This window comes from Hippopotamus amphibius, chromosome 4, assembly GCF_030028045.1.
Source record: "Hippopotamus amphibius kiboko isolate mHipAmp2 chromosome 4, mHipAmp2.hap2, whole genome shotgun sequence".
Classification (NCBI taxonomy): Eukaryota; Metazoa; Chordata; class Mammalia; order Artiodactyla; family Hippopotamidae; genus Hippopotamus; species Hippopotamus amphibius.
In genome coordinates this window covers 136,376,694-136,626,059 of record NC_080189.1, presented here as the reverse complement: position 1 = coordinate 136,626,059, position 249,366 = coordinate 136,376,694, and the positions used below count along the sequence as shown (strand labels likewise).

The window sequence follows — 249,366 nt, the reverse complement described above, 5'->3', positions numbered from 1 at the left end:
TCACACATCATCCAGTACCAGAATGTCCACACTAGGGAGAAGACTGATACATGAATTCATTGTGAGAAGGTGTTCAGTCAGAGCTCACCCCTCATTCAACACCAGAAAGTAAACACTGGGGAGAAGGCCTACATATGCATCAAGTGCAGGAAGGGCTTCAATGAGTGGTCACACCTCACCCAGTAGCACAAATTCCACACTGGGGAGAAGCTCTATATGAGCATCCCTTGTGGGAAGACCTTCAGCAAGAGATCACACGTCATCCAGCAACAGAAAGTCCACACTGAGGAGAAGCCCTACACATGCAATGAGTGTGGGAAGGACTTCAGACACAGATCACACCTCATCTGGCACCAGAAGCTCCACACTGGGGAGAAGGCCTACCTATGTGTTGAGTACTGGATAGGCTTGAGGCAGAGCTTGCAGTCCATCCAGCACCAAAAATCCACAGTGGGGTGAAACCCTACACTTGCATACAATGTGGGAAGGGCTTCAGCTAGAGCTCCAACCTTATCCCACACCAGGAAGTCCACACTGGGAAGAAGCCTAACATATGCATCGAGTGTAGGAAGGGCTTCTGCCAGAGCTCGCACCTCATCCAGCACCAGAAAGTCCACACTGGAGAGAAGCTTTACATGTGCATCAAGTTCAGAAAATCCTTCAGACAGGGTTAACATCTTATCCAGTATCAGATCGTCCACACCAGGCAGAAGCCCTACATGAGAGTGGGGTGTGGAATGGGTTTCAGCCAGAGATCACACCTCATCCAGCACCAGAAAGTCCACACTGGGAAGAAGCCCAACATATGCATCGGATGCGGGAAGGGCTTCAGTCCGAGCTCACATCTCATCAAGCACCAGTATGCCCACATTGGGGAGATGTCCTACATGTGTGTAGAGTGGTGGAATAGCTTCAGCCAGAGCTCACACCTCATCCAGGACCAGAAACTCCTTACTGGGGAGAAACCTAACATGTGCGATGAGTGTGAAAAGGACTTCAGCCAGAGATCCCACCCCATCCAGCACCAGGAGGTCCACACTGTGGTGAAGGCCTACACATGCATCGAGAGTAGAATGGGGTTCCAGCAGAGATCACAGCTCATGCAGCAACAAAAATCCACACTGGGGTGAAACTATACATGTGTGTAAAGCGTGGGAAGGGCTTCAGCCTGAGCTCACACCTTATCCTGCACCAAAAAGTCCACACTGGGGAGAAGCCCTAACATGCATCCAGTGTGGGAAAAGCTTCAGACACAGCTCACACCTCATCCAGCACCAGAACATCCACACTGGGGAGAAGGCCTATATATGTGTCAAGTGCTGCATGTGCTTCTGGCAAAGCTAGATCATCCAGCAACATAGATCTATGCTGGGGTAAAACTCTACACGTGCGTAGAGTGTGGGTAGGGCTTCAGGAAGAACTCACACATCATTCAAAACCAGAATGTCCACACTGGGGAGAAGCCCTACTTCTGCATCCAGTATGGGAAGGACAACAGCCAGAGCTCACACTTCATCCAGTAACACAAAATCCACACTGGGGAGAGGCCCTCACTGTGAGTTGAATGCAGGAAAGCATTATGCCAGAGTTCACACCTCACTCAGTGCCAGAAATCTACACTGGGGAGAAGCCTTACATGTGTGTCCAGTGCGGCAAGGGCTTCAGCCAGAACTCACATCTAATCCAGTACCAGATCATCCACAGCAGGGAGAAGCCCTACATGTGCATTGAGCATGGGACTGGATTCAGCCAGTGCTCACACCTCATCCAGCTCCAGAAAATGCAGAACACCCCTACATGTGCTTTGAGTGGGGAAAGGCCTTGTGCCAGAGCTTGCACCTCATCCAGCACCACAACGTCTGCATTGGTGAGAAGCACTACATGTGCTTCAAGTTTGAGAAGAGCTTCAGCCAAAGCTCAAATCTCATCCAGCACCAGAAAGTCCACACTGGGCAGTAGCCATACAAATGCATTGAGTGCAGGAAGACCTTCTTCTAGAGCTCGAACCTCATCCATCAACAGAAGCCCCACACTGAGGAGAATCCCTACAAGGTGCGTCCAGTTTGGAAAAGCTTTCAGCCAGAGTTCCCACCTCATCCAGCATGAGAAAGTCCACAATGGGGAGGAGTCCTAGACCAGGTCGAGTGTGGGAAAGCCTTCAGCCAGAGCTCACAATTCATCCAGTACCAGAAAGTCCTCACCTGGGAGAAGCCCTGCATGAGAGTCAAGTGTGGGATAGGCTTCACAGAGCTTTCACCTCATCCAGCACCAGAAGGTCCACAATGGGGAGAAGTGTTATACCAGACCAAGTGTGGAAAATCCTTCATCCAGAGCTCACAAGTCATACAGCAACAGATATTGCACACCAGAGAGAACAAAGGTGCATTGAGTGTGGGAAGGCCTTCAGCCAGAGATCACACCTCTTCTGGCACCAGAAAGTGAACACTGGGGAGAAACCCTAAATGTGCATTGAGTGTGGGAAGGGCTTCAGGCAGAGCTCTCCCCTCATCCAGCACCGGAAACTGCACACTGGGGAGAAGCACTACATGTGTGTGCAGTATGTGAAGGGCTTCAGGCATAGCTCACATCACATACAGCCGTAGATCATCCACACCAGCAGAAGCCCCTTGCAGGGCAGTGCATGGGGCAACTTCTTCAACTAGACATCGCACCTCATTAACCACCAGAAATTTCACAGTGGAGAGAAGGCCTACACATGTGTCAAGTGCAGGAAAGCCTTCAGCAAGAGCTCACACCTCATCCAGCAAGAGATCGTCCACACAGTGGAGAAGCCCTACATGTGCATCATGTGTGGGAAGGGCTTCAGCCAGAGATCTCACCTCATTCCACACCAGAAGTTCCACAATGGGAAGAAGGCCTGCATGTGCATAAGTGGTGGAAGGCCTTCAGGAAATCTCGCACCTATCAAGTACCGTATCCTCCCCAACGGTGAGAAGTCCTCCATGTGTGTCGAGTGTTGGAAGGGCTTTATCCAGAGCCCCAACCTCATCCAGCAGAAGAAATTCCACACTGGGGAGAATTCCTACACCTGGTCGAGTGTGAGAAAGCCTTCAGCGAGAGCTTACAACTCATCGAATACCAGATAGTCTTCACTGGGGAGAAGCCCTACATGTGAGACAAGTGTGGGAAAGGCTTCAGACAAAGCTCACATCATATCCAGCACCAGAAAATCCAAACTGGGTAGAAGCCCTACACGTGCACCCAGTGTGGGAAGGCCTTCAGCCAGAGAACCCACCTGGTCCAGAACCATTAACTCCATACTGGGGAGACGCCCTACTTGTGAGTTGAGTGCAGGAAGGCATTAAGCCAGAACTCACACCTCATCCAGCACCAGATATCCACACTGGGGAGAAACCCTACATGTGTGCACTGTGGCAAGGGCTTCAGCCAGAGCTCACACCTCATCCATCTCCAGAAAATGCACACTGTAGAACAGTCCTAAATGTGAGTCAAGTTCAGGAATGGCTCAGCAAGAGCTTGCACCTCATCCAGCACCAGAAGGTCCACACTGTGGAAAAGAACTACATGTGTGTTGAGTGTGGGAAAGGCCTTAGCCAGCGTTCACACCTCATCCAGTACCAGAAAGTCCACACTGGGGAGTTACTCTAAACATGCGTCGTGTGCAGGGAGGACTTCATCCAGAGCTTGCATGTTCTCCAACATCTGAAAGGCCACACTGGAGAGAAGTGCAACACCTGGTCGAGTGCTGGAAAGCCTTCAGCCAGAGATGACAGCTCATCCAGCACCTAAACATTCACACTGCGTTAAAGTAACACACGTGCATTGGTTGCGGGAATGGCTTCAGCCAGAGGTCACACCTCATCCAGCACCAGAAATTCCACACTGGGGAGAAGCCCTACATGTGTATCGAGTGTCTGAAGAACTTCAGCCACAGCTGGCAGCTCATCCAGCACCAGAAACCCCACACTGTGGAGAAGCCCTACTCGTGCATCCAGTTCAGGAAGGGCTTCAGCAAGATCTCGAACCTCATCCAGCAACAGATTGTCCACACTGGCAAGAAGCCCTATCAGTGCAGTGTGTGTGGGAAGTGCTTCTGCCAGAGATCACACCTCATCCATCCCCAAATCATCCAGGCCTGGGAGAGGCCCTATCAGCACAGTGAGTGTGGGAAGACCTTCAGCCAGAGCTGGTCCTCATTCAGCACCAGAGGGTCCACACTTGGGTTAAGACCTACAACTGCATGGCTTGTGGGAAAGCCTTCAGACAGGCTCCCTTCCCGATTCTTCTGCCATTACTCCTGCCTCATGAGACCTCATTTATTTCTGGTTTGTTTGTCCATTTGGTTATCAGACTGCTGTATCTGTTATAAAGGAAAAGATCATAGAGGCTGGGTACTTATGAGTAGAGTTTAGTACTGTAATGGAACATCCCCAAGGAAGTAAACTCTCATTCAGTCTGAAACCACAGTACTTCTGTTTGGTCACTAGCCATAGGACTGATTTATTTGTCAATGGCTGTAGTTGCCATTCTGTTTACATAAAGTCAAGGCGAGAGTTTTTCAGGCCAGTTTCTGGTTGCCCTAACCTCCACCAGAGGTGTTGCATGCTCATTACCACCAACTCCTCACTGCCTTCCTCCCATCCCATAACAGGACTCGAGATGCCCCTGCTGCCCCCTTTCCTACAGTCTGAGGTCATGTACTCTGCTGGGATTCAGGCCCCTGTGGCCCCACTCAGGGCTGCAGCCCAATGACAGGTGAGGTTCCTTCCCAAGCTCCAGTCCTGGCCGCATCCACAGAGACTCCCAGGGTATTTTTTCCCAGGTTCATCACTGGACATTATGTCCATCACCAGACATTCACGGGGCACCTACTTGCCCCTAGGAGGTGGGCAGTGGCTCCCTACTCCCTAAGCAGAAAGAACTTGTCCCAGAAGCATCACCTGTGCCAGCAGGGAGGTCTTGACATGGGAGTGTCATAGAATGGGTGGCTGGGGGGCACCTTCTGCACTGTTGCAGGAGGAAAGGAAGTGATGGGCAGATACCATCAACTTTGGAGTTACAGCTGGAAGCTAAGGCTTTGGCTCCTTTGTTCAAGGAAGTAAAAGCAAGGCTAGCAGCTGCAGATGCAGAGAGAGAGGTGGTGTGAGATTTGTGAAGAACAGAGTGTGGAAGGTTTGACTCAGATGCACGTGTGAGTCCCCTGGCCTTGGGCAATTCAGCTGCTGCCTGCAAGGCAACACTCTGAGGGATGCAGCTTGGATGGCAGCCCATCCCTGCCATGCTACAGACCTCTTGGTTTCTGTCTGTCAGGCAGCTCCTCTGGTTGCATGTTCCTCCCCATCCAGTCTGGATTCAATGACTCCTTTTTTCAGTAATTACATGCTGGACATTTCCTCTGTGCCTTTCAGTGGGGGATGGAGTAGGAGACAAGACAAACAAGAATCACTGCCATCAGGGAGTTTGCATTCCAGGGGGGAGAGAAAATTGCCTGAGGGTGACAACTGCTATGACAAAAAGCAAAGCAGAAAATGGGGTCTTGGTGTTTTGAGGGGCTCAGTGTTAAGTGGGGGAAGAGAAGGCCTCATTGAAACGTGTAGGTTACAACCTGCAGCAAGTGAGTGACCCAGGAAGGTGGGATAGGGCTAGGCTTAGCACCTGGGGGCCAGAAGCGCAGTGACAAAGGGAGGACAGACACGTGAGGTCTCAGATGGGCCCCACAGACCTGTGGCTTCTACTGTGGGTGGAACAGCGAGGTGCAGAGGGCTTTGACCTGATGTGCATCTCAGCAAGATCGTCTGCTGTGTGGAGAAGAGGCTGGAGGGGCAAGTGTGTGCTCCTCTCTCTGTCAGTACCTTCTCCACTCCTTTTCCCCTTTCCCAGCTTCCACACCACTGGGGGACTCAGAGACCAAGGCACAGGTGGCCAACACTGCCACCTCTGGGAGACAAAAGATCTGGTCTGTAGGAAGGAGCTCCTCTGCTCCCTTGGCCCTGTGGGCAGCTGGGAACAATTAACCTTATTTCATGCTGTCGGCTGCCTGAGAAATTCTGATTTCAGGAAGTCACATTTTCAAAGAGGAGTGGTCTTGAAAAGCAAATTTCTGTCAACCACAGCCTGACTGAAGTCCTCTAACTTTCACAGTGTCTTTGGAAGTGTGTTCCTTAGGGAACAAGGAATGAATCTATGGGATCCATAGATAGTCATTGAACTCATTCCCAGGTGGCTGGAGCCTGGCCGCAGCCCTAAGGAGTGGCTCTGAAGGCAATAGGAGGCCCTTTTCATCCATTTTTTTAAATCTAGGTGGATTAATTACTTTCCTCAAAAAACTTATTTCAATAACTGTGTTTGTATGGTAGGGAAACAGAAACTGGTAAGCGGCCCTGTATAGTGCTCCCCAAATCTCTCAGGATGCCCACCCTTCCTGCTGGTGTTGTCCATGGGCCCTTGCCCTCCTTGCCCTGTCTACTACTGGTGTCTCAGGACTGAATTTTTTAAAAGGGCTGAAATCACCCAAGACAACTGGTGCCCATCTGGACTCCCCCTCCAGTTTCTGCAAATCCGAATTGCCATGGGTGCTCTGTGGGTGGTTCTGGCTACTGCAGAGGCAATCAGCATCCCTGACCACCCCATCAAGGGGCCGGGGGTCACCAGTGAGTGCATCACTAGGTAGCAGCCAGCAGAATCACATGCCACACACACATGTGCGCCTGGGACAATTTAACTTTTTAAATTTAAAATCAACATCATTCTAGAAAATACAAATGTTGAAAAGAGGGGAGAAAAGGGAATCCTCTTACACTGCTGGTGGAAATGTAAATTGATATAGCCACTTTGGAGAACAGTATGGAGGTTCCTTAAAAAACTAAAAATAGAACTACCATATGACCCAGCAATCCTGCTACTGAGCGTATACTCAGAGAAAACTGTAATTCAAAAAGATACATGCACCCCAATGTTCACTGCAGCACTATTTACAATAACCAGGACATAGAAGCAACTTAAATGTCCATCAACAGAGGAATGGATAAAGAAGATGTGGTACATATATACGATGGAATATTAGCCATAAAATGGAATGAAATTGGGTCATTTGTAGAGACATGATAGACCTTGACACTGTCATGTAGAGTGAAGTAAGTCGGAGAAAAATATCATATATTAACACATATATGTGAAATCTAGAAAAATGGTATAGATGAACTGATTTACAAAGGAGGAATAGAGACACAGACACAGAGAATAAACTATGAGTACCAATGGGGACAGGGAGGTGGGATGGGATTTTGGGAGATGGGACATTGGGATTGACATATATACACTTTTGATACTATGTATAAAATAGATAACTAATGAGAACAAACAGTATAGCACAGGGAACTCTACTCAATGCTCTGTGGTGACCTAAATGGGAGGGGATATATGTTTTTGGCTGATTCAATTTTCTATACAGCAGAAACACAACATTGTAAAGCAGCTGTACTCCAATTCAGAAATTTTTTTTAAAAAAAGGAAAGGGAGAAAGATATCACACGAGTCCACCACTTAACTTATTCTTTAGGCACAACGCTACAGGGCTGAGGCGTGGTCTGAGCAAGAAGCAGAAACACTGTCCAGAGAGCTACGTGGACTCCACATGGTGGGACAATCAGGAAGTTTCAAGTAGACAACATAGTGATTCATGATTGTTGAAAGTTATACTCCATTTATAGTTATTGTAAAATATTAGCTGTATTCCTGATGTTGTACAATAGCTCCTTGGAGATTATTTTATACCTAATGGTTTGCACCTCTTACTTCCTTACCCCTATACTGCCCCTCCCCCCTTCCCTCTTCCCACTGGTGAAACGAGTTTGTTCTCTACATCTGTGAATCTGCTTCTTTTTTGTTATGTTCACTCGTTTGTTGTATTTTTTAGATTCCACACGTAAGTGATATCAAACAGTCTTTGACTTATTTCACTTAGCATAATGCCCTCCAAGTCCATCCATGTTGTTGCAAATGGCAAATCTTCATTCTTGTGTATGGCTGAGGAATATTCCATTGTGTATGCGAGTGAGTCAAAAATTACCCACATTCTAGCTGTAGAATTTATTGTCATCAACTTTTAATAGGTTAATTGTTTAAGATGTATTTATTTATTTGCTGCATTGGGTCTTCGATGATTCACATGGGCTTTCTCTAGCTGTGGCAAATGGGGGCTCCTCTTCATGGTGGTGCACAGGCTCCTCATTGCAGTGGCTTCTTTTGTTGTGGAGGAAGGGCTCTAGGCTTGTGGGCTTCAGTAGTTGGGGCACACGGGCTCAATAGCGGTGGCTCATGGGCTCCAGAGCACAGGCTCAATAGTTGTGGTACATGGGCTTAGTTTCTCTCTGGCATGTGGGATCTTCCTGGAGCAGGGATTGAACCCATGTTGCCTGCATTGGCAGGCAGATTCTTAACCACTGTGCCACCAAGGAAGTCCTTAATTAACTTTTAGAAAAGACAAATACATCATTTTTGACATAATCTCCTTGCTTTTCAATACACTTTGTCCATCTGTCACTAAGTTTTTGTATTCCCTTATTAACATAAAATGCTTTAGGCTGAGCTGCAAGCCACAAATGCACTGCTGCCTTCACTTCTTCATCAGAAGTGAATCTTCATCCTCATAGGGCTGCTTTCAGGGGACCAAACAGGTGAAAATTCCATGGAGCAACATCAGGAATATAGGTGAGATTCTTCACGACAAAACACTTTCTCCATACTGTGTGCAAAGTCTTTAATAAATAACAGCACCAGGTACACCCTCAGACCACAAAACACAAGTCACTGCATGCTGCTCTTCTTTCATGCAAATTGCAAGTGGGGCATCCAGTTTTGCTTGCACCTCACTTACAAATGAACTGATGTAACACGGTTCACACCTGCTCAACAAAGACTGGGGAGACAGTAGCCTTGAGCAGAAAGCGCTGATAAGACAGTGCAGCCAACAGAAGTTCTAATATAACTGGACTGAGGATAATTTTTGAACTCACCCTTGTATCTATGCATCCAACATAGGAACAGCTCAATACATAAGGCAAATGCTAACTATAAAAGAGGAAATCAACAGTAACACAATAATAGTGGGGGACTTTAACACCCCACTTATACCAATGGACAGATCATCCAGACAGAAAATTAATAAGGAAGCACGACATAATATACAAGCTAGATTTAACTGATATTTATAGGACATTCCATCCAAAAAAATAAGGTTACACTTTCTTCTCAAGTGCACACAGAACATTCTTCAGGATAGATCACATCCTGGGTCATGAATCAAGCCTCAGTAAATTTAAGAAAATTGAAATCATATCAAGCATCTTTTCTGACCACAACACTATGAGATTAGAAATCAATTACAGGAAAAGAAAAAAAAAAAACACAAACACATGGAGGCTAAAGAATACACTATTAAATAACCAAGAGTTCACTAAAGAAATCAAAGAGGAAATAAAAAAAAAATACCTAGAGACCAATGACAATGAGAACACAACGATCCAAAACCTATGGGATGCAGCAAAAGCAGTTCTCAGAGGGAAGTTTATAGCAATATAATCCTACCTCAAGAAACAGTAAAAATCCCAAATAAACAATTTCACCTTACACCTAAAGAAACTAGAGAAAGAAAAACAAACAAAACCCGAAGTTATAGAAGGAAAGAAATCATAAAGATCAAAGCAGAAGTAAATGAAATACAAACAAAACAGGAAACATCAATAAAACTGAAAGCTGGTTCTGGGAAAAGATAAACAAAATTGATAAAACTTTAGACAAACTCATCAAGAAAAAGAGGGAGAGGACTCAAAGCAATAAAATTAGAACTTCAATAGGAGAAGCTACTGTGGATATGGCAGAAATAAAAAGCATCATAAGAGACTACTACAAGCAACTATATGCCAATAAAATGGACAACCTGGAAGAAATGTACAAATTCTTAGAAAGGTATAACCTTCCAGGACTGAATCAGGAAGAAATAGGAAATGTGAGCAGACCAATCACAAATAACGAAATTGAAACTGTGATTAAAAATCTTCCAAGAAACAAAGTCCAGGACCAGATAGCTCCACAGGTGAATTCTATTTCGAGAACAGCTAACACCCATCCTTCCCAAATTCTTCCAAAAAATTGCAGAAGAAGGAACACTCCCAAACTCATTCTATGAGGCCACTATCACTCTGATACCAAATCCAGACAAAGATACTACAAAAAGAGAAAATTACAGACCAATCTCACTGATGAATTTAGATGCAAAAATCCTCAACAAAACAGTAGCAAACAAAATCTAACAACACATTAAAAGCATCATAAACCATGATCAAGTGGAATTTATCCCAGGGATGCAAGGATTGCTCAATATACGCAAATCAATCAATGTTATACACCATATTAACAAATTGAAGGATAAAAACCACATGATCATCTCAATAGATGCAGAAAAGGCTTTTGACAAAATTCAATACCCATTTATGATAAAAACTCTCCAGAAGGTGGGCATAGAGGGAACCTACCTCAACATAATAAAGGTCATATATGACAAACCCACAGCAAACATCATTCTCAATGGTGAAAAACTGAAAGCACTCCCTCTAGGATCAGGAACAAGACAAGGAAGTGAACTCTCACCACTACTATTCAGCATAGTTTTGGAAGTCCCAGTCACAGCAATCAGAGAAGAAAAAGAAATAAAAGGAATCCAAATTGGACAAGAAGAAGTAAAACTGCCAATGTTCACAGATGATATGATAGTAAACATAGAAAATCCTCAAGATGCCACCAGAAAACTATTAGAACTAATGAATGAATTTGGAAAAGATGCAGGATACAAAATTAGCACACAGAAATCTCTTGCATTTCTATACACCAACACTGAAAGATCAGAAAGAGAAATTAAGGAAACAATCCCATTCACCATTGCAAAAAAGAATAAAATAGCTAGGAATAAACCTGACTAAGGAGGTAAAAGACCTGTACTCAGAAAAGTATAAGACACCGATTAAAGAAATCAAAGACAACACAAACAGATGGAGAGATATACCACGTTCCTGGATTGGAAGAATCAACATTTTGAAAATGACTGTACTACCCAAAGCACTCTACAGATTCAATGAAATTCCAATCAAATTACCAATGGCATTTTTTTACAGAACTAGAACAAATAACCCCAAAATTTGCATGGAGACACAAAAGACCCCAAATAGCCAAAGCAATCTTGAGGGGGAGAAAAAAAGGAACTAAAACAATTAGACTCCCTGATTTCAGATTATATTACAAAGCTACAGTAATCAAGAAAATATGGCACTGGCACAAAAACAGAAATATAGATCAATGGAACAGGATAGAAAGTCCAGAGATAAACCCATGTACATATGGTCACCTTATCTTTGACAAAGGAGGTAAGAATATACAATGGAGAAAAGAGAGCCTTTTCACGAAGTGGTGCCGGGAAAACTGGATAGCTACATATAAGAACGAAATTAGAACACTCCCTAACACCACACACAAAAATAAACTCAAAATGGATTAAAGACCTGAATGTAAGGCCAGGCATTATAAAACTCTTACAGGAAAACACAGGAAGAACACTCTTTGACATAAATCACAGCAAGATCTTTTTTGACCCACCTTCTAGAGTAATGAAAATAAAAACAAAAATAAACAAGTGGGACTTAATAAAACTTCAAAGCTTTTGCACAGCAAAGAGTTCCATAAATAAGATGAAAAAGCCCTCAGAATGGGAGAAAATATTTGCAAATGAATCAACAGACAAAAGATTAATCCCCAAAATATATAAACAGATCATCCAGCTCAACATCAAAAAAAACCCAAACAACCCAATCAAAAAAATGGGCAAAAGACCTAAACAGGTATCTCTCCAAAGAAGACATACAGGTGACCAAGAGGCACATGAAAAGCTGTTCAACATCACTAATTATTAGAGACATGTAAATCAAAACTACAACAAGGTGTCACCTCACTCCGTTCAGAATGGGCATCATCAGAAAGTCTACAAACAATAAATGCTAGAGAGGGTGTGGAGAAGAGAGAACCCTCTTGCACTGTTGGTGTGAAGGTAAACTGATACATCCACTATAGAGAACAGTACGGAGGTTCCTTAAAAAACTAACAATGGAATTACCATATGACCCAGCAATCCCGCTACTGGGCACATACCCAGAGAAAACCATAATTCAGAAAGAGAAATGTACCCCGATATTCACTGCAGCACTATTTACAGTAGCCAGGTTATGGAAGGAACCTAAATATCCATCAACAGATGAATGGATAAAGATGTGGCACATATATACAATGGAATATTACTCAACCATAAAAAGGAATGAGATTGGGTCATTTGTAGGGACATGGATGGATCTAGAGAGTGTCATACAGAGTGGAGTAAGTCAGAAAGAGAAAAACAACTATCATGTATTAATGTATATATGCAGAATCTAGAAAAATGGTATAGATCAACCAGCCTGCAAAGTAGAAACAGAGACACAGATGTAGAGAACAAACATGGACACCAAGGGGTTGGGGTGGGATGAACTGGGAGATTGGGATTGCCATACATACATTACCAATAAGAAAATATATCAAATTGTACACTTTAAATATATGCAGTTTTTGTATGTCAATTATATCTCAATAAAATTCTTTAAAAAAAAAAGTCATGGTCTTCACATGGCCTTCACTTCCCATTCTTGTTCTCCACTTATTCTGGGTTATTTCAATTGAAGCCAGAGACTGGTTACTCCATATATTGTTTATAACACCACACATTATTTTCACTTTTGCAGACACATAGAGTTCTGATCATTTCTGGACTTGATCTATATGTACATGTACATATGCACCTAAAATTCAGCATGTTTCAAACTAAATTTTCCATAACCCCACCACTCCTAAAACTTCCTCCATTTCCAGTATTCCCAGACTCAGTGATATCATCCTCGACTTTGTTGCTCAAGTCAGAACCATGGGGCATATATTTTCAACAGATCTCTTGAATTCACATACATGATTTCCTTCTTAGGATATTGCAACTGGCTTCCCTGCTTCTGGTCATGCTCTGTCCTTACCCATTGCCCTCACCAAATGGTGAGGTGCTCATTTCTCAATGTGAGATTAATTGGTTCACAACTGTGTGTTAGTTTCTCCCCATTGCTTACAGAATCAATTGTGAATGTCTCAGCAAGGCGTACCTGCTCTTCTTCATGATCTCAACCTGCTTGTTCCTCTAGCATAGTTCCTTGTCAGTTCTCCAAATTCACTCTGTGGAAAAGCCTCATAAATTGTATGCACTTCCTTCATACAATGATACTTTACTTTTCCTGTTCCTTCTTTTTTTCAAAAAAACTGGAAAAGTTTAAAATTTTATTTATTTATTTTTAAACAGAGAAGGTGGCTAAGGCCAACAATGGTTAAGTCCTTCACTATGATTTTCAACTAAGTGAGGGAGCCATGGCTGGAACTCAGACTCCTTTTTCAGGTCAAGATACCTTAATATATACATATTCTGAAAGCAGTATTTGCTCATCATACAAGTGTAAGCAACAAGGAAGTATGTATAAGTATAAAGACCTTCTCTCCCCTGTCCCCCACTGTCAAAAGCCTGTGTGTGTACCCTCTCAACTCTTTCCTGCATACATAGACTTTATAAAGGTGAAATAGCATCATGCTATACTCATTGTTCTGAAACTTGCTTTTTCTTAATATGTCAAATGTATCCTTCTGTATCATTACATACAGATCCACTCCATTCTTTTTTATAGCCACAAGCGTATTCTAAAACATGCTGTATTTTAACTGTTGTTAGATACAGCTATTGTCTCCACTTCTTTGATATTACACATAATATTGCAACGCACATCTGGGAATGCCTGGGTGGGTATTTCTGTATGGTGGAACAGAATAGTGTATAGAGTGGAACCACAGAGCTGAAGAACATGCATATTTACAATTTGGCTGGATCTTGCCATTTGCCCATTTGAAACGTTGGATTCATTTACACTCCATCATGCTGGCCAATACTGGATATAATCAGTCTAATTTCTGCCAGTCCAGTTAGTGAAAAGTACTATCTAATTGTTTCAAGTTATATTTCTCTGATCACTAATGCAGTGGAACATCCTTATTAACCGTTTGTATTTCTTTTTCTGTGAAATGCCTATTCAGACCTCTGCCCAACCTTCTCCTGGTTGCTTGCCTTTCTTGTTTCTCTGTTGACAGTGCCATGTGGAATTTGTCCCCATACCAGTTGCAAGGCCTGGCTCCAGGCCTCTGTGGTCCCCTGCCTCTCCCCGGCAGCATTGGCGTGTCCCAAGCTGCATCCCTGAGAGGCCAGGTGCAGAGCAAGAGCTGCAGGAGCCAGTATCTGGCAGCACCACCAGCCATGCAGAGCGAAGGGAAAACCCGACAGAATTGGCCACCAGGCACGTGTACTCCCCTGCGTCCTCAAAGGTGACACTGCGCAAGGACAGAACCTCTAGCTCCTTGTCGGTGGTGTTAGTGCTCACCGTCTACAAAGAGAGAACAGAGTGTGATGGGAGAGTGCCAGCACCTCCTGTGGGCACCACAGCAGAGTTCACGCGGTGGTGATCCAGCCAGGCTGCAAGGAAAACGCCGCCACCACCACCAGGGCCACAGCCATGGCCGCCGAGGGTCCTCTGCCTCATGTATCCACACCAAGCCCGAAGCCAGTCCCTCCACGCATGTCTTCTGTAGGCCGGGTTAGCACACACCAGGAGGGGGCAGGCAGGCAGCAGGTGACAAAGAGAAGGGCAGGAAGCAAGCAGCAGCGCGAGCCAGGCCAGACTGAGAGCTGGAGAGAGACGGAGACAGCAGGAGGAGAGAGCAGAGGAAGACTGGCACTCATGGGGTGCAGGCAGGTCAGCACAGGCCCCACGGCTCAAAGCAGGCAGTCACAGTGGAGACCAGAGGCGCCGGGGTGCAGAGGTGGCCACGCCGGGAACAGAGTGTGAGCCGGGGATGGGGCATAAGTGGTAGGGCGCACAGGTTGGAGCTGGAGCTCGGGAGGCCAGACAGGCGTGGACAGAGTTGTTACCTGCTTGGGGCCCATGAACACACAGCCAAAAGGCCTTCTCGGCCACGCCTATGAAACTGGAGGCTCGACAGAGGTGCTCGCTGCCCCCCCCCCCATGGACACATTGGCCAGGTGGAGGCGACCGTAGCCCCACACTCACTGATCCACAACTGTAGGGACAAGAGACCCGGCTCAGGCGTAGCAGCCCCGCTGGGCATGGGAATAGCCACACAGAAGTGTCCCCTCTAGACCCCAAGGCTCTGGGGCAGACGTGGGAGACCCCCAAGGAATGGATGGGTAGACTAGGCTGTGCCAGCCAGGAAGGCTGCCTGGAGGAGGCGTGGAGGCACCTCACAGTGGCTGTTGTGGTGTCACCAGATGCACCTTCCCCTCTTCCACCCCTGCAGCCCAGAGCACAGCCCTGGCCGGTGGCCCTCAGAGAGGCCCACCCCAGTGCACTTGACCTGCCCACCACTGGGGTTCCGGCTGGATGCCTCTGAGCTGAGAGCACCTGGCACCACCCACGACTTGTCTGCACTCCTGCTCCTGCCCCTCAGGCCCATCTTGTCTCTAAACAGGTATTTCTCTGTGGGCTGCAAGTGTTGTAATCACCCCACCTCGGGTGGCCCCCACCCCTGGAGCCATGGGAACAAAGCTGAGAGCCCAGCAAGGTGGGCAGGTGGAGAGCCCCGCGCTGCACACAGACAGGAACATGGGACTCACTGCAGGGCCTGGCGAGATGGGGCCCAGACCCACCTCCCAAGCTGACCCCCACTGCTTCTCCCCACAGGTTCAATGCCTGTGCCCCAACCGCTGACCCTTAACCCCCACAGGCCCCCTGCCTGGGATGCCCTCCCTGTCAACACCCAGCCTGCTTGCCATGCCAGCAGCGATGCCTACCTTGAGCACGGTGACATAGGCTGTCAGGCCGCACTTTGCTGCCATTGACCTCCATGTGCTTCAGCCACAGGATGTGGGTCTGTGCGCTGCCGTACACCTTGCAGTGGAATTCCACATCACTGCCCAGCACTGCCGTCTGGTTGGCCGGCAGCCCCACCTGCAGGATGGGCCGGTGCGTACAGCGCTCTGCGGGGCAGACGGGGCTCAGAGGGTGCCTGACCCACGCCCACTCGCTGCCCTCACCCGCCAGCCTGGGCCTCACCTAGCACGTCCAGGGTGTAGGTCTGCCAGATGCTGCTGAACTTGTTCTCCACGACACGTGTAGTTGCCACGGTCTGAGGGCACCACGCTCTCCATGACCAGGCTCCACCGCTGGTGCCACAGCTACACATGGACACGGGAGAGCAGATGACAGGCTGTGACCCACTGGCTGGCGCCGAGGCCCCAGCACCCCTCGCTGGGCCCACCTTGATGCCCCCGGTGTGGTGCTCGCCTCAGAACTCCTTGACGTTCTTCAGCCAGGAGATGGATGGAGTGGGGTTGCCAGCTGTGGGAAGACATTCAGGAGCCTTTCTGAAACCTTGAAAATGTTAAAGTAGGTGGGCTGAGCGATGGGATTCAGAATGTCCTGCTTGAGCAGTGGAGGAGCTGAGGGTGCGGGGCGTGGAGACTATGGGGGCATAGGCAGAGGGTTGGCCGTCTCTAGGGGCGCAGCCCCTTTCTCACTGCACACCTCATATCACCCTGGTTGGCCCTGGAGGATGGCTGGTTAGCCAGAGACGGGTAAGATTCCTCAAGGGAGGAACAATCTAAGACAGGCACAGTCGCAGAGGGGCCAACAGGGGTGGGGCACAGACCCCTAATCCATCTGAGAGAGGTCTCCTGCCCCCAGGGCTGTTTTGCTCTCCATGCCCAGCTCAAATCCACACCTGCTAAACTCGGACCCAGGAGGCAAACAAAGATCATTACCCCAGTCATGTGAGGCCTTTGATTGTTTATGGGATTAACCTGGGAGTGTTAGCCAAGAACTCAATAAAAGCCACGTGGGATGAGTCAGCAAGGCTCTTGATCCTAGAGGTCTTGAGTCCCCCGGTCCCATCTTTCTCTTCAGTCTGTGTCTGTGTTTTCTTCAAGCTTGCGGCACCTGTCACTCACCTTGAGTCGCCGAGCTGATCTCGGCAGCCGGCGGCTGGGCAGCAGAAGCGAACCATGTTGGCCACCGGTACCACCAGCAGCTTCTTGTCCATCCACTCAGGCTGCATCCAGTAAGGGGCCCCTGCTGGCAGAGATGCATGGGAAGGCTGTGACCAGGCTGGGAGCAGAGGCCGGCCTGCCTCTCTCCAGGCTTACTCTCCCCTCCTGTCTGGGGAATGCTGACCTTTTGAAAACCCCCTGCCTGGGATGGACGAGCCTTCAGGAGCCTCAATGCCGCCCCTGGGCATTCAAAAGCCAGGTCCCCTCACTTCCTGTCCTTCTCCCTCAAGAGCCTGCAGCTGGGAGGGTCCAGGGTGCCACACCATTGCTGGGAGCCTTCATGACGCAAAGTTGTTCTCAGGGCGAGCAGCCCAGCCACCCATATAACCCGGAGACTTGAGCACAGCCAGGAGCCCTTTGGAACCTGTGAGACCCCAGGCCACCCTCTCCACCCTGGGCAGCAAGTGGGGACCTGGTGATAGCAGGTCTGGAAGGCCCTGGTCCCCCATCCTGTTTTCCCAAACTGTCCCACCCCCAGGCCCCTCACTCCTGCAGCCTCAGCCATACCGGCCCCGCAGCTGCTCCTGGAGCCTGGGGCCCCGTCTCCTCCACTATAGCACGGAGCTCCTCCCACCCCTCGCCTGCCACCCGGAGCCCAGAACTGGACACCCATTGGCACCCCACCCTAAGGAGACGTCACGGAGGTGGTCCCTGGGCCTCCGTCTCTCCCCTGCCCGATGAGCAGGGGCCCCAGGTGGAAAGTGGGTCCTCAGCTCTGCCAGCCCTGCGTGCCTGGACCCTGGTCTCACCTGTGTCTTCAGCCTCGTCCTCCCCATCTTCATCGTCTCCCAAGGAGGGAGCATCTGCAACACAGGCAAGAGGGAGATGCGGGCAGCAGGCAGGTGCCCTACCTGGGGCCTCCCCTCCCCGCGACCCCCAGGCCGTAGGGTGGGGTGCTGCTCGTGAGCTTCGTGGGCCCCGGCAGGCCCCGCCTGTCACGTGCACGCTGAAGTGGCACAGGACATGCTGGGAGAGATGCTGGCGGCAGCTGTAGGCCCCGGCAACCTCATGGGAGGCGTTGAGCACCTGCAGCCACTGCGGCCCCACCAGGACACGGTCTGAGGGCGCCAGCCCCGTGCCGTCCTTCACCCAGACAGTGGGCCCTGTGGGAGCCCCCGTGGGCAAGTGGCAGCTCAGCTCCACGGTATCCCCGCTGCCGAAGACCAGCTCCTGCTGGCCTGGCGTGAGGCCCGGGACCTCTGCAGGCAAGAGGGGGGACTGTGAGGCAGGCGCCCCAAACCAGGGAGGCTGGGTGCCCCACACCCACCACCACGGCACCGCACAGGCCGGGGAGGCCGCAGCTGGGGGCGTCTGGGAGGGGGCCGAGGTGGCCCTGGGACAGAGGCAGACACCATTAGTGGTGCCACCAGGTCCCCATCCCAAGGACGACCCTGCCTTGGCAGTGCTTATGTAGAGAACAAGCCAGGAACCAGTGCGGCCATTCCCATCACACACCGAACACTCCAATTTCAGAGTGTCATGATGTATTCTTCCTTTCATTTTTCTCAACGATTTAGAAACGCAGGATCCACTCTGACCTCACAGGCGGCAGCAGCAGGAGGTGCAAGTGCTGTGTTTGGCAGACCTTGGCTAAAACAGAGGCTCAGAGGTGCAGGTGGCACAGGGTAGAGACAAGACAATTCATCCCAGGAGGGGGTGCCACTTGGTGCCCCCACCCCTTATCTTGGCTTCAGAAGAAACTCAGGAGCAAAGAACAGACACGGCCCAGGACCAGAAGGGAGCGCCACATTCATACAGCACCCTGGAACTTCCCAGAACAGCCCCGAGCTGACGCAGGCAGGGCCAGCCCGGGCTGGGGGCTCTCGGGGGCGTGAGCAGTCTTGTACCCCAGCTCAGGAGGGTGCCTCTGTAAACTACACCTCAGCAACAAATTAGAGAAAACACACACCCAGAAAAAGATCAGAAATAGAAGCGGATATACTACCAGTGCCGGCCAGCAGGGCCTCACAGGCCAGAGGGGTGAGGGAGCCTAGGACCCCATCTTACAGATGAGGACACAGGCGAGGGGAGGAAGACTCCAGACTTGGCTGGTGAACAGGCCTGAGCAGGGACCCTGAGGCCAGGCCAAGAAGCCCTGGCCCACCTCTCCCTGCAGGTGCAGAGAAGTTGGGGTGGAGGGTCCTTGCCGAGGGCGGATGTCCACTGGGCCCCTCCCCCGCCCAGTGGCTACCCAGATCCCCAGGGGCCAACAAGGCCTGAGACCCAGGGGCTGACCACCTGCAGGTCTCCCTGCCAGAGCCAGCGATGCACGGCACAGGGAGGTGGCCTGGGCCCGGGCCCAGGGTGGGTGGTCCCACCGCAGAGACCCAGCTGGGTTAGTCGCACTGTTACTTGCCATCCTGCTGACACGTGGCCTAGATTCAAGGGCCCAGCTGCCCACTCTGGGCACTCCAGTCCCTGGCGCCTCAGACAGGTCTAATTCTGCCCGCCCACCTCAGGAGCCCCACAAGCTTGGCGCCCACCAGAAGGGTCCCCAAAGTGTCCATGGAGTCTGTACCCCCAGAGGCCCCAGAGTCAGGGGGCTCCTGGCCTGACTTCCAGCCCCCCAGTCCTGGACACGGTGTTATGTGGGGACGACCCAGTGCTGGCAGCCGGCTGAGGCCCCGCAGAAGGCCAAGAATAGGCTGGTTGTGGCAGCCTCAGCCCCAGGCCCCCGGCCCAAGTGGTTGGTTCTGGTTTGGTCTGGGGGGTGACGGCGGGTCAAGCCATCCACACAAGTGTTTGCTTCAACCTGGTCCAGCACGGGGCTGGGAGGACCCAGAACAGCCCCTGGGCCAGCCACGCCTGGCAGCCATCGGTGGTGTTGGGTGGGGGGCAAGACCTGCCCTCTGCCGCGACCCTGACCTGCCCACCACCCTGCCCCACTACGTGACGGTAGAGACCAGGGACCTCCGAACTGGGGCAGGGATGGCAGTAGCGTCTCCACTTCCTACAGGTCCGATCCACCAGGCCCACCCTGCGCAACAAAGGACCCGGGGGAGACCAGGCAGCACCAAGGTGGGGGTGGGGAGGCGTCAGGCAGGGTGACACAGAGTGATACACAGGGCCCAAGGGGGAGCTCCACCCAGGGGGCAGTGGGGGCACATGCCGTGGGCTACTCAGCTCCCCCTCCAAGGGCCTCAGGAAGGAGGCTTTCTTCAACCAAAGGGGGCCCGCCCACACCCACACAGGCACTGGGGCCACACGTGTCGGAAGACAAACATCCTCTGTGCTGTGGTGGGCGCCCACATGCCAGGTGGGGGTGGGCGCAGGCCACTGTGGGTCCCACAGCACCTGCTCCTGCCTGCACCCCCCCCCAAAGGCCTGAGGTTGATGGGGGAGCAGTGGCCCAAGCTGGGCCTCCAGGCATGTCTTCCAGGCCCAGAATCCTCCTCACTCTGCCACTCACAGGCCCCGTGACTCAGTTTCCCCCTAGTGGTCGGCCAGGGAGGCCAGCACAAGCAGTTAGAGCCGGTGAAAGCAGTGGGTGCAAGACCCTCCTGGCCCTGGGGCTATGCCCCAGGATTGATGTCCACCTGGCCACTGTCCACCTGGCCACTGTCCACCTGGACGCAGCTGGAGCCAGTCCGCTTGGGAGGGCTGTGACCCCTGCTGGGGGAAATGTGCTCCCATTTGGGGTCACTACAGTTGAGGGCCCCTCAATGCATGGGAGGTGTGCAGGGGTCAGGCCACACTCTATGAGAGCGGTCTTGGGGGAGACTCCAGAGAACAAACATCACATTCAGACCCAATTTAAAGGAGTTCCCTGGAGCTGGGGGAGGAAGAGCAAAGCCCTCTGGTCCTGGATGTGTGTGGAGCTTTCCATCGCCAGGTACATGCTTTAAATAGCCGGAAGGGGAGCCCTGAAAGGACCCAGAAGTCATGGACTTCCTGCCTCCCTACCTGGAAACAATCTGAAAAGTGTTTGCAACGAAGTTAGGAAAACAAAAGAAAGGGGTGGGGTGGGGGCTTCCCTGGTGGCTCAGGGTTAAGAATCCGCCTGCCAATGCTGGGGACACGGGCTGGAGCTGTGGACATGGGTTCGAGCTATGGTCTGGGAAGATCCCATTGCCTCAGAGCGGCTAAGTCCGTGCACCACAACTGCTGAGCCTGTGCTCTAGAGCCCATGAGCCATAACTACTGAGGCCCGCACACCTAGAGCCCATGCTCCACAATGCGAGAGGCCACCGCAATGGGAAGTCCATGCACCACAACAAAGAGCAGCCCTTGCTTGCCACAACCATAGAAACCCTGCACGCAACAACGAAGACCAAAACAGCCAATAAATAAATATATATATAAATAAATATGTTTATTAAAAAAAAAGGGGTGGGATCTGGAGGAGGCCCGGTGGAATAAGGAGGGCTTTACAGGATTATCCAACCTAATCCTCCCACAACCCTTCCCTTATCCTGGACAGACAAGGAAACAGGCTGCAGGAAAGCACCCAGAGCTAGGGTGGGCAGCTGGCAGCCTTGGGTCCAGCAGGACCTGGGGTCAAGGAACCCCCAGCCTCCCAGCCAGAAGAGGCTCCTCGCCGTTCATTCACTCGGAAATCACTCAGGCCTGCCTGGGCACCCCTCCCCCAGACCCGTGCCTGGGTAGACTCCAACCTAGGTCCTCAAAGAGACCCCTAGCTCCTCTCTAGGTTCAACTGCAAAATGGGGCACGCCAGGCCCCAGATGGGGCCCAAGTGGGACTTGCGGCCCTGGGGGGTGGGGATGGAGGGGTGTTCCTCGGCCCAGGGCAGGGGATCAGAGGCCAGAAGTCCAGCCTCGGGCTCTGCCCAGGTTAACGAACCACCCAGAGGCCCGCGGGCCTCAAAGTCCAGCCCTGATAAGGAGCAGGTAGGGGGAGGTTCATCCAGTGCCTTCCCAACAAGTACCCTGCACCCCCAGAGACCCCTCCTGGCTGGGTGGGTCCCCATCAACTTTCGTGCCTGGTTGGGACCCCTGCCCGGCCCTCACTGAGAACGTGGCTTCCTGTGGAGATGGAGGCTGCCCTGGTTGGACCTGCGGCGGCCAGGGCAGTCCAGCAGCGGACACCTTCCCCACTGTCCTTGACCCCTGCCAGCGCTGGCTCCATAATTTATGTTCTCGGGAAAGTGCCAGGCTGGGACCTTTGGCAATTGCATGAGGCCTCTGCATCTTTACTGCCTGGCCAGTGGCCCAGCTCGTTCAGGAACTGGATTAAATTTATTGACCTATCAACTCACTACCTGTGTTAGGGGAAACACACTGAAACCGCCCACCCTGGCCAGGCAGACAGCAACACTTTGCATGAGTTATTTATGATAGGAAATCCTGGTAAGGAACAGGGAAGAAGCCACCACCAACCGGAAGAATAGAAACGCCAGTCCACATGTCCTACCCACCTCCCAGAACTCTCCTCGCCAGAGTCCATCTTGGCTGAGAGATGTGCACGCAACCACAAAGGACCCTAAGTCAGAGTGATTGGCCAGAGGCAACCAGGAAACCCACCCCATCACCATAAAACCCGAGACTGTGAGCCACGTGGCAGAGCATCCTCCTGGGTTCCCTGACCCTCCTGCACTCCGCCTGGGCACCCCTGCTCGATAAAGTCTCTTGCTTTGTCAGCACGTGTGTCTCCTCAGACAATTCATTTCCAAGTGTTAGACAAGAGCCCCTCTCCGGCCCTGGGAGGGGTCTCCCTTCCTGCAACAACTAGCAACCCAGAGGAGACACCTTCTTCTCTATGGCTGACATCTCGACAACTTGGGATACTCGAGGACAAGCTCACCTGCCGATGGACCAGACCCAGCAGCAGCAGCCAGGACTCTTTTTGTCCCTGATCTCCTCCCAAAGCAAACGACTGGCCAGAGTGTGCCGACTGGGTAAGGGATAACACACTTCGCTGACTTCTCTCCCCTACCTTCTCTCTTTCCTCTTTTCAACCCCTCCTTTCCTATGCTTTTTTCTTCTGTCTTGGTTCTGGATGCAGGAATTCAGTTGAAGGGCCTCAGCCTGAGCCGAGGGCCGGAGCCTGATCACCTCTGGTGCGCAGAGAACTCTAATTCTGGCCTGGTACCTGACATCTGGCTTCTGGTTGGGCCAGGTTCCTGTCCTCCCTTTCTGGAAGCCCAGGGAAAAGTCCTGTAACGCCTGGGCATCTGCAGGTGGCAGGAGATGTCTGTAAGGCCACCCCTTTTGTCTCCCCTCCTTTCCCTCTTCTTTCAATCTGGCCTCTTTTCCTCCCTTGGAAGACCCAAGGTATTTCTGCAAACTCTGTCTGTCGATACTCAGACCTGGAGTCCGGAGTCTTTGTAAGAGATTTTCTGAGACTACAACCTTCCCTCCCCATCAATCAGGCTTTCTGCTCTTGGGGAGATAGTTAGCCCACTTTAGCCCTCCGTCAGGTGCCCTGTTTCTATAAGCTCAGCCATTTGATTCTTCATTTGGCCAAGTGCTTCTGGGTGGAAATGAGAGACGGGGTTCGGTATAGTCGCACCTGGACTTGGGTGAAAATTAATACCACAGACGTGTGTCTAGGGGTTCACTTGCCTACTGGGACCAGCGCTGCAGCCCCTCTGATTGCTTTGGCGTGTATACAATCAGGTGCTCTGGACCAAGAGAGCGTACAACCTCTCTAGGATCAGAAACAGGGGCATCCATCCCAGTACTGGTCCCCTAGCAATAGGATATAAACTGTACCGCCGTTGAAACGGAAAATAAGCCTAGTTTCCCCCGCTACGTTGTCTTCTGATCCACTGGAAGGGATACCAACTGGATAGACTAAAAAGAAAAAGTCCTTTTGACAAGGGCCAAGATGGAAGACCCCCTTGATTTTCTCCTGACCCCCATCGGTTCAGACAGGGAGGAGAGGGGGAGGGGAAGTTCCGACTGCCCCGTAAGTCACGAGATCTGAGGGAAGGCTGCCTACAGCCACCTCGGCTCAGCCTCCATGTCTCTTCCCCCATGGAATTAGGATCAGGAAATAAGCTTTGCCCTCCAGAGGGAGAAAGGTCATCCTCACACAAAATTTGTCCCCTAAGAGAGGTACCAGATGGGGAAGGGAGAACCATGCGGGTTCGTGTTCCCTTTTCCATGCAAGACATCACACAATGTAGGGAACAACTGGGTTCATATTCTGAAAAGCCCCAAAAGTTTAGGGACGAATTTGAGCATCTTAGCCTCAACTCCTCCCTCACCTGGAGGGATGTGATGGTCGTTCTCACCTGGAGTTGTAATGATGAAGGAAAAGCTAGAATCCTAGATCAGGCTAGAAAAGTGGCTGGTGAACCGCAGCAGGCAGATGCCGAGGCGGCCCCTGCAGAAGACGCAGTCCCTTTGGCAGAGCCCAACACCATGGCAAGAAGGGAGTCTCTAAAACACCTCCGTACTTGCCTACTGCAGTGGGTGACCGCGGTATGGAAGGCCACTCATTATAATAAGATAAAAGAGGTTACATGAGAAGAGAGAATCCAGCCCTTTTTTTTGGGAAGACTTACAGAAGCCTCCAAAAATTTTACCTGAACAGACCTAGAAAGTATTGAAGGAAGAGTCCTGCTGGCCTATCCCTTCATAACCCAGGCAGCCCCAGACATAAGGAGAAAATTGCAAAAACGAGAAAAAGGACCAGAGACCCCAATCTCCGAGTCAGTGGAGGAGACAACAGGGTGTTTTTAAATAGGAGCCGGGAGGAAGAGGCCTAAAAGGAGGAAAGAGATGCCCAAAAGGACAGAAGGATAGAGAAGCAGACCCGATTCTCAGCCCATCAACAGGCAAAAACCTTGCCTTAGTTCACCTTACCACAGTGCGAGGGTCACAGAGCAAGAAAGAAAAAAGGACCTTAAGGATCCATTGTGGCTGAGACCACCCAGTGTGCCTACTGCCAGGAGGGCAGACACGAAAGGGGAGTGTCCACATCGCCCTAAGGGATGGCGTATGGAGACCCCTTCACCTGCTCCGTCTGTGTCAGTCCTGGGAAATCAGGACCGCTGATGCCCTGCGGCTTGAGAAACCCCGGCGAATGGCGAGACCCAAATCACTCCTCTCGACCCTCAGGTGACCCTGCAAGTAGCGGGTGAGGATGTGAACTTCCCTTTGGATATGGGGGCTGCCTGCTCTGTTCTTCCTTCCTAACTAGGACCTTTCGACTCCCTGACAAAAATGGTGACAAGGGTAGACGGAAAACCCCCAAATCCAAATTTTACTAAGCCCCTTCATCGTAAGGTGGGTGACTGGCAAGGGGCCCACCCCTTCTTATATGTCCCCGGTTGCCCTGCTCCCTACCAGGGAGAGACCTTTGCTGCCTCCAGACCAGAGTGACTTGGGGAAAACTAGAAACCAATAACTTTCTTTGTCTGGTGTCTGAACGTTTACAGTCAGACACAGAAAAAGAAAATTCCCTCCCTTTCTCAGATGAGGTTAATCCCCACGTGTGGGATGTCTCCAGCCCAGGGCTAACATCCTCCTTAGTCCAAATGCTCCCCACCCCTGGAAAAGACAGTACCCCTTAAATCCAGAAACGCTTGAGGGCCTTAGACCACTAGGTAACAAATACTGGGATGCTGGAATCCTAACTCCCTGAAACACTCCAATCCTACCTGCTAAGAAACCAGATGGATCTTATCGATCCGTCCAGGATCTGAGAGCAGTTAACCAGGGTGTGGTTCCCATCCACCCCACAGTCCCAAACCCATATACCCTTCTAGCCCAGATCCCAGGAACTGCTAGGTGCTTTTCAGGCCTGGACCCTAAGGATGCTTCCTTTTGCATTCCCCTCCATCCCAAGTCCCAAAAGCTCTTTGCCTTTGAGTGGCGGGACCTAGGAACAAGGCAAGCCATACAACTTTGCTGGACGCGACTACTGCAGGGGTTTAGAGATAGACCCCATATTTTTGGGACTTCCTTGGGAAGAGAAATGAAAGAATTAACTTCAACAAACAGTAACCTAACACAAGGTGTAGGTGACTTGCACACAGCAAACGCAGATTTTACCAGCTCTCAAATGGATACAAGTAAAACCCTGAATGTTCTTTTAGAAACATTCAGGGTATTGAGGATCCCCTAAGAAAGCTCAGATAGGTTTAACCCAAGTAAGTAAGATACCCTGGGTTCATAATCACAGAGGAGAAAAGAATGCTCGACCCCCAGAGGAGATCCCTTATCTCAAATACCCCTCATCCCCAAACGTGGAAGCAGCTTAGGGGATTTTTAGGGGTGACTGGGTTTTGCCCAGCCTGGATCCCTGGTTATGAGAATCTGGCCCGACCCCTGTATGAAAACTGAAAGGGAAAGAGGAAGGGCCACCTGAATGGGATGAGACCTGTAAGGCTGCCTTTACCTCCTTGAGAGAGGCTGTCACTACGGCTCCAGCTTTAGGCCTCCTGCACCTGGGAAAGCTTTTCAGGCTAGAAGTCTCTGAGAGGGTAGGAACTGCTCTTGGCATGTTAGGACAAATGGTGGGGTCTGTATTACAGCGCGTGGCTTACCTCTCAAAACCACCAGGCGTTGTTTAGCCACCCTTTGGCTACCCCACTTGCCTCCAAGCAGTAGCAGCCACTGCTCTTATGGTCAAAGAAGCCTGCAAGCTGACTCTGGGTCAGCCCACCATGGTGTCTACGCCGTACCAGGTGCAGGCAGTCTTGAAGACTAAAGGAGATAGATGGATGACGGGGGGGAGGGAGGATCACCCAATACCAGGCCCTCCTCCTCGACACTCCAGAAATAAAACCAAGGGTCTGTCAGGCTTTGAATCCAGCCACCTTAATACCAGACCCTCATACTTCCCCTTTAGACCACCAATGCGTGCAAGTCATAGATGAATGATGCTCTTCTCACCTCGACCTATCTGAGACACCCCAACCAACCCAGAGAAAGAATGGTACACAGGTGGCAGTAGTTTTGTAGAAAAAGGAGAGAGGAAGGTGGGATATGCCGCAGTCAGCCTAGAAAAAAGCTGGGAGAGTGGGTGTCTTCCCCGAGGCACATCAGCCCAGAAGGCTGAACTTTTTACCCTGACAAGGACTCTGGAACCCGGGGAGGGGAAGAGGATTAACATCTATACAGATTCTAAGTATGCTTTCCCCATCCTGCATACCCCTGCAGCGATCTGGAAGGAAAGAGGGATGCTCAGTGCCGGAAAGTCTCATTAAACACAAAGAGCTTATTCTCAGGCTCCTGAAGGCAGTCAATCTTCCCGCTAAATTAGCTGTCATCCATCACAAGGGTCACCAAAAGGGGGAAGGAAAGGAGGCCCAGGCAAATAGGAAAACTGATGAAGAAGCAAAACGAGCTGCTAGGGCAGCTACTACCCCTCTGCTGCTATCTGTCCCCTTTTTCCCAAGGAAACCCTGACTCCAAATTATACCCCAGAGGAACATCCCCGATATGCCAAGCGGGGTTGAGAGGTTGGGTTATATGGGTAGTTCCAGACTGTCCAGGCTCAAGTAATACTCCCCGACTCTCAAGTCTAGAAAATTGTTAACTCCTTACACAAAAGCACCCATTTTGGAAGAGATGATCTGGAAACCTTGCTTTATGCCCATTCTCTACCACCCCTAGTTGGCTAAGATTATTCAGCAAATTACACAGAACTGTGATACCTGTCTAAGAAACAATCCAAAAACCAGACCTTAAACCTGTCTAACACAGGGGGTCATATCCTGGAGAAGCCTGGCAGATGGATTTTACAGATGTGCCAAAAACGCAAGAGTTTTCCTATGTACTCGTGTTTGTTGACACGTTCACAGGATGGATCGAAGGGTTCCCTACTAGGACAGAGAGAACTACAGAAGTCTGTAAGGCTTTGTTAAAGGACATAGTGTCTAGGTTTGGGCTGCCCCGATCGCCACAGAGCAACGATGGGCCCTCGTTCATAGCCATGATATCCCAGAACCTGGCTGCATGCTCAGGAATCAATTACCAGCCTCCACTCAACCTGGTTGACCTCAAGCCTCAGGGAAGGCACAGGGAGACAACCAGACTCTAAGAAGAACCCTGACTCAATTATGTCCAGAAACACATAACAAATGGATCCATATGCTACCCACAGCCCTCAGGAGGGTCCAGGCAGCCCCCAAACGACCATTACCATTAAGCCCTTACGAAATGATGTACAGGCACCCTATTGTAATTTCTGATTTGATTTTGATGAGGACACCAATGCACTCCTGAAGCAATATAACCGATTTGGGAAGGTTTCAACAAGAAACTCCAACAGTATGGGGAATGAGTCCTTCCTAAACCACAGGAACACTTGAAAAAACCCCAAGCAGAGCCAAGGGGCCAAGTGTTAGTAAAAACCTGGCAAGAGAAGGGGTGTCTGAGTCAGCTATCAGAGAAATGGACAGGGCCGTGTCACGTTATTCTAGTACCTCAACTGCTGTCAAAGTGCGTGGCCTGTCTGCCTGGGTCCATGATTCCAGAATAAAACCCGATTATCTATAGGAAGGGGAGACGGAGACTGAGACGCCAAAACCAGAAGACAACTGTTCCTGTGACCCCGTTGAAGACCTCAGAGTCAAGACTCCCTCAGATAAGTAAGAAAGTACCCTATGATGTTCCTCCTCTTCCTGATTATGCCTCCCTGTGCAACTATTAACCTCTTCCTTAACGATGCATACACACGTGCAAACCACAGTGCTTCTCGCCTTACCCTTCCTACCTCTGTTGGATGTGCGTTAGCGCCAGAAGTTGGAGGTATGTTCAACCTATCCCAGGGTATCAGTGGCCCACAATTCCAGCGCAGCTATATGCTACCACTCAACATACCTCTTCTGGCCATGACATGGCCTTTTTGGTAAAAAGGGAGAAACGCTTTATGCCTTAGTACCAACAACAACTGGCTACATTTACCCCCATGATGACATCTGTAATGCCACCTGAACCCTTTCCTCCTTTGACTAACATTCCCCAAGTGACCTTCCCTACTTGCTTCAGAAACAACTCCCCAATAGGGGTGTGCTGGGGGATCTGGACAGCTCACAATGTGGAATAACCTTCAGTGTCAGAACTGACGGAAAGAATCGGGATCTAAAAGCTGCTCTAGGGTATTAAGACTTAGCCCAAGGCCTGGGAACTAGACTCCCTAGCACAACTGACACACTATATCTGTCTCCAGGCACCAGGCTCTCCTCAGTCCCAAAAATCCATGTTCTGTTCAGGATGACAAAAACACCCACCCAATCATCCTGGCTTCTAAACTGGACGGGTAACTCTGACCCTTGCTACTCCCTCGTAGGGGTCTCCACCCCAAGAACTTAACCCTATGGTAGGGACCTAAACATAACACTCTCTACCTCGAGGGCAGGTCCCAGGATGCCTTTCAGTATTTGAATCCCTTTCTAAATGCCTGCACTGCTACCTCCTTTGCAGCAAGTGGAATAACATCTCCTCCCAGGTGCTAAAGGACTGCCTCTGTTCTGTTATGCTGTGTTCCAGCTGTAAGGCAGATGGAAGCCCTGGCCCTCTCTGGCAAACTCGTTTTGTTGCCCAGCCTAAAGCCAGCCAAGAGGACTACTTCATATGCGGGAATAGGATTGACTTATCTCTGCTGCCTTTCTGGTCAGGAACCTGCTCTATAGGGTACAGCATGTCCCATACAGATCTGGCCTGGAGTAATGCCTGCTTGCTTCTGCCAGTATATATACCCACCCCAGGATACATCGTGCAGCAGTGCTTACCCCCTTATCCCTGGCCCTGGGATGGACCACAGGTTTGGCAGGAGCTGCCACTGGAGAGACTTCTTTGCATAAGTTTCAGCAGCTTTCTAGCGACACTGCTGTAACCATAGAAACACTGCGAACACCCTCCAACGTCTACAATCCTAGTTACATTCCCTCGCCCCAGTTAGATTCCTCCAGGGCCCCATGCTTGTGCGGGACAGCCCGGTGCCAAGATGCGCTCCCGCCCCTCCCCTCTCAGACCCTCCACGTTCCGCAGGACCTTGACTGCCAGCGGGCTTCTGCGGCTAGCTCCACATCGCTGGTACATCGGCCCTCTTACCCCCCTGCACCCGCCTGGTGTTCCATGCGCATCCCTGTGGGGGAATCATCTTAGCTCACAGAACAAGACAGCTGGCCGAGCGAAATGGAGGCACTAGAAGGTGTCGCCTGGTCATGCAGGCCACTGAGGGGCTGGGGCCTGGCTGAGGGCTGACGCCTCTCGCTTTCCCTGAAACTGGCCCTGAACTTGGGCCTGAAGGGGGCTGGGGGAGCGGTACCAACAGCAGAAACTTGCCTTCAGTGCAGAACCCTCAAAACAATGGAAAGCCTGGAAATGCAGCCGGAGCCCTCCCGACAGCGCCCAGGGGCAGACAGCGCCCTGCTAGGGAACCGCGGGGGGCGGGAGCTGCGAATGTCACCGCGGTACCCAGTTCTCCGCCACAGCCTCGCACCTGGGTGGCAGCCCTGCAGCTCCAGGCGCTCCACAAACTGCCTCGCCAGCTCTGGCCCCAATCTCCGGGTAGGGAGGGTGGCAGAAACCCGGACGCTGGCCCCTCTATACCCAGAGCGCGCCCTGGAGCCCACTCAGATCTCCGGCGCCCCACACCCACCCAGACGCCCGTTCCCGGCCCCGGAGCCCCTCCCCAGTACCCGCCGGGTCCTTCTGTACCTGCCACTCTCCGCACGACGCGTTGCTCCAAGTCCTGGGACCCGGAGACGGCGCCGGTCACGACTGCCACGGCCACGCAGAACGCGAGGGCGCAAGCCGGGGCGCCCATAGCGGGGGCAGGTGTTCAGGGGTCGTCAGGCGGCGCCGTTCTGGAGTCTGCTGGAGGAGGCAGGCCACTCGTTACTTGGGCTGGCCAGGGCGCGCAAGGGCGGAGGCGGTGGTGGCTGGGCTCCCGCGCCCAGGCTCCTCTAAGCCCGGGCCGCCCCGCCCGCCGCGGTCCTTCCCTCTCCCTTCTATCCCCGGCTGCTGCAGAGCCCTCCCAGGGCGGCGGCGGCGGCAAACTTTCTAGAGCGGGAAGCCCGCGCCCAGGCCGGGCCCCGCCGCAGAGACCGCTTGGGATCCAAGCCCGCCGCGCGCCCGCCTGGACCCCTCGCGCCCGCCGGGTCCCTGCGCACCGACCTGGCGATCGAGGGCGCCCAACTCCCTCAGCGCGCCTTTTGCCTGCGCTCGCTGCCCGCCTGCCCAGGGCCTGCGTCCCGTTCCTCCTGCCCTGCGTTCCTCGCGGCGTCGGTGCGCGCGGCCCAGCTGGATCACGCGGCTACTGCGCCCGCCCCGCCCCGCCTCGCTCCCGCGCAGGGACACGCCCCTCGGGCTCCGTAGCAAGGCCCCGCATTGCACCGCTGGCCTGGGCGCTGAGGGCAGCCCTGCAGGCGGAGGGCGCACAGAGAGGCCGAACTAAGGCTCCTAATTGCACAGGGCGCAGTCCTGGTTACCACCAGGCCGCCAAGCAGGGGGAGGTGGTCTCTGTGGGTGAAACCAGGGAGGCTTCACAGAGAAGGAGCTGCACGGGCTGAGTCCTGAGGCGTGAGCAGCAAAGAAAGTGTGGGGACGAAGGACAGCTCTGCTTGCTGGCCTGGGGTTGAAATGCTAGGGAAATGAACTCCTAACTCTGCATTCATTAAACGCCTGTTGCACACATGGAGCTCAGCTGCCTCAGTGCCTCACCAGAGAGGCTCACTTACCCTCATTATCCCAGGAGGAAAATGTTTGGAGATTGGGTGCTTGCCAGAGATCAGATGAGAGCAAGGGCTGCGGGGCCCTGGGTGGGGGTCGCCAAACCAAGGGCTCTGAGGAAGGCCGCGGGGGCAGCTGGTGGCAGAGCCTGAGCTGGTGGGGGGGAGGTGCAGAGTCCTGGGGCACTGCAGGGCCAGAGGACCCAATGTGGCTGTGGCTTCCGGGTCCCCCTTCACAAGGAAGAGGGCTCTTCTCTCACTTTTAGGCAAGCCCAGGGGGGCTGGGGACCCCTGGGCTTGGGTCTGGGCTGCCCCAGCCAACTGTCTCTGGCCCTCCTGGCTTGTGGCTTCTCAGACTCAGTTTGCTCATCAGGAAAATGGACAATGAAAGCCCCTTTGTGACCTGCTGCTCCCGCCATCCCACAGCTGCAGGTGCAGCCTCTGAGGCTAGACCTCAGCACCCTGGAAGGGCCCTCTGTGCCCACCCGACAGATCAGTGCCTCTGCTGTATGCTGCCCTCGTTGGCTGCTCTGGTCAGGGCCACGTCCCCCAGACTGGCCAGGGGTATCATCAGCTTCTCTGTGGGTCTGACCAAGAGGCAGCACTAGCAGGAGAGGGAGATGGGCACTTCCCCTGTGCCTGCGGGGTGGGCGTGCACCCCTCCTTCCTCCAGTGACAGGCCTCCAGTTGACCCCTGGGTACGAGACACCCTGGATGCCTTTCCTAGGGCTGCTGTCACAAATTTCCACAAACTGGTTGGCTGCCATTTAGTCTCCCCCAGTTCTAGAGGCCAGCAGTCTAAAACCAAGGTGTCTGTAGGGCCATCCCCCACCGCCCCCCAGCTCCGGGGGAGGCTCCTTCCTGCCTCTTCTTGTCTCTGGTGGTTCCTGGATCCTTTGGCTTGTGGCTGCATCACTCTGTGCTCTGCCCCATAGTCACATGGCTTCTCTTCTGTTTTATAAGGACATTTGTCATTGGATGTTGGGCCATGCAGATAATCCAAGCTGATCTCCTGATCTCAAGAGCTTAATTTGATGACTGCAAAAGACTCTTCTTCAATATGAGGTCACATTCCCAAGTTCCGGGGGTCAGGACTTGGCTCTCCCTTTGGAGGCTCCCATCTTGCCTTTCATACACCCCACGGAGGCTGGTTTCTTTGGTGCTGCCCGCAATTAGAAGTGGTCCCTTCACTGCAGCTTGTATCCAGTGGCAGTGTCTAGTGGCATCTAGGTCAAAGTTCAGGAGCATTTTCACTGCTCTTGGCATCTGATTCTGCCAAATTGCTTCCAGAGGGTCTGAGCACTGCCTCTTGCCAACCCCAGAGGAGCCGCTGCCAACTGTGCCCCACCCTGACCACTGGGGGAGGGCATTGCTTGAAGGCATTTTTATTATTCTTAACAAAATAATTTTATTGTTCACAATTATTCTTTCCAAGTCAGCACGTTCAGCTGGAGCCAGTTGTTCCGCGGGGCCTTCCACAGACGCTGGGCGAGCCGTTGTTCACCGTGCGTAGGTGCCCTATTTCCCAGAATTGGACAATTCTGCACAAAAGTAGCTGTTAGTAGCCACTACTTCGTCCTGGCCCTCTTGACAAGAGCACTTCCCCAAGACCCTTCCGGAATGGCCTGGCTCAGTCCTGACACCCCAGGGCGGTGGGTGCTCCTCAGCCCTTTGAAGCCTGAGGTTTGGTGTTGACACCTCCGCCCCGCAGGGCGAAGCCTGTGCCCCAACCCCACAGGCCTCCTGCTTGGGACGCCCTCCCTGCCCCCACCCAGCCAGCCTGCCCCACCCAGCCAGCAGCAGTGCCCACCTTGAGCACGGTGACATAGGGCGTGCCATTGGGCCCCACTTTGCTGCCATTGACTTCCATGTGCTTCAGCCACTGGATGTGGGGCTGTGCGCTGCCTTACACCTTGCAGTGGAATTCCACCTCACTGCCCAGCACCGCTGTCTGGTTGGCCTACAGCCCCACCTGCAGGATGGGCCGGTGCGGACAGCACTCTGCAGGGCAGAAGGGGCTCAGAGGCTGCCTGACACACCTGCTCACTTGTGCCCACTCGCCGCCTGAACCCGCCAGCCCGGGCCTCACCCAGCACATCTGATTTTGGACTCAGGCAGCAGTAAGCAGCAGTTTGCAGCAAGCAGCAGCGAGCAGTAGCTAGAACCAAGATCTTAATTCTTAGTTCCCAGACCAGGAGTCCTAACCACTGGACCACAGGGGCCAGTGGCTAGCGCCTGGGTCCCTGGTTCTTCCCTGCCTTGTCAAGAATGAATTCAGGCAGATGAAGATGCAGAAGGTAAAGAGAAAAGTAAAAAAGTTGATTGGAAAAGTAAAGCACATGCAGAAAGATGAACGGGCGAGCTCAGGGGGAGAGTCCCCAGAGGAGCGCCCTTAGAGAGTTTAAATTCTTTATAAAGGGGTAGTCTTCGGATCTTTGTCTTCTTCTTGGCCAATCATTTTGTTTTGACCCCAGGGTTAATTTGCCTCTGGACCCTTCCCTGAGTGCACAGGCACCCCTCAATTAAGATGGATCCTATCACAAAGGCCTCTGGGAGACACATAGCAAGACTTATTTTGGTCTGGGATCCCCTCCTTTCTGACCCCATGAAGGCTTTTAGGCATGCATAGTGCTCCCTTGTTCCAAAGAGGGGGAGTGTATGACCCCTTGATCTCTTAATAGGGTTAAGCCCCTCTCTGGCCCTGCCATAAAAGTGTCCAAATGTCCAGTTATTTACCTTATTTTTGTTGCTATTTCTTCTATCAAGGTGCAAATCTCAAAATATAGACAAGAGTCTGGTCATAAATATGTAATCCGGAGCCCAGTTGTCTCTTGCCTTAGGACATGTAAACAGAGAGCTAGTAATGGATGTCTGGCCTGGATCTCATCTTCTTCTCACCCCAGAGGTGTGAACAGGCCAGTTATAAATGCCTAGCCTGGAGCCCATCTATCGCTTACCTCAGGTCCTGGGTGTAGGTCTGCCAGATGCTGCCGAACTTGTTCTCCAAGACGCATGTGTAGTTGCCGTGGTCCGAGGGCACCACGCTCTCCATGATGAGGCTCCACTGCTGGTGCTGCAGCTGCAGGTGGACACGGGTGAGCAGATGGCAGGCTGTGCCCCACTGGCCGGTGCCAAGGCCCCAGCACCCCCCAGTGGGCCCACCTTGATGCCCGCAGTGCGGTGCTCGCCGCGGAACTCCTTGCTGTTCTTCACCCAGGAGATGGACGGAGTGGGGTTGTTGGCAGCCGGGCAGCGGAAGCGCACCACCAGCAGCTCCTTGTGCATCCACTCAGGCTGTGTCCAGTAAGGGGCCCCTGCTGGCAGAGGGGCACGGGAAGGTTGTGACCAGGGTGGGAGCAGAGGCCTGCCTGCCCCCCTCCAGCCTCACTCTCCCCTCCTGGGTAGGGAATATTGCCCTTTTGAAGACCACCCCCAGCACGCCCCCTGGGCTGGAAGAGCCTTCAGGAGCCTCAATGCCGCCCCTGGGCATTCAAAAGGCAGGTGCCCTCACTTCCTGTCCATTTCCCTCAAGCGTCTGCTCCAGCTGGGAGGGTCCAGGGCACCCCACTCTTACGGAGTCCAAGCTCGCTCCGCTCCCCACAAGACAGGCCAATGAATCCGAGACCAGGTGTTGAGGCAAGGAATACGACTTTATTCAGATTTCTGGCAGACAGAGAAGATGGCAGACTCTTGTCTGCTAAAAATCATCTTATTGGGATCTAGATGCCAGTTTCTTTTACAGAATCATAGAGGGAGAGGTGGGGAAGTAAAGTAAAAAGAGAAGAGTTATCAGTCTTGCAGAATGTCTCCAGGAATGAGTAGCCTTGGGGAAGGGATGTGTTAGTTTCACAGGTGGGTAGGGTTCCCTGAGGCAGGCCATTGTGTATGATTAAAGCAACCAAAAGCAAAGGTTAAAGTCAAAGAAACAGATCCTACATGGAGTCCAATTTAGCTCTTCCCTGTTACAACACCACGGCTAGGAGCCTTCGTGATGCAAGGGTGTCCTCCCGGGGAGCACCTAGCCACCCAGGCAGGCCCATAGGAGGGCATACCCAGCTGGCAGAGGGGCCAGGTCATGCCAGGTTAGGAAGCCTGCCTGGATGGATGGGCAGGGCCAGGCCTTGGGAGTTTACCAGGAGGAAAGGCCCAGCTGTTACTGAGTCCAAGCTCGCTCTGCTTGCTGCATGACAGCCCAATGAATCGGAGACAAGGTGTTGAGGCAAGGAATATGTTATTCTGCAAGCCAGCAGAAGAAGATGGTGTAACCATTTGCTTTTGGTTGCTTTAATCATACACAATGGCCTGCCTCAGGGAACACTACCCACCTGTGAAAGTAACACATCCCTTCCCCAAGGTTAGTCATTCCAGGAGATATTTTGCAAGACTGATAACCTTTTTTACTTTACTTCCCCACCTCCCCCTCTCTGATTCTATAAAATAAACTGGCATCCAGATCCCCATAAGATGGCTTTTAGGAGACAGTAGTCTGCCATCTTCTCAGTCTGCTTGGTTGCCAGCTTTCCGAATAGTCATATTCCTTGCTGCAAGAGCTTGTCTCAGATTCACTGGCCTGTCGTGCTGAGAGCAGAGCAAGCTTGGACCCCATAACAGTGGAAGGCTAGGGTCTGAAAAACCATCTTGCCTGAGTTAGAATTCAGGCTTCTTGTATCCTAAAAAGGGAAGGGGGTGTTGTGGGTTGTTGGAGACTTCCTGGTGCCAGAATCCTTTGTTCTTGCAGCTGTCCAGGTAGCTCAGGTCAGGGTGTTCCTGTAAACCTCCAAGGAAGCAAATGTTATTCTCTGTTCTGCAACTTTAATGAGTGGAAAAGTGTTACACCTTTAAAGGTCAGAGGCTTGAGAATGGGCTATCCTGTATATTTCAGCCTATAAAGCAACATTCTAAACTTGTAGCAAAAGCAGCAGAACACCACAAGGTTAACCTAAAATAAACAGATCCAAAATGGAGTCCAATTTAGCTTTTCCCTGTTACAACTCCTCCCTTTCTGCCTGGGTGCGTTTCTAGTCTTTACTCTTTTCCAGAGTCTCCTTCACTTAAAAACCCATCTTAAAAAAAAAAACAAACTATCTTAAAATGCACTAATGCCTGCACTTTCCATCCAGCCCAGATCTGGTTTTGAGTAGCTGGGAAAGTCTACCAGGCACTGCGTGTACCCCACCCTGGCACATGGGATGCGTGCACAGAGCTGCATGCCCTGGAGCCAAGGGATACGGGGCGGCTCTAAGGCAGCGGAGGATGTGGCAGATGGGAGCGTGAAATTGGGGTGCCCGGTGTACGTGGGTGTGCCTGTGCATGTCCACAGCCCACCGCCTTGCCCCTCTTGTGGGAACATGTCAGCAACCTCACCGCTGCTTCAGCCCTTTCCCAGCCAGAAGCTGCCCTTTTGATATTTCTGAGCATTTACTGTAAATTCCGTGACTAAAACTCGCAGGTGAGCCTGGCCTGTGGGCAGATGGATCAATAGCCCGCTTCCCTGGAAGGCGGAGGGGACCCCACCCAAAGCCTCAGAAGCAGGGAGCTGCTGGCTCCCTCAGGGGAACTCCTTAGGAGCACAGCTCGCAGCCCAGCACTGGTCTCGGAGCCTGTTGGGGAGCCCTGGCCCGGGTCAGTCCTGGGGCGCTCCTGTTGGGATGGGGTGCGAGCCCCGTGCCCCATCCCTCCCACGCAGTTCAGGGAGTTTCGCCGGCCTCCGCTGAGGCTGTCAAGAGGTCCTGGCTCGGCTGATTCGGCCTCCCCGCATCGGAGGAGGGAGACACATGGGCAATGACAGTCTCAAAGTGCTGAGACGCTGGGGCATATGACTGGCGATCACGCCTCGGGTGTGCTAGGAAAGTTATCCAGCTCCGCTTGGAGAGCACACGTGTATGTGTACACAGGGCTTGACCTGGGCTGGCAGGCGGCTCGGGGACGCTGGGGGCCGGCGCAGGAGGGGGTCCTTCTTCTCCCTAGCACCTTAGGGAAGACGCTCTGCCTCGGCTTCCTGGCCTAAGGACGCATCTGCTTGAGGACGGTGCAGCCCCCTCCCCAGACTCCAGCCACCAAGCAAGGTTTTTTTCCTAGCGCCCTTCCCCCCACACCCCCGAGATGGCTAGGGCGCCCCGCACTCCACTCCCTGGGGCCTCCTCCGGGCCTGCCCAGGCCTCTGTGAGCCCCTGGCCTAGGCGCCTGGGCGGGGACAGTGGGGGTTGGAGGGCGCAGCCCACCCGCGGCAGGGAGGGGGGGAGTGGGGGGCTTGGCGCTTGTGGAGGGGTAGGAGGAGAGTGAGGAGGCTTTGGTGGGTTTGGGTTGGAGCCTGAGCCTTTGCGGGGGGCGCCGGTCAGTTTCCGGAAATTGACAGGAGCAAGAGTTATTGGGAGAAAACTTTTTCCAATCTTCCCTTTGTTTTGTGCGAAAGAAGCGACTCAGTTCTCTGGTCCTTGAAGCTCCCAGTAGCCTCTTCCTAAGCGCTTACACCGGTGGGGGGATTTCTCTCCTATTAGTGTGACCCCCACCCTCACTGCTTCCTTCCAGCCCTACATTCTCAGATCGTCTCTCCCCCACCTCCCCTTTCCCCTCTCCGGAAGCCCAGGGGAGTCGGACCCACGGGGACTCCTGAGTTTCTGGACCAGCTGAGGGGAGGGCAGGCCTGAGGACCGGCCACAGGCCATAGGCTTGGAAAGCAGATATACACACAAACGCGTGTATATTTGATTTCAGTGGGCACCGGGGGCGTCGAGAGGCGACCCACAGCCCTCCATTCTCCCACCCGCTCCAGGCAGAGGTGAGAATCGCAGGACTCAGGGTGTCCATCGGGTGGACTAGCTGGGGTCTCCGCATTGGATTTGGGGCTTATTATCACTGCTTGGCCATTATTATTATTTTTTTATTATTATTTTTTATCCAAGGGAGAAGGACAGAAAAAACTGGGACTTATTTAACGAGATCTTGGCAAACGCCTTTTGCCTCTTCTTCCTTTTAGGTGAGTACCTGTGGGAGGCGAGGGCAGTGTTTCCCCCCGAGCCTGGGGGGCTGGAGCCTGGGGGGCTGGAGCCTGGGGGGCTGTGGCGGGCCATGTGTTCGGCCGCTGGCGAGCAGCTGGTGGGGGCCGGACCGACGGGGAGAGCACGCAGCGGGGCGAGTCGGGCCAGGGCGCAGCGGAACCCAGGGGGGACAGGACAAGGATGCAGGCGGCGGGTTATGCGGGGATTGGGAAGGAGACTTAGAACTCCCGGACCATCCCTGTGCACACGCACTCAGACACACACTCGCTCACTCACACAGTGATAGTGCTCATTTCCCTCAAAATAATGTGTTCAAATTGCTGCAACTTAAGGGAAAAAAGAAATCCGACTCCTGATCTGGAAGAGAGAAGGGAGGGGAGAGGCTCAGTATCTGGGAGAGGAAAATCCAGTCCCGCCTTTCATGGCGCCTCCCTGAGCAGAGCTTGGTGGAGGGCCTGGGTTTGTCTAGGAGCTCTGGCTTGGACATCTCTGGGGGCAGCCCTGGCAGCCTCCTGCCATCTGCCAATCAACCTCTGGAAAAGGCATCCTGCTTCTCACTCTCAGAATACCACTTCTTAGTGGCTCCACTCCCTGGAACACTTTTCAAGTTTCTCCCCACCATTTGCCCTCCCTCCTGCCCAGACCCAAGCCAGATGAGTTTCAAGCCACTGTTCAGTGCCTTCCCTTTGCCACCTCTGGGGCAGGGGACCCTGTAGTTGGTGGGAAGAAATGGGAGGGAGGCCAATGTTTGCTTCTTTGGGTGGAGAAGCAGAGGGGTGAGGGAGGAAACCTGGACTGAACAAAGACCACTGCTCATTCTGTAAGCCCTTTCCCCCAAGGGCAGGGGGCAGGGGCTGCCTGGTGCCTCTGAACCCCTGCAGCCTCTTTCCCACCCAGAATTCCCAACTGCTTGCTGCTTTTTATGGTACATGAAATCTCAGCTGCTTGGGAAACAAGTATAGAAGGGACATTCTTGGGGCTGGATGTAAGGAAAAGTGGGTGTCTTGCAAGGCTGTGTATTGACCAGGAGCCCCAGGCAAGGCTGCTGCCCCAGTGGGTGCTCCAGAGAGGGAGCAAGCTAAGGGGTGCCTGTGTGTGTGTGCGCGCGCGCGTGTGCACTTGCGCGGGGGTTGAAGGAGCACACGTCTGCTTCATTGTGGATGCTGTTGGCACCCTGGCCTGCTGTGTAGCCAGGGGTGAGCCAGGTTGCCCAGATGGGTTACAGGGACCCCCTTTCCCTCCTGGAGGAGGGCAGAGGGGAAGGCCTGGGGAGGTAGGTGCAGGTCTCAGAAAGACATGGGGGTGGGGGTTGGGGGGTGTTCTTAAGGAGTGTTGTGACTAGGACAGGGTCTTCCAGTCTACTGGATGTTGATCGGGCCCTGGGTCCTATGCAAGCCCCCTCCTCGCCCCCCTCAAGCGGACTTGAGTTCCCCAGGAGGCCAGGGCCTGCTCTAGGGTGTGGCCTTCACTGTCCTGCCTTTGGAGCCAGAGGGGGCTTTTCTCTGGGCAGCTTTCTCTGGGTGGGAGGGGCTGAGGGAGGAGGCTGGGACGGTGCTCAGGGCCCACTGTGCTCATGCGGCCTTTCCCAGCAACCCTCTCACTCTGAAGGGGCTGATATAAAACCTGACCTCTTCTCCCACTGCTGGTTTGGAAACTCAGCTTTCTGGGGTCAAGAATGAGCAGGACCAAGAAGAAAAGAAAATTGTATTTCAGGAAAAGCATTCCGATCGCTTGCTCCTGAGCTGCACACACCCCAGGCTGGCAGGGCTGCCAGGTGTGGGTGCCTTCTGAGATCTGGGTCCGCAGGTGGAGGAGAGCAGTGCCGGCCCCGCAGTCACCTCCAGACCCAGCCCCCCAAGCTGCGGGCTCTTAGTTGCTGCATGTGGACTTTTCTTTGCGGCATGCGTTGCGGCATGCGTTGCGGCATGCATGTGGGATCTAGTTCCCTGAGCAGGGATTGAACTCGGGCTCCCTGAATTGGGAGCGTGGAGTCTTAATCACTGGATCACTGGGGAAGTCCCCCAATGTGTTCTTATAGTGCTGTGAGTGTGTAGAGAAAGGAACAGGGACAGGTCAAGCGTGTATGTGTGTGTAATGTGTAGGTGGGGAGTATAAGTGTGTGTGGTACATGCATGGGTCGTGTGTGTGTGGGGGTGTGTGTGTGTGAGGTGTGGGGGGTTGTGTGTGGGGGGTGCAGTGTGTGTGTGTGTGTCTGGTGATGTGTTTGTGGGTTTTGGCAGTGGCCTCCTGCGTGTGGAGAGGGACAGGGGAGGAAGGCAGGGATGGTGAGGCCTGAGTGGGAAAGTGGGGGGGGGATGGTGCTTCCCTTGGGGAACAAGCGCTGCCCTCGGCCCTTTTCTGACCTCTTAGGGAAGCCGTGGGAACAGTGGTCAGGGGTGAGTACTGAAGGATGGAAGGCCATCCTTCTCCTGATCAACAGAAATTAGCAGACTGAACCTCATGTATGTGTTTTGCATCTTTCTGCAGTCTGGAGTTTAGGTTGTTGGACTCTGGAGGCTTAGGTACCGTCTCTGCAGAAGCTGCATGTGTGTGCATCCATCCCTCAGGTTCACGGAGCATCCCTTGCATGCCCTGCCCTGATCTAGGTGCTGAAGGTACCTTGGTGGGCAACACAGGAGCCTGTTGCTCCAATGGAGCTTACATTCCATTAGCCTGAGGCAGGAAAGCCAAACAAGCCAAGAAATTCTCAAGAATAAAAAGTAAGATAGTGATGAGTGCTAAGCAAGGATTAAACCAGGATGACGGGCAGAGGCGCCTGTTGGCTGCTCTGGACTGGGAATGCCAGAGTATGACTCGGGGGAGGATCCAGCTGTGGGACGGTCTGGGAACAGCAGAGGGAGCAGCTGGGCAAAGGCCCCCAGGTGGGAACAGGTGTGGTGGAGGGGGCGCTTAGGGAAGGCCACAGGCTAGGACAGTGGTGAGGTAGAGGCCATGATTTGGGAGGTGGCCACAGAGGCAGCAAGTGAGTTAAGCAGTTCAGATTTCCCTTTAAGAGGAATGAGAAACCTTTGAGGATGTTCGATAGGAGAGCAGCACAGTGATCTATGCTTTTGAAAGGATTTCTCTGGCTCTGAGGCAGAGTGGATGGGGGCAGGGAGAGTGGCTAAGAGCTGTTTCAGTGGCCCACATGCTATGATGGCAGGAGAGGAGAGGACATACAGAGCTGGCATCGATCGTGGGGTGGAGTTGAGAGGAGGTGCAGCCGGAGTTAAGGATGACTGATCATGTAGGCTTGAACAACACTGGTACTACTGTTGAGTAGGGTGGAGAAGAGGAGGGAAGGAGCAGGTTGGGGGCAGGGAGCAGAGACGCGACCTTCTCTTTCAACCATGTGGGTGTTGAGATGTTAGTCGGATGTCCACCTAGAAGTGCCAGATAGGCAGTTGGACGTAAGCCTGGAGTCATAGGAGAGGTCAGGATTGATACATAGATTGAGAACGGTTAGCATATAGATGGTATTTACAGCTGTGGAACCATGAGGTTACCCAGGGAGGGGGTAGACAGAGGAGGAGGATGGAGGTCTCCATGCAGAGGTGGAAGAGCTAGCAAAACAAGCTGAGATAAGGGCCAGTGAAGAAGCGGGGACCACAGTCAGGGTGGGAGGAGATCTCCTCAGGCAGGGAGGGAGGCAGAGTGTGGAGGGGGAGCTGCTGGGCAGATGCCTGGGAAGGGGAGGGAGAGAGGACGGTGAGCTGGATGTGAGGTCATTCTCCAGAGAGGGCAGCGGAGAATGATGGGGTTTGTAGATGACAGTGCCAAGGAAGAGTAGGGGGTAGACTGATGTCAGGAGTCCTACAGGAGGAGAAATGGCCCTGAGGATAAAGCAGGACTCCCACCACCTCTGGGCCCAAATGTCAGCTGTCTGAGAGCCGCCCAATGGTCGCTTCTTCCAAAATCAATGTGCTAAGTGACCAAATCTGTGATTTTACCAAATGTATCGGTCTGCCAAAGGTTGTTTCATTTTTTTAAAGCTTTTAGAAATTCACCTTTGAATGGTTTTCATGGCTTCTGAAGATTCTTGCAAATGGTCTTCATTGCTGTATTTTAAGATATATTGAGTCTGTTTGGAATTTGAGGATCAGAAGTTGATGAGGACTTCTTAGAGCAAGAAAATTATGTTTTATAATCAGTAAAAACAATTTAGCTTATGATTGATGCTTCCAATCCTACCTCCATTCACCACAAAACAACAACAGAAAAAGGCTGACGAAGGATTGAGGTGAACCACATCAGTGTGAAATGCCTCACTTTTTTGTTTTTAATTGTTGTAAGTTCAGAATTAAAGCTGCTAGGTCATTGTGGGGATTGGTATGAGAATGGTAAAAATCCTGAATATTAAAAAAGTCACACCAAGACTATATTCAAAAGGACAGAGAGCCTTCAAAAGTGGCTAAAAACGTCCCTTCAAATGTGCAATACTGTAATGAAGTTTTAGTTTTTACTTGCTGGAAACACAAAATCAAGACAAATATGCCTTTTGCAGAATTGTAGACAGAATTCTGACTGTGGTTAAAATTTGTCAAAACATAGACCGATATTCGAAAGCAATTATTTTTCAAATTGATCTGCAGTGAATTTTCCATTCATGAAATTGACTTTTGGTGGGCTGGCCTGCTTCCAAAAATGCAGGTGCCCGGGAGAGGGCTGTGGTGGCCGCATGCTCCTTGGGGCTGGGGGACAGGGGACAGTTCTGAGAGAAAGTGGAGGATGTTAGGGAGCCTGGACTAACAGGGATGGGGCACTGTGAGGAGAGCAGGCACCAGAGCAGTGGGGGGTGGAGGCTGGGGTCCCACTGGGCCCCGGGGCCTTGAGCAGCAGCAGAGCCCTGGTAGGAGGGCATGCTGGCATTGGCCGGTTGTGTCTCTTGGGGGAGTTGAGCTTTCACTTCATGCCTGATGGTGTGGGGCCACTAGCCACTGCTCCTGGTGGTGTGGGGGCCCAGAGGGGAGAAAGCTCCCCAGTGGTGAGGTCCTGCTCTCTTAGGCTTCTCAGGTAAGCAGAGGGAACTCTGAAGCCCTTCTCTTGCTCGCTGATGGGGAGACTGGGGACCCTTTTGGCGCTTGGTATGTGATGTGTGCAGCTGGAGCGAGAGGCGCATGGGACAGGCCAATTCTAGCAGGGTCATGTGAAAACAGAGAGATGGAAGGGAGACTCTTTCTAGCCTGAGAACACATTCTTTGAAAATATTTTTTAAAGTTTTCATACAATTTTATAAGTTACTTTACATTTATAATTGGTACATAACATTGATTATATTCCCCTTGTAGGATATATTCTGGAGCCTGTCTTACACTCAACAGTTTGTACCTCTCACCCCCCATCCTTATATCCACCCCCCTGCCCCGTAACCACTAGTTTGTTCCCTGCATCTGCGAATCTGCTTCTTATTTGATATTTTCACTAGTTTTTTGTATTTTTAAGATTCCACATGTAAGTGATATCATACAGTATTTGTCTTTCTCTGTCTGACTTATTTCACTTAGCACCCTGCCCTCCAAGTCCATCCGTGTTGCTGCAAATGGCAACATTGCATTCTTCTTTATGGCTGAGTAGCATTCCGTTGTGTGTATGTATATATATGTACCACACGTTCTTTATCCATTCATCTGTCAGTGGACACTTAGGTTGCTTGCATGTCTTGGCAATTGTAAGCAATGTTGCTATGAACATTGGAGTGCATGTATCTTCAAATTAGGGTTTCTACTTTTTTTGAATGTATTCCCAGGAGTGGAATTGCTGGGTCATATGGTAGTTCTGGTTTTTAGTTTTTTGAGAACACTCCATACTGTTTTCCACAGTGGCTGCACCACTTTCCATTCCCACCAACAGCAGGGATGACATTGTTAAACAAGCATTGATGGCATATGTGCTGTGGGCTGGAAGCTGCTTGTGGCATTTGTGTCCATGTTAGCCCGTGTAATCTTTAGCGAAGTCCCGGGTGTAGGCAGGGTGGGTGTCGTATCCTCATTTTGCAGGTGAGTAAAATGAGGCTGAAAGAGGTTGCATTACCTGTGCACGCTTCCTCTGCTAGTCAGTGACCTGGCTGGGTCCTCTGAGTCCCCAGACAGGGCTGGGAGTCCCTGCTCTTAGTCACCATTGCAGTCCCAAGCGGCACGGGCAGGGATGCTTGTGAGGCCCACAGAGTAAGGCTCAGACTAAGGGGAAAGTTTCCATTTGTTACTTGATTATAATCTCTTGTTTACACCGGAATGTAATCTCTAGGAAGAGAGGAGTTTTATCAGCTTTGTTGGTTTCAGCAGGTTTTCACACAAAGTGGGTTCTCAGTACTTGACTGTTGTAGAAGTTGATGCACCTTGTGGGAGAGCTGGTCATGGGTGGCCCCATAGGGCAAGAAGCATGCAGGCGATGGTCAGGGTGGCTGCAACCCAGCAGGGAAGGTGGGGCCTCCACGTGGGATCTCTTCTCCTCCCCCTTTCCTCTTCCTCCCCACCCTTTCTGCCTTCCATCCAGCCCTGTTTAGCGTTCATTTAGTCTATAGCGCATTGTTGAATGCCTCTCTGCTCACCCTTGCACCCCTAATTATCTGGACTCAGATGACTGTCTTCCTTTTTAGAAACTCTTCTCTTGGTTTCCATGACACCAGCATCTCCTGATTGTCCACCACCTCATGGTCTACTTGCCAGTCTCCAGTAAACGATGGCTCCTGGAGCTCCATCCTGACCCCTTTCCTCCTCTTTCTTTTCATCCTCAACCTCGGCTACCTCATGTAGTCAGTCATGTGGCTTTAAATAGCCTCCAATGTCAGTCATGCTCAGTTTATCACTAGCTCAGACCTCTCTCCTCAACTCCAGACTCATTTTTCCTCCTGCCTTTCCACATCTCCACGTGGACATCCAATAGGCATCTCAAAGTTCAGTTGAGAAACATCCCATTCTGACCCTCCTTCTTCCCTCCAAGTCTTTCCTGTTTCACAAAACGATTCCACCATCCACCTGGTGCTCAGGCCCCAAACCTAGGAGTTTTCCTTGATTCCCCTCCTTCTTCCCATTCAGCATCCAAGCCATCCTCTTGGCTTCATCTCTAAATTATATGCAGAATGGGCTCGTTTTTTGACATCTTTGCAGTCACCGCTCTCCCCAAGCTGCCACCGGCTTCCAGCTGCTACTGCAAAAGCCTGTTAACTGGTCTCCTCTTTAGCCCCCAGCCCTTCACGGGAACTCTATCTTCCACCTGTCAACCAAAGTACACGAGGTCAAGTGACACCTGGCCTTAAAACCCTCTAAGAGCTTTGCATGTTAGAATAAAATCTGAAGTTCTTACCCTGCCCTGCACTTTCCCACATGATCTCTGCTGAGTGTCCCTCTGGCTTCCTCTCCTTACTTTATTTTTGTTTAGGCAACTCCAGCCACTTTCCCTTCCTTTTACCTGTAAACATACCAAATTCTCATTTGTCTCAGGACCTTTGCACCTGCTCTTCCTTTTGCTTGGAATTTTACCTTGGATTTTTTTTTGCATGTTTCCCTCCTTCCTGTCATTCTTTCTCAGCTTGGATGTCACCTCCTAGGAGAGGCCCTCCCTCATCACTCATTCTCTTCTGAATTCTGCTTATTAGATTTTCTTCGTAGCACTTAGCAGTGCTTTAAATTGGCTTATTTATCTGTTCATGGGTTTATTACCCATCTTCCTCTCACTAGAATAAAAGCCCCTGAAGAGCAGGAGCTCTGTCTTTTCAGCTCATAGCTGGATTTCTAGGGCATGTAATCAGCACATGAAAATAGCTGTTGGCTGACAGCTGTTTGACTGACTGGGATATGGTGCTGTGCGTGGAGGAGGCAGGTACGGTTGTGAGCCCTGGTGTGTGTGCACCTGTTGCAGTGTGCGCACATACTGTTGTGTTTGCGGGGGCGGGGGGGGAGCAGGGGAGCTTCCTCATTCCCTGCAGCCCTCAAGAGTCCTGTGCTGGTGTGTGTGGGGGATGGGAGTAGACAGGAGAGTCACAAAACATAGCAAACCATATGGTTCAAAACCTGTCATTTTTCAGGTGAGGAAATGAGACCCAGGAAGGGTCTGGCTTCGTTGGGGGTTTCACACACTTGAGAGAGGCAGAGACAGAGTTAGGACCTGGGTTTCCGACTTCCACTTGCCTGGCCGGGCTGCAGAGCATGGCCTAGGGGCCCAGGGTCAGCTTGAGGGTGGACACAGCAGCTGGAAGCAGGATTAGGGACAAGTGACAAACTTGGCTGAGCTGGGTCTTCATTGTTGCATGCATGGGGCTTTCTCTAGTTGCTGTGAGCGGGGCCTACTCTTTGTTGCAGTGCGCAGACTTCTCCAGTGGCTTCTTTGGTTGCAGAGCATGGCCTTTAGGCACGCAGGCTTCAGTAGTTGCAGCATGTGGGCTCAGTAGTTGTGGCACACAGACCCCAGAGTGCGCAGGCTTCAGCAGTTGTGGCTTACGGCCTCAGTAGTTGTGGCTCGCAGGCTCTAGAGTGCAGGTTCAGCAGTTGTGGTGCATGGGCTTATTTGCTCCATGGCATGTGGGATCTTCCCAGACCAGGGATGGGACCCATGTTCCCTGCATTGGCAGGCAGATTTGTAACCACTGCACCACCGCACCATCAGGGATGTCCCGCCAGTGGGGGCTCTTGAATTGGATAACAAAGCCTTTTGGACCGGAGGGAGAGGCGCCTGAGTGCAGAAGGAGAGACAGTGGATGGGCTGGGAAGAGGCTGTCCCAGGCCTGCCTGCCCCGCACGCACTTCCTCACTCACTGACGGAACCAGAGTGGCCAGTCCCGGGGCCTTTCTGCAAGGTGGAGTGGAGCTGTCGTTGGCCCACTGGCTACTATACCCACTCCAGGAGGGTCAGAAGGAGTATCTTCCCTGCGACTCGGCAATTGTGCGTGTTTTTTTTTTTTTTTCGAGGAAATTTAGTAAGTTTTGGCCCAAGGGTTTACATCCCCTTAGCAAAAGCTTTCACTATTCAAGCTCCAAATGGAAGCCCCTGAGGCACTAATTATCCCACATGAGCTCGGGGACCACACTGAGGGGAGCGGGAAGGTGCACCTGGGAACCTGAGAGCAGCCGAGGGCCTAAATCAGCTGCTGTTCATTCCTCACCTTGCTCCTCTCTGGGGCCCTTCACATCCTCGCTCTCCTCTGCCTCAGCTGGGCTGTTCCCGGCCACTGTCCAGTGTCCTGACAGGTGCACTGAATGGGAAAGAACACCCCGCCTGGTCCAGGACAGTCTCCCATGAGGTGGTGCCCCAGAATATTCTTTGTGTAGCTAGGTGTTCTCGGGTCCTTGCCTGGCACAGGCAGAGGGGCTTGGCAGCTACTCAGGGAACTGCTTGAGAGGCCACGTGCCCCTCCCCGCTCTGTCCCCCACCCCCTGCCCCCGTGGATGGAAGCCCTTGGGTGGCTCCCTGGCATCACCTCTGTTGGCCCCTCTTCCAGGCTTCAACACCAGGCATACCGGATTGCAGCGACTCCATCCAGCCTTGGGCCTTGCTGTTTTTCCCCTCTGCCTGGGATCCCCCTTCTATTCTTTTTGCTTCCTCTCCTCATCCTGTAGGTTGCAGCAGGGCTGTCGCTGCTTCTGGAACCCCTGGTCTGGGCTCAGCTCCTAGAGGCAGCGCCCTGATCTCCCCAACACATCAGTATCACTTCGACCTTGACCCCAGCCACGTGTCTGGGGAAGTGCCTGGCACATGGTGGACTCTCAGTAAAGATTTGTTAATTGAATGGGTAGGAAAACAAACCTTGATTCCCTTTCTGCCCTAACTGCCCTGTTATTTTTACAAGAAGGGAGGGAACTTTTCTCTTCCTGTCTCCATAGGACTGTTGTTGGCTGGGCAGGGTGTTGGGGTGATGGCTCAGGCTTCAGTGATCACCCCCTCCCTCCCCGACTTTCACTTCTGAGCACTCCTAGGCTGGGCCCCCCACATTGATGCTTTTTGTTTTTTTAATTTTTTTTAATTTTTTAAATTTTATTTATTTATTTATTTATTTATTTTTATTTATTTTTCTTTAGATCTTTATTGGAGTATAATTGCTTTACAATGTTGTGCCAGTTTCCATTGTATAACAAATTGAATCAGCTGTGTTTATACATATATCCCCATATCCCCTCCCTCTTGAGCCTCCCTCCCATCCTCCCTATCCCATCCCTCTAGGTCATCACCAAGCATCCAATTGATCTCCCTGTGTTATGCGGAAGCTTCCCAATAGCCATCTATTTTACATTTGGTAGTGTATGTATGTCAGTGCTACTCTCTCACTTCATCCCAGCTTCCCCTCCCCATCACCTCAAGTTCATTCTCTACGTCTACATCTTTATTCTTGCCCTGCCGCTAGGTTCATCAGTACCGTTTTTTTAGATTCTCTGTATATGCGTTAGCATACGGTATTTGTTTTTCTCTTTCTGACTTACTTCACTCTGTATGACAGACACTAGGTCCATCCACTTCACTACAAATAACTCAATTTCATTCCCCTTTTTATGCCTGAGTAATATTCCATTGTATATATGTGCCACTTCTTCTCTATCCATTCATCTGTTGATGGACATTTAGGTTTTTCCATGTCCTGGCTATTGTAAATAGTGCTGCGGTGAACATTGGAGTGCATGTGTCTTTTTGAATTATGGTTTTCTCTGGGTATGTGCCCAGTAGTGGGGTTGCTGGGTCATATGGTAGCTCTATGTTTAGTTTTTTAAGGAACCTCTGTACTGTTCTCCATAGTGGATGTATCACTTTACGTTCTTACCAACAGTGCAGGAGGGTTCCCTTTTCTCCACACCGTCTCCAGCATTTATTGTGTCCAGACCTTTTGATGATGGCCATTCTGACTGGTGTGAGGTGATACCTCACTGTAGTTTTGATTTGCATTTCTCTAGTGATTAGTGATGTTGAGCCTCTTTTCATGTGTTTGTTGGCCATCTGTAGCCACATTGATGCTTGATTGGACGTGGTCTTGTACTGACTGTGGTTGCTGGCCCTGTGTCACTTTTGGCTTCCTTAATATTAGCTGACATTTTTTGGACACATTATGATCTACTGTTCTAAATATATTTATTCCTTCATGTATCAAATACTGCATAGCATTCACTATGTATCAGACACTGGCAACTGTGGATACAGCAGTGAGTACAGCTGACAGAACTCCTTCTTTTATGGAGCTTATATTTGGTAGAAAAATAGAAATGATTAAGTAAGTATATATCATGGCAGATGGTGATGAGTGCTTTGGGGAAAAGAGATCCGAGTAGGTGGTGAAGGGAGTGAGTTGTTATTATGTATAGGGTGGTCAGGAAGGACTCACAGATGAGGTAACATTGAGCAGAGACCTGAAAGAAGTGAGGAAAGGAGCTGTGTGGTCATGGGTTGGGTGAGAGCTTTGTAGGCAGAAAACAGCAAGTGCAGAGGCCCTGAGGTCAGGTCATGATTGGCATGTTCCAGAAAGCAGGAGGAGGCCAGTGCAGCTGGAAGGGAGTAAGTGAGCAGGGGGCATGAGTAGGAAGCAAGGTCATATATGGTAGCGCTTGCTAATAGAAGTCTGTTACAAGTTACATATGCAATTCTAAATGCCTTTTTAAAAAATTTTTATTGGAGTGTAGTTAATTACAGAGTTGTGTTAGTTTCAGGTGTACTGCAGAGTGAATTAGATAAACATATATTTATGCCCACTGTTTTCTAGATTTTGTTCCCATTTAGGCCATTACAGAGTATTGAGTAGAGTTCCTGTGCTAGACAGTAAATCCTTATTAGTTATCAATTTTATATATAGTAGTGTGTATAAGTCAATCCCAATCTCCCAATTTATCCTCCCCACCATAATTCTAAAGTTTCTGATAGCTGCATTAAAAAAGTTTAAAAGCAAGTGAAATTAATTTAATAATACTTTTGTTTAATACCATATATCCAAAATATTATCGCTTCAACATGTAATCAAGCAAAACATTGTTTGAAATGAAATGCTTTATATTATTATTTTTTCTTATTGAGTTTTCAAAATCTGGTGTGCACATCTCATTTTGGGCTAGCTCCATTTCAAGTTCAATGACTACATGCGATAGTGGCCTCCATATTGGACAGCACAGATATAGAGCCCGTGGACCCTGCCAAGGCCGCTGAATGAGATGGGAGAGCCGTTGGAGACTTTGAGGAACCAGGAGCATTATCTCTGCATTAGGTTCTATAAGGTTTGCTCCAGCTGTGATGAGAGAAGATTGCTGTGGGGTGGGGGCAAAAGAATAGAGCCAGGAGACTGGGAAGCAGGCCTTTATCAGCACGCAATGGCTTGGACTGAGGTGGGGGTGAGAGGGCTGGCTTCTGGGTGTATTCTGCCAGGTCTTCCTGACATGGATGAGAGCAGTCAAGGGAGGCCCAAGATTCTTGGCCTGAGTGACTGAAAGGCTAGAGTTGTTTTCAGAGGGATGAGGAAGACCGGGGTGTGGGGCGGCTTTGGGGGAGCATGTGGGGTGTGGTTTGAGATGCAGATGACAGCCTTTCAGGCAGCGGGACATAGGAGTCTGGAGTTCAGAGAGGAGGTCCCCGCCCTGCCTGGGGATATAAATTTGGGAGTTGACAGCATATTGATGGTGTTTAAGGCTGTGCATGAGTGGAGGGCCCCGGGAAAGCAGTGTATACAGAGGAGAGGGGGCTGAGCTCTGGTGGAGAGGATGGGACCAGCGAAGCAGGCCTGGAGGGAGAGGAGAGCACAGGGAGGCAGGGGAAAGGCTGTGAGGAAAGGCGGGCTGGAGGCACCACCAGCTGTGTCCAGTGTGCCGATGGGCAGAGGAGGACAGGGTCCGTGATCGCTGCTGTGGGTCCAGGAAGAACCATGTGGGGGGAGAAAGTGACCCCAGTGTAGATGACTCACTTGCAGGGTTTTGCTGTAAAGAGCAGCAGAGAGATAGGGTGTAGCTTAGCAGTGGGCGTGAGGTCACAAGCAGTTCCTTTTTCCCGTAAAGATGGGCAGTGTCTTAGCTGTTGGGGATGGTCTAGCAGACAGGGCCAGATTATTACAAGGGAGAGAGAGAAAAAAGGGAGAGAGAGAGAAAAGCGAGCTCATTGATGCTCACAGCAGCACTAAGAGGTAGGTGCTGCTTTCCAGACAGGGAGGCTGAGGCAAAGGAAGGTTCAGTCACGTGCCCAAGGCCACACAGTGATAAGTAGTGGGACCAGGAATCAGGGCAGATGCCTCCGTTTTAGGACGCCCAGTCTTACCCACTCTGCCGTTCTGCCTCTTGGTTTCTTAGCTAGATTTGTGAGGTCTTTGAGAAGGGCCTCCTCTTACATATAGGTCCAGCCCAGCACCTGGCAGGGAGAGGGCCGTGCAGAGGTGGGACATGATAGATCTTAATGACCATCTGATCAGAACCTGGGACTGTGCTGGAAGTGCCACGGGAGGGTAGGCGTGGCTTGCCCTGTGGGGTGGGGCCTTGTGTGGACAAGGTGGTGCTCAGGAAATACTGAAAAGCGTTTGTTGGGTGGGTGAGGAATGAATGAACGGCTACAGCTCACCTATCCTAGAACCCAAGCCAGTGGTTCTCCCTGCCAGGTGTACCACGGTGCCGGCCGGATCTGGACTCCTGCTCTGGTTTGCTGCTAGGATATCTCCCATCTGGCTGCCACCAGAATGTCATGGGGGGTGAGGAGCCTGTGCAGATGGAACTCCTGCCTCCCCACTCTGTCTGTCTTCAGGAGGGACAAGAGGTGCTCTGCGGGTGGGAGTAGGCTGGCAGTGGGGGTTCCCTGTGCCCTGTATTCCCCTCAGAGCAGTTGAGGCTTGGGGGGTGGGCAGACACCACAGAGGGACCCTGACAGTTCCCAGGGTTACAGCTTTGTGCCCAAGATGTTTTGCTCCACGGGCAGGGGCATGAAGCTCAAGGACACAGCTCTAATGCCAAGGTCCCCGCATCCAGCACATCTGCGTTTTGTTTGAGTAGGCTCAGCCCTGCGGGAGTCCGAGGCTGGCTTTCAGCCTCCTCCTTGCACTGCTCTTCTTTTCCATGGTCTTGGCACCAGCTGGCCACAGTAGCATCCCCACCCCCATGGGGCCTTTTGAAACGTGTGAGGACAGTTCCAGTGGTCACAATGGTGCGGGTCACAGTGGCGATGGTGCTATTTGTACCCTGGCTATTGAAGATCCCATAGTGCGGGGGTCCTAACCCCTGGGCTGTGGACCGGGACCAGTCTGCAGCCTGTTAGGAACTGGGCCGTGCAGCAGGAGGCGACAGCAGGCTAGCGAGACAAGCTTCATCTGTCGCCCCCCATCGCTTGCGTTCCTGCCTGAACCTTCCCCACGCCCTGCCCCCGTTCCATGGAAAACATTGTCTTCCATGAAACCGGTCCCTGGTGGCAAAAAGGTTGGGGACTGTTGCCATAGTGGGAGCTTCCTAAGGGCCAGCAGTTCCCCCTGACCGGCAGCCCTGCTCACATGTGCGGCCGCTAGGTGCCCAGGGGCCCGGGGAACTGTCTTGGCTCAACTGCTACCCGATTGTGTGCTCTTGAGCCAGTTCCTTTGTTTCCCTATTGCCTGCTTTTGTGAACAAGACCACAAACACCTAGTTGCTTGCTTTCTTGTCTTGTGAAAAGATTTGTTTTTTAGATCCAAATATAGTAGATTCACAATATTGTATTAGTTTCAGGTGTACAGCCAAATGATTGGGTTATATACATATATATTTTTTCAGATTATTTCCCATCATAGGTTATTACAAGATTTTTTTTTTTACACATATCCCCATCTTCCCTCCCTTCCTTGACGCCCCCCCAAGCCCCCCCCCATATTACAAGATTTTGAATATAGTTCCCTGTGCTGTACACTAAATCCTTGTTGCTTATCTATTTTATGTCTAGTAGTTTCTATCTGTTAATCCCATACCCCTAATTTATCCCTCCCCCTCCCCTTCCCCCTTTGGTAACCATAAGTTTGTCTTCTACGTCTGTAAGTCTGGTTTTCTTTTGTATATAGATTCATTTCTGTTATTTTTTTAGATTCCACATCGAAGTGATACTATATAATATTTGTCTTTGCTTTATGTCATGTAGTACGCTAATCTCTAGGCCCAGCCCTGTTGCTGCAAATGGCATTATTTCATTCCTTTTTATGGCTGAGTAATATTCCATTGTATATATGTACACTACATCTTCTTTATCCATTCCTCTGTTGATGGACACTTAGGTTGCTTCCATGTTTTGGCTATTATACATAGTGTTGCTCTGAACATTGGGGTGCATTTATCTTTTCAAGTTAGAGTTTTTCTCTTTTCTGGTTGTATGCCCAGGAGTGGGATGGCTGGATCATTTGATAGCTCTATTTTTAGTCTTTTTAAGGAAACTTCATACTGTTTTTGAAATGTTTTAAATAAGACTTTGGATTAACAGTCCTCATCCTAAAAGTGCACCATCCCCCCAGCTTGCTCAGCGCAACCTCATGTTAACTCACCTGATCTTCATCACAGCCTTATGCGGGAGGGCTGCTAGGCGATCCCCATCTCACAGATGAGGAAGCCGAGGAAGAAAGCACAGTAACCCTGAGGGTGTCGCTAGCACAGCCTAACTGCCTCCATCTTCCCCTCTAGGGACAGGGGCAGGCCCTGTGGTCAGCGCCAAGATCAACCACTGCCTGGTGCCACCAGTGCCTGCAACCTGAACGACAACCACAGAAAGCTGCGCTCCTCCTACATCTCCACCTGCAACCGTGACATCTCGCCCACTGAGCGCTGCAAACACCACAAGTGCCGCAAGGCCCTGCATCAGTTCTTCAGCCGCGTGCCCAGCAGGTACGCCTACTGCATGCTCTTCTGCTCCTGCCAGGACCAGGCGTGCGCCGAGCGCCACCACCTGACCATCCTGCCCAGCTGCTCCTACAAGGTCAAGGTGAAGCCCAACTGCTAGGACCTCTGCAGCCTGTGCTGGACAGACCACCTGTGCAGGTAGGGGCCACCCCAGCTCTACAGGGTGTCGGCTGGGGTGCTCTGCCTGCTTGGCATTCCCGAGTTCACTGGGTTATGATCTTGAGCCTGGAAAAGAGGGTGACGCGGACATGGGCAAAAGGAATTTTCACCCATTCAGCCTTCCCTTCATCCATCCATCCATCCATCCGTCCATTCATCTGTCCATTCATTTATTCAGCACAGGTTTATCGTTCGCCTGCTGTGTGCCCAGCTTCATGCTAAGCACTGTGGGGGACACCAAGATGAACCACCCCAGGAGCTCCTAATGTAAAATCATAGACCCTAGAGCTTGGAGTAAGAAGGGACCTTCAGTGACTTTAGGTGCACTTCTGAAGGAAGCCCCACCCATTATCCCAGTGAGGGCCTGTGTCTGTCGAGGAAGGGCTCATGCACATCCCAGAGGCAGCTCCTCCCACTCTGAGGGCTGAGCCCGTCTAGTGTTGGGTGGAGCATGGGGTCTCTGAGGGTCCTGGGTTTGAGTCCTGACTTTTCCACTTACCAGTGGGGTGAATTGGAGGAGGTTTTTAAAATGTCCTGAGTGTCCATCCCTTCACCTGTGAAATGGGAGTAAAAATACCCACAACACAGCATTATTGTGAAGATTAGATGACACGTGTTAAAGCGTAGCACAGAGTTTGGCATAAAGTAATTGCTTAATAAGTGTCTGTTTATTTGGAAGGTTTGTTTTGTTAGTGAGCTGAAATTTGCCTGTGTAATTCTGTTTTTCCTGCTTGTCACTTACCATTTATTGAGCCTCTTTTGCATCCATTGCATGGTTCTGAGGCTTAGGCATGCAGAGGTGAACACGATGCTCTCTGAGGAGCACCCAGTCCAGAAGTGAGATAGACAACGGGAGCAGGGATCCCAGGGTGGTGGGCTTAGGGCTGTGGAGGGTGCGTGGGGAAGGGCATCTGCCTCAGCCTGGGGGTCCAGAGGACCAGGCCTTGAGCTGAACCTCGGAACCAGAAAAGGAGAAAGCCAGGGAATGAGTCTGGCATGCAAATCGAAGGAATGCATAACGAGGCCACTTCTTGTGGAGGGCGGCTGTTAAATGGACGCGTGGATGAGGGCGAAACATCTTTTGCACAGAATCATTTGTTGTGTTATTTGTATGTGGGAAAAGCATATGCAGCGGCTGGAGGGCAGGAGACAGCCTGGGGTTATGGGCACCTGCAGGTGGTGGGTACACATGGAGTGTGGGCTATGGGGAGGGGAGGCTGCCGGGGAGACAGGATTGCCATCGTGCAGATGAGTGGAGCTTGCTTATGGTACCCCAGACACCGGTCTGTTACATGGGTGATCTCATTAATCCTTGCAGCAAGGCTGCGAGGTAAGTACTGTTATTGTTTTTATCTGTGAAATGATCCAGGAGAGCTATAGAAAGTAACATGCTGAAGGTCACACCGCTCATGCATTTGTGAGCTGCATCTGATCTCCAGTGGTTCCTGCCCAGCGCAGCACAAAAAACTGGCCTGGACTAAGAGAGCAGCTGTGGGCACGGGGAGAAGTGTATCAGTTGGGAAATGCTTGGTAAGCAGACTTGCCAGGGCTGGGGGGCTGATTGAAAATTCCCTGGAGGCAAAGCCATTTCTTGTCTGTTTCCCCCACACCTGGTCCTGCACACAGCGCCTGGTGCATGGCCAGGGCCCCCGTGCACATTGCTGAGTGGGCACCTGGACGGTGGCCGCCATGTTTCCTGGCTGAATAATTATGGGCCGAAGGAGCCATTCAGGGATGGAGGTGTTGGATACGGAGCTTCTGAGGCGGGGGGACCGTTGCCCTCCCCATGGCCGTGTCTGGGGCATTTGGACCTGTGGTCCTAGAGCTCAGTGAAGTGGCTGGAGTGGAGAAATGGGGTTGGGGACTGTTGCAGGGACTGGGGACCGGGGCTGCAGAGGGAAGGGAGCACAGGGCCTGTGTGGCTGAAGGGGAGGCACTGCCTTCTGGAAAATGAGCTGGAGTTCAGAGAAGAGCTGATCGCTGCAGGGGCTGGGAAAGCCTGAAGAAGGTGGGCTTTTCTCTTTTGTTTCCTTAAAGAAACATGCCTTATCACCTACAAGAACAGTGGGGGCGATTTTAAGTAAAACTATCTGCATGGCAAGAGGATGGTTCAAAATAGAAACTGAGGGCCCACCAAAGGAAGTTGGCAGCAAAGGCTGCACGTGTGCCCTCCGTCGGGGTTCCTGGGCTTGGGCTCAGCTTCCTGAGGGCTGAGAGAGCGCCGAGACTTGATGGGCCGCATAGCTCTCCAAACGTGATGGAAGGAGCCTACTAATTCTCGGATGGAGACGCATTTCTCCTTGTCCTAAATACTAAACGGACCTGGGCAGGCTGCACGGATGGGGGCTGGAGAACTGGAGGGCCAGCCTGGGTCCAGGCCCAGTAACCACAAGCTAGGACATCAGGACCAAGGCCAGGTGCACCAGGGCCCCAGGCAGCATGTCAGCATCAAGACTCAAGCAGACGTCTCTACCAGGGTCCTGAGCACAGTAGCCTTGTGAATACCCCTTATTAGTGGTGTTCTAAGGGAGGACAACATGTGCAGCTCCTAAGGAGATGGGAGAGTGTGGAGCAGGGTGGTTTTGGTGGCTTGTAGAACATCTGTGTCTGTTCAGAGAGCCAGAGGGGTTTTTGATTGTTTGAAGATGGGGGAGTCAGAAACAGGAGAGTTGGAGCAGAAGCTTCATATGGTAGAACCAGAGAGGGTGTTTAAAGAAGACTAAGTATTGGGAGGGTAAAGAATGAGACGTCCCAGGACCTAAGGGTTGACAGTTTCTGAGAGGCACTAAGCCAAGCCTGTGAGTGCCATGCATCCTGATGTAGATTTAAACAGCAGCAACCATGGGACTCACAGACAGTGCGGTGTCTGGATTACTGAGTTGGGTCCCATGTGTGAAGTTCCCAGATATGGGCAGGTGAGCTCCTGGTCTAGAACCAGGGCATTCCTCTAATACATCTCCCACAACTCGAGTCCCACCCAACTCCCATCCCATGCAAATTTAAACTACAGTCCTACAAGTGGGAGGATGAGGGGCCAGGGCAGAACCCGCATTTAAGGGTGAGCCTGGCAGGACCTGGGGGATTGTTACAGCATGGCCAAGTGTCCTTGGGAAGCTCTGCCTGTGATTCAGAGTGGGAGGTGGGTGGAGGTGGTTGCCGTGGTGACCCCACAGCCAGGAGACCTGCCTTTTGTGCTTGCCCTGCCCCTGGTCTCCTGAGTGGTCCTGGATGGACCATGTCATTCCACGTGCCCTGGGCTTCTTCACTGCTCAAACAAGGATGCTCCCCATTCTCCAAGGACCCTTCCTGGTCTTTGGATCTGCGTCCATCACAGCAGCTTTCCTGTCTACCTTCTCCCCCTGTGCCTCCACTTGAGGTCATATTCCTAGAGAGGAGAGCTCCTGGTAGAAGAGGAAATGACCAGCCATCCCTCATCAGGGTAGATGATGTGGAAGGGCAGATTTGAAGTAGAGGAGCCGACTTCATTACATGCTCTTGCAGGCTTGACTTTCTGATGCCTGGACCGTGACTCTGTGGTCTGTGGAGGAGCCCGGGGGGTGACGGGTAGCTGGACAGGGGCCTCTGGAGAACAGGCAGTTCTCCACTATGCCGAGGAAGGGGTGTTCTACCTTTTCTCCTAGCCTTGGTTTCCTCTAGGTTTCTGCCTACTGGGGTGGCCACCACTGGTGGAAATCTTGACTGTGAAAACGAGAGGGCCTAGTGCCATGGTGTTTGGTGCAGAAATTGGGGACCCTCCCCCAAGTCTCCTTTCCTGGCTACTTTAATGGAGTTCACGGGAGAGCCTCTCCAGGCTGTCTCTTTGGCAATGATGCCCTTGTCTGTGGGCATCTCCTAGAACATGCCCCATTTTTCAGGACCATAGCATCCTGCCTGGCCCCCTCGTCCTTCAGCTCACGGATTTGGCCTGGCTATGCCCCAGCTTCTCCTTGAGTGAATCTTGGCCCAGTACTCCTAGGGGATAGCTCTATCAAACCCCCCTCACCTGGCCCTACATTAAAGCAAGCCCATTGACGTGCTGTGCGGCTCCCCTGGCAGCAGGCCCTACCTCCCCATGTGACAGTTAACAGCGTCCTCTGTGCTGTCTGATGAATGCCACTAAGCACAAAGCAGAGGGGTTCGAGGCAGCTTTGGTTAAACAAGGGTATTTTTTAGGGGGACATGGGGGTATTGGAAGCATTTCTGAATCCTTCTGCTCCTTGGACCATGATCAGTTTGAGATCAGTGTCCGAGGGAGGGAGCCTCTGAGAGTGGAAGCTTCCTGCTCGAGCTGTGGGTCCAAGTGGTCTTGAATTTGCACCCAGGAGCCTATGCCCTGCCTTCTTCCTTCATCTGGTTCATACTTCACGGGCCTGTAGGGCTGTAGAGAGGCTTTTTCTTTTTTTTCCTTTTTTTAAAAAAAAACTGCATATATTTAGAGTGTACAATTTGGTATTCCAATCTCCCAATTCCCCCCCCAACCCTCCCCGCTTTCCCCACTTGGTGTCCATATGTTTGTTCTCTACATCTGTGTCTCAGTTTCTGCCTTGCAAATCTGTTGATTTGTACCATTTTGCTATAGTCCACATGTATGTGTTAATATACGATATTTGTTTTTCTATTTCTGACTCACTTCACTCCGTATGACAGTCTCTAGGTCCATCCATGTCTCTCAAAATGTTCCAGTTTCATTGCTTTTTACAGCTGAGTAATAATCCGTTGTATGTATGTACCACATCTTCTTTATCCATTCCTCTGTTGATGGACATTTAGGTTGCTTCCATGTCCTGGCTATTGTAATTAGTGCTGCAATGAACATTGGAGTGCATGTGTCTTTTTGAATTATGGTGTTCTCCGGGTATATGCCCAGTAGTGGGATTGCTGGGTCATATGGTAGTTCTATTTTCAGTTTTGCAAGGAACCTCCATACTGTTCTCCATAGTGTCTGTATCAATTTACATTCCCACCAGCAATGCAAGAGCATTCACTTTTCTCCACACCTTCTCCAGCATTTACTGTTTGTCGATTTTCTGATGATGCCCATTCTAACCGGGGTGAGGTGATACCTCATTGTAGTTTTGATTTGCATTTCTCTAACAATTAGTGATGTTTAGAAGCTTTTCATGTGCCTCTTGGCCATCTGTATGTCTTCTTTGGAGAAATGCCTATGTAGGTCTTCTGCCCATTTTTTGATTGGGTTGTTTGTTTTTTTTGATATTGAGCTGGATGAACTGTTTATATATTTTGGAGATTAATCCTTTGTCTGTTGATTCATTTGCAAATATTTTCTCCCATTCTGAGGGTTGTCTTTTCATCTTGCTTATTGTTTCCTTTGCTGTGCAGAAGCTTTGAAGTTTCATTAGGTCCCATTTATTTATTTTTGTTTTTATTTCCATTATTCTAGGGAGTGGATCAAAAAAGATCTTGCTGTTATTTATGTTGAAGAGTGTTCTTCCTATATTTTCCTCTAGGGGTTTTATAGTGTCTGGCCTTACATTTAGGTCTTTAATCCATTTTGAGTTTATTTTTGTGTGTGGTGTTAGGAAGTGTTCTAATTTCTTTGACATGTAGCTGTCCTGTTTTCCCAGCACCACTTACTGAAGAGGCTGCCTTTTCTCCATTGTACATCCTTGCCTCCTTTGTCGTAGATTAGTTGACCATAGTTTATCTCTGGGCTTTCTATCCTGTTCCATTCATCTATATTTCTGTTTTTGTGCCAGTACCATACTGAATAGATCACTGTAGCCTTGTAGTATAGCTTGAAGTCAGGAAGCCTGATTCCACCAACTCCGTCTTTCCTTCTCAAGATTGCTTTGGCTATTCAGGGTCTTTTACATTTCCATGCAAATTGTAAAATTTCTTGTTCTAGTTCTGTGAAAAATGCCATTGGTAATTTGATGGGGATTGCATTGAATCTGTAAATTGCTTTCGGTAGTATAGTCATTTTCACAATGTTGATTCTTCCAATCCAAGAACATGGTATCTCCCTCCATCTGTTTGTGTCATCTTTGATATCTTTCATTAGTGTCTTATACTTTTCTGAGTACAGGTCTTTTACCTCCTTGGTTAGGTTTATTCGTAGGCATTTTATTCTTTTTGTTGCAATGGTGAATGGGATTGTTTCCTTAATTTCTCTTTCTGATTTTTCATTGTTAGTGTATGGAAATGCAAGAGATTTCTGTGTGTTAATTTTGTATCCTGCAACTTTACCAAATTAATTGATTAGCTCAAGCAGTTTTCTGGTAGCATCTCTTGGATTTTCTGTGTATAGTATCATATCATCTGCAAACAGTGACAGTTTTACATCTTCTTTTCCAATTTGGATTACTTTTCTTTTTCTTCTCTGATTGCTTTGGCAGGGACTTCCAAAACTATGTTGAATAGTAGTGGCGAGAGTGGACATCCTTGTCTTGTTCATGATCTTAGAGGGAATGCTTCCAGTTTTTCACCATTGAGAATGATGTTTGCTGTAGGTTTGTCATATGTGGCCTTTATTATGTTGAGGTAGGTTCCCTCTATGCCCACCTTCTGGAGAGTTTTTACCTTAAATGGGTGTTGAATTTTTTCAAAAGTTTTTCTGCATGTATTGAGATGATCATGTGGTTTTTATCCTTCAGTTTGTTAATATGGTGTATCACATTGATTGATTTGCATATATTGAAAAATCCTTGCATTCCAGGGATAAATCCCACTTGATCACGGTGTACCATCCTTTTAATGTGGTGTTGGATTCTGTTAGCTTGTATTTTGTTGAGGACATTTGCATCTAAATTCATCAGTGATGTTGGTCTGTAGTTTTTTTTTTTTTTTTTGTAGTATCTTTGGTTTTGGTATCAGGGTGATGGTGGCTTCGTAAAATGAGTTTGGGAGTGTTCCTTCCTCTGCAATGTTTTGGAAGAGTTTGAGAAGGATGGGTGTTAGCTCTTCTTGAAATGTTTGATAAAATTCACCTGTGAATCCATCTGGTCCTGGACTTTTCTTTGTTGGGAGATTTTTAATCAGTTTCAGTTTCATGACTTGTGATTGTTCTGTTCATATTTTCTCTGTCTTCCTGATTCAGTCTTGGAAGGTTATATGTTTTTAAGAATCTGTCCATTTCATCCAGATTGTCCATTTTATTAGCATAGATTTGCTTGTAGTAATATCTTATGGTGCTTTTTATTTCTGCAGTGTCTGTTGTAACTTCTCCTGTTTCATTTCCAATTTTCTTGATCTGAGTCCTCTCCCTCTTTTTCTTGATGAGTCTTGCTAGCATTTTATCGATTTTATTTATCTTCTCAAAGAAGCAGCTTTTAGTTTCATTGATTTTTGCTATTGTTTTCTTTGTCTCTATTTCATTTATTTCTGCTCTGATCTTTATGATTTCTCTCAGTCTACTAACTCTGGGTTTTGTTTGCTCTTAGTTCTCTAGTTTCTTTAGGTGTAAGATTAGATTGTTTATGTGGGATGTTTCTTGTTTCTTGAGGAAGGATTGTATCACTACAAACTTCGCTCTTAGAACTGCCTTTGTGGCATCCCATAGGTTTTGGATCATTGTGTTTTCATTGTCATTTGTCTCTAGGTATTTTTTGATTTCCTCTTTGATTTCTGCAGTGATCTGTTGGTTATTTAGTAGCATATTGTTTAGACTCCATGTGTTTGTGTTTTTTACAGTTTTTTTCATGTAATTGATTTCTAATCTTACAGCGTTGTGGTCAGAAAAGATGCTTGATACGATTTCAATTTTCTTGAATTTACCAAGGCTTGATTTATGACCCAAAATGTGATCTGTTCTGGAGAATGTTCCATGTGCACTTGAGAAGAACGTGTAATCTGCTGTTATTGGATGTAATGTCCTATAGATGTCTGTTAAATTCAGCTGATTTACTGTGTCATTTAAAGTTTGTGTTTGCTTATTAATTTTCTGTGTGGATGATCTGTCCATTGGTGTAAGTGGGGTGTTAAAGTCGCCCACTATGATTGTGTTGCTATTGATTTCCTTTTTCATAGTTGTTAGCAGTTGCCTTATGTATTGAAGTGCTCCTATATTGGGTGCATATATATTTATAATTGTTATCTCTTTTTCTTGGATTTATCCCTCGATCTTTATGTAGTGTCCTTTCTTGTCTCTTGCAACATTTTTTAAGAACTTTTATTGAGATACAGTTAACAGACAATAAACAGCACATATTTAGAGTGTACAATTTGGTATCCCAGTCTCCCAATTCATTCCCCCCCAGCCCTCTCCGCTTTCCCCAGTTGGTGTCCATGTGTTTGTTCTGTACATCTGTGTCTCTATTTGTGTCTTCCATTTCCTCTTTCATAGTTGTTAGCATTTGCCTTATGTATTGAGGTGCTCCTATATTGGGTGCATATATATTTATAACTGTTATCTCCTCTTCTTGGATGGATCCCTTGATCTTTATGTAATGTCCTTTCTTCTCTCTTGTAACATTTTTTATTTTAAAGTCTGTTTTATCTGATATGAATATTGCTACTCCAGCTTTCTTTTGGTTTTCATTTGCATGGAATATCTTTTTCCATCCCCTCACTTTCTGTCTGTATGTGTCCCTAGGTCTGAAGTGTGTCTCTTGTAGACAGCATATATATGGGTCTTGTTTTTGTATCCATTCAGCCAGTCCGTGTCTTCTGGCTGGTGCATTTAGTCCATTGATATTCAAGGTAATTATCGATATGTATGTTCCTATTACCATTTTCTTAATTGTTTTCTTTTTGTTTCTGTAGGTCCTTTTCTTCTCTTATGTTTCCCACTTAGAGAAGTTCCTTTAGCATTTGTTGTAGGGCTGGTTTGGTGGTGCTGAATTCTCTTAGCTGTTGCTTGTCTGTAAAGCTTTTGATTTCTCCATCAAATCTGAATGAGATCCTTGCTGGGTAGAGTATTCTTGGTTGTAGGTTCTTCCCTTTTATCACTTGAAATATATCATGCCCCTCCCTTCTGGCTTGCAGAGTTCCTGCTGAGAAATCAGCTGTTAACCTTATGGGAGTACCCTTGTATGTGATTTGTCGTTTTTTCCCTTGTTGCTTTTAATAATATTTTTCTGTCTTTAATTTTTGTCAGTTTGACTACTATATGTCTTGGCATGTTTCTCCTTGGATTTATCCTGCCTGGGACTCTCTGCGCTTCCTGGACTTGGGTAGCTATTTCCTTTCCCATGTTAGGGAAGTTTTCAACTATAATCTCTTCCAGTATTTTCTCAGGTCCTTTCTCTCTCTCCTCTCCTTCTGGGAGCCCTATAATGCGAATGTTGGTGCATTTAACATTGTCCCAGAGGTCTCTTAGGCTGTCTTCAGTTCTTTTCATTCTTTTTTCTTTATTCTTTTCTGCATCAGTGATGATCACCATTCTGTCTTCTAGGTCACTTATTCGCCCTTCTGCATCAGTTAATCTGCTGTTGGTTCCTTCTAGTGTATTTTTCATTTCCCTTATTGTGTTGCATATCTCTGTTTGCTTGTTCTTTAATTCTTCTAGGTCTTTGGTAAACTTTTCGATCTTTGCAGCCAGTCTTTTTTCAAAGTCCTGGATCATCTTCACTATCATTATTCTGAATTTTTTCTGGAAGGGTGCCTATCTCCTCTTCATTTAATTGTTTTTCTGGGGCTTTATCCTGTCCCTTCATCTCGTACAAACTCCTCTGCTTTTTCATTTTCTCTGTCTTTCTGTGGCTGTGATTTTCAGTTCCACAAAATGAAATACTGCTGATACTGCTTGATACTGCTGTCTGCCCTCTTATGGAGGAAGCTATCTAGGAGCCTCCTGGGTGCTTCCTGATGGGAGGGACTGATGGTGGTAGGGCTGGGTGGGTGGAGCTCGGTAAATCTTTCATCTGATTTGGTGGGTGGAGCTCAGTAAATCATTAATCTGCTTGTCTGCTAATGGGTGGGGCTGTGTTTACACCCTGTTGGTTGTTTGGCCTGAGGCCACCTAGTGCTGGAGCCCACAGGCTCTTTGGTGGGGCTAATGGTGGACTCTGGGAGGGCTCACAACAATAAGCACTTCTCAGAACCCCTGCTGCCAGTGCCCCTGCCTCCTCAGTGAGTCACAACTGCCCCCCCCCCCCGTGAGCCACAACTGCCCTCCCCCCACCTCTGCAGGCAACCCCCCAACACCAGCAGGTAGGTCTGGGTCAGTCTCCTATGGGGTCACTGCCCCTTCCCCCTGGGTCCTGGTGAGCACACTTTTTTTGTGTTCCCTCCAGGTGCACAGTGTCAGTTTCCCCCAGTCCTGTGGAGGTCCTGCAATCAAATCCCACTGGCTTTCAAAGTCTGATTCTCTGGGAATTCATACTCCTGTTGCTGGACCCCCAGGTTAGGAAGCCTGACGTGGGGCTCAGAACCCTGACGTGGGGCTCAGAACCCTCAGGACTTCTGTGGTATAACTGTTCTCCAGCTTGTGAGTCACCCACCCAGCATCTATGGGATTTGATTTTAATGTGATTGCACCCCTCCTACCATCTCATTGCGGCTTCTCCTTTGTCTCTGGATGTGGGGTGTTTTTTTTTTTTTTTTGGTGAGTTCCAATGTCTTTCTGTTGATGGTTGTTCAGCAGTTAGTTGTAATTCCGGTGCTCTTGCAAGAGGGAGTGAGTGCACGTCCTCCTACTCCTCAATCTTGATTCTTCTCTTCTCGAGGTGTTTTCTTTAAAAAGATTTCTGATATGGAGTCTGGAAATCTTGGGGAATCTCTTGGAATGACTGCATGGAATTTGGCTAATTTTTCTCACCCCAACCCCCAGTGGGCCATGACCTACTTCTTTTTTTAAATGTAATCTTTTGGTTTCTACTTTCTCAGCTTACACTCATTTCAAGGATGGTCTGCATTGTGTGTGGGGGGGAGGTGTGTGGTTGGGTGGTCCATGGGGAGGGTGATGGTATTGTTTTGTAACCTGTGTTCCTCTAGGCCTTGTTTGAAGAGGCCCCCTAAAATGCCCTGTTCCTCTTGGTCTGCCAAGAGGATATAAACAACTCGGTGCTGGCCCTGTGATATCTTGGCTGTCATTTAACCTCTGGGTGCTGAGGCTGTGTATACATAGATTCCTGGGGCTACCCTGGCTGCCTGGGCTCCTTTGTGCAGTGGACACTGTCCTTGTCTGAGAGGATTGCTGGGAAGGCAGAGGGGCTGGGGTCCCCTCCTTCCACTGTCAGCAGGGAGCAGGGAGGCATCCCTTCAGCAAGCCCCCCCCCCCTTGCCTAGCTTGGGATGTGTCTGGTGTCTGTAGGCAGTGCAGGTGGACAGGTCTGGGTCTGTCTGTTGACTGCTGGGCACTGTCCTCCAGCTTTCTTTGGACTCTGTAGAGTCTGTTGGCTGATGTTTTCAGCAGATTCTCTCTAAACGGCAGCAAATGATTCTGTGAGGACAGGTAGGTGGGTTTTGGGGCTTCCAAGCCTCTTACTTCTTTTCAAGGAAACAATCTCAAATATCTCAAAATCATATGTAAAGTTTTGTGTTTTTATTGTAGAGAGATACTTGTTGAGTTCATTAGATTCTTGAAGGATTCCTTGACCTCCCCAAACTTAGGAACCTCTGTGGCCTGTAGGTGGCCAACTTGCATTGGCTGCCTGGAGGACTGTGAATCAGTCTCCTGGCTCAAGAGCAAAGACAGCTGTGATTGATTGGTGTTGTCCGCCACTGGCATGGAAGAGGCAGAATGGGTGCCCTGCTGGAAGCCAGCTAGCCATTCCTGGGACCAGTGCATCACTGGTAGCAGGAGAAATGGCGGTCTTGGTGCCATTCCTTTATTCATTTGACAACTGTTTGTTCATCGTCTACTCTGGGCCAGGCCTTGTGTTGGGATTGGAGAGTTAATGAAGTAGGTAGAGGCGCTTAACAGTCCAGTGACAGGTCACTGTGGTGGTTGCCTCGGCAATGAGAATGGAACTGTCCGATGAACTAGATGATAGCATTTCCATTCAAGTTCTCTTGAAATCCCAGGTCTGCTCTGCTCCCTACCAGGCCTTCCCTGGGTCACTCTGGTGGCCCAGGGAGCAGCTGTTCCTTGGGGGAGATGAGCACAGACAGATGAACTTGTTCAGGCTCCCATCTGCCCTTCAGCAGAGCTCGGAGCCCAGCAGCCCCATCTGTCCTCAGAGCAGAGCTGTGCCCAGGAGTGCCAGGGGTAAAGAAGTCACATCCTCCTGAAGAAGACTTAACCAGCAAGGTTGCAGTGGGGGGAGACTCTGTGGCGAGGGGTGTGGGATCCTTCGTCCTGCCAGAGACGCTGAGACCCATCTTCCCTTTGGGGATCCCTTGCTGGCTTCTGCTGTCGGCCTCAGTAGGGGCCCTACTTACCCTTGAACTCTGGGCCAAGGGTGCCCAGATTATTCCTCTTGGGGTGTCTTGTAGCAAATTGACACAATACTGGGATGTTGAACATTACTAAAGGCTCTGGGGAAATAAACAGAGAGAGAAGCTTCAACCTGGATATTAAGTTTGCAAGATAGGGGTTATACGACTTCCTGTTCTGGCTGCTACAGGATGGACAGCACGGCTGGGCAGAGAGTGCCTTTACCTCTTCCCATCTGGGCTGCTCCCTGGGCACCTGGGCTGCATAAAACTCACACCCCAGAGAGACGAGGTACAGCCCTTATCTAGCTAGGGCTCCCACTGGTGGAGTTCTGCATGAGAACCCACCCCATCCCTGGGTGATGGGTGGGAGGAATGACCCCCTGTGGGGGTACTGCTCATGCGGAGAGAATCAGGGTGCCAGTCGGTCAGGGCTGCTCACACTAGAGGCGTCACCTGGGGTCATGTGTGTGTTGGCTCATGTGGGGCAGGCATGCTTGCAGCTATCCGGGTGTTGCTTCATTCCCTGGGCTCCGTGATTATTTCGAGTTGCCCTCAGTGACGTGAGCTCTCTCCTTGCTACTGTCATTATCCACTGGGGCTACTATAACAAAATGCCGTGGACCAGAGGGCTTAACCAACAGATATTTCTTTCTCACACTTCTGAAGGCTGGAAGTCCAAGATCAGGGTGCCAGCATGGCTGAGCTCTTGGCGAGGGCCCTCTTTGGGGTGATGTCCTCATGTGGCTTGCTTGTGTGCATGCAGAGAGGAATTGGGTGTTTCTTCCTCTTTTCCTAAGGGCACTAATCGTATCACGGAGGCTCTACCCTCATGACCTAATTACTTCTCAAAGCCTCCACCTCCAAACACCGTTGCCTTGGGATTTGGGTTTCAGCATATGGATTTGGCGGAGGGACACTGACATTCAGTCTGTACCACCCAGACTTACACTTCATTCAAAGCCTGTTTGGTTCTCGTCTCCCTGAGCCCTCTCTTGGCCTCTCCTTCCACTGATGCCTTCTAGAACTTGTCTGCATCCTTCACGTGGCACTGATCACGTGGCTTTCCTTTGATACTTTATCTTCCCAACTAGGTCTCTGTTTTTAGTATGTATAATGTTCGTATATATATACCATATGTATGTATACCACCATACATATATATACATATACATGTATAATGTTGATTTAACTATTTATAGTTAAACAGGTATTTATTGTATGCCAGGCACTGTGCTAGACACTGGCTATAGATACTTACTGGAGAACACACTAGAGATGGTTCCCGCCCTTGTGGAGCATGTAGTCTGATGGAGGAAATAAGCAGCAATCAGGTAAACAGACAACTAGATGATTAACATCACTGAAATGAGCAGGATGTAGAAATAGAGTGTAATGGGGGAAGGAGGGAGGCCCTGCTTGGACAGATGAGTCAGGAAATGTTCCTCTGAGGAGATGACATTTAAACTGAAACCTGAAGAATGAGGAGCTGGAAGTAAGACAGGTGGGAGAAAGAACATCTCACACAGAGGCAAGAGCATGTGCAGGAAGGAGTTGGGGGAGGGGAGGAACTTGGCATTGGCACTCTCGGGGCCGTGAGAAGAGGCTGGCGTGGCTGGAGGGGACTCAGGAGAGAGGGGACTCGGGAGGGATATGCAGGCAGGGCCAGGTCACACGGGGCTGTGCAGGCTGGGGCGAAGGAAGTTGGATTTGTTCTTAGTACACTTAGATGGAAGCTTCTGAAGCCAGTTAGTGACATTGAAATTACAATATAAAAAGATGACTCTGGGGACTTCCCTGGTGGTCCAGTGGTTAGGACTCCATGCTTCCAGTGCAGAGGGCATGGGTGTGATCCCTGCTTGGAGAACTAAGATCCTGCAGGCCACAAGGTGCAGCCAAAAATGAATAAGTAAATACAGATATTTTTTTAAAAAGATTCCATCAAAACTCTGGCTGCTGGGTGGAGAATTAAAGGAGGTGGTAAGAATGACCTCAGAGAGACCAGGGCAGAGGTTATTGCAGTATCACGAGAGCCAAGATGACTTCAGCCCAGGCCAGGAGCGTGGCCATGCGGAGTGAGATAAGCAGGTAAGTTTGAGATATTTTGGAGATGGAAATGATGTACCTTGACCTGGGAGCGAGGGAGACAGAGGGACTCAAAGAGAGCTCACGGGCTTCTGGCTCGAGCCGGTTGGTGGGCCATGGTGCCGTGTTCTGAGGTGGCAGTCGTGCGAGCTCCGCCGGGTTGTTTCACATCGCGCAGGCTCTGTGCTCCTTGTCAAAATCGGAAGCTTGGTCACCCATTCCCCGGGACTTCCGTGGAGCTCCACTTCTAGGTGCTCATCACCCAGGACGCTGAGATAAACCAGGGCCCGCCCAAGCAGCCCCCAGGCTGGCGCTGGCTGCGAGGTGGAGGGCCGGCCCCGAGGCTGGCAGGGGCCATCGGGGAAGGCGGCTTGGAGGAGGTACGTGAGCTGAGCCTGAAGGAGGAGTAGGCAGGGCTGCTGTAGCAGGTGCCCCTTCTGGTCCTCGCAGAGGGAATGTGTGTGTTGAAGGGGGTGGGGGGCAGGCAAGGGGCATCAGCTCATAAAACCTTTGTGCATTTTGCCAAGGAGTCTGCTTTTCTCCAGAAGACAGTGGGGAGCCGCGGCGTATTTTGGGCAGGAGACGGACATTACAGTTTGTGCTTTAGAAAAATCCCTTTGGCCGCTGTGCACACAATGGGTCAGAGGAGAGAGAGGCTGGAGACAGGGGTGCCTTTGGGGACCCCATGTAATGGGGCCCGAGATCAGGAGATGGAGGGTGCATAGGGAGGAGCCGGGTCTGGGACCCTAACCGGTCAGTTCCTGGGGACTTGCTCAATGTGGACAGGGAGGGAGGGGGAGGTGTCCAGGTGGACACCCCAGTCTCTGGCCTGGGGGCCGGCTGGCAAAGCCATTACCCGAGAGAAGGGAGAAGGAGGTCTGGGCATAGAGGGGAGATGTTTGGGTTTCGAATGTGTTTGTTGGGAAGCCTTTGGAACAGGCATGTGGAAATGTATATGTGGGAGTTCGCGAGAGAGAGGCGGGGGCTTGAGATCAGGATTGTGGGATTAAGTGAAATTGAGCAGGAAAAGCAGAGAGCCTCGGGCCCGGCACACGGGCACACTGTAAACACATTCCTTCAGGGAGCATGTAAGCTCATCTGGGGAGACAAGACTCACACATGTGGAAACATTTAATATGCAGTGAAGGCCCCGCTTAATTAAGTGCTGTAAGGATTAAACCACGTGCTGCAGCCATTCAGAAAAGGGGAGAGTGTGGCCAGAAGAGCCATGAAATTGGTGTGGAGTTGGGGTCTTGCAACTGGGGCGGGAGGGAGGCCTCCTGGAGGGGGAAGCAGGCCTGGGCTTGTCCCAGGGACAGGGATGTCCTGCTGGCAGCACAGGTGCCAGTGGAGGGAGGGGGGAGAGAGAGAGAGAGAGAGAGAGAGTGTGTGTGTGTGTGTGTGTGTGTTTATATGTGTGTGTGTACGTGTATGTGTGTGTGTGTACGTGTATTTATGTGTGTGTATGTGTTGTTGGAGGGATCAGCAGAGGTAGGCAGGACACCGAGGCTTGCGATGCAGGAAGGAATGTTTATTGTACCATTACAGGCCCAGTGGATTCACATCCAAAGACTGAGCCCCCAACTAAAGGAGAGTTCCTCTTTTTATAGACTAGTTCCTGTGCTTTTGGGAGCCTATAGCTAGGTTTATCTATGCAGAAGCAATGTACAGAAGCCAGAGTGCATACGTTAGTTTTTTTTTTTTCTTTTTTTCTTATCTCATTGACCCAGATGTTTGTGCTGCCCCTGGCAGGGTCCTGTGAAAGAAGCCACAAGTTATTTATTCCCTGGGGCTTGCATTTTCTTATTTTTGCTTTGTCCTTCCCTGTTTTGTAATTAACCTGCCTCAGTGTGTGTACATGTGTGTACATTTGTGTATGTGTGTATATGTGTGTATGTGTGTGTGTGTGTTTACTATACATATATTGACTATAGTTCCGTGTGCTATACAGCAGGTCCTTGCTGGTTATCTGTTGTACATGCAGCAGTGTGTATATGTTACTCCCAAACTCCGAATTTATCCCTCCCCCCTTTTCCCCTTTGGTAATCATGTTTGTTTTCTGTGTCTGTGGGTCTGTTTCTGTTTTGTAAATAAGTTTCTTTGTGTCACATTTTGGATTCCACATGTGGTGATATCATATGATACTTATCTTTCTATCTTACTTCACTTCGCCTTGATAATCTCTAGGTCCATCCATGTTGCTGCAAATGGCATTATTTCACTCTTTTTATGGTTGAGTATATTTTGTTGTGTGTATGTACCACATCTTCTTTATGCATTCCTCTGTTGATGGACATTTAGGTTGCTTCCATGTCTTGGCTGTTGTACACAGTGCTGCTATGAACATTGGGGTGTGTGTGTATCTTCAAATTATCATTTCCTCCAGATATATACCCAGGAGTGGGATTGCTAGACCATATGGTAGTTCTATTTTTAGTTTTTTAAGGACCCTCCATACTGTTTTCGATAGTGGCCAATTTCTTTATTTTTTGTATAAATTTATTTATTTATTGGCTGCATTGGGTCTTCATTTTTGCACACGGGCTTTCTCTAGTTGCGGGGAGTGGGGGCTACTCTTCATTGTGGTGCACAGACTTCTTATTGTGGTGGCTTCTCTTGTTGTGGAGCATGGGCTCTAGGAGCATGGGCTTCAGTAGTTGGGCTTCAGTAGTTGTGGCACATGGGCTCAATAGTTGTGGCTCACGGGCTCTAGAGCACAGGCTCAATAGTTGTGGCGCATGGGGTTAGTTGCTCCATGGTGTGTGGGATCTTCCCGGACCAGGGCTCGAACCCCTGTCCCCTGCATTGGCAGGCGGATTCTTAACCACTGCACCACCTAGGAAGTCCCTGCATGAATTTATATTCTCAAGGGCCTCTTTTCAGATACCAGGAAAGTGTGAGCTGGGGTGGTGTCAGTAGCTTGACGGAAGGGATGAGCCTGGGCCAGAATTCTGAGTACTGCTCCGAAACCGGCCCCATCTCTCTGGGAAACCTCAATGGTGCTCTGTAGCCTCTCAGCCTCAGCTCCTTTATCTGAAAGCAAAGGGGGTGAATGAAATGATACTTGTCCCAACTTCTTTGCTTCATCAGCTGTGACTTGCCTTATTTTGGGGATTTGGGCAGAAGAGGAGGGAGCATGTGACAGAGGAGAACGGTGGGCTCAGGGCATCAGTAAACTTCCTGCCACCCAGCAAGGTCACGGTGTCTTTGTCTTATGATTCATAAGTTTGCGTGAGAAGTTGCGGGCAGTGTGTGTGTGGTCTCAGGAGGTGGGGAACAGAGATAGGGAGGGAAGCACAGCTTGATCAGCTGAGCTGTTGGGAGGAGGGCTTTCCACTTTGATGGCTGTGCAAGGCCAGACTCTCGCCTCTCTGCCGTGCAGACAGGAGCTGAAACAGGAGCCTCTGGGCAGCAGTGTCCTCATTTCTGGAGTGAGGGGCTTGGGCTCACTGGTTTCCAAGGTCCCTCTTGACTCAAAACACTGAGAACCAGAGAAACGCTTCACAGTCCCTCCTCTTCCCGCCAAGGGAGGACATGGGGTGTCTGCGAAATGGCCCATCCCCTCCTTGGATTCTCCGGTTGGGGTGCAGATGATGGATCATCTCTTCAGAGCATCCTGGGTGCTGCATCTCTAATTCTAGGTTTTCCAGGTCTGAGAGCAGGTCTATGGGCCTGTGGGCTGTGGTGTGTGGCATTTGAGCTTCCCACGCCCAGAAACACAGGGGCCCGGCAAACAAGGGTCCTCCTAATTCTTGTGGCCAGTGGAGCAAAGAGGAGAGAGTCAATCCCTGGTGACTCCACCCAGGGGATGCCTTTTGGGGCTGGCATTGGGAGGAGGGGAGACGCAAGGGTGTGTGCTCTTTGGGGGGATGAGTGTGTATTCAGAGGCGGGTGTGTGAGTGAATGAAAGAGTGTGTCCCCATGGGAGAGGGGTGTTCTGCATGAGCAGGTCTGTGTGTGGCCTGTGGATTTTATCCACACGCTCCCTCAAAGTGTCTCTGAACAGTAGGTGCCAGTTCTGTAAAGAAGTCGCCATCTTCTTTAATAATAACGAAACCCAGGCTCTCCACAGTAAAGAGGGGAGATCTCCTGGGCCCTGCCCTCATCTCCTGGGGCCTCCTTCCCTTGGAGCTGTCTCAGGGATGACCACCTCTGGAGTGTGAAGGGGTGGGGGCAGTCCTGCTCTCCTTTAACACTCAGGCTCCAATGTGGATGCCTCTCCTCTTTCTAAAGCTGGGATCAGGTGTTAATGACACAAATAAAGCGGGCAAAGGGAGGAAAGCACAGAGGGTAGCCTGAGCCTGGCTTATCTGTTTCCCCGACACCTGGCATGCTCCCTGCGGCTACCCGCTGCATCCCCATCATACTGTGGTCTTGGGCTGCCCGCGTGGTAGGTGCCATTTGGCATCTGCTTCCCTAGACACAGGCCTAAGACTCTTTGCTGTCCGGACCCCAGAGGGCAAGGTTGCCGGAGGGGACCTGTTCCTTCCCCTTGTACTTGATGCTGGGAATGCCCCTCCCTGGGGAGTGGAGACCAGGCTTGCCCCGAAGGATGTGGCCTTTCAAGGCAGGTGACACTGATGGAGCTCTTGTGGGTTAGGTGCCCATCACTGTGAAGAATTGTCACACTCAGCCTTAAGTGCTCTTTACACCCCTGATAGTATTTCTCTGTGCTCAGCTAAGGGCACTGAGGGCCAGAGATTTTAAGTGACTTGCCCAAGACCATACAGATTGTAGGATGCAGCCTGAGGCAGGGCTGGCTCCAGCGGCTGTGTTTTCACTGTTATTCTGCAGTGTCCAGATGTGGCCCATGTGACCACATCTCCATCAATTACAGCTCTTGTTAAAATACTGATTCCCTGGTCCCTCCTAAAACCTATTGAGACAGCTTCTTGAGTTTGGGGCCCAGGAATCCGATTTTCTCTGGCTCCCTGGGTGATTATCTTCACTGTGAAAGTTGAGAACCGACACCTGCAGGCACCCTGGTGTCAGGTTCCCTGGGGCCGTGCCTGGAGTCGGCTCGGTATAGGGGCCTGTGAAGAAGGTCCTGGATGTGCAGCCTGACCGACAAATACACTTTCTAGGTCCACCTGCGAGTAGGAGTTTATTTGTTGGTGTCCTCTCTGTTTCCGTGTTCTCCAGAATTCTCCCGATGGTGGGAGGAGTCCACCTGGGCTGGAGAGTGGCCCAGATTCATCTGCCATTTGTTTATGTGGAGTATAAAACACTTTTGTTTCAATATCCAGCGGGAATTTGTTACTATTAAAATGCCCCCTGCCTGTTTATTCTTTGGAAAATAATCAGCATATTTGCCGTGAATACACACAGTTGTTGGACATGGGACGCTGGTGCTGAGACACCACTGTGGTGTAAACGGAGTGCATGGATGGGCCTGAGCCTTGAACACAAGGTGCGGCCAGGTGTGGAGGCTGGTGCTTGTGGCCAGACAAGGACAGGCAACGCTCCTGCATGGAGAGTCTGCTATCAAATGCAGCATCCCACACGGCCTCTCCTCTCCCATGCTGGGGCACACCTGGCCCTGGGGGCACACACCTGGAGGCTGGGAACCAGAGGAAGTATGGCCCAGTCCCCACGGCTGTCCTTGTCCAGGGGAGAGCACAGTGGGAGTCATTCCCCCAGGGCATCCTGGCTGCATGTGCAGGTCCTGGGGACTGTGCTGGAGGAGCCCCAATCCTTTCCCCCAGGATCTACCCAGAGAGGACCCCCAGCATGGGCAGAGCAGTCCCTGCCTCTCTCCTGTTCAGAGACTGAGACCCTGGAGAGGAAAAGCCTAGTCTTTGAGGAGTGGCCATTCAGGCCAGATGCAGAGGGTCTCCGCCTGCATCTGAACCAAACTGTGGTCGTGGGTGTGTGAGGTCAAGTGCCTGCTAACAGGGGAAGGGGACTGATTAGTGCAAGTGGGTTGAAAAGCATCCCTCCCCAAATTCCAGAAGGTCCACGTGGAACCTCAGAACGTGGCCTTATTTGAATAGGGTCTTGGCAAATGTAATTAGTGAAGATGAGGCCTCTCTGGATTAGAGTGGGCCCTAGATGCTATGCCTGGTGTCCTCATGAGAAGGAGAGAACAGACATGGATATACGGGGAGGAAGACAAAGGCAGAGACTGGAGCCATGCAGCTTCGGGCCAAGAAACGCCGAGGATTGCCTGCCCCCACCAGCAGCTGGGAAGAGGCCCGGAAAGACCCTGTTCTGCTGCCTTCAGAGGGAGCATGCCCTGCGGATGCCTTGATCTCAGGCTTTTTGCCTCCAGAACTGAGACAATTAATTTCCCTTATTTTAAGCCCCTCAATTTGTGGTGACTTGCCATGGGAACCCTGGGACTGGAACACACTGAGGCAGGGTCTCCCATGCTTCTCCGGGGGGTCATTAGGCAGAGAAAGACTGTGACCCCTGAGGGTGGTGGGCGCTGGCGAAGTTGATTTCCCATGTGAGGCGGGTAGGAGGGACCTCAAATGGGCAGGTGCTGCTTGGAAAGGCTGAGAAATGCTAAGGTGGGGGGGAGTGGCTTTCTGAGGAAGGGGAGAGAGCGTGGGAGGGTGGGTTCCAGGGCGCTTGGTTGGGAGAGGATGGGCTGGGATCTGTTTTGGGTGAGTGAGGGGTTCCTGTGGTTTCCTAGGCAGGGAGAGGAGCTGGGGAAAGTCCACGATTTTGAGGGCAGAGACCAAGAAAGGCAGGTGTGCTGTAGGATTGTAAGGGGCCAGGCTTCCTTATGGCAACACAGCCCAGTGACTGTAAGAGGGGAAAGAGGCAGAGTGTGTTCAAGGCCAGGCAGCACTGACTGTGCTCTGGTGGCCGTGGCCCCACCTCAGGGCCTCTCTCTTGAATTCTGCTGCCACCATCATACCCAGCCCCAGAGGCCAATGTGCGTCCCACATGGGAGCAGCGGCCCAGGCCCCTCTGCTGCTCTGAGAGGACTGGAAGCCTTGCGCTTGCATCCGAGACAGGCCACGGTTCAAATCCCAGCCCCAGCATATCCCAGGCATGCCACAGTCATTTCTGCAAGCCTCAGTTTCCTTCTCTGTCTGGTGGGGGATTTTGTGAGGATTAAATGTGTTGATGCTTTTAGAGGTACTTAGCAGACACACAGCAAATGCCCCAAATTGTGAGCTGTTATTATTTACTATTAGTTTGGTAGGTCTCAGTAAATGCAAAGGCAGAACTGAAATGGAAATGATTACAGCAAACATAAACCCCATAAAAATACAGGAAACATACACTGCATAAAAAATACAGGTTTCATGGCGCAGATTTCCTTTCCCGAGTGACTGGGCAGGCTCAGCATCCTCGTGGCTCTCTCCAGGCTGGGCACCGGGATTCCGTGAAGGTTTCCATCTGGCCACCTGCCTTGGAGCCTCTCGGTCTCTTGAGTGTGTCGTTGCTGGTGGCAGCAGCCCATTTCCCAGTGGTGGGAGCAGGGCTGCGGGTCTTGGTCTTTGTCAGGAGCTGGCTTGGAATGAGCCAGCTCTGAGATCTCAGTTTTGGGAGAAACTCAGAAACCTCCTTTGGGATGAAGTAACTGGTGTTAGTCGTTGACTCCCCAGTTTCTCTGGAGGCTCTGCTCTGAAGGTGGAATCTTGGGGGGCATCCTGTTCTCTCTCGTGGCTGTTGCTCCTGGGACTGTTTCCTTTCAGAGCCAGAGGGATCAACAGGGATGGGTCTTGAGAAGGTCGGCTGTATGAGGGTGAGTGGGAGAAAGTCCTAGCCTGGAAGGCCGGTGCCCAGAGGTTGTGCCTGGACTGTGACTCTACTGCAGTGGGCCATGGTAGCCTAGTCAGGACATTAAGTATGTTCCACAGACACTTCCACCAGGAATGGCAATGCGTGTGATGCCATTACATGTGTGACCTGAATTTGAGCCTATGAATCAGGGCATCCTCTGCCAACTTCTGGACGTCCCTAGGACATAATTTTTTTTCTTAGTTCATTTCTCTTCAGTTATTTGCATGTGGACTTACCATTGTCTTGGGGTCCTGGACACCTTCACTAAAATGGCAGCCTTCACCCATAACAGATGCTTTGCCTGTGAATCACCAGCCACCTGATCTCTTATTGCCATTCCCAGTTTGCCTCCTGGTTTGGAGGCTTCTGCTTACGGCCTTCTAACAGCCTGTCTACCTACGTACTATTTGCAGACCAGCTACTGCAGAGGAGTGCAGCTGGGTATTAAACCATTAGCCTTCCTCCATCAGCTGTACAACTGGTCTACCATCTGCATTGCCACAGATTCATTCACATATACTAAAACCCACTGCACCCCATTCCAGTGCAGTGGTAGATTCTACTCTTTCCTTTGAACACCCGCATCACCAGCAGCAATACCCAGATGAAATTCAGGTTGCCTGTAAGGTCATCTAGTACCTGTCCAGTAGGCCAAGGGGCAGCAAGAAGGACCACTATGAAATGCCAGGCCCCCATGAAGACCATCTTCAGGGGGACTGTGTCAGGCTCTCTTGCCTTCCTGTGTAGGAAGCTGGAGGACTGCTCCCTGGGACTGGGCTCAGACTTCATCAGTCTGATTGACTGATGTCTTCGGGCTCTGCACCTTGTGGGGTGTCCTCTGGTGGCTCTCCTTGAGCGGACCCCAATGGCGCATGGCCCCTCTTGTGTCCCGGTGGGTCTGGGCTGTGGTGTGCAGCTTTCCACCTGCTGTGCCCATCAGCGTCCATTTTTTCTGCCCTGTTTTGACACCCTGCACTGGGGTCTTGTCTTCTGAGTCAGCCCTGCCATCTGCCGGCTGCTGTGGGGATCCACCTTGGCTGACACACTGAGATGCTACCTCCTACCTCAGCCCCAGATGCCTACCAGAGGAGCAGGATCCAGGAACTGGAGTTTGTTTTACAGGAAGTGCTGGATATCTACTAGTGTTACGGCCAACCCACTTTCTAGCTGACTTGGAAGAGGACAGAGTGAGCAGTTGCGGAGGGTGGAGGGTGTAGCTGCCTTCACTTTAAAATACCCTTGGGGGCTTAAAGGTTTCCAAGTAGGCTTGGGGAGCCCTGCCCCTTATACTCACCTGAGAGACTGAGGACTTGGTGGTGAACGCTGTCTTAGCCCATTTAAGCTGCTATAACAGAAATGTCATATGCTGGGGAGCTCGTAAGCAACAAACATTTATTGCTCACAGTTCTGGAGGCTGGGATGTCCAAGATCAAGGCACTGGCAGATTTGGTGTCTGGCGAGGCCCATTTCTTGGTTCATAGTTGGCTGTCTTCTCACTGTGTCCTCACTGGATGGAAGGGGCGAGGGAGCTCTCTGGATCTCTTTTATAAGAACACTAATCCTATTTATGAGGGCGGTACCCGCATGACCTTATCACACCCCCCCCCACAGACTCCAGCTCCTGAAACCATCATATTAGGGATTAAGTTTCATATATGAATTTTGTGAGGACACAAACGTTCAGTCTATGGGAGGCTCCTCCGGGGCATCCTTTTGCCCAAGGCTGCCCAGGTGGAAAGGCTTCTGTTCTCTGCATCCAGAACAGATGTTACTCTAGATTCTGCTGCAAGAACACACTCATTCATCCTTTCCCAGTGCCGGGACCACTTCCCTCCCTGTTGCACTGTTGCTGTGATGGCCTTCCCTCCCTTCCTCCCTTCCTAGGTCTGTCCAAGTTCAAGGCACTGGCACATTTGGTGTCTGGCGAGGCTTTTCTTCCCTTTGTACCTTGTACTCCTGTGTCCTGTCTTCTGTCTCTTGAACCTTGGCCTTGGCAGAGCCCTGTAGGGTATGTATGAGAGATTCAGTAGAAGCAGTGAGGAACTTTCCCAGCCCCCAGAATCTGCTTTTTCTGAGATAAATGAGTTCAAACATGTGAGGAGCTAAAAGTAAGATTCTTCCCACTCCTTGCCTGGTGTGATGTCTTCAAGTAGAAGTCAGCATCTTTTTTCTGCCACATGGAAGGGTCTGCCTTCACACTTTTTCTTCTTGGATGAAGCCAGAGGCTCCAGTTCAAATCTCAGAAGCTCCAGGGTTCTGATGTTTCATTGATTTATAGTCGAAGCTTTCAGAGGGCTGGTGACTAATCCAGTGGGATATCATGACCACCCGCTCTCTCTGAGTGGTTTGCCGTGTCCCCTTTGATTTCCATCCAGCCCACTCCTTATGGGAGACACTGGACCCGTTGCAAGACTACAGCTCCCTGTAATCAGCATTGGAGCATGTAATGCCCACATGGGAGGGGCATGGCCCCAGCCCTGGTATGTCAATCTGGAGTTGTCACCTGTTTTGGAATTGGAGGGTAGAAGCAGGAAGGACCTGCCCAAGCTTCAGGGCTTAGGGGAAGGGCCTGTCACGGGGAAGAATGAGAACTTTCTGCATGGGAGTCTGTGTGTGGCCTTGCGTGTGCTGCGTCTGTTGGGGTGGCAGGGCTTTCATGTAGCTGTGCCTGTGGGGACACGTGTGGGTGAGTGCCCTGCTTGCAGGTGAGACAAAGGGCCTGGCTTCAGCTCTCTCCTCTCCAGATGCTGCGTTCTGTGTGTTTGACCTTAAGCAGACAGGTTGGAACCTTTCAGTTTATAGATTTTATTTTTTAAAGCCTTTTTTGTAAAACACTGACCTCAGCGGTGAAGAAAGACGAGAAAGAAAAGCTGAGTTCAGCAGCTGCAGTTAGCTGTATTTTTCATCTTGCATCAGCATGTTGGGAACACAGATAATCTGGTCTTATATGCTTCAGTGATGCTGACTTGGCCCTCCTCCTGAGGCAGTATATTCCTGGGAGCCAGCATCACTCCTGTTTCCCAACCTGCTGGCTCCAGAGGCAGGAGGTGGGTGGTCAGGGCCGGAGGTCCAAGTAGGGGGTGGAACACAGAGGGGAGCACCGGCCAGCAAGGGGGTGGGTCATTAATTTCTGAACGGTTTCTGGAATCAGCTAAACATATCCTTTTAAGCAGTTTCCCCAGCCTCACATCCTTTGTTAGTTCAGAAACAATGTCATTTAGAATGGATGTTGCCTTGATACATTGCTCCCGGGAAGCACAGCGTTCTCATTAGTCTCTACAGTAGCAAGACTTCTAGCGGTGGCATAGCTGCCCAGATATTTGCCTGATCATAAAAATATTTGTCTATGCAGTGGGCTCAGGAATGCTTGGAAAGAGGATGCTGGGGTGGGGCTGAGGGCCCGAGACCCCCTGCGGCCTCTGTGGCCCAGATGAGGGGTGTGTGTTTTCCCAGTTGTCTCTGGGAGCGGACCCAGACTCTGTGTCCTCCCTGCGTCCTGCTGGGGCTGGGCTGTGGTGTGCAGGCTTCTCTCCCTCCCCGCCACAGTGGCCTCCTCTCCCTGCTCTGGCCTCCTGCATTTAGTCTATTTTCATCATTCCTAAGGAGAAAAAGAATAAACATGTACAGAGTGAATTCTATCTTTCAAAGTACTTTTGTGTATATGATTTCACTGTTCAATTTTGCATATGTGGTTCCATTCCCACAGTCTTTTGTGTAGGTATCAGAGCCATTTAGGCACTAAGGTACCATGATGTTTCCAGGGTTTACGGCTTATAAGCATCAGGTGTTTTGACCCACATACTCCACCCTGACACTGATTGCTTTTGCCCTACTGCTTGTTTGAGAATGGACAGTTTACCCAGCCTTTCTGCACAGGCATGCTTTGGATTTTCCTCTGTGGGTCCCCAAGGCCCTTGTTCATGTTAAAAGCGGTGCTTAAGGACATGTGTTAATTCTTGCAGGCCACTGGGGCCTCCTTTAGCAAGTGGTTGTTACCAGAGATAGCAAAAATACTTTCCCAAGTTCCTAAAAACCACCAGGAAGGATCTGAGGAGAGGAGGGAGACAGACCCACCAAAGGGCATTTTGAGGGGACTGACGTATCTAAGTGCCAAAGCTAATATGATGCTGATGCATTTGCCCTGCTACCAGCTGGAAATCTGCTTGTAATTTTATTTTTCAAGGGGAGGTGTTTGGAGAGTTCTTGACTCTTTTGCTGTTTAGAGGAAAATCTTCTGTGCCTCCCCATATACTCCCCACCTATCCACTCATCTATCCATCCATCCACTCACCCACTCATCCATCCATCCATCATCAATGCACGCATCCATCCATCCATCATCAATGCACTCATCCATCCATCCATCCATCCACCCACCCACTCATCCACCCATCCATCCATCCTTTCCTCCTTCCCTTCCCCCTGCCTTTCAGTAGAGTCTATTCACTGTCAAGCACTGCTCTGGGCACTGAGGATTCAAACATGAATAAAGTGGTTTCTGTTCTGAAAGTATTCATAGTTTAATGGGAGAAACATACAAAAAATATCAATTATGATGTTATTGTTTGGGAAAGCATAATAATTGGTGTTTGTGAAACAGATCCAGAGTTGGGGTAAGGCATTCACAGAAAGTTTTCTGGAAGAGCCGATACCTCCTGAACTGAGTTTGGAAGGGTGAACTGGAAGAGGAGATAAGGAGCGTTTGGTTGGGGGAAGGCATTCCCAACAGGAGTAGACCGAGGGTAAGGATCTATGAAACATCACGGTTGGGGTCGTATGCCATTTGCTATTGTTACGAAGGTTTGGGTGAGAGAGAGGAGGAGGAGGAGAGGCGAGATGCAGAGGTCATCACGGTCCCGATTATGGGTGGGGGTCAGGGTGGCAAAGGATGGTCTCTCGAAGCCCAGGAAATCCTCCTGCAGGGGCATGAGTGGGTCTGTGGTCACCAGAGTCAGAATAAGTCCCTCAAAAAACCGAAGGCAGCATGCTGGGCACAGTTTTAGGTGCTGAACGGGAATCTTGGTGACTCTTCCCAGAAATGACTGTACCTTCTTTCGGGATGAGGATGCTCCCAGTGGGGTAACTTGCCCAAGCTTGTCCCCTTTGTGATTTGCAGCCCTGGGGCTTGAATCCAGGTTGTTTGGGCCTGGGAATTTGCTTGTAGTCACTGTATCCCTTGTGCTGGTCTGCAGTTTCGGCTGGATTTTCCTCTGTATGTAATATTTCAGGCAATATGATTTGATGTCAGAACCGATCTGAATTTCTAGAACAACATGCTGTGGAATCATAGGGTTTGGATGGATTTCGAAGGTCTTCGAGAAACACATTCTATGGAGGTTGGAGGGAGGCAAAATTCCAGGAATCTCAAAGTTGGGGTGGGGGATGTTTAGTGGGAGGTCTTCAGCTTCTGGAAGGGGAAGGATAAAGTTTGAAAGTGCTGGTCTTCCCCGGGACTCAACGAGGGCAGGCGAAGTTGCCTTCCAGAACGTACCTTGCTTGGGCCGACTGGTTCACAGTGAATAGAGACATTTATTACCATTTAAGCTTCGAACATGTGATACGTGACTGGTTGGAATTCCTGGAGAACTGTATTAACATGTTTTAGAGAGTTGAATCCTGAGAACATTTATTGCGTGACTAATCATTGAAATCCTTAATGTGAACTGGATGCTGCAACAGCTGTCCTCTTGGGTTTAGGTGTTGTTCCTTCACGGAATCCATGCCTGAGTCTGTGCACACATTGGCTAAAAAGCTTTACTGGAATCTTTATAATCAATAAACCTGTTGTTTGCTGAAGAATTGTATCCCCAGACTTGCATGTTAAGCAGACTGAATATTCGTCTAATCCAATACTTGGACATTAGTCTGAGGCTTGGACAGTCTTCTATAAACACCTCTATCACCAGGACAAGCAACCCCAAAAGCTTGGACAACCATGAGGAAACAAAGAAACACCATGCAGGCAAAGGAGCAGGAAAAAAACCCACAAGACCAAATAAATGAGGAGGAAATAGGAAAAATGCCTGAAAAAGAATTTAGAGTAATGATAGTAAAAATGATACAAAATCTCGATAACAAATTAGAGAAAGTACAAGAAACAGTTCATAAGAACTCAGAAAAACAAACAGCAATGGATAACAAAATAACTGAAATTAAAAATACTCTAGATGCTCTAACCAGCAGAATGACTGAGGCAGAAGAACGAATAAGTGAGTTGGAAGATAGAATGGAAGAAATAAACGCCACAGAGCAGGAAAAAGATAAAAAAATAAAAAGACTAGAAGACAGCCTCAGAGACCTCAGTGATAACCTTAAACGTACCAACATTCGAATTATAGGCATCCCAGAAGAAGAAGAAAACAAGAAAGGGTCTGTGAAAATATTTGAAGAGGTTCTAGTGGAAAACTTCCCCAACATGGGAAAGGAAATAATGAACCAAGTCCAAGAAGCACAGAGAGTCCCATACAGAATAAACCCAAGGAGAAATACACCAAGACACATATTAATCAAACTAATGACAATTCAACACAAAGAAAAAATATTAAAAGCAGCAAGAGAAAAGCAACAAACAACATATAAGGGAAAACCCATCAGGATAACAGCTGACCTTTCTACAGAAACTCTGCAGGCCAGAAGGGAATGGCAGGATATACTGAAAGTCCTGAAAGAGAGAAACCTACAGCCAAGAATACTTTACCCAGCAAGAATCTCATTCAGATTTGAGGGAGAAATCAAAAGCTTTCCAGACAAGCAAAAGTTAAGAGAATTCAGCACCACCAAACCAGCCTTACAACAAGTGCTAAAGGAACTTCTCTAAGTAGGAAACACAAGAAAAGGAAAACGCCTACAAATACAAACCCAAAACAATTCAGAAAATGGTCATTGGAACACACATGTCAATAATCACTTTAAATGTAAATGGATTAAATGCTCCAACCAAAAGACACAGACTGGCTGAATGGATACAAAAACAAGACCCTTCTATATGCTGCCTACAAGAAACCCACTTCAGACCAAGGGATACATATAGACTGAAAGTGAAGGGATGGAAAAAGATATTCCATGCAAATGGAAGTCAAAAGAAAGCTGGAGTAGCAATACTCATATCAGACAAATTAGACTTGAAAGTAAAGACTATTAAAAGAGACAAGGAAGGGCACTACATAATGATCAAGGGATCCATCCAAGAAGAACATATCACAATGGTAAATATCTATGCCCCCAATATAGGAGCACCTCAATACATAAGGCAAATGCTAACAGCTATAAAAGGGGACATCGACAGTAACACAATTATAGTGGGAGACTTGAACACCCCACTTACATCAATGGACAGATCATCCAAACAGAAAATAAATAAAGACACACAAGCTTTAAATGACACATTAGACCATCTCGACTTAATGGATATTTATAGGACATTCCATCCAAAAACGACAGACTACACTTTCTTCTCAAGTGCACACGGAACATTTTCCAGGATAGATCACATCTTGGGTCACAAATCAAACCTCAGCAAATTCAAGAAAATTGAAATCATATCAAGCATCTTCTCAGACCACAACGCCATGAGACTAGATATCAATTACAGGAAAAAAACTGCAAAAAATACAAACACATGGAGGCTAAACAATTCACTATTAAACAACCAAGGAATCACTACAGAAATCAAAGAGGAAATCAAAAAGTATCTAGAAACAAATGACAACGAAAACACAACAACCCAAAACCTATGGGACGCAGCAAAAGCAGTTCTAAGAGGGAAGTTTATAGCAATACAGTCCTACCTTAAGAAACAAGAAAATGATCGAATAAACAACCTAACCTTACACCTCAAACAACTAGAGAAAGAAGAACAAAGAAACCCCAAAGTGAGCAGAAGGAAAGAAATCATAAAGATCAGAGCAGAAATAAATGAAAAAGAAAGGAAAGAAGCCATAAGAAAAATAAATAAAACTAAAAGCTGGTTCTTTGAGAAGATTAACAAAATTGATAAACCATTAGCCAGACTCATCAAGAAAAAAAGGGAGAAGATGCAAATCAACAGAATTAGAAATGAAAAAGGAGAAGTCACAACGGACACCTCAGAAATACAAAACATCATGAGAGACTACTACAAGCAACTATATGCCAATCAATTGGATAACCTGGAAGAAATGGATACATTCTTAGAAAAATACAATCTTCCAAGACTGAACCAGGAAGAAATAGAAACCATGAACAGACCAATCACAAGTACAGAAATTGAGGCAGTGATTAAAAATCTCCCAACACACAAAAGCCCAGGACCAGATGGATTCACAGGCGAATTCTATCAAACATTTCGAGAAGAGTTAACACCTATCCTTCTCAAACTCTTCCAAAATATTGCAGAAGGCGGAGCACTCCCAAACTCATTCTATGAGGCTACCATCACCCTGATACCAAAACCAGGCAAAGATGTCACAAAAAAAGAAAACTACAGACCAATATCACTGATGAATATAGATGCAAAAATCCTCAACAAAATACTAGCTAACAGACTGCAACAGCACATTAAAAAAAATCATACACCACGATCAAGTGGGGTTTATCCCTGGGATGCAAGGATTCTTCAATATACGCAAATCAATCAACGTGATACATCATATCAACAAATTGAAGGATACAAACCATATGATCATTTCAATAGATGCAGAAAAAGCTTTTGACAAAGTTCAACATCCATTTATGATAAAAGCTCTCCAGAAAATGGGCATAGAAGGAAATTACCTCAACATCATAAAAGCCATATATGACAAACCAAAAGCCAACATTGTTCTCAATGGAGAAAAACTGGAAGAATTCCCTCTAAGAACAGGAACAAGACAAGGGTGTCCACTCTCACCACTGTTATTCAACATAGTTTTGGAAGTGTTAGCCACAGCAATCAGAGAAGAAAAAGAAATTAAAGGAATCCAAATTGGAAAAGAAGAAGTAAAATTATCACTCTTTGCAGATGACATGATACTATATATAGAAAACCCTAAAGACTCTACCAGAAAACTGCTAGCACTCATTGATGAGTTTAGTAAAGTAGCAGGATACAAAATTAATGCACAGAAATCTCTTGCATTCCTATACACTAACAACGGAAGAGCAGAAAGAGAAATTAAGGAAACTCTCCCATTCACCATTGCAACCAAAAGAATCAAATACCTAGGAATAAACCTGCCTAAGGAGGCAAAAGATCTGTATGCAGAAAACTTTAAGACATTGATCAAAGAAATCAAAGATGACATAAACAGATGGAGGGATATACCATGTTCCTGGATTGGAAGAATCAACATCGTGAAAATGACTGTACTACCCAAAGCAATTTACAGATTTAATGCAATCCCGATCAGATTACCAATGGCATTTTTCACAGAACTAGAGCAAGAAATCTTACGATTTGTATGGAAACGCAAAAGACCCCGAATAGCCAAAGCAATCTTGAGAAGGAAAAATGGAGTTGGTGGAATCAGGCTTCCTGACTTCAAACTATACTACAAGGCCATAGTGATCAAGACAGTATGGTACTCGCACAAAAATAGAAAGGAAGATCAATGGAACAGAATAGAGAACTCAGAAGTAAGCCCAAACACATATGGGCACCTTATCTTTGACAAAGGAGGCACGAGTATACAATGGAAAAAAGACAGCCTCTTCAATAAGTGGTGCTGGGAAAATTGGACAGCAACATGTAAAAGAATGAAATTAGAACACTTCCTAACACCATACACAAAAATAAACTCCAAATGGATTAAAGACCTACACGTAAGGCCAGACACTATCAAACTCCTAGAGGAAAACATAGGCAGAACACTCTTTGACATACATCAAAGCAACATCCTTTTGGACCCACCTCCTAGAATCATGGAAATAAAATCAAGAATAAACGAATGGGACCTCATGAAACTTAAAAGCTTTTGCACAGCAAAAGAAACCATAAACAAGACTAAAAGGCAACCCTCAGAATGGGAAAAAATAATTGCCTATGAAACAACGGACAAAGGATTAACCTCCAAAATATACAAGCAGCTCATGCAGCTTCATACCAAAAAAGCAAATAACCCAATCCACAAATGGGCAGAAGACCTAAATAGACATTTCTCCAAAGAAGACATACAGATGGCCAACAAACACATGAAAAGATGCTCAACATCACTCATCATCAGAGAAATGCAAGTCAAAGCCACAATGAGGTATCACCTCACACCAATCAGAATGGCCATCATCACAAAGTCTGGAAACAACAAATGTTGGAGAGGGTGTGGAGAAAAGGGAACTCTCCTGCACTGTTGGTGGGACTGTAAGTTGGTACAGCCACTATGGAAAACAATTTGGAGGTTCCTTAAAAAACTACAAATAGAACTACCATATGACCCAGTAATCCCACTCCTGGGCATATACCCAAAGAAAACCATAATCCCAAAAGAAACTTGTACCATAATGTTTATTGCAGCACTCTTTACAATAGCCAGGACATGGAAGCAACCTAAATGCCCATCAACAAATGAATGGATACAGAAGATGTGGCATATATATACAATGGAATATTACTCAGCTATAAAAAGGGATGAGATGGAGCTATATGTAATGAGGTGGATAGAACTACAATCTGTCATACAGAGTGAAGTAAGTCAGAAAGAGAAAGACAAATATTGTATGCTAACTCACATATACGGAATCTAAAAATGGTACTGATGAACTCAGTGACAAGAACAGGGAAGCAGATACAGGGAATGGACTGGAGAACTCGAGGTATGGGAGGGGGCGGGGGGTGAAGGGGAAACTGAGAAGAAGCGGGAGAGTAGTACAGACATATATATACTACCAACTGTAAAATAGTCAGTGGGAAGTTGTTGTATAACAAAGGGAGTCCAACTTGAGGATGGAAGATGCCTTAGAGGACTGGGGCAGGGAGGGTGGGGGGGACTCGAGGGGGGGGCGTCAAGCAAGGGAGGGAATATGGGGATATGTGTATAAAAACAGTTGATTGAACCTGATGTACCCCCCAAAAAAAATAAAATAAAATAATAATAAAAAAAAAAAAAAAAGAAAGAAAGTGCTGGAACTTAGCTCATGAGACTTCAAGTGTCAGAGTCTTAGGACTCGACCCTGAGTTAGGAAGATCACGTGAGAGGCCGACCACTGGCCACGGGGACCCTTGCCTGCTGCCTGGCCACCCCAGGACCACCTGCTCCGTCTGACTTAAGGGACTTAAGGGAGGTGGGCCTGGAGCTTTTTGCTCTGGAGCAGGAGGGAGGGTGGCAGTGGAGAGTGAGAGAGAGAAGAAGCTAACCTCATACCAGCAGCACGAGCTGTATCAGCATTCAGAGAAAGTTGGAAGAAACCTTTCAGCTGGCTGGCTGCCTAGCTCAAGGCTGACCACATTCTTAACAGAGTAACATGTCAGTCCTCACTGAGTAATTAAATAGAGAGCTTTCATAATTATTGACTTAATGTGACAACAAGTCTGTAGTGACTCAGGGTGTGCTTGTGTCATCACAATCTCCTGTTCAGCTTCCTTAGCTGTTCAGTGAAATAGAACAGTCCTTCAGTTAAGATCAAATGATGCGTACATTTAATTCTTTTCTCCTCTTACCAGGTAATAATAGGTTTGCAACATAGAGAAGGGATTGGGAAAAAAGTAGAGAAAAGGGCATCTGCCCATCTGTGTTTTCAGAGAACATGAAGGACTATATCTGATGGTGGTGTCTAGAAGAAGGACATGGCCTTGGCTCCCATCTCTGGGCCCTGGGTGGGAGACCCCTGTGAGCACGGGTTGGCTTCTGCCCCATGCAGACCCCTCCCAGTCCTCTCCTAAAGCAGGCTTCTGTGGGCCACTGTGGTTGGGGGCCTGGGTCTACCTGATTGCTTCTGGTCACCTGAGGTCCAGTGGCTCCAACTACAGCCATATCCAGGTCATTTCCTCTGGACGCCCTCAGGGCTCACCTGGAGGAGAGAAGGGATGAGCAGGGTGAGCTCCAGACTGGATGGAAAGCGGGGGGGAGGGGGAGGCAGGAGAAAAGTAGGACAACATGAATTCCCTTGGATGACACCAGAAGAGAAGTCATCCAAGAGAAGCCTCCCTTCTGTGGCTTCCACATGCTGGGAGTGGGGAGGGAGCAGGGGGTTGAGGAAAGACAGGGCTAGAGAAGGGTGGGCCGCCCAGTGGAGGGGAAGACCCACTGGCTTTGGAGCTAAGATTTGAAGCTAAGTCTTGTGCCTTTCTGCTGTGATACTAAGTGAGTTAATTCACCTCTCTACACCCCTATTTCCTTACCTGTAAAACAGGGCTAATCATGCTGAGGAACTCTCAAGTTTACTTCAGAGAATTGTGGTCAGGGTAAAGCATGGTGGTGGTAGTGGAAGCACTTTGTGTGACTGAGGATGAACGCAGGAGATGCTTGTTACTAGATCACAGCTGTTACGTTCCCTCGGCCTGAAGGGAGAGCTCATGCCTTCTGCACAGTGTCCTGCACTCAGCAGTGGTGAGTGGAGTCCCCTAATCTCAGGGACAGTGTAGCAGGTGTTGATGGGGCAGCCTTATCCGTTTGCTCATTCAGTCTTTGTCCCGACTGTACGAGGAGATAAGTACCATAATCACCTCCATTTTGCAGAGGAGGAAGCGGAGGCCTGGAGAGGTTAAATGATATAGTCCAGGCCCCAGAGCTAGTGAATAGGTGAGCCAAGGTTCAGACCCAGCCAGCATGACATGATGTCAGAAACTGGACCTCACGGCTGGGCCTGCTTCTGTGGAGGCGCAAGGTTCTCGCAGAATTCAGGTCCTCCTGGGGAAGGAGAGCAAACACTTCTTGCAGCAGCCTGCCCCGAGCTCCTGGTCATGTACAGAAGGGCTCCATCTGCACTTCCTAGCACGGCATCAGGCTGTGTCTCCCCCCGGCAAGCTTCAGGGACCCAGAGCTGCCCTGGAGTGAGGGGCTAGGACTCTGAGATGTAGCTTTGCTCTCTCAGCCGCTTTCTCTTGGGATGGAGGGTCAGTTGCATTTGCTGTTGCTTCTGCAAGCAATAACATTTTCTCTAACCAAGGCTTTGAGAAATCATTGTTTGTAATAACCCAGGATTCCTGAGGCCTCATTCAATTAAATGTGAAGAAATAATTACCATCTTAAAGCAGCTTTCTTAAAATAACAGTGTATTCTATTAGCATCCTTTGAAGTTTACTTTTGGATCCTGTCAGGTCACATGCTTCCCATGCTCCTCTGTTTGTAACCAGGGAGCGTAAAGTATATTGTCTCCTGTTGTTTATCCCTGAGCATGCTTCGTGTTTGAATTTTCATATATCGGTATCATCTATGTCCTTGTCATTTTCAGTAGTGATGTGGCTTTCTGTGGCTTCCCCACCTGAACCACTCCTCTCTAGTTAAGCTGGGCAGAGAATCCAAGGCCAGGTCTGTCTTCCTTCATGAATTGTACCTTCATCCATTTTCCAAGTTGCTCTCGCTGAAAGTGCTGCTGTGATCCTGCCTCTTTCACATGGATTAGATAGACCCTTTGTGGGTTTGGTTATTGGTGTACGTTCTTTTCAGTATGTACCTTTTTTGTTTGCTTTGAACTTGGACAGAAAAGATCAGATAAAATCAGAGAGTGAGGCTAAGCAGTAGTCAAGAATTTTTCTGATTTTGTCTTGTTTTGTTTTGTTTTGACTGTGCTGTGTGGCTTGCAGCATCTTAGTTCCCTGACCAGAGTTGGAGCCTGGGCCCCCTGCAGTGGAAGTGCAGAGTCCTATCCACTGGATGGTCAGGGAATTCTCAAGAATTTTTCTCTTTTAAGTGACAGAGACCCAGCTACCTTAAGAAAAGTTAAAAAGGAATCTCCTGGCTTCCAATAAAATATAGAAAGGGCCGGAGTGTATTCCAGGACTCAAATACAAAAAGGTCTCCCTCTGTCTCTCCTTGTCTCTAGTGTCTGCTTCTCCCTGCAGGTTATCTGCATGTGTATCCATACTGTGACTGAGGCCAGATCTGTGGTCCCAGTGTATCTGGGCTCACATCCGTGGGGTCTTAAACAGTGAAGAAAACAATGTTCTTCATCACTGCCTTAGGGAAGCCTCAGGACACGGCTCTGCTCGGCCTGGCTATGTCACTTCCTTATTCCTAGGCTAGTCAGTGTGGCCGGGAAGAGAGCTGTGTGGTGGGCCTGCCCTGCATCACGTGTCCACCAGTAGCCCCAGGTGGAGGATGGAGTGCCACAGTTCACAGCCTGGAGGAACTACCTGGCTGGAGGAGGAAGTCCACAACCCACCCCCTACGGGGAGCTACTATTCTAGGCAGAAAGAATAAGTATCCACATACACTTGAAGAATAAACAGAGGAAAAGGAAGCCAAGTGGATTATGATTTCATGAGACAAGTGGTGGCCCATTTCCAGGAGCAGGCAGAAAAGGCCAGGACTCAGGCTGTCCGCAGTGAGCCCTGAAGGTGTCAGAAAGTAGGCATGAGGGGGAAATCCATGGCCCCCTTTCTCAGTGTCACGTGACATTGAACCTACTTAACCATGCCCTGCACCGTTGGAGGGGACCTCGGAAAGCCATTCCAGAGGCACCTGGGTCTGTTAAAGCCATTTCCTCTGCATTCCCCTGAATTGTCTCTGAACCCCATCAGGAGTAATTCACATTTCTTGGGATCCCTTTTTCCATCTCCATGAAATATTCAAGTGTTTGTTAGCACGTAGCAGTGCTGGTGGTGACCCCCCGGAAGTGTTGTTAGCAGCAGTGGTTCATGGCCGCAGACCCTGAGAAAGACCCCGTCCTCACTGGCAGGTGCCTGGCCCTGCGGTGCTGGCTGTAGGGTGTGTGACCATGAGTCCCACCTCTTGGTGTTGGCATATCCTTGCTGTGAAATGTGTGTTTTGTGGGATTGTTCAGAAAGTTAAATGTGATGCCCATGACTGGCACAGAGTGTATCCTCAGGAAATATGACCTTCCTTTCCTCTTCCTCCAACTCCAAACCAGTAGAAGCCCATGGGCTTCTGTGGTAGCAGCATAACAGGTATAACCTGATAAATGGGAACTTGGCAATGTTGACAAGCCCTTCAGACCCTAAAACCACATAGTGGCCAGAGCTGGAACACTTTGGGGTTCCAGGGAGCAGTTCACCCTAGTAGTATTCCAAGCCAGACAGATTTGAGAAGAGTCTTTGTGCTTGGAAAGGTATTTACAGTCTGGACCAAGGGAGGGATTTGTTGGTAACAGGTACCTGTACTTTCTTGGCTGAGGCCAAAGCAAAGAAGCGAGAGGTGTGTACCCAAGTGTAACTGTGTTTGCATGGGAGTACGTGTGTGTGTGTGTGTTTACAAACATGCACACTCTTAGCCATGTAATTATGAGCTTGGACTACAGCCTGAAACATTAGTTTCTTCCATTGGTTGGGCTATAGTGTGGGTATATTTAAAGCTGAGACCAGGGAGTGGGGTGTGAAGGGTCCCCACAAGCCCAGTGCTGAAGCTTGTGCAGATTTGCCACATCCCCAAACTTTCACCTGCATCAGAATCACCTGGAGGGCTGGTTAAAGTGAAGATTGCTGGGCCCTGCCCTTGGATTTCAGATCTGTTGTATGTGGGGTGGGATCTGGAAAATTTACATTTCTAACAATTATGTAGTTCGACACTGATGCTGTGGGTCTGTGGAGCACACTTTGAGAACCACTGAGCTCTAGGCAGTCCACCCTTTCCCATCCCCCGTGCCCAATTCTGGATGATTCTGCTTGGGTGCGTTGACCTTTGCACTTCCAGCTTTGCCTTTTTTTTCCTTTTGGGAACATATTGAAGAGGAAAGTTAGAAATTAACACTCAGCTGAAAACAACTCCATGCTTGTTTTGCTTTTGTGAGAAATGGTTGCTGTGCCGAGAAAAACAGAAAAACAGGATGACCTAACAGTTCAGTGTAACTTTAAGATGGTTTGCTAAAAAATGGAATGTTTTGCACCTGTTCTTGTAAGTTTCTGTTTGGAAACTTCCATGCTCTGTAAACATCTGCACTATAAAAGTAAAGCTCACCCTGAGTTCACGGCCCAGAGTTTTGGTGCGTTAGCTCATCTGGTGCCACTGGCTTAATGAACCTGAGTTCTCCAACCCTGCAAGTGTGGTGAGTGGTTTCTCTATGGACCGATTTCTGCAGCATTTCTGGAGGCCCGAGTGAGATTCCAACCATGCCAGCCCCTTGAGCCACTGTACCGGTTGCTCGGCCGAGTCAGAGCAAAGGAGCTCTGAGACAAACGAGGAGATGCGCCACCTGATGGTATTCCGGGTTCTCTTTCAATCCAGTGCTCTGACTCTCCGGATCACCAAGCCCCGACCGGACTCAGTGGAGGGACGGACCAACTCACTAGGAGCGGCCGCAGGATCAGGTAAGGCCCCAGGGCACTGAACCCAGTCAGGTCCCATCTCCGGACAGAAGAGGAGCTTGATCACCTCCTATGGTCTTCAGTAAGGAGACCACCAGTTAGGGACCTTCCCAGAGTGGGGAGGCACCCACCAGTTAGGGACCTTCCCAGAGTGGGGAGGCACCCACCAGTTAGGGACCTTCCCAGGGGTGAAGGTGCCCACCAGTTAGGGGCCTTCCCAGTGGGGAAAGGTGCCCACCAGTTAAGGACCTTCCCAGAGTGGGGAGGCACTGTGATAAACTCTGTTGTGAATGTGTGTGTGAGTGAGCGCCCTGGTTCATCCTCGTTCCAGGGCGATTGTGTGGTTCCACGGCCTTCGTGGCTATGGAGCCCGAGTGGGCCCTAACCTGCGGTTCCGTGGTGACCTCATACAGCTCAGGGTGGTGTCTGTCTCTGCAGGACCCAGTCCCTCCCTGTGAGTCAGATTCAAGTCGGGACTCTATACCACCCGCCAAAACTAAAAGGCACCTAAGTTCCCCACGGGGATGCGGCCAGGCGGGCAGCTGAATGGTCTTCTCTTCTGAGGGGGGCACCCACCCTTGTTTGTTTTTGCAACACCGACACCGGGCAGGATAGAGAGGGGGAGAGACAATTGATTATTGATTTGATTTACAATTGTGTATGTCCAAACAGCCCTTTTGCCCTAGGGCCCTCTGCCAAGATTATTTTCTTAAAATTTTACGGCTCACTCTCCCCTTCCATCAACTGACTCTTTGAGCCGACTTATTGAGAAATTAGGTCTTCTCTGAAAGAATTGCCCCATTTTCCAGACAGATCTGTACCTCCCTCCCTCTTGGTCCCCTGGACCACTCTGTGCAGAGCAGCACACTCTGATGTGTTCTTGTATACTTTGGGATTCACATTACGAGGCTGCCTTCCTGTGTCACCTTTCCTTCCTAATCCCCTGATTCCCCAGGGATTTCAGGCTCTTCACTTAGGCAAAGAGTATGCATATTTGCTCCCTCCGTCAGCTCAGTGCCCAAAAGAGGATCAATCACCCCAGACCCCTCCAGAGCCCCACCTGAAGTTATTCCTCTGAAAACCCCATTACAAAAAAAAAAAAAGCTTCCTTTCAGCCCTATCGCTCTGAGACATTTAATGATCAGGGCCATCTTTAAGGAGGCACGTACTCGGGCTGTCTGGGAATACTGGGCTTTCCAGGAGTAGCGACATCAGCACTACCTGGGTTATAAGGTCCTAAGACAAGGCCCCTCCCGCTGCACTCCAGCCTCCCCTCCTCCTCGCCGTCCTTCCCTCTCCCACTCTCTCCCTTCACTCCAGCACCTCTTCCTCCCTTCCCAGCACTTGGCTGCCTCGGGTACCACCTTCTCCGCTGCATCTCGCATCTCTAGGACGAAGGGCTGCTGAAAATGACTGAATATAAACTTGTGGTAGTTGGAGCTGGTAACGTAGGCAAGAGTGCCTTGACAATACAGCTAAGTCAGAAGCACTTTGTGGATGAATATGATCCTACGATAGAGGATTCCTACAGGAAACAAGTAGTCATTGACGGAGAAACCTGTCTCTTGGATATTCTCGACACAGCAGGTCAAGAGGAGTACAGTGCAATGAGGGACCAATACATGAGGACTGGGGAGGGTTTTCTTTGTGTATTTGCCATAAATAATACTAAATCATTTGAAGATATTCACCATTATAGAGAACAAATAAAAAGAGTTAAAGAGTCTGATGATGTACCTATGGTTCTAGTAGGAAATAAGTGTGATTTGCCTTCTAGAACAGTAGACAGAAAACAGGCTCAGGACTTAGCAAGAAGTTATGGAATTCCTTTTGTTGAAACATCAGCAAAGACAAGACAGGGTGTTGACAATGCCTTCTATACATTAGTTCAAGAAATCCGAAAACATAAAGAAAAGATGAGCCAAGATGGTAAAAAGAAGAAAAAGAAGTCAAAGACAAAGTGTATAATTATGTAAATACAGTTTGTACTTTGTTCATAAGGCATACTTAAGTAAAAGTGGTAATTTTTGTACATTACACTAAATTATTAGCATTTGTTTTAGCATTACATAACTTTCTTTCTGCTCCATCCATACTGTTAGCTTTTATCTTGAATGCTTATTTTAAAACAACAGTGGAAACTTTTTTTTCCTCTAAGTGCCAGTATTTCCTGAGTTTTGGTTTTTGAACTAGCAATGCTTGTGAAAAAGAAACTGAACACCTGAGATTTCTGTCTTAGGGTCTTTGGTGCATGCAGTTGATTACTTCCTACTTTTCTTACCAATTGTGAACTGTAGTGTGAAACAAATTAAAGAGGCTTTCAAATCATCCCTCTTCTATGTTTTATCTTGTCACATACATGGATTAATTACTAATTTTAACTTCAGTTGAGATCTTATATGGGAGAACTCCTCCAGGGATAGGGAAGCTCAAGGGAGACCCCAGCAACTAGCAGACCTGGAGATGTCTTGACACCTCCAGGCCCTGGGCAAGGTCTTCCACCGTATTACTCGAGAAACCTTAGAAAGGACTCCCATTCCCTTGGGCAATTGGGTTCATCCCTATCAGCCAGGAGATGAGGTATGGGTAAAAGATTGGAGGAAGGAACCACTTCAGCCACTTTGGACTGGCCCTCATACAGTCATCCTGGCAACCCCTGCTGTTGTTAAAGTTACAGGAGTCACCCCATGGATCCACAACACCCGGGTGAAGAGAGCAGCACCTCTAGAAGGGCGAGGGACCTGGACTGCCAAAGCTTATCCGAACCAGCTGCTTTGGGTCTTCCTATGAAGACAGTTGAGTCCTGTCTGAGATCTCCAGCCCTGCTCCAGTCACTCCAGGGCTGACTGGTCTATGCATGGTGGAAGCTTGAGGAATTTGACAAGGGACGTCTGAGAGTCAGGGTTACGATGACACCCTGCCTCATAGGGACTGGTTGCACCACTGGCCTTGATGTTGTCTATAGGTTAAACACAAGAGATCATATTGGCTATAATCTACCCAAAGGTAATGGAATTATTAAGTGGGATCAAATGTTTTGTGTCGTTGCGATTTATATCCTACTGAGCTGTAGTACATTGGAAAACAAAATAGACCCCTCGTGTACTCCATGCATCCACATAACTAGATCAGGTCAGGGGGTCACTTGGACCTTGCTGTACCATACTCACTTCTCCTGCCCAGGGGAGGTCCAAGGAACCTGTGTACATAACAAAACGACCTATTCTATTTGTCAGCAAGCAGGCCAATATATCTGTTTTGACCCCCAATTACCCCCTCAGCGAGAATTGTCTAGAGGTTCGGCACCAAGAAGGAGGGCTTCTTATCAATTGAACACAAATTACAAATCTAGAATGTCCAGTGTCAGTACACCTTGATGTGTGTGCTGCTATTAACAAGAACCCCCAGACAACTATAAAATGTGGGGGCTTCTCATGGGAACAAGAGTATAGACTCAATGACACATATATGTGTGAACAGGCCCCAGCCCCATCCACCTGCTGTGGTTGCCCTTACTGGAGTTGTGTCCCATGGGCAACCTGGGAGAGTCAAAGCAAGATAGCTCTCCTTCAGAAAGAAACTGTTGCTCCCCATTGCAAACGAGGTATGTGTAATCCTGTCAATTTCCCTACTTTCAACCCTGGAGACTCCAATTGGAAAAATGGTCTAAAAATCGGTATTTATGTCAATGGGCAGGGTATTGACCCAGGAGGTGTGTGGAGTTTCCGGAGTATTTCTGTTCCACTCCGGGCTTCTACCCACAAGCTCTTCCATTCTTTTTATGAAGAGATAGAAAGTGGTCCTCCACCCATTTCAGTCAGAACTAAAAACCTATTCACAGCCCTAGCAGAAACCATAGCCCAGACGTTGATGATTACTTCTTGCTATGTGTGTGTTGGAACTAATATGGGAGTCCGGTGGCCCTGGGGAGCTAAAGAATTAAATCCCCAGAGATCCTTCAACAACTCAGGGGTATTCAAGACAACCAGGGTCGGGGTTTGGCATTTCAAGACTTTCATAATCGGCAGGAATTGCCTGGCACGGTGGGGCCCATTATTCAGTATTCCAGTAGGAAATCTCAGTTGCCTAGGCCAAAAACACTATAATACAACTACTCATCCTTCAGACTGGTGGGGAAGCCCAAACTGTACAGAGCCTAATCCTCACCCTCTAGCAAGCTTCCCCAATTTAAAGACCAGATGGAATGACTTGTCCACTGAAGGCCAGTGACCTGCTCCAGAAGGATTATATTGGATTTGTGGGGCTAACGTATATTCAGTCTTGCCAGCCAATTGGTCAAGGGCATACATATTGGGGACTATTCGCCCCTCCTTTTTCCTTCTTCCCTTAGCCCAAGGTGAATCATTAGGGGTCCCAGTTTATGAAGGCAGAGGCCTCCCCAGGAAGCACAGGTCTCTACAGATTGGAAACTGGAAAGATGATGAGTGGCCTCCTGAACGCATAATCCAATATTATGGGCCAGCCACTTGGGCAGAAGATGAGTCCTGGGGCTACCGAACCCCAATTTACATGCTTAACAGAATTATGTGGCTCCAGGCAGTGGTTGAAATCATTACTAATGAAACGGCCAAGGCTCTTAATTTGTTGACAGGACAACAAACCAAGATGCATCATGCTATTTATCAGAATCGCCTGACCCTAGATTACTTACTGGCTGCAGAGGCGGGCATCTGTGGGCAGTTCAATGTCAGTAACTGCTGCCTACAGATAGATGATAAGGGCAAGGTTATAGAAGAAAAAACTGACAAGATGACTATAATGGCTCATGTCCCAGTGCAGACTTGGAAGGGATGGAATCCTGGAGAGCTATTCGGGGGTTGGTTTTCTTACCTAGGGGGATGCAAAACGCTTGTGGAAATAGTCCTACTCCTCCTTGGGACCTGTCTCCTTTTACCTTGCCTCTTGCCCTTATTCATGAGGGTAGTTTCCAGCCTGGCTGAGGCCACTGCGGGTAGGAGGGCCACCACACATCTCCTAGCGCTAAGAGGTTATCATCCCCTGGGCTTAGAAGATCAAGAAGTTGATGCCTTATAAAATTTAAGGGGCATCAAGAGGGGGGATTGAAGAGGAAAGTTAGAAATTTACCCTCACCTAAAATCAACCCCATGCTTTTTTTGCTTTTGTGAAATATGCTTGCTGTGCCGAGACAAACAGAAAAACAGGATGACCTAACCATTCAGTGTAACTTGAAGATGTTTTGCTAAAAAATGGAATATTTTGCACCTGCTCTTGTAAGTTTCTGTTTGGAAACTTCCATGCTCTGTAAACATGTGCACTGTAAAAGTAAAGCTCACCCTGAGCTCGGGGCCCAGAACTTTGGAGCGTTAGCTCATCTGGTGCCGCTGGCTTAATGAACCTGAGTTCTCCAGCCCTCCGAGTGTAGTGCTTGGTTTCTCAACAGACCGATTTCTGCAACAATATCTGCCCATCAAATAGGGTTGCCAGATCTAATAAAAATACAGGCTACCCAGTTACACTTGAATTCCGGATAAACACTGAAAACCTGTCTGGTGTAAGTATATCCCAGATGTTGCATGGGATGTACTTATACTAAAAAGGTATTCATTGTTCATCTGAAATTCAAATTAACTGGATGTCCTCCATTTAACCTGGCGACTGTTTAATCAAAGTGCGGGTCAAGTGTCTCCCTCTGCCTCTCCTGCTGCCTTCCCGTGATTGACTAGGCTATAGCTGCTGATGAAACGAGCCCAAAGAGGGTGTGTGTTTGGGACGGATCCGCCTGCTGCCCCGGGCTCATCTGGCAGGCTTCGCTCCATCTTGCCAAGGTGGACTTGGCTTGAGTTCCTTGTTGGTTCTCTTTCTTGCTCTCTGTTTTTTCTTTGTTGGTCTGTCTCTCTTTCTCTCCTGCTTTTCTTTTATGCCATCTCTCCTATGGGGGCTCTTCAAGGCAGAAATCTGAGAAGCGATGGGGCTGGTCTAGGACGAAGCTGTTCTTGGAATTGAGAACGGGGTCCCAAGAGACCGGGGACCTCATGGCATCTGCAGGAACGAGCGGCAACTGGCCTGAGATCGCCAGCTGGCTTGCCTCATGTTATGAAAAGGATAACATTTGCTTTGGAGGCTGTACCTACTGGGACTGGGCTGATTCACTCATGGCTGCAGTTGTGGGTGTCGTGGGCTTGAAAGAAGTGGACACTGCTGGTCTCAGGTGCTAGTGTAGGGAGCCGGTGGCCGTGAACTTGGGTGTGTCTTGGGTGGAAGGAACCTCAGCCCTGAAAGGCCTCCTGGAGACTTGGACGCAGCATCCTCCTCAATGGCCCCAGTGTCACTCTGCTTGCCAAGGCTGCGTGGATGCTGAGGCCAGAGAAATGGAACAACAGAAGGCCTGGATGCTTCCTTTCCCTTCACCCTTCCCCTCTGCACCCTTCCCTCCCTCTCTGTGCTCCGAAGAGAGCCGTGGGGGTGCTGTAAAGGAAGTAGGCCGCGGCCAAAGAGGAGAGAGGTGGCTCTTCCCTGGTGGTCACCTAAGATCTGGCAAAGGAGCCTGTGCTGCCCCTCCTGTGTCCTCAGTGTGGCATGGAGGGTGACGTGGGGCAGGGTGGCCATTGTTCCCCTCGGTCCAGCAGGGGACTCTGAGCCTGGTGGGGAGAGAGAGGATGCGGTCTCTTCCTGAGAGGCTCACATTGCCTTGTGTGGGGCCCAGATCCACCTTGGCAGGGTGAACAGGTATTTTTCTCTACATCATACACAGGAAAAGCTATTCCCTGTTTTCCATGGCAGCACAGTGCTGGGGACCGGACATCTGGGTAGAGATGAAAGGTAAGGATGGTGCCTCCAGCTCTGCCATGGACCCCGTGAGAGAGATAGACAGGCACAGCACACCCTGTTGGATAACTGGGGACACGGAGAACAGAGACACAATAGGCCTGTCAAAGGTCACACAGCAGGCGAGCAGTAGACTGAGCATTGCGGTGTGACAGCTTCCCCCTCCTCTCCCAGCTGCAGATCTGCCCTCCCTCCTCACTGAGGGGTCCCACCAGCCCACTGTGCCTGGTGTTGAAACTATTTCACCTTCCGTGACTTCCTTTACCCGCCCCCCCCCCCCAGGGGACCTTGTCTCTCTCTGAGGTCTTCATACTCCCATTTTCACCCATTCACTCTGTCTCTAGCTTGGGGCCCAGTGATATTGTTTTTTTTAATATTTTAAACTTTATATTTTTATTTTTTATATGTATATTTTTGTACTTTATTTGGCTGTGTTGGGTCTTCATTGCTCCATGGGGGCTTTCTCTAGTTGCGGAGAGCGGGGTCTCCTCTTTGTTGCAGTGCTCGAGCTTCTCATTGCGTTGGCTTCTCTGGTTATAGAGCACGGGCTCTAGAGCACAGGCTCAGTAGTTGTGGCACATGGGCTTAGTTGCTCCGCAGCATGTGAGATCTTCCCAGACCAGGGCTCGAACCCGTGTCCCCTGCTTTGGCAGGCAGATTCTTAACCACTGTGTCACCAGGGAAGTCCTGGGGCCCAGTGGTATTCTGAGAAGCCTCATGGATGGTGAGGCCAGCAAGATCCTCAAGGTTCCCAATGTCAGCGATTGGAGAACCAGTCTTGCAGAAGAGAGGTGAGGCCCCGAGTGCAGGGTGGGGTGCGGCGCTGCCAGGAGGGCAGAGCTGGGCTCTCAGGTGTGCTGCGGTGGGTGGCATGCTCCTCTGGAACGGTGAGCCGGCATTAACCTCTATGGAGCCCTGACCCGGGGCCTGGTGGGCGCTCATCCTGGGCCCATCTGCTGGGGTTTCCTTCCTGACGTTGCACTGGTACACATGCCATTCCCATCCTTAGTCTTCAGTCACATGGTAGGGGCTCAGTGCGTATTTGGAGAAAAGATTAATGGATATCTACCACTTCCTTCCTGCCCAAAGTGGTTTGGAGGCTATGGATGAAGAAATCAATAGAGTCTGCCACTCTGGGAATGTGTGTTCCAGTTGGAGAGAGCAAACAGGGCAATATGAGTAAGTCTGTATGCAATTAAGTATGAAATTGACTGGTCCAGACTCTGTGTGTTACTGGAATACAGATGCAGAAGTCCACGTGGCTGGTGGGGCAGAAAGGGCTTCACGGGCAGGACTGACAGTGAGCAGTGACTGACAGGAGGTGGTAGAGGGGGTTGTGCTGTCTGTGTGATCAAATGGCATTGGAATGGACTTCCATATTTTGGTTAAGAGATTCTATGTGAACATCTCTTTAGTGGGGAGGAGATGGTACCTCGCGTCTCTGCTTGTAATCTCGTGGCCCCATATCCTGCTGGAGCTAAAATGTGGCTTCAGGGGACCCAGTTGCAGTCCTCCTCACTGCTGGGCCTGACCACATCCCCTTGGCTCCCTCTGGAGGGAGACATGTGGCCAAAGCAAACAAGTCTTTGAAGGTGCTGTATTCATTTCTTGTGGCTGCTGTAAGAGAGTGCTACAGACTGGGTGGCTTAAGACAGAAGCTGATTTTTTTCACAGTTCTGGAGGCCAGAAGTCCAAAATCAAGTGTTGGCAGGAGGGTGCTCCCTGTGAAGGCTTGAAGGGAGAATCCGTTCATGCCTTTCTCTTAGCTTCTGGTGTTGCCGGCAGTCCTTGGCGTTCCTGGGCTTGTAGGCACATCACTCCAAGTGCTACCTTGTTCTGGTCTTCAGTGCATTCTCACTGTGTGTCTGTGTCTTTTCTCTTCTTCTTATAAGGACACCAGACATTGGATGGAGGGCCCACCCTAATCCACTGTGACCTCATCTCGGTTACATCTGCAAAGAGCTTATTTCTGAGTAAGGTTACATTCATAGGTACCAAGGATGAAGACCTACCTAGCTCTTTGGGTGGCAGAATTCAACCCATGATACCTTCTTAGAGATTCTGGTTTGTTGGCCTCCAGATCCCCTTTACCTCTTAAAGTCTGTGTCCCCTCCCGGCCTCCTGACAGGTCTCTGGAGGTCTGGGGTCTGGGCAGGGACGACTCCTCACTGACCGTCATTCATTTGCTGGTTCGCGAAGCAGGCCAGACGCCAATCTGGCTGTTGAAGACCAAGTCTTATTGTGCAGGGGCTGTGGGCTTGGTTGGAAATGCTGCTTTTCCCTGCTTCGGGGACTACATGCTGAGGAGATAGAGGGTATGATTTGTGGGCAGAACGGAGGACAGAGACACTGCAGATTTCCTTCTCTTTTGCTGCTGAGGACAAAATACTTCACAGAGGAGCAGGATGAGGGCGAGGGACCTGTCGGAAGGGGCAGCCCTTGTTGCTGGGGTTCTGGGCTGGAGTTCAGGCTCCATGCTCAGAAGCTCTGGGGTCCCATGCGACTTACTCAGCTTCTCTGAGGCTCCGCTTCCTCCTCTGTGAAGAGGGATGGTGATAACAGCTGCTTGACAGATCTTGGCAGAATTTTCGTGAGGATTACATGATAGAAGGTGGATGTCAGAGGACCACTTCTTAATTCACATTTTTATTGTGGTAATCATATACAACATTACATTGACCATTTTCACCGTAGTTAAGTGAGCAGCTCAGTGGCCTTAAATGCACTCCATTGTTGTGCAACCATCACCACCATCTGTCTCCAGGACTTTTTCATCTTCCCGACTGTGAAAATCTTTTTATTCATTGGATAAATAAGGAAAATGAGTCCTCGAGAAGTAAGGACTCCTCTGCGGTCTTCCAGTGATTTTGGGGCAGAGCTGAAGTGAGACCCCGCCCCTGGCTCTCAGCTGGGAGCTCATCTTCCACTCCCTGCACCTAGCAGCCTCTTTGGGATGCAGGGATCCTGAAACACTTAAGTTTCTTGGGGTCAAGTCACTCTGAAGAGCTTCCTCCTTCTCTTAACCCCCCCTCTCCTGGGACCGTGGGACCTCCAGGCAAACCAGGTGGGACCCAAGTAGCTGTCTGCATTGAGGGCATTCCTCTTAGGCAGCCCTGGCCTCTCAGCTTCTTGTCTTTCTCCCTCCCTGCCCCTTCCTGATATGGACAGACTTCCAGTGGAGAAGCAGGGGAGCTGAATTCGGGGTGACCTTGGATGGCTTTGTGAGGTACCTCACGGTGCGGACAGAGCATGCGCAGGGAGGCAGATGACCTGGGTTCTGGTCCCTCCTGTGGCTACCATGGTGTTCTCACCGAGCCCATATTGTTGAGGTCCTACTATGTGCCCATCAGCAGGAAAACACTAGTGCACAAGACTTGGTACTTGCTACCTGCAGCTGCTGTGAGACAGTCAGCATATGATGGTGAGGACCGTGTGGCGAAGGGTGCTGGCCTACAGGAAGCCATGGTGGGTGGGAAGGGAGGTGGTGGCCCAGGCTGACTGATGGTAACAGCCTGGGCCCAGGGAGCTAGGGCTGGAGGAAGAAGGACTGGGAATTGCCGTGCAGGGTAGACTTGGGTGCGCTGGGCACCCGTGACCTGCCTTCAGGCTGCTCACGGTCAAGTGGGGGAGCACAGAGCTGTGTGCAGGTGGTTACGGAGCAGCTTTATCTGCACTGACAGGAACAGGTGATTACAGGTTACATCACCAGGGAAGAAAAGGCTGATTCAGCTTTTCGGGATGGGGAAGCTGGTGGAGAGACAACAGGGGAGAACTTGCTCAGCTCTGAGGCAGAAGAGATGGGTCAGGAATGCCCAGAGGATGTCTTGCCTTAGGGGGCCTCTTTTTAACTTCCCTGGGGGCTGGTCCCTTTGATCTCCCAAAAGGATCCTATAAGGTGGCTGGGCAGGGATTATCGTACCCATTCTGTGGGTGGCAATAGCGATGTGTTGAAGGACTTGGGAAAGGTCAGCCAGGGGTGTGGCTGAGCAGGAAGCAGAGCCTGGCCTTCCTGCCTGGGTCCCAGGCATTCTTGCAAAACCCAGCCAGGTTCCCTCTGTGGTTCTCTGGCTGAGAGATCCACTCAGAGGGGGCCTTGCCTCACCTGGGTGCCTGGAAAGCCAGGAAGTCCTGTCCTCGGGGAGCTCCGAGCCTGAAGCCCCTCATAGCTTGTTTCCCCCTCTCCCTCCTCTCCATCTTCCTCCACCCTGTGTCCTGGCTTCCTCCCGCCCCGGGAGGCTGCGGAGGAGCCCCTCTGCCCAGGAGGAGGCGGTGGGGCAGCCAGACTAACCTCCTATTTCCGATCGGTCTTCTCTGGCTACCAGGTCCCAGCTGGAGGGCTTCCACGCCAACGGTCACGCCTCCTACCAGACGCTCACCAGCTGCCCCGCTGACAACTACCAGGCGCGTCTGGGCTCCTAAGCTCGCATGATCGGTAAGCAGACCCCGCCCTGGCTCTCAGTGGCTCCCGGCTTCCCAGGCTCAGTTTGGGACTAAGACCCGGCTCCGGGCCAGCGGGTGGACAGCCTGAGCTCGCTCTTCTCAGCTGCGATGGGAGCTGGAGCTTTATCAAGGGGCATAAGGCCCCAGGGGCCCTAGGAGGCTTGCAAAAGAAGAAAGGGTAACACTCATTGTGCAGCATTCTAGGTTCGGCGCAAAGCGGTTTATATGACTGTCTTTTTTTCAGAGCAGCAATTACTGGGCAGGGGTTGGGGCTCTGTTTTAGTGATGGGAAAACTGAGGCTTGGGGAAGCCGAGGAACTTGCACAGGGTCATCCCATCCCACGGGTCAGCGTTGGCACAGGGATCCAAATGCAGGAGTGAGCCTTAGTCTCCCTGACTTGAGGACACACGCTCTGCTTGTTGACAAAGGAGAAAGCGAGGGCGGTGGTCTGGGAGGGGGCTTCTCAGCACCCTCTGCCATCCTGGTCTGTCCTCTATGCCGTGCCCTGCTGCCGACCCCTGTGGTTTGGACTGTGAGCTGGGATGTGTTTGTGGAGCAGGTGGGAGGGAGGGGGTGTCCCATGCCTCTTCTCTGATGTGCCTGGGGTCTGGGGGCCCGAGGGGAAGCTTTACTGTTCCTCTCTCCTTTGCCTCCCTGTCTCCCTGCCCAGGGTTCACTGTAACACCGAACTTGGTGGACTCCAGCCCCACTGGCACCGTGGTGTTCCCCTGGTGCAGTTGTCGTGGGAGCGGAAACGTGGAAGGGGAGTGTGAGAACATCCTGAGGGACTTCACCCAGACCCCCTGCCTCCGTGAGTCCTGCCGCGTCCTCCCCAGCCAGGAGTTCCCCCCTCCTCCCGCCGCTCCTATCCCGGGGGCCCCCGGAGCTCTGCCCAGCACTTCCCTCCTTCCCGGTGTGGTGGCCGTGATGCCTGCAGGGCTTCTCCAGGAGGGGAGTTGCCACTGGAGACCGTGGGTTTTGTGCTCTTGGAGATGCATCCCGGAGCTCTCTCGAGGCCACTGGAGCCCTTGACTCTTTGTCAAGTCAAGGCCGAAGGTTGCTGGTCTGTTATCCTGACAGTTTCAGCCAAGTTCCTTTGGGCACAGCCCTGTGGTGAGGATCTCAGCATCTGTCACTTCTCCGCTTAAGGATCGATTTCCCCTTGGAACTGGAGTTTCCTCAGACTTCTAATCTGAAGACTAGAGAGACAGAAGGGTCAGCCCCACAAGCTCTGTCTGCCTGGTCGTTCTCACTATCCACACACCCCTGGAGATCTCCTCCCCCTTTCCTGCCCTCTGTTCTTCCTTCCATCCATCTGTCCATCCTGCCTTTCTGACAGTACTGGGGGATTAGAGATGGAAGTCACGGTGCTTGTCATTGAGCAGCTCACCTACTGAAAGAGGTGCACCATCAGGGGGTCACGGCCATCACAGTACGGGGGGGCCGTGCTGGGGTGGAGGTTTGCAAGAGGGGTCTGCAGGAGCCCAGGGCGGGGCTGCCTGGGTGAGCCTGGAGGAGGGGGGCTCTGAAGGCTGCGCAGAGGCTGACCCATTAGGGGATCACTGGGCCCTGGTCAACTGAAAGGGTAGGTAGGGCCAGTCTACCCTGGGCAGAGGTGGATTTCAGGAACCACAGAGCACTTAGCCTCACCACACTGCATGCGGCTGCCTGGGGTTATGTGGACAGGTGGAGAGAGTCCTCCTTCTGAGGGGCCTTGCAGACCTGAAGGCATTTGGATCTTAGGGTCCTGCAGGTGGTGGAGGTGGTATGCGGGTTGCTGAAGGAGTACCAGCAGGTGGTGGTGTGGTCAGATCCGATTTCAAAAGGCTCACGCTCTGCTTCTGGGGTGAAGGAGGTGGAGGTAGGGATGTGGTTTTCACAGGTGACCCAATACAGAGTCCGCTAGAGGTTGTTGTCGGTGTTCTTGGGAGAAGAGAGCCCTCACTGGTCCAGAGCAGTGACTAGAGAGGGGGTGGAGTGGGGTGGAGGGGAGAGATGGGTGGAGAGGAGAGATGGGTAGAGAGATCTCTCAGAGGTGGGCTTGGTTGATAGCAACAGGTGGTTAGGGAAATGTCCTGGCTGACGCAGGTTTCTGACTTAGGTGACTTGGGTGGAGAGAGATGGCACTTTCAGGACTGGAAACGCAGGGGGAGGCAGTGTTACAGTGGAGGGAGTGGTGCCTAGTTCAGGTGGCAACATGATGAACTTGAAGCGCACTTGGGACTTGGAGGTGGAGCTTCCTGTAGGCTCTTGGCTTGGGGCAGAGTTTTGTCCAAGAGGTCCCTTTAGTTCCTCCTGAGTGAATTAGTATTGCTGACTGAGTGGGGGTGGGTGAGGCCACCTGGGGAGGGGGACTGCGTCAGGGGGGCCTTCAGAATGTGGTGGTGGGTAAGGAATGGTCTGCGGCACTGAATGCTACAGAGAAGGCGAGCTTGCCGCCCTGGGCACTGCCTGCTCTTCCCTCCCGGCTCCCGATGCCCCAGTTCTCCTCTTCGGTTGTTCTTCATTCTTCATCCAGTACCTTTCCTTTTTTCAGGTTTCTCCTTTTCAGCTTCCCTCCGACTCTCTTCTTCTCTTGGTATGAGACCTTGGTAGGTATCTGAAAGGGAGCTTCAGCCGAATTAGTCTAGACCAGTTCCGCCCTGCCCCCAGCTCTGGGCTGTCACAGGGAAGGTCAAGTTTGGGATGCAGGGGCAGAGTGATGGAGGGGCCCCTGATTTCTCTGTGTCTCCCTGCTCTCTTACCCCACAGGAAACGCCATCCAGGCCTTTGGCAATGGCACAGATGTGAACCTGTCCCCTAAAAACCCCTCATTCCAGGCCACGCAGGCCCCTCGGGTAGAGAAGATGCCTTCTTTGCCAGATGACCTCAGGGACAGCACCAGCCAGGGGCCCAGTGTCATCACCACCTGCACGTCTGTCCAGGTAGGGGGATGCTGCTCTGCCGCTGGGGCGATGGAGCCGGGGCAGGCCAAGGACTTAGAGTATCTGATGCCAGAGGCGGGGTGGGACATGACAGGCTGGGGACCAGGGACGGGGAATACAAGTTCCTCCCTGTGGACCCGGACCCGCGAGGCAGGAAGAGCTGATGAGGGCTAGCTTCCTGTGATTCATTCCCTAGGCATCACCTTGCAAGTGTCAGACACCTGCTCTGTCACAGGGTTGCACTAGGTATCTTGGGGATCCCAGAGAAATGGACTGGTTACCCTTTGTTAATCATCTACTGATTACGAAGTACCGCACTATTAGACTCTGCCTGTTTCAATGAATTTTCACACCATGAGCTGTTGAGATTCTTGTTTTATACATAGGACATTAGCCCAGGGGTTTTAGGTGACATACCCGAGGTCACACAGCTGGTCAGTGGTGGGATAATATTTGAAACCTACATCTGACTCCAAAACCCATGATGTTCATTTGTTTGTCTGTCCATCCATCCATCTATCCATCCAATGTGTAGTATGCGTGCATTGTGTTGGAGCTCTTAGGCCAGATGCTAGGGAGACACTGGTGAATGACGTGGATGCAGTCCTGTGTTTTGTGGTCCTTGTGGTCTTGTTGAGGGTCAAACAGCTCAACAAGCACCAGACATGGGCTGAGGTCAATGCCACAAGAGGGGACCACATGGGTGGCACTGTGGAGACACATCCCAGGGCTCCCCACGCAGCCTTTCTCTCTGCTGAGCTACCCTTATGCTGTCACGCCATTTGCTACAGTAGAATCTTTGCTTAGAATGTTGGTTCTAGTCAAACCCGCTGCCCTCTACCCAGACACTCATACACACCCTCTCACACACGCTTTCTCACACACACTTATATACACTTATATACACACTCACTCCCTAGAACAAAGAGTTTAAAAGAGGACCACGTGCAGAATATCAGGGAAAACAGAAGGGGGGGGCAGTGAGGGTGTGGCTGGTGGGGCACGGGGTGTTTCAGGCAGGAGTTGGGGCTGGGATTGCCAAGGAGGGGGTGGGGTCTGGAAGCCAGCCAGTGGGGGTGCAGCATGAGCATAGCTGTAGGGGCAGGGAGAACAGGCCTGGCCACCTGGGGCAATGAAGATACCAGTCTGAGTGAGGCAGGCTTGTGGGATCAGCAGTGGCCACTCACTGTGAAGTTTCAGTCTTGCAAGATGAGGAAGTCCTGGAGAGCTGGTTACAGTGATGTGACTGAAGTTGACAGTATTGTACTGTGTAGTTGAAATTGGCTGAGACCTTACATATAGACCTTCGGTGCTCTCAGTGCACCAAAAAAAAAAAAAAGCAAAAAAAGAAGATGGTAGGGTATGAAGTGGTGGATGTGTTGATTGACTCGTAGGGAATATTTCACAATATTTATATATATTGGATGGTGCACTTTAAATATGTGCACTCTTTTATTTGGCCGTGCCCCTTGGCTTGCAGGATCTTAATTCCCTGAGCAGGCATCGAACCCAGGCAACTGCGGAGGAAGCACAGAATCCTAACCACTGGAGAGCCAGGGAATTCCCAAATATGTATACAATTTTTGATGGTCAATATTACCTCAGTACAGCCAGAGATAAAGAGCAGTGGGCTTCTGGAGTGCGGGGATGAGACCGGAGCAGGGATGGGGCCTGCCACAGGCATCCGGGTCCCCCTGGGAACCCCTCGTTGGTGCCCATCCTGGTTGGGAAGCCCACTCCCCCTTCCTGTTCTGGTGGGCACCCTGTGCTCTGACATCTGACCTCCAGGTGCCCTCAGGTCAGGTCCAGCATGGGTCCTTCCATGCCCCGCTCCCCTCCGTTTTGCCGCCCCTCCTGATTGGGGCTGAGGTGCCCGTGTCACCCTTGGGCAGCTCCTAATTACACTGCACATGCTTCAGCGGCTGCTGGCAGGGCTTGGGGGCCGCTCCACAGACGGTCACCAGCACAGTTTCATGCTAGCGTGGCGGAAAGCTCAGCTGGTCAGGGCTTTGCCCCCTGTCGGGTGACCAGGCTCTGGCCTGGTCCCTCCAGGCACTGCCAGCCTTCCTCCCCAGCCCCTTGGGGTCGGCTCGCCAGGGAGATGCCCAGTTAGCAGAGGCTGTGGACCCTTCCTAAGACTCACCAAGTCACCGCGGGTGTGCCGAAGTTCAAAGCCATGGCCTCATGTCCACTGCAGCACCTTCAGTGCCTGATGACCTGACTCCCCTTCTCCCCTCCGTTTCCCTCCAGTGGTTTGCTAAGCTGTTGCCTGGTTTCTTTCAGCCCCAGCCTGGTTTTCTGCAGACTCATTGGGGGCTTGTCTTGCCCTTGGTTTGATTCAAATGGGGTGAACGCGTGATCTGGATAAGAGGTGATGTATGTGAGGAACCTGACGTACATGATAGGTGTTTTGAATCCTGGAGTGGGGGCTGTCTGGCAGGGGCTCCCCCAGGCCTGGCCCCAGTGTCCGTCCACTCGGGTCTATTGAGCAAGTCACTGTGGGCGGGAGAGCAGGGGTGGCCCTCCCAGGAGGAATGGAAGAGAAGCAGACCCTCAGAGGAACCCACTCACCATCACCCCCGTGCCCCAGTTCTTTCTCATAGAAACTGAAATGGAAGTGTCTCGGATTCTGTTTTCATTACAGTCTTTCAAATGAGCCCCTACTACCCTGTGCCGGGGCTGGGAGTGCAGCGGGAGGAAGCCGGCATCCCTGCCCTCAGCTTGGCTGGAGGCCGGGGTGCGTGGTCTGTCCCTCCCCAGCCCGTGCCCTCCCTCAGCTCTGCTACTTTGGAAGGGCTTTGTGGTGGCCGTTGTGGGGCCCTTGGGAATGACAGCAACCTATGGCTGCAGGAGGGGGTCTCTGCGTGAGGGCAGAGATGTGAGCTGAGCCAGGGAGGGAGGGAGGGGAGGGCCGCACATCCCAGACACCCCTGGAGAGAGAGGCAAGCTCACCTACCCCTATCTTCCTTCTCACCCACAGGTGGACCCTGGGGGAAGCCTTAGGGGCCCCCTTCTCCGACCCAGAGATGGCAGCTAGTTAGGGACCCCACACGAGTGATTGGATGTTAGGATCAAAGGGCTGTCTGAGAGCTCCTTCCCAAACCCCAAAGGATGAAGCCCAGTGAGGACAGTGACTTGTCCCCATCCCCCGGCTCCCGAATAGTTTTCTTCTGGTGGCACTGTGGTGCCTCCCCCGAATCTGCTCCCCCAAAGGACTTGCCCACAGTGGGGCAGGGTCTGGGATTGGAGGAACTCTTGTCCCCATCAAGGGGCTGCTGGGCAGAAATGTGGGTGTCTTAGGTACCAGAGAGGAGCCGGGAGCTGGGCAGACCGTGAGCTGGCCCTGTGTCTGGAGTCCTTGATGCTGGACCTAGAATCTGGCACTCATATGCTTCCACTCCTGGCTGTGGTCCCCTCTCTGGGTGGCCCTGGCAGCCTGAGCCTCTCAGGAACCTGCAGAACATGTCAGGATCTGCAGAACAGTATCTCCTGTCCTTGCTATACCTGTGATTAGACTCACACACACACACACCCACCCACCCACCACCCCCTTGTGTGAATTGCCTCCCTGCTTCCCAATGGTCTCTAGAGCAGGCAGTCTACAAGAGGCTGTCCATCTTGGGCCATATCCAAGGCCCTTTGTTTCGGAAGCCCATCGGGCACCCCTGGTGCAGGCCCGAGGGCCAGGCTGAGCAAGATGTTGGCCCTTGTACTTGTCAGTTCCTCTGGGCGAAGGGCATCTCCTTGCCCTCTCCTCTGGCTCTCTGCCTTTGAATCCTACTTGGATGTCACCTCTTGGTCTTCTGACTCTGCTCTGGCAGTGGAAGTGCAGGACTCAGGGACCAGGTGAACCCTGCTGCTGGGCCTGGGAGAACAGGGAGAATTGAGGACTCGGAGATACAAAGCCATGGGATTGGGAGACATGGACAAGGAGGGAGCAGAGTCAGGACAGCACAGAGCAGCTGGGGAGGGGGTCTGCTGGCTGAACTGGCCTGCTGACTGGATAAATCAAGTTTTACTGAAATGTGGTGACACCCAGTTGTCATGTATTGTCCACGTGCTGCAGGCAGAGTGGGACAGACAATAACCACAGAACCTAAAATCATTACTTTCTTACCCTTGACTGAAAACATTTGCCTCCCCTTGACCTAGAGGAACACAGGCCCTGGGTTTGTGGAGAACACAGGGTTCTGACCCTGGAAGGAAGGAGGGGGTGGGAGTCAAACCTGATTTGCAGGTTGAACTGGTGAGTGTGGAGAGGCTGCTGAAGGGATGTCAGTGATGAGGCCTGTGATTTGGGAAGAGAATCTGACAGCAGGTGGAGATTGGTTGTTGCGAGAGAGCGACGGGGGGCCTGTTAGGAGGTCTTTGAGATAGGCAGTGATGCTCATGGTCATCAGAGGTGAGAAGGAGGGGTTGTCCTGGGGCGTGGCAGGGAATTGAGGAGGAGGGAGAGGTGTGAGTTGCTGGGGGTGGGCGTGTGCAGGAGGGAGGCGGCCAAGTCCACTGAGATTTGGGGGTGGGTCTGGGAACAGAGCGGGGGACACAGGAGAGGGCCGACCAGGACCAACCAGAGGTTTTCCCATAGAGACAACACTGGAACTGGTCGCTGGCACCTGGGCCAGGCTGGCAAAGCTCTAGGACTGCCAGAGCCGGCTTTGGGAGTGCAGACGGAGGTGGCAAGGAAGAGGAGGAAGATGTTCATTTCTTTCCAATTTCCTGGGCCAAGGGCCCCTCTGGAAGACATTTCTAGAAGGATGAACCTTGTCTTTGCTGCCTTCCTCCCTCCCTCCCTGCCACCGAGATAATCGGGTGAGATTAATCAGGTGAGATGGGCATCAAGGGTGGCCTTGGTGGGGTGTGGCCTCAGAGAATGACGTGCAGTGTGGGGGCTTGGGGAGGATGCAGCCTCTTCCCCCTCCCATTTGCCGAACTGGGGCAGGGCTGACTGTGTGCCTGTTCATGTTTCTCCTCAGGGTGTGAGCAGGGCTCTGACCCATTCATCTTGGGAACCCCCTGTGGGGAGCAGTGGGGAAAGTTAATAGTGAGGGAGGCAGTGAATTTGAGCCTAAGGCTTGGGCATGAGGTAGTGGAAACTCTTTCTCTGCATCTCCGCCATCAGCCACTTTCAGAAAATGTCGGCTGACTGGCAACCACCTGCACTGTTCTGTGTGCCCAGGCCCGGGGGAGGGGTCTTGGGCTTGCCATTGGGGGAGGTCACTGCAGCCTTCACTCCTTCACCGTCTGCTCTGTTTTCTGGAAGTCACATGCAGGGGCCTGCTGGCGCCCAGACTTCTCCCTGACTTTGCTTGCTGAGGTGTTGGGGTAGATCCTGGGTAGCCCCAGGCTACCAGCTGACACAGGTCTCACCCTGCAGCCCCAGTGCTGGGAGTTTGCTGGGTGCACACTCTGCTTGGCTGAGTGCCACGCTTGGGAATTGAGGGGCGTTTATACTTGTCTGGAGCTTTGCTGCGCTGTATACATGGTCTTGTGCATCTCACAGGGGGTCAGTGAGGCTCCCTTGACACTTGCCATTTAATAGACGACGCAACTGAGGTGCCAGGAGGGAAAGGGATTGCCCCGGGGTCTGTGGCTGAACCAAGACTGGAGCCCTGGGCTCTGGCCTCTGGGGCCCTTCCTTCCTTGGATCAGGGGGTTGTAACACGGGGATGGACACCAAGGATTAGGACCCTTCAGTCTAAAGAGGAAAGGCTGGGATGGGTCTCTGAGGACAAAATCTATCAGCACTTGAAGGAAGTACTGAAGACAGCAGGAGGAAGCCCAGTGCGTCACCTGCCACTCAGCACGTGTTCAGTGTGTGGCAGGTCAGCCCTGGAGCCTGCGGGATGGAAATGCCATTGGTTCAGAAGGGCTTGGGAAGTGCTGTGGGGGAGGGGTCTAAGGTGGGTCACTAAAGGGATGGGTCCTGTCTTGATCTTCCCTGTGGCTCTGTCAAGACCACACACTGGGTCGGACTCCTTTGGCCCTGGCCCTGGGAGGTAGCAGCCCTCTCTCACGATAATATGGGTCAGAGAATGGGATGAAGGGGTCCTTTCCTGTTCCTTCTCCTCCCCCTCTCCTTCTTCCCTTCCCCCTCCGCTCCCTCCCCTCCCCCTCTTCCCTACCTGGTGCTCCTGTCTCCTTTAGGTGCTGTCTTTCCCTTTTTTTCTCTGCTTCTTCTTTCCTCTCATTTCCTCTTACTTCTATGCCTTTCCTCCTTCTCCTCTTCCTCCTCCTTTATATCAACACCTACTCCTGTCTCTTCCCTGTTAAGAGGAGCCTGTCAGGTCCCACCCACTCTGAGGAGCAAGCGCAGCTAAGAGGCCAGGCAGCCCCAGAGTTGAGCACTCAGATCCCAGCTCCTCCCCAGGGCTCCTCTCCGTGCGGTTGACCGGGCTGAGCTGGGTCCGAGTCTGTGTCCAGGCCCCTGGGTTCCCTGCGAGCAGGCATCCTGTCACAGAAGGTTGTATGGTCAGGCCTAGAGGTCATCTAGTTTAGTTATTTTCTCAAACATTATTTATTTTTAAGCCATAGACTATTTAAAAACATGATTTTGTATATAACTCCAACCTATGAAACAAGTCACAGTGGCGCTTCTTGGTTGAAGTGGGGGTGAGGACCTGGATCCCCAGCTGGCCGCCTGTGACCCCATGCAGCTCCGTATTTAGTGAGCACTCTGGGGAGGGGCGTTTGGAAGAAGAAGGGACGGTAGAGGAGAAGAGACACAGCTGCCCTACCTGGAGCAGTTACAGCCAGAAAGGATGCCAGGAAGTATAGGTGCTGGGCCACTTGGCACAGACCCTGACAGGCCCCAGGCTGTCATAGGTGGGGGCCTAGCAGGGGCTGGGAGTCTCTTAGGGAGGTGACTGAGTGAGGATGGGGGGTGCCATCAGGCGGGAGCCAATGGTGACAGCACAGCCTGAGGCGGGGCGGGCAGGCACCATTAGGCAGTGACTTCCCACAGGCCTGTTGTGGTTGGAGCTGCACTTGGCCCTGGGCAGTGGCATCCAGTCCTCGGGTCCTGAAGGGCCTCTGAGCAGACACCCTTCTACAGGGCCGCAGGTTGGTGGCTTGGCCGGGATAGATCTTGGCACCCAGAGTCACTGGCGCTTAAACAAGAGCCTCCTGGGTCGGGTCCTGGTCCCACCTCGCTGCACTCATCGTCACCATGGGCACATCCACCCTCAGCAGTGACTCTGCTCTTGGCTGGGGTCTTTGTGTGACAGCTGGGGCCTTGTTTAGCTGACCAGGTGCCCCGGGTGGTAGATTGCCTGTGATGTTCAAGGCATTATTAATACTTCTGGCCAAGAGCAGTGATTGGGGCATAATTTCTTGGGCTTCCCAGTGGCTTCTGGTGGCCAGAACCATCGAAGCCGGGAAAGAAACATCACATCCCCCAGCTGGTTCCCGGGGGTCACTGTTACGATGGTGACAATGAAAGGCTGCTCTTCATGCACACCCTCTGGTCCTCGTCCAGGTGGCTGTGCCAGGGGCATAAAACCCTGGAGTCCTCACCAAGCCAGCTTTCCTTCCTCAGTCCTCACCTGGACCACAGAGCTCCCAGGTGCCACACACTCTTTAGGATGGAACGTCCAACACCTGGCAGCATGGCCAGAAGTCCGCCTAACCTGCCCCAGTGGCAGACATCACTAATCAATCACAGCTCTCTTCCCTGTGAGCCCCATGAGGGCTCATGATCTTTCTGGAGCTGGCACTGGGAGGCAGTTCTGATCTGTGGCATTCATTCATTCATTCATTCATTCAGGCACATGTTAATGAATGATGGTTAACAAGTGATAACTGAGTAACACGTTTATTGAGGTGCTGTTACACAAGGAAAGAAGGCATGTTCCCTGTCTCATCAGTACAAAGTCCTCTGCCTTTTCATTTTCTCTATCTTTCTGTGGCTGTGGTTTTTGTTCCACAAGCTGCAGGATTAAAGTTCTTCTTGATACTGCTGTCTGCCTTCTGGTGGGTGAGGCTATCTAAGAGGCTTGTGTGCACGCTTCCTGATGGGAGGGACTGGTGGTGGGTAGGGCTGGGTGTTGCTCTGGAGGGCAGAGCTCAGTAAAACTTAAATCTGCTTGTCTGCCGATGCCTGTGGCTGATTTCCCACTCTTTTGGCAGTTTGGACTGAGGCTAACCAGCACTGGAGCTTACAAGCTCTTTGGCAGGGCTAATGGTGGACTCCGGGAGGGCTCACGCCAATGAGTACTTCCCAAAACCCCTGCTGCTGGCATCCCCATGCCTCTGGTGAGCCACAGCCATCCCCCACCTCTTCAGGTGACCCTCCAACACCCAGGTAGGTCTGGTTCAGTCTCCTGTGGGGTCACTGCTCCTTCCCCCTGGGTCCTGGTGTGCACACTACTTTTTGTGTGTGCCCTCCTAGAGTGGAGTCTCTCTTTCTCCCAATTCTGTGGAAGTCCTGCAATCCAGTTTCACTGGGCTTCAAAGTCTGGTTCTCTGGGGATTCCTCTTCCCATTGCTGGACCTCCAGGTTGGGAAGCCTGACATGGGGCTCAGAACCTGCACTCCAGTGGCTGGACTTCTGTGGTATAACTGTTCTCCAGTTTGTGAGTTGCCCACCCAGTGCTTATGGGTTTTGATTTTATCACAATTCCACCCCTCCTACCATCTCATTGTGGCTTCTCCTTTGTCTCTGGATGTGGGGTGTTGGAGGATTCTTTCTTTCTTTTTCTTTCTTTCATGACAGAAGAGGATTCTTCTTTCTTTCATGAGAGAGGAGGATTCTTTCTTTTCTTTCTTTCTTTCTTCAGAGGAATCTTTATTTCAGAGAAGGATTCTTTCTTTCTTTCTCTCTTTCTGGGGTGAATCTTCCTGAGATGTTTCATCAGTTATGTCTCCCAATGTAGAAATGTGACTGGTGCATCACTTTGATCAGGCAGTCAAGGCGTCTTATAATCTGTCCCCCAATAATTGCCTCTGACCTCTGTTCACACCTCTGCCCCATCTTATCCCTGCCTCTTCTACATTTCCAGCCAGCTATGACCTAAACCCTCCTCTCTGGGCCTGGTTTAAATGCCCACCTGCCCCAGCTTCCACCCTTTCTCTGCTACCTGTGCACAGACCACTTGCCTATCTCACTGATGCATTTGCTGTTATCTGTCTCCCCACTGAAATCCATGAGGATGATGGTCACACTGATCCTGGAATAGACCCTGGCATATAGTGGGTGTTTTGAAAACACTGAAAACATGAGTCCAAGAGGAAAAATTCAGCTCAAGGATTGGCAGGCAGTGTCTACAGTAGGCTTTTGCCAACATTTCCTGCCTCATTTTTTCCACCCCTGAAGGGCAGAGGGGTAACTGGTACCTAGTGATGGAGCAGTATGAGTAAGGGGCCAAGGGATGTTGCCCTACTCCCAAGTGGGCTGCTGGGAAGAGCGTGGTGCATTTGCGCAGAGACAGGGCAGTGGTAGGGGTGAAGAAAATCAGTAACTTGATCCATGGGGGTACCCAGAATCTGTCTGGGTGGGAATGTCCTGTCCTTGCTCAGAGAGACCACTTAAAGCTGAGCCCAGTTTTAAGAGTCTTCATGGGATAAAGGATGTTGATGCCTCAGGACTGGACAGATTCACCAAGGAAGTTGGTATAGATGCAGAAGTGAACCCTGGAGCACCAGGGTGAAGAGGGAGCTAAGGAGGAGTCAGGGAGGGAGCCACTGGTGCAGTGGGAGGGCAGCCCAGGAGAGTGGGGGTGGGGACACCCACTCTGGATGCTGCCAGGGGTAACAACTCAGGGCCAACCAATAGTATGGCACTGTGATAACTTTTGGCATGTTTGCAGCTAAGGCTACCCCTGGAAGCTGAACCTCTGGAATTGCCATTCCCCCTGTGAATGGGTCCGGTGGTCCACCTTCAGCGCATTGTGCCAGGAACACAGAGTGGCCGACAGCAAGCACAGTCTCCATGGGAGCTTCTTTCCTCTTATGAGGGCAAGCCTGGGCCCTTCAGGTGGTGCCCACAAGGCATGTGTGCTCACCTTGCCCTGTGGTCAACATCTTGCATCCTCCCACCTGTGGCCCTGGCTTGTGAGTCTGTGTCCTCATGGCTGGCTGACCCTTCCCTTGGTTCCAGGATCAGGGAATGTGGGATCAATCATCAGGCCTTCCTGAGGTCTCAGGCTGCAGGGGGGGGAGGAAGTGACCCCTGCCTTGTGAGTGGATGAACCCCTGGAGTTAGCCCCTCTGCACACTCACCTGCATCCTTGCTGGTCTCCAGGTTCCAGCCATGCCAAGCCTTAGAGTACACCTTGAAGAGGCAGAAATGGAACGCTCAGTTCCTGGACCATCCCCTTGGACCCCCAGAACCCAGGCCTGTGTGAGTGATGCTCCTACTGTGACCCACCCTGCATCTGCACTTCATGGTCCCCTGTGCTGTGGTGATGCTGAGTCCAGAGCCACACCCGCCCCTCACCATCAGCAGCCAGGTACTAGGCATGAGTTCCCACAGATGCCCTTGTTCTGGGGAGACTTTGTTCACATCACCCTGCACTTACCTCTGGAGGTGCCCGTGTCACCATTAGGAGCAGAGTGCCTTGTGGGCTTGAGGAACCAAGGCTGGAGGGCAGAGAGGAAATTGACCTGGCACCTGGCTTCCCTGGTGCCCTGAGTGGGACACTGGTTTCCTCACCCGACACAGGGGGGTGTGACATGATGGTCACCAGCTGAGCCCTGCCTAACTTACTCATCAGGCTGGTGGTCATCCCTGCCCTCAGGTCTCTGCCCTAATCCAGGACTTGGCCCTGTTACCTCCTGGCTGGATTCACAATGCCCAGCTGCTCCGATCCCCATCAGATACCAGAGAGTCCTTCCTGGGGACCCCTCACTAACTTGCCTCTTCTGTGGACCTCTCAGCAGTGATCATGATTATTCACTGTTGGTTTTCCTTACTGGGAATCTGATGGTGGCTGTTTTACAGGAAGACACTCTTAACTATGTGAGACCTAGTATCACACACAAGACATCTGGGCAGAGTGCCCTAGTCAGACCCTGTGTGGCCAGGGAAGGTTGGGCTAAAGGCAAAGATGGCTCAAGGCAGTTATGGGTGTGTTGGAGGAAGAAGGTGGCTGGCTAGAGAATGAGAAATATGAAAGAGCCAAAGCAGTGGCCCTGAGGGGCAAGGCTGCTGCCAAGTGGCCAAAGGTGTGCCAGGCAGAGAATGGTGAGTTAGGCCAGGAATCTTGCTCCAGGAAAAAAAAAAACAGGTTGATGGTAGCTATGTTTTAATAGCTGCTATAGAGCAAAATGGTACAGTAGGCAGCTCCAAAACCCCCTTCCTCCACATAAACTATTAAAAAGAAAAATGAAAACAAAAACAAAATCACAAGTAGAGGCTACCAGGACCAACTGTCAGAAATCTAGAAAACAGTTATGTTTACAGCAACCAAGCAAATGCTGAGTCAAGAAAAAGGCAACTTAAAAAGGAAGGCTTTACAGACAATCCCTGGTTCAGTAGTATATCAGACGTGAGCAGCCTGTGTTCCCGATGTGGGGCCTGGTCCCTGGTTCCAGAGGGAGCAGAGAAGAACTTATTCAAATGTTATTTGTTCTTATCTGTGTGGGATTGGATAAAGAATCAATGCAAAGTGTTTGTCTCTGTGTTGCCTAAGTTACAACTTCCTCAGCAGAAAAGTGGTGGGCTCAAAAACATTGAAAGGTGAACTAAAATCCCACAGCTACTTGGGACATCACTTAACAGTAGAGCTGACCTCCGAAAGACTAGGAGGGAAAGTTGGAGAAATGAGGGCATTCATAAGCACTCGTATGTCAGGGAATTTAGAAAGCCACGTACATGCCCAGGATAGGATGTATACTCAGAAAAGACCTCTGAAGATTGTAGCATCACGTGTAGCTGATCTCCAAGATCAGTGAAAGTAGGAAGCCACGGCAGAGTAATAAATAGTGTTTGTTTCCCAGCAGATCCAACGCACAACGGCTGGGAGAGGTATATTATCTTTATTTTACTGTTAGTGTTCAAGGAGCACTTCATCCAAACAGTAGCTAAACACAAGCTAAAGAAACAGAAACCTTGGGGACCACATGTGACAAGGAATGCAGTCTTTGCAAAAGTGGTTTGAAAGGTAAGTAAAAGAACAGATGACTGTAGCCTCCAACGATTCAGAGTAGCAAACCTTGGAGGCAGAAGAGACTGATTTACAGAGTTATCACAGTAAATATTTTTCACAAAGAATACAAATAAGCAGGGAAATATGGCTGGCCCATTCAAAGGAAAAACTTTCATTGGCAGAAGTGTCCCTGAAGAAGCACAGATACTTGACCAACTGTAAATCAGATGTCTTCAATGTACTCAAAGATCTGACAGGAACGATGGACAGAGAACTAAAACCTATGTATGAACAAAATGAGAAGATCAGTAGAGATAATTATAAATATTCAATTTATATTTTATTCATTATAAAAAGAAAGAGAGCCGGAGTCTTAGAGCTGGGTCTTCCCTAGCAGTCCAGTGGTTAAGACTCCATGCTTCCACTGCAGATTGGGGAATTAAGATTCCACATGCCACATGGTGCAGCCAAGAATAAAATAGAATAAAATATAAAATAAAATAAAACAGAGAAAGACACTGAATCTCACCAAATGAGACACCCCACATCCAGAGACAAAGGAGAAGCCATAATGAGACAGTAGGAGGGGTACAATCGCATCAAAATCAAATCCCATAAATGCTGCGTGGGTGACTGACAAACTGGAGAACAGTTATTCTACACAAGTCCACCCACTGAAGTGAGGGTTCTGAGCCCCACATCAGGTTTCCCAACCTGGGAGTCCAGCAATGGGAGGAGAAATCCCCAGAGAATTAGACTCTGAAAGCAAGCAGGATTTGATTGCAGGACCTCCACAGGATGGGGGAAACAGAGACTCCATTCTTAGAGGGCACACAAAAAAATGTGCTCACCAGGACCCAGGGGGAAGGAGCAGTGACCCCATAGGAGACTGAACCAGACCTACCTGCTGGTGTTGGGGGGTTGACTGTGGAGGTGGGGGGTAGCTCTGGCTCACTGAGAAGACAGGGGCACTGGCTGCAGGGGTTCTGGGAAGTGCTCGTTGGTGTCAGCCCTCCCAGAGTGTGCCATTAGCCCCTTCAAAGAGCCTGTAAGCTCCAGTGCTAGGTAGCTTCAGGCCAAGCAACCATCAAGGTGTGAACACTGCCCCACACATTAGCAGACAAGCAGATTAAAATTTTACTGACCTCCGCCCACCAAATTGGATTAAAGTCTTACTGAGCTCCGCCCACCCAGCCCTACCCACCATCAGTCCCTCCCATCAGGAAGCACCCAGGAGGCTCCTGAAAAGCTTCCTCCACAAGAGGGCAGACAGCAGTATCAAGCAGTATCAGCAGTATTTCGTCTTGTGGAACTGAAAAGCACAGCCACAGAAAGATAGAGAAAATGAAAAAGCAGAGGACTTTGTACCAGATGAAGGGACAGGATAAAACTCCAGAAAAACCACTAAATGAAGAGGAGATAGGCACCCTTACACAAAAAGAAATTAGAATAAAGATAGTGAAGATGATCCAGGACTTGGAAAGAAGACTGAATGCAAAGATCGAAAAGTAGCAAGAAAACTTTACCAAAGACCTAGAAGAATTAAAGAACAAACAAACAGATATGCAACACAATAAGGGAAATGAAAAATGCACTAGAAGGAACCAATAGCAGATTAACTGAGGCAGAAGGGCGAATAAGTGACCTGGAAGACAGAATGGTGATAATCACTGATGTGGAAAAGAATAAGGAAAAAAGAATGAAAAGAACTGAAGACAGCCTAAGAGACCTCTGGGACAATGTTAAATGCACCAACATTTGCATTATAGGGGTCCCAGAAGGAGAAGAGAGAGAGAAAGGACCCAAGGAAATATTGGAAGAGATTATAGTCGAAAAATTCCCTAACATGGGAAAGGAAATAGCTACCCAAGTCCAGGAAGCGCAGAGAGTCCCAGGCAGGATAAATCCAAGGAGAAACATGCCAAGTCATATAGTAGTCAAACTGACAAAAATTAAAGACAGAGAAATGTTATTAAAAGCAACAAGAGAAAAACAACAAATCACATACAAGGGAACTCCCATCAGGTTAACAGCCGATTTCTCAGCAGAAACTCTGCAAGCCAGAAGGAAGTGGCATAATATATTTCAAGTGATGAAAGGGAAGAACCTACACCCAAGAATACTCTACCCAGCAAGGATCTCACTCAGATATGATGGTGAAATAAAAAGCTTTACAGACAAGCAACAGCTAAGAGAATTCAGCACCACCACACCAGCCCTACAACAAATGCTAAAGGAACTTCTCTAAGCGGGAAACATAAGAGAAGAAAAGGACCTACAGAAACAAAAAGAAAACAATTAAGAAAATGGTAATAGGAACATACATATCGATAATCACCTTGAATGTAAATGGATTAAATGCACCAACCAAAAGACACAGACCAGCTGAATGGATACAAAAGCAAGACCCACATATATGCTGTCTCCAAGAGACCCACTTCAGACCTAGGGACACATACAGATGGAAAGTGAGGGGATGGAAAAAGATATTCCATGCAAATGGAAATCAAAAGAAAGCTGGAGTAGCAATACTCATATCAGATAAAATAGACTTTAAATAAAAAATGTTACAAGAGACAAGAAAGGATATTACATAAAGATCAAGGGATGAATCCAAGAAGAGGAGATAACAGTTATAAATATATATGCACCCAATATAGGAGCACCTCAATACATAAGGCAAATGCTAACAACTATGAAAAAGGAAATGCAAGGCAGAAATAGAGACATGGGTAGAGAACAAACACATGCAAGCCAAGTGGGGAAAGTGGGGAGGGTGGGGGGTGGAATAAATTGGGAGATTGGCATATGAAATTGTACAGTTTAAATATATGCTGTTTATTGTCTGTTAACTGTATCTCAAGAAAAGTTCTTAGAAAAATAAATAAAATGAAACAAAAAAAAATTCCTAGATGTGAGAATTACATAAACTGAAATGAAGACTTTGCTGGCGGGTTTCAACAGCAGATTTGAGCAGGCAGTAGAATTGGTGATCTTGAAGATAGACAATTGAAACTCTCCAGTCTGAGGAGCAGAAAGAAAAATTGTTGAAGAAAAGTGAACAGAGCCTAACAAACTCATGGGATCCCATCCAGGGAACCAACACATACATGGGAGGCCAAGAAAGAGGGGAGAGAGGGAAAGGGGCAAAAAGAAGATTTGAATAGTGGCCAGAACATCTTAAGTTTGATGAAAGACATGAACATACACATGCAAAAAGCTCAGCAAACTCCAACTGGGACCGATTCAAAAGATCCACACCCAGAGTCATTCTAATCAAAGTGTCCAAGACTAAATCTTGAAAACAACAACAGAGAAACAACCCACCTTGTATAAGAGATTCTCAATAAAGTTAACAGCCAGTTTCTCATCAGAACCCTTGGTGGTTGGAAGGTAGTGGGATGGCATATTTACACAGCTGGGAGAATGAAACTGCTAACTAAGAGTTCTACATCTGACAAACTTATCTTTCAGAGTGAAGGCAAAGTTAAGATGTTTCTGAATAAACAGAAGCTGAGTATGTTTCTTACCAATAGAACTGCCCTGTAAGATGTGTCTGAGGCAGTCTTACCGGTTACAATAAAAGGATATTAGGAACTCAAAGCCATAGAAAGAACTAAAGATCTCTGGTAAAATTAACCACATAGATAACGGTAAGAGCTAGCATTATTGTGTTTTTGGTTTATAACCCCACTCTTTATTTCTTATATGATTTAAAAGACAAGTGCATAAAATAAGCATAAACTTCTACAATTGAACATACAACATATAAAGATACATTTGTGACAGCAACCTCATAAAGGTGGGAACATATCCGTGTAGGAGAAGAGTTTTGTATGCTATTGTGGCTAAGTTGGTAACAGTTCAAACTCAGTGGCTTTATTCTGGGGATTTAATGTACAGCATGGTGAGTATAGTTAATAACGTATACTTGGCAATTGCTAAGAGAGTAGATCTTAAAAGTTCTCCCCCCCCCCCCGCCACACACAGACACTAGTAACTATGTGAGGCGATGGATGTGCTAACTAACCTTATGGACGTCATCATTTTGCATATATACATGTATCAGATCATCCCATTGTACACCAAAAACTTACATAATGTTATATGGTAATTACGTTTCAATAAAGCTGGGCAGGGGGAACCAAACTAGATTGTTTAAGGATGTTAAGATATTAATTATAAGCCCCATGATACCACGAAGAGAACATCTTTAAATTATACATAAAAGAAATAAAAAAATCAAAATTGTGCACTACAAAAAATAAATTAAACACAAAAGAAGACAGTAATAGAACAAAGGAGGGACAAAAAAGGTAAAAGATACTGAAAATAAAAGATTCGAAAAACAAAGTGGCAGAAGTAAGTCCTTCCTTATTGGTAATTACTTTAAATGTTAATGGTTTAAACTCTTGTCAACAGGCAGATATTGAAAGAATGGATTTTAAAAAGCATGACCCAACTGCATGCTGTCTACAGGAAGCTTACTTTAGGTCCAAAGAAACAAATAAGCTTAAAGTGAAAGGTGAAAAAAATATGTTCCATGCAAATAGTAACAAAAGAGAGCTGGGGTGACTATATTAATAGCGGAAAAAGTAAACTAAGTTAAAAACTGTTATAAGAGAAAAGGAGGACATTATATTTGATAAAGGGATCAATTAACAAAGGAAGACAGAGCAGTGATAAATGTAAACACTAAAAAAGAACCACAAAATATATGGTGCAAGCATAGATTTGAAGGGAGAAATAGATACGTCTGCAATAGTTGGAGACTTCAATACCTCACTTCCAAAAGTTGCTAAAAACATCGAAACAGAAGTTCAGCAATTCAATAGGGAAAGTGAACAACAGTATAAACTAACTAGACCTAATAGACACCGATATACAAGAGAGCAGATACACATTCTTCTCAAGTGCATATGGAACATTCTCGAATGTAGACCATATCTTGGGTGACAAGACCAGTTTCAATAAATGTTGGAATAATGTAAAGTATCATCTGCAGCCACTAACTGCAGGAAAACTGGAAAATTCACATATATGTAGAAATGAAACCACACACTCTTAACCAGTTGGTCAAAGAAGAAATCACAAGGAAAGTTAGAACATACCTACAGACAAATGAAAACAAAATCACAAACTACCAAAACTTACAAGATGGAGGGAATGCAATGCCAAAGAGAAATTTTATAGCAGTAAATTACATTAAAGAGGAAGGAAGATCTTAAATCAGTAACCTATTTTTATGTCTTAAGGGTCTACAAGAGGAGCAAACAACCCAAAGCTGACAGAGGGAAGGAAATAATAAACACCATAGCAGAAACACAGAATGGACAAACAAAAAAATCAAGGAAATTAAAAGTTGTTTTTTTGAAATGATCAACAAAATTGACAAACCTTTAAAATGACCAAGAAAAAAGAGGACACAAATAACACAAATCAAATGAAATGGGATGGGGACATAACCTCTACCTTCCAAAAGCAAAAGGGAGTTTTTTTTTTTAAAGTTGCATACCAGGAAATTAGATGACCTACATGACAGAGGTAAATTCCTAAAAAAAGACAAATTACTAGGAGTAACTCAAGAATAGGTAGAAAATCTGAACGGACTTATAACAATTAAAGATTGAATCAGGAACTTTAAAAACTAACAAATACCCAGGACAAAATGGCTTCACTGGTAAAGTCTACCAAACATTTAAAGGATTAATACTAAGTTTCCTCAAACTTTTCCAAACTATACAAGAGAAAGGAAAATCAAATGAAGACATCACAGGACAAGAAAATTAAGACATTTTATGGCTATATATGCAAAACACTCAACAAAATGCTAGCAAAATGAAATCAACAGGGCATTAAAAGTATTATACCCTGTGTCCAAGTAGGATGCACCCCAGGAATACAAGAGAGATTCGACATAAGAACCAATCTGTGCCATTTACAACATTAATGGAATGAAAGAAGAAAACTATAATCATCTCAACTGATGCCAAAAAATGTATTTGACAAAACCAAATACATTTTCACAGCAGAAACACAGAGACCTCAATGCAAGGCAACATCCTCAACACAATAAAGGGCATTCATGAAAAACCCACAGCTAACATTATATACATTAGTGAAAGATTAAAGGCTTTTCCCCAAAGACTAGGAAAATAAACCAGCTTTCACCTCTGCTATTCAGTATTGTCCTGGGAGTTCTCACCAGAGCAGTCAGGCAAGAAAAAGAAGTAAAAGGCATTCAAGTTGGGAAGGAAGAAATAAAACTACCTCTATGTGCATAAGGCATGATCCTGTATATAAAAAAATCCCAAAGAATCCATTAAAAAGCTATTAGAGCTAATAAATGAATTCAGCAAAGTTTAGGGTACAACACAGAAAATCAGTTGTGTTTCTGTACCTCAACAATGAGCAATCTGAAATGGAAATGAAAACAATTCATTGATGATAGCATCAAAAGGAAAAAAAATTACAAATAAATTTCACCAAGTGGGTGAAAGATGTGTTGGCTGAGAACTGCAAAGCATTGCCAAAAGAAATGGAAGGACACCTAAATAATTGAAAAGACATCCCATGTGCATGGATTGGACTGAATAGTGTTATGATGTCAGTGCTATCCAGAGCAAGATAAGATTCAATACAACCCCTATCAAAATTCCAACGGCCCTTTTTTCAGAAATGGAAAAGTCGATCCTTAAATTAATATGGAATTCAAGGCACCCCAAGTAACAGAAAAAGCTTGAATAAGAACAAAGTCAGAGAACTCATTTTTCCCAGTTTCAAAACTTACTACAAAACTGCAGTAAGCACAACAATTTGGTATTCAGATAGGATAAACATACAGATCAATGAAATAGAATTGAGAGTCTAGAAATAAGCCCATACATCTGAGGCCAAATGATTTTCATCCAGCGTGTCAAGACCATTCAGTGAAGAGAAAGAATTCTGTTAAATAAGTGGTGCTGGGGCAAGTGGATTTCCACATGCAAAAGAATGAACTTGGCCCCCTACCTCATGCCATATGCAAAAATTAAGTCAGAATCCTCCAACAGCCAAAGAAGAACTGAAGTCATAAAACCATTAGAAGAAAACATTACATTTTCATAACGATGGGTTTGGCAGTGGATTCTTAGATAGGACACTGAGAGCTTGAAAAACAAAAGAAAAAGGTAAATTGGACTTCATCAAAAGTAAAGACTTTGGGCATGAAAGGACATGATGAAAAAAGTGGAAAGACATCCTACCGAATGGGAGAAAATCTTTGCAGATTGTCTACCTGGTAAAGGTGTAGTACCCAGAATATATAAAGAACTCTTCCAACTCAACAACAAAAGACAAACAAGCCGCTTTTTAAAAGAGCAAGGGACTCGAATAAACATTTCTCCAAAGAAAATATACAAATGACCAACAAGCAAATGAAAAGATGCTCAAATTCACCAGTGACTTGAGAAATGAAATCAAAACCCCAGTAAGATTACCACATCACACCCACGAGGATGGCTGTCATAATAAAGTAAATAATTCACTCGTGCTTTCAAGGATGTGGAGATACTGGAACCCTCATACATTGCTGGTGGGAATGTAAAGTGGTCCAGCTACTGTGAATTACAATTTGGCAGTTCTTCAAAAGTTTAAGCATAGCATTACTGTGTGACCCAGCAATTCCACTGCTAGATAGATGCCCAAAGAATTCAAGGCAGATACCCAAACAAGTACATGTACATCATGTTCATAGCACTATTCACAATAGCCAAGAAATGTCAACAGCCCAGGTGTCCATCAGGGGATGAATGCACAAACCAAATATGTTGCCACTGTACCATGGGATATTATTCAGCCATAAAAGGGAGTGAAGCTCCCTTCTTACACCTGCTGCACTGTGACTGAACCTGCAGAAATATTGGGTTCAGAGAAAGAATCCAGACATCAAAAGTCCCATATCCTATGATTCCATTCATCTAGTCAAATCCATGGAGACAAAATGCAGATTGGCAGTTACCAGGAGCTGGGGACCAGGAGACATGGAGCTAAACGAATGCAGAGGGGCTTTGGGCTGACGGAAATGTCTTGGAACGAGATAAAGATTCTGATTGCACAACATATTGTAAATGTACTCAATGCCACGGAATTGTGAATGTCCCCTCAATAAACTATGAAGTAAAATGAAAACAGATCCCCCTTGAGAGATGGGAAACTAATGGAGTCCCCACCTGAGGGTGTGGTGCCACTTGGGGTCTGTGTGGCAGATGGCACATTGAGCGCTAGTGAGTCACTGCCATGGCCCTCGGCAGCCACAGCCACACATGGCGCTCATGAGCATGGCTTGGGTGGGAGTACTTTTTCTCAAGCCTGGTAGCAACTAATCATAAAGGTCTTCATTGTTTTCTATCAGAAAATCTTAAAGGTTTGCTGTGTGCAGGAAGGGCTCTGAGTCTTCACCCTTTCCTCCAGTTGGTGTCACATTTGTGGGGACAGTGCATACATTGCAAACAAGTACATTTGTCTTCAAATCTTTTCCTTCACCATGAAACCCAATTTTTTTAAAAAAAGATTTTTCTTAAGGGAGGCTGTATTTCTGACTTCATATTTCTTTGCAAAATGGGAACTTTCATTACTTTTTCCAGTAGTTCTTATGTTGCAGAGAAGAATTGTATCCAGTTTAGCTAATCAAAAATGCCCTCTCATCATGCTCTCCTGCAGGACTCACTCTTGTTTCCTTCAGTAAAATCCTTTAGGATTCCAGTAAAATCCTTCCAGGTCAACATTCGCTCTGGCCCAAAAACCAGTTTCCATTGCCGCCACCTCCTGAGCCACACCAGTGACATTGTGTCAATGAGGGGTCAGCAAGCACTGGCCCACAGGTCAGATCGAGCTAGCCAGTCATTTATGGCTTTCAAGCAAAGAACAGTTCAGGGTTTTTTGAGTATTGTAACAAAGCAGACCACAGGACAGAGACTGTGCAGCCTCTTTGATTCTTTATGGAAAAGGTCCGTCCCATCTCCACATGCAACCAGGAGAGTGTGGGGCCTCCATGGGTCAGTTTCTGGGTGCAGCAGGGATGTAGTGAGCCCTGGGCCATCCTGCCCACAACTTGGTCTCCTGCAGTGACCTCCCTGTCTGTCCCTGCAGCCCTCACTGTGCCTCCAACCCTCCCCCAGTCACTCCTGGGAGCTCAGCAGTATGTGGACCCTCCCACAGGTGCCCCAGGGCTGGGCTTCTGGGAGAAGATAGTTGCCCACATGTAGTGTGTGATGACATGCCTGCCTGAGGGTCAGCAGAAAGGAGAGGCACGATGTCTGCACCTCTGTGCCGGCCACATGGCAGAGCTCCAAGGATGGGTCCTGGCACAGACTCTGTGCAGGGATTTCCAGCTGGGCTGTGACTTAGGTGACCAGAATGCAAAGTGTCACCACAAGAAACCTGGGAGTGGCAGGCAGACCAGCTGAGCTTATGGCCAGCCTGGGTGTGCATTGAGACCCAAGGAGAACAGAAGCCTCCAGTCGAGGCAGGGAGACAGAATACTGTTGTGGTGGTAGATTCTAGAAGGTCCAGGTGGGGAGGGGCAGTCGTCCTGAACTGAGAGGGTCAGAGGGCAGCAGGCTGAAAGAGGCTGGTGGTAGGGAGTGGTGTCCTTCACCCACCCACTCAACATCACTGGGTGGCCACAGTCCTGTAACTGAGCCCTGTTGGGGGCAGTGGTCCGAGAACACCTCTCCTGTGAGGTCTTTGAGCTGAGACAAGAAGAAGGGAAGGAGAGAGCATGAGGATCATCAGGATGGCAGACTCTCAGGTGAGCAGGTCCTTCCTGCTCAAAAGCAGCAGGAGAGGTGAGGGAGGATGTGGAAGTGCTCTTGTTCCCAGGCTGCAGTGGGTGGGAGGGGAAGGAGAGAGACCAGGTAAGCTGCTCCCCATCCAGGCAGGAGCAAAGGACAGAGTGGCCTGGGTGTCTCAGTTAAGAGTGAGAGAGAGATCCAAGCAGCAGAGTTTTCTTGTCCTTCAAGTGTGAAAGCAGGGTACCTCCCAGGATGACAAGCAGCCTTGGGCACTTCTGTATCACAGAGAATGGATGCAGCAGTTGAACCCTAGTATCAGCTAACAGGGTGCAGTCGCAGTGCAGGTTCCGAGAGGTACAGGTGGCTTTGGCAGGATGGGGCACAGTCTCTGAAGGCTTCTCTGTTGAATGGGACAGAATCTGACATTCCAGAGTCATCATCATGCAGTCAGAGGCATTTCTGCTTCCCTGAAGGGAATGGGCCCTGCTGGCCTGGGCCTACCCCACAACGGATGATGGCAGTGATGGGTGCCGAGAAAATGAAAGTTGGGCCCAAGCAGCTGCCTCCAGGCTTGTGCATCTAGAACAGGAGATGGCTACAGTGTCGAACAGCATAACATGCAGTGAGCCACGGGAGGGTGAGCACCTGAGTTTGGGACACACTCCAAGGTAAAGCCAGCAGGACCTACTGACGACGTGCTGTGGGTAGGTGGAAGGGCATCTTAGGGGCTGCCTTGATTCAGGCCATGATTTTGGCTGGACTTAGCAGGGAGACTGCAGATACTTTCCTGAGATGTGGGTCTGGGTGGTAGATGCGGGTTGGTTTTCAGTTGTTGTGCAGCCTGGTCCCCAGTTCTGCCAGCCCCTCCACAGTTCCCTTGAAAGGCCCGGGACCACCACCCCCAGTGGGTCTCACACTCCTAGACTTGTCTGTATTTCCCTGTTTCCTGTTTGTCATTTCAGATTGGGACACCAGGACTGAAGGCAAGGAGTTTCTTCAGAAGGAAGAAGTTTCTGAGGATCTGGAATCACAGGCAGAAATATCAGAAAACTACACTAATGAAGTTTCCCAGATGCCTGAGCTTGGAGAACTCTGTGATGGTATATTAGAAAGAGAATGGGGGGCCCCTGAGGATGAGAGACAGGTGCAGTCCCCCTACCTGGAGGGGGACTTCACACGTACAAGTGCTTCTCAGGAGCCCCTCAGGACAGAAAGGTGGACTGTGACAATGTTGAGGGCAGCTTCAGTCTGAGCCCAAGCCCAGTGGCATGTCAGGGACCCCCTGTGGAAAAGAGCCCACATTTGTATGACATGCGTGGCCAGAGCTTCCCGCACAGTATGTACCCCCCCAGCTGTGAGGGCCTTCATGTAGCCAAAAGCCCATTCATATGCAACGACTGTGGGAGAACTTTCCAAGGAAGCCCCAATCTTCTTCAGCACCAGACAGCACACACTGGACCGAAATCCTTCCCAGGCGAGCGTGGAAGCCCCTTCAGCGCACACTCAGACCTCAGGCACCAGCTTTCCCACCGCAGAGAGAAGCTGCACGTGTGTACTGAGTGTGAAAAGGTCTTCAGCTAGAGCTCCAGCCTTAAAAAAACACCGGAAGTCCCATGGGAGCGAGAAGCCCTATTGTATTCATAGAGTGTGGGAAGGTCTTCAGGTAGTGTTCCAACCTCATCAGACATGAGAGGGTCCACACAGGGGATAGGTCTAATGCATCTGTCAAGTGTGGCAAACCCTTCAGTTGGGTGTGCATACTCATTAATCATCACACGGTTCATGGGGGGCAGGTGGGCCCTACAAGTGCTGTAACTGTGGGAAGGCCTTCAGCTACAGCTCCGTGCTTAGAAATCAATAGATCATCCACAAGGGGCAGAAGTCAGAAGCATGAAGCGTCTGTGGGAAGCCCTTCAGCAATAGATCAATGCTCATTGAACACCAGGGCGTGCACATGGGCAACAAGCCCTATGAGTGTCACAAGTGTGGTAAGACCTTCAGTTGCACCTCCAGCCTCATCCTGCACCACTGAGTTCACCCTAGAGAGAATCCCAGAGGGTGCACCGAGTGTGGGAAAACTTTCAGCCAGACCTCAACTCCCATTCAGCACCAAAACATCCATATGGGTTGAAATCCCATTAATGTAGCCAGTGCGGGAAGAACTTCAACTGGAGCACCAACCTAATCCACCAGCAGAAAGTCCACACTGGAGAGAAGCCCTACACCTGTGGTGAGTGTGGGAAGGGCTTAAGCCAGAGCTCATATCTCATCTATCCCCAGAACATCCACTGTGGGCAGAAGCCAAACATGTGTGTTGAGTGTGGGAAGGGCTTCAGCCATAGCTCACATCTCATCCAGCACCAGAAAATCCACAATGGGAGGAAGCACTACCCGTTCATCCATTGTGGAAAGGGCTTCAGCCAGAGCTCAAAACTCATCCAGAACAAGAAAGCCCACATTGGGAAGTAGGCCTACACATGTATCAAGTGTGGGAAGGGCTTCAGCCAGAGCCCACACCTCATCCAGCAGCAGAATGTCCTACTGTGGCGAAGTCTTCCTCATGCATCCAGAATGGGAATGGCTTCAGGCACACCTCACACCTCAGCACCAGAAAGACCACACTGGGGAGAAGTCTTACATGTACATTGAGCATGGGAAGTGCTTCCACCAGAGTTCACACCACATCCAGCACCAAAAACTCCACACTGGGGAGAAGCCCTACATGTCCATCAAGTGTGGGGAAAGCCTTCAGAAAAAACTCACTCCTCATCCAGCAGCAGATCATCCACACTGGGGGGAAGCCCTCCATTTGTGTCGAAAGAGGAATGGGTTTCAGCCAAAGCCCACACCTCATCCAGCAACAGAAAGTCCACAATGGGGAGAAGCCCTACACATGCAATGAGTGTGGGAAGGACTTCAGACACAGATCACACCTCATCTGGCACCAGAAGCTCCACACTGGGGAGAAGACCTACCTATGCGTTGAGTGCTGGATAGGCTTGAGGCAGAGCTTGCAGCCCATCCAGCACCAAAAATCCACAGTGAGGTAAAACCCTACACTTGCATACAATGTGGGAAGGGCTTCAGCTAGAGCTCCAACCTTATCCCACACCAGGAAATCCACACTGAGGAGAAGCCTAACATATGCATCGAGTGTGGGAAGGGCTTCTGCCAGAGCTCGCACCTCATCCAGCACCAGAAAGTCCACACTGGAGAGAAGCTTTACATGTGCATCAAGTTCAGAAGCCTTCAGACAGGGTTAACATCTTATGCAGCACCAGATCATCCACACCAGGGAGAAGCCCTACATGAGAGTGGGATGTGGAATGGGCTTCAGCCAGATATCCCACCTCATCCAGCACCAGAAGGTCCACACTGTGGCAAAGGCCTACAATATGCATTGAGAGCAGAATGGGGTTCCGGCAGAGCTCACAGCTCATGCAGCAACAAAAATCCACACTGGGGTGAAACTGTACTTGTGTGTAGAGCATGGGAAGGGCTTCAGCCTGAGCTCACACCTTATCCTGCGCCAAAAAGTCCACACTGGGGAGAAGCCCTAACATGCATCCAGTGTAGGAAGGGCTTCAGGCACAGCTCACACCTCATCCAGCACCAGAACTTCCACACTGGTGAGAAGCCCTACACATGTAATGAATGTGAGGAATTCAGCCAGAGATCCCACCTGAACTGGCACTAGAAAGCTCACACTGGGGAGAAGGCCTACATATGCATCAAAAGCTGCATGGGCTTCTGGCAAAGCTAGCAGATCATCCAGCAACAACAATCTACACTGGGGTGAAACCCTACACATGTGTAGAGTGTGGGTAGGGCTTCAGGAAGAGCTCATACCTCACCCAGAACCAGAATGTCCACACTGGGGAGAAGCCCTACTCGTGCATGCAGTATGGGAAGGACATTAGCCAGAGCTCACAACCTCATCCAGTAGCACAAAGTCCAGACTGGCGAGCAGCCCTAATTGTGAGCTGAGTGCAGGGAAGCATTAAGCCAGAGCTCGCACCTCACTCAGTGCCAGAAATCCACACTGGGGAGAAGCCTTACATGTGTGTCGAGTGTGGCGAGGCCTTCAGCCAGAACTCACACCTAATCCAGTACCAGATCAGCCACATTGGGGAGAAGCCCTACATGTGCGTTGAGCATGTGAATAGCTTCACCCAGATCTCACACCTCATCCAGCTCCAGAAATTGCAGAACACCCCTACATGTGTTTTGAGTAGAGAAAGGCCTTGTGCCAGAGCTTGCACCTCATCCAGCACCAAAATGTCCGCATTGGTGAGAAGCACTACTTGTGCTTCAGGTTTGGGAAGGGCTTCAGCCAAAGCTCAAATCTCATCCAGCACCAGAAAGTCCACACTGGGCAGTAGCCATACAAATGCATTGAGTGCAGGAAGACCTTCTTCTAGAGCTCGAACCTCATCCATCAACAGAAGCCCCACACTGGGGAGAATCCCTACAAGGTGCGTCCAGTTTGGAAAAGCTTTCAGCCAGAGTTCCCACCTCATCCAGCATGAGAAAATCCACACTTGGGAGAAGTCCTAGACCAGGTTGAGTGTGGGAAAGCCTTCAGCCAGAGCTCACAATTCATCCAGTACCAGAACGTCCTCACCTGGGAGAAGCCCTACATGAGAGTCAAGTGTGGGAAAGGCCTCACAGAGCTTTCACCTCATCCAGCACCAGAAAGTCCACACTGGGGAGCAGTGTTATACCAGATCGAGTGTGGGAAACCTTTCAGCAAGAGCTCACAACTCATACAACAACAGATCTTGCACACCAGAAAGAAGAACGAAGGTGCATTGAGTGTGGGAAGGCCTTCAACCAGAGATCACACCTCTTCTGGCACCAGAAGGTCCACAGTGGGGAGAAATCCTACATATGTGTCAAGTGCTGGATGGTCTTCAGGCAGAGCTTGCAGCACCAAAAAGCTACACTGGAGTGAAACTCTACAAGTGCATAGAGTGTGGGAAGGGCTTCAGCTAGAGCTTGCACCTTATTCCACAACAGAAAGTCCACACTAGGGAGAAGCCCTAAATGTGGGTCGAGCGCAGAAATGCCTTCATCCAGAGCTTGCACCTCATCCATTACAGAAAGTCCACACTTGGGAGAAGCCTGATGCATGCATCCATTGTGGGAAGGCGTTCATCTAGAGCTCACACCTCATCCAGCACCAGAAAGTAAACACTGGGGAGAAGCACTACATGTGTGTGCAGTATAGGAAGGGCTTCACGCATAGCTCACACCACATACAGCATCAGATCATCCACATCAGCAGGAGACCTTTGCAGGGCAGTGCCTGTGGCAACTTCTTCAACTAGACATCACACCTCATCAACCACCAGAAATTCTACACTGAAGGGAAGGCCTACACATGTGTCAAGTGCAGGAAAGCCTTCAGCAAGAGCTCACACCTCATTCAGCAAGAGATCGTCCACACAGTGGAGAAGCCCTACATGTGCGTTGAGTGTCAGAAGGGCTTCAGCTAGAGATCTCACCTCATTCCACACCAGAAGTTCCACAATGGGGAGAAGGCGCACATGTGCGTAAGTGGTGGAAGGCCTTCAGCAAATCTTGCACCTATCAAGCACCTTATCATCACCAATGGTGAGAAGCCCTCCATGTGCGTCAAGTGTTGGAAGGCTTTCAGCCAGAGCCCCCACCTCATCCAGCAGAAGAAATTCCACACTGGGGAGAATTCCTACACCTGGTCGAGTGTGGGAAAGCCTTCTGTGAGAGCTCACAACTCATCCAATACCAGATCATCCTCACCGGGGAGAAGCCCTACATATGATTCAAGTGTGGGAAGGGCTTCAGAGAGAGCTCACATCATATCCAGCACCAGAAAATCCAAACTGGGTAGAAGCCCTACACGTGCACCTGGTGTGGGAAGGCCTTCACCCAGAGCTCCCACCCGGTCCAGCACCATTAAGTCCATATTGGGAAGACGCCCTACTTGTGAGTTGAGTGTAGGAAGGCATTAAGCCAGAACTCACACCTCATCCAGCACCAGATATCCACACTAGGGAGAAGCCCTACATATGTGTCCACTGTGGCAAGGGCTTCCGCCAGAAGTCACACCTCATCAAGCAGCAGATCATCCACACCAGTGAGAAGCCCTACATGTGTATTGAGCATGGGAATGGCTTCAGCCAGAGCTCATACCTCATCCAGCTTCCGAAAATGCGCACTGTAGAACAGCCCTATATGTTAGTCAAGTTCAGGAATGGCTCAGCCAGATCTTGCAACTCATCCAACACCACAAAGTCCACGCTGGGGAGAAGAACTACATGTGTGTTGAGTGTGGGAAAGGCTTCAGCCAGCGTTCACACTTCATCCAGGACCAGAAAGTTCACACTGGGGAGTAGCTCTAAAAATGTGTCATGTGCAGGGAGGCGTTCATCCACAGCTCTCACCTCCTCCAACATCTCAAAGTCCACACTGGGGAGAAGTGCTATACATGGTCAAGTGTTGGAAAGCCTTCAGCCAGAGCTAACAGCTCATCCAGCACCCAAACATCCACACTGTGTTAAAGCACCACACGTGCATTGATTGTGGGAATGGCTTGAGCCAGAGGTCGCACCTCATCCAGCACCAGAAATTCCACACTGTGGAGAAGCCCTACTCATACGTCCAGTTTAGGAAGGGCTTCAGCAAGATCTCGATCCTCATCTAGCAACAGATTATCCACACTGGCAAGAAGCCCTGTCAGTGCAGTGAGTGTGGGAAGTGCTTCCACCAGAGCTCACACCTCATCCATCCCCAAATCATCCAGGCCTGGGAGAGGCCCTATCAGCACAGTGAGTGTGGGAAGACCTTCAGCCAGAGCTGGTCCTCATCCAGCACCAGAGGGTCCACACTTGGGTTAAGACCTACAACTGCATGGCTTGTGGGAAAGCCTTCAGACAAGCTCCATTCCCGATTCTCCTGCCATTGCTCCTGCCTCATGAGACCTCATTTATTTCTGGTTTGTTTGTCCATTTGGTTATCAGACTGCTGTATCTGTTATAAGAGAAAAGATCATAGAGGCTGTGTACTTATGAGTAGAGTTTAGTACTGTAATGGAACATCCCCAAGGAAGTAAACTCTCATTCGCTTTGAAACCACAGTACTTCTGTTTGGTCACTAGCCACAGGACTGATTTCTTTGTCAATGGCTGTAGTTGCCATTCTGTTTACATAAAGTCAAGGCGAGAGTTTTTCAGGCCAGTTTCTGGTTGCCCTAACCTCCCCCAGAGGTGTTGCATGCTCATTACCACCAACTCCTCACTGCCTTCCTCCCATCCCATAACAGGACTCGAGATGGCCCTGCTGCCCCCTTTCCTACAGTCTGAGGTCATGTACTCTGCTGTAATTCAAACTCCTATGGCCCCACTCAGGGCTGCAGTCCAATGACAGGCGAGGTTCCTTCCCAAGCTCCAGTCCTGGCCTCACCCACAGAGGCTCCCAGGTTATTTTTTCCCAGGTTTATCACCAGGCATTGTGTCCATCACCAGATATCCATGGGGCACCTAGTTGCCTCTAGGAGGTGGGCAGTGGCTCCCTACTCCCTAAGCAGAGGGAACTTTGCCCAGAAGCATCACCTGTGCCAGCAGGGAGGTCTTGACATGGGAGTGTCATAGAATGGGTGGATGGGGGGACGCCTTCTGCACCACTGCCGGAGGAAAGGAAGTGATGGGCAGATACCATCAAGTGTGGAGTTACGGTTGGAGTGTAAGATTTTGGCTCCTGTGTTCAAGGAAGTAGAAGCAAGGCCAGCAGTTGCAGATGCAGAGAGAGTTGGTGGTATATTTGGGGAGAACAGAGTGTGGAAGTTTTGACTCAGATGCACAGGTGAGTCCCGTGGCCTTGAAAACTTCAGCCCCCTCCCCGAAAGCAACACTCTGAGGGATGCAGCTTGGATGGCAGCCCATCCCTGCCGTCCTCCAGACCTCTTGGTATCTGACTGTCAGGCAGCTCCTCTGGTTGCATGTTCCTCCCTATCCAACCTGGATTCAATGACTCCTTTTTTCACTAATTACATGCTGAACGCTTGCCCTGTGCCTTTCAGTGGGGGATGGAGTAGGAAACAAAACAGACAAAAATGCCCGCCATCAGGGAGTTTGCATTCCAGGGGGGAGAGAAAATTGCCTGATGGTTACAATTGCTATGACAAAAAGTAAAGCAGAAAATGGGGTCTTGGTGTTTTGAGGAGCTCAGTGTTAAGTGGGGGTAGAGAAGGCCTCACTGAGATGTGTAAGCTACAAACTGCAGCAAATGAGAGAGTGACCCAGGAAGGTGGGTTAGGGCTAGGGTTAGCAGCTGGGGGCCTGTGGTCCAGAAGTGCAGTGGCAAAGGGAGAGCAGACAGGTGAGATCTTAGATGGGACCCACAGACCTGTGGCTTCTACTGTGGGTGGAACAGCGAGGTGCAGAGGGCTTTGACCTGATGTGCATCTCAGCAGGATTGTCTGCTGTGTGAAGAAGAGGCTGGAGGGGCAAGTGTGTGCTCCTCTCTCTGTCACTACCTTCTCCACTCCTTTTCCCCTTCCCCAGCCTCCACACCGCTGGGGGACCCGGAGACCAAGGCACAGGTGGGCAACACTGCCACCTCTGGGAGACAAAAGGTCTGGTCTGCAAGAAGGAGCTCCTCTGCTCCCTTGGCCCTGTGGGCAGCTGGGAAGAATTAACCTTATTTCATGCTGTCTGCCGCCTGAGAAATTTAACTTCAGGATGTCATGTTTTCAAAGAGGAGTGGTCATAAAAGCAAATTTCTGTCAACCACAGCCTGACAGAAGTCTTCTTTCATAGTGTCTTTGAAAGTGTGTTCCTTAGGGAATAAGGGATGAGTCTATGGGATCCATAGATACAGTCATTGAACTCAGGCCTGGGCACCTCACTCCCAGGTGGCTGGAGCCTGGCCGCAGCCCCAGGGAGTGGCTCTGTAGGCAATAGGAGGCCCTTTTCATCTATTTTTTTTAAATCTAGGTGGATTAATTACCTTCCTCAAAAAACTTAGTTATTTGAATAACTGGGTTTGTGTGGTAGGGAAACAGAAACTGGTGAGAGGCTCTTGACAGTCCTCCCCAAATCTTCTCTCAGAATGCCCACCCTTTCCTCCTGGAGTTGTCCATGGGCCTTTGCCCTCTTTGCCCTGGCTGCTACTGGTGTCTCAGGACTGAATTTTTTAAAAGGGCTGAAATCACCCAACAAGACAACTGGTGCCTATCTGCCCTCCCGCTCCAGTTTCTGCCGGCCCCAATTGCCATGGGTGTTCTGGGGGTGGTTTCTGGCTACTGCAGAGGCAATCATCATCCCTGACCACCCCATCAAGGGGCCGGGGGTCACCAGTGAGTGCATCACTAGGTAGCAGCCAGCAGAATCACATGACACACACACATGTGCCCCTGGGACAATTTAACTTTTTAAATTTAAAATCAACATCATTGTAGAGAATACAAATGTTAAAAAGAGGGGAGAAAGGGAATCCTCTTCCATGTTGGTGGGAATGTAAATTGATATAGCCACTTTGGGGAACAGTATGGAGGTTCCTTAAAAAACTAAAAATAGAACTACCATATGACCCAGCAATCCCACTACTCAGCAATACTCAGAGAAAACTGTAATTAAAAGAGATACATACACCCCAATGTTCACTGCAGCACTATTTACAATAACCAGGACATGGAAGCAACTTAAATGTCCATCAACAGAGGAATGGATAAAGAAGATGTGGTACATAGAGACAATGGAATATTAGCCATAAAAAGGAATGAAATTGGGTCATTTGTAGAGACGTGATGGACCTTGAGACTGTCATGTAGAGTGAATTAAGTCGGAGAAAATTATCATATATTAACACATATATGTGAAATCTAGAAAAATGTTATAGATGAACTTAGTTACAAAGCAGGAATGGAGACACAGACACAGAGAATAAACTATGGATACCAATGGGAGAAGGGGGGTGTGGGATGGGATTTTGGGTGATGGGAGATTGGGATTGACATATATACACTTTTGATACTATGTTTAAAATAGATAACTAATGAGAACAAACAGTATAGCACAGGGAACTCTACTCAGTGCTCTGTGGTGACCTAAGTGGGAAGGAAATCCAAGGAAGAAGGGATACATGTTTATTTGTGGCAGATTCACTTTACTGCACAGCAGAAATTAACACAACATTGTAAAGCAGCTGTACTCCAATTCAGAAATAATTAATATTTTTAAAAAAGGAAAGGAAAGGGGGAAAGATATCACACATGATTCCACCACTTAACTTATTCTCTAGGGACAACAGTGCAGGGCTGAGACTTCGTCTGAGCAAGAAGCAGAAACACTGTCCAGAGAGCTACGTGGACTCCACATGGTGGGACGATCAGGAAGTTTCAAGTGGACAACATAGTGATTCATGATTGTTAAAAGTTATACTCCACTTATAGTTACTGTAAAATATTAGCTGTATTCCTAATGTTGTACAATAGCTCCTTAGAGATTATTTTATACCTAATAGTTTGCACCTCTTACTTCCTTACCCCTATACTGCCCCTCCCCCCTTCCCTCTCCCCACTGGTGAAACGAGTTTGTTCTCTACATCTGTGAATCTGCTTCTTTTTTGTTATGTTCACTCGTTTGTTGTATTTTTTAGATTCCACACATAAGTGATATCATACAGTCTTTGACTTATTTCACTTAGCATAATGCCCTCCAAGTCCATCCATGTTGTTGCAAATGGCAAATCTTCATTCTTGTGTATGGCTGAGGAATATTCCATTGTGTGTGGGAGTGAGTCAAAAATTATCCACATTCTGGCTGTAGAATTTAATTAACTTTTATAGGTTCATTTTTTTAGATGTATATATTTATTTATTTATCTGCTGCATTGGATCTTCGATGATTCACATGGGCTTTCTCTAGCTGTGGCAAATGGGGGCTCCTCTTCATTGTGGTGCACAGGCTCCTCACTGCAGTGGTTTCCTTTGTTGTGGAGCACGGGATCTAGGCTTGTGGGCTTCAGTAATTGTGGCACACGGGCTCAATAGTGGTGGCTCATGGGCTCCAGAGCACAGGCTCAATTGTTATGGCACATGGACTTAGTTTCTCTCTGGCATGTGGGATCTTCCTGGAGCAGGGATTGAACCCATGTTGCCTGCATTGGCAGGCAGATTCTTAACCACTGTGCCACCAAGGAAGTCCTTAATTAACTTTTAGAAAAGACAAATACATCATTTTTGACATAATCTCCTTGCTTTTCAATACACTTTGTCCATCTGTCACTAAGTTTTTGTATTCCCTTATTAACATAAAATGCTTTAGGCTGAGCTGCAAGCCACAAATGCACTGCTGCCTTCACTTCTTCATCAGAAGTGAATCTTCATCCTCATAGGGCTGCTTTCAGGGGACCAAACAGGTGAAAATTCCATGGAGCAACATCAGGAATATAGGTGAGATTCTTCACGACAAAACACTTTCTCCATACTGTGTGCAAAGTCTTTAATAAATAACAGCACCAGGTACACCCTCAGACCACAAAACACAAGTCACTGCATGCTGCTCTTCTTTCATGCAAATTGCAAGTGGGGCATCCAGTTTTGCTTGCACCTCACTTACAAATGAACCGATGTAACACGGTTCACCCTGCTCAGCAGAGACTGGGGAGACAGTAGCCTTGAGCAGAAAGCACTGATAAGACAGTGCAGCCAACAGAAGTTCTAATATAACTGGACTGCGGATAATTTTTGACTCATCCTTGTATCTATGCATCCAACACAGGAAGAGCTCAATACAAAAGGCAAAATGCTAACTATAAAAGAGGAAATCGACAGTAACACAATAATAGTAGGGGAGTTTAACACCCCACTTATACCAATGGACAGATCATCCAGACAGAAGATTAATAAGGAAAAACCAGCTTTAAATGACACAATAGACCAGCTAGATTTAATTGATATTTATAGGACATTCCATCCAAAAACAGAAGATTACACTTTCTTCTCAAGTACACCCAGAACATTCTTCAGGATAGATCACATCTTGGGTCACAAATCAAGCCTCAGTATATTGAAGAAAATTGAAATCATATCAAGCATATTTTCTGACCACAATGCTATGAGATTAGAAATCAATTACAGGGGAAAAATATAAAAAACACAAACACATGGAGGCTAAAGAAAACACTATTAAATAACCAAGAGTTCACTGAAGAAATCAAAGAGGAAATAAAAAAATACCTAGAGACCAATGACAATGAGAACACAACGATCCAAAACCTATGGGATGCAGCAAAGGCAGTTCTCAGAAGGAAGTTTATAGCAATACAATCCTACCTCAAGAAACAGTAAAAATCCCAAATAAACAATTCAACCTTACACCTAAAGAAACTAGAGAAAGAAAAACAAACAAAACCCGAAGTTATAGAAGGAAAGAAATCATAAAGATCAAAGCAGAAGTAAATGAAATACAAACAAAACAACAGGAAATGTCAATAAAAGTAAAAGTTGGTTCTGTGAGAAGATAAACAAAACTGATAAAAGTTTAGCCAAACTCATCAAGAAAAAGAGGGAGAGGATCAAAATCAATAAAATTAGAACTGAAATAGGAGAAGTTACTGTGGATATGGCAGAAATAAAAAGCATCATAAGAGACTACTACAAGCAACTATATGCCAATAAAATGGACAACCTGGAAGAAATGTACAAATTCTTAGAAAGGTATAACCTTCCAGGACTGAATCAGGAAGAAATAGGAAATGTGAGCAGACCAATCACAAGTAATGAAATTGAAACTGTGATTAAATATCTTCCAAGAAACAAAGTCCAGGACCAGATAGCTCCACAGGTGAATTTTATCAAACATTTCAAGAAGAGCTAACACCCATCCTTCTCAAACTCTTCCATAAAATTGCAGAGGAAGGAACACTCCCAAACTCATTCTATGAGGCCACCATCACTCGGATACCAAAACCAGACAAAGATACTGGAAAACAGAAAATTACAGACCAACATCACTGATGAATTTAGATGCAAAAATCCTCAACAAAACACTGGCCAACAGAATCCAACAACACATTAAAAGTATCATACACTATGATCAAGTGGGATTTATCCCAGGGATGCAAGGATTCTTCAATATATGCAAATGAATCAATGTGATACACCGTATTAACAAATTGAAGGATAAAAACCACATGATCATCTCAATAGATGCAGAAAAGGCTTTTGACAAAATTCAACACCCATTTATCATAAAAAGCCTCCAGAAAGTGGGCATAGAGGGAAACTACCTCAACATAATAAAGGCCATATATGACAAACCCACAGCAAACATCATTCTCAATGGTGAAAAACGGAAAGCATTCCCTCTAAGATCAGGAACAAGACAAGGATGTCCACTCTCACCACTAGTATTCAACATAGTTTTGGAAGTCCTTGCCAAGGCAGTCAGAGAAGAAAAAGAAATCAAAGGAATCCAAATTGGACAAGAAGAAGTAAAACTGTTACTGTTTGCAGATGACATGATACCATACATAGAAAATCCTCAAGATGCCACGAGAAAATTATTAGAACTAATCAATGAATTTGGGAAAGTTGCAGGATACAAAATTAACACACAGAAATCTCTTGCATTTCTATACACTAACAGTGAAAGATCAGAAAGAGAAATTAAGGAAACAATCCACTTCATCATTGCAAAAAAGGAATAAAATACCTAGGAATAAACCTAACTAAGGCGATAAGAGACGTGTACTCAGAAAACTATAAGACACTGATTAAAGAAATCAAAGATGACATAAACAGATGGAGAGATATAACATGTTCTCGGATTGGAAGAATCAACATTGGGAATATGACTATACTACCCAAAGCACTCTACAGATTCAATGCAATCCCTATCAAATTACCAATGGCTTTTTTTTTTTTTTTTACAGAATTAGAACAAAAATTCCTAAAATTTGTATGGAGACACAAAGGTCCAGGATAGCCAAAGCAGCTGGAGGAGCTGGAGGAATCAGACTCCCTGACTTCAGACTATACTACAAAGCAACAGTAATCAAGACAATATGGTACTGGCACCAAAAGAGAAATATAGATCAATGCAACAGGATAGAAAGCCCAGAGATAAACCCACACACCTATGGTAAACTAATCTATGACAAAGGAGACAAGAATATAGACAATGGAGAAAAGGCAGCCTTTTCAAGAAATGTTGCTGGAAAATTGGACAGCTACATGTAAAATAATGAAATTAGAACACTCCCTAACACCACACACAAAAATAAACTCAAAATAGATTAAAGACCTGAATATAAGGACAGGCACTATAAAACTCTTAGAGGAAAGCATAGGAAGAACACTCTTTGACATAAATCACAGCAAGGTCTTTTTTGACTCACCTCCTAGAGTAATGAAAACAAAAACAAAAATAAACAAGTGGGACTTAATAAAGCTTCAAAGCTTTTGCACAGCAAAGGAACTATAAACAAGATGAAAAGACAGCTCTCAGAATGGGAGAAAATATTTGCAAATGAATCAACAGACAAAGGATTAATCCCCCAAATATATAAACAGCTCATGCAGCTCAACATCAAAAAAACAAACAACCCAATCATAAAATGGGCAAAAGACCTAAATAGATATTTCTCCAAAGAAGACATACAGATGACCAAGAGGCACATGAAAAGCTGTTCAACATCACTAATTATTAGAGAAATGCAAATCAAAATGACAACGAGGTGTCACCTCACTCCAGTTAGAATGGGCATCATCAGAAAGTCTACAAACAATAAATGCTAGAGAGGGTGTGGAGAAAAGAGAACCCTCTTGCGCTGTTGGTAGGAATGGAAATTGATATATCCCCTGTAGAGAACAGTATGGAGGTTCCTTAAAAAACTAACAATGGAATTACCATATGACCCAGCAATCCCGCTATTGGGCACATACCCAGAGAAAACCATAATTCAGAAAGAGAAATGTACCCCAATATTCATTGCAGCACTATTTACAGTAGCCAGGTTATGGAAGGAACCTAAATATCCTTCAACAGATGAATGGATAAAGAAGATGTGACACATATATACAATGGAATATTACTCAGCCATAAAAAGGAACGAAATTGGGTCATTTGTAGAAACATGGATGGATCTAGAGAGTGTCATACAGAGTGAAGTAAGTCAGAAAGAGAAAAACAAGTATCATATATTAATGCATATATGCAGAATATAGAAAAATGGTACAGATCAACCAGTTTGCAAAGCAGAAATAGAGACACAGATGTAGAGAATAAATATGGACGTCAAGGAGTTGGGGTGGGATGAACTGGGAGATTGGGATTGCCATACATACATTACCAATAAGAAAATATATCAAATTGTACCCTTTAAATATATGCAGTTTTTGTATGTCAATTATATCTCAATAAAATTCTTTAAAAAAAAGTCACGGTCTTCACATGGCCTTCACTTCCCATTCTTGTTCTCCACTTATTCTGGGTTATTTCAATTGAAGCCAGAGACTTGGTTACTCCATATATTGTCTACAATACCACACATTATTTTCACTTTTGCAGACATCCATGGAGTTCTGATCATTTTTGGACTTGATCTATATGTACATGTACATATGCACCTAAAATTCAGCGTGTTTCAAACTAAATTTTCCATAACCCCACCACTCCTAAAACTTCCTCCATTTCCAGTATTCCCAGACTCAGTGATATCATCCTCGACTTTGTTGCTCAAGTCAGAACCATGGGGCATATATTTTCAACAGATCTCTTGAATTCATCTACATCATTTCCTTCTTAGGATATTGCAACTGGTTTCCCTGCTTCTGGTCATGCTCTGTCCTTACCCATTGCCCTCACCATTTCTAAGGTGCTCATTTCTCAATGTGAGATTAATTGGTTCACAACTGTGTGTCAATTTCTCCCCATTGCTTACAGAATCAATTGTGAACGTCTCAGCAAGGCGTACTTGCTCTTCTTCATGATCTCAACCTGCTTCTTCCTCTAGCATAGTTCCTTGTCAGTTCTCCAAATTCACTCTGTGGAAAAGCCTCATAAATTGTATGCACTTCCTTCATACAATGATACTTTACTTTTCCTGTTCTTTTTTTTTAAAAAAAAGTGGAAAAAATTAAAACTTTACTTATTTTTAAACAGAGAAGGTGGCTAAGGCCAACAATGGTTAAGTCCTTCACTATGATTTTCAACTAAGTGAGGGAGCCATGGCTGGAACTCAGACTCCTTTTTCAGGTCAAGATACCTTAAAATATACATATTCTGAAAGCAGTATTTGCTCATCATACAAGTGTAAGCAACAAGGAAGTGTGTATAAGTATAAAGACCTTCTCTCCCCGTCCCCCATTGTCAAAAGCCTGTGTGTGCATCCTCTCAACTCTTTCCTGCATACATAGACTTTATAAAAGTGAAATGGCATCATGCTATACTCATTGTTCTGAAACTTGCTTTTTCTTAACAATATGTTAAATGTATCCTTCTGTATCATTACATACAGATCCACTCCATTCTTTTTTACAGCCACAAGTGTATTCTAAAATATGCTGTATTTTAACTGTTGTTAGATACAGCTATTGTCTCCACTTCTTTGATATTACACATAATATTGTAATGCACATCTGGTAATGCCTGGGTGGGTATTTCTGTATGGTGGAACAGAATAGTATATAGAGTGGAACCACAGAGCTGAAGAACATGCATATTTACAATTTGGCTGGATCTTGCCATTTGCCCATTTAAAATGTTGGATTGATTTACACTCCATCATGCCAACCAATACTGAATATAATTAGTCTAATTTCTGCCAGTCCAGTTAGTGAAAAGTACTATCTAATTATTTCAAATTATATTTCTCTGATCACTAATGCAGTGGAACATCCTTATTAGCCATTTGTATTTCTTTTTCTGTGAACTGCCTATTCAGACCTCTGCCCAACCTTCTCCTGGTTGCTTACCTTTCTTGTTTCTCTGTTGAAGCTCTTTGTTTGTTAAGGTTTTAACCCTGTGTGTTGCTATGTGGGGTGTTTTTGTTTGTGTTCTTTTGGTTGTTTTGGCCCCATGTCAGTTGGTCTTTCTTTCTTTTTTTGCTTTTTGTTTTTCCTTTTTTTCTTTTATTTTCCAATTGGCCTTTAAAGCTTGCTTATGGTGCTTTTTTTTCCTATTAAAAAATTCTTAGTTTTTTGTATAGTCAAATCTGTCAATAGTTTCCTTTTTTGTTTCCCATTTTGTGCAGTCTAATATTACAAAAGTACCTTTATTCTTCTGTAGTTTTAGGACTTTTTAAAAAATACATTTATTTATTCATTTATTGGCTGTGTTGGGTCTTTGTTGCTGTGCGCAGGCTTTCTCTAGTTGCAGAGAGTGAAGGCTACTTTCCATTGTGGTGCCTGGTCTTCTCATTGCAGTGACTTCTCTTGTTGAGAAGCCCAGGCTCTAGGTGCATGGGCTTCAGTAGTTGTGGCATGAGGGCTCAATAGCTGTGGCTCATGGGCTGTAGAGTGCAGGCTCAGTAGTTGTGGCGCATGGGCTTAATTGCTCCATGTCATGTGGGATCTTCCCAGCTCAGGGATCGAACCTGAGTCACCTGCATTGGCAGGCAGATTCTTAAATACTGAGCCACCTGGGATGTTCTATAGTTTTATGACTTTCTTGGTTTCTTTCTCACAAGTAGGGAAATTGAGGCAGTGATTAAAAATCCCCCAACACACAAAAGCCCAGGAGCAGATGGATTCACAGGTGAATTCTATCAAACATTTAGAGAAGAGCTAACATCTATCCTTCTCAAACTCTTCCAAAATATTGCAGAAGGTGGAACACTCCCAAACTCATTCTACGAGGCCACCATCACCCTGATACCAAAACCTGGCAAAGATGTCACAAAAAAGAAAATTACAGACCAATATCACTGATGAATATAGATGCAAAAATCCTCAACAAAATACTAGCTAACAGAATCCAACAGCACATTAAAAAAATCACACACCATGATCAAGTGGGGTTTATCCCTGGGATGCAAGGATTCTTCAATGTACACAAATCAATCAACGTGATACATCCTACCAACAAATTGAAGCATAAAAACCATATGATCATCTCAATAGATGCAGAAAAAGCTTTTGACAAAGTTCAACATCCATTTATGATAAAAACTCTCCAGAAAATGGGCATAGAAGGAAATTACCTCAATATAAGAAAAGCCATATATGAGAAACCAAAAGCCAACATCATTCTAAATGGGGAAAAACTGAAAGAATTCCCTCTTAGAACAGGAACAAGACAAGGGTGTCCACTCCCACCATTATTATACAACATAGTTTTGGAAGTTTTAGCCACAGCAATCAGAGAAGAAAAAGAAATAAAAGGAATACAAATTGGAAAAGAAGTAAAATTGTCACTCTTTGCAGATGACATGATATTATACATAGAAAACCCTAAAGACTCTACCAGAAAACTGCTAGCACTAATTGATGAGTTTAGTCAAGTAGCAGGATACAAAATTAATGCACAGAAATCTCTTGCATTCCTATACACTAACAATGAAAGAGCAGAAAGAGAAATTAAGGAAACTCTCCCATTCACCATTGCAACAAAAAGAATAAAATACCTAGGAATAAACCTGCTTAAGGAGGCAAAAGATCTGTATGCAGAAAACTTTAAGACATTGATGAAAGACATCAAAGACAACACAAACAGATGGAGGGACATACCATGTTCCTGGATTGGAAGAATCAACATAGTGAAAAATGACTGTACTACCCAAAGCAATTTACAGATTCAATGCAATCCCCATCAAATTACCAATGGCATTTTTCACAGAACTAGAACAAGAAATCTTATGATTTGTATGGAAATGCAAAAGACCCTGAATAGCCAAAGCAATCTTGAGAAGGAAAAATGGAGTTGGTGGAATCAGGCTTCCTGACTTCAAACTATACTACAAGGCCATAGTGATCAAGACAGTATGGTACTCGCACAAAAATAGAAAGGAAGATCAATGGAATAGAATAGAGAACTCAGAAGTAAGCCCAAACACATATGGGCACCTTATCTTTGACAAAGGAGGCACGAATATACAATGGAAAAAAGACAGCCTCTTCAATAAGTGGTGCTGGGCAAATGGGACAACAGCATGTAAAAGAATGAAATTAGAACACTTCCTAACACCATACACAAAAATAAACTCCAAATGGATTAAAGACCTACATGTAAGGCCAGACACTATAAAACTCCTAGAGGAAAACATAGGCAGAACACTCTATGACATCCATCAAAGCAAGATCCTTTTGGACCCACCTCCTAGAATCATGGAAATAAAATCAAGAATAAACAAATGGGACCTCATGAAACTTAAAAGCTTTTGCACAGTGAAAGAAAATATAACAAGACTAAAAGGCAACCCTCAGAATGGGAAAAAATAGTTGCCTATAAAACAACGGACAAAGGATTAACCTCCAAAATATACAAGCAGCTCATGCAGCTTCATACCAAAAAAGCAAATAACCCAATCCACAAATGGGCGGAAGACCTAAACAGACATTTCTCCAAAGAAGACATACAGATGGCCAACAAACACATGAAAAGATGCTCAACATCACTCATCATCAGAGAAATGCAAGTCAAAGCCACAATGAGATGTCACCTCATACCGATCAGAATGGCCATCATCACAAAATCTGGAAACAACAAATGTTGGAGAGGGTGTGGAGAAAAGGGAACTCTCCTGCACTGTTGGTGGGACTGTAAGTTTGTATAGCCACTATGGAAAACAATTTGGAGGTTCCTTAATAAACTACAAATAGAACTACCATATGATCCAGTAATCCCACTACTGGGCATATACCCAGAGAAAACCATAATCCCAAAAGAAACACATACCATAATGTTTATTGCAGCACTATTTACAATAGCTGGGACATGGAAGCAACCGAAATGCCCATCAACAAATGAATGGATAAAGAAGATGTGGCATATATACACAATGGAATATTACTCAGCTATAAAAAGGGATGAGATGGAGTTATATGTAATGAGGTGGATAGACCTAGAGTCTGTCATACAGAGTGAAGTAAGTCAGAAAGAGAAAGACAAATATTGTATGCTAACTCACATATACGGAATCTAAAAGTGGTAGTGATGAATTCAGTGACAAGAACAAGGACACAGATACAGAGAATGGACTGTAGAACTCGAGGTTTGGGGGGGCGGGGGGGGTGAAGGGGAAGCTGAGATGAAGTGAGAGAGTAGCACAAACATATATATACTACCAGCTGTAAAATAGATAATCAGTGGGAAGTTGTATAACAAAGGAGTCCAACTCGAGGATGGAAGATGCCTTAGAGGACTGGAACGGGGAGGGTGGGGGGGGAGTCGAGGGAGGGAGGGAATACAGGGATATGTGTATGAAAACAGATGATTCAACTTGGTGTACCTCCTCAAAAATAATAAATAAATAAAATTTTAAAAAATTAAAAAAAAATAAAATTTATTATTTTATTTATTTATTTATTTATTTATTGGCTGTGCTGCGTCTTTGTTGCTTTGCTAGGGCTTTCTCTAGTTGTGGTGATCGGGGGCTACTCTTTGTTGCGATGTGTGGGCTTTCTCATTGCAGTGGCTTCGCTTTTTGTGGAATATGGGCTCTAGACACATGGGCTTAGTTGCTCCATGGTATGTGGGATCTTTCCAGGCCAGGGATCAAACCCATACCTCTGAATTGGCAGGTGGATTCTTAACCATTGTGCCACCAGGGAAGTCCCTTGGTTTCATTTTTTTTTTTAATGTTTAGATCTTTAGGTATGGCATGAGGTAAGGATCCAGCTGTATTAATTTCTGGAAGGGTAACCCATTTTCCACATTTATTACTAGTCCCTTACTGATCTATGATTTACTGAGCCATTTCTCTAGACTATTTTGTTTACCTGGTCCATTGTTTCTTCTTGTGCCAGTCCCCTACTTTCAAGTATTTTCACTTTATTCAACATTTTGATATGGACAGAATGAGGCCACACCATCCCCCAATGATTCTTTTACAAAACTGTTTTGACTATTCTGACACATTCTTTTAGAATAACATTTCATTACAATTACTTTCTGGATTTGGAGGTGAATTATACTGAATCCAGAGATTATTGGGGGGAGAAATGGTATTTTTGCAATACTGAGTCTTCCCGTCCAGAAACATGGAATTTTTTTTTCATTTACTCAGGTCTTCTTTTACATCCTTTGGTAAGTTTGTCAACTTTCTTTGGGTAGGTCTTGCTCATTTCAGGGGAGTGTGGGGCCTGCATACATGCATATGGTATCATGAGTTAGGGAAGAGTCCTCAACCAGGAAACAATTTCTTCTTCACCAACAGCAAGATGTTCTCCAGGATCTGGTCCTTCATTTCCCACAGCTCCATGGCGCCACCACCCCTTCCCGTGCCGTGACCCCAGGGTTGCCTCCAACCACTGCTCCTGGCCTTGCGGGGGCCCGACACCTGGCCCTCGTCTCACCCGGCACTTTTCCTATTCTTTACCATATACCTTCCTACCCTTGACTCACCCTCTAGCTCAGGATGACTGTCATCCTGTCCTCTGTGAATGGATCCCATGAGGCAGTTAGAAGCTGCCTTCTTTGCTGCATATTGTGCTGCAGATACCCCTGCATCATAACAGTTATTGCATTGTTTTATAACTATTTATGTAATCAACATCACTTTTCAGACCTGTGGTCTTTGAATGAAAGTGTGTTTGTTCTCTATGTCTTTTATGAGAAGTAGTATGATATAGTTGCCTATCTATTAAGGGAAACATGATAACTTAGTTTCCTGCTCTGCAAGTAGATCTGCACATTTGTATTAGATACATAATGTATGTAAACCTCTGGCAAAATTTTTAGTAAAAATGGTATATAACAAGATGGAAAATATTTGTGCAGTATCTGGCACATAGGAGGCTCTCAAAAAGTGATATCTACATTATTACTAATATTTAATTAACATGACTCTTTTGTTGACATTGACTCTATCTAATTAATATTGGACTCTAAGCAACTTCTAAAATGACTCTTTTTAAATAGCAGGCATTCATTACATCTTAAATTGAGTGGATTTTTTTGTTTTCTTTTCTTCTTAGGAAGAGAAGAAAATTTGATTTCTTCACTTCACAATTTTATAGATAGTAATAAATTTATAGGGTTTACATTTGGACTCAACTAAAGATTTAATTTAACAGATTTTCAAAAAGAACTACAATTTAGACTTTTAAAAATAAGCCTGGTTTAATACACTCAGTTCTCATGATCAGTGTTTAAACTCTTGAGAAATAATATTAAAATAGTCTATACTATGTGTAGACTAAGCCTACAACTTTCCCTGTTTAACACTTGATTGTGTCTGAATTATGAAACATTCTATTAATAAAAATGTATGTGTTGGGGCTCCCCTGGTGGTGCAAGGTTAAGAATCCACCTGCTAATGCAGGGGACATGGGTTCGAGCCCTGGTTGGGGAAGATCCCACATGCCGTGGAGCAACTAATCCCATGCACCACAACTACTAAGCCCATGTGCCACAACTGCTAAAGCCCACACTCCTAGAGCCTGTGCTCTGCAACAAGAGAAGCCACTGCAATGAGAAGCCCTCACATTGCAATGAAGAGTAGCCCTGCTCTCCACAACTAGAGAAAGCCCACCCACAGCAATGAAGACCCAAAGCAGCCAGAAAGAAAGAAAGAATAATGCCCCCCAAGTCCAACCATGTGGCTGCAAATGGTAAAGTTTCATTCTTTTCTTATAACAAATATTCCATTCTGCATATGTACCAAAACTTCTTTATCCATTCATCTGTTGGTAGACACTTGGGTTGCTTCCATGTCTTCACAATTGTAAATAATGCTGCAATGAACATTTGGTGGTGTGTATCTTTTTGAATTAGTGTTTTTGTTTATTTTGGGTATACACCCAGGAGTGGAGTCACTGGGCCATATACTAGGTCTATTTTTAGATTTTTGAGAGAGCTTTATATGTTCCACAGTGGCTGCACCAATTTATATTTCCACCAACAGTGTAGGACAGTTCTCTTTTCTCCACATCCTCACCAACATTTGTTATTTGTGTTCTTTTTAATGATAGATATTCTGACAGGTGGAAGGATATAGAGAATAAAATTGAGGATGTAGAAGAAATGGACAAATTCTTAGAAAGGCACAGTCTCCCAAGAATGAATCAATAAGAAATAGAAAATATAAACAGACCAATTACCAGTAATGAAATTGAATAAGTAATTTAAAAACTCCTAACAATCAGAGGTCCAGAAACAGATGGCTTCACAAGTGAAATGTACCAAACATTTAGAGAAGAGGTAACATCTACCCTTGTCAAACTATTACAAAAATTTCAGAGGAAGGAACCCTTCTGAACTCATCCTATGAGACCAGCATTGCCCTGATACTAAAACCAGACAAAGACATTACAAAAAGAAAAAGAAAATAAAAGAAAATTACAGCCCATGACTTCCCTGGTGGCGCAGTGGTTAATAATCCACCTGCCAATGCAGGGGACATGGGTTCGACCCCCAGTCCAGAAAGATCCCACATGCCTGAGGAGTAACTAAGTCTGTGCACTGCAATTTCTGAGCTTGTGTGCCACAACTACCAGCCCATGTGCCTAAAGCCCGTGCTCCACAATGAAGAGTAGCCCCCACTCACTGCAACTATAGAAAGCCCACATACAGCAACAAAGACCCAACACAGGCAAAAATAAGTAAATAAATAAATTAAATAAATAAATGAGTAAATAATAATAATAAATTAAGTAAAAAATAAAAAAGAAATAAAAAAGAAAATTACAGACCAATATCACTGATGAATATAGATGCAAAAATTCTCAACAAATGATTATCAAATCAAATTCAACAATATGTCAAAAAAATCATACACCATGATCAAATGAGATTGATCCCAGGGATGCAAGGATTATTCAATATCCACAAATTAATCAATGTGATACACCACAGTTACAAATTGAGGAATAAAAACCATACTGTCATCTCAATAGATGCAGAAAAATCTTTTGATAAAATTTCACATCCATTTATAATAAAAACTCTCCAGGAAATGGACATAGGGGGAACATGTCTAAACATAATAAAGGCCATATATGAAAAACTCACAGCTAACATTACAGTCAATGGTGAAAACCTGAAAGCATTTCCTCTAAGATCAGGAACAAGACAAGGATATTCACTCTTTTCTCTTTTATTTAACATAATTTTGGAAGTTCTAGCCACAGCAATCAGATAAAAAAAGAAATAAAATAAATTCAAATTGGAAAGGAAGAGTTAAAATCATCACTCTTTACAGATGACATGACAATATACATGGAAAATCCTACAGATGATACCAGAAAACTACTAGAGCTCATTAATTAATTCAGTAGAGTTGCAGGATACAAAATTCATATACAGAAATTTATTTCATTTCTAAACACTAACAACAAACTATCAGAAAGAGAAATTAAGAAAAGAATCCCATTTACCATCTCATGAAAAAGAATAAAAGACCTGGGAATAAACCTACCTAGGTAGGTAAAAGCCTGTACTTGGAAAACTATAAGACACTGTTGAAAGAAATTGAAGATAGCACAAACAGATGGAAAGATAAACTGTTCTTAGATTGGAAGAACTGATGTTGTTAAAATGACCATATTACCTAAGGCAATCTACAAATTCAATGCAATCCCTATCAAAATACCAAGGTTATTTTTCACAGAGCAAGAACACATAATTTTAAAATTTATATTTCAATGCAAAAGACCCCAAATAGCCAAGACAATCTTGAGAAAGGAGAATAAAGCTGAAAGAATCACACTCCCTGACTTCAGACTCTACTACAATGCTACAGGAACCAAAACAATATGCTACTTGCACAAAAACAGACACAGAGATCCATGAAACAGAATAGAGAGACCAGAAATAAATGCACACAGTTATGGTCAATTAATCTATGAAAAAGGAGGCAAGAATATACAATGGAGAAAGGACAGTCTAATAAGTGATGCTTGGACAAATGAATATTTACATGTAAAAAAATGAAATTAGTACATTCTATAGCAGCATATACAGGAATAAACTCAAAATGGGTCAGAGACCTAAATGTAGGCCTCGATACTGTACAACTCCTAGAGGAAAACATCTGCAGAACAGTCTTTGACGTAAATCACAGCAATATTTTTTGGATCCATCACTCATAGCAAGGGAAACAGAAGCAAATATAAACAAATGAGACATAATTAAACTTAAAAGTTTTAGCACAGCAAAGGAAAATATCGACAAAATGAAAAGACAACCTACTGAATGGGAGAAGATATGTGCAAATGATGTGACTGACAAAGGGTTAATATGCAATATATATAAACAGCTTATACAACTTAACATCAAAGAAAAAACTCAACAACAACAAAAAAAGACAACTGATTAAGAAATAGGCAGAAGTACTGAATGAACATTTTTGCAAAGAAGAAATACAAATGGCCAACAGGCATATGAAAAGATGCTCAGCATTAATAACCATTAGGGAAATACACACCCTTGATTGTAGTTTGCAAAACATATTCACCGCCAGTTCAGACAAGGATAGTGGCTGCTTAAGGATGTGCAAAACAAAAGGTATCAGGCCAAACTAACAAAGAAATTAAGATTTTAAACCAAAACCAGACTGCTGATCACCTGAGTCATGTGTAATTAATTAAAACGTATACAGTCTTCTAATATGACATGAGTCATATTTTATTGCTTTTTATATTTACATAGATGTGTGTCTCATTGGACTATTAGCTCACCAAGGGAACAAAATATATTTCACTTACCTTATATCTCTAATGCCTAGACCAGGGCCTGATACAGAGAAGCACTCAACAGAAAACTGAATGAATAAGTAAACAAATAAAAAATGCATTCAGAGGTATTTGGTTTCTCCATGATATTCAAGTATTAGTAGAATCTTAGAATCTCTGAAGCATATTATCTTAGCACTAACAGTGTTATTAAAGGTCTTCAGGTGCAAACCTGGACAACAAAGGACCCTCCTCTTCCCTGTGCCATCTGAAGATATAGGGTGATAAATTCGTAGTATTTTCTAAGGGCTTTATCCATCTGACTTAATTTGTCTCATCAAATTATGGTATAAAGTATCATTATTCTCCTTTTGCATGAAAACTAATAGGGATAGTTAAGGAAGTCAATTGTCCCTGGTTCAAAAATATAATGATGGGGGGGAGAAGTAGGGATAAATAGGGAAATTGGGATTGATATATACACAGTATGATATATAAAATAGATAACTGATAAGAACCTTCTGTATAGTACAGAGAACTCTACTCAATACCCTGTAATGACCTATACGGGAAAAGAATCTAAAAAAGAGTAGCTATTATGTATATGTGTAACTGATTCTCTTTGCTGTACAGCAGCAACTAACACAATATTGTGTATCAACTATACTCAAACATAAATTTAAAAAAATTTAAAATGTTGGTTGAATACAAAAAAAATACAATGACATGCATTATAAATTGATTTGACTGAAAGATCTGCAGAAATTAATGCATGAATTTAAAAAACAAACCCATCAGTGTCAGAGAAATTTAAATGTACTTCCATATTTCCTCCAATTAATCTGTAAATAGATTACATGTTAATAATACAATCAGATTGGTAATTATTAGTTACTAATAATTTATTAATAATCAGATTGGCAATTATAAGTTACTTGTTGAAGATAGAAAGGTATTATTCAAGGAAAGGGAAGGATCATATACACACCACATAAGGAAAACTTGAATTCATCCTTTAGACCTTGGACATTGTCAGAATAAGAAGGCCCAGTTGAGATAAGCCTTCTATTTGTCTAGATTTTCTGGCAAATTGTCTGCAACTTGAGGCCAAGACTGGGAGGTGGAAAGGACAGAGAAGAGAAAGGAGATGCCGCTACTGGCCACTAGCTCACAAAAAGACCCTGCTCAAGAGAGGCTAAAATGTGATGCTTAGAGCCATTGTCGCTTAGAACAAGAAGGAAGCAGAAGTGGGGAACAGCAGTTTCCAGAAAGTTAATGTTCCCAAGATTATGGAGTAAATACTTGCCTGCATCAGGATTCAGACCTCTTAGAAATAGCCCTAACTGATCTGCCATATGGAACATGGCACATCTTAACCTTGCTGGGCCTCAGTTTTCTCATCTGTTAAATGAGATACTTGGATCAGATTATCATTCAGATCCTTTATGACACAAACAGTAAGTGGTTCTATGACAAGTTGTAGTATCTACTTTGAGCGCATTATGTGTTAAGACATGAATAGACACATGAGCCATGAGGGGGGTTCTTCACATTGCTTTAATCAGCCAATGTAATTATCCCTGGGATTATTTAATATTCTGTTTTAACAATGTTTTTCTCCAAACGAAAAAATGCCTCAGATTGGACAAAGGGGTACAATGAGGGGGGTTACCACTTTCCTTGGTTAGTAGCAGATCTGAGGAGGGAATAAAACCTAATTTGCAAAATAGTGGACTTATTTAACTTAGCCAACCTCTAATCATCTGATCTTCTGGTCACAAGGGAAGGGGAAGATCAGAGCAGATTTGGGAAAGCATGGACAAACGAAATGGTAAAACAGGAAAGAAGATGAAGAAAGGACCAAAAAAGAAAAAAAAGGAGAAGACAGGATATTCCAATCTTATCATTAAGTTTCTTAACATCTAACAATATCGCTGCACTTCTGGATAGGTATGGCTGTCCATTCTTTATACACAGAAGAACTAACATCCTGGGAGACTGTGTAACTTGCTCAGGGTCATTCAGCAAGCAAACAGGTGAAGCAGTACTTGAACCTAGTCTCTCTGACTAAATCCAATGCATCGCACCGTGTTCTTGTCACAGTTTTGTAAATTCATGTTTTGTTAGTTGCAATCCATGTTGTTTGCTGTGCTTTGTTTTATGCTTTAATTCATTCAAAGATTTTGCAATTGAAATTTTAAAAAACCTTGATGTTTCAAACTCTACTAATAAAATTATTTTTATGGTGATAGATAATAAAAATATTTTCACTTTCCACTGTGAAGTAGATTCCCCTCATGTTTACCCTGGCAAAAGTTGCTTTAAATAACCATAATACTTTATATTTGGAAAACAATGTTTATTGTCTTTTTTCTAGATATTTATGGGTAGTTTTTTTTTCTTTGCTTTGAGATGGGTGGAGTGGGAGAACACTCTCACATTCGTCTCTCTTCTTTCCTTGTAACATTCTCCATTGTCAATGGGAAACCATGCCTCCCTCATTTCCAATCTTCAGTACCATGGTGGGTGTGTGTCTTGTGTCTGACCTGTCACAGCAGAGCATTTGCCTGGTCATAGGATGAATTCAGCAATGGGTGTGTGATCCAGTCACAGTCATGCCACTGCATAGGCATATTCTGAAAGCACTGTAAGAGAAGCATGTACTCACATCTACTAGAATGAGAATATATGAGTTCAGGACTGTTGGGGGCCAGCCTGTGAAATCTGAGAATAAATGAGATAGGAGTCAGAGGTAACAAATTGGAACAAAAACCTTGATCCCTGAAGAAGTCGTTTGAGAAAATTTATCAAGCAATATTTTCAGCTCTGTATTTTCCTTTTAGCAATTTTTGATTTTTCTTAAAAGAAAAGCAACTGATCTGATTTGATTTGATGGTCTAGATTAATATTTTGGTAAACCAGCTTTAGGTGAAGATATCCATAAATTTTCTAGCACAAAATATTGAAAGAGAAATCTCATGGGTTGTTTCATAGCATAACTTCGTCTCTTTGGTAAATTCCATATAAGAAAAAAAAGTCACAAATTATTTGAATTATTTTGCCATTGATATATCTTGAGCTGTACAACAAAGTACCAATGCTTTTACTATTCAGATTAAGTTTTTCTCAACCTCAAGTGTCCTTTTGTGAGAATATCTTTCTTCCCTGAAAAATGAGAACCTTCCCTGTGTTTCTTCAGATCCAAGGGCCTGTCCTAGTTGATATCCCTCCAAGGAGAGAAAATGAGAAGTGTGCTCAGTACCTGAAGTTCGCATGCTTTTTTGGTTATTTCCTGCATGCTGCTAGCAGTTTCAGGAGCTACAGTGACTCAAAAATGTCTGAAAATTTTCTAGCCTGGAAAGAGTTTCTCTAGATGCAGGAAAAAGGACAAAGCTCTTTTTCCTCAGCATAATGCTTAAATATTATCACTGCATGTCAATATAGGTGTGGACTTAGAATGTCAAAATGCTTTAGAACACAATACCCTTGTGTGAAGTTACAAGGTTAAAAGATTTACAAGATTCAAGAATAACAAGATTGTGCATCCCCAGGACCACCTTCAGGTTCAGTGAATTGTCAGGACTACCAGAACTCAGAGAAAGCTGTTATATTCACAATACATATTACTATAGTAAAATAATCCAGATTAATGTCAGTCAAAGGAAGGCAGATATTGGTCAGAGTCTGGGCAAGTTCCAAAGGCAGAACTTCTAGTTGTTCTTTTCTCAGTGGAGTTGCTGACACCTTTCCTCGTATAAATATGCAGGAACACACATAGAATATTGCCACCCAGACAGTTTACATAAGCCTTGGTGTTTAGAGTTGGGACTTCATCAGAAAGACCTGGCCAAACGTCAACAACATGCTGAAATTTTGTTTCTAGCCCCACTGGAGGTGGAGCCAATACCTTGTGCCAGCCCACCATAAATCACATGGTGAGACTACTTGGTATGGCCCAAGGGCCCCAGGTAAAAAAAAAGACACTCTTATCAGACAGAAAATTCCAAGGGCTTAGAGATTATCTCCCAGGTGACAAAGATCTCTCTGTGGGCAAGGCTAAATTTTTTACCAGATACATCAGCTTAATGTGTGTGTGCGCACGCATGTGTGCACACACAGTGCACACACTCACACACAGATGTACACACCATTCTTGAGGTGTGCTGAACACCCCAACATACCAAGGTGACTGGACTAGAATGGATTCAACCAGGAACCATATACTCTGTTCAGAGCTAACTGTTTCTTAAGAAAATGGAGAGAAAGAAAGAAAGAAAGAGAGAGAGGCTTTCTTGGGTCCAAAATATCAGTTCAGGTTTCTCTCATTGATCACTGACAAAGCTGGTATTCACCTGTTCAAAAAGGACCTTTTTGCCTTTTTAATGAAATAATGTCTTGTGTGGAGTCTGTCAACTGAAAAAAAAGAATGCACAACATGAGAGTTGTGAGTTGAGTGTATCTGGGGCAAAATGAGGATTGCAGCCCAGGAGACAGCATCCCAGAGAGCTCTGAGAAACTGTTCCAAAGAGGCAGGGGGGAAGATGAGTATATATGTATTCTTGGTAAAGGAGGAGTACATGCAATCAAACACATTTTTTTTTGTAGGGGGTTTCTGCTGGTCACGAGGAGCAGACGTCACCATGTAGGGATTTAGTGTTTTTCTAGATGTGAGGGGATGCAAGTGTTGGGCTTACAAAATCATCTCCTGAAAACATCTAACTATCTGAAGACCTGTTCTGCCCATCCTCCAAAGCACAGAGTGCCTCATTCCTGGCCCCCACCCTGAATTCCCTTCAGGGGATGTGGAAGGTCAGTAGCTATAGCAGCACAAAGTGATTTAATTCTTGTACAGGCAGATGGCAAGTTATAATTTATAGTTGACAAGTTCAATACCAAAGTCACAAGATTCCAGAGTCAACCCAACCCTCATAGCAAACAAATTCCAGAGTTATCTCTACCCCCATAGCAATCTTTGACTCATGGCTTGGGCTAGCTGAAAATTGGACCCCATATTAGGGAAGGTATTCACCATATAGGACCCTAGCCTATCACCTAATGACATTTGTTGCCTTTGATGCACTGACCAATCAATTAGCACCGTTTTCCTAGCAGGAATTTTCCTTCTTTTGGGGTTATAAAAGTTGGCTGTGAGCCCACCAGAGCGTTGGCTCTCCCTGGTTTGCCAGGAAGTCATCCTGCTGTCTTTACAGCATCCCTTCTCTCTAATAAACTCTATTTTCCTTACATTCTGCCTTGTGTCTGGAAATTCTTTTCCAACCCATGCTCAGACCATGACATCTTGGACGCAAGTGGCTATCCTCTTATGCACAAACTGACTTATCAGCAGCTCTGTCAATAGACAGCAACTGCACACACTTAGCCGGAACTGAGTAAATGCCCGACATTCCACAACCATGTGGAAATCATTGTTTTGCATCTGTTTCCATCCTTGAAGCTCTTGGACCAGCATGAGGGGATGCAGTAAGGAACCTACCTTTCTATAGGAGTGCGTGTATGCCCCAGGTGGGAAGCCCAAGGATGGGTAAACATCAGCCAGATGTCTGGTTCTACTATAAAACCCTGAAAGGCTTATTCAAAATATAAAAAAAAGCCCCTAGAACATTAAGTACAAGCTTTGTCCTAAAGATTATTTTAAGTATGGATTAAAGTCTCAGGATATGTTTTTTTAAAAAAAATATAAAGATTTTCACTGACTTGGTGAATATACCTGAACATGATTTCATGGCAGAAAAAAATGTCATTATCTCACAATTCAGCTTCCTGGTGCCTCACCCAGGAACTTCCCTAGATGAACGTAGTTGCAGGCTTTGCTGCTCCTTGGGATTTCCCGGGAGAAGATGCTATGAATGCATTTCCTTGTGTCTATTTCAACATAGCTTCTTGGTAGTCCAGCAGACCCTACTGCTAGGTGGGCTAGTTTGGGAGCATCTCTCAGATAAAACCACTGGTTCATCAACTTCTGCATAATGCCATGTGCTGGCCTGAACTTGGCCCTAAGAACACAAACATTAAGGAATCATTCAAGTCTTCTGGCCTGTGTTCTTAGCCAAGGTAAAAATCCCAAAGCCAGGCTTGAATAGTTTATTCATTCTAGATTGTTATCTGTCAACCCAGCACCCTTAGAACTGGGTGGAAATTTTCCTGGAAGGTGTTGCTCCAATATGCAATTGTAAAGCTCACAATAGCACACAAAGACAGTGAACAAGGGACTTCCTTAGCCTAAGGAAGACAAGTTTTGGATTTTAGGCAACACCCAATTTGATACCTAGACCTTTAACCAGAGGCCCTTCTGTCCTCAATATGCACCAAATCTGGCTGTTCTAGCTTGTCATACTGAAAGCCCCAAGGACAAACTGGGAGGCCCCTGAATTCCCTCAAACTATCCTCTTCCAGTCTCTGGTCCTATTCATTTCCCCATATTGACATGTCTGCATCCCCTTCTTGATGAGTCCTGGATCTCCCAATTTTACTGGGAGAAAAATTGCCCAGACTTTCATTCACTGCAGAATCTTCATATTCCTCATGTCCTCAAAGTGGTAGTGTTACCGTATAGAGCTAAATCGGACTCCATGTTGGATCTGATTCTTTGACTTTAACCTTTGCTTTTCATTGCTTTAATCATACACAATGGCTTGCCTCAGGGAACCCTACCCACATGTGAAATTAATACATCCCTTCCCCCAAGGCTAGTCATTCCAGGAGATGTTTTGCAAGACTGATAACCCTTTTTACTCTACTTCGCAGCCCCTCCCTCTCTGATTTTATAAAACAAGCTGGCATCCAGAGCCCAATAAGTTGGTTTTTTAGGAGACACGAGTCTGCCATCTTCTTGGTCTACTGACTTTCTGAATAAAGTTGTATTCCTTGCCTCAACACCTCATCTCTGATTCATTGGTCTGTCGTGCGGTGAGCAGAATGAGCTTGGAACAGTAGGCAAGTCGCAGAGCTTCAGGTCCTCTCCCCCTCCCTCCTTTCCACTCGTATATCACAAAATCTAAGACATGTACTCAGCCCATTTGGATGCTTACCACTATGGCTTGACCTATACAGCTGATCTCATTGTTGCATTTGCTCACTGCTATCTCCTCAAATTGCTGCTCCTAGACTCTCCGAGATGTACTCCCTGTTTGCCACCCCACCCCACCTGTCCAGCAGTCACCCAATCTCGTCCACTGCCTGTACGTGATTCCCTGGCATGATCTGGTTTGCTTGGATCTGTCACCTACAAATTGGCACTTGGCATGGGTACTGGCCATCTACCTCTACAAGGATTAAATCATGTGCTGCTGTAGCTGCTGACCTTCAACATCCCCTGAAGGGAATTCAGGGTGGAGACCAGAAATGAGGCATTCTGTGCTTTGGAAAATGGTCTTCAGGTAGATGTTTTCAGGAGCTGATTTAATGCACCCAACCCTTACATCCCCTCATATCTAGAAAAGCACTGAATCCCTACATGGTAACATCTGCTCCTTGTGACTAGCAGAAACCCCCTACAAAAAAAAGTGTTTGATTGCATGTACTCCTTCTTTACCAAGAATACATATATACTCATCTTCCCCCCTGCCTCTTTGGAACAGTTTCTCAGAACTCTCTGGGATGCTGTCTCCTGAGCTACCGCCCTCATTTTACCCCCAATAAAACTTAACTCATAACTCTCACATGTGCAATTTGTTTTTAAGTCAACAGATCACTGCAGCCTTTCCTAGCTGGTCTCTGCAGGGCCTCGCTCCCCTTCATCCTCCTCACAGTGGCCCAGTGCTCTGTCTAAACGCTGGAGCATCCCAACCCTATATCAGGGCTGCTCACCTGTTTCCACCAGCAACACAGCCCCAGTCCTCAGGGGGTCTGTGGTCCTAGCCACACAGTGGTCTCCCAGACCTGCCTTTTGAGGCAGCCTCTCTGGCTGGACCCATGGCTCCCTTCCCTTCCTAGTCAAATCCTGCTCCTCCTGCAGCTGCCCCCCTTCCACCCTAGCATTCTCTCCATGTATGCTCCCCTGTGGCTGGCTGCAGCACTTTCACTCTGGTGAGGGGGGACGTGAATTATTTTCTGTCTCCCCCATCAGCCAGCACCTTGAGAGCCGACATTCTGCATTTATTTATTTGTTTGTTTGTTTATTTAGGCTGTGCTTGTGGCATCAGGGATCTTAGTTCCCTCAGCAAGCATCGAAATTGCTCCCCCTGCAGTGGAAGCGCTGAGTCTTAACCACTGGACCACCAGGGAAGTCCCAGAGATTCTGCATTTAAACTCTTTAACCCCCAGTTACTGTGTTCTGTTTTCCTGAGTGGCACATGTTTGTAGAAGGGAGGAATGATGTGTGGGCTCTTTTTTCTGGTTTAATGTCCACTCTGGGTCATCTAAGGGCTGAGATCAAGTACTCTATGCCCGCTGTGACCCTTGCTTCTGCCACCATACGTTGCTCAAGGTAAGTACCTCAACATCCTCACTGAATAGTTAATAGAGAGGTCTCACTATTTCTCCTCCACCTGCATCTTACAGAAGTGACAAGTAGGAACTGGGGCCAAGCAAGCCAGGGACCCAGGCATTCCTGAAACTACAAAGTCACCTGTGTTGATTCCAGCCAGCTTTTAATAAGTAAATCCCCATAAGGAGAGATTTCTGAAGATGTGTCTCTCCTACAGAGTTCACAGCTAGTGAGGGGCACGCGAAAAGCTAGACCCAACTTTTAATCTTTTTGTTTTAATAATAGCATGTCTGAATTATTGAAAAACAGAAATTATTGTAAATTATTGTACTTTAAACACCTAGTGTCCACAATCTGATGGGCCTGCTTCCCCTTCCCCTCTCTCCATCTATCTGAAGCCTCCATGATGACAAGTACTCACCCAGGGTACAAGTAATGTGGGGTTGAGCTGGACCATTGGCTCTCTGCTCCCCCCTCCACCTCCACTCCCTATTCTGGACTCTAAAGAGGATGAATGAAATATCTGCTCTGGTTGCTGATGGTTTCATATCCAACTTAACCTCAGTCTCTGGTTGTAGAGGGCCTCAGAAGTCAAGGAGGGTTCCCCTCCACCCTCCAATGTTGGAAGGGTGGAGGTAGCCCCAGGTTCCAGCACAGCCCTGACATGCAGTGCACTCAGTGGACATGTTTGGATTTAGACAGAGCTGTAGAGCTGCCAGCACCCATATTCTGCCTTCTTGAGAGCTGGTGATGCCTTTCTAGGACTGGCTGCATCCTTCATCCCATTGGAGTGGGCAGCAGTAGATAATAAAATCTCAGTCAGGATATCCCTTGACCTCTGACCATCCAGGCAGGCATCCATGCTCTGTCAAGCCCCTGTGGCCAATTGCTGAGCTGAGCTTGCTGCTGGGCAATCGAACAGGTACTGAGGATGTGTCAGTTCCCTGTATCCATGTGACTGAGAAGAGGGTCACCTCCCTCATAGTCTCTTAGCCTTCCAAGAGAGGAAATCACCCTCCAAATATTGAGTGTGGCCCTGGCCACAGCAACCTTACAGCAGACCGTGGCCCTGCATCCTTTGGCTTTCTGGTTGTAACAAACCAATGACATTGATACTCTTTAAAAATCAGAGGTATGGGAGCAAGTGTCTTCCCAACTGATGGATTCACACTGAGGCTACGTGGTCTCCAGGAGCTGTCTGCATTCAGGCCCCAGTCCCCGTGGCCCCCAGGAAGCCAGTCAACTGTGGATTCCATGGTATAGAATAATCCTTGAGCCACCCACTGTTTCATTGAGTAACAGTTTCCTTGCCACCTACCTTTTGGTTTCTGTTCTTTGTAAAGGAGAGAGAAGAGACTGGAAAATAAGCACATTTCTTCTGTGGAGATGGGTGATTAATATAGTCAGAGAGCAGGTGTGACTCCTGGGCTCCAACCTCCCAGGGACACAAATTAAATCTGTGTGACTTTTGAGGCCCATGGCAATCAGGGCCAGTCTCTGGTGTGAGGTCATAATGCCCAAAGCAAGAGCTTTGAGTTTATCACCAACAGCGAAGCTGCTATTTTAGCAAGTGGAAGAGCTTCTTGCAATCAAGGGAGGACAGCAAGAGCCCTGGATGGGTGGCTGCAGCCCCTGACCCTAAATGAACCTCTTCCTTTCTGGTAAAATGGACACTGAGTGGGTGTCAGTTCAGACTTTCTGGAAGTCCTGGATACAGTAAGAGAGACAGTTCCTCTGAACAGTGCCACCCAAAGGCATTTAGCAGGACAAAGGATTGGAGAGAGACCAGATCACACTGCAGCAGAGTGAGCCCCCAGAACTGCCAGGTCCAAATCCACTCTTAAACCTATCTCTTGCAGTTATTCTATCATTTAAAAATATCATTTTTAAATGATTTTTTTATTTATTTCTATCATTTAAAAATAATGATTAATTTTACTTCAGTAAGTGTGTCCAGTGCATCGGAATCAAAAAAGGCATAGCGGACACATCAGAACAAATACTCCCTGAGACTCCCTTGGGTGCCCTACAGGATGGGGCATGGCTGGGGGAGATGAAAACACTGAGTGGGGTCCGATCTTAGAGGAACTGCCAGAATGCTCTGTCTCTGTTCCTTCCCTGTCCCAGGAGAGTGAAATCCCAGAACAATGAGAGGAGAAGCAGCATGGGGAAGAGGTCCTTTCGTGGCTTACTATTCTGTTTGTATTTTCCTACGTTAGGTTCCATTTTGTTAATGTGTGTTTTTACTAGGAAGTCACCCATTTCCTCTAGATTTCTAGTGTCATGCAATAGGTTTCTCCTATTTCACTTTTATTTTCTCCTCTCATTCTTGTTTTCTACAGAATTGTCACAACCAATGAACAATTATCGATACTTTATTATTAACTAAAGTCCATATTTCATTTGGGTTTCCGTCAATCTAACTTTTTCTCTTCCAGGATGCCATCCAGGGTATCATGTGACATTTAGTCATCAGGTCTGTTTAGGCTTTTCTGGGCTTTCACAGTTTCTCAGACTGTCCTTGTTTCTATGACCTTGACATTGGTGAAGAGGACTGGTCAGGTATTTTGCAGACTGTTCCGCACTGGGATTTACTTGGTGTTTTTCTCATAAGTAGGCTTGAGTTATGGGTTTTAAGTAAGCAGATCACAGGAGTAAAGTGCTCTCTCATCACTTTATATTAAGGGAACAGGCTCTCAAGGCAACTTATCACTGTTAATATTAACTTTGGTCACCTGGCTCAGGTAGTGTTTGTCAGATTTCCCCACAATGGAGTTATTTTTTTCCCCTCATTTACATACTGTGTGTCTTCTTTAGGAAGAAGTCACTTTGGGAAGCAACACTTATGGAGACAGGAGTTAGCTCCACCTCTACAATCCATGGATGGCTGCATCTACATCAATTACTTGGAATTCTACATGGGAGATTTCTATTCAACCCCATTAAAAACAAAACAACCCTATGCAGTTACTTATTTTTACCAGCATGGACACCTGTGGATATATATAGATATATATGTTTAACATTTTGTTAAAATCCAGCAGCCCAGATTTGGTTGCTACGTTCATTCCCACTTTGGCTCTTGAGAGCTCTTTCCATTGGCTCCTGTTTTCCTTTGACATCATTCCATCCTGTGGATTTGTTTTCGTGGTACTTCCTTACTATCTGATATAAGACTCGAGATTGTCCTGGCTTATATATTTACTATGTCAGTCCTAGTGTCAGCCATTTTTTCAAAGAATTCTGGTTCCTTTTACTAGAGAATAGTATTAAAAATTTACATATAGGAGCTAAAAGTGCTCAGCTGATAATGCAAGGAAATATATGCATGTATTCCCACCTCTGTGTATGGTTAGGTCTAAGGGAGAGCTGCTCCACAATGGCATATTGATTATTTTGAAATAAAGTTAATAAATGGCTGATGCAAGAGGGATACTCTGACTCTCTACCTCCTTGAAGGCAGGAAATAATCTCTCTTGTGAAAGGTGCAGAAGCCTATATAAACAAACCTTGGTAGTCCTTTAATTTACTGCCCCAAGCCCAAACTGTGTTTAGATTCTTCACTAATTGAGTACCCAAAACCTAAGTTTCTTCGGCTTGTAAATTCCTCCTAAGTTTGTTCTGTGATGAAATTAAGCCTTACTTTCTGTTATAGTTGGGGAGGGAACTGTAAAGCACCTTGGCTTTTAAAGCAACCATTTAAAAGGAACAAAATGCTACTGGAACAAAGTGTCCCCCCAAAATGGGCTGAAGCTCAAGATGTCTCTGACCCCTTCATGTGAGAATCCCGGGCAGGTGGGTGCTGGGGCCCAAGCTCTGTCCTCCTTGTTTCTCTTCCCTGCTTCCAGGTGGAGGGTTCCAACCAGCAGGGGGTGGTGTGACCATGTGGCACCAATGCCCTCCATCCTAAGATGTGGGCTGGCCAAGACCCCCACTCCCTCCACCACTTCCCCTTGATAGCATGAGACATTGTGCCCCAGCTGCAGGAGGTGGGAAGGCTGGGAGGTGCAGGGTAGCCACAAACAGGAAAAAGGGAAATAGGTTCTGGTGGGCAGCTGGATGGCTCTGCTGTGGCAGGGTCGCCTGGACGCTAGAGCACAGTCTCTGGGTCCTGTGAAACATGATTGCACATCAGCATGAGCTCTTTGCTGCTTTATGGTTCTGGAAATCCTACAAGAGGTGGTTCACAGCAGGTGAAGCTCATGCTCTCACTGGAGGTGGGAAGCCAAAGGTCCGCAGTCCAGACTGAAGGTGCTGGTGTGGGTGTATATACAGGACAAAACCATCTCATGTGAATGTAGATCAGGGTCATTTAAGATGAATGCAGTCATGCTATGCCTAAAGTCTCCTATCTTGTGTCTCTCCCCGGGGACCGCTTCCTCAATTCCTGAGACTCCTGTAACTCACAATCAGGGGAATGGAGAGTGGTCTCTGTGTAGACTGAGATCTGATTTACCCTGCGTGTGAGGCTGCTCAGGGCTGCCATAACAAATACCACAGACTGGGAAGCTTGAACAGCAGACCTATTTCCCAGTCTTGGATGCTGTCTGAGATCAAGGTGTCTGCAGGATGGTTTCTCCTTGAAGCTTCTCTCTTTGGCATGTAGATGGCCACCTTCTCCTCACATGATCTTCTGTGTCCTAATCTCTTCTTGCAGGACATCAGTCCTATTGGATTAGGATTCATCCTAGTGACCTCATTTTATCTTGATCACCTCTTTAAAAACCCCATCTCCAAATACAGTCACATCCTGGGGTCCTGGGGGTTAGGGAATTCAGCATGTGAATTTGGGGGGACACAAGTGAGCCCACACCATCCTGTTTAGGAACTAACATGTGCCTCGGTCCTGCTGAGGTCTATGAGCCCCATGCCAGCATGAAGAAGTTGCAGAAGACAGACCTTTGCCCTTCATCTTTCCAATAAAGATTTATTGGGATTCACATCTCTCAGGGGCATATGAGGTAGGAGATAGATGGGCTCCAGGCTAGACATTTACAACTGACATCCAGTTCACACCTCTTGGGGTGGGAAGAAGATGAGCTCCATTCTGTTTGTGTTTTGATATCTGCACTTCGATAGAAGAAACAGTAACAGGAATAGGGTAGTTTTTATGGCAGGGACAGAGAGGGGCTAAACCCTGTTAAGTGGTCCAGAGGTCATACACACTCCATCCTTGGGGGAAGGGAAACACGACACATGCACAGAAAGGCTCCTTGGGGGTCAAAAAGGAGGGGGCATAACCCCATAATATGTGATGCTAAGGCCTTCCCATAGGTCTCTGGGCTGAAATCCATCCTGGAAAAAGATCGCACACACATGATGGGAAGGGTCCTAGGGCAGGTCAGGTATGGAAAAAGAAACTAGATAATTGATCAAAGGTAAACAAAAACCCGGAAGAACTGCCCTAGATAAATGAAATAACTGCCTCTTTACTGCTTTTCTCCTCATAAGGGAGGACACACACACGTTTTCTCTCCAGGTGTGCATCTCTGCCTTGCTTCTGTCTTAACTAAACAGTTTCTCTGTGTGCTCTCCCACTTGTTGTTGTGCTATGTCTCTAATGATAAACTTTGTACCTGCTTTTGCAGTTTTTGCCTCCATAAAAAAATGCATTTTTCACTGGGGGTGAGAGCCAGGGAAAAATAGCTTCTAGCCTCTAGCCCTTGTTGGTCTAGTGGCTAGGAGTCCTGATTTCATCCAGGCTACCTAGGTTCAATTCCTGGGCAGGGAATTAAGATCTTGCTTCACGCCACCGCTCACTGCTGCCTCACCAAGATCACATCCTTCCCTCAAGTCCCATGGGGCTCAGGCGATGGCTCAGAGAGAGGCCACTCAAGCAGTGTTTGTGTCCCCACTGCAGAACGCTTCTCTGCTCTCTTTGATCAGGAAGCAGCAGTACCTGACGTGAGCTGTTCTGGGGTTTCATGCCATGTCACCTGGCCTGCTGAGGTGCTCAGTGTCAAGGAACCCAAAATCCAGCAGCCTAGTAGGAATGCCAGGGACTCTCAAGGCCTTGGCAGATGTCTTTCCCAGCAGATACCCTAGTGTAAGTGAGGAAACATTTGGGGATTAATGTGGAAGAGAGTCATGGTCTTGTTTATGGTTCAGAAAGACCACGTTGGGGTGGGATGTGAGATGCACCAGGGGGTCAGGGAGCTTTGTCAGGGCCTGATGGAGGAATCATAGGGCTTGGGCCAGGACTGGGTGGAGAGGGGAATTAGCATGGGAACTGGCCATAGACTGTGGAGGAGGAGCTGACAGTCACTGGGGCACAAGCAAAGTGGGAGACTGGGAGGCCCCAGTGTTATTGAATTGAACTTGGGTTCGCCTGCCCGAGTGCAGTAAATCCAATCTACTGATACTGGGTTGTGATGAAGGAAAGTGCAGTGTTAACTGTAAAAGAGCCAATACAAGGAGGACAGGTAGCCTGTGCTCTAAAACCCCAAACTCCCTGAAGGATTTCAGCAAAGCAATTGTAAAGGCTGAGAGAGGGAGGAGCAGGTCACAGGGTATGCGATCAGCGGGTGCACAAATCTCTGGTTGGTTACTGGTGAGGTAACAGGGTGGTGGACGGTATCGATCCTTTGGTGCCAGTAGGTCTGGGAGCTCATGATCATCAAGTAAAGTAGTGAATGTCTTCCATTTAGTAGACATCTCCAAAACAAGCCAGGCAGTGTGCATCCAATGCTATGATTCAGGTACTTCAGCAGAGGCTATTGGGGAGGGGAAGGCCTCATAGGGTCCTGATCTGTTTCACCAGGTGTCTGGGCTGAGCAACCAGGGAAGGTGGGGCCGTCTCCAGGGGTGTAGGGAACAGCAGGATCACAGTCCTCTGAGGGACCTGTTAGCCCCCAAGGTGAGATGGGGATGCAGCGTCTGGACAGAGGTGTCTGACCTGGGAGAGGGGTCCAGGCTGAAAATGTCACTGGAATCATCACAAGGAGGAAGAGGAAAGGCCAGGTGCAGGCAGGTGGGTCACAGCAGACTCCATGCAGGTGACTGTGGTCCTGATAGAAGCTACTCAGAACCAGAAGGAGTGGCTGTCAGGAGCTCAGCTGCATTCTCTGGTTCCTTTGTAAAACCGCTGTGACAGTTTGAAACACCGCCAGGAGACTTCTGGGCCCATTGCTGCTGTGGCTTCCTGAAAGTGGCTCAGGTGGAAAACAGAACCACTTCAGGCCCCGCCCATGTCCCCAGGAAGGGATGTATCCTCCCCAGGGCACGGGAGCTCACAGACTTCAGAAAAACCTTGCCCTCGGGACTGGTCTTCCTCCTTCCTCTCACCTGCTGATCAGAGGCTGAGGAATCCTCACCCTGGCTCCAACACCCAGGACCTGGATTCTGGGACAGCTTAAGGGTAATACAAGACCCTCATGCTCCTTTATCTGCCTTGGGGAGAGAATGTCTGAAAAGCTGCATCTGGCTGATGTTACCATGGTAACAGCTACTCTGTGCACTGAGGCCTAATAGAAATATGGAGACAGAGATTTTGGAGGAATAGAGAGGTGGCTTTATTTTTCTGCCAGGCACAAGGGAAGATACAGCAGGCTAGCACCTCAAGAACTGTGTCCCCGCTCCTCGGGAGTCGGGGAAGATTTTATATGTGGGGCTCGCAGTCCGGGTAAATGCTAAGAGTCCAGGTAGTGAGGATCTTGCATTCTTTTCTTCTGCAAATTCATGCCTAAAGCTGGCATCAGGCAGCACAGCAACTGGGTCTGGTGTCCCTGAACTTGTCCTCCCATGACCTTCTTTCTGAAATGAAGAGTGTTACGAGGGAGTGTGTGGCGGGGGTGTGTGTGGAGGGTGGGGTGGGGGGTGGGGGCGGGGAAGAAATGCAAGGTGCAGAGTGTAATTCGTATAGAGTCAGAGAGTAATCAGCTTCGTGAAGGACAAGTCTCGCTACAAGTGTTTGTTAGTAGTGACAGCTAAAGAATAACCAAGATTGCTTAACTCTTTCAGGCCAGGTTATCTTTCTCCTCTAGCCTGGTCAATGTTCTCTTTGTCTTCCTTGCTCTCAAGAGGAAAAAGAACAATCTCTTCTATTTGTATTGCAACACTGACTACAGGAGGCTGAGTGTTTGCAGCAGGTATGGGTGGAAAGATGGGGTGTGAGGTTCCTATGCCTGCAGAGCCTTCCCAGTGTAAAGATCTGTGCATTTCCCCAGGCCAGTCAGCTCCCCCCACCATTCTCCCAGGAAGCTCAGATCCAGCTCTGTGAAGGCAGAGGCTTTTCCCTTGTTTATCTGTAACTTCCCACTTCCATAATGAGGAGCCTGGTACCCACTATCTGCCATTTAGCTATGCATTTCTGCTTTCCAGATTGCACGTGCAGAGGTTTCAGCATTGTTAGCTACTACACCCTGGAAAGAACTCCGTAAAATAAAGCCCACTATTTGTGTACAGACCATTTGGCCTTTAGTCTACAGATTCCGTTCATTTCCACAGTTAACTTAGGTCAGCATCTTTTACCCTATCCTCTACAGTGATTTTTTTCCATGCATTTCTCATACTTAGATTCTGTCACATTGGGTATTCCATCCTGCAGTACACCCTAAATAACTAAATTTGAATAGATTTTGATTGACCCCTTGGGCGATACAAATCTTTAGGCTTAGACAAATGTCTAATGACAGTTATCCATCGTAAAGTATCACTGGAACACTTCAAATCCCCCACCCCATGATCTGCTTATCATCTACGTAGCTCTTTGCCTTTCCCAGAATGTCATAAACAGGATCATATTATGTGCAGCCTCCTCAGACTGGATTCTTTCACTTAACAATATAGACTGAAGATTTATCCATGTCTTTTCATCAGTTGATGGTTCATTCCTTCCTATTGGTGAGTAGTATTCCATTGCATGTGTATGGGAGGAAAAACTGCCCCCCCCCATAATAAAAGACAGATTATAAAGGAGAGAAACAGAAGTTTAACAGCACATATACCTCCTGTATACAGGAGAGCTACCTAGAAAAACTGTCACTCCCTGAAATGGTCAAAGCCATCAGCTTAAATACCATCTTCAGATAAAAACAAAAGAAAGACCTTGGGGAAGGGAGAAGCCAGTTACAGCAGGTTATCATGCAAAGCACAGTAAACAAGGGTATGTTTATATGCAGATTTAAGTCAGGATGTCTACACTGATAAGAGTTACTTGGGATTTAATAATCCTATTTCTAGTGCAAAGAGGGACATACACTTATATGCCTTTAAAAAAAATTATTTATTTTTTTGGCTGCGTGGCATGTGGGATCTTATTTCCCTGAACAGGGATTGAATCCCACACCTTGCATTGGAAGAATGAAGTTTCAACCACTGGACCACCAGGGAACACTTGTGGACTGAAAGCACGCAGGATGATTATGACTTCTCTGACTTAGAATGTTCATGTTGTAACGTGTGTCATCAGTGCTTCATTCATTTTTTATATTGTGATTAAAAATACATAACATTTACCATTTAACCTATTGAGTACACCGTTCTATGGCATCAACAACATTCACTTTGTTGTACAAATATTTTCAGCATCCATCTCCAGAACTTATTCATTTTCCCCAATGGGAAATTCCCTATCAATTTCTCTACATTTTTGCCAACATTTGTTATTTTTAGTTTTCATAATTATAGGCCCTCTAGTGTTTGGAATGTAAGGCACTATGGCATTAATTTGCATTTCCATCATGACTAATGATATCTAACATCTCTTCATGTGCTTGGTGACCATTTGTCTGTCTTATCTGCCGAAGGGTCTTTTCAAGTCCTTTTTACATTTAAAAAATTGGGTTGTTTGCCACGGCCTGCAGCGCCCCCTGGCCCAAGCCAATTCCCGCCGCGCGCTCTTCCTAGTAGCGTTGGGCTCCTTGAGTCCAGCCTGGAGCGGTCTCCGCACTGCAGGAGCCTGCGCACCAGGGCATCGATTGCAGCCTCGCAGGGGCGCTGCTTCCTCCCTCACACTCACAGGGGAGGAGACGGCCGGCCCCAGGCGCCCCTTCCCCAAGTGCTGAGACCCTACGGTGTCGCGTGGACCCGGCCTCGATGAGGCAGGGTTTGTTCGTCTTTGCATGCTATTCTCCTGAGCGCAGCGGCAGTCTGCGTGCCTCTCGCTTTGCGCCTGGGGGCAGAGCGCACTCCTCCTCAGGCGCGCGCCTCCTCCGGGCTCCTCGCCGTTGGCCCCGGGCGAGCCGGCGGGGGTCTGGGGAACCAGCACGTGGCGGCTGGGAACGACTCCTCCCTAGGTCCCTGGAACCCCAGCGGCATCCGAGCGTGGAGCGGAGGGGCGCGGACCGCAGGTAAGGGGACAGGGGCTCGGTGGGGGGTGAGTGGAAGAGGGAACCGCGTTTTATGCCCTACCTGTTTGGCACAGTCGTGGAGCCCCCTAACCTGGCAGCCGCAGGAAGGGCTCGCCTTTGGATAAAGGCTTTGAGGACTTGCCCAAACCCATCCCCTCCCGTTTTACAGAACATCTGCTCTTGTAAAGCTCACCCCTGCACGGTTTTCCCAAGCTGCCAAGTGCTCCCAGAGAGCTCTCTGCAAGCAGAAGCTGAGAGGGGCCCCGTTGCCCTGAGAAGCTCGCCCTTGGCCTATGGGAAGTCCAAGGGATTTATCTTCCATGGTGTTTTCACCTGCTGGGACTCCTCCAACCTCCACTGTGGCCAGTTAGCCCAGCCTTGCTTCCTGCACTTCTCCAGCCCTGGCTGGCCCTTGGGCACCTGCTGGGATGGGGAATGGAAGGGTCTCATAATTGCACCTTAGAAACTTGCCTGGGGACTTGGATTTAAAACATGGGGGCCATCCAGGCAGCAGAGAAGCAGGGAGGGCACCTTGCTGAATTTTCATTGTGGAATGGGTGGCTCTTCTGCTCTGGGGCATTTCCATGGGTACTCCATGCAGTGTGTTTGGTGTCTTGAAAGTGAAGAATTAGAACCTGTACAACTTTTAAATTATGTAGTCCTTTAATTTAAAAACGAAACCCGTAGAACCTTTAAGTGTTTTATACATTGATGTCTAAAAATTGAAGGTCTGTTCTTCTTCCATTGTGACATTATACTAGGAAATTTGCATTTATTGAGAAAAGTCAGAAAAGGGAAGGAAATGGAAAACTCAGAAGCACCAATGCAGTTTGGCAAAGGCCTTGGGAGTTAATTTGTAAATACTGCTGGCTTTCAGTAGCCTGCAGCCAATGTCCTCTTGTGCCTGATGGGGTATAAAGCTCTATTGGGTTGTTCTACTTTTCTTTTGTAGAAATCCATCTCAGAGCTATCTCTTGATATATAAGAATTCCCCAGACTAGGTCCCTAGGCAAATCCTGCGGAGCCAGGGGGATTCCTTCCTTCATTATATCTGTCTGTTTGACTGAAAACCAGCCATGGCATACTTTTCTTTAAGTCTGGTTTTTGGTCTATCATCCAGAGCTTAGAGTAGCTATTTGGCCTCTCCCTGAATAGGCTCATGTTTCTGGAATGAATGATAGTCAGATGCCCATGTTTTTACAGATGAGAAAACCAAGACCCAGAGAGGGTGGAACAGTGCCTGAGGGAGAATGGGAGAGCTTGCCGGGAACCCTGACTCCTGGGTTTTTAATGAGCTTCCTAAACAGTATGATTGGCAAGTGATGACACTGAGGATAAACTACTGGTGAAAATGTAGAAGTGTTTTGTTAAGAATGTGCCCAACAGGTGCACATCATAGGGAGTATTTTCTTTGCATCCCTAACAGCTTAGGAGTTTGCTGGGCACAGGGCAGATGCTTAATAGTTTTTATTAAATAAGTTCAAGTTCATATAATTATAGCAATGGAAGGGTCAGCAACACTAAGAGGTGTATTAGAACAGTGGTCCTCACACTTTTTGGTACTTCACAGATCAGTAAAAAAAGAAAACCATTTTTATTAGGAGGACTGTAACAGAATTGGTAATTTTTAATTTTACCCCTCCAGTATGCTTTTTTTAAGAATAAAAGAAATCCCTCCCGTCATCTGCAAAGCTATTTGAGGTCTCTTGGGGACCTTGCATAAGGAGGTTCTATCCTGTGTGACACCCCTACTTCAGCATCTCCCCAAGCCAGCAACCTGGGGCAGCTGAATACACTTGAAGTTCCTTCCTTTAGTTCACCTTTTCATCTTCTAAACAGCTCCAGCCTGCTCACTCTTCCTCTTCCACCTTCAAAACTACCTGCTGGGCTTCCCTGAATATGACTACCAGCCTCCATCCCTCACTTCCTTTCCTGATCCTGAGTCCCTTCTCTTAGCTGGCTTTCCCTGATCTCCATTTAGGCAACTTTGCCGTTGCCCAGAGAGCTTTTTCACTGTAAACTCACGTGATTGTTTTGGCTGTTTGGAGTCTCTTGCAATTCCATTTGTATGTTAGGGTGAGCTTGTATATTTCTTCCCAAAGGCCTTTTGGAATTCACATTTGAATCCATACATTTCGACGTATATCATTGCCATCTTAACAAGTCTTTCTGTCACCATGGGATATCTTTATATTTATGTAGGATATCTTTCAGCAATAGTTTATAAGTGCCAGTCTTGCATCCTCATTAATTCCAAAGTATTTTATTCATGTTGACATTATTGAAAAGGGAATTGCTTTCTTAAACTCCTTTTCAGGTTATGGATTGCTAGTGTATACAAATGAAACTAGGTAATCATTTATTTTTACCAGTTTGGTCACCTGGATAGTTATTGTAAACTTTTGGTTACAATCCAGCACTACATTATTAGGTTGCTTACTTCCTTCTTGCTTTGGCTATTGAGAGCTTCCATTGGCTTCTGTTTTCATTTAACATTTCTCCTTGTGGTTTTTTGTTTGTTTGTTTTCTTTTCTTCTTTGTATTTCTTTACTTTCTCATACTTCAAGATTATCCTGGCTCATATATTTACTGCCTCAATCCTAGTTTCATTCATTCTTCAATGAGCCCCGTGTTCCTTTTTATTAGAGAATGATATTTAAAAGAGATATGTGGGAGTTAAATATGCTCAGCTGACAATACTTGGAAATATATGCATGTAGTCCAACCTGTGCATACACACATCAATATAAAGATTTCTATGTGGTAAAATATCCGTAAACATATTAAGCTGAAGATAATTTATGATGACGTCTCCAACGTGATCCATTATGACATGCATATTGTAAGCTTCTCCCTTCATTTGTAACTTCCTGCTCCAGTGGCAAGAAACCTGGCTTCCACCATCTGTCATTTATTGAACTCAGGGCTTGTTCCATTTGATTACTGATACAGTAGTTTCAGTAGTGTTAGCTACTTCTCTCCATGGGAAAGATCTTACAAAGTCTACTGTTTATGCATGGTATATGTTGTCTTTGGCCTGCTGATTCTGTTCATTTCCAAAGTTGACTTAGGTCAACCCATTTTGTCCCCACCACCCACAGTGATTTTTTTATATACATTTCTAAGTCAGTTAGACTCTTTGTTACATCCTGTATTCCATTCTGTGAAACCCCCAGATCCTAAATAACTAAATATGAATAGATTATGATTTACTTGTTGGGGTCTAAAGATTTATGGGTTTAGATAAGTGCATAGTGGCAGGTATTCATCACTAAAGTATCGCATGGAATATTTAACCTCCTACCTCATAACCTGTTTGGTAACTCTGTTTTGCCTTTTCCAGAATGTTGTGTAAATGGGGTCATATGGTGTTGTAACTGGGTAGAGCTAAGTCGGACTCTGTGTTAGATCTGTTTCTTTGACTTTAATCTTTGCTTTTTGTTGCTTTTATTATTATAATCATACATGATGGCCTGCCTCAGGGAACACTGCCTCTGTGCCTGAATGTTACTGTTCAGCTCACAGGCAGAAAATTTACCCCGCCCACCTGTGTGAATGGCTGAAATTAACATATCCCCTCACTGAGGCTGGTCATTCCCAGAGATCTTTTGCAAGACTGATGGCCCTTTAACTTTACTTCCTCACAGCCTCTCCCTCTCTATTCTGCCCTTTTACTTTACTTCCTCACAGTCTCTCCATCTCTGATTCTGTAAAATAAACTGGCATCCAGACCCCGATAAGATGGTTTTTAGGAGACACTAGTCTGCCATCTTCTTGGTCTGCTGGCTGTCCGAATAAAGTCATATTCCTTGCCTCAACACCTTGTCTCCGATTCATTGGCCTGTTGTGTGGTGAGCAGAATGAGCTTGGACTCAGTAACAGATTTGGCTTAGTCAGCCAGGAGCCTTGCTGCTCATGGCTAGCTGGCCCTGGTCAGGGAATATTGGGGCAAGGCCCTAGCAGCTGAAGGATCTTCCCTTCAAAGTTCCCTGAAGTGGCACCAGCTACCCCAGTGCTTGGCAGTTGAAGCAAGGAACTGACAAACTTCAGTTTGGGGCTACGAGTCAACAGACATGATTCGATTCTGTAGGGTAAGTCACTCTGGTACACACCAGGAACATATCCCCCCTCAATCTGGGCTTTTCCTTTACAAGACAAGCAAATCTGATTGGGGTACCCTGTTGGAGGGGTGAATTGTTGTTGGACTCTATCTGATTCTGGAAACTAGTTCACTGGTATTTTGTAGGGTAAGTCTACCTGATCTGGGAACTAGTTTGCTGGGTTTTGTCTTGGTTTTGGTTCTGTGCTCATTGATACTACAATGTGTTTAGGCCTTTAGTGTTGGAATTTGTTTGCATCTTTTGTGTTTTGGTGTTATCAAACTTATAAAAATGGGAAATACTTCATCAGTCCTGAAGGAGAGCCCTTTGGGGTGTATATTAGATAAATGGGCAAAGCATAGCTGTAAGCCTATGACAAGAAAGACATGATATACTATTGTAATCAGGTGTGGACTCAATATATGTTAGAATCTCACTCAATTATTATACCATCTCACAGTTAGAACAGGGGAAAGAGATGAGATTACATATGTAGAAGCATTTATGCTATTGCATCAGGAATAAAAGGAATCAGAGGACTGCCATCTTATGGTGTAGTGATCTGAAAGGGAACTCCAGAGGAAACCTGTTCTACAAGGGAAGAGGGAAAAATGAGAGCGAGGATGTGTTATTTCAAAACTTAAACCCTCCTTCAGCCTATCCAGCTCCCCCAGTGGCTGAATAGACTACACTGGCAGTTTTTCCAACTGCCCCTCCTCCCCCTACATGCTGCAATCATATTCACTGCCTCCTCTTTCCCCTACCCATGGGGATCAAATAGAAGTTTCGTTAACCCCCTGGAGCACAACGACCTGATTTAGTATCACCACTTAAAATCCAACAGGGCACCAAATTAGGACCAGAATCCACTTCTGCAGCAGGGCAATTTCCCTTGCCCTGATGTCCTGTAAGAGGCCAGGTGACTCCCTTGGACTTCAGGTGTCTGATTCTGATTTTCCCACAGGAGCCCCAGGTAACATTGACAGTGGGGAACAAGTTGACTGACTTTCTAATAGATATGGGTGCCACATATTCTGTGGTAAACATCAGGGTGGCACAGAAGACATCTCAGTCTATCCTTGTCATGGGAGTTTCTGGAGAAGTACAAAACCGTTCATTCTTACAACCACTAGAAGGCTAACTTGGGGAGCTTACCCTACAGGGTCATGGATCCTGAACAAATGTGGATCACTCCTCCCCCAAGATACAGGCCCTTTTGGCTAGGCATTTCATGGCCCAGTCTGCCCCAGACATCAAGCACAAAATTCAGCAAGCAATTGCTGGTCCTCAGACTCCAATGTCCAATGGGCTTATTCAGTTTTCAATAATAGGGATATGGCCAAAAAGGCTGAACACACTCAGAGAAATATGCAAAAGGCCTACATGATTGCAATAGCTGTGTCTGCTCAAATACCAACAAAGGGGAAACAAAATCATCCTAGGAGAAACTTGCCTGTATCTTTGAGATGCAAATGTCCTATCTGGTCTTCTCAGAAACCTTTATCTGCCATCTTTTTAAAAAACAAATTAAAAAAAAGAGGGTACAGTAATGTAGAACTTGACTTGTTTTCCATAAATATTAGTAAAAAGGGTTTAGCCATCTAGATAAGTGAGCTTGATTTGTTCCATCTGCCAAAAACCCAATCTTAGTCCAACCTTTTGTAAACTGATGGGTTTTTACATTACTGTATCTGACTCAGGGCTGAAATTTTGAAATGAGAACTATGATGTCTCTGTTTATTTGTGTGTTTGTATGTGTCTTGTCTGGATAACATTTTGAGGTTAATCTGCAAATGATCTCTATTTAATTGGCTTAAAGAAAAGTAAGTGCTTACAAATCAAATAATTCTAAATATGAGAGAAATTAAGCTAATTGAGTTTCAGGTTCACATGAACTGGGAAATATCCAGTATTAAATTAATACCTAGTATTAATGTTTAAGTTTGTTGATCTAATTCATATAGACATGTCATTAGAGCCATCAACATTAAGTATGGTACTTTCACTGCACCTAGGTTTAATAGAAGTTAAATGAAATCTTGTTATATCTGTTGCAAATTTGTCAGCAAGAAAAATTATGATATGATGAAACTTTAAAATGTAAAAAATCATCTAAAATAGTTTCTTCAGATTTTGGTAACTATTATTTGTCTCTTGGTTTTCACTAGAAATTAAAGTTTTTAAGAGTCAGAGATTTAATTTAAATACATTAGAGCTACTGAAAATAAAACATTTCAGTATGTTATATTGTGTTTTTAGTTAAGAAGGTATGAAAAATGGAATTACATTTTACTGAGAAAGTTCTGTACATAGTCATTAACTAAATTTAGTTTGAAGTTAACTAAGTAAATGGATTTTGTTAAGTAACCTAATACAAGACTGGAATTTGATCTGTTAAAAATGCTCTTTTTTGATAAAGATTGTATGAGCTTCTGTGCCTTTAAGTGATCCATATTTGTTTTCTTTCAATCATTTTGAGACTTTGGTTAAATGAATAAGTATTGTTTCACAGTGACCTATGATCCTGTTTTTTAAAACCTTTTTGATATTTTTAACAAACCTACCAAATATCAAAATCTGACTAAACCTTTTTAGCATCCAGCTAAAAAATTGTTTGTGCTTTGTGACTCTGGGATACTTGGAAAGAACATCTCTGAGACATCACAGAGAGAGATGTCAAACCAAGTTTATTTGGTATGTTAAATTACTTCAAAAACATTGTCAAGTGATTGGAGATGAACCTTAGGTTATAGTATATGGATAAATGTCATTTATATAGATATTCCAAAATTTATATGGAATCCCTAACATCTGATATGTCCTGATATGTTGTCAATCATAATACTAGTTATTTTAAAATGTCATATCCAAGTTTCCTGCTAATTGCACTATACTCAAATCTTTAACCATGCTATTTTATGCCTTGTCCTGATACTTTTTCAAAACGAAGATTTTCAAGAGGACTGATGAAAGGAACTTTTTAAAATATAAGTTTCTGATAGCCTTTAGATAGTATCACTGGACTGGGTAACAAATGACAAAACTAATAGGAAACCTGATTATTTTATCCAGATCAATGGGAACTAATTACATGGGACTAAATGAAGTGGTAAATATGATTTATAACTTTATGACTTTGCAAAATATACTGGCTTTAATCATTGCTTTTTAGAAAAACCTTTTACCTACAACAAGTTAATAAAGTATGCCTTTGTAAACAAAGACAAAAACACATATCCTGATGGAATTTGGTGTTTCCAGCTGGCTCTCCTGGGGACTTGATTTTATGCTAATCATTGTTTTAATTTGTTCTTTGTTTAAAAATTGTTTGTGCTTTGTGTCTCCCTGCTGTGCTGTGTCTTTTCAATGTTACTAGCTGCGTTGCTTATATCCTGTCTGTTTTATGATTGTTGTCTCTTGCAGTAACCAATATGTAACCAGGTCTCCAACAAAACATCTATGGCTATAATTGTAATAATGTGATTCTACCTATGGGAAGAAACAACAAAGGTAAATATCTCCTGGATCATAATTAGACAGAGGATCCAGAGAATATTTAATTATCAATAGAGCCTAATCTGAAAATTAGCAGCTGGAGAAGCATATCAAAAATTTTTGCCTGATCTTGGATGAGCCTCCTAGCACTGTGGGACAAAATTTCATCATGAAATGTCTCCCAAATACTGGTCAAATTCCTGACCAAGAGGAGAGAATCAGTCATCAGCAGTTGCAGCCCTCCAGTATGAACCAGTGAACCCTGAGAAAACTCAGGAAAGAGAAGAAGACCTGCCATCTAGCAGCCATCAGACTGCGGCCACTTGCTATGGTGAACCTGAGGAAACTCAGGATGTGAAAATACAGGATACAGACCCTAGACAGCTGTGGTATGTATGAAAAAAAAATGATTTCAGTGAGTCCAGCCTCTTGCATCTTCTCATACATAGAAAAATGCTAAATTCCTTAACTTGAGATGTGGCCTGCTGGGTTTGAGCCCTCAAAATTCCTGATAACTCTTCACTTTTAGGTTGTGAATATTTTTTAAGTTTACAGGTGGAAAGTAGACACTTCCAAAGTGGAACAAAAGACAAATCTCAATATTTGGAACACTGACACTGATGGTGGACACTCCCAGAAAGATCCATCTGACAGAGCAGTTAGAACGTTGCCATACCTTTCCCCACAAGATTGTGGAGTGGACATTGACCGTGGGGAATTGTAACAGGGAAGAGCTAAATCAGATTCCATGTTAGATCTGTTTCTTTGACTTAGGCCTTTGTTGTTTGTTGCTTTTGTTATTATAATCATACATGATGGCCTGCCTCAGGGAACACAGCCCCTCTGCCTGAATGTTAAACTAAAGTGTCTCTTCAACTCACAGGCAGACACTCCACCCTGCCCCCTTTTGTGAATGGCTGAAATTAACATACGTTCATGGAGGCTGGTCATTCCTGGAGATGGTTTGCAAGACTGATGGCTCTTTCACTTTACTTCCTCTCTGATTCTATAAAACAAACTGGCATGCAGACCCTGAGAAGATGGTTTTTCAGAGACTCTCAGTCTGCTGACTTTCTGAATGAAGTCGTATTCCTTCCCTCAACACCTCGTCTCTGATTCATTGGCCTGTTTTGGGCCAAGCAGAGCGAGCTGGGACTCGGTAACATCCCCTCCTTTTCCTAACCCAGGAGACCCCACTAAAGCATTTGAGAATCATGGATATTCATGGAAGCAGACGTCTTAACTTGAGATCTTCCTCTGCAGGAAGACAGAAAGGAGGGCCAGGGTGTCCCTCTTGTGCTGTCTGGTCTTAAGTCACTTGAATTCAAAATAATCAATAGGGCATAGAGGCACATTTTGGGGCGGCCTACTCTGGACCCCAACAGTTCCCTCCTCTGAAACTTGCCTGTAACATATTAAAATCTGAACTGGTGACTCTGTGTGTGTGAGAGAGAGAGAGAGAGGGAGAGAGAGGGAAGAGAGGTAGAAAATAGTTTAGTAGATGCCTCCATTTCATGGAAACAGTTTCTGAGTTCTGAGAACAGGTTGGTTCTGTGAAACATTATAGTATCTCCTCTCAGGAGGTGGTGATGTCTATGGGCTCCTAAAAACTAGGTCTATGGTGCAAGCAATCAGGTATTTCCTAAGAGGCACTTCTATGGAAACCAAGGAAACACAAAGGTTCATCATTGGAGCACACTGTAAACCAGTTGGGGTTGGTGGGGAGGAGTCAGTTAAGAAGATTTGTAGATGCCAGTGTCAAAGCAACTTTAGCAGTTGGAAATGCCCCTGATGGTGTCAGGTGTTTGGTTCAACTTTTGGAGTGGCTCTCACAGAAACAGGCATGAGGATGGTTACCAAAGGAGCTATTAAGGCCATTTCTCTAAAGGTTTCATCAGGTCCTTTAGCTCTGATCACAAACAGCTGATCTGAATGGCTGCTGTAGCTGGAGGTTGCTCAGAAAGCTCAGAAGAGGCCTTTGGCACACTGTGATGCTATATGACTAGTGGGACGCGAGCATACATTTCCTCTGGAAAGGCATGCTGGCGCAAAAGCACTCCATTGACTAATCTTTCAAGGCAACTACTGCCTGCCTTGCTGCATGGAGAAACAGCACCTTACTTGGAGGTTAGTGGTAGAGTTTCAATTGCCCTTTAGAGAAAGAAGGTTGTGGGATGAGCTCATACCAAGGATTGCAAGCCCCTTGTTTCTTTCGAGAAAACTCCCTTTTTCTCCCAGAGGCTTGCCAACAATAAAGAGAAGACAGGGAGCATTGGTGTTTTGGAGGCAGCGTTAAGACCACAAGCCTCTTGCTTTCCAAATGGGAAATGACTATTTTTCCCTTCAGGCCCCAATGTCCAAGTGGACACACAATATCTGTACCTTCAGTTTCTGAGCAGTGAAAAGACACACAGGTCACATCTTCTGCCCTTCCAGGAAGTAACTCTCCTCCACAGGGAGTCTGCAGGCAGTGAACAGCATAAACGAGTTATGGCCCTAGATAGGCGTAGGTGGCCCTGAAACTTGCTGAGGCCTGGCAGTTCAAAGGAAAAATTTGTCCTTTGTTTTCCAGGCTGGATGTAAAGTTGAAGTTCTGCTATAGGTACAGAGACCTCACGTGGGAGTCCCAGGGTGAATGCTAAGCACGATGCTTTCCCCATACAGCTCAGAATTATTCACTAGAACAAACCCACCTAGAATGAAAAAACTGGCCTAGAATTTTGTCCCTGAGCCTGTTTGAAAGCCAGCAAAATCTACTTATCTAATAAAGATAGCCAAGTGTTGTCCTTCACACCAATCACAAGCAGCTGACCCAAAAGGCTGCTGTGACTAGAGGTTGCTCAGGAGCCCCAGAGGAAGCCTTTGGCATAGAGTGATCCTCCATGGAAAACAGGTCGAACTTGAGGTTCCATTTCCTCCTGAAAGGCACACTAGTGTGAAAGCACTCCATTGATTAATCTTTCACAGCAGCTGCTGCCTGCCTTACTGGATGGAGAAATAGCACCTTACTTGGAGGCTAGTGGTCAGGTTTCAGTTGCTCTTTGGGGAAAGAGGGTTGTGGGATGAGCTCCTACTAAGGTATTGCAAGCTGCCTGTTTCTTTTGAGAAAACTCCCGTTTTCTCCCAGAGGCTTACCAGTGGGGAAGAGAAGACAGGGAGCAGTGGTGTTTTGTGGGCAGCTTAGAGGCTGCAAGCCTGCTGCTTTCCAATGCAGAAATGACTACTTTTCCCTTCAGGCCCCAAACTTCAAGTGGATACATAGTATCTGTACCTGCAGGTTCCAAGCAGTGAAAATACACACAGGCCACATCCTCAGCCCTTCCAGGAAGAAACTTTCCTCCACAGGGAGACTGCAGGCTGTGAATAACATAACCAAATTATGGCTGTAAGTAGGCCTAGGTGACCTTGAAACTTGTTGAGGCCTAGAAGTGCAAAGGGAAAAACTGTCCTTTGTTTTCTGGGCTGGGTGTAAACTTAAGGTTCTGCTATAGGAAGAGACCTCACGTAGGAGCTCCCAGGGTGAATGCTAAGCACAGTGCTTTTCCTGTGCAGCTCAGGTTTCCTTACAAGGGCAGACCTGCATGGAATGGACAGAATGGCCTAGAAGTCTGTTCCTGAGGCTGTTTGACAGCCAAGGAAATCTATCTAACATTGAGAGCTGTGCCTTGCTGTTGATGCTTCACACAAACAACTGATCCCAGAAGTCACTGTGGCTGGTGGTTTCTCAGAAGCCCCAGAGGAGACTTTTGGCATACACTGATCCTCTGTGGAAAACAGGTCAGACATGAGCTTCCATTTCCTCCTGAAAGGCACACTAGTGTGAAAGCACTCCATTGACTAACTTTTCATGGCAACTGCTGCCTGCCTTTCTGGATGCAGAAACAGCACCTTACTTGGAGGCTAGTGGTCAGGTTTCCATTGCTCTTTGGGGAAAGGGGGTTGTGAGATGAGCTTCTACAAAGGAATTGCAAACTCTTTGTTTCTTTTGAGAAACTCCTTTTTTTCTCCCAGAGGCTTGCCAGCAGTGAAGAGAAGACAGGGAGCAATGGTGTTACAGGCAGCTTTGAGGTCACAAGCCTCCCGCTTTCCAATGGGGGAATGACTGCTTTTCCCTTTGGGCCGCAATTTCCAAGTTGACACACAGTATCTGTACCTTCAGTTTCCATGCAGTGAAAAGAACTCAGGCCACACCCTTGGACCTTCCGCGAAGAATCTTTTCTGCACAGGGAGTCTGCAGGTGGTGAATGGCATAATTGACTTAAGGCCCTAGGTAGGCCTAGGTGACTCTTGGTCTTGTCATCACCTAGCAGTGCAAAGGGAAAAACCCCTGTGTTTTCCCAGGTAGACCTAAAGTTGAGTTTCTTCTATCAGTAGAGAGACCTCACATAAGAATTCCTAGGGTGGATGCTAAGCACAGTACTTTTCCATGCAGTTCAGTTTTCTTAACTGGAGCAGACCCACATGGAACAAAAACACTGACCTAGAAATGTGTTCCTTAGCCTGTTTAAAAGCTGGGGATATCAACCTATCTCACAAAGAGAGCCATTTGTTGCCCTTCCCTCTAATTACAAACAGCTGATCCAAAAAAGCCACTGTGACTAGAGGTTGCTCAGAAGCCCCAGAAAAGGCCTTTGGCAGACACTGATCCTCCACAGAAAATGGGTCAGACGCAGGTGTCCATTTCCTCCTGAAATGTATACTAGAATGTGGACCGAGCTTTCACAGCAACTGCTCCCTGCCTTGCTCCATGGAGAAACTGCATCTTACTTGGAGACTAGTGGTCATGTTTGGTTTTCCCTTTAGTGAAAGAGGGTTGAGGGATGAGCTCCTTCCAAGGTATTGCCAGCCCTTTGTTTCTTACAGAAAAGAAAGAAAGCTCTGGGAGCTTTTCCTCTCAGAGGCTTCCCAGAAGGAAAGAGAAGACAGGGAGCAATGGTATTTAGTGGGCAGCTTTGAGGCTGCAAGTCTCCCACTCTCCAATGGGGAAATGACTGTTTTTCCCTTCAGGCCCCAGTTTCCAAGTTGACACACAGCATCTGTACCTGTGGATTCCAAGCAGTGAAATGAACACAGGCCACACCCTCAGCCCCTCCACCAAGAACCTTTTCTCCACAGGAATTCTGCAGGTGGCGAATGGCAAAATCGAGTTAAGGCCCTAGGTAAGCCTAGGTGTCTCTGGGTCTTGGGGATGCCTAGCAGTGCAATGGGAAAAACTGTCCTTTGTTTTCCAGGGTAGACCTAAAGTCGAGTTTCTGCTATAGGTAGAGAGACCTAACATAGGCACTCCCATGGTGATTGCTAAGCATATTGCTTTTTCCATGCAGCTCAGTTTTCCTCACTAGAACAGGCCCACATGGAATGAATAGACTGTCCTAGAACTGTGTTCCTTAGCCTGTTTGAAAGCTGGGGATATCTACCTATCTAACAAAGAGAGCCATGCATTGTCCTTCACTCTGAGCACAAACAGCTGATCCAAAAGGCTGGTGTGGTTGGAGGTGGATCAGAAGCCCCAGAAGAGGCCTTTGGCACACAGTGATCCCCTATGGAAAATGGGTCGGATGCGAGTGTCCATATCCTCCTGAAAGCCATACTAGCATGACAGCACTCCATTGACTAAGCTTTCATGGCAGCTGATGCCTGTGTTGCTGATGGAGAAATGGCACCTTACTTGGAGGCTAGTGTGCAGGTTCCATTTGCCCTTTAGGGAAAGAAGATTTTTGGGTGAGCTCCTAGCAAGGAAGTACAAGCCCCTTGTTTATTTTGAGAAAACTCCTCTTTCCTCCCAAAGGCTTGCCAGCAGTGCAGAGAAGACAGGGAGAAATGGTGTTTTGCTGGCAGCTTTGAGGCTGCAAGCTACCTGCTTTCCAATGGGGAAATGACTACTTTTCCCTTCAGGCCCCCATTTCCAAGTTGACACACAGCATCTGTACCTGCGATTTCGGAGCAGTGAAAAGAACACCGGCCACACCCTTGGCACTTACATGAATAATCTTTTCTCCACAGGGAATCTGCAGGTGGTCAATGGCATAATCAAGTTAAGACCCTAGGTAGGCCTAGGTGACTCTGGGTCTTGCTGATGCCTCACAGTGCAAAGGGAAAAATTGTCCTTTGCTTTCCGGGCTTGACATAAAATCAAGGTTCTGCTATAGGAAGACAGACATCATGTAGGCATTCCCATGGTGAATGCTGAGCACTATGGTTTTTCCGTGCACCTCAGGTCTCCTCACTAGGGGAGACCTGCATGGAATGTAAACACTGGCCTAGAAGTCCATAACTGAGGCTGTTTGGAAGCCATGGAATTCAACCTATCTACAAAAGGGAGCCCGGCAGTGCCTGTCACTCTGCACACAGACAACTGATCCAATAGCCACTTGGCTAGATGGTGCTCAGAAGCCCCAGAAGAGACTTTTCACACACAGTGTTCCTCCATGGAAAATGGTGGGGATGTGAGCACCCATTTCTTCCTAAAAGGCGTCCTAGCAATAAAGCACTCCTTTGACTAAGGGTTCACAGCAGCATCTGCCTTCCTTGCTGGATGGAGAAATGGCACCTTACTTGGAGTCTAGTGGTCAGGTTTTGTTTGCCCTTTAGTGAAAGGGAGTAGGATGAGCTCCTAGCAAGGAATTTCAAGTCCCTTGTTATTTTGAGAAAACTCACTTTTCTTAACAGAGGCTTGCCAGTGGTGAAGAGAAGATGAGCAACAACTTTGTTTTGTGGGCAGCTTTGAGGCCACAATCCTCCTGCTTTCAAGTGGGGAAATGACTGCTTTCCCATCACACCCGTTTCCAAATTGACACACAGCATCTGTAACTGCAGTCCAAGCAGCAAAAAGACACCCAGATGACACACTGGGCCCTCCTGTGAAGAAACATTCCTTCTCAGTGTGTCCACAGGTGGAGAATGTCATAACCTAGGTAAGGCCCTAGGTAGGCGTAGGGGACCCAGTGTCTTCCTGAGGCTTAGCAGTGCTAAGGGAAAACCTATCCTTTGTTTTCCTGGCAGGATCTAAAGTTGACTTTTTGCTGGAGGTGGACAGATGTCACGTAAGAGTTTGCAGGATGAATGCTAAGCACCATTCTTTTTCCGGGCACCTCGATTTTCTCACCAGGGTAGACATGCATGAAACATAAAGACTGCCTAGAAGTCTGTTCCTGAGGCTGTTTGAAAGCTGGGGAAATCTACATATCTAACAAAGAGAGTTGTGTGTTGCTCTTCACTCTGCATACAAACAGCTGATCCCAATGGCAACTGTGGCTGGAAGTTGCTCAGAATCCCCAGAAGAGGCTTTCAGCACAGTGTTCCTCCAGGGAAAATGGTGCAGATGCGATCATCCATTTCCTCCTGAAAGGCATCCTAGTGTGAAAGCACTCTATTGACTAAGGATTCATGGCAACTTGCCTGCCTTGCTGGATAGAGGAACGGCACCTTACTTAGAGCCTAGGGATTAGGTTTCATTTCTCCTTTAGGGAAAGGGTTGTGGGAAGAGCTCCTAGCAAGGAATTGCCATCCCCCTGTTCTTTTGAGGAAACTCACATTTCCTGACAGGGGCTTGCCAGTGGTGAAGAGAAGACAGGCAACAATGGTGTTTTGTGGGCAGCTTTGAGGCCACAAGCCTCCCACTTTCAAATGGGGAATTGACTGCTTTTCCTGTCAGGTTGCAATTTCCAAGTTGACACATAGCATCTGTACCTGCAGTTTCTGAGCAGTGAAAAGACACCCAGGTGCTGCACTGGCCCTTCCATAAAGAAACTTCCTCCACAGGGAGTCTGCAGGTGGAGAATGGCATAAATGAATTAAGGCCCTAGATAAGCCTAGGTGACCCAGTGTCTTCCCAAGACCCAGCAGTGCTATGGGAAAACCTGTCCTTTGTTTTCCAGTCTGGATCTAAGTTCAAATTTCTGCTGGAGATAGACAGATCTCATGTATGAATTTCCAGGGTGAATGCTAAGCACTGTGGTTTTTCCCTGCACCTCAGGTTTCCTCACAAGTGTAGACCCACATAGAAAGTAAAGACTGGCCTAGAAGTTTCTTCCTGAGACTGCTTGAAAACTGGGGAAATCTACCTACCTAATAGAGGAGCTGTGCATTGCCCTTCACTCTGCACACAAACAGCTGATCCCAGCAGGTGCTGTGGCTGATGGTTGCTCAGAAGCCCCAGAAGAGATGTTTGGCACACAGTATTCCTCCATGGAAAATGGTACAGATGTGAGCATCCATTTCCTCCTGAAAGGCATACTAGCATGAAAGCATCCTTTGACTAAGTGTTCAGGGAAAATGCTGCCTGACTTTCTGGATGGAGAAACTGCACCTTACTTGGAGGCTAGTGGTCAGGTTTTGTTTGCCCTTTAGTTAAAAATTTTTGTGGGATGAGTTCCTAGCAAGGATTTGCAACCCTCTCTTTCTTTTGAAAAAAAACAAAACAAAACAAAACAAAACTCAGTTTTCCTTCCAGAGGCTTGCAGACAGTGAGGAGAATATGGACAATAATGATGTTTTGCAGACAGCTTTGTGGCCACAATCCTCTGGCTTCCCAGTGGGGGAAAACCTGCTTTTCCCCTCAGGCCCCAGCTTCAAAGTTGACACACAGCATCTGTACCTGAAATTTCTGAGCCCCCAAAAGACACCCAGGCCACACATTGGGCCCATCCATGAAGAAATTGTCATCCACAGGGAGGCTGTATGCAGTGAATAGCATAAATGAGATGAGGCTGTAGGTTGGCCTAGGTGACAATGGGCTGGCTAAGGCCTAGCAGTGCTAAGTTGAAAACTGTGCTTGGTTTTCTTGGCTGGATCTAAAGCTGAGATTCTGCTTGAGGAAGGGAAAGCTCATATAGGAGTTCCCAGGGTGAATGCTAAGCAGAGTGCTTGTTCTGTGCAGCTCAGGTTTCCTCACTAGGGCAAATCCACATTGGAACAAAAATACTGGCCTAGAATAGTGTTTGCAAGGATGTTAGAAAGCTGGGAAATCAAGCTATCTAACAACGTGAGCAGAGCATTGCTCTTCACTCTGCACACAAAACAACTTGATCCCAACAGCTGCTGGGGCGAGAGGTTGCTCAGAAGGCCCAGAAGATACTCTTGGCACACAGTGTTCCTCCTTGGAAAATAGTATGGATATGAGCATCCATTTCCTTCTGAAAGTCTTCCTAGTGTGAAAGCACTGCATTGACTAAAGGTTCAGGGAAACTGCTGCCTGCCTTTCTGGATGGAGTAACTGCACCTTAATTGGAGGTGAGAGGTCAGATTTTGTTTGCCTTTTAGTTACATAAAGTTGCGGGATGAGGTCTTACCAAGGAATTGAAAGCCTCCGTCTCTTTCTACATTATTCAGTTTTCCCAGAGGCTTGCTGTCAGTGAAGAGAAGAGAGGCAGCAATGCTGTTTTGTTGGAAGCCTTGAGGTTGCCAGCCTCCCACTTTCCAATGAAGAAATGACTGCTTTTCCCCTCAGGCCCCAGGTTCAAAGTTGACACACAGCATCTGTACCTGCAATTTTGAGCCCCCAAAAGACACACATTCCACACACTGTTTCCTTCCATGAAGAAACTGTCCTTCACAGGGAGCCTGAATGTGGTGAATGGTGTTATGGAGTTGATGCCTAAGAAAGGTGACACTGGGTCCAGCTGAGGCCTAGCAGTGCTAAGGGGAATACTATCCTTGGTTTTCTGGGCTGGATCGTAAGTCTAATTTCTGCTTGAGGCAGAGAGACCTCAAGTGGGAGTTCCCAGGGTGAGTGTTAAACACAGAGCTAGTTCTGCACAGGTCGTGTTTCCTCACTAGGGCAGACCTGGATTGGAAAGAAAAGCCTGGCCTGGACCTATGTTCCTGAGGTTCTTTGAAGGCTGGGGCAATCAAGCTATCTAACAAGGGTTCTATGCTTTGCTCTTCACTCTGCACACAAACAGCTGATCCCAATGGCCACTGTGGCTGGGGGTTGCTCAGAAGCCCCAAAAGAAACTCTCAACACACAGTGCTTCTCCATGGAAAATGGTGCGGATGGGAGCATACATTTCCTCGTGAAAGGCATCCTAGCATGAAAGCACATCATTGAATAAGGGTTCAGGGAAACTGCTGCCTGCCTTTCTGGATGGAGAAACTGCACTCAACTTGGAGGCGAGTGCTCAGGTTTTCTTTGCCCTTTACCACTGGGTAAAGAGGGTTGTGGGATGAGGTCCTAGCAAGGATTTACAAGCCTCCTGTTTCTTTTGAGAAAACTCAATTTTCCTCTTAGAGGCTTGCCAGCAGTGCAGAGAAGACAGATAGCAATGGTGATTTGCAGGCAACTTGGAAGCTGCACCCTCCCACTTTCCAATGGGGAAGTGACTGATTTTCCTCTCAGGCCACAATTTCAAAGTTGACACAGAGCATCTCTACCATCAATATCTGAGCCCCCAAAAGACACATAGGTCACACATTTGGCCCTTTCATGAAGTAACTGTCCTCTGAGGGAGTCTTCAGGTGGTGGATGGCTTAACTGATTTGAGGCCCTAGGTGGGCCTAGGTGACACTTGGTCTGGCCGAGGCCTAGAAGTGCTAAAGGGACAACTCTCCTGGATTTTCTGGGCTGGATCTAAACTCAAGTTTCTGCTTAAGGGAGAGAGACCTTATGTAGGAATTCTCAGGGTGAATGCTAAGCACCGAGCTTGTTCCATGAAGCTTGTTCCTCAATAGGAAAACCCCATTGGAATGAAATGATTGGCCAAGAACCAAGTTCCTGAGGCTGTTGAGAGCTGGGGAAATTGAACTATCTAATGAAGGGAACCATGCATTTCCTGTCATGCTGCACACACAGCTGATCCCAACAAATTGTCCTTGGTGTTCCAGGCACTGTGATTGGATATTGCTCAGAAGCCCCAGAAGAGACTCTAGGCATAGAATGTTCCTCTATAGAAAACGATGTAGATGCAAGTGTCCATTTCCTTCTGGAAGGTATCCTAGCATTAAAGCACACCATTCACTAAGGGTTCAGGGAAACTGCTGCCTTCCTTTCTGGATCTAGAAACTGCCCTCACTTGTAGGCCATTGGTCAGGTTTCATTTGCCCTTTAGGTAAAGAGGGTTATGAGATGAGGTTCTAGCAAGAATTTGCAGGCCACTTATTTCTTTTGAGAAAACACTTTTCCTCCCAGAGGCTTGCCAGCACTGAAGAAAAGAAGGGCAGCAATGGTGTTTTGTGGGCAGATTTGAGGCCAAAAACCTCCCACTTTCCAATGGGGAAATGACTGCTTTTCCCCTCAGGCCCCAATTTCAAAGTTGACTCACAGCAACTGTACCTGCAGCTTCCGTGCCCCAAATAGACAGCCCACACACTGGGCCCATCTGAGAAAAAAAGTATCCTTTATAGAAAGTTTGCAGAATGTGAAGAGTGTAAGTGAGTTGAGGCCCTAGGTAGTGCTGGGTGACACTGGGTCTGGCCGAGGCCTGGCAGTGCTAAGGGGAAAATTGTCCTTGGTGTTCCAGGCTGGATCTAAAGTCAAGTATCTGCTTCAGTGAGAAAGACCTCACATAGGAGTTCCCAGGGTGAATGCTAAGCACAGTGCTTTTTCCATGCAGTTTGGGTTCCTCATTAGGGCAGACCCACATGGAATGAAAAGACTGGTTTAGAACTGTGTTCTGAGGCTGTTTGAAAAATGGGGAAATTGAGCTCTCTAATGAAGGCTGCAATGTGTTGTCCTTCACTCTGCCCACAAACAGCTGATCCCAAAGGCTGCTGTGGCTAGAGTTTTCTCAGAATCCCCAGAGAAGACTCTCAGCACACAGTGTTCCTCCTTGGAAAACAGTACAGATGCGAGCATGCATTTCTTCCTGAAAGGCACATAAGCATGAAAGCACTCCATTGACTAAGGGTTCAGGAAACTGCTGCCTGCCTTTCTGGATGGAGAAATTGTACATTACTTGGAGGCTAGTGGTCAGGTTTCGTTTGCACTTTTAATTCCAGAGACTAGCTGGCAGTGAAGAGAAGATGGGCAGAAACAGTGTTTCACAGGCAGCTTTGCGACCACAACCCTCCTGCTTTCCAATGTGGAAATGACTGCTTTCCCCTCAGGCTCCAGTTTCAAAATTGACTCACAGCATCTGTACATGCAGTTTCCAAGACTTGAAAAGACATACAGACCACACACTGAGCCCTTCCATGAAGAAACTGTCCTCCGCAGGGAGTCTGCAGGCAGTGAATAGCATAGCTGTGTTGAGGCCCTAGGTAGGCCTAGGTGACCCTGGGTCTGGCCATGGCCTAGCAGTGCGAAGGCAATAACTGTCCTTTATTTTACGAGCTGGATCTAAAGTCGAATTTCTGCTTGAGGGAGAGAGATCTCATGTAATCATTTCCTTTCAGGTGTGTCTTGTGACAAATGAGAGGTGTCAGTCACATGTGGGCTGTGACAGACAGAGTGGGATGTACAGCCTCAGGCTTTGACAAGAGGTGGAGATGCTTCGATATGGGCTGTGACAGGAAGAAGGGACCATCCAACATGGGCTGTGACAATTTGTAAGGGACCTTCCAACATGGATTGTGACAGATGTGAGATGTCACTCACATGTAGGCTGTGAAAGGAGGTAGGGGATGCTCTGGCACAGGCTGTGACAGGAAGTGGGATGCTTTGACCCAGGCTCTAACAGGTGGGATACTCTGATATGGACTGTGAATGTTGGGAAGGGACCTTCAGATGTGTGTTGTGATAGATGTAAAGTGTCACTCACATGCAGGCTATGCCAGGAGGGAGGAGACACTCTGCTGTGGTTGTGACAGTAGGTGGGGACCCTCCAAGGTGGGCTGTGATAGTTTGGAAGGGACATTCAGAAGTGGGTTGTGACAGATGTGAGGTGTCACTCACACAAAGGATGGGGCAAGTGGGAGGGGAGTCTCTGCCATGGGCTGTAACAGGAAATGGGGTCTCTCCAACATGGTCAGTGACTTAGGAAAGGATATTTGACTTGGGTTGTGAAAGATGTGAGTTCTCATTAACACACGGGCTGTGACAGGAGTTAGGGGATGCTCCACTATGGGCTGTGAAAAGAGGTTGTGACAACACAATGTGGGCTCTGACAGTTCAAAAGGGACCTTTAGACAATGATTTTGACAGATGTGAGGTGTCACTCACACATAGGCTTTGACAGGAGGGACTGGACAATCCGCCTCTGGCTGTGACAGGAAGTCAGGACAGATTGACGTGGTTGGGACAGTTTGGAAGGGACATTAAGATGATTTTTGTGACAGATGTAAGGTGTCACTAACACACAGGCTGTGACAGTAGGGAGGGGACACTCTGCCATGGGCTGATTGGAGGTAGGGACCCTTAAGCATGGGTTGTGATGTTTGGAAGGGCCTTGAGACGTGGGTTATGACAGATGTGAGATGTCCCTCACACAAAGTCTGTGACAAGAGGAAGAGGACAATCCCCATGGGCTGTGACAGGAGGTGGAGAATCACTGAAGTGGGCTGTGACAGTTTGGAAGGAACATTCAGATGTCAGATGTGACAGATGTAAAGTATCACTTCCATGTGGGACTTGACAAGATGGAGGGAACACTGTGACAGTTCAGAAGGAACATTAAGATGTAGGTTGTAACAGATGTGATGTGTCATGCACAGGAGGGTTATTTTAGGAAAGAGGGGATGCTCTACTGCAGGCAGTTACAGGAGGTGAGTCCCTCAGCCTGGGGCTGACAGGAGCAGGAGACACTCCACTGTGGGATGTGATAGAAGTTGGGGACACTCCGAACTGGGAAGTTACAGTTCAAAAGGGATATTCTGACATGGGTTATGAGAAATGTGATGTGTCACTCACTCGTGTTGTGATAAGAGGGATGGGATGCTCCACTGTGGGCTGTGATGGGGGTGGGGAGACTTTGACATAGGCTGTGACAGTTTGAAAGGGACATTCAGAAGTGGCTTGTGACAGATGTGAGGTGACACACATGCAGGTTGTAACAGCAGGGAGAATATGCTCTTCAGTGACCTGTGACAGAAGATAGGGATGTGTCACCACTTGTCCTGATGGGAGTTGGGACCTCAGACAGGGACTGTGACATATGTGAGCTGACAGTCACAGGCGGGTTATGACAGACGTGAAGTAACACACACACGTGGGTTATGATAGTAAGGAAAGGACAATCTACCACAGGCTGTCACAGGAGGTGGGGATGCACTGCAGCATGTCCTGACAGGAGGTGGGGACCTAGGATGGGGGCTGTGACAATGTGAGGTGACACTCACATGGGGGTTGTAACAACAGAGATGGGACCCTCTGAGGTGGGCTGTGACAGCAGATGGTGATGCAGCACCCTGTGTCCTGACAGGAGGTAGGGATCATTGGACATAGGCTGTGACATATGTGCAGTGACACTCACATGTGGGTTGGGACAGCAGGGAGGGGATGCTTTCCCATGGGCTGTGACAGGAAGTAGGGATGAGTGGTCACATGTTCTGATGGGAGGTGGCGACATTCAGACATGGACTGTCAGAGTCCAGAATGGACATTCAGATGTGTGTTGTGACAGGTGTGAGGTGACACTCACACATGGTTTGTGACTGCAGGGAGGGGGATGCACAACCATGTGACAGGACAGCAGGTAGAGGACACACTTCTCTGGGCCATGAGAGGAGGTGGTTAACCTCAGATGAGGGCTGTGACTGTCCAGAAGGAACATTCACACGTGGGTTGTAAGGGACAGGCAGTGTCCTTCACCTGTAGGCTGTGTCTGGAGGGGCCAATCAGAGTTGAGCTGTGACTAGAAGGGCGTGATTAGGGTTATTTATTACATATAATGAGTATATAATAAGATGTTCACATACATGCCTACACACAGGCTTGTGTGGGCTCACATACATGCACACATATTATTAGGAATGAGGTTAGGGTTTTTGTGTTTTGAAATCTTAATTGGTCTGAGACAAAATGACTGCAGAAGCATGGGTTTCTTTCTGGGCTCTCAGTTCTCTTCCGTGGATCCATATGGATGTCTTTTGTGCCAATACCATGCTGTCTTGATGATGGTAGGTTGGCGGCCTAGGTGGAAATCAGGCAACGTGATGTGTCCAAGTTCATGCTTCTTTCCAAAGAGCATATTGATACTCTTTAGGTGCTTTTGTGGTTTTTGCAGCCCCAGGGATATTGTCTTTCTCTTTCCTTGGGTGTTGAGATGAATACTTTCCCATTGGTGTGGGAGTTTGTCTTTCCAGCTGCTTTCCTGGTTTCTTCCCTGCACCACAGGAAGAGCTCAGCCTATTCTTTCTTTCTACTGGCTGCTGTGTCTGACCAAGACCAGCAGTGCCTACCCTGAGATTATTCACACTTTTACTAAAATGGCTTCAGGCTAAATGTCTTCTTTGTGTGTGTGTGTGTGTGTGTGTGTGTGTGTGTGTGTGTGTGTTAAGAGACTTAGGGTGAATGGCCAGGAGAAAGTACATCCATCTCTCCTCAAAGGAGGATCCTTGGGCATGCCTTTGAGATGGATCGATAACTACGTACTGCTGCTAGGGAAAACCTATCTCATCAGACAGGAATTCCAGAACCTCGAGTCTGGATATTTATGGGTGGAATATGACTTATCCCAGGAAAAGGTAGTGTTAACCCCTGCCACATTATGGTGACAAATATATCAGGTTGGGCAATAAGTTCATTTGGGTTTTCCATAAGATGGTACAAAAGAACCAAACAAACTTTTTGGCCAACCCAAAGCATAGGCTTTGCAGGGTAGGGTAGGTTTTCTCTTTGTCATAGGAAGTAGCTGATCTGAAGGCATCCATCTCCAGAGAAGGAGAGGATAATTGAGGTGCTGAGCAGCATGGGAAGTGCTTTACATTGTAGCTCCTCAAAGCTGGGGCTCCAGTGTTGCCCTGACATCACCCCTCATTTTCAAGGGCCAAGGAAACAGGTCTAGATAAAACTGCCCTGAGAGGAGGCCCACCAGAACTTGCCCTGGGCCTGGCAGATCAGAGGTTGGGAACAGGGCAGCAGCAAGTTGATCTAGACTGTGGCACTGCTCATATGCCTGTCTCGGAACTAAAGAGCTCAACACGCAGAGCACAGTGCAAGTGGGCCTGTGAATGCCCCAGCAGAAGTCCCAGGTTCCAGATCAGCCATTACTGCTCCTTCAGGCCAAGGAGCCCTGCCCACTGTCCACAGCAGCATTCATCATTTTCCTCCATCTTCTCCACCTAAGAGCAGGCAATCCTTCACCTCAGCTGCTCCTCCTTTCTCCCCCACCTTCTTTAGTGCCCAGGGCCTCCTTTGGGGGCTGCATGGGCCAGCTGTTGATGTCCATCATGGTCCAGCCCGGAGGCTCTCCAGGGAACAACCTCCTCTGGGAATACTTCTGTGGGGCAGTGGGTCCCATGCTGTCATCACCAGAGCGCAGCCTGGGAAACAGGCAATACTGCCTCCTGCACAGGCTGAGACACACATCTGGCAGTAGCTGGCATCCCCAAAAGTGAAGAGATATCCCCTCCACTGGAGCCACAGCCCCAGCACTCAGCCTGTCCAGGCTCATCAAGCCTCCTAGACAGACTCTTGTCAGACACAGATATTCTGGAAAAGGCAAGATCTTTTCTGGATGTGGATGCAGAAGAAGAACCACCTCTGAGAACCCTGGAAGCACCCCTCAGTGAGGAAGAGTTCCAGGCTCTGCTCAACATGCTGCCAGGCTCCCCAGGGCCTCAGTCTTAGGAGAAGGAAGGAGAGCCTTCCCCCAAACCCCTTTCAGGCCTTCTTCTCTGGGATGCAGAGCTGTCAGGGAAAGAAAAGAGAAGGAACAAGCAACACTCATGATACTGTCCAGCAGCAACACCAAGGAAAGAAGAGACTTCATTGCCTCAATGAGCGTTGCCAGGCTCCACGCAGAGTGTCAGGAAGCATGGGCACCAGGAGGGGCAGCCTCAAAGAATTCTAACATTCCAATCGTAAGGAGGATGACCCAAACCTGAACTGGATTTCACCATTGTATGTGACATTTCCACTGACCCAATAAATAAATCTTGGCACTCAGTGCAAGTTGCTGGCTGTGCTTTGGTCCCTTTGTATCCTTCCCCATCTTTCCTGCAGTTCCTCAGAGAGGTGAGATCCCTCCCTTTGCCTGGGATAGCATAAGGTGGTCCAGATGCCCGTCTAATCTAGTACTTAGCTTCTAGTCACAAATACCCTAGTGGAATTGCTAAAACAGTCTCCATGACAACCTTCACTTGGTTTCCGGGTGCATGGTGTCAGTGGCTTCCTCAAGGGCGTATCCATTGAGCCCAAATACCTATCCAAACACTTTCACTACCAGAGTTCATATTAACACCTGTGCCTGATATATTTATGCAGGCAAATAATCTGTCTCTCTGTCTTTCACTCTCATTGTCTGTTTACTGGCACACATTACACATACACACAGAGAGACACAGGTGCCTCTCAAAGTAGAAGCCAAGGTACAACAAAAGCAATGTACAAAGTAACTGAAAAACACAATACATGTGGAATCTTAAAGTCGTGACAGGTGATCCCTTCCACTGCTCCTTTCAAGAATGCTTTCCAAGATTATTTCCCTCGTACATGCTGTGATGAGTGATTTCTCTACTCATTCAGTCCATGCCCCACCTCTAGCACGGGTGTGTCAGCAGCAGGAAGTAGGAACACAATCTGATACTTGCCACTTGAATGTGTACACACCAATGTATCTGAGTCTCTGCAACTGTATCTAGGGCTCCAGGTCTATAAGATGTATCTCTGTGGATACAACTATTCCTCATATCCCTCCCAGTCACTTGCCTTTGCTAGGCTGCCCTTTCTCCATAGCTCTAGAGCAATGCACAGATCTCTATTTTCCTTCAACAGAAAGGAAGAGTCAGTTTCAAGGGTTTCTCACCCAGGATGAGATAATGTTCCTGGGAAAAGTCTGGACACGGTAGCCTTAGGAAAAGTAGGACTGCAGGTTTGGAAAGGAGACACCTTTTGGAAAGGATGGCACTTTCAGGGGGGCAAGAGGAAGACGGGATCCGGGTGTGCAAGGAAACACTCAAATCCCTGTGGGAAGTGGGACTTGCAGACACTGTAGCTAGACCTAGGAGCTGTGGCTTAGCCCCTTTGGGGTCCAATGCCACCTGTTCCACAGAAACCTCAGAGCCCAGAGACAGGCAGTAGAGCCTCCATCCACAGTCAACAGGTGGCCTGTACAGAAACACACCTGTGGGCTCCCAGGATGCCCTGGCGGCCATGCAGAGCAAAACTGCCACTCTCCCAAGCAAACTTCCACCACCACCTGGGTTGTCCAAGGGGGAGCCAGTGGCGGTCTGGCAGCCAGTGACTTGGTGGGAGGAGCTATCAAATCTGATGTTTTGGCAGATTTTATCTGGGGAAAAACCACTCTAATCTGACAAGATGGTCCCATCACCCTCTGCACTGTGGCACCTGAGGACAAGGGACCATGATCTGGACAGCCTCAAGACATTCTCCTGGGGCGTGCAGATAGCTAACAGTCAGTGGCATCCACCCACAGGTACTGCCTGACAACCACCTTTAGTGTGTGCAGAAAATCAAACACACAGGTCAACAAACAGCCAATAAACAGACACACACACCCCAGCATTGATTTTTAGCAAGTCACTGGTTTAATTGGTCCCATTCCCAATTGTTCCTAAATAAGCTCACTGCCCTCACATTAGTCCACATGGCTGAGATTTATAAACCTGGGTGGGATAGAATACATGCAAGATGGTTATATGTCTGTGTATTCTTTTAAATTTTCTCAATTTTCTGGAAACTAAATGCAACAAATAAGCTGGGATGGTTGTATTTGGAACCCAAAGCACTCCTTTCTAACCCATCTGTGGCATCGTCCATCATCTAAGTTGCTTCCTGCTGCTAGCTGCTCCTGCTCATTCTTCCTGCCTTTTTTTCTTTTTGAAATCACAGTCTTTCCACGTGGACTGGCACTTCAGGTCTTCATTTTGTTTTCATTTCATAGAACGCTCCATCTATCGTGAATGGTAGGGGCTGTCATCGTACTTCCCTCTTATTAGAATCATCTTTCCCTTCTCCCAGGTGGTTGTGCCGTGGCCCTTCTTCATTGCACTCATCTATTTTGGGCCTTTCCCCAACTAGAGCAGTCCAGAGACGGAGTAAGCACCTAAAGGCAGTGTGGTTCCCTGCCAGCCAAACATGAAGGGATTATGTTTTCCTTCCCCTTTGGAAGGTCTTGTCAGGGGACGTTGGTTTCAAATGCCTTCTGTTGGCAAGGGGTGGATTCCCCTCAGCCGTTGGCCATGTGTCCTTGCAATTCCTGGAGAGACCCTTACCTGAGTTGACCCAGGAGATGGACCCTGAAGACACCTCAGCTCCCTTCACCACTTTTGGAATTGCTCCCCCAGGAGAGACAGGCTCAACAACACAGCTTTGAGAGAACCAGGTGGACAAGATGGGTGACACAGCTTTGGGAAATATAAATGACTGGACACTCTTCAGTCCTCTATAGAAACTTTTTTTTTAAGATGCTGGTAGACCAGTGGGGGGAAAACTACTCACCTTGTGGCCACCCAGGAGAAGCATTAAAAATAAGTTCCTTGGCTTGTAACACCTATTTCCTACCAACATAGTGTGATATGCCCCTTTCTCCTGTCTCTCCATGGCACTTCAGTGATGGGGGACAGGTTTCAGGTTACACCTAAGAAAGTTCCAGATGGTTGAGGACCACAAGTAGACCCTGTCCCCGCAGCCAAGCTTAGTATGTGAATTACCCAGAACTCAAAACCCTGTAAGGGAAATGCTTTAGGGATGCGATGCAATAAGGTCCGAGGAGATGATGAGGGGCACTGGAAATGTACACAGGGAAAGCTGGGCTCTAGGCTCTTTCTCTGTTCTGGTGGCATGGGACAGGGGAGGGGTAAGGGGGGGCCACATGATGCTGCACTTGGCATGTCTTTACAGCAGGGAGGAGAAACCCAGTGGTAGATCCCAATTACCAGACCCGTTTTTTCCCCAACACCCAACCCTCCCATATGTCCTACTTGTAGCTGTAAGACACCTCAGTAAGCAATGGACACCAGGTACCCTCAGTCCCAGGCTGGCAGGCATGAAGTGTGGTGGGGCCACAGCCCAGGGAATGGCATGTGGTGATGAACAGACATCTCACATGTCACTTCCAAGGTAGGTACCCTGGTTAAACAGAAGGCGCTGGTCAGGGCTGGGAGGATGCATGGCAGCCAGGGCCACAGCCTCAGCATGAGCTCTCTTCTCTTTTTGCAGGTGGCATCCCAGGGCCTTGGCACCACCCCTTACCCTCCCACATCTACAACATCAAGCATGCAGTGGTGTCAGGCCAAAGGGAAATTTGGCGTGGGTTGGGGGCACCGTGTCTGCACTTAGGGGGACTGAGGCCCCAGTAGCCCTGCAAAGTCACCACTAACCCCACAACTCCGTGAAGGCACACAACATGAGTGGTAATTGACCAAGGGATGCTCAGACAGGCAAAGAACCCAGGGCCACCAGTGTGCTTGACGTGTCAATGATCAATGTATCCTGCAATTCACGTTAATTCTCAAAGCTAGCTGCATTCTTCATGAACACTTGAGCCAAGTGATCCACTGCTGAGTCCTACAAGGTCTTTTCATTTTAGCAGGGTCCCCACAGAGGGGGACGCCCTACCCCAGAATGGCACATCCCCTGGAGGGGCTGCCTCTACCAGCCACATCAGAAAAAAATCACAGGAGACGTCAGAAGGTTTCAGGACAGGGAATCCAGCACCAACCCCCTAGGGGTGGGCTCAGATGCCCCACAGGCACCCTGGGGTCCCCACCTCCCCAGACAGACCCACACAGTGTAGTCCAAACATGCAGTGTAGACCCTCCCAGTGGTCACAGTGTGGCTTGTGGCACAGTGTGTGCCCCCACTGGGGGCATGGCTTGTGGGAAAAGGGACAGGCTTCCCGACTCCCCTTGGGCCAGACTTCCCTGACACCAAGGCAGGAGGCTGACCCTCGAGGGCCTTTAAACCTCCACACCTGGGTAGTGCAAGGTACCTAGAAAGAGGAAGACAGGCAAGGCAGGGATGGGGCACCCAACAGCCTCTGTCTCACCATCGACAACACACTCCTGTGGTTCCACACTTTCCACCCGAGGGAAGCAGACCTCAGCATTGCAGGCCTGTGATGGGGGCCCCCTGGCCAACACCCAACCACCTCCCAAGGCCTGCTGCTGTCCACTGCCACCCCAACACACTAGTACCCAAATGCTCTTTCCCCCATCAACCCCCAGCACCCACCGCAGCCCTCCCTGCACCCACCCCCAGCCCTTACAACAGAGTGGGGGGGGGCTAGAACTGGAAGTGGGGTACGAGTGAGCAGGGCACAAGGGGAAATACAGCCAGACAGGGGCAGGCCCAAGGCTTGGAGGGCAAGGAGAAATGGGGAGGGCAGGATCAGAGCTGACGACCAGGGAACCAGTCCACAGCCGGCAGCCGCAGGCAAGGGCACCCACATGGCAGGCAAGGGCACCCACACGGCAGTCAAGGCCCTGGGGGACCTCCACCACTGCACCACACATCCCAAGAGGTACTGAAGGCACCATGTGGGTAGTCGAAATTCAGAAGGGTGACCAGGACAGAGACAAAGGTACAGGGGCACAGCCCCCAAGCCCTCAACCCACCTCCCAGGAGGGGGTGGGGTGGTCTGGCAGGAGAGACATGCCGGAGGCCTCATGGACGTGGTTGCCCTGGACATCTAAGATGACAATCCAGGAGGAACATGGGGCAGACCAGCAGGGAAAGGCAAGGAGCCTCTTCCCCAGTCCTTTCACACCACCCCATCTCTCCCTCTCCTCAAGAAGAAACACCACAAAGGTAAAAGGACAGTCCCCACACCTCGACACCACTGCTTCCCTTTCCATGCCACACTGGCGGAGGCTCCCAAGCGGCCCCAGCCATCACCGATGTTGCTGTGCTCTTGTTAATGATCATTCCACAGGGTCACTGATGGAAACCTCGTTACTTCTACTTCCTCTAGATAGTCCGATTCGACCATCTTCTCAGCACTACACCAGGGCCTTGGGCCAACCCCAGTGGGGCCAATTGGAGGGCCTCACCAAAGCAGCTAACTAGTAGTAGTAGTGACAAGTGGCAAATACAAAGCAAGAGGGACTTGATCAACGCAAGCTTAGAACCTGCACTTGCTGGGAATTCCCCATTGGTGAGGAATAACTGCAATCCCCAATACCCATCACAAGTTGGGTTCAAAGGGTTACTGACACCTGCTGATATACTGTAGGTACATGCTGAGCCAGTCAGTGTAGCATGTGTAAAGCCCCGGACATCTAAGAGCATCACAGACCTGTTATTGCTCAGTCTCGGGTGGCTGAACACCACTTGTCCCTCTAAGAAGTTGGGAGACACCAACCACCCAGGGGTCACGTAACAAGTACCATGCCAGAGCCTCAGCTGTTATTGGAATTAACTGGATGAATCACTCCACCAAGAATGGCCATGTGCCATCACCCACAGAACTGAGAAAGAGCCATCAATCTGTCAATCCTGCCTGTGTCCAGGCAGGGATGGGCAATGTCTCACTTCGTGGTGGACCACCTGCCCACTACCAAGATCCAGCTACAAGCTTTTTGACTGCAGCATCAGTGCTGGAATTACCTCTTGCCCTCCAATGGATCCTTGTGGAAGGATTTAAAGTGAACTCATTCCATTTATAGGCCATGAAAGAGTCCTGTTTTACTTTCCATCACTGCCTTCCTGGGCCAGGAGTGTGTCACTTGCACACCTGCTGCCTTCCTTGGATGTGGTAGTCATGTATCAGGCTCCATCTCCAGACTCAAACCCTTGATTCCCCATCCCCCACAGTCACCACAGTAGGTATGACAACTACCACCAGACGTTGATCAGAAAGGCCCTTGAATGAGTCACCACCCTGGTGGAGGGTGAATGATTGGCACAAGTTATCTAGAGTCACCAAAGCCAATGGCACCTGCCCCCGGGAAGGGTCATGGGGAGGCTCAGTGTGGTGGATTTGGTCTGATATACACACGCATCCCCCCATGAAAGTGACCAGCACCCGCTGGCATGGATTAGCTCTAGAGCTGCCTCAGTTATCCAAGCAGGAGAGGAGCCGGTGACCAATGGAACCATAACTGATTTAAAGAGCCATTCAGTTTCACTCCCATGCATCCTTCGGCATTCACACCTTAATCTCTGAGACCAGCATACCCTACTGGCAGAAGCAACCAGGTAGATGGGCACCTTGCAAGGAACTAGACCTTGATAGCTGGCACAAAAGCATGCCAGGAATGTGGAACACAGGGCACTGGGAATACAGCAGTGGCTGGTAGCACCCTCCTCAAGGTGATGGGGGTGGGGGAAGACAACACCAGGGCCTGACCACCTACCCTGCCCATGGCAAGGATGGCTAACCACCCACAAGCAAACAATGCCTTGGTGGCATCCCCAGGTACAGCCCCCATTGTGACAGGGGAGTGGGATAGGGGTACCAGGCAGCCTCCTCAAGTCTAGCCAGCACACCCTTGCTCTTATGTGGACGGGGGCAGTGTGGCTATAGTAGCCAGTCACAAAAGCTGGCTGGAATCCAACTTGCAGTCACACTCAGGAGAACTCAGCAGAGCCAGGCAAGTCAGGGGAGAGCAGTCCCTCACCCACACACAATGCTGCCAGCAGTCTAGGGCAGCCATGGACATGGAGGGGGGGCCATGGTGGGCCCAGGAAGCAAGATGCACAAGGGCACAACCCTGAGGTTGGCAGGCAGAGTGGATGGCTGGAGAGAGGTGATGAGAGAAGGCTGGCATTGAAGATGAGCACTGGAAAAGCAATGGGGCAGGTAGGCTGAGCGCTGCTACAAGGGGCCTGGGGCTGTCAAAACAACCTGGACACGAGTCAGCTACCAAGGGACAGCACCAGGTCTCACTGTCAGAGGTCTCCAGCACAGGGATGGTCTTGTTGCATCAAGGACATGGACTTGCCTCCTTGATCCCCATGGCACCCTAGCAGGGCTTGCAACCGCCACCACCACCACCACAGTGCCACAGCCAGCCATGTGCTCTCTCCCCTACACACCAGCACTTGGCCTCACATGCATCTGCTGCTGAGCCCCCACTGGGTCCAAGAGCACTTCACCTGTGGCACCTCCAGCCGTGGCAGCTGGGGATGAGCCACACACAGGCTGAGGCCATCTCAGTCCTAGTTGGGGGTAGGTAGTGCGAGCAGTCACCAGGGCAGGAGAGGGCCGGCAGCAACGGAGAGCGGCAGCGTGCACGCAGGGTGAGGGCCACAAGTCGGGCACAGGGACTGTCCAGAAGAGGGAATGCTGAGATGCCATCAGGCCACTGGGAAAACAGCCATGGGGTCTTATCCTACAGACACAAGGGTGGCTCCACAACACCTGGGAGGACAGCCAGCCTCAGTCACTCTTAAGCTTCCCGTGACCCGACCCTTCCACTATGCCTGTGCATGCTGGTCCCTGCCCTGGAGGGACTGCTCACCCACTCACCCCTCCGTGCAGAGCTACATCTGCTCTGACCTGGGCACATGTCCAGAGATGTCGCTGAGCAAGGCAGCCCAATCATGCACCACCACAGTGACTCAGGACCGGAGCAGGCAGGACAGCTGTTCACAATGGTGGGACAGGGGAGTCAGGATGGATCATCTCCCCTTGGCACAACATGGGGGAACCACACACACACACACACACACACACACACACACAACCCTGCACTGGAGGCCAACCTCTCAGAACCCTCCTCTGACTCAGAGTGGGGAGGTTCAGGCTGTCATAGACAAAGAGCAGTGCTCAGCCCCACCACAGGGCCAGCATACACCTCACAGGAAGGTGAGGGGCACTGCCCACAGGCTGTGGCAATTGCACAGTGGCTACTATACACTTTGGAAGGGCAGCAGCTGGGGGGGGAGGAGGCATCCAGCACTCCAAGGCTCCCTCTCCGATCACTAGAGACTCTCTCAGCAAGAGCACATGGTCCCCCATGCATTTTCATCTCCTGGTCAGGCCAGCAGAGGCACTTCGAGAGATGGCAGGACTGGGCTGCACCTGGGGCATGTGGGGTATGGGTAAGCAAAGGGCCGACCTACACATTTATGGTGAGGACTAGGAGAAACCCTGCGCTGCCTCAGGCTCATCTGTCTGCCACATGAGAGGGCTTCCCTGAAGTCTGACTGAGCCCCGCTCTGCATCATCCCGCTTGTCACTATTGCTCAGGTGCCCTGGCAAAGGAGGTACTCATGGCATTCACCTGGCAAACTCAGTCCCTCTAGCACAGTTAGGATGACCACGATGAGGACCTGCCCCCAAAGTGGGGCAGGTGTGCCCCTTACCATTCAAGACCCCCAAGAAAGCAACTCACAGGACGTGCCACCACAGTGGTGACACAAGAGGGTTGGTGGAAATGGGAAACAGCACTGCTTGGTTTTCAGCACCTGAGGGACGGCCTGGATAACTCCAAGGGCACCACAGAGAGCAGGTGACACACCAAGGGGGCATGCCACAGAGCAGTGGATGGTTCTCCCCAGGGCAGGGAGGGCCACTTGCAAGACAGGCCAGGAAGGTGAAGAAGTGTCTGTTACATCAGAGGACCACAGCCACAATGATGCCTTGAAGCAAAGGACAAGAGACTAAGGTCAGGCTAGATTTCTGTCCTGCCTTCCACACACCACCAACAGGCTGGGGGAGAAGCAAGGGGGCCAAGGGCAGGGCAGGAAGAGTAGCCCCATTTGCTGTGAAGTTCAGCCCTCATCTTGTCCAACTTAGGCCCAGCCCTGGAGGGCATGACATCACCGCCAATCCAGGCTCGTGGAATCCCCAAAGGGGAGACCCAGGGAGGACAGTCTCCAGCAGGGCCTGCTTCAGCCTCACCAGCCACCTTTTCTCAGATGACAGTGCCCAACAATTCTGAGACAATTACATCTCACACATGGCATGACACCTATGAGACAGAGTTATCACAGCCACAGCAGAGTAGAGCACCCACACTGCATGGTCCTGCTGCCCCTGGGTGGCCAGAGACCAGAGACGGAGTATGAGGGTCAATTGGAAACACACCTGAGAGACAATGCACAGGCCCAGGCGGCAGCTCAAGAAGCAAGAGCAGAGCCAGGTGTAAAGTTGTGGTCAAACCTAGAGCTCTATGAACATCCAGAAGCCCAATGCCCCTGGCAACAGGAACTGAAGAAGACCACGCCTCTCAGGAGGCAAAAAGTGCCCACCTTAGGTAAAACAATTATTGCACCCAGCAATGGGGCCTATTCACAAATTGCAGGGGGCCCCTGGGACCTCAGTCCAGCCACTGGTCCCCAGCACTGTCCCATCACTGCCGGCTGCAGAGCTCTCAGGGCTATCACAGGGTAGCATGGCAGCACAGGGCATGGGTGGGGGGGACCGAGGACTTGAGGAAGAGAGCAGACCGGGTATGCCCTCTCCAGTTTGCCAAGTAGGCAGGTACCGGTCCATCAAAGTCTCTAAATGGGAACTTGGGGGAAATTCTGCAGAGGCATCTCTGACAACCGGGCCCCAAGACGGACAGCACTCAGACCAGTGCCACCCTATCCAGGTTATCTCTCATGGCCCCGGGCGGTCCCCACCGCCAGAGCACGACTCCAAAAATTCCATCAGAAAGAATCCAACCACCAGGACTCAGACGTGCCCACCACTGAGCCCACTGCACACTCCACGGGCCTCAGCACTTCTCAGGAGCAGGCAGTGTAGACGAAGTGGGGAAATTAATCAGGTTGACAAAGAACAGCTAGGCCACAGGAATTCCTTTCCCCCTCAGCGGCCCGGTCATCCTAGGGTGGGGTCCACGCAGCCTGCGGTAGACCCCGCCAGGTGACCCCACATCCGCGCAGGAGCGTGGCGCCGATCACTCCCCTTTGACGCTGCACGCCCAATCTCCGGCGACAGCATGACACGTCCACGCCCAGGCGCGACCAGGATGGTCGCTTCCAGCGCCGCCGGCCTCCCGGAACTCTACTCGCGCGCGGATACCGAGTCCCGTCTCTCGCCAAGGTCGCCAGAGCTCCAGAGGGAAGAGACGATATAAAAGAGGCCGCCAGGTGGCGCCCGACAACAGGCGCGAACTTGAGCGGGACGATCCCCACGGCGCGGAGGCGAGGACGCAGCGCCGGCCACCCAAAGCCAGAGCTTGTCGGGGGCGGGTGGAGGGCGTCCGCCCCGGCTCTCAGGCATCCTCGTGGGAGTGAGCTCCCGCTTTGGCACCGCACAACACGGCACGATCCGGCCCCGGCAGCAGACGGGGGAGCGGGGTCGCGGGGAGGAGGCTGGGAAGATATCCGCTGGTGTCTGCAGCCAGGGTGACAAACTCTCCACGGAGACAGCGGCAGGGCCTGGTGGCCAGCAAGGGCTGCCCAGAGCGCAAGAGCGAGACCCTGGCTCCTGGGAGGGAGGGCGGGCGGGCCGGAGGGAAGGCGGGGACTGGCAAACCAAAACGGAGCAAGCGGTCGGTTTTGATTCCATACTTTCCAACGGGAAAGGTCTTCCAAATGCAGAGGGAAAATTCAGTAGCTAGAAAGGAAAGGATGATGTCCTGGTCCGAAGACCGGTTAGAAAAGAATTTCCAAACATAAGGCAGAAGGTAAAGAAGATAGGATTTATTAAAGAGAAGGGGCGCTGCCAGAACCATGGGCTGACTTTCTGGTAGCCAGGGAGAGTCCACAATGAGCATGGGTTGCTTGCCAGTTTTTATAGCCAGGGAACCTGTGAGTCATCTGCTGACTGGCAGAACATGTATACTTTCAGTGTGCGGAGCAGGAGGAGAACGGGGCGCGTATCTTTCCCTATATGGGATGGGCAAGGGACAGGGCATACTGCTGAGAGAGCTCTGGGACATTGCAGTGGTCTCATTATGACCAAGTGATAGGAATCCTGTAACTCTTTGTTCCAGCAATATTGGCCCTTTGAGTTTACCTTGTCCTCTGTGCTTGGAGCACACCACAGATGATATGCTCAAACCCATACAAGTGGAAATAAAAATCTATCTCTGCATAGACCATGACAAAGTCCAAAGACAACACATGGGTGTGGGGGAGACGCTGGGGAAAATGCACTTGTGGTCATGAGGACATGGATTTCAGTATGACTTACTACAATAACAGGGGGGAAAGTGTGTGAGTCAACAGCCACCCACTATAAATGGAGTTCCAGTACATCTGTACAATGCAATATTGTAAATGTGTTGTGTGTGTTTGAAATACATTAAATGTTGGACAACCACAGTGGTTAAGAATCCGCCTGCCAATGCAGGACACCCTGGCTTGAGCCCAGCTCCAGGAAGATTCCACATACCGAGGAACAGCTAAGCCCGTGTGCCACAACTATTGAGCCTGTGTGCCACAACTACGGAAGCCCATGTGCCTAGAGCCCATGCTCCACAGTAAGAGAAGCCACTGCAATGAGGAGCCCGCGCACCACAATGAAGAGTAGTCCCTGCTTGCTGCAACTAGAGAAAGCCCATGTGCAGCATCAAAGACCCAACGCAACGAATAAATAAATAAATAAATAACATTTTAAAAACAGAAATAATTAATAAAAATAAGTATGTTAAATGTTGATGATAAACTGCAGTTCAATCAAAAAAAAAAAAAAAGAACAACCACCTAAACCTCAAGTTGTAGAACTTCCAATGTCTGGCATTTAAAAACAATAAATAAATAAATAATGAGGGAAAAAAACATATCTGATAAAGAGTTCTCATCCAAAACAAATTGAGAACTTACACAACTCAAACTCCAAAAACCAACCCCCCCCCCCAAAAAAAAAATGATCAGGAGATTTGAACAGACCTACATCTCACACCTCAGACAAACAGGAACCCCAAATGGATCACGTACTCCACGTTCTCATTCGTCACAGCATCCACAAAAATAAAATCAACAGAGATCAAAGACTTCAACCTGAGACCTGAAACCATAAAACTCTTAGAAGAAAACAAAAGCAGTATGTGCACCTTTTTTTTTCTTTTTTATTGATGTATAGTTGATGTACAAGGGTGAGTCAAAAATTATCTGCACTCTGGCTGTAGAATTTATTTTAATTAACTTTTAGAAAAGACAAATATATCATTTTTAACATAATCTCCTTGCTTTTCAATACACTTTATCCATTTGTCAACAAGCTTTCATATTCCCTCATTAAAAAATGTTTTAGGCTGAGCTGCGAGCCACGCATGCACCACTGTCCTCACTTCTTCATCAGAAGTGAATCTGCTTCTTCTTGATGACTAACATTTTTGTGACCTTCCTTGAACTTCTCTATCTATTCATACACGCTTCTTCTTGGCAAAACACTTTCTCCATACTGCACACAGTTTTCGATAAATAATGGCACCAGGTACACCCTCAGATCACAAAAAATGAATCACTGCATGCTGTTCTTTCATGCAAATAACATGTGGGGCATCCATTTTTGCTCATACTGCAGTTACAAATGAACTGATGTAAAATGTTCACACGTGCACAGCAGTGACTGGGGACATAGTAGCCTTGAACAGAAAGCACTGATAAGACAGTGCAGCCAACAGAAGTTTTAATATAAGGAGTGCGGGTAATTTTTGACTCACCCTCATATGATATTATATAAATTGCAGGTGTACAATATAGTGATATACAATTTTTTTTTGTCAATCTCAATCTCTCTAATTATCCCTCGCCCCACCCCGCCCCCCTCAACTCTTTCCCCCTGGTAACTCTAAGTTTCTTCTCTGAGTCTGTGAGTCTGTTTCTGTTTTATAAATAAGTTCATTTGTATCATTTTCTTTAGAGTTCCCCATATAAGTGATATCATATAATATTTCTCTTTCTCTGACTTCACTCAGTATATGACAATCTCTAGGTCCATCCATATTGCTGCAAATGGCATTATTTCATTCTTTTTAATGGCTGAGTAATATTCCATTGTATGTATGTACCATAACTTCTTTATCCATTCCTCCTTCAATGGACATTTAGGTTGCATCCATGTCTTGGCTATTGTAAACAGTGTTGCAATGAATATTGGGGTGCTTGTATCCTTTAAGACCATGTTTTTCTCTGGATATATGCCCAGGAGTGGGATTGCAGGATCATATGATAGCTTTTTTTTTAGTTTTTTAAGAAACCTTCAAACTGTTCTCCAAAGTGGCTATACCCATTTATATTCCAACAGTGAAGGAGGTTTCCCTTCTCTCCACACCCTCTCCAGCATTTATTGTTTGTGGAGTTTTTGATGATAGCACTTTTAACTGGTATGAGGTGATTTGTCATTGTAGTTCTGATTTGCATTTCCCTAATAATTACCAATGTTGAACATCTTTTCAGGTGCCTCTCCTTCCATATGTCTTCTTTGGAGAAATGTCTATTTAGGTCTTCTGCCCATTTTTTTGATTGGGTTGTTTGTTTTGATGATATTAAGCCTCATGAGCTGTTTACACGTCTTGACATCAATCTTAGCAAGATTTTCTTTGGATCTGTCTCCTAAGGCAAGGGAAACAAAACCCCAAATAAACCCACCCGTGGGACTCCATCCAACTGACAAGCTGTGGCACAGTGAAGAAAACCTTCACAAAATAAAAAGGCAGCCTGCTGAATGGGAGAAGAGATTTGCAAAAGATATATCCAATAAGGAGTTCTTATCCAAACAGACGAAGAATACACAACCTCCAAAAACCAAAAAACCCAATGGGAAAAAAATGGGCAGGAGACCCAAACAGACAGTTTTTTCCCCCCAGAAATGACATACAGAAGGCCAACAAGCACACGAAAAGATGCTCAGCGTCACTCATCATTGGAGAGACTCACATCAAAACCACAGTGAGATATCACCTCACACCTGACAGAATGGCTATCCTACAAAAGACAACAAACAAGATGAGTTGGCAGGTGAGGATGTGGAGAAAAGGAAGCCTTGTGCACTGTTTCTGGGAATGTCCATTGTTACAGCCACTGTGGAAAACAGTATACAGGTGCTTCAAAACACTAAAAAAATAAAATAAAAAAATAAAATTACTTTATGATCCAGATAGATTTCTGGGTATTTTTCCAAAGAAAACAAAAACATGAAAGATACATGCACCCCTGTATTCATGGCAATCTAATTGACAATAGCCAAAATATAGAAGCCACCTAAATGCCCAGCAATAGATGACGGGAAAAAGAATAAAAGGAAGCTAATGTTTATAGAGCTCTGCTTACGGATCTCCTTCAGAGAAGAGAGATTAGTTTTATTCCCTGTAGTTCTTACTAGGAAAAAAAAATGTGAATCCAAGTACCTGCCAGTCTCTACTTTCTGTCCTCTTTCTTAGAAAATAACCTGATTAAATGAAAAAAATGTGAAAACTGTTTTTGAAAATGTATTTGACACATTTATCTAGATTCCAGCAGTCTTCCAAACTCTCAATAGTTTTGTATGTAAACAATGAAGAGTTGGATATTATGATGTAATCAAGCACCAACTTTCTAAATTGACACAATTGCACAGAGTCTGCACTTTGCAGGGTAGTTCAGGACCATAAAATGACCATAAAAACGGAAGTTGAAAAAAAGCAATCACGATAATCAATGGGAAAAATACAAATGTTCAATGACATTCAAAATTTTTGTCAAAACATTAAAACCCTCTTACTTGCAATTAAAAAATATATAGGACATAAAAGTACCAAAAGTGTTATTTATTTATTGTAGTATAATTGAAAACATTGCAATAAAATCATCTTATTAATTTCTAAAAATTATATTAACAGTAGTTTGAACAGTGCTTGCCTTATTTGCATGGTATCTTTTTCTATATCTTGATGAATTCACATTCCTTTCTAAGTTAAGATCAACATTTTACCCTTTGTGGTTTCCATGTCCTGAAAAATCTCTCAGCATTCTTTGAATGGGAAAGTTTTCACCAGCATCACCTCCTTGCGACGTCTTCAGCCTGGCCTTCATGTTCTTGCACTCAGTTCCTCTGGTGTCACATCTATAGTCTCCTGCATGGTGGCAGTGTTGTCATGTGAATGCTTAGCTGTCTCCTAACCACATCTAGTGTCTTTATTTACTTATTTATTGATTTGCTGCACTTTCCTCTTTCTTGGGCAATTCTTTTTAGTTTCCTTTTACGGGGGAGACAAAGTGGCCACACAACTACACCTGGAAAACTGATACACACCTAGCAATCACCAAAAGGCTCTGAAAGAGGATTGGTCACTGCGCATGATACACGTTTGTTATTTATGTAGTGATTGCAGACTGAACAGACAGCAGCAAACTTTGTACTTCATGCAGTTATAGTTGATAACTTGTGGAACCTGAAATTTCAACCACACTGTTACTGTATTGGTGTTATTTAAATAAGCTACAGTTATTGAAATTTTTATACACTGGAACCATGCAAAGTGAGACACCTCTCTCTCTCCTTTTCTCTCTCTGAATTCATGTTAAAACATCTGCAGGAATGTGTTTTAGAATTAACATTGTAATGAAGAATTACTAGGCCAAGAATTCAGGCAGAATAGAAATCCAGAGAGTTGAATGTGACGTTTTGAAACTGCCTTTGTAAATATAGGAGAGGCTGATGAGAGGGTGATCTTCAATTTTGACAGATGCTTAGGGCGAGGAGGACAAATGTTTGAATCCAGGCCCCATAAGGCTGGAATATTAGGAATCCCCTTTCCAGCAATTTGGAGTGGGATGCTGACCAACCACATTTTCAAAATAAAGGTCAACCAGAAATATTTATGCTCTTGTGAAGACTGCAACTCAACTTGACCTATCTTGTTGTCCCACAATAATCTTGGTCTCCAAAGTTGGATTAAGAAAATTACAGATTGAGGGTGCCCCCCCTCCCAAAAAGACTGAAAGAAGATATTTTAGGCCTCAACTTATCTCTAAAAACAAATTTGCAAAAAAAAAAAAAATTTCACTTTAGATGAGCTCATGAGGATGGAGTCCCCAGAAGCAAATTAGTGAAGAAGAGGAGGAAGAAGAGACCTGTCAGCTACAATTGGCACTCACCATTCGCACTCACCATCTACCTCTACAAAGATTGAGTCATGTGCTACTGCAACTGCTAACTTTCAACGCCCCCTGAAAGGTGTTCATGGTGGAGAGCTGAAATGAGGCACTCTGTGCTCTGGGAAAAACTGACAGAACAGGTCTTCAGATAGTCAGATATTTTCAGGAACCAACTTTATGAGCCCAGTTCTTGTATCTCCTCATATCTAGAAAAACACTAAAATCCTTCATGGTGACGACTGCTCCCCGTGACTAGCCTGCAGGAGACTAGCAGGAACCTTCTGTAAACAATATGTGCTTGATTGCATGTTTTTGCCTTTCACCAAAACCACATATATACTGAGCTTCCCCCCTTCCTCTTTGGGTCAGTTTCTCAGAGCTATCTGGGATGCTGTCTCCTGACCTGCAGTCCTCATTTTGTCTCCCAAAAACCTTAACTCCCAACTCTCACATTGTGCACATATTTTTTCAAGTCAACAGACCTTCTGAGAAGAGGAAGAGATCATAGCCCTCTCTCTCTCTACCACGGGAGGGTAGAGCGAGAAGATGACTTTCAGTAAACCAGGAAGCAGCTCTCACTAGGAACTGACTCTGAAACACCTTGATCTTGGACTTCCAGCCTCCAGAGCTGTGAAAAATAAATGTTCGCTGCTTTAAAAAAAAAAGCAGTTTAAAATATTCTCTTATAGTAGCCAGAGGGGACTAACGCACTGTGGATGATGTTTCAGGCCTCGCCACAGGTAATTACAAAGGCTTGTACCTAACAGGCCTCATGGTGGAGGCTGCCCCCACCCCCGCATGCCCTCCCAAATGCACTGGTTGTTGATGCACTGCCGTCTCTGAAGGGAGTTGTAGTCAAGGACTCAGACCCCTCTGGCCTGGCACACTCTCCCCACGTTTTCATTTCCAGGCCTGACATCTCCATTCCCAGGTCTCTTTCTCTGAGGCCTTGTTTGCACAGATGTCTTCCTCAGGCGTTCCCCCTGAGGCTTCCACATATGGGGGAAGGAGATGGGGGAAAGTTTGAAGCCATTTTTTTACTGACTCTGAGTGAGTACCTGGTACTTTTCCACTCCTATCCTTCAGCCTCTGCCTCTCCATTACCCTGGTGTCTGCAGAACTGCTGGGCCATGTTTTGGGGCCCCCCCTCCACGATGAGATGGCCCTCATGTCTGTGCTGATCCACACGACCCTCAACTAGTGGGCTGTCCTCTGAGGGAGATTAAACAGAAGCAGTTGGCATTTTCTCCAGTTCTGTACTATTGATGATACACCAGTAGTACTCATCACAGTATGTGAACAAAGGCTTAACTCTTTCATTTTTGGCTTTTTGCTTCAATAAGCTACTATAGCACCTGGCAATTCAGCTCTCCCTCACAGCTAACTTGAGTTTCTGACATTAGCTTTATATAATTATGCTTACTAGTTTCAGGAAGATAAAAGACAGGTTTAAATATTCTGGCAGAAATGTGGAACATATCTTTAAAGGGAATAAAGCAATTTCTGGAAAAAAAAAATTCTAAAACTAAAAAGTAAGTAACATTAAGACCTCAAAGAAAGTGGCACCTTACAAGCAGATGATGAAAGAATTAGTGAACAGAAAAAAATACCAGAAAAGAAATTCAGAATAAGGCCTGAAGTGGCAAAAATTTGAAGAAAAGAGAGTCATACACAGAGAGAGAGAGACCATCAAAGTATTCAACACGATAAAAAATTCTAAATCCATTTAATTAGAATCACAGAAATTAAAGAAAGAAATGGGCAGAAGCAATATTTGAATGGAAAATGACTAATAACTTTAAAACTGAGGAATGACTACCCTCACAGACGCAAGAGAATTTTCAGATTGTGAACAGACAAAAAGATGCATTCCACATCTACACTGATTATCATAAAATCACACACACACAAAAAAAGACAGCAAGAAAAACACAAAAAAACAACCTGAAAGCCATCAGGAGGGGATACAAAGAGGAAAGAAAGAAAAAAGATTGCATCAAAGAAGAAAAAATTAAATTAGTATCTAATTTCTCAACAGTAGAAAGATAATTTTAATCTGCTGAAAGGATATAATGGCAAATGTATAAAATTCAAAAATATCTTTTGAAAAAAGAGAAAATGAAAACATTTATGGAAATACAAAAATTGAGATTTTTCATTGCATATCAAACTAAAGACTAATAATGAAGAATATTATTTTTTAAAAGTGAGAAAATCCTAGATAACAGGATGGAGAGGTAGGAATGAATTAAGAATAACAAAATTAACAAATGTGTGGGTAGCTCCAAATAAATAAAAAAATGTATAAAACAATGATAATAAGCTTTAAATATATATCTATAATATATATTATTACATTTCTATACCTAAATTATGTATATTACTTATAAGTTACATACATATAATTTAAGTATATGACAATAATAACCTAGAAGTCAGGAAACACGACAATAATAACCTAGAAGTCAGGAATGGGTACATGGGGTTCCTGCTCTCTCTTGGAAGAAGGTATAATTACCAGTTAATGTTAAACTTTGTTAAAATAGGGTAGCCACAAAAATAATAGAAAAAAATTTATGACTTCAAAACTAACAAAGAAAAGTTCTGAAAGATCAAATCAATTCAAAAGGACAGAAACAAAAGAAATCAATACATAGAAAATGCACAATAAACAAAGATTTAATCTCAAATCAGTAATTACATCAACTGAAAGTGCCTCCACTCAAAAAACAGTTTTTGAAAGGAATATATCTAAATATTAGAATACAGGGGTTAAAAGTAAAAGTATGGGGAAAGATATAGTATATAAAACCTACCCCTAAATAAACAGTTATAATTTTATTAATATCAAGATAGGTTCTAAGGCAAAATATTGCTAAAGGTAAAAAAGAAGCAATAAAGATAGAAGTTCAATTCAAAAGGAAAATATAACAATTTAAAATTTTATATACCTAGTAACTGACAGAACCACAGGAAACTAGACAAAGATATAATAACAGGGGATGCAATAAACAATGATAAAATATGTTAGTAAAATTTAATTCTCTACATATGTCTGAAAAACATTCATTTAAAGACGAAATGACAAATGTCTTCCCCTGTTACTGGCAATGAGAAAAGGTTGCTTACTGTCATCAGTACTACTCAGTGGTATACTGGAGGTCTTAAGTAATGCAGAGAAAATTCTATACCCATACCTATATCTCTGTGTAAAGCAAAATTATAAGATTTGAAGCCCAGATAGAACACTAAAGTTATACATAGATGGCTGTATATGAGAAATCCTAAAGAATCTATGGATTAATTATTAGAATTAACAAATTCATTTTTATCAAAGTGACGATTCAAGGTCAATATATCAAAAAGAAATTTATTTCTATACTATCAGCAAGAAACAGAAAGATACATTTTTAGATTTTAATTTCAAAAGCATAAAAATATGAAATATCAAGGAAGAAGTCTGAGTGCAAGTACTTCATATAGAAAACTAAGAAATGTTGCTAAAAGAAATTAAAGAATACTTAATTAAATGCATAAACCTATTGAGTTCCTGCATTAAAAAATTTAACATTGTACTGTGCCAATTCTTCACAAACTGATGTGTAGATTTGAGGAATCCTAACTATAAATCCAATTATTTAGGGGAATTTGCCAAGTGAATTCTTTACTGTTTATGAATATTCAGAAGGTGAAGCGTGTCCAAGACACTTGAAAAAGAAAACAGCAGGACTTTACCTAGGTTATCAAGTCTCATAATAAAACTACAATAATCAAAACATCATGGTATTCACACAAGGATGAACTCATACACCAGTGGAATAGAACATAATATGAAAATACATCCTGTGCTTCTGAATACTTTCTCTGTGACAAAGATGGTGTTGCATATGCATGGGGGAATGGTGGTCTTTTTTAACATGATATTTGGACATTTGTGTTTGCATAAAGGAAAACAATATGGAGTCAATCTTATCTCACACTGTTGACAAGAATCTAATTCCAAATGTATTATGAAACTACAGGTGGAAACCAAATCAATTTTTCTTAGAAAATAATGTCCCCCATCTGAGCTCATCCACACCCTCCACATTTACTTTTCTGCCTACTTCCCTCACCACCATCCCCAAGCTGCTCTCTCCCATGCACTGACCAACCATTTAACGGCCAAATCAAAGATTCCTTTCGGTCTGTTTCCTAGTTAATCTCCTCTTCACTATTCTCTGAGCTCCTTGAGGACAGAAACCATGTCTTTATGAGATTCAAGTATCTATTCTCCAGCAGAGTGCAGGAACATAACAAGGGCTCAATTTTGTCTTTTTACTGAGCTGCTTTGAAACACTCAGCTTCCTTGACAGCATTTGCCCCCATCTTAACTTCTCATCATTTTGCTCCATGAGATTACCATAATTTCCTCCCCTTTTTTCCCTCCAACATTTCACTACATATATTTCTTCTTATGCAGTCTAAGCTGAGAATGCCATGTAAATGGGTCTCTGAGAAATGCAACAATTTAATTTTTTTCCAATCAAAATAAGAAACAAACCAGTATGATCTCATTTCTATTAACTTTGAAGGTTTACAGCAGTTAAAGTATTTTTGCTTCTATGTATGAAGGTTAAAAAAATCTTTTTTTTTTTCATAAAATACAAGAGCAACCAATTTCACCATTGAGTAAAAGTAAAAACTGGGATTCTTTTTTAAATTAGTCCAAAGTGGCATTTAGGAACTTAGTTGTAGGCTGCTACGCTGACACCATGAAAACCAAAGTGTAGGGTTGGGTCTGGTTTTGTTTTGGTTTTCTTTTCACTATCCAATACTCATGGATTAGGTTCTGGAAATGTTCCAATTATAAGGCAGGGATCTGTTTGGATTCCACCATGGGTAGGCTCCTTGGGTTGGATGCTGGAGGGTGAGGCACATTTTTCCAGACCCATGTTGACTACCTAGTAGTCATCATGGTCAAAAAATTCATCCTCTCCTCCTTGGTATTCCATTCCCTGGAAATCTACTCAGTACCACAAAATACCTCCAATTCCACCAAGCCCTTTCACAAGCGAGGCTCCTTCTTGTGACTTATCTGTGACAATTTCCAACGTAGCTCCAAATTTTTTATAGTTGTTAGCAAACCATTCCAGCAGGGACATGCTCTCAATCAGCTCATGTTCTTGTCCTGTCTCTTTGTCTGTAAAATGACATTTATCCTTCTCTTCTGGAGTTAGATAGAGAATTTTCTCCTCTTCTGCGGCTTGGCAATGAAGAACATATCTCATTACATCCAGACTTTCATAGACTATTAGAATCACTACAGCTCCCATTTCTAAAGCCTTTAGTGTATCTTCAACTCCAAAATAGTACTTGCCCTGTGTCCTGACAGATTTCATCAAAGTATTGCCCTATTAATTTCTTCTCTTGAATGAATTTCATGTTGGAGAGGACTTCAGTAGATAACTCAGTAGCTTGGTTGAATCCATTTTCACCACCATAAGATATATAAACTAATTTAAAAACTTTTGATTGCAACCTCTGATCAAACATATCAGATTGACTGTTCAGTTTTAAAGTCAGCTGATCCAGCTAAAATGAGACCAGCCACATTCACTTTGTCCCCAGAAATAAACAGCTACACAGCAGTCTCAGCTACTTTCTGAACACAGTTTTGTTGCTTTTCCATTCTTAAACAGGCAAAACGCAAGGCTGGCTGACTTCCTCTACCACGTTTCTTTGGGAGATCCACAGTGAATTTGTGCAGGACTTCTCTTGTATTTCCTTGGAGTGTGCCAAAAAGTGCACCACTACCATATATTACAATGAAGCCAAACTTGCTATCATATGAAAGTAGTGCTGTAAGAGCCTCTGTATGGAATTTGTTGTCACACAAACACAATGATGTATTAATTGGTTTGAAAGGTTCAAAGTCAATGTTGACTTTCTTTTCCTTTCCTTCTTATGTTAGGATTGTACCACAGTAAACAACCAGGCCATTTGGAGGTACTTTGTTATAAAGTTTGAGTCTTTGTTGCACAAACGTAATGGCTCCCAGGGCTGAAAGGGGTTTACTCATGACAATGTTAGATGCAGTTACAAATTCATCTGCTAATATTTTTGCCACTCGTGAAATCTGGTTTTTGGGAGGAATGATCAGTGATATGCTTGTGCCATTGCACCAGGGGGTCGAGTGGTCCGAGTCCCGGAAGCGGGACCCCTTAGCCCTAAGGGAGGGAAGGGCCCCTTCTCTGGCCAACCGGGTAGACCCTCGCCCCTGGGATTAGGGCTTCTATCCAGAAGTTCAGAAGGAGGGAGTTGGCTAGTGCCCGGGTCTCCTCGTCGTGGGGGCGGCCATCCTGAGGGGTCCCGGAACCAAGAGGGCATGGGGGTGCCCAGACGCGGCATTCATCCGCGGGCCGCCTCCAAGCTCTTAATGAGCTTCTTCATCTTCCAGATCTCAACCTTCCTAAGCAGCACTGGGGTCATCAGCCATCCTCTCGCCTCCTCCTCCTTAGAGCGGCCCGGAGGGGCCTAAGGGCCCAGCCCTGGGTGGCAGCGCTGCTCCTCCCCGGCGGCGGCTCAGATGTAGGACACCGGCTCCCTCTCTCCAGGCAGCAATAAATTTTTAGGGTCTATGTTTGGATTTAACTAAAGATTTAATTTAACAGATTTTCAAAAAGAATTAAAATTTAGGCTTTTGAAAATAAGCCCGATTTAATATACTCAAGTCTCATGATCAGTGTTTAAACTCTTGAGAAATAATGTTACGTTATTATATGCTATGTGCAGTCTAAGACTTAAAAGTTTCTTGTTTAATACTTGATCGTGTCTAAATTTTGAAACATTCAGGATCTATTAATAAAAACGTATGTGGCATGTTTGTAGATTCATTTTTTTAAAAGTTTAAAAGAAACCCTAGTGTGGGAACATTGTTTTTGTTGTATGTAAATATAATGTTAGCTATAACGTTATCCAAGCTATTGAACACAGGGATTTAGCATTACCTTTGTGGCCTTTATGGGATTTATCATTATGCTTGGTGGCCAGTATGAAAATCATACTTGCTATGGCTACTTTCGGTTCTAATTATGACCTCATTATAAATGTTAGTGAATGCATATTCCAAATCATCACATGTTCTGTAAAATGCCGTTTGCTAAACATGATACACCATAAAGTTTTAATGTAAAACCAACCAAATGATGCCGAAAGACCTCTGCTTACTTAGGGAAAAAAAAAAAAACCCACAAATTTTTTAATTTATGCAAAAATTGAGACCAACATTTACAACCTCCACAATTTATAAAAATTGATATACTTTATTTTTTAGGGAAGTTTTAAGTTTACAGAAAATTGAACACATGGTAGAGTTCCCATATACCTCCTTTCTCCCATGCTCAGTTTCTACTGTTATTAATATCTTACATTACTATGGTGCATTTTTTACCATAGATGAACTAATGTGAATACATTGTCACTAATTAAACCACATAGTTTACATTAGGGTTCACTCTGTTGTACAGACAGTTTTATGGTTTTGACAAATATATAATGACAAGTATCCACCATCAGAGCATCATAAAGAATAGCTCACCATGGTAGAAATCACCTCTGCTACTTATTAATTCCTCCCCTGAACTCCTGACAAAGAGTAACCTTTTTACTATCTCTACAGTTTTATCTTTTCCAGAATGTCAGGTAGCTTGGATTATATAGTATGTAGCCTTTACTGACTGACTTCTTTCACTAAGCAATATGCTTCTTAGGTTCTTCCATGTCTTTTGTGTCTTGACAGATTGTTTCTTTTTATTGTCCATTAACATGCTATGGAGGTACCACATTTATTTATCCATTCACCCTTTGAAGAACATCTTAGTTACTTCTAATTTTTGCAAATTCTGAGAGAAACTGTTATGAACATTTATGTGAGGGTTTTTGTGTGGAGATATCTTCAGCTCATTTGAGTAAATACTTTGGAGCACGACTGATGGATCATGTGGTAAGAGTATATTTAGTTTTTTAAAAAACTACCAACCTGTCTTTCAAAGTGGCTGTGTCATTTTGCATTCTCACCAGCAATGAATGAGAGTTTCTGTTGCTTCACTTCCTCACCAGCATTTGGTATTGTCAGTGTTTGCAGATGTTCTTTAGCAAATCGGGCAAGTTACCCTCTATTACTAGTCTGCTAACATGTTGTATAATAGAGATGCTGCATTCTGTCAAATGATTTTTCTACATCAATTAATATAATCATATGATTTTTATTCTGCATCCTGTTGACATGATGTATTACATTAATTGATTTTTGAATGTTGAACCAACCTTGCATACTTGAAATAAATCCAGCGTGGCCATGATGTATAATAATTTTTTTATTCATTGTTGGATTTGATTGACTAATATTTTGTTGAATATTTTGCATATGTTTATGAGATATTGGTCTGTATTTTTCTTTTCTTATAAAGTTGTTGCCTGGTTTCAGTGTTAGGATAGTGCTGGCCTCATAGAATGAGTTGGAAATTGTCATTCATCACTGCTGGGAGAGTAGCACATCTACGATTCTATGGAGTGAAGGCAATGGGAGCCCCATATTTGGTAAATCTTCCGGATTCTGTCCTAGTGCTTACTCTCTTGGCTGATTTGAATCTGTATCCTTTCCTTGTAATAAACCATGTAATAAAATTATAACCATGGTTTTTAACAACTTTCAGTGATTTTTATGGGTCTTTCCAGTGAATTGTCAAGCCTGAGAATAATTTGGGGGATCCATTGAAGTTGCAGTTGGTGTCAGAAGTGAGGGCAGTCTTGGAGACTGTTCTCTCCAACTTTGCAGTGGGCCTAAACTCTATACACATTTTTTTGCATGTAAAACTGTTTATTTTTGTACATATATATTTAAGGTGTATATAAATATATATATTTAAGGTGTAAAATATGATGATGTTATATGTATAATGATTAATAGTCATGCTAATTTTCATATCTTTTTACACAGTTACCATTTGTGTGTGTGTGTATGTGTGTGTGTATGAGATGAGAGAACCTGATATCTACTGTCATAGCAAATTTCCAGTATTCAACACAGTATTATTAACTACAGTCATCATGCTGTACAATAGATCTCAAGACATTCATCTTACATAACTGCAACTTTGTACATTTTGACCAACATCTCTCTATTTCCCCTACCTCCTCACCCATGTAACCACTGTTCTACTCTCTGATTCTATGTATTCGACTTTTGAAAATTGCACAAATAAGATGTAAAGAGATAAAACTAGAGATCTCATAGTCTCACTTTAAAAACTTAGTTGTGAATCAGGTATTACAATATAAACTTACTAGTTTATAAATAACAGTTGGAATGAGTTAAATTTGCTTTTTCTGATGACTAAGCCTTTACTATTTGTGGAAATGACATTTAAGATTTGTATCTGTCCTTGATAAACCCATAAGGAGGCTATGAATTAGATTTTGGGTGAAGGAGCCCTTCAGAAGGGCTTTGAGTTTAAAAAGGACTTTTTTCCCCTTTTCTCATTGGTTTCAGGTTTTACCTGATAGAGCTAATTATGCTCAGCCTTAGGTCACTGTGGGCTGTATATATGTTTCTGATTTGTAGAGATTTTCAAGATAAACACAGCTGCTTTTAACTTTACAAAGAACTAGTCTTTTGTAATTTTTGTAATTTTTCTCTTCTCTGACTCCACTCAACCCCTCCCTATGCCCTCATCCTCCCTTTAAAATGCCAAAGTGAAGAAGAGTTTAGTTCATGCTGGACACCTTTCCCAATTGCAATAGTCATTATTTTTACTTTTTTTTCTTTTCCATTATGGTTTATTACAAGATATTGAATTTAGTACCCTATGCTATCCAGTAGGATTTTTTGTTTTTCTATTTTATATATAGTTATGTGTATCTGCTAACCAAAACTCCTAATTTATCCCTCCCCCACCCCTTTTCCTCTTTGGTAACCATATGTTTGTTTTCTATGTCTGTGGGTCTGTTTCTGTATTGTAAATAAGTTTATTTGTACCACACTTTAGATTCCACATGTAAGTAATACGCAGTATTTTTCTTTCTCTGACTTACTTCAATTAGTATGATGATCTCTAGGTCCATCCATGTTGCTGTGAATGGCTCTACTTCATTCTTTTTTATGGCTGAGTAGTATTCCATTGTGTATGTGTGTATATATGTCACATCCTCTTTATCCATTTATCTGTTGATGTTGTTTCCATTTCTTGGCTATTGTAAATAGTGCTGCTATGAACATTGGGGTGCTTGTATCTTTTTCAAATTATGGTTTTCTCTGGATATATGCCCAGGAGTGGGATTGCTGGATCATACACCAATTCTTTAAGGAACCTCCATACTGTTTTCCATAATGGCTGCACCAATTTACATACCCAGTGAAAGTGTAGGAGGATTCCCTTTTCTCCACATCCTATCCAGCATTTATTATTTGTAGAATTTTTAATGATGGTAATTCTGACTGGTGTTAGATGATAACTTTTTGTAGTTTTTATTTGCATTTCTCTAATAATTAATGCTGTTGATCATCTCTTCATGTGCCTCTTGGACGTCTGTATGTCTTCTTTGGAGAAATGTCTCTTTATGTCTTCTGCGCATTTTTTGCTTGGATTTGTTGTCATTGTTGTTTTTGTTGTTGTTGTTATTGAGTTGTATCTGCTGTTTGTATAATGGAAATTAACCCCTTGTCAGTCACATCATTTGCAAATGGTTTCTTCCAGTGCATAAGTTGTCTTTTTATTTTGTGTATGGTTTCCTTTGCTGTACAAAAGCTTATAAGTTTGATTAGGTCCATTTTGTTTATTTTTGCTTTTATTCCTATTGCTTTGGGAGACTGGCCTAAGAAAACATTGCTATGATTTATGTCAGAAAATATTTTGCCTGTGGTCTCTTCTAGGAGTTTTATGGTGTCATGTATTATATTTAAGCCTTTAACCCATTTTGAGTTTATTTTTGTGAATGGTGTGAGGGAATGTTGTAACTTCATTGATTTGCATGCAGCTGTCCAGCATTCCCAATACCATTTGCTGAAGAGACTGTCTTTTCTCCATTGTATATTCTTGCCTCCTTTGTTAACGATTAATTGACTGTACATATATGGGTTTATTTCTGTGTTCTCCATTCTCATCCATTGATCTGTATGTCTATTTTTGTGCCAATGCCATGCTGTTTTGATTACTGTAGCTTTATAGCTTTGTCTGAAGCTTTGAAGTCTGGCAGGGCTAAACCTCTAGCTTTGTTCTTTTTCCTCAGGATTGCTTTGGCAATTCTGGGTCTTTTATGGTTCTATACACATTTTAGGATTATTTGGTCTAGTTTTGTAAAAAATGTTGTGGGTAATTTGATAGGGATCATTTAGATCTGTAGATTGCTTTGGGTAGTATGGCCATTTTAACAATATTAATTCTTCCAACCAAAGAGCATAGGATATCTTTCCATTTCTTTGAATCATCTTCTATTTCCTTTATCAATGTTTTACAGTTCTCAGTGTATAAATCTTTAATCTCCTTGGTCAGGTTTATTACTAATTTTGAGGAGATGCAATTTTTTAAAAAATTTATTGGACTGTAGTTTATTTACAATGCTGTGTTAGTTTCAGGTGTACAGCAAAGTGATTCTGTTTTACATCTACACAAATCCACTTTTTTTAGATTCTTCTCTCATATATGCCATTATAGAGTACTTAGTAGAGTTTCCTATGCTATACACTAGGTCCTGGGTGCGATTTTAAAAGGAATTTTTTCTTTTTACTTTCCTTTCTGATCGTTACTTGTTAGTGTAAAGAAATGCAATGGATTTCTGTACAATAATTTTGTATCCTGCTACCTTGCTGAATTGGTTTATCAGTTCTAGTAGTTTTTGTGTGAATTCTTTAGGGTTTTCTATATAGAGTATCGTGTCATCTGCTTATAATGACAGTTTTAACCTATTTCCTTCCAATTTGGATACTTTTATTTCTTTTTTTTTTCTATGATTGCTGTGACTAAGACTTCCAATAAAATGTTGAATAGAAGCAGTGAAAGTGAAAATTCTTGTCTCATTCTAGATTTTAGTGAGAAGTCTTACAGCTTTTCACCATGGAGTATTATGTTGGCTGTGGATTTGTCAGAAATAGCTTTTATAATGTTGAGATATGTTCCCTCTACACCCACTTTGGTAAGGAATTTTTTTTCACGAATGGATGTTGAATTTTATCAAATTCTTTTTCTGCATCTATGAGATTATTATGTGGTTTTTGTCTTTTGTTAATGTCGTGTATCACACTATTTAATTTGCAGGTGGTGAACCATCTTTGTGATCCTGGGATGAGTCAAACTTGGTTGTGGCAACAATCTTTTTTATGTGTTGTTGGATTTGGTTTGCTAATATTTTGTTGAGAATTTTTGCATCAGTATTCATCATACCAATGCAAAAATTGTCCTGTAATTTTCTGTTTTTGTAATGTCTTTGTCTGGTTTTGGTATCAGGGTGATGACGGCTTCCTAGAATGACTTTTGGGCTATTCTCTCCTCCTCAAACTTTTGTAAGCGTTTGAGAAGGATTGGTATAAGGTTTTCTTTGTAGTTTTGGTAGAATTCCTCAGTGAAGCCATCTGGTCCTGGAATTTTGTTTGTAAAGTTATTAAAATTATTATCACAGATTTGATTTTACTTCTAGTGATTGGTCTGTTCAAATTATCTATTTCTTCTTGATTCAGTTTGGGCATGTTATATGTTTCTAGAGACATGTCCATTTCTTCTAGGTTGTCCAATTTGTTGCCACATAATTGTTCAGAGTATTTTTTTTTTTTGTATTTTTGTGTTATCAGTTTTTTTTTCTTTTCTTTATTTATGTTTTGTTTGTTTAGGTCCTCTCTGTTTTCTTGTTAGTGAGCCTGGCCAGAGATTTGTCAATTTTATTTATCCTTTCAAAGAACTGGCTCTTGGTTTTATTGATTTTTTTCTAATGTGTTTTTCAATCTCTATTTTATTTATTTCCTCTCTGATCTTTACTATTTCCTTCCTTCTGCTGACTTCATGTTTTGTTTGTTCTTCTTTTTCTAATTATTTTAGGTCGTAGGTTAGGTTATTTGAGATTTTCTTGCTTTTCTTGTCTTTTTTTAAAATTAATTAAGTTATTTTTTGAGGAGGTCTGTATTGCTATGAACTTCCCTCTAAGGACTATTTTTCCTGCATCCTATAGATTTTGTATGGTTGTGTTTTCATTGTCACTTGTCTCAAGGTATTTTTAAAAATTCCACTTGGATTTCATGGTTGACCTACTGGATTTTAAACAGTCTCCAATTAATTGTGTGTTTGTTTTTTCTCATTTCTCTTTCTATGGTTGATTTCTAGTTTCATGCTGTTGCAGTTAGAAGAGATGCTTGAAATAATTTCCGTCTTCTTAAATTTGTTGAGGATTTTTTGTGTCATAGTATATGGTCTATCCTAGAGAATGTTCCATGTGCACTTGAAAAGAATATATTTGGGGATTTTTTTTTTGGGGGGGGTGCAATACCCTGAAAACATCACTTAAGTCTTTTATTATGTCATATAGGATCTATTTTGCCTTATTGATTTTCCATCTGGAAGGTCTGTCCCTTAATGTTAATGTGGTGTTAAATCTTCTATTATTGTCTTCACATCATTTTCTTACTTTGTGTCTGTCAGCATTTGTTTTATGTATTTAGGTGTTCCTACATTGGGTGCATGTATATTAGTGAGCATCATATCCTCTTTCTGTATTGATTTTTTTCTCATTATGTACCATCCTTTATCTCTCTTTATGGCCTTTGTTTTAAAGTCTATTTTGTCTGATGTGAGTATAGCTACCTTCATTTTTGTGTCATTTATATTTTCATGAAATACCTTTTTCTATCACCTCATTTTCAATCCATGTGTGTCCTTTGCCCTAAAGTGGGTCTCTTGTAGGCAGTCTTGATTTTTTTAGCCAATCTGCCACTCTATGTCTTTTGAGTGGAGCATTTTGGCACTTGATACTTAAGGTAATTATTAATATATATGCAATTATTGCTATTTTAAATCTTGTTTTCCAGATAATTTTGTATTTCTTCTTTGTTCCTTTTCTTTTATTCTTTTATTTTGTGGTTTGATGGTTTTCTTTTGCATTATGCTTGTGTTCTCTTCTTTTTGGTTTCTGTGAATCTATTATAGCTTTTTGATTTGTGATTACCTTGTTTTTCAAGTATGCTAATCCATTCCTATATCTACATGCTTTAGACTGGTAGTCATATAAACTCAAACACGTTCTTTAAAATATATATATTCTCTTACTCTCCTCCCCCATACTTTATGATGTTTTTTTATGATGTTGCTGTCCTCTTTTACACCTTCATGTTCATCCTTTTGCTGCTCATCATAGGTATCATCACTTTCACAAAATATTTTGATTTTTTTAACCTTTGCACTGACTTACTTACATGATTTACTTCCCAATTATGATTTTCTCTTTCCCATAGATTCTTATTTTTTTTCTATTTAGAGAAGACCTTTCAATATATCTTTTAGGGTAGGTTTAGTATTGCTGTATTCTCTTAGTTTCTGCTTGTCTGAGAAATTCTTTATCTCTCTGTCTATTCTAAATGATAATCTTTTTGGGTAGAGTATCCTAGTTTGCAGGTTTTCCACCTTCAGGACTTGGAATATATCTTGCCACTCCCTTCTGGCCCACAATATTTATATAGAGAAATCAGCTGAGAGCATTATGGGGGTTCCCTGGTTCTTTTTTTTCTCCTGCTCCCTTTAGAATTCTCTCTTTTTAAATTTAATTTAAATTTTTATTTCATACCAAAGTGTAGTTGATTTACAGGGTTGTGTTAGTCTCAGATGTACAGCAAAGTGATTCAGTTATACATATACATATACTCATTCTTTTTCAGAATTTTTTCCCATATAGGCTATTACAGAATAATGAGTAAAGTTTCCTGTGCTATACAGTAGGTCTTTGTTGATTATCTATTTTATGTATATATGTAGTGAGTATATGTTAATCCCAACCTCCTAATTTATCCCTCTTCCACTCTACCTTTCCCCTTTGGTAACCAGAAGATTGTTTTTAAAATCTGTAAGTCTGTTTCTATTTTGTAAATAAATTCATTTCTATCCTTTTTAAGATTCCATGTATAAGCAATATCATATGATATTTGTCTTTGTCTGAATTACTTCCCTTAGTATGATAATCTACAGGTCCATATATGTTTCTGCAAGTGTCTTTATTTCATTCTTTTTTATGGCTAAGTAGTATTCCATTGTATATATGTACCAATCTTCTTTATCCATTCCTCTGTTGATAGACATTGTTCCAGGTCTTTGCTATTGTAAATAGTGCTGCAATGAATATTGGGGTGTGTGTATCTTTTGGAAATATGGTTCTCTCTGGATATATGCCAAGAGTGGGATTGCTGGATCATATGGTAGATCTATTTTTAGTTTGCTAAGGAAACTCCATACTGTTCTCCATAGTGTGTGTACCAATTTACACTCCCACCAAGAGTGTAGGAGGATTTCCTTTTCTCCACACCCTCTTCAGCATTTATTGTTTGTAGACTTTTTGATGATGGCCATTCTGACTGTTATAAGGTGATTCTTCATGCTAGTTTTCATTTGCATTTCTCTATTAATTAGTGATGTTGAGCATCTTTTCATATGCTTTTTGGCCACCTGTATGTGATCTTTGGAGAAATGTCTATTTAGAACTTCTACCCATTTTATGATTCATTATTGTTTGTTTGTTTTTATATTGAGCTGCATGAGCTATTTGTGTATTTTGGAGATTTATCCCTTGTCAGTCTCTTCAATTGTAAACATCTTCTCTTGTTCTGTGGGTTGTCTTTTCAGGGTTTTTTTTTATGACTTTTTTCACTGTGCAAAAGCTTTTATGTTTAATTAAGGCCCATTTATTTATTTTTGTTTTTATTTGTATTATTCTTGAAAGTGGATCCAAAAAGATATTGCTGTGATTTATGACACAGTGTGTTCTGCCTATGTTTTTCTCTAAAGGTTTTATAGTGTCCAGCCTTACATTTAGGTCTTTAATCCATTTTGAGGCCTTAAATGACACATTGGAGCAGATGGACTTAATTGATATTTATAGAACATTCCATCCAAAAGTAACAGAATACACATTCTTCTCAAGTGCACATGGAACATTCTCCAGGATAGATCACATGCTGGACCACAAAGCTAATCTCAGTAAATTTAAGAGAAGTAAAATCATATCAAGCATCTTTACTGACCACAACACTATGAGATTAGAAATCAACTACAAGAAAAAAAATCTATAAAAAACACAAACACGTGGGGGCAAAATAATATATTACTAAACAACCAATGAATCACTGAAGAAATCAAAGAAGAAATTTAAAAAATACCTAGAAACAAATGAAAATGAAGACATAACATCCAAAATCTATGGAATGCAGCAAAAGGATTTCCAAGAGGGAAGTTTATAGCAATACAATCCTACCTCAAGAAACAAGAAAAATCTCAAATAAGCAACCTAACCTTACAACTAAAGCTACTAGAGAAAGAAGAACAAACAAAACCCAAAGCTGGTAGAAGGAAAGAAATCATAAAGATCAGAGCAGAAATAAATGAAATAGAGATAAAGAAAACAGTAGAAAAGAACAATAAAACTAACATCTTGTTCTTTGAAAAGATAAAGAACATTGATAAACTATTAACCAGACTCATCAAGTATGAAAAGGAGAGGGCTCAAATCAATAAAATAATAAATTAAAAAGAAGCTACAACTGACACCACAGAAATACAAAAGATTATAAGAGACAACTACAAGGGACTATATGCTGCTAAGTGGACAACCTAGAAGAAATGAACAAATTCTTAGAAAGATACAATCTCCCAAGACTGAACCTGGAAGAAATAGAAAATATGAATACATCAATTACAAGTACCTAAATTGAAACTGTGATTTTAAAACTCCTAACAGACAGAAGTCAAGGACCAGATGGCTTCACAGGTGAATTCTAGCAAACATTTAGAGAAGAGATGACACCTATCCTTCTGCAACTATTCCAAAAAAATTACAGAGGAAGAAACCCTCATTCTATGAGGCCACTATCACCCTGATACCAAAACCAGACAAAGATATCTCTCTCTCTGACACACACATTGCAGGCCAATATCAGTGATAAACATGGATGCAAAAATCCTCAACAAATACTAGCAAACTGAATCCAACAATATATTAAAATGATCACACACCATGATCAAGTGGGGTTTATCCCAGGGATACAAGGATTTTTCAATATCCACAAATCAGTGTGATAAACCACATTAACAAACTGAAGAATAAAAACCATATGATCATTTCAATAGATGCAGGAAAAGTTTTTGACAAAATTCAACACCCATTTATGACAAAAATCCTTAGAAAGCATGCATAGAGGGAACCTACCTCAACATAATAAAGGCCATATTATAAACCCACAGCTAACTTCATGCTCAACCATGAAAAGTTTAAAGCATTTCCTCTAAAATCAGGAACAAGACAAGGATGTCCACTCTTGCCACTTTTACTCAACATAGTTTTGGAAGTCTTAGCAACAGCATTTGGAGAAGAAAGGGAAATAAAAATAATCCAAATTGGAAAAGAAGTAAAACTGTCATTGTTTGCAGATGACATGGATGTATACATAGGAAATTCTAAATATGCTACTGGAAAACTACTAGATCTCATCAACGAATTTAGCAAAGTTGCAGGATACAAAATCAATACATAGAAATTTGTTGTATTTCTATGCATTAACAATGAAAGGTCAGAAAGCGGAATTAAGGAAACAATCACATTTACCATCACATCAAAAAGACTAAAATAAAAACCTAGGAAAAAGTCTACCTGAGTCAAATGACCTGTACTCTGAATACTATAAGACACTGATGAAAAAAATTGAAGATGACACAAACAGATGAAAAGATTTACCATGTTCTTGGATTGGAAAAATCAATATTGTCAAAATGACTGTACTGGACTTACCTGGTGGCACAGTGGTTAAGAATCTACCTGCCAGTGCAGGAGACACGGTTTGATTCCTGGTCCAAGAAGGTCCCACATGCCACAGAGCAATTAAGCCCATGTGCCACAACTACTGAGCCTGTGCTCTAGAGCCCACAAGCCACAAAAACTGAAGTCTGTGCACCCTAGAGCCCATGTGCCATAACTACTAAGCCCATGCATAACCACTGAAGCTCTAGGGCCAACGTGCCACAAATATTGAGCCCATGTGCTGCAACTACTGAAGCCCATGTTCCTAGAGCCCATGATCTGAAACAAGAGAAGCCACTGCAATGAGAAGCCTGTGCACTGCAATGAAGCATAGCCCCTGCTCACCACAACTAGAGAAAGCCCACATGCAGCAATGACGACCCAATGCATCCCTCCCCCCATCCAAAAAATTGACTACTACTCAAGGCGATCTACAGATTCAATGCAATCCCTGTCAAACTACTAATGGCATTTTTCACAGAATTAGAACAAAAATTTTAAAAATTTGTACAGAAACACGAAAGGCCCCGAATAGCCAGAGCAATCCCGAGAAAGAAAAATGGAGCTGGAAGAATCAGGCTCCCTGACTTCAGACTATACTACAAAACTATAGTAATCAAAACATATGGTACTGGCACAAAAAACAGAAATACAGATCAATGGAACAGGATAGAAAGCCCAGAAATAAATCCACACATATATGATCAATTTTTCTGTGACAAAGGAGGCAAGAATATACAATATAGAAAAGACAATCTCTTCTGTAAGTGGTAATGGGAAAACTGGACAGCTACATGTAAATAAATTAGAACATTCTCTAACACCATACACAAAAATAAACTAGAATTCTCTCTTTACTTAATTTTTTGCCATTTTAGTTATATGTCTTGTTGTAGGTCTGTTTGGGTTCATCTTGTTTTGGACCCTCTGTGCTTCCTGTACTTGAATAGCTATTTCCTTCTTTATGTTTGGGAAGCTTTCAGCCATAATTTCTTCAAGTACATTTTGATCCTCTATTCTCTTTCTTCTCCTTGTGGGGTACCTATTATGTGTAGATTGGCATGCTGTATACTATCCCATAGGTCTCATATATTGCTTTCATTTTTAAAGTTTGTCTTTTTGTCTGCTGTGGTGACCAGAGACTGCACTGGATGTTGAACAGAGCCTCCTCTTTGTTCTGTGGTTATCACAGCCCTGTCAGAGCAGAATCTGTTCCCCAGTTCTTGGAGTAGAAGACCCCAGATTGATTTCTGAGCTGCAGTAGGAGGTAGGCAGGACTGGAGGGCTCCCGCTTGGAGAGGAGTCACTGAGTATCCCTTAGCAAGAGCTGTCCCCTGGGAAGTGCACTCTGTGGGGTCACCTGTCACCCATTGTGTGGGCTCACAAAGTACACTGTTTTTCACACTTCCCTAGTTCCAGCTTCACTGGTTGCAGGCTATTGGCCCCGTTGCCCTTCAGTGCTTTGCTCACAAAGCCACTAGTATAGATCTGCTTGTGCAAATCTGCTGAAATTAGGCACTGGGACTGCAGTAGTCTTGGAGCCAAGGAATCAGCCCAGACTCCAGCCCTGCTTCTGCCATATGCACACCCACAAAGACCACAGCTGCTAATGCCAGACATACCCCCATCACAGGAGCACCAGTAATCTGCTCAGATGTCCCGCAGGCACTGAGGTTTCAAAGCCATCAGCTGAGGGTGCTTAAATCCAAGGATTTCTCAGCCACTGGGACATGGCTCAGGTTTCAGCCCTGCTTCCTATGTTATGTTGTTCCTGGGGCTGGCTCAGATTTTAGTACCATCTCTGTGTGTGGGCAACCCACTAGCTTGTATGCTCATAGAGCTTGTAGAGGTGGAGTCATGGCCTCTGTGAGCTGCCTGAGAATGAGGCTGCTATGGTGTGACTCCACCCCTCCCTTCACACACACATTAAAAATGGGATTTCTGGGCTCTGTTTTTTGTACACCCCTGGTTGTGGTTCAGACCACACTTCATGCTGTCTCCACACAGCCAACCCCAGTCCTATCCCTGGATCTGTCCACTAAAGCTGAAGTTTCAGCACCCAGCCACAGTGCACACCAGCAAAAGCACTTCTGGTTCTGGGGAATGTGATGAAGTGGTCAGGACCATCTTGCTGGTCTCTCTCTCTTCCATTTGCCTGCCATTTGGCTGCTGTACTCTCCTCTGAGCCTCTGAGACTCCCTATCTGTTCTGGCTGATCTCCCAGAAGGTAAAGGGGATTCCCAGGGTAAGGGAATATTTCCTCTTTCACAGCTGCCTCCCAGGTGTGCGGGTCACATCTTGATTCCTTTTTTCTTTTTTTAAATCCTACCTAGTTATATGGTGATCTTTCTTGAAGCTTTGTTCATATGACATCTTCTGGCAGGGTTCATTATATATGCTGTGAGAATTGTACCACATGTAGATGTATTTCTGATGCATTTGTGGGAGGAGGTGAATTCCATCTCCTATTTTGCCACCTTGATCTCCTCTTGACTCCTTTTTTAAAATAGGTCATTAGCAAGTGTAACAAAGAAGATACAATTAAGAACTAATGAAGACTTTAAAATTGCTTTTTTACAAAGAATAAGTGATAAAATGCTTGGAAAACATGGAAACACATGCTAAGCGATGGATCTGAATGACCAATGTTCTACAACATTAAATAAACCAGTCAAGAAAATTAATTATCTTACAATAGTTTCTCAGATCTCTTGTAACAGACTGGATCCTGGCAACATAATTTCCATTATCAGAAAAAGTTAGGAAGAATAAATTCAGAAATTACTGAGTGCTGGCTTTTTCACTAACAATCTTAATCTTTAATAAAATTAATAAGCATATACATTCAGAGCAGGACCAAAAAAAACACGACATAAGGACTGTAATGATCACAAGTATCATTAAAAAATAAAAAGCATACATACATACATACATAATCTTTATTTTTATTTATTTTTTGTTACAATAAACTACATATATTTAAAGTGTACAATTTGATATTTTGTTTCTTATTGGTAATGTATATATGGTAATTCCAATCTCCCAATTCATCCCACCCCAATCCCCCCCCCCCACTTGGTGTCTATATGTTTGTTCTCTACATCTGTGTCTCTATTTCTGCCTTGAAAACTGGCTAATCTTTATTTTTAAATCTCAACATTACTGAAATAAAATTATAGAAAAAGAAAATTAAATTTACTTTGGCTATTGAACATGTTTGAAAAATAATTTTGGAATGTAAGCACTCAAAACTTCTCTTGCCAAACTATTTTTTATTGACTTGTTTAGGAGTTCATTTATATAAGTAGAAACTTGTCTTTGGTAAGGAAAGACTGATAAGTATCATCACAGAAAAAAAGTCTCCGGTGAAGGATCCTAATAGTTGACCAGAAGGTTAATTTCCATTAGCTTGTGCCCTAAATGAATGATGTCAATACCAAACATTGTGACATTGAGTTATGTTTCAATAGCGAGAGTAATTTAAAGAGTAAAGCCTTTATTACACTAGGAATTTGTGGTCAGCATTCGTATGTGTAAAGAAAGAGTGCATCTAAAACCTCAAAGCCAAGGGAAAAATAGCTTTCAAAAGGAAAACTGGAGACAAGTGTCAGAAAGGAAACACAATCATTAGTGAAGATAAGTGGGTACATAAAAGCAAATAATCTGTGGAAGAAGGATGTTCCCAAACTGGTGGCAATCATAGTCGATTATTCACCAGAATCATGCATAGGGACAGTTGAGAACCATCTCCTCCTGTATTCTGCAGTTACTGGTAAAGGCAATGGCAGTGCCAAACTTCATACATGCTGAGCTGAGCCTTTAGAGAGTCAGACTGTGACAGAGATGAGGGGACTTCATACTGTAAAAATCACCAGTAGTCTATGTAACATACTTGGGCAGTAAATTAGGCAGAAATGGTATGGGATACAGACAGTGACACCTTGCATATTAACAAATGAGAATCTATGGAGATTGCTGTTGAGTCTCAAACCCAAGACTCATAGCAACTTTTTTCTCACCTCTAAACAGTTGAAAGTAGGTTGTTTCTTTACCCCCCAAATTGATCTGTATTGCTGCCAACTTATCCTTTAACCTCAGACAAACCTTTTATTTTCATTGAGTGTCTGTTTTCAATGTTTAAAATAGAGGTGATTTTTAAAAGCACATTTCCCTTTGTAACTCATTTTATGAGGTCAGCATTACCCTAATACCAATACCAGACAAATAAGGAAAGAACACTACAGACCAATATCTCTCATGAACATAGGTACAAAAATCCTTAGATGCAAAATATTAGCAAATAGAATCCAACAATGCAGAAAAATAATTATGCACCACAACCAAGTGGGAATTGTCGCAGGCATGCAAGGCTGGTTCAATATTTGAAAATAGGTTAGTATAATCCACCATATTAACAGGATAAAGAAGAAAAAAATCACATGATTACATGCAGGATGCAGATGCAAAAGAGGCATTTGATAAAACTTTCAGTAAACCAAAAATAATGGAGAAACTTCCTTAACTTGATAAAGAACATCTAAGAAAAGACTATAGCTAACATCATATTTAATGGAGAGAAACCTGAAGATTTCTCACTAAAACCAGAAACAGTGTAAGCATGTCTCCTCTGATTTCTTTTCAACATCATACTGGAAATCCTAGCTAATGCAATAAGACAAGAAAGGAAATTAAAAACATAGATTAGGAAGAAAGAAATAAAACTGTCTTTGTTCATAAATGACATGATTGTCTATGTAGAAAATTAGAGAGCATCAACAGCAACAACAAAAGACTCCTGGAACTAATAAATGATTACAACAAGGTTGTGGGATACAAGGCTAATACAAAAAATTCAATTTTTCTATATTCTAGCAATAAATAAAGGGAATTTGAAATTAAAAACAAAACAATGTATATTAGCACTCCAAAAATGAAATAGGTAAATCTAAGAACATACACTAGATTTATATGAGGACAATTACAGAACACTGATGAATGACATTAAAGAACCAAGTAAATGGAGAGATATTACGTGGCCATGGATAGAATGATTCGACATTGTCAAGGTTACAGTTCTTCCAAACCTAACACAATTCTAATCAGTATCCCAGCAAGTTTTTTTGTTGTTTTTTTGTTTTTGGGGGTTTTTTGTTTTGTTTTGTTTTTGTTTTTTGGATAATGCCAAACTGATTTTTAAATTCATATGGAAATACAGAAGTCACAGAGTAGAGAACACAGCATTGAAAAAGAACAAAGTTGGAGGACAGATGCTATACTTCAAGCCTTACAATAAAGCTACAGTAATCAAGACAATGTGATATTAGTGAAAGAATGAACAGATCAATGGAACAGAATAGAGAGCTCAGAAATAGACCCATATAAATATATTCAACTCATCTTTGACAAAGAAGTAAAGACAACGGAAAAGGTTAAAAAAATAGTTATTTAAAGAAATGGTGCTGGGACAACTGGATATCCACATGAAAAAAGGTGTCATCTGTTTACACAAAGAGCTACACATGGGTGTTTATAGCAGCTTTATTCATAAGTGTCCAAACTTGGAAGCCACCAAGATGTCCTTCAATAGATGAATGAATATATAAACTGTGACACACAAACAAGGGAATATTCTTTAGTGCTAAAAAAGTGCTATCAAGTCATGAAAAGACATGGAGGAGTCAATGCATATTACTCAGTGAAAGAAAAAAAGCTATATGCTGTATGATTCCAACTATATGATGTTCTGGAAAAGGCAAAACTATGGAGACAATAAAAGATCAGTGTTTTCCAAGGATTCAGGGGAGGGAGGGAGGAATAGGCAGAGCACAGAGTACATGTAGGCCAGTAAAAGTACTCTGTATGACACTAATAATTATTATCATCACACATTTTTCAAGACTCATAGAATATGCACCAAGAGTGAATCCTAATGCAAACTACGGAATTTTGGTGAACACGATGTGTCAATGTAGGTTCATAGATCATAACAAACATATCACTCTTGTGCAATGTATTCATAATGGGATAGGCTGTGTGCGTGGATGCAGTGGATATATTAAAAAATTATGTACCTTTCTCTCAATTTTTCTGTGAATCTAAAAAGCTTTCAAAATTTATGAAATACCTTTTTTTTGTGCATCCCACTATTTTATGTTATTTTCGAGATACAAAATAAGTGACAAAGAACTCTGTTCCCCAAAAGTTTATACCAAGTTTGTCAGATAAAAACATACAATTGAATTAAAATAAAAGGCATACTAGGTAGTGGTTTCTGTGTTTATAAAACTCACTCCTAAGAACAATTATAGGATAGCGTAGCCTACTAAATGAGTCCTATCTAAAGTCTTAATATCAATTATACGCAAAATATAAATTCTCTAGAAGTAGCTTATTTTCCCAAAGCACTGCATCATTTAGTCAATGGACCAGAATGTCCAAAAAGTCCCTCCTACATTTCTTTATTATCACTATGAACTTCAAGTCAAAAACGCTACTGATTTTCATGATTCTTAATTGTATGCATATGCTCGTGAGGATAGGCGGCTCCTTGAGAACAGTACAATTATCCTCATTACTCAGATGTCTGTGCCTCTCCCAGAAGACCTTGCACAGAGACTCTTGGTAAACACCTGCTGACCTGAACAGAATGAATGGACTCTGCAATTTAACACAGATATTTCATCCTCTGTTTGTCTAATTATTCATTGTAATTGACATGGATTTCAGTGTCCCTATGCCAATCTGTTAATTTTTTCTCTCTGTATAATAATGGCTTAGTAAGAAGGAGAGAGAGGCACATATGCTGATTTTGAGGAATACATTGGTTTTCCTGACAGCAATATCCTGAAATCTTCACTTCTTATAATTTTTTTCTGGCACCTCAAAAGAGAAACTTATATGTATTTGCGCTTTAATTTTCCTTGGCTTGTGATTCCAAATGTAAATATCTGTTTTCAAATATAAGTATTTTATTGGTATGCATAATCTGATATTATTTTAACATTTAAAAATATTTTTATATTACTATAAGTGGAAAGAGCTATATCTATTTTTAATAACTAAATCATTTTATTACACTTGTAATTTTCACATTTGAAAACACTGACAAAATGGAATATTTTGAAAAAAATTTTTATGTAGATAAGATTTTGTTATCACTTATTTCTGCTGTATAATAAATGTATTGGAAGCCAAAGAAAAACCATAAATTATAGGCTAGTATAGAAGTCAAAAATATCTGAACACTTTATAGAAAAAGTATTTAGTTATACTCCGTACCTCAGGGATTATGTAAGTAAAATTATAATTGAATTACTAATGAAATTAGTAATTCAAATTAAATTGAATTACTAATGAAACATCCTCAACATCCTACAGAGTTGATTGGAGTATTTATCTACACCTTATGAATCTGGGAAAAAATACAATGAAATCTCCTAAACCAAACTGAAGTTTAGGTGAAAGTGTTTTAAGTTAGACTTCCAACTCTTCTGAACACCACCAAATATGGAAAAAGTACTGAGAAATTCCTCATCTCATTTGAACTAACCCAGATGTGCGCACCGAATAGTAACAAGTGCAAGAGTTAATACTGTGGCTCTGGAATACACTCCTCTTTACAGCTTCTCTCATCCTAGTCGATGATAAAGACAGTGTCTATATTAGTTAAATGAGCTAGAGTATTTCTGCACTCGGCAAAGCACCTAACACACAGAAATGCTCAACATATGTTTGCTACTGTTATTTAACGTGAGATCACCAAATCACAACTTTTTGTAAGTAATACATTTAACATCTACTTACAAATCAATTTATAAACAGTTATTTGCATGCCTGTATTAAATAGCCATGAAATATATGAAATATGATCCAACTTATTATGCTAGAGGGACAAGTCAAGTCTACAAACACTGAATCTGCTACCTGCAGTGATCTGTACTGAGTACTGAAAATATCAGATGAGGTGTCTCACTGCACTCGAGTAGATCCCAGTGGAACCAGGAAGCACTAATGAGCAAGATCAAAAATAGGAAGCACTTCTAGCCAAGGATGGCTTTGTTTGAGATTTTCAAGGATTCACCATCAGTAATGAGCTTTTTCTTCTGGTCTCACCTGTGAGAATATGATTCATCCTTCCAAAGTTCTAGCTGTTGTGCAAGGTGTAGGGTTAACCTAAGCATGCCACTCACTCTGCTGAATGGGTGGAAATCACCGATTTCAGAGCATTTATGGGTGGAAGCAGGGGCTGTTGCACTGCAACGAAAAACAGTGTGTGTATCAATGATATGACTTATAGATCAACCAGGAAAAGATTTGAGATCTTCCAGAAGAAAATAAGGTAACAAGAGTTGGTTCAATTATTTGGTCTGTCATTCCAAAATTAAATGTTTCAACACTGAATGTTAATTTATGTAGTCTTAAAAATGTATCTTCTCTTGGACTTCCTAGGTGGTACAGTGGGTAAGAATCCACCTGCCAATGCAGGGGACACGGGTTCAATCCCTGCTCCAGGAAGATCCTACATGCCATGGAGCAACTAAGCACGTGCACCACACTATTGAGCCCATGTGTGTTAACTACTGAAGCCCATGCGCCTAGAGCCCATGCTCCACAACAAAAGAAGCCACTGCAATGAGAAGCCCATGCACCACAATGAAGAGTAGCCCCTGCTCAGCACAACTAGAGAAAGCCCATGTGCAGCAACAAAGACCCAACACAGCCAATAAATAAATAAACAAATTTACATTAAAAAAGTATCTTCTATTAACTACCTTCTGTTAAAAAACAAGAAAACAGGCCCCAAATGAGGTTGCTTATGTTAAGCCACACATCACCAAACTGAGAATTAACTTAATCTCCCAGAAATGGAATCTTAAACCATTCAATCAGGAGTCTCCTGACCAGCACTAGTTAGGTCTTCTGCCTGAGAGACACCTACATCCACTGCAAGAGAGTAAACTTGCAATTACCAGCAAGCTTTTTGCCTAGTGTAACTTCTTTGTTCCTGCTCCCTTTTGCGTATAAAATCTCTTGCCTTCTTTAGCACTTGGAGCTCATTTCTATTTGGTAGACTGTATGGTGCCAGACTCACAAATCACTGAATAAAACCAAGGAGATCTTTAAAATTCACTCAGTTGAATTTTTTGGTAACACTTTGAAAGAAATTAAAATGATTGCAAGGTATAGAGCATCAAGTTCTATGAGCACATGTGAGGAAAGATCTGTTATTTTACATATTTAACATTTACATGTTAAATGTTAAATTGATCTGCTAAAGAACTTTTAGGTTTTCCATGGATGATGGCTTAGCATAGGTCCTGGGAAAAAATGGAATGTAAACTTCTGCCTCCTGGGTAAAGATGACAAGGCTGTAGGCAGCAGACAGAAAAAGTAGCATCCTGTTAACCAATAATTCCAAAACTGGAGACATGATTGAAATAAAGAGGCAATTATCTGGGGTTTGTTAGGACTGCAGCCCAAGAGACACAGATCCAAGAAATACTTGAATTGCGTTTTGCCAGACTACAAAATGGGGAAAGGCAAAAAACCACAAGGTTGCATAAGTTTTTCATCAAGAATTAGGATAGAAGGTGGAAAGAAGTAAGGGTGCTTGTTAAGCAAGACTGGTTTGGGTTCAGAATGAATGTGTAGTTTTGAAAGAGGGGGACTTTGAAACTATAAGATTGCAGCTAGGAGTTGCTAACAGATACCGTTTGGAAAATAGCTAGTGGCCTTGAGTTTGATACAGCTCAGAAAGTTAAAGTTGTCAGTGATGCAGGAACGCATCTGAAATCACATCCACAATGGCCACCAGGCTCTACATGGATGCCTGAAGCATAGTTAATTCCATTTTAATTTTTAGATGGTCTTAGATATGTCATCAACCAAAAATGAGCTCTGAAACCTCCCTGATTACAAGATGGCTAGCTCCCACCTGTGTTCCTCTTGGTCAGGTGTTCCCTCTGGTGGATGACTGACGTTTCACACTGGCCACAAGTGGAGACAAAACTCAACACTGGAGAGATGCCAACCAACATTGATAACATCTGAAAGAGGGAAGGAGAGGGGAACTAGACAGAACCAAGAATGCAAGCCAAGATTGATAAAAATAAAGATTGAATGAGGCTACTTGTTGTAGGATTTTGTCCCAAAGAGATAAAGAAAATCCATCTGTGTACCCAGTCCGGTTATCAGAATGCCCTTAATAAAATGTCTCTAATTTCACACTGAAAATATAAAATAAATAATAAGTATGATGCCTGCATGCCTATGTCTCAGGCACTGTAGAATTTTACATGCAATTTTTAAATTTAATCATCAGGACAATATTAACACGTCCCACTTTACAAATAAGGGCACTGAGGCTTAGGTGGGGTGAGGGACATGCCACAAGTCACAGCTGCCATGAGGCAGAGCTGAGATTCAAATCTAGGTCTGTCTTTAATCCTAAGCATTATGACGTTGGGCACAAGGTCAGTAAATGTTCAGGTCTTTATAGAAAATAAGAAACATCTGAATGTTAAGTACTCTATGGTATTTTCTAAAGCAATAAACTTACTATGTGATTTCATTAATCAAGGATTAATTATTACTAAGATATATACTGCCTTGGCATGCAATTAATTCACCCTCCATTACTCTGCAGGTGGCAGACTGGATGAGGCTTTGGCTTCCTCTGTTGGGAGCCTGGTGTGACCTCTGCTGTCCAGGCACTCACTCTTCTGTCCTCTCCACATCTAGTCTCTCTCTGATGTGACTCCTTCCATACACGCCTCCAGGTGCTTTGTATTCTGCCCCTTCTGTGTGTTGCTTCTCTTTCCTTATTTTGCTTTCTTCTTGAGTTGCCTTCACTGCATTTTGTTCACACTCAGGATGTAGTTTTCACATTTTCTCTCCATCTGTTTTGAGGTCTTTTCCTTCTCCTAGGCTACAGTCGGCCCTTGGGATCCTGGACCTCTAGGGAACATCACTCCACCCTGGTCCTCAGGTCCTATTGTGTATGACTTCTCTGGTCACAGGTGTCTTTGCCCACCCTGCCCATTCTGACTACATGGCTAGGTTGGCCAGGTTGCTGCTCTTTCCTGTGGTCTTAAGATCAGGGCTGGCCCCATAACTCCCTATCTCAGAGAGTCTCAGTGTCAGGCAGAATTATATACTTCCTGATTTAGGGTAAGGAAAAACAGTGACAGTGACACATAGAAAGACCCAGTGAGACAAGGAAAGAGGAGTCACAGCAGAAATGTCATAAATTTGTATGTGAAACAAAGCTGACCAGGGCAGTATGCCCAGCCCCACTGTCTAGGTAGGGGTTGACACCCTTGTTGATGGAAGCAAATGCAAATCAACCAGTGTCCTGGGTTCAACCCACAGCAAGTAATGACTTCAGATCTCAGTTCCCTGTATTAGGTAGGCACCTGTGAATCAGAGACAGCAGAGTGGAGAGACAAGAGTCAAGACAGGCAACAGGTCAAGTCCCCAGAGCCTGCAGGCACCAGCACCCACTGAGAAGCACAGAGACTGACAGAGGTATTGGCCAGTCACCAATTCTCACTAAGGGAACATGGCAGGAAGCTGTGGCCTGAGACATGTTGGAAAGCAGAACTGACAGTTTCTAGGTTCAGTTTAGCAGCAGCCCTGGCCTCCTGCTACACCTCCTTCCTAGCGGGCAAAGGTGAATTCAGAAGAAAAGGTTACAGTCACTCATTTGCGTTCATTTGTTAATTATTCAATATTTATTGAGCAGTGACCATTCCTATCACTAAGAATACAAAAGTCAAAAAGACAAAAATTTGTCCCTTAAAAAACATATGGGGGAGTTCCCCGTTGCCTAGTGGTTAGGATTTCGGGCTTTCACTGCCACAGACCAGGTTCAATCCCTGGTTGGGGAAATCGATCCCACAAGCTGTGTGATGTGGCAAAAAAAAAAAAAAAAGAAGAAGAAGAAGAAGAAAGAAAGAAGAAAGAGAAAGAAAGAAAGAAAAAAAAAAGAAAGAAAGAAACTTATCATTTAGTGGTGAAACAGAAAGTAAAAGACCACCCTAATGCAGTGGAGTGTTCACTTGCTCAACCTAGGAGTCAGTGAATGTTGCAGTCGCTTCCTTAAAAACAGTACGTTTTCCAGTTAGGCAGGGGAATTGGGCTAACCTAAAGGGCAGAGTCTTGTAAAAATAAACCAGGATCCTGGTGTCCCTCTTCTGCTCAAGCACACGCACATGCTGTGACCACATTGGTCTCCTTGCTATCTTTGAAATCTCTGAGCACCCTCCTGCCACAGAACATTTCCATTTTTTTCTGCCTTGCTGAAATGTTCCACTTGTTTTTTTTTAATTGTGTGTGTGTGCGCGCATGTGTGTGTGTGTTTGAGCTGTACAATGTTACTTTATTTATTTATTGGCTGCCTTAGGTATTCGTTGCTGCGTGTGGGCTTTTTTTTCCCTCTAGTTGCAGCAAGCAGCGGCTACTCTTCATTGCAGTGTGCAGGCTTCTCACTGTGGTAGCTTCTCTAGTTGCGGAGCACAGGCTCTAGGCACTTGGGCTTCAGTAGTTGCAGTGCATGGGCTCAGTAGTTGTGGCTCATGGGCTTAGTTGCTGCGAAGCATGTGGGAACCTTCCTGAACCAGGGCTCGAAGCCGTGTCCCCTGCATTGGCAGGTGGATTCTTAACCACTGCTCCACCAGGGAAGTTCCCTTCCACTTGTTCTTCTCTACTTTTTCTTATATCTCTGACAGCCTCCAGAGGTGGGATCTTAAGCTGAAGTGGGGGCTATAGGTGAAGGGAGATGTGAGGAGGGGGTGGTGCGGCATCTTTTCCCTAAAGGCTTTGCTGGGGGAGGAGCTGCTTTCCTTTAGAAATAATGCATAAATATCAATACCAGGTAAGTCGAAATTCAAGGTGAAAGACAAAAAAACCATAAAATCTTTAGAAGCATACATAAGAGAATGTTCTTATGATGTTGGGAGAATGAAGAACTTCTTAAAAATTCACACAAAGTGGAAATAAAGAAAAAGATTGATAAATACGATTATGTTATAATTAAGAACTGCTCATTAGAAGACACCATAAAAAGAAGGAAAACACATGAAGTAGGTGATAGGTGCAATCAGTATAAAGAATTTTCACATATAAATAATAAAAGATGTCAAAAAGATATACACAGGCATTTCATGGAAGGTAAACTATGGATGTCCAATGAAGATTTTAAAAGATGCTCAATCTCATTGATAATAAACTAAATGCAAATTAAAATCACAATCAAACATTTTTTCACATTCCACTGTTGGGCAAACATTTTAAAATGGCAATAAAGGACTTCCCTGGTTGTCCAGTCATTAAGACTCTGTGCTTCCACTGCAGGGGGCACAGGTTTTATCTCTGGTCAGGGAAGTTCCACATGCCACAGGGTGCAGCCAAAAACAAAACAAAACAAACAAAGAAATAAACAAAAAACTAGCAATAAAAACATTGGCTCAGGTGTGGAATAACAGGAACTGTCATTCTCAGTTAACGGGAATATAAACTCTGATTATATTGTACAGCTAGTTGAGTACTTTCCCAGGTTTTATTAATTCTTATCCAAGGCATAGAGCAGACACATGTGAACCATTTCCATAACAGTAATGGGAGGAAACATACAAATATTAATTAACAATAGATAGGATAGATGTCGGTATATTTAAAGCATAGACTACTAAATAGTAAAAACAAATCACTTGCATGGATAAATCTCAGAAACCAATACTGTACACAAAATAAAAATTACATCACAAAGGTATAATCACTATTTTATTCTACTTATATAAAGGGCAAAAAGAGGAAAAGCCAAAGTATTGTTTAGGAATTCATATGTATGTGGGAATCTCTAATGAAAGCAAGAGAATGTCAGAGGATTGGGATACATAGAGGAATTAGAATGTTTTATTTCTGAAGATTGGTGGTGAGAACATGAGTATTTTTTTTTACTACACATTTATATCATCTATGCGCTTTCTTTATGTATTTCTCAATAAAAAGTGAATTGGGGCTTCCCTGGTGGCACAGTGGTTAAGAATCTGCCTGCCAATTCAGGGGACACATGTTCAAGCCCTGGTCCAGGAAGATCCCACAGGCCACAGAGCAACTAAGCCCATGAGCCACAACTACTGAGCCTGCGCTCTAGAGCCCAAGAGCCACAACTATTGAGCCCATGCACAGCAACTACTGAAGCCTGAGTGCCTAGAGCCTGTGCTCTGCAGCAAGAGAACCACAGCGATAAGAAGCCCATGCACTGCAATGAAGAGTAGCCCCCGCTCTCCACAACTAGAGAAAGCCTGTGCACAGCAATGAGGACCGAATTAAAAAAAAAAAAGTGAATCACACATCAAAATTAATTCCAAGTGGAATTTAAGTATAAAGTTTGATACCATAAACTTCAAGAATAAAATATAATTATTTCTATTATCTTGAGATGGGGAAGGCCTTTATAAACTATTATGAACTGAATTGTGTCCAGCCAAATCCATATGTTGGAACCCTAACCCTGAGTATGTCAGAGTGATTGGACCTGCAGACAGTGCCTTTAAAGGGGAACAAATTAAAATGAGGCTGTTAAAGAGGCCCTATTCTGATCACACTGGTGTCCCTATAAAAAGAGGAAATTTGGAGCCACAAAGAACACAGGGTTGTGTGCGCAGAGGGAAGACTATGTGAGGACACACTGAGAAGCCTGCCATCTGCAAGGCAAGGAGAGAAGCCTCAGGAGAAACCACACCTCATCACACCTTGATCTTGGACTTCCAGCATCCAGAACTGTGAGAAAATAAACTTCTGTTGTTTGTTTCCCTCCTTTCTACCAATTCTGTTGTATATTGTTACAGCAGCTGCAAGAAAATAATACCTATGCATTATCCTAAATGCCAGAATATATAGAAAAAGCTTAAAGGGTTTTACTATCAACAGTGTTAAACTCTTACCTGTCAGAAAATAAGAAAAGAACTACAAACTTAGAATGCTATTTATAACATATTTGACAGACGTCTGATAGTCCTAATAAATAACTCCTACAAATCTATAATACTATAAACAGTTAAGCAGAAAAATTGGCAAGATATGTGTGGGAAAGTTCAAATAAAATAAACACAAATTGTTACTAGAAAATATAGAGTCAGCCTACCTATACAAGTTAAGACTAAAATATTTTCTTTTCTATGACGAGACCAGAATCTTTTAATATAATAACTTACCCATTAACGAAGACTATAGGTTTCATCCATGAAGATCTGCACACTCTACTGTTTTTACTGGTTGGTCCTTTAGTAGTACATCAAAAACCTTTAAGATGATTTCTGTTTCACCTAGAAATTTCACTTCTAAATTCTGGGAATTTATACCAGATGATAGAATCAGAGAGGGAGAGGCTGTGACAAAGTAAAGTGAAAAGGTAGAATAGAGAGGGAGAGGTGGCAGGGAAGTAAAGTAAAAGGGCCATCAGTCTTGCAAACCATCTCCAGGAATGACCAGCCTCAGTGACAGGATGTGTTAATTTCTTCTTCTTTGCAGCCATTCAAAGGTGGGCAGGGCAGATTGCCTGCCTGTGAGCTGAACAGAGGCACTTAGTTTAACATTCAGGCAGAGGGGCAGGGTTCCCTGAGGCAGGCCAACATGTATGATTAGGATAACAAAAAGAGCGAAAAGCAGAACTTAAAGGCAAAAAAACAGATGGAACATGGAGTCCGATTTAGCGCTTCCCTGTTACAATGGGACACTCTAGTTTAGGGCTGCTCTCAGGCAGACTTCTCTCATTATCAGAAACTACAGTGGCAGAGAACATTTATGATGCAAAACCTTAAAGCATTTTATTATTGGATAATCTGAAACTACAGAAAGGCAGTCTCTCTCTCTGGTTGTTCATAAGTGTGTTATACAAACCTATTTTAATGGCTTTGTGCTCTTCTAAAATTAGTCTTCCATGAGGATGTGTCTGTACCTAATATACTTATGCACCAAACTGCTTAGGTTTCTGCCCAAGTACGGTAAGCTGGTTAAAAAACCAACCAACCAACCAAAAGCCAGTAAACCGAACTTTCTTTTTTATAAATAGGCTGAAAGTGCCACCTACTGTCCAATCTGTAGAAATGCCCAATGAATGTAGTCTGAGCCTTAACTACTGAGTCACAAAAACTAGGATATTAAGATGTTAGACCCACATCTAATTATACTTTCTAATTATACCCTACTTATAAAGAGTTTTGTAGTTATATTTATAGTCTCTCCCCAGAATTTCCAAACACCGGTTACAGAAAATAAGACATTTGAAAATTATTTAAAATTGTGGCAGGTATAAGAAACAATATCAGGCTATCACATGCTTTCTGGAGATTCAGATTATCCAATAATAAAATTCCTATAGGGTTTTGGATCAAAAATTCTCTTTGCTACTTTAACTCCTAATAATGTCAGAAGCCCAGGGTGTCCTAGGCAAGCTGCTGCTCAGGACAGCAAGCTCACATGTCTTAGCACAATGGAGGGGGGGTGTGTGTCTGCTGTGGGGTTGACTTTATTTTGTGTGGTATTTAACAGATGACAGAAAAAAAGAAAGCACTAAAATGGTGGAAGTTTTCAGGTGTGCAAAAATAGTGTTTTTAAATGTTGGTTTGGGTGTTTTCCTTTTTTTAAATTTTTTTAGCTCTTTATTGGAATATAATTGCTTTACACTGTTGTGCCGGTTTCTGCTGTACAACACAGTGAATCAGCTGTATTTATACATATATCCCCATATGCCCTCTCTCCCACAGCTCCTTCCCACCTCCCCACCCCAGCCCTCTAAGTCATCACCCATCATCGAGTTGATCTCCCTGTGTTATGGGTGTTTTGCTTTTTTTAAAATTTTTTTTATTTTTTTATTTTTATTTTTTTAGCTCTTTATTGGAATATAATTGCTTTACACTCTTGTACCAGCTTTTGAGGTACACCAAAGTGAATCAGCTGTATTTATACATATATCCCCATATGCCCTCCCTCC

General features: G+C 46.3%; 1 protein-coding gene and 3 pseudogenes across 1 annotated transcript; 2 read left to right on the top strand and 2 right to left on the bottom strand.

Annotated features, from left to right (window-relative positions):
- Positions 1-14,924: 14,924 nt before the first annotated feature.
- Positions 14,925-30,886, bottom strand: LOC130851952 (fibroblast growth factor receptor 3-like; annotated as a pseudogene).
- A 15,695-nt stretch (positions 30,887-46,581) lies between these two features.
- Positions 46,582-208,562, top strand: LOC130851951 (GDNF family receptor alpha-2-like; annotated as a pseudogene).
- Positions 94,602-95,175, top strand: LOC130851470 (GTPase KRas-like). The gene has a single exon (XM_057731846.1). It carries the CDS (start codon positions 94,609-94,611, stop codon positions 95,173-95,175), a length of 567 nt encoding a protein of 188 aa, XP_057587829.1. The 5' UTR covers positions 94,602-94,608.
- Positions 208,563-219,295: 10,733 nt separating the features above from the next.
- LOC130852565 (eukaryotic peptide chain release factor subunit 1-like) lies at positions 219,296-220,830 on the bottom strand (annotated as a pseudogene).
- Positions 220,831-249,366: the final 28,536 nt, after the last annotated feature.

Excerpts from the sequence above, each read along its gene's own strand:
- LOC130851470 (XM_057731846.1), top strand. The coding sequence starts at position 94,609 with ATGACTGAATATAAACTTGTGGTAGTTGGAGCTGGTAACGTAGGCAAG.